Raw genomic sequence first — 225,213 nt, 5'->3', positions numbered from 1 at the left:
GGACCAAAGAAGACACAGCAAAACAAAATGTAAAACATCATTTCGGTTTTGTAAAATTAAAAAGTTTTTGCACAAACAAAATTAATGTAACTGATCCAGCCATTCTTGAGAGCTATTTGGAGCTATGCCCAAAGGGCTATAGAACTGCGCATACCCTTTGATCCAGCAATACCACCACTAGGTTTATATCCCAAAGATATCTCCCAAAAGATAAAAAGACCTATTTGTATAAAAAATATTTATAGCAGCTCTTTTTGGGATGGCTAAGAATTGGTAATCAAAGGAATGCCTATCAGTTGGAGAATGGCTAAACAAGCTGTGGTATATGATGGTGATGGAATATTATTGTCCTATAAGAAATGACAAGCAGGATGATTTCAGAAAGGCCTGGAAAGACCTGTATAAACTGATGTATAGTGAAGTGAGAAGAACCAAGAGAACATTGTGCACAGAGACAGCAATATTGTTTGATGTAGAACTGTGAATGACTGGACTGTTCTCAGCACTACAATGATCCAAGACAATCCCAAAGGACTAGTGATGAAACATACTATCCACCTCCAAATAAAGAACCGATATCAATGAAACAGACTGAAGCATGCTATTTTTCGCTTTTTCATTTTTTTCTCCAAGTTTTCTTATACAAAATGACTAATATGGTAATGTTTTATATAATTGCACATGTGTAACCCATATCTGATTGCTTACCACTCAGGGATGGAAGGAGGGATAAAGTTTGGAACTCAAAACTATAAATAAAAATGTTTATTATTTAAAAAAAACAAATTTCAGGAAAGAACAGGTTCTATTACTTGACTGATAAATACTTTTGGGGGATTGTTTTGTTTGGAGGCAGTTGGGGTTAAGTGACTTACCCAGGGTCACACAGCTAGTAAGTGTCTGAAGCCAGATTTTAACTCAAGAACTTTTGATTCCCAAAGTCCTGTGTTCTTACCCACTGTGCCACCTAATAGGCCCTGCATACTTTTTTGATAAGGTACCAAGATCAGTGAAATGCTATGGATGAAGTTTATCTTTTAGCAAAGCATTTGACAAAGTCATGTTGGGTATTTTGGTTTGTTTTTTGGTGGACAAAATGAAGAGATGTAACCTAGACTATGTGTATTCAATCTATATGGGTGATATGCCCCCAAAAGTAATCATTTGTGCTTCATATCGATTTAGAAAATGAAGATCCCCACCAAGTCTTTCCTTTGTCCTATGCTATTAAACACTTTTATCAATTACATGAATGAAAGCACAGATTAACATGTTTATGAATATGTAACATATTTATAAATATGTGGTAAAATTAGGTAGCACAGTAGAGTATTGGGCCAGGAGTCAGGAATACCTGAGTTCAGATACTTGCTAGCTGTGTGACTCTAGGCAAATAACTTAACCTTTGTTTCCGTTCCCTCATCTGCAAAATGGGAATAATACTATCACCTACCTCCCAGGGTTGTTGTGAGAATCAAATGAGATACCACTTATAAAGCTCTTAGTATAGTGCCTGGCACAAAGTAGGCATGATATAAATATTATCTCTTATTATTATCATGAAATTTTAAAATGATCCAAAAATCTCCTTCCTAGTGTGAGATGGACTCCATAGATTACAATAACACCACATACCAAGAGTCTAGCCCTGGATGGACAAATTTGAACTATCACCTATTACTCTCAATGGATGTCCCTCTATTCACTGATAACTCTGCTTGAGCTTATTGACCAGTGGTTAGCATACTCTCTTCCCTTCATAATTTCTCCATATAAATGATTCTGAATGCCCCCACCAACTATTACTGATAAACCCCTTTACCCAACCCTAGCTGTCAGCTTCCTTATTCCCATCTACCTCAATCCTGCCCACCTCTTCCACTGCGTCCCTTTGAACTTTGGTTCTATGAGTAATAACAATTTCAATCCTAAATCTATTCATTTCCCAATCTTTACATCTTCTGGAAGTTAATGAATCTAGGTTTCCTTCAGATGTCACTGTCCCCAGCACCTTTCAAACACTGGCTAGACTTTTTTCTCATGCCCTTTACACACTGTGCATAGTGGAGGAGTTATAATATTCCTTACTCCCCATTTCTACTTCCAGACACACCCTCTTTCACCATCATTCAGAAAACTTGAGGTTCAATGAAATCCAAATTTATCATCCAATACCAAATATGGTGACTTAACCACTGACTTCCAAGTCATTCATTCTCCTTCAATGAGTTTAGTACCTGCCTTACAGTGTTTCTTTCCACTCCAACTACTATTCCTATACTAGAAGACTTCAATGTACACATTGATGTTCACTCAAATAACAATTTCCTAATTATTCAATCTATTCAGATCCTGTGATTCAACTTCTCCACTCCACCTTGCCTACATAGAGAGATAGTCATGCCCTTGATCTTGTCAATGCCTTCTAGTGCTCTACTTTCCTGTTCATGAACTCAAATTATTTTATGTAAACATAATATCTTATCATTTCCTCTTTCTCTATATCTTAGGATCTCTAATACTGTTCTTTGTTCTCATCATCACTTCCACTGTGACTTTTTTTTTTTTTTTTTAGTGAGGCAATTGGGGTTAAGTGACTTGCCCAGGGTCACACAGCTAGTAAGTGTTAAGTGTCTGAGGCCGGATTTGAACTCAGGTACTCCTGACTCCAGGGCCGGTGCTCTATCCACTGCGCCACCTAGTTGCCCCTCCACTGTGACTTTAACCCTACAATACTTTCCCAGGCAATCACTCCTATGTTAGCAATATTTTCCTTCCATCCAATCTCAACTCCTCAGTAAACCAGGTCAACTCTGTATGTACTATCCTTTTCTCTTAAATCCCCCTTCCTATAACCGATCATGCCTTGTTAAATCCAGCCTTGGATTATGTCCTCCACCTCATTCACTCCTATATACATGCTACTGAATGGAGCTAAAGGAAGTCACAAAACTGCTGATTGGGCCCAATGTGTTTTTTTTTATTTAAAATTTTTTTTTTTAATGTCAGGTAGGCCTTCACTGCAGCAAGGCAGTTCTACTTCTTTCTAATTGATTCTTTTTTTTTTTTTTTTTTTTTTTTTTTTTAGTGAGGCAATTGGGGTTAAATGACTTGCCCAGGGTCACACAGCTAGTAAGTGTTAAGTGTCTGAGGCTGGACCTGAACTCAGGTACTCCTGACTCCAGGGCCAGTGCTCTATCCACTGTGCCACCTAGCTGCCCCTAATTGATTCTTTATACTTTTTACTTCAGTGGCTGTTCCAAATCCTCTGTCTAAACATAAAGCTATCAACTAAATTATATTAAAATAATCACTCAAGTTTGCTCAAATAGAAAGGTTGAAATTAAAATAGTGACAAAATGGGAAGAAATGATGGGCATCATCATGATATACCTTCTGCCAAGACCCTAGTTGAGAGCCATCTGGTGGAACATTGGGAAAGTGTCAAATAGCATAAGTAAATGCTTAAAATCTTACCTGCTCTAAAAACAAATGGGGAGAGAAATGTTCTCCTGGGAATCTTTTCATTTCTTTTCATTTCATTCCCATCAGGATGATGCCCATCATGATGATGCCATCTCAACTCCTTGGTGAACCATGTCACCTGTAAACTATCCATTTCTCTTAAATCCCCTTTCCTATACCTGGTAATTCCCTGCTAATTCCAGCCTTGGATTATGTCCTCCATTCACCTCATTCAATCCTATATACATGCTACTAATAGAGCTGAAGGAAGTCACAAAACTGCTGATTGGGCCCAATGCATTTTTTAAAAATTTTCATTTAAAAAAAAATGCCAAGTATTCCTTTACTGCATCAAGGCAGTTCTACTTCTTTCTAATTTTTCTTTAACTTTTTAACCTCAGAGGCTGTTCCAAACTCTCTGCCTAAACATAAGGCTAGCAACCAAATAATAGTAAAATAATCGTTTGGTCAGATAGAGGGGTCGAAATTAAAATAGTGACAAAATGGAAAGAAATGATGGGCATCATCATGATATACCCTCTGCCAAGACCCTAGTTGAGAACCATCTGGTGGAACATTGGGAAAGTGTCAAATAGCATAAGTAAATGCTTAAAATCTTACATCCTCTAAAAACAAATGGGGGGAGAAATGTTCTCCTAGGCACAACATCATGATTGGGATCATCATGAGGATCGTCATGATGTGGATCATGATCTCCAGCCAAACTGTTTCTCAAACTCCACATGCCATCTCTAGTTTCTACACCTTTGCAATCATCTCTTCTGCTTAGAATGGATTGTCTACTCACCTCTGCCTCTTATATTCCCCCAAATTCATCAGGAATTACTAGGTCAGGCATCATCTCCTGTGAGAATTTTTTCCAGATTCTCCTAGCTGTTACTACTCTCTTCTTCATCAGAGAATGTTAAAGCCAGAAGGGCCCATAGAGATTATCCATTCTCCAGTTGGGTGGAATCAAACTCAAATTGAAAGGAGAGGGGAATGGGTCACTTAACCATACACAAGGATCCCTCTGGCTTCAAATTGGCTTAGAAAACTACCTATTAACATTTTATTGTATTTTTGTTTATTTTATTAAGTATTTCCCAATTACATTTTCATCTGGGTCTGGCTGCACTGCTTCAGTGTTGGGGGCGGGGCTGAATTCATCCCACAGGTGATGTGGCCCCACTCATCTAGTCCTAACCACCTTATTTCACTAGTAAGGAAACAGGCCTTCAGAGGCAGGGTGACTTCCCAGTCATTCCAGCATCTTTTTCAAGAAAACCCTCAAATAGGTTCAGGAAGAGTAAATGAACCAAAATGAATAAAGAATGAACAAGTAAGTTGTCAATCAAAAACATTTATTAAGTGCTTACTATGTGCCACACATGGTGTTAAGTGCTAGGATACAAAGAAAGATACTTTCTAATTGGAGACACAGCATACCAGTAACTACATACATACAAGACATAAAAAGTGTGCCTGGAAGGCAATTTCAGAGGGAAGAGGCTAGGGGAGAACCTGGGAAGGACTACTGCAGAAAGTTGAATTTGAACTGAGTCTTAAAGGAAACAGAGGAAGTGAGGAGGCAAGGGGAAGAGAGAGAGAGCAATCTGGGCATGGGGATCTGCTAGAAAAAAAGGCATGGGGTGAAGGAAGGACAGATCATCAGCATTGTTTATTGTTTTAGTAATGCCCAATTCTTTGTGATACCATTTAGGGTCTTCTTGGCAAAGATACTGGAATGGTTTGCCCTGTCATTCTCCAACCCATTTTACAGATGAGAAAACTGAGGCAAACACGGTTAAGTGACTTGCCTAGAGTTACACAGCTGGTAAATGTCCGAGGCCAGATTTGAACTCAGGAAGATGAGTCTTCCTGATTCCAGGCCCAGTGTCCTATCCACTGTAGCATCTAGATGTTCATTATAATCATCTGTAAGAAACAGCAAGTAAGCTGTTGTGGAGGAGGACATTGAGGTAGAGTCAAGTGTGGGCAATGTCGGAGTAAGGTTCTAGTCTAGAGGCGTGGACAGATCAGACATGGCAGGTTATGAAGTATAGTAAGAGGATTTCATATTTGCTCCTGAATATGGCAAAGAGCCATTAGAATTTCCTGAGCAATGGGGATGACATGGCCAGACCTGAGCTTCAGTAAAATCAACCTGGTAGCTGGATGGACAATGGATTGAAGAGTCACAGTTCAAAAAAAGGGACGGAAATAGTATTTATTACCCACCTACTATGTGCCAGGCACTGTGGCAAAATGCCAAGCACTTTTCAAATCTTATCTCATTTGATGCTCACGACAACCTGGTGAGGTAGGTAATATTCTCATGCTCATTTTGTAGATGAGGCAACTGAGGCAGTTATCTGTGAAGTGACTTGACCAGGGGCACAAAGATGTTATTGTTGTTTGTCCTTCATTTTCTTTTTTTCTTTTTAGGTTATATATGTACAATCATGTTAAACATATTTCCACATTAGTCTTGTTGTGAAAGAAGAATCAGAACAAAAGGGGAAAACCTCAAAACAGAAAAAAAAAAGTGAAAAATAGTATGGTTCGATCTGCATTCAGATTCCACGGCTCTTTTCCTGGATGTGGAGAGCATTTTCCATCATGAGTCATTTGGAATTATCTTGGATCATTGTTATTTCTGAGAATAGATAAGTCTATCACAGCTGATCATCACACAATGTTGCTATTACTGTGAAACTGAGGATTCATAAAGGAAATTACTATTAAAAATAAATATTCACAAAATAATTCCAGATATTAACATCTTGGATAAACTGCAAGTTATTTGTGAATTCACAAGACATCTAAATTAATTAGTTCTTATCTTAAGGCTCAGTTTCACCTCTCCTTAAAATAAAATGATTGGACTAGATTCCTCAGGCTCCTTCCAGCCCCAAATCTTCTGTTCTTATATAGAACTGGGCAGATTAACTTCTAACTAAGAATTCATCTGCATAATGAATCTATGCAAAAATAAAAAGCTTGGGATTTCCATCTGTCAGGGCCCCATCAAAAGCTCATCTTTCAAAATTCGGGCTTGGGGATAATCTCAGGAAGATTCCTATGAATAGAAGTGTCACATCCAAGATAGGGGGTGGGGGGGGGGAAAGGAGAAGAGCTGGGCATTTTAAGGCCCTAAAGGACTGCCTCAGAGGTGCATCAAACCCAAGAAAACACAGAGAAGATCTGAAACTGGAGTTTGGTAATAAAGACTTTATCAACTCCAGATCTCAGCATAGTCCCTGGTACAAAATGGCACTTAATAAAAGTTGATTGATTACCACAGGGCATTCACAATTAAGATATTATCATTATATATGGAAAAAAACCCCATCAAACCACTAGAAGGCATTCCTATCTATCTCAGTAGCAGTAATAATACCAAGATTATTTTTTTCATAGAAGTATTTTATTATTTTCCAGTTACATGTAAAGATAGTTTTCAACATTTGTTTTTTATAAGATTTCTAGTTTCAAATTTTTCTCCCTCCCTCCCCTCTCCCCAAGACAGCAAGCAATCCAATATAGGTTATATATGTACAATCACATTAAACACCTTTCTGTATCAGTCATTGTGTGAAAAAAGAATCAGAAAAAAAGGAAAAAACCCCCAAAAGAAAAAAACAATAGAAATAACATGGTTCAATCTGCATCCAGATTCCACAGTTCCTTTTTTTTCTGGATTTGGAGAGCATTTTCTATCATGATTCCTTTGGAACTATCTTGGACCATTGTATTGCCGAGAAGAGTCAAGTATGTCACAGTTGATCAACACACAATGTTGTTGATACTGTGTACAATGTTGTCCTGGTTCTGCTCATTTCACTCAACATCAGTTCATGTAAGTCCTTCCAGGTTTCTCTGAAATCTGTCTGCTCATCGTTTCTTATAGCACAATAGTATTCCATTACATTCATTCATATACCACAGCTTGTTCAGCCATTCCCCAATTGATGGGCATCCCCTCAATTTCCAATTCCTTGCCACCTTTTTATGATCTCTTTGAGAAAAAGACCTAATGGTGGTATTGCTGGGTCAAAGGGTATGCACAGCTATATAGCCCTTTGGGCATAGTTCCAAATTGTTCTCCAGAATAATACCAAGATTATTGATGAAAAGGAGAGAAATCCAGGGTAGCATAATTGCATCGGACATTTTAAAGGGATAAAATGTTGCCTATCAGAGATGGCTGGTAGTACTAGTAAAGCACAACTAATCTCATTTTTTTTTCTCATTATAATTATTTGTATCTCAGTTGTATGCTCCTCCTGGAGTGGGTCAGTATTATTTAATAGAAACCCCACTGGGCTGGGGTAACTTAGTTCTGGTCTCCTAAGATAGAGATTTAGTTCTTTTCTTTTATGGGCAACTAGGTAGCACGGTGGATAAGAGTGTTGGGTCTGGAGTTGGGAAGACCTGAGTTCAAATCCAGCTCCAGATAGCTGTGTGACCCTGGACAAGTCACTTAATCTCTGCTTCCCTCAGTTCCCTTGTCTGTAAACTGGGGATAATAATAATACCTATATCCTAGGGTTGTTATTGGATCAAATGAGATAATATTTGTTAAGAAGTTGGCACATAGTAGGCTCTATATAAATATTAATTTTTATAATTTCCTCACCTTTAAAATGAAAGGGTTAAACAGGACATTTTAAAAGTTTGCTTTCAACACAACATTCTGGAAGTCTATTTATTATTCTAACATAGAAATCCTGCAGGGGTAAGGACTGTTGTTGTTTCTCTTCTGGTGCCTAGAATAGGGCTCTGTGCAGAGTAAACATTTATTGTCACCAGACCCAAGTGACCTATTTATTCAGGTAATGAAAGAATTGACAGATGTGACTTCTTGACTCATTGTCAGTGAGGAAAGGTTATGGAGAATAGGAGAAGTGCCACAGCTCTAGAGAGGAAGATAGAGGAAAAGAAGACCTAAAAATTTAAGTTAATTAGCTTGACTTTTCTTCCTTATATTCTTATGCATTATTAATGGGATGGTTTGTGAACATTTTAGTAAAAGAGGCACTGTTCATAGTCAGCATTATACTCAATTTAATTTACTAAGCATTTATTAAGTAGAAAAAAAGAAAGGACAGTCTAATGGAAAAGGCAGAATACAGAATGATCTTGATATGTAGAACATTTGGTTAAATCTAGTAAGATTAAATTTAATAGACATAAATCTAAAATCTTATACTTGGATTCACAAAATCAACTTCACATATGCAAGATGTGGGAATTATGGCTAGACAGCAGTTTGTCTGAATAAGAGCTGAAGGTTTTAATGGACCACAAGCTCAATGTGCATCAATGGTGTGATTATGGCGCCCAAGAAACTAAATATGTCCCAGGGCTACACAAATAATAATAATAACAATAATAACTACAAATAGCATTTATACAGTATTTTAAAGTTTACAAAGAATTTTACATTGCCATTTACATTTACAAAGAATTTTACATTTTATCCTCACAACAACTCTACAAAGTACATGCAGTTATTATCCCCATTTTACAGATGAGCAAACTGAGGCTGAGTGAGATTAAGTGATTTGGCTAGGGTTACATAGCTAGTGTTCTTGAGGCAGGATTAGAACTCAGGACTTCCCGATTTTAAGCCTTGAATTTTGATCCACTGTACCACATAGCTACTTAAATATGCCTACTAGGGGAGTGGTATCCAGAATAAAGGAGGTATGATAGTCCATATATATTTTGCCCTGATCAGACCACATGTGAAATATTATGAGGCACTTCTGGGTGCCACATTTTAGGGATATTGATAGGTTGATGAGCATCTAGAGGAAGACAAATAGGATGGTGAAAGATCTTAAGACCATGTCACCTCACGAACAGTTGAAAGAACTGATGACATTTAGCCTGAAGAAGTATGAGAAAATAATGATTAATAATGAATTTTTAGGGAGAAATCCAGACATGTTAGTGTTAGCTGCTCTCTCCCCTTCCCAGGAAACCAACCTGGCATGAGCCTTCAGCTTAACAAAAGGAATGCAGATTGATCATTCTGATTAGCAAGGGGAAGAAATGCACCTACATGGCTGAAATTTGATCTCTAGACCACCCCCCCAAGTCATGTCAATCAATGGAGCTGAATGATGCTAACCAATTAACTTAGATCAACGTGTAGTGACCTACCTCTACCAGAAAGAGGATCAAGTCCCTGGGGACAGGAGAGTTGCTCTCTTACTCTCTTACCCTGGGCTCTCTCTCTCTGGCCCCCCTTCCTGGGAAACACACACACACACACACACACACACACACACACACACACACACACACACACACACACTCTCTCTCTCTCTCTCTCTCTCTCTCTCTCTCTCTCTCTCTCTCTCTCCCCCTCCTCATTAAGTAATGTAGGGCTTGAGGCCATGTGCTGTCTCTCTGGCCTCCTTCCTGGGACTCTAAGCTGGGTATGAAATGACATAGGCCTGTAAACCTCTGACCAGTGAGGAAGTCAGGGATACACGTGATCAATACTTTATTAATATGTGATCTTAACTTAATGTTTATTGCCCAAACTGGTACAATAGCCATTAATTTATAAGTAGCAATATTTTAGAAATCCCAGCCTAGTCCCACAATATTTTAAATAACACCAGAAGCAAAGACAAAGAGCAGATATGATAACTGTCTTTAATTATCCCAGAGGCTATTATGGAGAAGAGGGATTAAACCTCTTCTGATTGACCCTGGTAGAGAAGGAAATGGCAAACCATTCAAATATCTTTGCCTAAAAATACCCAAATGGGGTCACAAAAAGCCAGATATGACTGAAACGAGTAGAAAGAATTCTCAGTCAGGTAATGACAAAATGAGTCCATCTCTGAATTCTCTCATTCCATGAAGTGCTATATGTTGTTTAGCCTTCTCAGTCATGTTTGACTCTTGGTGACCCTATCTGGGGTTTTCTTGGCAAAGACACTGAAGTGGTTCGCCATTTTCTTCCCTAGCTCATTTTATCAATGAGAAAACTGAGGCAAACCAGGTTAAGTGACTTGCCCAGGGTAGCATAGCTAGCAGATATCTGAAGTCAGATTTGAACTCAGATCCTTCTGACTCTAGGGCCGGCACTCTGTCAACTACACCATCTAACTGACCTTTTATCCTTAACATTTGTAGTTAATAGTGCTTAGAAGTTTCAGGAACTTTAAATGTCAGCTTTTCTCACACTTATTAATGGCTTATTTAGTAGATAAAACACATTTTATGGAAGTCTTATTTTCTGATTATCCCTTGAACTATTTTTTTTTTTGTGGGGTAATGAGGGTTAAGTGACTTGCCCAGGGTCACATAGCTAGTGTCAAGTATCTAAGGCTGGATTTGAACTCAAGTCCTCCTGAATCCAGGGCCGGTGCTTTATGCACTGCACCACCTAGCTGCCCCACCTTGAACTATTTTTTGAGATATTCCACCCCTTCCCTTCATATCAATCACTATCAAATGATTTCTAGAGAGAGGTGTCAATATTTAAGATCATAGGTCCCTAGAAGGGACCACTGAGGACAGTTAGTCAAACCATATGATTTTCCTTATGTAATTGCTCTAAGGACAAAGAGGTAATAAGTAGAAGCACTTGGATTTTAACTAGGGTCTTCTGTCTCCAAAGCTAGCACTTTTTCTGGTATTATCTATCATACTACTATTATTGCTGCACTAAATTAATCAACATATCTTAAGCACCTCCTATGTTCCAGGCACTCATCAAGTGAGACAGTCTTTGCCTAAAGAATACCTGTTTCTATCATCTACAAAGTCCTAGCACCATTACCACCTGAGAAGGGAGATGAAAACAGAAGGATCAGATCTCTACCTTCAGTTGTTCTTCATCATTCAGTTTTCCTAGATGAGAAATTTGAAGCCCAGAGGAGGGAAAAGACTTGTCTACTGTCACATATCTGATGTGGTAGAGTAGAAAGAATAATCGATTTTGAATCTGAGGATTAAAATTCAAATTCCTGCTGGGGTTTACTCCCTGATGAACCATTTTATCTAAGCTTGTTTCTAATTCTGTAAAATGAAGGTGTAAAGAATTAATTGTTATTTGAGGTTTTTATGCCTCGTCGTACACTGGCCTGGAGCTACACAAACCGCATGGTGCTCCACGCACTGGTTGTAGCCATTGCCAGGGCTCTGGCACCTCACGTCATCACCGCTCGCACATGCCTACATGGGCCTGACAAAATTATAATGATTGGAAGCCTAGTGAGGGCAGTCATGTGACTGTCAGAGTAGCCATCCCATTGGCTGGGGCTGTGTGGGGTGTTTCTAGGTTTGGGGGAGGAGAATTGGGCATTTTAGGTGGAAGCTGGAAAGTGACAGGCGTTCTGCTGTGTATTTTCAGCTGATTCCTGGGCGGTGGTATTTTTTCAGGTATTATAATTTCCCTTTCCCCATTTTATTTCCTTTCCCTTGATCCTACTGATCCTGTTTGTGTTGTTTTTTTTTTAAGTTCGTTCTTGTTAAAATAAATCTTGTTCTGTTTTGAGGGAGGCTGCCAGTCTCCTTCCTTGCCCCAAAATTGGTCCCCACAAAGGAGACAATATGATCTTGTAGGTCACTCTCAGTTCTAAATGTATGATCACATGAAGAAACAGAACCAACACTGAGCCCAGGAACTTTGACTTTAAATTCAGACTCTCCCTTCCTTCACCCCCCCCCCTTTTTTTAACTATACCAAACAGCCATCTCTGAGGTCACAGGTACAGTATGTGGAGACTGGAAGATAAATTGTGTTCTAGTTTCTGAAATCTAATAATTGGAGTTAGAATAAAAATCATTCTGGGAATTAAACTGAGGTGGTGGTTCTGTTTTTATGTTATTGGTTTTTTTTCACCTCCAGATTAATAGTACTGACCCCAAAATTATTTGTATTCCATTTTGCAAATGGTTTTTCACGTGAGTTGAGAAATGATTAATGTCATGGAGTAATGGTTTAGTTAGTCTTACTAATAAATGCACATGAGTAGCAGATTTTAAAATAATAATGGTGATTTGGAAATTTTTTTAAATAATAAAAGAGGGGCAGCTAGGTGGCACAGTGGATAAAGCACCAGCCCTGGATTCAGGAGGACCTGAGTTCAAATCCAGCCTCAGACACTTGACACTTACTAGCTGTGTGACCCTGGGCAAGTCACTTAACCCTCATTGCCCCCACAAAAAATAATAATTAAAAAACAGAGAATTAGCTTGCCATCATGGAAGACAGTGTGGTATACTGGAAAGAGTAATGAATTTGGCTTAGAATTCTGTCTCTGCCACTTATTACCTGTGTGACCTTTGAGCATCACTATCATTATCTGTAAAATGATAGGATTGGAATAGATGATCTCCATGTTATGACTAGCTCTTAATCTATGTGTAGTGAAGGCTGTCTCCTACATGTACCATAGGGGTGTCATTGAGTGGTTCAAAAGGAGGCAGAAAAGACCTCTCTAGCCTCTTCTCCTCCTATCCTCCAAGGGAGACTTTAATTCCTACCAGGAAGGGAAGAAGGTTGGGTCTAGAAGCTTGGCCATTATGCTCTCTCAGAAAGAGGGAGTACAGGTCTAGAATTATATCTAACAGCTTCCTTAAATATTACTAGTTTGGAGGATGTAGTTTTGGGGTTCAATTTTAACTTATTGTTCATTAATAGGGAAAGGGAGCCCCAAGCTTTATATCTAAGGTCTGACTCCCTCCCCACCAAAATAGGGCAGCTATTCCAATTGTCTTAGTGAGTGGTGATGAGAGACTAGGAATTAGAGTATTAGTCCCATGAGTAGAGAGAAGGGGAAGGATACAAGAGATGTTGTGGAAGTAGAATGGATGGGACTTAGCAACTGAATAGATAAAGGGCAAAAAGGAGAAACCTGGAACCTTTTAAATTCAAATACTAGTTCCACAATGAATATGCATAGCACATAACAAAGAAACTCATTTATCCAAATCGACAGCAAAACAGAAATCAGAGAAAGGATACCTGGGAGAATATATACAGACAATACAGAGTATAGGAGCTCTCCCACTGAGAATGAGGTATCTCAGTTCAACCAAGAGACAGTTCTACATCTCACCCAAGGGGAAATTCCCTTAAATCTCTAGTGTGGCAAGCTGGGGATAGTGACATTATGGAGAGTGGGAGCTCCTCTCATGTTGGCTTCTTCTCAGAGTCCTATTCTCTCTTTAGCAACCTGAAAAGGGGTTGGCATCATCCATTTTTTCTCCTTAAACTGGGACCAGAAGTACCCAAAGACAGTCTGAAGAGACTAAAGAGATTTAAAGAGACTGAAGAAACTTGAAAGAGACGAGCAATTCTCTTCTCTCCCTCTCTTGCCAATCCCACCCTGCTCTTTACTCAGGTGTGGGTCGCTGGTCTCTACCAGTGAGGAGAGAGTCCCATCCTAATAGGCTTTGGGACAGGTTACATATGACAAGTTAATATTTTATTTCATAATAAGATGATGATTGAGTTGATTGCAAGGTTGGACTAGATGACCTGAAGGTGCCTGCCACTGTTAAACATCCATATAAGAGAGGAAAAGTACTAAGTTTTCTGGAGCTCCCATTTAATCATGAGCATTGGTAGTGTGGTGTAGAGCATTAAACTCAAGACAGATCTGGGCTCTAGTAACAAGTTGTGTGACTCTGGGAAAATTACTTCTCTCTTTGTCACAGTTTTGTCATCTATAAAAAGAGGGAGTTGACATATATCATCTTTAGGTTCCCAGCTTTGACAGTTTATAATTACAATGTAAAGCTTGTTATTATATGGATAGATTATAGGTCAGGTCTTGTTTCCCCAAACATAATTCAATTCAACAAATGGTTAGCCAGGGCTTACTTACTATGTAACCAGTCCTCAGCCAGGTGTTTTAGGCATTATAAAAGAAATGTAGTTCCTGATTCATAATCTTCTCTACAAGTTAAGCAGAAATCACAGGTTTTGTTTCCTAAAACATATTATAAGTGAGTTTTTCTGGCTTCTAAGTGCTTTTCATTTTATTATTTTTATTTTTAAATGGCAGGGTCCTTATTGTGTTGTTTCAGTTGTATTCGACTCTTTGTGACCCCATTTAGGGTTTATACTGAAGTGGTTTGCCTTTTCCTTCTCCAGCTCATTTTACCGATGATGAACTGGGATAGACAGGGTTAAGTGACTTGCCCAGGGTCACATGATAGTGTCTGAGATCAGATTTGAATTTAGGAAAATGAGTCAGATTCCAAGCCCAGTGCTCTATACACTGTGCTACCTAGCTGCCCCAGACTGGGTCCTTAAACAGTTCAATTAAAAGGAATAGGGGTAGGATTAGAATAAAGCCTTTTTTAAAAAAAATCATATATTGTGGAACTGTATTACAATCGGGAAAAGAAACAGTGGTTCAAGGAAAAGAGTATTGGATTTAGAGTCCAGGACCTACATTTGGATAAGGATCTGTCACCTATATAACCTTAAGTAAATAATCCCTCTGAACTTGTTTCTCCATCTAATAACATGAGATTGAACTAGATGAATTTTTTTTTTTTAGTGAGGCAATTGGGGTTAAGTGACTTGCCCAGGGTCACCCAGCTAATAAGTGTTAAGTGTCTGAGGCCGGATTTGAACTTAGGTACTCCTGACTCCAGGGCCAGTGCTCTATCCACTGCGCCACCTAGCTGCCCCAACTAGATGAATTTTAATAAGGTTCATTCCAACTCTATATCTTTGATCCCATGATCTATTTTAGAGGACAAGGTAAACTCTTCAAACCTAAATGTCCTCATTCCAGGAATCGTGCCCTAAATAACTTTACTAAAGGGTGTGTGTGGCAGGTATGGCCTAGGATATAGTGATGCCTGACCTTGTGACTCAGAGTTATTTTGCCCTTTGGTATTTTCTGGATCTACAGCCTCAGGCAGCTCAAAACCCTGCTCAGTTTTCAGGCCTTCCCATCAGACCTAGGAAAAAAATATTCAAGAAACACAAGACCCCTAATCCCTAACTGTACTGCTCTTCCACAAAGAGGTCTCTACTGTTGTTCTTATTCTCCCTCTGTCAACAACTCACCTCTGCAGCCACAGTATAAGGCCAATTTAGAGGCATCCACCTACAGATTCTGGGCCTCCCAGCTTTTATCTCCTGCCAGCAGGAATTCTTAAAGTGGGAGAGAAGCTGATTGGCAGCAGTTGCCTTCCTGTTCCCACAGCTTAACTGAGTATCCTCTCCTCCCCACTCCCACCCCACCCCTCTACTGCGGTAGCAATAGGAACAATCAAGTGCTGAACTTGGGGTAGAAAGATTTGAGTTTGAATAAAGCCTTAGACATTTACTAGCTATGTAATCCTGGGCAAGTCACTTAATCTCTCTCATCTAAAGTTTCCTCATCTTTAAAACTGTCATAGCACTTACCTCATAGGGTTGTTGTGAGACTCAAATAAGAATACATATTGTTAAGGGCTAAAATTCTAGCTAAACTGTCTAAAATATCTAATGAGTGGTCGCCAATAAATTATAAGCTTTAGCAAGAGTTAGACTTTTAAGCATTTATTAAGGAGAATAAAAATTCGGTAGAGAGAGAGAAAGGCCTAGATTCCTATCTATTAAAGGGAGAGCACATTTCTAGCTCCGCTCTCCACCAGAGTCCAAAGGAAAGAGAGTCAGAGCGAGTGCCAGTCTCTTCCTTCCTCTTCCCACTAGCCCACGTCACTTCCTGACGCCAAAGAAAAGACTCCTGGTCTTGCCCTCAAAGACCTTCGCTTCATGGGCGGAACTCTTCTACAGTAAGTCTCCAGCAGGTGGCGTCATTCCAATCGTTACATATACACATACATGTATATATATACATATGTACACACACACATATATATGTATCTTTGCTGACCTTAAATACTATATAAATGTTAACATTATTATTATTTACAAAGTACTTAACTGGGCATTAGAAACAGACAGATGAAGTAAACCTTGAAACAATAAGATTCTAATAGGCTGAGATAATGAAGTAATGGGCTTCAGGTAAAGAACATAGCCTGTGCAAATACACAGTTAGAGAAATAGCTAGTGGTCTATCTGGGCTATAAGGTCGAATCTATGAAGGAAACTAAAGTGAATAAAGCTGGAAAGGTAAATTGGAGGAACGCTGTTGAAGGCTTAAAATGTTAGACTGATGAATTTGTATTTTATTCCAGAGACAACTGAGAATCAGTCAAGGCTTTTAGCAGGAGTGTGAGAGGCCAACCTTGTGATTTAGGAATATTACTTTATCAGCTGTTTGGGGGAGGAAGGGAGAGGGGACAGGATAGAAACAGAGGGCAGCTATTCCAGTTGTCTTGGTGAGTAGTGATGAGAGCCTAGGAATTAGAGTAGTAGCCACATGAGTAGAGAGAAGGGGAAGGATACAAGAGATATTGTGGAAGTAGAATGGATGGGACTTAGAAACTGAATAGATAAAGGGCAAAAAGGAGAAACCTAGGATGATGGGCCTTTTGAATCCAGATTAGTGGAGGACTGTGGTAATTGAAACAGAAACTGGGAAGTTTGAATTTTGGGAAGTTTGGGAAGTTGAAACCTACGTTTGGGTAGATATAGGGGACAGGATAAAGAGCTCTGCTTGGGAACCAGGAGAATGTTATACACAGTAACAGCAACATTGTGTGATGATCAACTGCGATAGACTTAGCTCTAACTCAGCAATGCAATGATCTAAGACAATTCCAAAGGACTCACGGTGGAAATTGTTCTCCACATCCAGAAAAAGAACCATGGGATCTGAATGAAGATTGAGCCATACTATTTTTACTTTTTGTGTTGTTGTTTTTTTTCTTTTTCTTTTTTTTAGCTTTTCCCTTTTGTTCTGATTATTCTTTCACAACATGACTAATGTGGAAATATGTTTAATGTGATTGTACATATACAACCTATGTCAGATTATTTGCCATCTTGGGGTGAGGAGGGAAGGGAGGGAGGGAGAAAAATTTGGAATTCAAAATCTTATAAAAATGTATGCTGGGGGCAGCTAAGTGGTGCAGTGGATAAAGCACCGGCCCTGGATTCAGGAGGACCTGAGTTCAAATTTGGCCTCTGACATTTAACACTTACTAGCTGTGTGACCCTGGGGAAGTCACTTAACCCCCATTGCCCTGCAAAAAAAAAAATGTATGCTGAAAACTGTTTTTTACATGTAAGTGGAAAAATAAAATACTATTAAGATTTTTAAAAAAAGAGTTCTGCTTGGAATATGTTGAATTTGAAATGCTGGTGGAAAACAGAGTTGGAAATTTGGGGTTGGAGGTCGAGAGAGATTGGAGCTATATAGTCATCCTTTTGACAGAAGTAATAATTGAACCCATGGGATCTAATGAAATCATGTATGGAGAGAATACAGAAAAAAAAGAAAGATTGTGCTTCAGAGATAGGTTATATATATGGAGCCAGCAAATGAGAAGAGGAGAGCTCATGTAGGTCAGAGTACTAGGAGAAAGTAGTGTCAGAGGAGGGAATGGGCAACAATATCAAAAGCTACAGAAAAGTTGAAGAGGGATTAAATTATTTGGGGGAGGTGTGTTGGAGGGAGGATAATAAGAATATTAGAATAAAGAATCTTATGGAAATAAGAATAAGAGAAGAGGGGCAGCTAGGTGGTGCAGTGGATAGAGCACCGGCCCTGGAGTCAGGAGTACCTGAGTTCAAATCCGGCCTCAGACACTTAACACTTACTAGTTGTGGGACCCTGGGCAAGTCACTTAACCCCAATTGCCTCACTAAAAAAAAAAAAAAAGAATAAGAGAAGAATCAATAACCATCAATGTGTAGAAATTGAAGAGTCAAATTTAGGTTTGTTTGAGGAAAACTCTAATCATTAGTACTGTCCTAAAGTATCATGGGCTTCCTCGGGGGGATTAGTGGATTTTCCCTTCAATGAAAATCTTCAAGGAGAGTTTGGATAACCGATCATCACGGGCATTACACGGATTCTTTTTCAGATGTAGGTTAGACTAGATAGCTTTGGAAGTGCCTTCCAACTCTAAAATTCTGTGATTCTATGAAAATAAGGACCGATAAAAATTCATTAGATTCATAAATTTAAAGATAATTATCAACCTTGGAGAGACCTGTTTCAGAAGATTGGTATAAAAATCACATCCAAGGAGATGGTAAGTGAGTAGTTAGGAAGGAGAAAGGATATGGGCAACTTTCTAGTAAAAAGATAGCAAATGCAAGTTACTAGGATGGTGAGATTAAAGGATGCAGTGAAGCTTTTTATAAGGATGCAGTGGAACTGAACAAATGGAACATACAGAAAATACTGAGTCGATAAGAGAGTACGAGAGAAAGGAAGAGGGTACGATAAGGGAAAAATGAGAATAATTCTTAAGGAAATAAGATGAAGATTTTCTATACAACTGTAAGATTTACAAAGTAATTTCCTCACAGAAATCCTGGGAGGAGTTTGTATAGATTTTCTAATTCCTATTTTATGGATGAGAAAAGTGAGGTTCAGGGAGGAAATGACTTGTTTAATATAACAGCTCACAAGCAGAATTCCCCTGCGTTTCACTATATCACATTGCCTCTGCTGACAAAGCTCAGATTTAAGATTCTTACCCCGCCCACTTTCCCAGAACAAAACAACAATGTTGGTTACTGGTTGTAATTTTTGGTCATTTTTTTTTTTAAACAGCAACACCTGAATTTGGATGAAATCTGAAAAGTTCTTAAATATTGTTTTTGCCACTAACTTGTTTCAAGACTTCAGATCGTTTCCCTTGGGCCTCAGTTTCTCCTCTTGTAAAACGAGGGGCCTCTATTGGAGCATCTCTCAGGCCTCTTCCTGCTCTAACAGTCTATGACATCAAATCTGGTCTGTTGCATCATCTTCCAGACTGCAGCAGTAGAGAGTAGGTGGGGATTGCAGCAAGGTTTCTTTTGAAGCTGCACTGGGGCCTATGACCCACTAGAGGGGGCTCTGTGTGCACCCGGGGTCCTTCCCTTTGTCAGTATAGGCAACAGTAAAGCACTCTCATTCCTCTGAAGCCTCATGCCGGAGATGGATTTAATTTTGATCGCAGGGCTATAAGGGAGGGGACTGGATAGAAAACCTTTGTCATACGGCAGCAAGCCTCTGTTGTCTTTAATTACCATTAAAGTGTAGGAGCTGTGGCCTGGGGAGGGCACTGCCAACCAGGTGTGGGCAGACATCCTTAGTGCTCTCTGACAAGTGTGGGGCTGAGGATGGATGGAAAAGGATCCTCTGCAGATTAGCTGGGTGGACTTCAGATCTAAAAATTGGCCCCAGCAGAAGATCAGTTATGGATAAGATGCTCTAAGGAGGTAAGGCAGTCGTGGGTGTGGAAATGCCTAGCCTATCCATTTATTTATTTATTATTTTGAATGTTATTTTAAAATCTGTAGTAAGATTAGGTAGATGATGTGCTTCCATAGGTGGACATCTGGCATTTTAAAATATTCATGTGTGATGTATGTTTCACCGTCTCAGTGTTTTGTGCCTGTTTATATCACAGAAATGCCAAAAGATTGATGATTAGTCTAATTTCTTGGCCCTATGAAATAGACATCTCTGGAGTACAATCCCCTAGACTATTCTGCATAAAGCAGTAATAAATAATTTTACTATTACAGAAGAACATTCATTTTCATCTAGTTTTATCTCAATTACAGGTGAGGTGTTTTTTGTTTTGTTTTGTTTTTAAAGAAAAGAATATATTTGGTTTTTTTTCCTTCTGCCCTCCCCCACCTTTTAGAGGGTAAAAATTTGTGTTCAGTCTGGCTTGTGGCTTCATGGTTTATGCATAATTTACTCTTGGGGGATATCTCCCGTGCGTTTGGTAGCAACACACAGAAACATACTTTGCAGCTATTTCACAGACTAAGGAGGTGGGTGATCTAAAGCCTGGGAATATTTAGCTGAGAGGGACTGGTATATAATTGTGTTCTAAGTATGTTTTCATTTTTCAGGACTCTCAATCACTCAGGGGCCAGTGCCTGTGAAAGTCATGACATTTTTGTTTATTCTTGAGATCTTACCCTTCTTTCTCCCCCTTTTTCTTCTTCTCCCTCCTCTCCTACCCCTTCCTCCTCCGCCTGCCCCTTCCCCTCTCATTTGTTCCCCTTGGTGCATCTGTGAGGCAAGGACGAGTATAGGCTTGTTTTGATGTACCTGGCGTTGGCCTCCTTCAGAATGCTCACCATATAGTCTTTAGTCTACCCTATTGTCTTGTTTTCTTTCTTCCTCCCTTGTCCAAGTCCCTGCCCACTCAATCAACACCCCACCCCTCCAAGGAGAAAAAAAAAACATCATGTAAAATAAAAAAGAAACTATCCTTCATTTCTGACACATGATCAGTAGCCATCTGCTTCATCTCTTTTCTCTGTCTCCACTTGTGGTCTGCACTGTAAAGGTTTCACTGACTCAAAATTGTTCTGTAGATAATATAAATTGAATCTCAATGCACTAAATTGGCATTTTAATGTTTTCTGAGTAACCCTAAAGGAGGGATCTTGATATTCCTTGGACAAGAGGCCTTTGCAAAAAGATCACCGATTTATAGATTTCAAGTTCAGCTATCTTTATGTTCTATGTCAATGCTTAAGAGTCTTCTGCAGACAAAACTGTAGTTCAAGTTTGTGTTTTCCAAGGCATGTTATGGATTTAAATTGTGCGGTTATGAGTATTGTTTTTGTTTGATTATAATTGAGAACTGATAGTGTTTTGGGGCATGAATCAGTTGTTCAAAAGACCCGAATGAAAGCACTTCAGATGAAAATCAAAGGTCACCGAAATTCCAGACTTGTAAGAAGGTTTTTCCTGTTATCTAAAAAATGTCAATTGAGTAATTAAATATGTTTTTCTGACTGTGCTTAAATAAGCTGCCTTTCTACAAATCCGCCTGTTTTCATTCTTAACCAGAAGAATCAAAGTTTTGCAGTACTCATCACTAAATATCTATCTTTTCCTTATGCAGATTAAAAAGAAATTCAATTTAGATCAAAGCAAAGCAAACATGTATATGCAAGCATATATGTAAAGCCACCAGAAAATGTGATTTTTTTTTATTCTATGGCTACAGTTTCTTTATAGAAAACAGCTACAAATACCTCCACGAAAAACCCCACAATTCCCTCTCCCCCCAAAAATCCCAAACATTTATTTTGCCTAGCTGAGTTAGAAACAACCAAAGTCTGTGATAGTCTGTCTCTATCCCTATATTAATTATAAAAAATGCCTACATTAAGCAAAATAAAAGTTATATATATATATATATATATATATATATATATATGGCTTCTAGTCTATAAAGTTAGAATTTACTTTAGATGTTGGTTCAATTACTATTTTAGTTGGGAGAAATAACCAATGCTTAGGTTCTTCCACATCATATTCCTAGCTCTTCAGTCATTTCTTAGAAGACTAATAAAATTTTAAATACAAAAGATGGCTTATAAGGTTTAGGTTGAACTGTCTAATCAGAATATCACTTCTGGGAACATATGATCTAGTCCTTCTGAATGGCTACTTCTTTGAAAATTAGGGACTCATCTTTTTTCCCCAAATATATTTCTATGTGGCAGATCATCCATTTTATATCATAATGATAAAATTATACATGTTAGAACTGGAGGGGGACTTTGACATCATGGTCATTTAGTCCAACTCACTCATTTTACAAAATAGCAAACTGAGGCCCAGGAATATCAAATGACTCATCCAAGGCCACACAGATGGATAGGACTAGAAGTCAGATCTTCCGATGCTTAGTTGTTTTTTCAATCTCTCCATGTTGGCTCTCTAATGACTAAAATTAGGTTCTTCTACAATTAGGTAGCATATAACAAGAGTCTTGAAAATTTGTAGATAAAGTTTAGAAGAGACCTTATTTTAACTAGTTCAATCCCCTCATTTTAATTAAGCTTAATTTTGATTTTTTTACTAATGCAAAACATTTGTTGTTGTTCAGTCATTTGATTTTACTCCTGTCTGAATCTTTGTGACCCCATTATTGGGGTTTTCTTGGTAATGATACTAAAATGGTTTGCCATTTCCTTCTCCAGCTTATTTTACAGATGAGGAAACTCAGGCAAACAGTGTTGAATGACTTGCCCAGGGTCACACAGCCAATAAGTGTCTGAGGCTGGATTTGAATTCCAGGCCTGGTGTTCTATCCTTGGCACCACCTAGTTGTCCAATGCAAGGACATAGATGGAGTTTAAAAGTTGCCCAAGTTAGTACACAGTAGGAACAAGTAAATAAGCATAATTAAAAGGCACCCTCAAGAAATTGAGGTTTGGTAAAGGAAATTATTATTATTATTATTATTATTATTATTTTGGTGAGGCAGTTGGGGTTAAATGACTTGCCCAAGGTCACACAGCTAGTAAGTGTCAAGTGTCTGAGGCCAGATTTGAACTCAGGTCCTCCTGAATCCAGGGCTAGTGCTCTATCCACTGTGCCACCTAGCTGCCCCAAAGGAAATTATTATTAAAAATAAGTATCCACAAAATAATTCCAAATATTAACATCTTAGATAAATTGCAAGTTATTTGTGAATCCACAAGTCAGACATGTAAATTAATTAGTTCTTATCTCAAGGCTCAGTTTCACCTCTCCTTAAAATAAAATTATTGGACTATATTGCTCAGGCTCCTTCCACCATCAAATCTTCTGTTCTTACATAGAAGTGGGCAGATTAACTTCTAACTAAGAATTCATCTGCATAATAAATCTATGCAAAATAAAAAGCTTGGAATTTCCATCTGTCAGGTCCCCATCAAAAGCTCAACTTTCAACACTCAGGCAGGGGGATAATCTCAGGAAGATTCCTATGAATAGAAATGTCAGATGCAAGATGGGGTGTTGAGGAAGAGGAGATCTGGGCATTTTAAGGACTGCCTCAGGGGTGCATCAAACCCAGGAAAACTCAAACAGAGAAGATCTGGGACTGGAGATTAGTAATCAGGGCTTTACCAACTCCAGATCATAGCACAGTCCCTGGCAAAAAGTGGCACTTAAAAGTTGATCAATCGATTGATTACCACAGGGCATTCACAATTAAGATATTATCATCATATGTAGAAAACCCCACCATACCACCAAAAGACATTCCTACTTATCTCAGTAGCAGTAATAATAATGATAATATTCATATTAACACTTTAAAGTTTGTAAAGCACTTTACAAATATTAAATCATTTTGTTCTCAGAACAACCCTAGGAGGTAGATGCTGTTATTATTCCCATTTTACTAATGAGTCAGAGAGTTTAAGTGACTTACCCAAGGTCTCAAAGCCCATAAGTGTGTGAAGCAGGATTTGAACTCCGTTCTTGACTCCAGGTCCAGCACTCTATCTGCTTTACCACTTGGCTGTCAGTCATTTTGTTTTTGTTTTTGTTTTTGTTTTTTTAGTGAGGCAATTGGGGTTAAGTGACTTACCCAGGGTCACACAGCTAGTAAGTGTTAAGTGTCTGAGGCTGGATTTGAACTCAGGTACTCCTGACTCCAGGGTTGCTGCTCTATCCACTGCGCCACCTAGCTTCCCCATTTTTGTTATTTTTTAATTGTGTCTGACTCCATGTGATCCCATTTGGGGTTTTCTTGGCAGATACTGGAGGGGTTTGCTATTTCTTTCTCCAGCTCATTTTACAGATGAGGAAACTTAGGCAAGCAGGGTAAAGTGACTTGCCCAGGCTCACACAGCTAATAAGTGTCTAAGACTAGATTTCAGCTCAGGAAGAGGAGTATTCCTGACTGCAGGCCTGGCATTCTGTCCACTGCCCCACCTGGCTGCCAGTCATAACTGTCTTTAAATTTCCAGCCCTAATGGTATATCCATTGGTACCAAAGGTAGATAAGCCTTTATCCACTAGGAGGAAATGGTATCTGTCTTGTTTTGATTTTTTTTTTTTAGGTATTTTGTACTTAGATATTTAGATTCATGTCTTATTTTCCCTACTGGACTGTATGGTCCTTGAAGGTGGGGACTATGTTTTTCTTATGAATCTCTTGCATCTCCTAGCACAGTATCTTCCATATGATGGATGCATTAATAAGTCTTACAAATCAAAATGGAGCAAGTGACTTTATGATGAAGGGGGTTGTGAATAACAGAGCCAACCTTTTGGAATCAGTGTCAGAAGGATTCAGTTCCTGCCTTTGGCACATAGTAGCTGTGTGACCATGGGCAAATCCCACTCTACTTCTAAGTGCCCCAAGCAGTTCTTGAAGATTATATTATAGATGACTTGCCAACTTGAATTGGTGGAGTGAGTCACCATGCTAGAAATTTCAAAACCCACCAACCCTCCAGTATTTCATTTGGATTTTAGTTCCATTTACTTTTTGTGGGGGAGGGCAATAGGAGTTAAATGACTTGCCCAGGATCACACAGCTAGTAAGTGTCAAGTGTCTGAGGCCCTATTTGAACTCAGGTCCTCCCGAATCCAGGGCTAGTGCTTTATCCACTGCGTCACTTAGCTGCCCCCACTCCTTTTACTTCTACTAACAAGGCTTTCACTATTTTTCTTTTTTCCTTTTTTTTTTTTTGTATGGGGCAATAAGGGTTAAGTGCCTCGCCCACGGTCACACATCTAGTAAGTGTTGAGTATCCAAGGCCGGATTTGAACTCAGGTCTGCCGGAACCCAGTGCCAGTGCACTCTTTTTCTTAGTTTCAAATAAAAGAGTTCTTTAAGGAGAATAATTAATGGCCAAATATAAATAAAAACATGTCTACAGTTCTACATGACTGTAGAACTCACAAATCTTTTGTGGATGTGTGTTCAGATACATACCGTGTACTGGTCCTTAAGAGGCAACAGGAAGGACATTGGAATAAGAGCTGGCCTTGGAGTTGGAAAGACCTGGAAGACTCATCCTACCTTATGCATTAGCTGCATGACCTTGGGCAAGTCACAACCTCTAAGAGCCTCTTATCAGTATCTGCTTGAATACTTTGAGCTATTTGGATAGCAGCACTAATCTACATATGATCGTAAATTCCTTAGAAAGCATCTTCTCTTGTTCATAGTGCCATGTTTTCGGATACTTGATAAATACTCAAGGTCAATGATGAGGGGCCTACATTTCAGAATGCATGGTGTCTCTATATAATATGATGTAATATTTCCTAATGAGAAATTGGGGGCGGGGTTACTTCCTTGCTTTATCTGTTTGATGTCTCCTTGTCATCATACAATGCCATTAGCCTAATCATGAACGTTGTGGAAATCTGCTGCAACTAAGAACCACAAAGCAGTGACATTAAAATTTTTCCTAGCATCTTTGAGATACTCTGGGGGCACAATGGGGACTTTTTTGTTTTTGTTTTTGTTTTATTTTTTGCCTTTTGAGTACTACTAAATTGTAAGCTCCTTGAGGGCAGAGGCTACATCTTGTTCATCTCTATTCTCAATTTATCACAGTGTCCTGAACATAGGCATTTGGAGTGGAGTAAAAGCATGATTAAGATCACTAGCAGTTTTCACCTCCTGGACCATTCACTCTTTTTATACTTCTTGCCTTGTTAATCTATTGGGGGCCTTAGAAATGGAAGATATCCACTTACAGTCTCAGTGTGCTTGCCTCCCTTTAAATCACTTTAGGATTTAGAAATTTAGTGCCTTTTTCTGAATACCTCAGTTACTTCCCAATAACCCACATTCTTATTTCATAATTGTGCCTTTTCTTATAAAAACAACCACATAGTTAAACAAAATCATCCTATATAGTTACTTCTACCGACAGAATAGTTCTTTACCTCTTTGCCAAGAAAAAAGAAAAAGTTTCATTAGTCATCTGGAACCAATAATATTCATTGCATTTGGTCTAAATTATGTCATCTTATAATGTCTTCTGATTCTTCTTTCTTCACTCTGCATCAATTCACACAACCCTTATCTTGCTTCTCTGAACTCCTCACCTAAGCTGTACCTTAAAATGCAATAATATTCATTCGTTACAATTTGCTCAATCATTCCTAAATTGATAGACACTTACTTTTTTTAAATAGCATTTTGCTGCTACAAAGAGTGGTACTATAAATATTTCAATCAGTTAGTCAAAAATCATTTGTCAAGTTCTTACTATGTGAGAGACTTTGTGCTGAGCACTAGGGATACAAAGAAAGGTAAAAAAACCCAAACAAACCCTGTTCCTGCTCTTGGGGAGCTTACATTCTAAAAAGGGAGAAAACACATACATAATTGGTAAATACAAGATATTGGGGAGGGGTTAATTTCAGAGGCACTAATAGTTGGGGATTGAGGAGACTGGGAAAGATCTCCTATAGAAAGTGGGATTTGAGCAAAGACTTGAAACCAAGGGACAGCGATGAGAGGGTAGAGCATTTTAGGGATGAGGGATAGCCAATGCAAAGGTATGAAGACTGGAGATAAAGTGTCATGTTTGAGGAACTGCCAGTATGAATTATTATGGTTAATAATATAATCTGTGGATTATAGTTAGTGTGGGGGGTAGTCAAATATAAGAAGACCTGAAAGGTAGACGTTTTCATCTAAAGTGAGGAAGGAGCCAAGTTATGAAAAGTTTTAAATGTCAAACAGAAGGCTTTTGGTTCAACTTTAATAACAATGTTCCACTAAGACTTCTGGGAGTCACTGTATTTGATTTAGAGGAAGGGATTTCATGATCGCTCAAAACAAAAAGTAATCAGATACTGATGAAGATAAAATAACCTTCTCATCAGTCTCAAAAAAAGATCATAGAGTCATAGATAAAACAGTATCAAGATAGCAGTGATCAATTAATTTGGCAACATAAATACTTTGCCCAGCTCAGAAAACCAAGATGGATAAGAGGAGGTGGTTAGGTAGGTGGAAAACCAGGAGAAAACAGTTTTATGAAAATCTAGAGAAGGAAGAATATCCTAACAAAGAGGTCAAAAACAAAATAGATGGAGAAAAAGTGATTCATTAGTTTGATGACTAAGAGATAATTGGTCATTTTGGACAGAAAAGTTTCACTTGAACGAGGAGCTCAAAAATGAGATTGCAGAGGGTTTAGAATTGAGCAAGATGAAAGGATGTGGAAATGTAAAAGACTTTCTTAAGGCATTTACCCAAGAAGAGAAGGAGATAGTGGATAGGATGGTACAAGTAGGGTAGGGGTAAGAGATAAAGGAGACTTGCTATGTCTGTAGACAGCAGAGAAGGAGCCAGTAATTAGAGAGAGATGGAAGAGTAGAAAGAAAATGGTATTGACATTGAGAGCAATCTTCTTGAAAAATCAAGAGAGGATGGGATCAAGGGTACCTGTAGAGGAATTTCCTTAAACAAGGAGAAGGGCTACTTTTTTTTACAAAAGACTTCAGTGAAGGAGAGAGTTAGGAAATATGTCTGAGTGCTGTGAGATGGGAAAGAGGGGAGAACATGGAGTTTTCAAGGAATGGCTTCAATTTGTGTGTGTGTGTGTGTGAAGTATGAGGTGAGGTCATCAACAGAGATGGTACCATGGAAGGTTTGCAGAGAGACAAGATATTTGGAATGCAGTTGTGGAGAGGGGGATTTTGAATCAATTTATGAACAGTAGAATGATTGCCTTTGCTGCAGTGAGGAGGGTGCCATTTAAATCAGATACTAAAAGGACTGGGTTGACACTACTTTAACTAGGTCAGAATATATCTCAATCAATAAGTAACACACAGACCTTGGACGAAGTTCAAAAAGCATTTGAAACCCCAAGAAGGAACTGTCTGGAGAGGGAGGGGAGCCTGGTAATCAAAGGAGGACCTTTTAGTTTTGAAAGTTCTGGATGATATTATACTTTCCATCTTTCTATTGATGACCTAGCATCACACCCCAGGGGACATCAGCTGTTCACGTAGTGTCTTAAATGGCAACCTCAGATTTGCTGCTACATCACTGCGAGATAAGGATGATCTGGATTCATGATTTTACAGTGATCTTGAACAAGAAGCAACACCATGCCTAAGGGGAACTTTTTAAAGCACCCCCAAGAATGAGAGAAAAGGACTTTGGTCAATCAGGAGGGGTAACCCTTTGCCTCATGTACTCTTTAATCTTGATTTTACCTTCCCCATGACTCTATATGTACTTCTGGGAGAGTGTGTTACAGGTTGGGGAGGGGGACTGCTTTTACTTTATCACTTTAGTACATACCACTTTCTAAAAGTTAAGTAAGGCTAGATGACTAAATGATTCTCAGCTGATAGTCTTGGGTGAAAGCACATTAATGGAAGTTGGAACCAAAGTCATTAGAGAATCACCCTGCCCATGCCTCAAGTATACCTTATCACCTTCCAAGTTGGCAAAGACAAAGGATAAAATTAGTCATTGTTGGAAAGATTGTGAGAAGTCAGATACACAAATACAATGTTTGTAGAATTGTGAATTGGTCTAGATGTTCTGGAAATTAATTTGGGATTATGCCCCGCCCCACCATTACAAAGTAGTTTATAGATTTTAAGTTACTCCCACTACTTAACATATATTTCTTTTTTTTAATTTTTAAAAAACTTTTTTTACTTAACATATATTTCAGAGGGGATTAGAAGGAAAAGAATGGTCTTATCCCTAAGGGAGAGATATAGCTAACCAAGCTCTGGGGACTCAACTTATCTAGTGGGAGCAAGAGCTAGGACAAGGATGCCCCAGAGTTTATTCGGGCTACAATGCAATTGTGGACACAATCAAGACAGTTTTGCAGTTCCCTCAAGCTTCTTTTGGCAACAGGTGAATAAGAAAGAAGGAGGTGATTGGTAAGAGTAATTCGGAATTGGGGTTTGGTGAAATGTGTCCAGTGATAGGACACAGAGGCAAAGATTTTAGAGAGGAGGATAGTAGTATAGGAGGTTGTCTCACTAAGAGATCAAGGAGAGAGAGTACAGCCAGTCCAAAAGTGATGGCCTAGAAAAGAACTGAGGGTTGGAGGGCATGGAAGTGATAGTGAAGAGAAAAAATAGAGTTAGGGGTCATAAAACATAGGGAAAGAGGGACCATTCTTTTCCTTATAATCCCTTTCTCTTACACACACATACACACACATATACATACATACTTACACACACACACACACACACACACACACACACACATATATATATATATTTAGTGGTGGGAATCATTCAGTCAAAGGCTATGAATATGAACTATTTTGTAATTTTGGGAGCATAGTTCCAAATAGATTTCCACACCTAGACCATTTCAAAATTCTACAAATTGAGCACCCACAAAAACAAATTGTATTCATGTGTCTGACTTCTCACAGTTTTTTCAACATTGACTAGTTTTAGCCTTTTTCACTGTTAACTTGGTATGATATAATATCCTTGAGTTGTTTTAATTGACATTTAAATTATTATTAGTGATTTTTAGTATTTTTCACATAGTGTTTTTTTTTGTTTGGTTTTTTTTTTTTTTTTTTTTTTTTATTGAGGCAATTGGGGTTAAGTGACTTGCTCAGGGTCACACAGCTAGTAAGTGTTAAGTGTCTGAGGCCAGATTTGAACTCAGGTCTTCCTGACTCCAGGGCCGGTGCTCTATCCACTGCACCACCTAGCTGCCCCCACATAGTGTTTTTGATATATTTCTTTTCAAAACTGTTTACATCTATCACTACTTATCTATCGGGGAATATATTTTAATTTTATAAATGTATGTCAGTTCCTCATATATCTTAGATGTCATATTTTTATAAGATATTCAATGTGATTTGTTTTATTTCACCAATTGCTAGTTTCTTTCTTAGTCTTAGCTGCATTGATTTTATTCACGAAAAAAGATGTCATTCTCATTTTACCCCAGATTTTATTGGGAAAATGTCCCATACTTCTCCAAAGCATATACTATGAGTTCTTGGTTATAAAGAGATACTTTTGAGAAGTACCCCTATATGTCTGTATTTTAAGGGTATTTTTAAAAAATCATATATTATTGCCATGGTTTATCAAAATTTTTTCTGTATTTGTTCAATCAATCATCATTTATTAAGGAACTACCATGTGTTTAGCACTGTGCTCAGTGGTAAGCAGAAAATAGATATTTACACAAAAGCAAAATAATCCCTTTCAAAACTTCGACATTCCACTGGGAAGAGGGGGGAGAGAGAGACAATATTTTTATTGATCAATCATATAAAGTTGTTTATAGGATTAACTTCTATTTCCTCAATGTTGAACCATCTATGCAAATCTGGAATAAATCCAACATGAGTTTAGTGAACATTTTTTGAATATATCATTATGATCTTTTTGCTGGAAATGGATTAAAACATTTTGTGTCAATATCCATTAGTGATGAAAAGCAACATAGCAAAATGTATAGAAAGTCTGCCACAGAGTTCTGAAGACCTGAGCTCAAGTCCTATCTCTGGCACATACTGATTAGAGGACATTGAACATTTTACTGCTTAGGTGACCCTCTAAAATGTTAAGTTTCAGAAAAATTGGTAATCTGCATTGGTAGAGGGAGTTTTCTTGCTAAGAGTTCCCTACATAGATGAAATCACAAGTCAGGAAAAAATTATTGGTAATACTGTATACTTTTTTTTTCTCTGCTTTATCACTCCCTGGTTTGGAAATCTATACCATATTTTTTTTCCATCACATACCTTATTTTTATTGTTGAGAATAATTTTTGTAATATAGTTTCTCTTTAAATATCTGGTAGAATTCATTTCTAAATTCTTCTGGATGAGGTAATTACTCTTTTTTTTAAGGCAATAAAAATTTTAATTAAAAGGTGTTCTTTCACAGTGTTATTTGCTTTAACAAAATTCTCACTTGTGAGAGTTAAGTAAAAGAGAAAAGGTGATCTTGATCCAGGAACACAGATGTTTCCCAAGTACTGCTTATGCTTTCCTTATTTTTTCCCTTCTGTTTCTATTGAATTGATAAAAAGAGTTTTGAAAGAGGAAAGATAAGGGTGTTGAAATCTGTTCTTAAATGAATTAATTTATTCTTCAACAACTATTTGTTAAACTCCCGCTGTTTGCCATATGATGAACAGTTGAAGGAATCTGGATGTGTTTAATCTGCAGAAGAGAAGACTTAGGGAGGGACTGGATAGCTGCCTTCAATTGTCTGAAGAGATTTCATATGGAATTGGGATTAGATTTCCTCTGCTTGGATCAAGAAAATGAGGGGCAGTCTCTGATAGTTTCAGAGAAGTAAATTTAGCCTCCATCTAAGGAAAAACTTCCTAATAACTAGAGCTACTTAAAAGTGGTATTAGATGCCTTGGAAGATTTCTACTCAATATAGATCTTCAGATAAAATATCCATGACCATTTGTTGGGAACGTAGTAGGGCATGTTGTTGTTCAGGCATGGGTTGGGTAAGTTGCTGTCTGAGATTCTGTGATTCTAAAAAATCTCTCTGCCAAGTGCTAGGATAGATATAAACATTTTTGTTCTTATGTAGGGTTATACATTTAGATCTATAGTTGCATCTGTATAGGGAACTCCCATATGAGGAAACTCTTCTGAAGCAAATCAGCACCCCCTCTGCCACTTACTGTCTTAGAAAGTGACATTAGAGCATTAGGAGGTTAAGTGACTTGCCCAGGGTCATACAGCCAGTATGTGTCAGAGGCAGGACTTGACCAGAGTTCTTGGCTTTGAGGTCAGTGCTAACTCTAATGCGGATGGCTGAGGACAGGCATCAAGCGGCCCATAGCATTCCTAAGAAACTGGGACATAGGATCATAGTATTTAGAATTGAAACAGACCTCAGAGACTACTTAGTCCACTTGCCTCATATTTTGGTAGCCACCAAGGTCCCACAAAATTGTAAGGTTTCTTTTTGGTGTCCATTGAATATCTCTTTCTAGTCCCTCCTGAGTTCAATGCTCTTACAATTGTTCTCTGGCTGCCCAAAGTCCCTTATTTTATCACTTTAGTCAAACCTGCCCTCCCTTGAAATGTCCGATCCTCTCAATTATCTCCTTCCTAGCTACAGTACTCATATTTAAAGTGTGCTAAATTTTGCAAAGTATTGTTCTCACAATAACCCTATGAGGCAGGCAGTGTCTGTATCACTATATCCATTTTACAAATGAAAGGGCTGAGTCTAGGAAAGATTAAACAACACCCTGCCCGATGGTCACACAGCTCTAGTAACTGTCAGAAACACTGACTATATGGACCAAGGACTCTAAGTCCAGTATTTTTCCCATGTTAAAACCCCTAGTTTTTAAAAACTAAGAAATAGCCAATCAAATAAACCTTTTACTTCTTCAATGTTATGGTCTCAGTTGCAGGGAGTGGGAAGGAAACAATCTTATTAAACCAACCCACACTATCTGTGCAAAGGTGCCAACATGCCGGCCATACTGGAAGTCAGAGGCAGCCAGGGGTAGCACAGCCTGGTATAAAGAGTTCAAGATTTGGAGTCAGGGGGGCAGCTAGGTGGCATAGTGGTTAAAAGCACCAGCCCTGGATTCCGGAGGACCTGAGTTCAAATCCGACCTCAGACACTTGACACTTACTAGCTGTGTGACCTTGGGGAAGTCACTTAACCCTGATTGTCCCCCCCCCCCCAAAAAAAAAAGACTTGGAGTCAGATTGCCTGAGTTCCAACTCTCATTCTAGTCTTTGCTCTGTGACATTGGACAAGTCACTTGTATTCTCTAGGCCTCAGTTTAATACTCTGTAAAGGGTAGAGGAGAGAGGGAGAAGGGTGTAACTAGACAATGTCTCAGGTTCCTTAGACACACACACACACACACACCCCTATATTTCATTAAGGCAAAACATTTGGGACTGAACTTCTTGGCTTCCACACCCCCTCAGGGTTATTCTTTTGTAATTTTTTTTTTCTTCAAGGCTGTCTGTGGTACGTTGCACAAATTAGGACTTCAGGTGGATGTTGGCTAAAAAGCAGGATTTATTGCCAAAATGAAATAAGGGCAAGATTGGTTGTAATGGTTTCTATTCATTTGTATTGGGGCAGGTACCCACATGCTTCAGTCTATCAATGGGAACAGAAAGAAGGGCCAGTGTCCCAGATTCTGACAAAGAGGTGACTTTGGTGCTCCAGGCAAGAGCAGTGGATTTGGAGACTGAGGGCCTGGATCCCAAAGCTAACTTTGCTGCTTATTATTTTTGTGACACTGGTCCAGTCCCTTCCCCTCCCCTCCAGGGTCTTAGTTTTTTTCTTTTTTAATCTATAAAATGAAGTGGTTGGAATACACGATCTCTAATATTACTTCAAGTTCTAAATTCGGAAAAGAGAGCACTGATGATTCAGCAAGATGTTCTGCCAAGTAAACAGCAAATTTCCCCTCATATTGAAAGCCATTGCTGTTTTCTGTCCACTGCATGCCAGTATGCATACCAGCAGCCAATAAATGGTGCTGATAAAAATGCCAAAAGCCATGCATCTATCACTAGAATACTATATTTCGATCATGGGGCTAAAACCTAGCAAAAGAACACATGTCACCAAGATCAGATATTCATTCATCCTCCCTTAACTTTGTGAAAGAAAAAAAGTCTCTTCTACAGCTTTCCTCATCCTCCTACCAATTCCTTTGAGTAGATACAAATCTCAGTAGTTAGTTTAATTTGTATGATTGGAATCAGAAGACCTGACTTAAATCATGGAGAGACAGGTCCTTTCTAACTCTGTCTTTGATCACAGGATCCTATAACACCCCTGAGCCTCACTCTTTCATCTGGTAAATGAACTGACACCCTTTAGAGGTCACCTTTGTTAGGTTTCACAAATTAGCAATTTATGTGGAGACTTTTATAAACCAATCTTGTTTGAAGTTTAGCTCAATTTGGGGGGTCTTACTCATTGTTTGTCTAATGAAACATTATTAGTCATACATTAATATAATTTCTCCATCTCCCTAGACTCTTAAAGTTATTTAAAATTTTCAAAACTGGCTGCTAATATTTTTCCTCTTTTAAATTAGATACTGGCAGACTTTTTTTTTTTTTTTACAGAAAATGGGGGGAAAAGAAGGCTGGTTATACTCCATTTTCTACAATGTCATGTCTCCTTAGCAACTTTCTGGGGATATCTCTCATATGCCTTGGTGCAATAGTTTCTCAATCTGCACATTCTCATCTCCATACTTATAACAAAGGTCTCTGTTCCACCTCAGTATCCACATTCACCTATCCATCTTCTTTTGGGACTTTTTGACTTATCTTGTGATTTGGATACATGTAGGAGGTGGAGCTCTGTTTTTGGAACTCAGGTCTCAGCATATCTGTCTGTGCTTTGGTCTTCAAGGTTTTCCCACAGTTGTCTTTAGTCTTTTTATGCCAATATTCAGACAGACTAATCCAAGAAGTAGTTATTAAGTGTGTAGTATATACACGGCATTGTACTTAGTGCTGGGGATACAAAGACAAACCAAACAAAAAATAGATTCTGCTGTCAAGGAGCTGATTTTCCATTAGAAGAACGAAACATATAAAAAAGGCTAAGTTTATTCATGATTTTTGGAGGAAGGGGAAAGAAGTAACAACAAGGCAGATCAGGAAAGGCTTCTTATAGAAGGGAGAACAGGAGCTGAGCCTTAAAGGCAATTAGTGGTTCTAAGAAATGGAGGGGAAGCAGGTGGGGCATTCAAAACACAAGAGACCACCTCTGCAACTGTACAGAAGCAAGGACTGGAATATTGAGTTTGAGGAACAGCCTATTTGAAGTAAACCTATTTGAAGTGAGAGTGTGTGATAATGAATAATGTAAAGTAAACCTAGAAAGGTAGGCAGGATCCAAACCTAAAGGACTTTAAATGTCTGAGGAGTTAGATTAAGCAATGGATTAAGTTCTGTACCTGGAGTTAAGGAGACCTGAGTTCAAGATCGGCTTCAGACACTTAGTAGCTGTGTAACCCTGGACAAGTCATTTAACCTCTGTCCCTCTCAATTTCCTCATCTGCAAAATGGGGGTAATAAAAGGACCTAGCTCACGGAATTGTTGTGAGCAGAAGATGAGATATTTGTAAAGGGCTTTGTAAACTTTAAAATATTCTATAAATGCTAACTATCATTATTACTATTATTATCCCAGAGTCTATAGGGAGCCACTGAAGATTCTCAATCATACTTGTGCTTTAGGAAGGTTTTTTTTGGCAGCTTTGTGGATGAAGGATTGGATTGGGAGTAAGGGAGAGCCTGGAAGCCAGGTGTTCAATTACAAGTCTGTTGTAAATAATCTAAGCAAGAAGTGATGAGAGCCTGAGCCAGGATTTTGGCCATTTGAATGGAATGAAAGGGAAAGATGTCATGTCTCTTAAGACATGACATATGTTTCTTAATTCTTCATTAGTCCAGTATATGTGTGATTTCATCTGTTTGGCTTCCGTGTCTACCAATGAAGAGCATGACCCTTCCATGCTTTTGTATTCTGCTCAGAGAAGCTAGGATCAAGAGAAATAATTGCCTGGTTGTCAACTCTTCTAGTAACAATCCTTTCTACACTTATTGAGGATGTTTCTTGGACAATAGATGGGCAATCCATTGTTGGGCCCTGTGGGGACCAATTTTTAATTGGGAAGTGTTAGCTAAGCGGCTCGCCACAATACTGGGGCAAGGAAGGAGACAGGCAGCCTCCCTCAAAACAGAACAGGATTTATTTTAACAAGAACAAACTTAAAAAAAAAAACAACACAAACAGGATCAGTAGGATCAAGGGAAAGGAAATAAAATGGGGAAAGGGAAATTATACAGCCTGAAAAATACCACCGCCCAGGAATTAGCTGAAAATACACAGCAGAGCACCCTGTCACCTTCCAGCTTCCAGCCAGAAAATGCCGGGGTAGGGGGGGGGGAGGAGAACAAAACTTCCTTCCTCCCCACACACTCTATACAGCCCCCAGCTAATTGGATGGCTGCTCTGATAGCCACATGACTGCCCTCACTAGGCTTCCAGTCATTATAATTTTGCCAGGCCCGTGTAGGCGTCAGCAAGTGGTGATGACGTGAGGTGCCAGCACCATGGCACCGTGCAGTTTGCAGGGCCCCAGGCCAGTGCGCACCAAGGCATAAAAACCTCAAATAACAATTAATTCTTCTTCTTTTTTTTTTTTTTAGTGAGGCAATTGGGGTTAAGCGACTTGCCCAGGGTCACACAGCTAGTAAGTGTTAAGTGTCTGAGGCCAGATTTGAACTCAGATACTCCTGACTCCAGGGCTGGTGCTCTATCCACTGCGCCACCTAGCTGCCCAACAATTAATTCTTTATAGCCCTTTGTAGGAAAAGTGAGAGCTTAGATTCCATTGGACTGACCTTTGAGAATGTAGGATCACCTCCATGCTCCCCAGTGAATGTAGGTAGGGCGAGTCAGAAATCAGGATTTTTAAAAATTCAAATAAAAGACTTATAATTTGTTGATAGTAAATTTCATCTTTTTAGATTTGGTCCAATATTATAGCTTATTGAGATATTTTTGGATCCTAACTCATCCAATATATTAGTTATGTTCCATTTTTGTGTCATTTGCAAACTTTATAAATATGCCATCTATACCTTTAATAAAGTCTCTGATAAAATGTTGAACAATGTAAGCTAAATACTGTGATAAAAAGATTTGGAGACAAAGAATGTGGGTTCAAATTCTGGCTTTGTAGTTCATTACCTTCAAATCACTTAACTTCACTGGGTGTTAGCAAAATGAAGGAGTTGCACTATATGACCTCAAAGGTCTCATATCTCGGAATCTATCATGCCATATAGATTTGCTTCAGTTGTCTGTGGCTAAATTATCATTTTGCTCCATTTTAAGTTTTTGAAACTCAATTCTTTGGATTTTTCAACTTGTTTTCTCTTGTATTTAATAACATGTAAAAAGAGTGGTTTTCCCCCCTCCCCTTCTAAAGATTATACAGAAAGTTTTTAAACTGCCTTACTTTAAAAGGTCAGTCTCAGGTGGTGATATTAAGTTTAAAAGCCATACCTACAGATATGATTAACCTTCCCAGCAATCAGGTTGCAGTCACTGACCCTTGATTTGAATATGAAATTGCCTCTCCCTCCCCAGCCCCCCAAAGTAGTCACCTGAAAACTTCCCCATATAATTTAATATATTGTGAAACATTATTATAATTCTGTTCTAAAGATATCTATCAGACATCCCTAGGGACCCCAGTTTTTTTTTTTTTTGAGTGAATACAATGCTGAAGCCTCAAGGACAGATGTGAACTTCCTCTTAAAGAAGATACTTTCTAAGTCACAACAGTAATAGCCCCCAAGGAACATATAATCTAGGACAATATAACATATGCACATGCAATCAAAATGGAGCATAAATACATGAGAAGTACAAATAAAGTAAAATATAAAGTCTGTGGGGGAAAGGAGAAGGTTATCCCCAGTTGGAAGAGGGCATCTGGGGAGGCTTCCTAGATGAGGCGACCCTTGAGCTAGGATTGATTGATTGATTTTTTTTGGGCAGCCACTGGGGGTTAAGTGACTTGCCCAGGGTCACACAGCTAGTAAGTGTCAAGTGTCTGAGACTGGGTTTGAACTCAGGTCCTCCTGAATCCAGGGCCAGTGCTCTATCCACCGTGCCACCTAGCTGCCCCTTGAGCTAGGATTTAAAGGAAGGACAGATGGTGAGAATAAGGCAGAAGGGTGGTTGACAGCATTCCAGGCATAAAGAACACTGGGTGCAAAGACATGGTAGTGAGAAAGTCTGGAGCATATACAGAGAATAGGGAGCAGTACAGTTTGGTGGAATGAAGGGAACTGTATGAAGCAAGTGAAGTATGAAAGATAGAGACATCATATTCCTAGGGCCTTGCATACAACTGAGAAAGTTAGATTATTTTCAGTAGATAATGAGGAGCTATCAGAGGGTTTTGAGCAGAGGAGCTCTGTGACCAGATCTGTTAATAAGAAAGATTAACCTGGTGAAGACATGAAGGATGAACTAGAGAGGGCAGAGGAAGGAGGATCTTTTAGGCAATTATTGCAATAGTGTGGGCGGTCTCTTAAGGACCTAAATGGTGCTGGCAGTGAGGACAGAGATGAGCTGATTTGAGATTTCAAAGGGAAGTAGAAAATAGATGAAATTTGTTTTCTAAATTATTACAAACACTGTTACTTAAAAACAGAATCCTATAATTTTGGAATTGGAATGGACTTCAGAGGCCATGTAATTCAATCCATATTGGAATGGAAATCCCAGCTACAATATCCCCCACAAGTGTTCTAAAAATAAGATTCTTTGCATGAAGATCTACAGTGGGAAGGGAATATAATGCCTGCTAGGTACCAGTCACTGTGCTAAGCATTTTTTAACAAATATTATATCATTTGATCCTTACAGTATCCCTGCAAGGTAGATGCTATTATCATCCTCCTATTTTACAGTTGAGGAAACTGAAGCAAACAGAGGATATATGTATGACTTGCCCAGGGACAGGAAGCCAGGGTCTGAGGCTGGATTTGAACCCAGGTCTTTTTGACTTCAGATCCACTGTACCACCAGCTGACAGCTACAGATATGGTCTGACTAGCAGATTACAATGGATCTCACACCTTCCTAGTGCTAGACACTATGCTATTCAATTAAGTTGAAGAATTCATTAGCTTTCTTGGATGCCATATCACACTGCTATTCATATTGAGCTTATAAAAAAAAAGCCCCATATCCTTTTCTTTTTTAAAAAATTTATTTATTTAAGTTTTCAACCTTTGTTTAGATAAGATTTCCAATTTCCAATTTTTCTCCCTCCCTTTCCTCCCTCCTCCCCTCCCCTAGACAGCTGGTAATCTGATATATAACATTAAACATATTTCTGCATTAGTTGTGTTATACAAGAAGAATCAGAGCAAGAAGGAAAAACCTCCAAAAAGAAAAACAACAGCACCAAAAACAAAAGTAACAGTACGGTCCAATCAGCGTCCATATTCCACAGTTCCTTTTTATTTTTCTAGATTTGGAGAGCCTTTTCGATCATGAGTCCTTTGGAACTTTCTTGTACCGTTGGATTGGTGAGAAGAATCTAGTCTATCACAGTTGATCAACACACAATGTTGATGATACTGTGCACAATATTCTCCTGGTTCTGCTCATCTCACTCATCATCATGCAAGACCCTCTAGGTTTCTTTGAACTCCCCACATCCTTTTCATATGTACTGCAGTTCATTTTTGGACCAAATATAAGCAAGGTCTTTTATTTTCATTCTTCTTCAGGGTTAAAGGCATTGAGAGAGCAAGCAGCTGCCCCTCATTCTTCCTTTTTTGTTATCATTCTCAAAGCAGTCCCCATTTATAGATGCCATTACAGTTACCTAACTTTACTGTTATTCCACAGTTGGTTAAAATTCTATATTCAATATATTTTTTATTTTAAAACAAATGAAGAATCAAATGCTTTTAACTGTTCCTTGGATGTTTCATCTTTTCATGTTTGTAGTTCTTTTAAAAATAGCTTAACTGTATTCACACTTGCCTGTAGAATATCAGAGCATTCCTAGGGATGTGTGAGAGCCTGAATATTCAATTCAGCAACCGGCAAAGAGTGTGCATTTCTATTTGATTTTTTATATCTTCCTTCATCTATGCTTGAAACACCCAATCTAGAAGTATTATAAGCGTAAAAGGGTACATCATGAATAACCTTTTGAAATTAAAAAAAGTTTAACTTTTAATAACAGGTTGTGTGATAGAAATAAAACTGAATCCTCTTTCTACAGATAATATGCGCTGTAATTCCCTCCATCCTCCCTAGGACACAAAGGATCTTCTCACCCACAGGAGTCATTTTTCATTTGCCACCCAATCTAAAATGAGGATGCACTGAAATGAGAATAATCTGATCTAGTTGTCCTGAACTTCAGTACGTTTGTTTGTGGTTTACTATATATGTAACTCTGTACAAATCAATTCCTATTCTCTGGACTTTGATTTCTCCCAAATGAAAAAAAAATGAGATTGATCGCTAAGCGTATATTACAGCTAGATCTCTATGAAAAGTATTGTAAAAGTCACACTTTTTCAATTTATTCTATATCAGCTTAGGTTATTCAGTGATAAAATTTCTCCCTCTCAGTTTTCTATTTTTGGCATGAGACTTACGCGATATTTCCTTGATTTTTACTGTTTCTGATCTTCAGGGTGTACACCATGGTGAGCCGAACCTATAATGTGGCAGCTTAGAAAAATAATAGGACCTTAGTCTGCATTTTAATCAAAGCGTATGTTCAGAAAGGAGGCCATGATAGTCTCACTATATTCTTTCCTGATCAGAGCATATCTGAACTATTTTGTTCAGTTTGGGGTGCCACATTTTAGCAGGGACATTAACAAGCTGGGCATTACCCAGTGTAAAGGAGGGGAATCAAATTCATATAATATGAGAATCAGTTGAAGGAACTGGGGGATAGTTTAGCCTGGAGAAATAGAGCCTTGTTGTAGGAGTGGAGGCAGGGATTTCTGTCTTCAAATATTTGATGGCCTAGCATGTGGAAAAGGGTTATGAAAGAGGGCTTCTTAACCATTTTTACTTGTCATAACATGTACCTCTTCTCAGAATGCTTTTAAATGCGTAAAATCAAATACATGAATTACAAATGAAACCAATCATATTGAAATACAGTTTCCAAAATATTTTTTTAAAAGTTAATGGGGGAGGGCAGCTAGGTGGTACAGTGGATAAAGCACTGGCCCTGGATTCAGAAGGACCTAAGTTCAAATGCAACCTCAGACATTTAACACTTACTAGCTGTGTGACCCTGTCACTTAACCCTCATTGCCCCACAAAAAAAAAATGAATGGGCATCAAGGTTATGAACCCCTGTTTTAAGTTTTTCTGTTTGACCTCAGAAGGCAGAATGAGAACTTATAGTGGAAATTACTGTAAGGCAGACTGTGGCTCAAACTAAGGATAAACTTCCTAAGAACTGAAACTGTCCAAGAGTGAAATGGACTTCTCTGAGACAGTGACTGGTTATGAGTTTTCTGTCAGGGAGCTGTTCAAGCAGAGACCAAATGACCCTTTTCAAGGGTATTTTGACAAGGGGTCAAGGCAGGGAATTCTTCCTCAGGTACAGGTTGGACTGGGTAACCCCTGAGATGTCTTTCAGTTTTGTGATTCTATTCTATTCTATTCTAAATTCTCTGATCCTACAACACTATGATTATGTGAACCAAGAATGGTAAGGGTGGGAGAAGTTACTCTTATCCTTTTTTGGTATCAGATGCTTGAGTATTCATACTAATTATCTCAGCATCCCTTTATTTAGAATTTATCCTCCTTCACTCTTCACACCACACTTCTGATATTTTCAACATGCTCATTTGCCTCCTAAATTAGCTACATCTGTTACCATAGTTATGTAGCATCTAGTTTAACTCCTTCCACGCTTGTCCAAATGCACTCACATCCATTTTTTAAAAAATTTCTGCCATAATCATCAAAGGTAGCCAAGATTTCCAGAGTACTGTAAATTTTCTATATGTTAAGCTGAAAGATACCTCTGATTTCTATTCATTGACCCCAGTCCCACCCTCTAGGGTTAAGTAGAACAAATCTATTTCTCCTTCTATATTTCAGTGCTGCTCACTTCTTCTTTTCTTTTTTTTTTCTTTCTTTTTTTGCAGGGCAATGAGGATTAAGTGACTTGCCCAGGGTCACACTGCTAGTAAATGTGTCAAGTGTCTGAGGCCAGATTTGAACTCAGGTACTCCTGAATCCAGGGCCGGTGCTTTAACCACTGCGCCATCTAGCTGTCCCCATGTAGCTATCCTTCTTAACACTTGCAAATTTGGTTAACCCACCATCTCTACCTTCCTCAAGTCAGTCATTATAATTCTAAACAAAAAAAGTCCAAGAATATGGCTCATTAAAAACATTTCCCCAGGTCAATATCAGTCCTTTAATCACCACTCTTTGTTGTTGTTCAGTTGTTTCGGTTGTTTCTGGCTCTTCATGACCCCATTTGGGGTTTTCTTGGCAAAGATATTGGAGGGGTTTGCCATTTCCTTCTCTAGCTCATTTGTTTTTGGGGGGTGAGGCAATTGGGGTTAAGTGACTTGCCCAGGGTCACACAGACAGTGTTAAGTGTCTGAGGCTGGATTTAAACTCAGGTCCTCCTGACTCCAGGGCTGGTGCTCTATCTACTGCGCCACCTAGCTGCCCCCTCTGGCTCATTTTACAGATGAGAAAACTGAGGTAAAAAGGGTTAAGTGACTTCCCCAGGTCACACAGACAGTAAGTGTCTGAAGCTGAATTTGAACTCAGGTCTTCCTGACTACAGCCCTGGCACTTTATCCACTGTACTACCTAACTGCTTTGTCACCACTCTTAGGGTCAACCTACACTTAGGGTCAGTCCTCCACTAATTTAACTGTACTATTATGAAGCTCATATCTCCATCTTGTACAAAAGGATATGGCAAAGGACATAGTTTATCTGACCTTCATCAAGACATCTGACAATGATCACAACATTTCCCTGAGTCTATTAGGTCCAACAAGAGAAAAAAAATAAAGTAAAACTGGCATGCTTTATTTTTTTTAATGAACTTATGCTGTTTCTTATTAATCACTACATCCCTTTCTAAGAACTCACAGCTTTTTCATTTACTGCTGAGTCCTATAACTTTACCAGTAATTGAAGTCAAGCTCATTGGTCCATCAGTTCATACTTTTTTCCCCATTTTGAAAATCAGGATCATATTTCCTGTCTCTAGCCCTCTGGCACTGCTTTAATCCATTATAGTTTTTCAAAGATAACAGATAGTCACTAGTCACAATTGAAAATTCTTTAAACTGTGTGTGGTGGCACGTGCCTGTCATCCCAAGCATGGGAATGCTGAAGTTGGTGGATCTCTTGAATTTCAGCATTCTGAACTATGCAAATTGGGTGTCTACATTAGGTTTGGCATCAATATAATGAGCCTCTGGGAGCAGGGTGTCAGTCCCCCAGTTGCCTAAGGAGGGGCCAACCAGACCAAGTCAGAAGTAGAGTAGTAATGAAATTGGGCTTGTTCATGGCCCCATGTACTTCCAGACTGGACAAGATGGAAAAACCCAATATATTCTTTTCTTTTCTTTTCTTCTCTCTTTTTTTTTTTTAAAGCTCTTTCAGTACCATAATATGTAGTTCATTTGAACTTGTCAGTGTGAATGCGTTAAGGGCATCTGCACACTTCCTTATTAATCTCTATACTTACCTTGATTTTCAGTTCCTTGTTAACTATTTGTGTTTTTATGCTTCCCATTCTGAGTTATCCTTGTTAGCAAACTAAGAATTAAGTAAATCCACTTTCTTTTTATCATTCATTATCAACCCATTGACCCCAAGCCTTTCCCTTCCTTGAGTTTCTCATGTCTCTAGCATAGCCTTTGCTTTCAACTTTTGCACCTATCTTTTAGAAATGTGAGTTGAGCAATGAGTTCACTGTATGGTCATTTATCTTTTCATAGAGCTCTTCCTTTTCTTTCACATTAGGATAATTTATATTTAAGTGGCCACTATTGTTTTTGAGATCCTTTTTATTCCTCTTGATTGAACTTCCCTCAGAATTTTAGGTCATGGGATCCTATCTACTATTTCTATGACTCTGAAATCATCTCTCCAAATTCTTGCCCCTAGGTCAATTGTTGATTCCTTATCTATCTTGAACTCTTAAGACTATAGAGCAACTTTCTCTTAAGGCTCCTGAAATTCTTTATTAGCTGGAGGGATGAAATGATGAACAAAGCAAGTCAAGAATTCTTCAGCTGTTCATATGATAGGCATAATTGTTATTGTGATACGTAGTAATTGGCCATAAATGTTAAAGATTTCACGTAAATAACTATAATTAGTAATACTTTTATACAGCCAACTCAACTTTTGAGGTTTGTTTTCTTATTTTTAGTTCTCTACTCTCTGTAATCAGCCTCTATTTCAACACTTTCCCCTCGGAGCATTTATTATTTAATCATCATTGTCATCATCATGCTGGGTAAAAAACAAAGGTCCTGGAACTTATCCACCAACAGACCTTCCCCACTTTTATGTGCACTAGGGATGACATTCCCTGTTCTTTAATAAGGAAATTAAGCCCCCGAGAGAATTGAGCCCCTAAAGTCACATAGGTAATAAATAGCTGATTTGAGATTCATATCAAGGTATTCTGACTGCAAATCCACCTGAGGACTGGCCATCAGATAGTTATGTTGGCCCCTGCCATTCAAAAGACCATTAAGGCTTGGAGAAGTTCCTATTGATATATGCTAGAGTACCCACAGCAATGGAATCAAAAATCTTTTGAAATTAAAGAAAAGTTAACATGCCCAAATAAATGAAGTTCAGCAAAATTTATAAAAGGATATAAATTTCTTTCTGTTTTAATAGAGTAAGAAGGTTTAAGCCAGAACTGTGCAGCTAGGTATCATCACAAGAGGTAGGGAAGGGCCGCCTTGGAAAAAGAAGAAAGGGAGACCTAAGACATTCAGAGTTTGTTCTTAGATTCTGATTTTGAAGTTTAGCAGGGAGTCTTCTCTGCTTATCTCCATCTGTACTGGAGAAAGAGACTGAACACAAGTGTACTCTATGCCCTTTGGGACCATGCAGAGATAGCTAGAACTGTTTCCAAGTCCTCTCTCTTACATACTTGGGTATTTTGGTCTAGGTTCCTAGAGCAGGGCTTCTTGAACTTTTTTCACTCTAAACCCCAGCTAGCAAGGTATATAAAATTGGCATGCAAACCCAACATTTACAGCCAAATTTTTTTCAACCCCTACATTATAATGTGACCCCATCTGGGGTTACAACCCACAGTTTAAGAAACTGTCCTAGAGGAAAAGGTAAAAAGTACACAAAAACATGAAGATCATACTAAATGATACAGCACCATTGTTGTCTGGAACTCTAAATTTCCAACTACAGTTCAGAATTAGCTCTCCAGGATCTTTCACAGAGTGTTTAACCTTCCTTAATTTCCATGTATGGTTGTGAGAATTAATACAGTGATCTCCAATCTAACTTGGATTCTTTTTTTAATCTATCAGTCATTCTTTAAGGCAGCCCATCACAGTAGAGAGAGAGCACTGGACTGAGATTGATAAAGCTTGGGTTCCGGTCCTATCTCTGCCAGTAGTTTACTGTGTGACTTTGGTAAATCATTCCCTTCTCTGGACCTATCCTTATTGATGATTGCCATGAACAACATCAGATTTGGGAATACTCTGCTTACACAAAGGTGACATTGGCAATTCCTCCTCTGTCAAATGAGGATGTTAAACTCAAGAGATGGTCTCTAAAGTTCCTTTCAACTCAAATTCTTAATGTCAGTGAAGCAATTAGGCACAAACATAATGTTATCTTCTGTTCATTCTGCTTGTCATCACTGCTTCCATAAAATGGTATTATAAAGAGCACACGCCCAGCCATGGGCAACCATGGTTTGTGGGGTGTGTGTACTATATATCTGAAAGAACTATGTATAAATTTTTCCAAATGGCTTGGAAAGACAGTAGGATTAAAGGGGGGAATGAACTTGAAGCCTTCAGTCCCTGATGGTATGGGAGGTGGTAATTTCAAGAAAAAGGTGGTAAGAGAGTTTGCTGCTTGATTTAATTCTTTGTTATTTATCTCATATTCTTTTAAGTAAATGACCCTTGCTTTACTGCACTGTTACATGAATTTATTCTGGCTAGGTTGGGGGAAATTCAATGGAAATGGAAATTTATGAGCTGTAGACCTGGGAGTGGCCCAAAGTTGGTGATATTATGGGTTCCTTAGGTACTACAAGAAGTTCAGTAGAGTTTTTAGCTTTTGTGATGCAAGACCATTTTGCCCTCCTATCTTTTTTCTTTGTTTCTCTTTTCTTTTCTTTTTTGCAGGGCAATGAGGGTTAAGTGACTTGCCCAGGGTCACACAGCTAGTAAGTGTCAAGTGTCTGACGCTGGAATTTACCTCAGGTCCTCCTGAATCCAGGGCCAGTGCTTTATCCACTACACCACCTAGCTGCCCCCTTTCTTTCTTCATATAAGGATTGCCACAACACGTGAATTTTCATAGGGACTTTACCTTACCCAACCTCCCCAGTACCTATTAATTATAGAGGATATTTGAAAGACAGTCAGTTAAAGAGCATTTATTAAGTGCTTACTATTTACCAAGAAAAGCAAAAACATGGCTTATGCCTTCAAAAACCTCACATTATAATGGGGGACACAGCATGTAACTAACTGTACATATAGAATATATGTAAATGAAAGGTAACTTCAGAGAAGGCACTAGCAGTTACTAGGACAAGGAAGAAGCCTCCTATTGACAATGGGATTTGATCTGAGTCTTGAAGAGAGCCAGGAAACCACAAGGTAAAAGTGAGAAGGAGCTTTCCAGGCATGGGAGAAAACCATGGAAAAGGCACAGAATCAAGAAATTGAGTGTCCTCTTCAAAGAATAGGACAAAGGCCACTGTCACTGGATCAGAGAGTACATAAAGGGGAGAATGGTGTAAGAAGCCTGGAAAGGTGGGGAAAGTGCAGTTCATGAAGGGTTTAAATGCCAAAGACAGGATTTTAAAATTTGTCCTTGGAGGCAACCAGGAGCTACTAAACTCTATTAATTAGGGGGTTGACATGGTCAGAACTGTGCATTGGTAAAAACCATTTTGATAACTGAGGGAAGGAGACATCAAAGCCAGGAGTAACTTGAGGCAGGAAGAACAACCAGAATGTTATTCCACTAGTACAGACAAGAGGTGACAAGGGCCTGCACCAGGTTGGTGGCTGTGAGTGGAGAAAAGAGAGATCACAAAGGTAGAACCTATAGTACAAGACACAACAGATTTGGTATAGGGGGTGAGTACAATGGGATAATTGAGGATGACACTGTGGTTTTGAACCTGAGTGACTGGGGGGATGGCAGTGCTCTTAACAGGAATAGGGAAGTTAAGAAGGGAGGATTTGGGGGAAAGATGGGAGTTTGGGGTGGGGTATGTTGGGCTTGAGTTATCTATGGGGACATCCAGTTTGAGAGGACCTAAAGCTAGAACCAGAGCTCAGGAGAGATGATAAAGCTTTATCTATAGACCTAAGAATCATCTTCATAGAGATAATTGAATTCATGTAAGTTGATGATAACAGTTATTGTTTATATAGCTATTTAAGGTTTTGAGAAACACTTGGCATATGTTATGTCATTTGATCCTCAAAACAACTCGGTGAGGTAGGTTCTACTCTTCTCCCCATTTTGCAGATGAGGATATTGAAGATGAGGGGTTAAGTGACTTGCCCAAGGTCTGACAGCTAGCATCTGAAGAGGTATTTGAACTCATTTCATCCTGATGCCAACTTCCAAATTCCGTTCACTCTATTCCATCTAACCACATGGATCACTAAGATAAGATGACTGAGTGGGATGGTATAAATGGAGAAAAGAAGAGGGACCAGGATGGAGCTTTGGGAGACATGCACAATTAGTGGGTATGTCTGGGATGAAAATCCAACCCTGCCAAAAATTTTTTTAAAACTAGCAATCAGACAGGTAGGAGGAGAACCAGGATATAGCAATGTCACAAAAACCTAGAGAGGACAGAGGAGAGTAATGGAACACAGCAAAGACTGCAGAGAGGTCAAGAAGGGTGAGGATTGAGAAAAAATGATTAGATTTGGCAATGGAACAGCTCACTGGTAACATTGAAAATTGCAGTTTCAGGTGAATGATTAGGTTAAAGGGTTTAGAATAGAATTAGAGAAGTGGAGCTTGTGCAAAGAACTGAGCTGACAAGAAGAGGAGAGATATGGGACGATAACAGCTAGGAGGTATCATAGATCCAAGTAAGGATTTTCAAAGATGGTGGAGACACAGGTGTCAGTGTAGTTAGTAAAGAAATTAAGGAGAGATTGATGATTAGGAAGATAGTGGGATCAATCTGCTGAAGAAGATAGGATGGAGATCAAGGGTACACATAGAAAGGTATACCTTGGCAAGCAGAAGGGTTATCTCTTCATAACAGATACGGGTAGAGATGTGCTGGAGCCAAATCAAACTGTTAAAATTTAAACCTTGAAAATTGCAAACAATATAAATCAGGGCTTGATTTATTATTCTCTTGGTTGTCTAGACTTAAGAAATTGATGGAGAAAATATTAATAGTGAAGATTAAATTTAAAAGTGTACCCTGCATTTTCAGAGAGTGGGTTGTTAAACACTGACCATCACGTCCCTGAATAGGGGTGAAGGAGGAGGTTGTGAGGGAATATATCTGAGTGATCTGAAATGAAAAGGGGAAGAAGAAGCTCTCAATGAATGGCCTTAACTTTTCAGTCAAAGTCTTCAGCTGAGAGAGTGAAGATGCCATGAGAGACATGAGGAAGAATGAAAAGGTTGGTAGTACTTGCTGTGGTGGGTGGGATAGTGAATCTGCTAGGATTGCCTTGCTTCAGTGAGGGCCAGTTGAGATTATGTGACAAATTTGTAGTGAATTCAGTTAGCATGGCTCTGCAATTTTCTCGGTAGCAGGTGGAGGATCCTGGGAATAATCCAAGCTCAGAGCTTGGCAAGGTATAATTGGCAGTTAGACAATGGATCAAGGGATTCTATTGTGGAAGATAGTAGAGTTGAACTGATTCACCATGGGGTAAAGATAGGGAAAAGTGGAGAGAGAGTACAAGCAATTCAGGAATGATCACTTGGGAAAGAACTAAAAAGTGGAAGGATTAGAGGACACACTAAAGAGGAGAAGGTTAGTTAGGGGTCATGAAGAAGAGAGAAATATGGAATGATAAAAGATAATGAACAAGTAAAGACATTTTTTAGATTTTATGAAGAAGAGACAAGATGGAAGAAGAGAGAAGCCACAAGGGGAAAAGGGAGGAGGACGCAAGGATAGCCATTTCAAATGGAGTGATTAAAGACCAGAGTAGGAAAGTGGGACACCTAGATATAGTCATTGTCAGAATGAGGACAGATTTCTTAACTCCAGGGATTCCCAATCAGGTGGGCTGTCTCCATGATCATAATGCTTCTGCTTGGAGGTTTATATAATTTCCCTGGAAGTCATTTTTACACCGATTATCTGTCCTTTAGCACTTAATTATATTCTACTTTCTATGGTTGTTGTGATTATCATGTATAAGTCTCATTTTCTCAAAGAAAGTACTAATTCATTGAGGGCAGAGCAGTATATCAGAGAAGGAACGCTCAGGTATATGGTATATCATTGGGAGACTTTTTTGAATCCTGGCTCTGCCACTTAGCTCTGTGACTTTGAGCAATACACTTGCTTTCCTAGCCTTTAATGTCTTCATCTGTGAAATGGATACAATAATATTTACAATCATTACTTAATAGTTTTGTGAGGAAGACCCTTCATAAGCCTTATATAGTGGTAGAAATAGGAGTTGTTAATGGGTTACACAAACTACTTTTTAAATCCATGGCCCTCAAAAAATTATTTGTAGAGTGTAGGTCCAAACTAAGCAAGTTGATTTGTCTTTTCAATCTTTCCTCTTCCTTGTCTATTTAGATGCCTGTTTAGAACAGAGCATACATAGCACTGGAAGGAACCTTACAGATCATTAAGAAATGAGTAAACTGAAGCTTAGAGATCATATGATGAGCCCAAAGTCACAGAGCTGGTAACATAGGGGAAGAGATTGAATTAGACCCCAGGTCCAGTTTAATGGTCTTTAGAGCAGGGCTTCTTCAACTTTTTCCACTGGCGATCCATTTTTGCCCGAGAGTGACCCTGGGTATATAGGTATATAAAATAGGTATACATTACCTTTTTCTGTTGCCAGATTTTTTATGACCTCCACATCCGGTTTCATGACAGGTTGAGATCCACAGTTTAAGAAGCTAGGATTTAGAACAACAAATATTTTCCTTAAAGACAGAAGTTTGAAGAAAAAAGTGGCTGTATTAGTTTGAATTAAGGTTCCTTCCAGCTCTGAAAATTCTCTAAGTGTATTCATTGTAGATTTTCCTGAACTCGATCCAACTCCAAAATGACTTAATGAGTTTAGCATTGGAAGGGACAAAGATAATCTGTTTGTCGAACCCCCTCATTTTACAGGTAAAGAAACAGAATCAGTCAGTGAAGTAAGTTGCTTAAGGCTGCACAGGTAGCAAGTAGTAGTGCTGGAATTTGGACACCGGTCTGGTGCTTTTCCCATCATGCTGTGGTGTTCTTTTGATACTCTGAAGAATTAGGATTATTGCTTATTTATGGATGGCTGAAGCTGCTTGACTCTAAAGAAAATAGGCTAATTACCTGATTCCCAGGGCCAAGTTCCAGGTGTATACTTTTCTTCTGTAATTTCATTGGGAGTGTTAGATGAGTCTTTACTTTTCAACCAGAAGGAAATGGACTTTCAATAGTATTTCTTTTTTCTTCTAGTTTGTGAGGATACCAAAGGAGACCTAGAGTTTGCCAACACGTTATTTTAAAATAAGAAAAATTATAAAGATATATCCCACAATAATATAACCAAGTCAGTGGCCACTTCATCATAAGGTCATTATGATATTTCAGTTAACATATCTATAATATTGATGTGTTGGTCTGGATGGTGATAATCTTAGCTGCTTGTATTCCAGAGAACCCCTCCACACTCTGACTAGTAGACCTTTGCAAGGCTGGCTAATTAAAATAATTTGCTGGAGTTGGGAAGCCGTGAGGAAGGTACCTGCTGCTTTCCTTCCCAGCCTCTCCTCTTCCCCATTCCTGAAGTGCCTACACCTGAAATGAGGACACGGGAGGTTTACAGGTTATGTCAAGAATATTAAAACTGGTTTCTTGAACAGTGGATAAAGCACCGGTCCTGGATTCAAGAGGACCTGAGTTCAAATTCGGCCTCAGACACTTGACACTTACTAGCTGTGTGACCCTGGGCAAGTCGCTTAACCCTCATTGCCCCACAAAAAAACCCATAAAACAAAAAAAACCAAAAACTGGTTTCTTAAAGATAAACACACACACACACACACACACACACACACACACACACACACACACATTGTGCTTTTGTCCTTGTTTATTCTGTACACTTGGCTTTGGAGCCTGGTCTTTCTCCATATTTCTGAGTTTTCTTTAGAATCCAACTGAGGGCGCAGATGAGTTCCATTTTGAGCAGGGATGTCATGTGTCCTAACTCCCCTAAAAGGATACATCTTCCAGTGAAAAATGAAATGATCAACAGGATGGGGGAGTCAAAGCCAAGTATAGCAAACTGATTTGTTAGTAATGGCACCAGAGACCCTGTTCTACAATATATTTCCTCAGAAAATGAAACTTAATTACAGCCACTGTGATGATTCAGTAAAACTGAGACTGCTAGTTCTGATGCCTGGGAAAGGCATCTTCCTTTTGTTGCCGCTGAATTGGCTTCATAGTAATTTTACACATGGCTGGATGCAGCCACAGAGAGAGCAGCTCAACGTCAGCAAGCAAACTGGGGAGTAAGGTCAGGACACACTTTATACTCTCTCCCTGCCAAACAAACCCTTATAATCTTTCTGGACAAACTCCCTTCACATTTACTTGCTGAGATACTCTTTCTGAAGTTGGTCAGACTCTGGTGAATAGTTATAAAAGAAGAAAATTGATTATACTTTCCTGGTGCCTTCTAATTCCTTTCCAGGTCATTTAGATTATATTTCAGCACTGCTGTTAATGGCCTTTTATGTAACTAAAATCAATGTTCATAGAAGCTCATGTCTAGATTAGATTGACATCTAGTGTAGTTTGGTGAATCATTTTGTCATGAGAAGTGGGTCCCTTTATAAAATGTTTCAACTAAATATACCTGGTTTGTGATGGCTCGAATCTTGATTTTTTATAGCTTAATATTTGAGGAACTATGATTTCTTATATGTATGTCTTTCCTCCTAAGAATGATCACAAGCTCTCCAAGCCTCAGTAGGGAGGTTTATATTGGCTGTGTCCAGGGCTGTTTGTGATGAGTCTCTCTAAATTAGTTAAGTTGGTCTTTGGGCAACAGATACAGGGTTCATCTTGTTGCCCCTACTCAGAGCCTTCTTTCTAGCTTAGTAAGATCTGAGAGGGTTTGGAATCCATTGGTCCTATGGTCAACCTCTATCCTACAAAGAAGCATCAAAGAAGGGCTTTAGAGAAGGATGCTTCAATTAGATGCAGTATTGTGCTTCAGAGGGTCCATCCATCTATGTCACAGGATTGATCGTGTTCTAATTAATATTTGGTAGTTGTTAGTTGTGATTCATTTCCTATCAGATAAGGGAAGTATCTAATGAGGCATGACTATCACTGTGTTCTCTTCAGAATCCAGCTAATTGTACTTGACCATCTCCCATCTTGTTTACAAAACTATGATTTCCTTACCTCTCTCTTACTGACTCTTACAGAAATGTAGGAAGCAGAAAAGGCTTCTATCTTGATAAACTTTATGTTTTATGCCAGAAATTTCTGTAATATTCACCTTACCAGAGGCAGTGGCAGCTAGATAGTGCAGTGGATAGAGTGGGGGGCATGGTATCAGGAAGACCTGAGTTAAAATCCTGCTTTAGACACTTGGTAGCTGTGTGGCCCCCGGCAAGTCACTTAACCTCTGTCCACCTCAGTTTTCTCAGCTGTAAAAAGAGGGTTATAATACTCCCAGAGTTGTTGTAAGGACCAAGTGAAATAATGTTTATAAAGAATTTAGCACAGTCCCTAGCACATAGTAGGCACTTAATAAATTCTTAATCCCTCCCTCCCTAATTACAAAATACCAGAGTGGGATATAGTAAAACTTCTGTAGCTCCAGTTGGTAATATGAGTGAGATGCATATGAACTAATTTCAGTTTCCTGTTCCCTTTCTACAGCTTCTTCCATGAAAGTGTTTACCATTACTTTCTATGAATGATTCTTGCCACTTTCCTTTTTATTTTTTTCAATGATCAAACATTTGGTTTTCTCTACCTATCAATTCCTTTACCCCTACTGAAAAAGAAAAGAAAAATCAGACCCTTCTACCAAATAAACATAGTCAAGGGAAACAGATTCCTCTTTTGACTGTCTCCAAAAACATGTAACTCGTTCTGCCCGTTAATCCATCACCTCTGTCAGGGGATGGGTAGCATTCCTTATCATCTTGCTCATTTCCCTTTACACCTCAGATTTTTCTCTCTGGGTTTCTTGTACTTCAAATCGATATGTGATCTCACCAGTAAGGGGTGGAGTATCTCCATCCATCAGAGCAGATCACAACCCTTCCGTGCCTTACCATTCAATGGGATTCCATGCCTTCTTATGAAAGGAATCCATAGAGGATCTACCAGGTTCACTGACAGATTCTCTCTGCTTTTAAAATATTTCATGGACACCAGTTCAGCACTTTCATTCTCACTACCTAACTGTTCCATATCCTTTTGTAGTCATATATACCTTTATCAACTGGTGGATCAAGAAGTGTTTATAATAAGGTGCTACTGTGTGCTAGGCACTGTTAGGTGTGAAATGAAATAGTCCCTGCTCTCGTAGAGCTTATATTCAATCAGGAAAGCAGTGTGTGTGTATATGTATATGTATATGTATATATATATATATACATACATACACACACATATATACATACACACACATACATACATACACACATACATGTATATATGTATATATACACACACATACATCTATATATGTATGTTTATTATATATATATATATAAGAAAATAAGCACTTAAGTGCCTACCATATGCCACAGTGCCAAGTGCTTTATAAATATTAACTGATTTGATACTGTATAGAATTAATTGTTTTTTGAGGTTTTTATGACCCCATCTTTTGGCTAGAATTTTTAAAACCCAGGCCGGAGCACTGGCCTGGGGCTCAGGCCAGCGCCTCCGCAAATGGCACAGTGTTCCACCCACTGGTTGTAGCCGTAGCCATGGCGCTGGCACCTCACGTCATCACCACTTGCCTATGCCTACATGGGCCTGGCAAAATTATAATGACTGGAAGCCCAGTGAGGGCAATCGTGTGACTGTCATTCAGAGTTGCCAGCCAATTGGCTTGAGGCTGGCTTCAAGCAAGAATGGCGAAAAACCTCCCTTCTTCCCAGCAGACCCCAGGCTGACCACACACAGCCCCAAGCCAATTGGCTGGCAGTCCTGACTGACAGTCACATGACTGCCCTCACTGGGCTTCCAGTCATTATAATTTTGCCAGGCCCATGTAGGCATCAGCAAGTGGTGATGACGTGAGGTGCCAGCGCCATGGCGATGGCTACAACCAGTGGGTGGAGCACCGTGTGGTTTGCAGAGCCCCAGGCCAGTGCTCATGCTGGGGTTTTTTAAATTCTAGCCAAAAGATAGGGTCATATAAACCTCAAATAACAATTAATTCTATACAATACTTACAACAACCCTAGCAGGTAGGTATTATTATTATTATTATTCCTATTATACAGTTGTATATATAATATACATTATATATAACTGAGGCAAATACAGGTTAAGTGACTTGTCCAGGGTCACACAGCTAAGTGTCTGAGTCTATATTTGAACCTAGGTTTTTCTGACTCTAGGCCCAACATTCTATATACTGCATTTTCCAGTTCCCTCAATCTGTAAAATATATCCAAGGTAGTTTTTCAGGAGAGGCACTGGAAGCTGGGGAGCTGGGGAGGGTAGGGATTGGGAAAAGCCTCATGACTTCTTATGGAGATGGAAATTGAGTTGAACTTGGAAGGAGACTAGGGATTCCAAGGAAGGAGAACATTTCAGGCATGGGGGGTGGGGATGGATTGCCTGGTACTAAGGTATAATTGTAGGAAATGAAATGCATGTGAAGAGCAGTGAAGAAGGCCCCCTTGGAGAGCCTGGAGAATGTATGTGTGTGTGTGTGTGTGTGTGTGTGTGTGTGTGTGTGTGTGTGTGTGTGTGTGTGTGTGAGGTGATAGTTAATAGAACTGGAAGGTCATGTTGTAAAGGACTCTAAATGCTAAACAGAAGAGTTAATAGTGGATCCTAGACACAAACAGGAGCCCCAAAATGACTTGGTCAGATCTGTGCTCTAGGAATATCACTGTGTATGGAAGTATGTGAAGGACAGATTAGAGAAATGGGAGGCTGGAGCCAGGGAGAGCAGCTGGGAGGCTGTTTGCTATAGTCCTAGGGTCCAGACAAGAGGAGACGGGGTAATTGGAATGCTCAGGGTGTGCCAGCATCCCCTGGTGGTGGTGGGGAGCATTTCAATTGACCTTTCCCCTTTTCCTCAGGGCAAGGACCAATGGGAACGCTTCTAAGCATGTGTTTACACCCCCAAACCCTTCTGTAGGCACACCTGTGGTGATGATGGTTTGAACTGGGATGGAATGTCCTTGAAGATGTTTCTTATGCCACTTCTCACAGGTTATCATTGATTTTTATGAGATCATAAAACTAGAATGCATCTCAGAAGCTATCAGCTCCAACTTACACCAGAGCAGGATTCTCCTCTATAAGAGTTAGGTGGTGCAGGATAAATTTGTTGTATTTGTACTTGGGAAGACCTGAATTCAAATCTTTCCTTAGACACTTGCTAGTTGTATGAACCTGGGCAAGTCATTTAACCTCCCTTAGCTTTAGTTTCTTCATCTTTAAAATGGTGATAATAAAAGCAGCATTAGAGTTGTGAGGATCAAATGATATAAAATATGTGAAGTGCTTTAAAAACTTTAAAGTACCATATAACTACTGGCCATCCCTGACCACAGATGACAAAACATCTATTTGAATATCTCCAGTGACAGGGAAATCACCACCTCCTGAGGTAGCCCATTCCATTTCTGAAGAACTATAATTATTTGGAATTTCTTCATATGAACCCTAACTCTTATCTCTTTGTATTTTCTCCAATTGCTCCTGCGCCCCCCTGCTCCCCCCCCACCCCGGGTTACATAAAATGAGTAAATTTCTTCTACATGATAGTTCTTCCTGTCTCTTATTTGATTAGGAGGACAGAGATAAGAGATAGGAACTGGATCTGTGACTTCCCTTGTCTAAGGTACTCCTGAGTGAGGAAACTCCCTTTACCAATGCAAGTCAGTATTATCTCTGAAATTTATAGTTTTACACAGTTGTCTCAGAGCACTGAGAAGTTAGGTGATTTCCCCACAGTCACACAGTCAGTTTGTGTTAAAGCAGAGGTTCTCAAATGACCCCTTTTATACAACCTTTATTTTTATTTCGTTACAATTAAACAGAAGGGTTTCCATGCTCTCTTCTTCCCTAAAAGCATATGTTGGGAGTATGTAACAGGCATCTAAGCGATAAAAGAACAGCATCACTAGCAATAGGTAGCAATCAGTCCCTTTACACTCTTTTTTTGGGGGGGCGGGGCAATGGGGGTTAAGTGACTTGCCCAGGGTCACACAGCTAGTAAGTGTCAAGTGTCTGAGGCCAGATTTGAACTCAGGTACTCCAGAATCAAGGGCCGGTGCTTTACCCATTGTGCCACCTAGCTTCCCCCCTTTACACTCTTAAAAATTATTGAGGCACCCAAAGGGCATTTGTTTATGTGGATTATATCTATCGATATTTACCATATTAGAAATGAAAACTGATTAATTTTAATACTTATTATTAATTTTAAAATAACAATAAACCTATTGTATGCACATTTTAGTAACACAGTTCTATGAAAAATAATATTTCTAAAACAAAAGAATAGTGAAAAGCATGGCATCGTTTTACATTTTTAAAAATCTCTTTAATGTCTAGTTTAATGGACTTGTTTCTACTTTCAAATTTATTGTGATATATTGTTTTGGTTGATGTACATGAAGAAAGTGGCAATAGATAGAGGTCCAAGCCTGAAGTCAGGAAGATTCATCTTCCTGAGTTCAAATCTGGCCTCAGACATTTACTAGCTCTGTGACCCTGGGCAAGTCACTTAGCCCTGTTTGCTTGAGTTTCCTCATCTGTAAAATGAGCTGGAGAAGGAAATGGAAAACCACTTCAGTATGTTTGCTAAGAAAATCCCAAATGGGGTCACAAAGAATTGGGCGTGATAGAAAACATCTGAACAACATCAAAATATGAAGAAAATTCATCTTCATGTAGTTATTTAGTCAAAAAAGGGGGAATATTTTAATAGTTTTTAAAGAAAATTGTGGATATAATTCTTTGATAGTACACCCAAACTTGATAGTTGTTAGAAGGTTGGTTGCAATGTAGAATCTGAAACCAAATCAACGAACTTTTTGTTCTATCTTGCTCTTTGAATGATCTTTTACCTATGTATGATTTTATAATATTGTGCTTTGGTCATTTGGAAAATATTGGTTCACTGAATTAAGCAGATCTTTCAAATGTTGACACCTTTCAACATATAATATTAAAAAAATCACTTTCATTTATATCACTATCAATCTCATCAGAAAAGCCTTTAAGTATTGTGAAGCTGTTACAATGGTAGATGTTTTCCAAAATTCTATTTTTCCCTGAAAGTTTGAATTTTATCTTTGGCAACAAATATTGTCAGTTGTTTTCCTTGAAGTGACAGGCTTGCTTTGTTAAATTCTGAGAAAATGTCTGCCAAATACCCAAGTTTGAATAACCATAGTTTGTCTATCAGTCATTCTTTCAAGTAAAAATAGTGATCCCTAAAAAAAGCAGTTAGCTCTGTTCACATCTCAAATAATTGCACAGGTATGTGCCAGAAGCATTTTCTGTGGATATCTCATTTTGTCACACAGAAGAGTAAAAAGACTTTTAAAATAAAATTAATAATTTAATAAAATTTAATAATTCGTGTTGCTTAATATGGGAAATTCTTAATAAAAATGGCATTTTTGTAAGTAAAGAAGCCATATACAGTGCAGTTTGATGCCATTGCCATGAGTCACACCAAGGTACCAGAAGCTTGACCCATCCTTGCTTTTGCACCATCAGTGTAAATGTCAGCAGCTATTCAGCATCACTTGTGTTTGCTGCCAAACATTTTCATAAAAGAAGATTTTCCTCAGTGAATAGTTGGTATTGATTCTGGATGAATACAAGCAAAACAGCAAGTCCAGCCACATCTGTAGATTCATCCATTTGCAAGGCATAAGTACAATTCTGCAAATGAAATATTAACTTGATCTTCGTATGTCCAGCTAAATCATTAATTCATAGGTCATGTTGCCTTTGAAAAACCCCACTGTACACTCTAAGAGAATGAGAGCAGAAAAGGCAAATAACATCTTAGTATTATTATGGAAATGATTTTGCCCTCACAGTCACCCTTGGGCACTCCCGAGCATTGGTGGACCACCCTTTGAGAGCAGCTGTGTTAGATTCAGGGCTTGAACCCAGGATCTCCTGGCTTCTAGGCAGCCTTTCTACTTTATTGGTAGTGACCTTTAATATACATAACAGGCTTCTATTAATTATATATCAGACTTTATGAAAAAATGCTGTGCCTGGTAACTGATCTTGACTAACTTCATCACAATGAAGAAAATGTCCCTTGAAGCTGTGCTGCTTCTTTCCCATTAAATTAAAAACTGAGCAGCCTGAAGTTCAGTGTTCTGCAGCTCCCTGTCCCCTACTTCTGTGGCCTCAGTCCACTTGCACTAGTTAGGGCTTCTTTCCCAATGCTCCTTTGCAATGCTTTATACACAAAGGAAAAGAAAATCCATAAATAATATACTGGGCATAGGCAATATTAGAGTACTGAAAGTAAATTCTACTTAATGTGTACTAGCTGACTCTACAATTGTAAAGATCTTCTCTATAAGAACATGCTTAGTGCTAGACTAGCTGTGTATTAATCCTTCATTGCAATACAGGTCTGATCACTTGGCATCTGTCTTTTTCCCTGACCCTGGCCTGGAGCTCCAGCCAGAAGTTGTTTGGTTTTTTCCCACCAAAGTGCCCCAGACCCAGGAATTCAATTCAATAAACAGATACTAAGAGTCTGCTATATGTGCCAAGTACTTTATTAAGCACTGGGGATAGCAAAAGAGGCAAAAAGACAGTCCCTGTCCTCAAGGAGCTTACAATCTAATAGGAAAGACAACATGCAAACAAATATATACTACGCAAGCTATATACAGAATAAATAGGAAATAATGAACAAAGGGAAGGCACTAGAATTAAAAAGGGTTGGGGGCAGGAATGGCAATTATTCCAAACGCTTTCCAAATGGGATAACTCCAAAGAGTTCTGTTCCCCTGGGCTTTATTCTATTTTTAAAAACCCTATGCTATGTCTTTGGCCAATTAATGGCTACCATCACCTAGTTGGTCTTTCCCAGGACTGTGAAATTGATTTCTGAAAATGGCTGTGTGATTTTTAATTTTGTCTTTTACTTGTTTTATGTAAATTACATTTTAATTGCCTAAAAGGGTAAAGATTCAATCTCACTACCCCGAATGACCTTCCTTGGCCCTTCATAATGAATTCAAAATCTCTTTTCCCAGATTGACATGTTTAGTTAGTTTAATGCTGCAGTCTCTCCTTTCCAATCAATATGACATACATGTCTGAAAAATGACAAGCTTCCACTAATCGATAACATAATGACATTTTGAGTTACACATGGAACTCTGTAAGCACGATAAATCATCGCTCAGAAGAGACCTTAGAGAACATCTATTTTTGTGTCTCTCTCCTTACCTCTGCCCCAGCTACTTCCACCTAAACATTACTTCTACTTTCCTGATCTCCCCCACTGCTAGCATCTAAGAGTATTTCACATGTGCATTATATATCTCCTATGTACATAGCTGTTTGCATACTGTCATTCCTGGTAGACTGTGATCTCCTAAAGGGCAGGGACAGTGTATTTGCGTTTCTTTGGATACTCAATATGCACAGTGCCTGGCAGTAAGCACTTAATAAGAGCTTGTTGACTGACTCTCTGTAGAGTAGAACATCCAAGGACCAAAATTCACTTCAGGAAGCATTTATTATGTGCCAGGTGCTAAGGTTATAAGGAAAGAAACAAAATAATGTCTGCTCTTGAGGACCTACTGTTCCACTGGGGGAAAAAGTAGATGTGTTGTCCCCTTATAGAGTACATGTTCTCTCCTAAGTATATACAAAATTAAATACTGAACAAGATGGGGTAGTGAGGAGGGCTCAGGAAAGGAAGTGGCATTTGAGTGGAGTCTTGGAGGGATTTCAAGAAGGCAGGGCAGGGGCAGCTAGATGGCGCAGTGGTTAAAGCGCTGGCCTTGGATTCAGGAGGACCTGAGTTCAAATGCAGCCTCAGACACTTAACACTTACTAGATGTGTGACCCTGGGCAAGTCACTTAACCCCCATTGCCCCACCAAAAAAAAAAAAAAAAGAAGGCAGAAGATGAAATGTGTAAGAGGTATAGCAAATGGGCTCACTTGGCTGGACATGGGGTATGTTTGAGGGGGTAATATGAAATCAGTTTAGAAAGAAAGAATGTGACCAGATTGGAGAGGGCTTTAAATTCCAGGCTAAGAAGTTTATAAGTTATCTTAGAAGCCATAGGGAGCCACCAAAGCTCCTTGAGGAGGGCTAGACCTGTGCATTCAGAATAACAGTTTGACAGCTTTGTGGAGGATGACTGATCAGAAGGGGTTGCAACAGTTCAGGCAAGAGGGGATGAGGTCTTGAACTAAGACTTGGGCTGTGTGAGTGGAGAGGGGAAAGGCTAGGCATGTTGTGGAGATGAGATTAACAAATGGGGTATATCATGGCTGCCAAAATGGAAAGAACAGCAGATTTTAAGTCAGAACACCTGGCTCTAGCACCAACTGGCTATAAAATCAAGGGCTTAATCTCTCTGGGCCCTAGTTGTATCCTCTGTAAATGATGTATAATTTTACTTACTTTATGTCATGTCTTTTTTTTCCCTTTGGGGCAATGAGGGTTAAGTGACTTGCCCAGGGTCACACAGCTAGTAAGTGTCAAGTGTCTGAGGCCGGATTTGAACTCAGGTTCTCCTATATCCAGGGCCAGTGCTTTATCCATTGCACCACCTAGCTGCCTCCTGCTTGTAAAGCATTTTGTAAAAGGTAGATAGACCCATGATTTTTTTTTAAGTGAGGCAATTGGGATTAAGTGACTTGCCCAGGGTCACACAGCTAGTAAGTGTTAAGTGTCTGTGGCTGGATTTGAACTCAGGTACTCCTGACTCCAGGGCTGGTGCTCTATCCACTGCGCCACCTAGCTGCCCCCAACCCATGAATTATTATTCTTAAAATACTGTTTAATTTTTGAAATCATTGTTCAGGTCCCAGCTCTGTTTGGTTGGGACCACCTTTGAAAATAATCCAGAAGCACTTCTAGGGAAATCACTGTTTTCAAAAAAGCATATCCCAGGGGAGGGAGATTTGGCCCAAATCCTGCTTCTGACACAGTGGCTGTGTGAGCCTGTGCAAATCCCTTGATCCCTCAGTGATCTCAGGTAACTCTCTCTAAGGCTATAAGTTATGGATGAGCATTATTGATCTATATCAGTTAAGGGAGTTCCTCAGGCTAATAAAAGAACAGGCACAGACCAAAAAATTGTTCTCTTGCGTGTAATTTAAATGTGACATCTGCAAATGTCTCATTTCCCAGAACTATCTTAACAGGGCTTTATTTCCTGGCATTATACCTATTTATGTATAGGGAAACCAAGAGACAGCCATTCAAAAAATTCATTTCCTATTCCTTGAGGAAAAAATGCAGTGCCCCCATTGTATGCAAATTACTCTTGAGGATTTGGTGGTACTACAATCTGAAATCCAAATTTTTGCACCTTGCTAACCTATCAAACGTTAACATTAATAGGCGGTTTTATGCAATTACCTTTGTGAACACTGTATATATGACTACCACTGGCTGGCAGGTGTGTGGTAGTAAGGAACATTTCTGTTTCTTCTTGTTTTCCCAATTATAAAAAGAAATTGATCTGACATCCAAGGGTACTTTGCCATTGATGCAGCGCTCAAGGAGGGGGAGATGATTTTGTCTGTGTACGGGAGCATCCAATAGTCTGAAATGGGTTTTCTAGGCTTTAATGGCCCATCTACTTCCTCCTGGAAAAAAACAACAACACAAAACCACTCCTCCCTCTGTCAGGAGCTGTTGAAATGACTGCCCGTTTTCTATATTCTCTAGAGGCAGACAAGCCCAGAGAAGGCACGTACCCAGGCATAAATGAAAAGGGACCATCTCGGTCCCTTGCTCCACTCCTGGCTAAGTGCCTTTGTTTCTCCAGCTATCTTTCGGAGACTGTTGTGAATTTGAAGGAAGTCAGACATGTAACATTCTTTAAATTGCTCAGAGAAAGGTGCTTATTTTCAGCATTTTAGTGGTGAAGAGAGGGAGATTAGTGGATGATTAATGGATATAAGTACATGGAGGGTGTGGTCCTTGGAGTGAAAGGATGTTAGAGCTGAAAGAAGTCAGAGATCATCTACTCTGACTTCTTCATTTAAAGACAAGGTTAAAAGACTTTGCTAAGGTATTAGAGATATATTATATGCATATACACATATATACAGTGTAGATATGCATATACACATAAACACTGTATGCATATAGTATATATATACACATGTGCATACACACGTACACATTATACACTACACACATAATATACACGTATTATAGGTTATATATACCCACACAATATACACATTTTAGGTGTATATATGTGTATATGCACAATACACATATAAATGATGTGCGTGCATATATACAGATATGTATACAAGGCATGTAATAATGTGTATACTCGTGTGTGATATTGTACATACATGCAGATCTATAACACCATGCATGCATGTGTATTACATACATTGCATATATGTGTATATGCAATACACACATATTTATATAATGCATATGCATATATACAAACATGCATATGTATGTGTGCATATGCAATGTGCCACATGTATTATATAATATATAAACATATATCCTCACAAACATAACTATTACAGGGTTTATACAATGTATGTACACATGTGTATATATATATACACACATGTATATATCCATATTATCAGTATATGTATAATGTGTATATATACATTTTATATGTATTATATATATAGTTATGTATATACCAAGAACAAGAAGGCCCCACAATCAATATTTTAATACAAACCAAAGTCCAAATATACTTTGCTGTGTGTACTGTGGATATGTTATCTCATCTTCCACATAGACTGAAATTTGTCCTTTAGCTGCTTTCAGTTTAACTTTCCTCTTTAAAACAATATCTTACATTTATATAGCGCATTATGTCTATTTACACATATATGCACACATGCGTATAAGTACATAGTCTTGTTTGATGTGAGGTAGGCGCTGTAAGTATCATTATCTCCACTAGACAGATGAAGAAGCTGAATCAAAGAGAGTCAGAGAGGGGCAGCTAGGTGGAGCAGTGGATAAAGCACCGGCCCTGGATTCAGGAGGACCTGAGTTCAAATCCAGCCTCAGACACTTGACACTTACTAGCTGTGTGACCCTGGGCAAGTCACTTAACCCCAATTGCCTCACTAAAAAAAAAACCCAAAAAAACAAAAACGAAGAGAGTCAGAGAAAGGATTTGAATCCAAGTTTCATCATTGACATCATTTAATAATGTACCTCCAGAGCCCAGCACAGTAATTGACACACAGTAGGCACTTAATAAATGTGCACTGAAGTGAATTTAATGTAATGGTCCCTGCTGTTTACAGAGCCCATAAAGACTTGGTGTCATTGACTTAAACTGACATGATTGTTTTTACTATGTGTAGTTTAGAATAGGCCCATCTATTAAATGAAAGCTAAAAATATGGAGTTTAGAGCTCGTAACCCTCTCTGCATCACACCATGGCCACATACTCCTTTTCCTTCTGGAGTTGGGTATTTTTCATTCTCAAAATGGAGTCTGCATAAAGATTCACCAAAAGGAAACAGAGCTGGGGCAGCTAGGTGGTGCAGTGGATAGAGCACCGGCCCTGGAGTCAGGAGTACCTGGGTTCAAATCTGACATCAGACACTTAACACTTACTAGCTGTGTGACCCTGGGCAAGTCACTTGACCCCAATTGCCTCACTAAAAAACAAAACAAAACAAAACAAAAAAAAAAAAGGAAACAGAGCTGATCCCTGGATGCCTTCTTGGTGCATTATTGAAATGATGGCAACGACATCCTTAATGAAAGGGTTTGGTTTGTACTGAGTGAAAATAGGGATTCCATTAGAGTACATTATTCAAATGAAATCAACTTGTGAGTGCAAGTCCGTGTAGAGCTGTAAATCATTGAAGAAGCAAGCACTGGAGTACGGAGCCACATAAAGATGGGCTCTCAAAATGATGACTTGTGTTGGGCCAAAACTTGGGCAGTCCAAGATCAGAAGGCTGAAGCTAAAACTTGGAATTCCTTTCCATTTTGTGAAATGCAAAGCCAACACAGCTGTGCTCTACTAGAGAATTGTTTCTGTCCCTTAATAGTCCACAGAAAGAGAAATAATGTGGGAATGTGGGATGTACACTGGATTTAAAAAACTAGGAATAGACCCTGCTCCACCACTAACTGCCTGTATGACCTTGGGCTAGTCATTTTGCTTCCTCTTAGTCTTAGTTTCCCTATCTGTAAAAAGGAGTTAATGTTTGTGATATCTATTTGGGCAGCTAGGTGGCACATTGGTTAAAGCACTAGATTTGGAGTCAGGAAGATCTGAGTTCAAATTTTACTTCAGATACTAGCTGTGTGACCCTGGGCAAGTCATTTAACATCTGTCTCCTCTTCAGTAAGGTGAGGATATCAGCACCTACCTCCAAAGGTTGTTGTGAGGATCCACTGAGAAAATATTTGTAAAATATTTCACAAACCTTAGAGCTCTATATGTTATTATTGTTTCATAAGATCATTGTGAAGATCAAACAATTAAATTAGGTAATGTGGGTAAATTATATTGTAAATCTTAAAAGGGCTGAATAAATGTCATTTATCGTTGTTGTTGTTGTTGTTAATCTTATGCCAAGAACTTCTGTTTATAGCATCCGGAAAAACATTTTGACACAGCTTAGATTTATTTATCACGTAAAGGTCTGCAAAGTGCTCCTTTATTCTCACCATCATCCTCTCCATTTTTACAGATGAGAAAACTGAGATTCAGTGAGGCCATGGTTAATGGCTGATGTTTCTGTAGCCCTTTAAGATTTACAAAATGCCTTCCTTGCAACATTCCTGTGAATAGAGACAGTGCAAGTATTATTATCATCTCTGTTTTACAGATGAGGAAATGGGCAATCAAGAGAGGTCAAGTGATTTTCATATGGTTTCACAGCTAAAGTCATAGCTAGGATTTGAATACAGATCTTTTGATTCTAAATTGAATGTGCATTCCAATGTACTGTCCAGGGATATAAAAAATAATTTGCAAAAAAAATCATGTGGGCAATGACCTTTCTCCTAACTCACAGATCTAGTGCTAAACAAGACCAGCATCTGTATTTTACAGATGAGGAAACTTGGGCCTGGGAAAGCTAAGTGATTTGCCTAAAGTCCCAAGGTAGTAGGCCAGGATTCAAACCCAGGTCTTCTGATTTTAGAGTTAGTACTCTTGTTTTTTGTTTTTGGGTTTTTAGTTTGTGGTTTGAGGTTGGTTTTTTTTTTTTTTTTTTGGTGAGGCAATTGGGGTTAAGTGACTTGTCCAGGGTCTCATAGCTAGTAAGTATCAAGTGTCTGAGGCCAACTTTGAACTCAGGTCCTCCTGAAACCAGGGCTGGTGCTCTATCCACTGCACCACTTAGCTGCCCCAGAGTTAGTACTCTTGAAATAAAAACTGGGCATGAGGGAGAAGATGTAAAAGGGGAAAGACTGGGACTTTGTTGTTTAAAGGTCCTGAACCTACAATAAACCAAACTGAGTTTGCTTGAGTGAATAGCTCTGATAACTGAGGGAGGATTTCTGCTTTGGGGGCCTGCAATTTAGGTGGAATGGGCGCATAGCTTTACAAGATATATACTTTGAAAGAAGGGAGGACACTTAACTAGATGCTTAAGTTCTATTATGTTCATTTACTTTAAAATCAGTTTCATCCCTTTAATGCTACCCCAAGGAGATTTAGGAGTTTTGATCTCTCTAGAAGGTCAAAACTCACATAGAAGTGTGAGCAGATTCAAACTTTCTGAAGGAAGTGCTTATAATGGAAATTAGGGTTGAGTGGATCTGAAGTCTAAAGACACAGGTTCAATTTCATATCAACTATTTTTGTCCTCTGTGATGCTGATCAAGTCACTTAACATCTGTGGCCATTGGTTTCCTTAACTGTGAAACCACCATCTCTGATTTACCAAACTCTGTGATCTCCAAGGTCCCTTCCAGCTCTGAAATCTGTGATTCTAAAAGGAAATATTTCTTTCATGGTACGTTTGTGGGTAATACCCAGAAGTCCACAGATTCTAGCAATAGTTTTAGATCCCAGACCCTGCTAACAATAATAAAACTATAATGGATAAAGATCCAGCATTTCTTTATTTGGCAGAATATTCTCTTGTGAAGATCATTATGAATGTGGATCGTGAAGATTACAGGTTCTCCATATTGTAGTTCAATGGGTCTCAAAGTGTAATCTGGGGATCCTTGGGGATCTCTAGGACCTTTTCAGGGAGTCCGTGAGGTCAAAACTTTTCATGCTAATACTGAGACATCTTAATTTCTATTATGGTAAATATAAATAGCTATAACACACATGAACAAAAGTTCTTTGACTTCTTCAATAATTTTTAAGTCTGTAAAGGGGTCCTGTTCTTTAAAAACAAACCCAGGAGCAGCTAGGTGGCATAGTGGATAAAGCACTAGCTCTGGATTCAGGAGGACCTGAGTTTAAATCTAGCCTCAGACACTTGGCTGTGTGGCCTTGGGCAAGTCACTTAACCCTCATTGCCCCACAAAAAAAAAAAAAATTTAAGTAGTTCTGGTTTAAAAACACCTGGTGTTGGGGGCAGCTAGGTGGCGCAGTGGATAGAGAACCGGCCCTGGAGTCAGTAGTACTTGAGTTCAAATCCGGTCTCAGACACTTAACACTTACTAGCTGTGTGACCCTGGGCAAGTCACTTAACCCCAATTGCCTCACTAAAAAAAAAAAAAAAAAAAAAAAAAACACCTGGTGTTATGCTTCTCCACATATAGTTGTTGGGTTTTTTTTTTTTTTGTATTTTTTTTTTGTGAGGCAATTGGGGTTAAGTGACTTGCTTAGGGTCACACAGCTAGTCATTGTTAATTATCTGAGGCCGGATTTGAACTCAGGTCCTCCTGAATCCAGTGCCAGTGCTCCATCCACTGTGCCACCTAACTGCTCCTGGGTTTGTTTTTAAAGAACAGACCCATCCCCATAGCTGGACTTGAAGCATTCTCCCTTTAATAAGACCACAGGAACTTCTACTCTGCTGTCTTTTGTTGAGAAAACAGTATCATTTCTCTCTCTTGAGGTATTAGAAGAGGGTTAGCTGTCATCCTATGTTAAAAAATGAAGAACTTTCCAAACTAAGTCTGCCATGAAACTTTTTTGGGGGGTCTAACAGATATTTACTGAATACGTAAAAGCCTATCAGGGGCATGGGACACCCTCAGACATAAATAGGGTCAGGGATGTTGTGGCACAAAATTGAGGAATTTAATCCTTGGTTGAAAATTAGAGATGACATAACCTTAAAAACAATGAGAGATTAGCTTATTTTTTTTAAAAAATCATAGAGAGTGAAATAAACCACAAGAATGAAAGAAAAAAAACCTATGGATGGTACTACTTCCCCAAACAGGCAATCTAGAGGACATTAGTAATTCCTGACCCATGTACCTACTTTGCTTTTTAGAGCAAAAAATAGCCTTAAATGTTCTCCTGCAAGACGTCTCACATGCATATATTACTTTCATACAAGATGCCTTGATAGACATAACCACAGAGATATTCATTCAGTGACCTTCTGTATATTAATGTCGAATGAGGAACAAAACCACAATGATAATTTTGACTTCTTATAGTGCTTTAGAGTAACAAAATATTATATATAATACACATTATTTCATTTGATCCTCACAACAATCCTGTGAGGTACTACTATAGGTATTAATTATTATGCCCATTTTACAGATGAGAAAATTAAGGCTCAGGAGAGAAATTAACTTGCTTGTGGTGACATGGCTGATAAATGTTGGGCAATGTTTAAACTCAGGTCTTGCTGACTCTTTATTCAGTATGCCATGCTGCATTCCAAAGAGACAGGATGTTTTGGACAAAGTCCAAATGGAAGATTGAAGCCCTACAGACTGTGAATTCTTGTGTTGCTCCTGCTTTCATACAACATTGTGATGATTACATTAAGCGCTAGAACATTACAGTGCCTCCTCAATGAGATCTATGGTAACCCAAAAGAGATTAGTATAACAGTCCATGGAAGAAATACACATGTATGAGAAATGCCTTAAGTCTAGCTTATAACATGCCATTGGATGGTCAGTCCATTGAATTAATTGATCAGCTCATATATGGGGAATAGGCATCATAGATTGACAAGGAGTGAGTCTCAGAATTGAATAGGAGGAAGAAAGGAGATGATCACTTTTAGAAACTGGTGCAAAAAACTGGCTATTTTTACAAAATATTCTGGTGATGCTATATAGTTTTGTGAATCTTGGAAGACCACCATCTCTGAAGAATGAAAGATGTGAGTGATCCAAAGGGCTGTGAAGAGACACAGACCTGCTAGATGAAAAATAAACTGACATTGGTGAGCCTGCCCAAAGCAGAGAATAATCTACTTGTAAGTGAGAAGTTTATATTTCACTTTAAAGTGTAAATTTTCTGTTATTATGAACTTAAACAGATACAAATGACATAAAAGATTGTATATGAAACTGTGAACCTCTGTTACCTACAGCTTTTTAATTTTGTTTTTAAATTTTTGGTGAATTTAACAAACTTTGATAAAAGAACATTTTCCTGAAGAAAGTAGAACAGAAAAATATTATATGTGAAATAACAAATCTCTATTTTGTATAGTTTGCTTTTTTAAAAGTATGAATTATACTAGCTGTGTGACCCTGGGCAAGTCACTTAACCCCAATTGCCTCGCCAAAAAATTGTTTTTAAAGTATGTATTAAATTCTACATGTTAATTTCAGAACTCTCTTGCTGGCAGGTTTCCTTTTGAACTTCTTTCTGTTTTCTTCTGTTCATACATTCAGGTTTTTTAAAGCATATATCACATTTTAAATGGTAGTAACAAAAGTGTCCTGCTTGTCTGGTCTCCCCTTCTAAATTTCTTTTTGCTCTCTTTGGTTTATTTTTTTAATGCTTTATTCATTCAAAAATAATTTTATTTTTTCTTCTTTTTTTCATCACTCATCATTCACCAACTTCTTCTCAAAGCTTATGTTACAGTGATTACTCTGTCCCCCATTGCCTGAAGGCCAGCTGTGTTGCATTTCACCACTTCTATTGACTTCTCTCATACCTTTAAGGAATTGTTGGGAGAACTTATTTCTATCATTTGCTATAGCCCCCAATTTTTATTCCTCCAGTTTTGGGAGTACAAGTACTCAAGCTCCATTTAACTACTTAATAGTCAGTTTCACTGTCATAAAGGAATGCATATTTCAATGATACAGCAAAGCAAACATATTTTCCCTAACACATGGAGGGACATAATTTTCCCCTATGTAATTTTTATATTTAGGGAGGAAATGGGGATTAGTTTTATAACTCAGCTCAGTTCCTACTTAGTATTAGTCTCACCAAGTTCCAAGTCAAAATTCTCCCTTGGGGATGAATCCCAGGATCCTGCTTTCTCAGGATTTTTTTCTGACTGTCTGCAACGTCTATATTCGAATTCTGGGCTCTGAAGTCCCTAATACATAAGTTTCCAGATTGGGGACTATTGTCCCTGAACCTAGAACTGAAAAGGGCAAGAAAAACAAGACCAAAAACTCCAAGTTCACTTTTTGGAGCTACAGGACTTAAGGGGAAGGGCTAGGTGATCCTTTAAAGCTTCCAGATTGCTACATGGTGCCCTTGCTGTATGTGAATGAATCCTTCATCTCTGGATGCCATTGGAAAAAAAGAGCATCAGGTAGATTTAAAGATACAGGCAGCTCTGGCTATGAAACCAATGGAAAGAGGCTGCTCCCAACCAAATCGTAAGCCAACATAGAATGTCTTCTCCCACAAGCAGGTTCCTAGCATCTCTCACATGTGTGCCTCCATCACAGGTGGTGTGGGCAAGTACAAAACACCTGTTAATTAATCTCTATTATATACAGTTTGCTTATTTTTCTGAGGTAACTGAACATACCTTAAATTGATGTCTATTCTGTACTTGAAATTGTTTAAACCATGATACTTTTTTGAGGTTGCCAGAGTAATAAATTATTTCTGTGTTTAGTCTTTGCTTCTTTGGGTTAATTATGATGATTTTGAATATCGCGAAGGGAATAAATATGGTAAACTCCAGAAGGCTGAGAACAAATTGTCATGCTCTTAGTCCATGGCGGGCATCCTGTGATGGAAAGTAGTCACAGATAAGACTAACATGTGCAGCTTCTGTTGAACCCAAAGGCAGACTCATAATAAGTTGCATGTGAAGGGTGTTAGCTGTGACTAGCCGTGTCACCATAGCCACAGGCAGACATGACCACTTCAGAGGATTACACTCTCCTGGTTTCTTTTCCACAAGGGTCATTATACTAGCAGAGCACATAAAATTCATGTAACCAGATGAAAATAGAATTCCAATTCCTTCTCTCTCTTTTTCCATTACACCAAAGTGCTCTGTATTCTTAGAAGCCTGGGATTTGGTCTCATACACCTGCAAAGTCACATTGCTTTTTCTGTTTAAATATCACAGTTGAATGCATACTTTATTCCAATAGAAATGTATTTTGACCTCACCTGGAAAAGTATTCCAGCTTCCTCCCTTTTTTCTCCCATGGGCTAATGCACATATAAGGCAAGCATAATTTAGTAACTATATTGATTGTTAGATGGACTTCAACACTGATATGTTTATTCCAGAAATTATTTAGCATCTCGCACACTCTATCAGTAATCCAGAAGACTGTTCTCTCTGTGTCTGGAATTGTAGCTTTTTTCCCTTTATAGAAAACATTTGAGAAGCTAATTTTAAAGCAAAAATAGATTTCAGAAATGACAAGTGCTACATGATGTTTGACAAGATCCCATCTGTTGTCATTATGGACACTAAAACAGGATCAGTAAGTAAAGCTTTTATAATCCCAGGAGGGCCTTATGTAGTGCAGTGCAGCAAAAGAGCTTTGAATTTGGAGCCTAAAATCTATGTAATAGGGTGTGTGGTAGCAATATGACTTGGTGATCTGTTAGGACCATGGACAGGGGCAGAGGTCAGTCAATCTAATACCTTGTCCTATGCTGTCAAGTCACCCTTTGTTACTTCCTAAGAGTATGATTCATTTTGTTAACAGTTTACGACCCCATCTTTCAGTTAATGACTCATAACTAGACCCTCCCCTTATGTTACTCCTCAGGGCTCTAGGTCAATCAAAACCTAGCAAGTAGTTGAACTGGCTTTGATAAAAAGGTAATAAAACACACACATGCTTCACCAAAATTACAAAAACCTTAAGTCCACCATCTTTCATATGCAATGCTATTCTCACCAGATCCTACGGGTGGGAATACAAAAAGGCAAAACATAATGTTTGTATGCTTAATGCTTAACCTCCCAACTCAAAGGGAGAGGTAATGTCAGTCCTTCATGAGAGTCATCTGGGAGATAGGTGTCCCCCTCTGACTTGAGTACCTGTAGAAACCTTAGTCAAAGTACCTACTGGCTTTCATGCTTTGCCTATAGGCTCTTACTGGACAAAACTGGGGAGATCAGGAAAGGCCCCACATAAGAAGTGATAAAAGAGTTGAACTTCAAATGAAACTAGAGATTTCTGGGGGCAGCTAGGTGGCACAGTGGATAAAGCACTGGCCCTGGATTCAGGAGAAACTGAGTTCAAATGTAGCCTTAGACACTTGACACTTACTAGCTGTATGACCTTGGGCAAGTCACTTAACCCCCATTGCCCCGCCAAAAAAAGAAACTAGAGATTTCTAAAAGCACAGGTTAGAGACAATGCACTCTAGGCATAAAGGACAGCCTTCGTGAAGTTCCAAAGGTGGGAGATTGAGAATCATGTGTGAGGAAGAATAAGAACTCCAGTTTAGTTTCACAGAAGAGTGTGTGATGGAGAATAAAGCTGGAAAGGTAGGTGAGATCCAGATTTTTTAAGGGCTTTAAATGCCAGACAGAGATTATTTTTGTAGGGGGGATAAGGAATCACTTGTGTTTTTTGAAAAAGGAGACAAGGGACTTGAGGCAAGGAAGCTCATTAGAAATCCATTGCAATAAGGGGTTGTTGTGGGGGGAGCACTTTGCAATCTTTAATATGTTTAGAGAAATATGAGTCGTCGTAGTGGTCATCATCATCATCATTATCAGTATCTGCCCTAAGGCACAGTTTTCCAAATTGTGGAGTGGATGAGATGTATGAAGCAAGAACCAAAATTACTAGACTTTTTATTTTTTTTATTTTTTATTTTTGGGTTTTTTAAATTTTTTTTTTAGTGAGGCAATTGGGGTTAAGTGACTTGCCCAGGGTCACACAGCTAGTAAGTGTTAAGTGTCTGAGGCCGGATTTGAACCCAGGTACTCCTGACTCCAGGGCCGGTGCTCTATCCACTGTACCACCTAGCTGCCCCTTACTAGACTTTTTGAAGTAAAACTCCTGCATAAATACAGATACTTTTTTCAATGAAAACAAAGTTCAAGTCAAAGTCAACAAAAGCCGGGATAGCTCAGCAAACTCCAACTAACAGCGAATGCAAAATCATGATTATTTAATTCAGTATGTGTAAATGAGATTACATTTGAATCAGAGCACTCAGTCTCAAAGCAAGCAAAATCTTCCACTGTTGCTGTCAGTTGGCATAGGCTTATGACACAGATGAATTGTAATAAATTCTGAATTCTATTTGAATAAATTATCCAAGAAAATTATTATGGAGTTTGTTTTATGAAAGGTAGATGTGACAAATTTGTATGTAAAAATGTGGGGATGTGAGACAATGTTACCACCTAAAGTTTGGGAAACCACAAGCCTAAGGAGCATTAGACCTTTTCATCAACACTGCAGTCAAACTCTCCCATATGTGTTGTCTCTACCAATTAGTATGTGAGCTATTCAAGAGCAAAGACCATCTATTATTCTCAGTCTTTAGCATGGTGTTTGGCACCGTGGTTAATAAATGATTTTTTCATTCCATCCCTCTCCCTTAAACTGTATACCAAAGGATGGAAATATGAAGTAGGTGTTATTTATCTTTGGTGTCCAATAGCCTCAAGTTTTCTGGGATCAATTAGTAATAACAACTTAAACTATGACTTTCCCCGTCTTATACATTTTTCAAGGGATTTGTATTTTAACATGAATAAAAGTTTCAAGCTAAAGCATTGAAGTTCTTGACAAAAAATTTATTTCATCTCCTATAGATCAAATTTAAAGTAAGGAAAGCTCATCTTCCCTATGCCTCTGAGTCTTATTGGGCAGACAAGCCTGCTTAAGACCCTCCCTACAGAGGCCCTGGTATGATAGAAAGTGTGTTGGATTTTGAATCATGTGGGATCTGGATTTGACTCATTTACTTTGGGCAAGTCATTTAATGTCTCTGGGTCTCTGTTTCCGATCCCTTAAAGACCTAAGTCTATGATCATATTCTTGGGCTAGGCTGAGGCAAGTGACTAGATCAGATCACCAGCATCAGTGGGTCCTCTGCTACTGGTTTTTATTGGTAAAGCCTAACTACCTCCAATTGAGAGAAGGGTGTATAGTGTAAGTGGTTCTTCTGCGCATATCTTTGTCCTTGACTCTCTTAGCCTCTCTATATTTCATAACCATCTCTGCTAACTGTTAACTCTGTTAATGGTGAGAATAGTAGTGCTAGAGGCATGTGGATTTATTTTCTTTCTGTCAGGCATGTGTATTTCATGTGCTGTCAAGCTACCAATAGTTTTATTAGATTTTTAAAATAAAAATAAGGAGCTTTCTTGAGTTATGTTCAGTTGGTAGCAAAAAATAAGGCAGATCAGAACAAGTGTCCATACCACTTCCTCTGTCTTTCTCAGAAAAATATTATGGAGATTGATAGAATGAGGTAATCAGCCTTAGAGTCAATGAGTCTAGTACTGAATAGATGAGTGACCTTGGTCAAGTCATTTATAGGATCATAGGATTGAGAATAGTATGGGGCCTTAGAACAGAGGTCCTTAATCTGGGATGTATTAACTATGTATATAATTATGTATGTATGCACACATTTATACATGTATGTGTATATGTACAAATACATATATTTGTAACTATTTCAATATAATTGGTTTCCTTTGTAATTCTATGAATTTTATTTTGTAGTTTATATTATTCTGAAAAGGGGTATATAAAATTTTGCCAGATTATAAAGGGGTTCATAAAAAAAAGAAGAAAAAAGGAAGGAAGAGAAAGAAGGAAAGAACAAATAAAGGAAAGAAAGAAAGAGGTTAACCCGCCCCCCACCAATGCATGCAAATTCAAATCCTGTCTCTCATGCATATTACCACAGTGGCCTTGGGAAATGCATTTAACCTCCATGGGCCTCAGTTTCCTCGTTTATAAAATAAGGTGTTTAGACTAGATGGCCTCCAAAGGTCCTTCTAGCTTTAAATCTGTGACCATATGTGTAGATTTAGTCCAACATTCTCATTTTACAGCTGAGGAAACTGAGGCCTCAAAGTCACATGAGTAGCACGATTGTGACAACACAGTTTCCATGATTCTGAATCAGGGGCTTTCCCTACCTTGTCATACTGCCTCTTTCCTTTATCCAGTCATTGGTTTTCTCCCCTATACAATTAGGAGATTGCACTAGACTGTCCTCAAGGCCCTTTCAAATCTAAGATCAATTTGCTCACCACTTGCCTTTGTAGAGATGCTATGGGGCTTGACCATCCAAGTTCCCAGTCCTTGGTGCAAGCAGGGAAGCTCATTCTAATTCGTGTTCCATCTGGTTTGTTCCCCTGGCCCTGATTTTTCAGGCCTCACGTCTCAGGATGAGAGCAGTTGCTGTTTTATTCATGTGTGACCCTCCCCTGCCCAACATGTATGCATTATTAAAGGCTCTTTGCCAGACAGCCGACACAGTCCTTGGGGGAAAGAGGCTGCAGAAATGATTTTCCTTCCTCCTAAGAAGAATTGCCTGGTCCTGGAAAAATTCAACAGAGAAAGATGCTACAGAAATGGTCCATATGGAGGAAGCGTCAGGGATCCAAAACACTGGCTCTATAGCTTTGGGCTTCCTGCAGGCCCTCTCCCATATTATGCAGTCCGTTGTCTCCTTTTAGAGACTTATTAATGTGATTACATAGGCTTCTGAACAAAGGAACAGAGATTTAGATAGTGGTAGTATGTATGACTAAATGCTAGAAATGTCAAACAAACATTGCTTGTATTTTCTGCTAGAATCTTTAGGCTGGGTTTGTTATAAACCACCAGGGAATTTTTCAGTGAGATGATTCAAATGAAATTGCGGCTTCTGAACCTAAATTGCCAAAATTCAAAGTTCTTGAACATTGAGCCATGTGGGTTATTGTAAGGAGAGTGCTTTGTAAATCTTACAGCTTAGAAAACAAAAAGCAGCTTTGTTTATAGGAAAGCTTTTCTTTCCATCCTATAGGGTTAGGGTTAGGGTTAGGCAAGACACAGCTTCCTTGAGCCCTATTTACTTATTTATAAGATGAGTCTCAGGGGGAGGGGCCGCAGGGTGGACGGAGGTCTTTTCCTTCTTGATCCTACGGGAAAAAGTGCTGGTTCTAGAATCAGGAAGATTTGAGTTTAAATCCAGCCTCAGATGCTCACTACCTGTGTGACTCTGGGCAAGTCATTTAATCTTTATTTGTCATAGTTTCCACATCTGTAAAATGAAGAATGTAATAGTGCCTACCTCCCAGGGTTGTTGTGAGAATCAAATGAGTAAGATTTGTAAAGCACTTAGTGCAATGCCCAGCACATAGTATAGATATTATTAATATCATTGTTATCTAAGCAAAGCTAATATATGGAATACAGAATGAGGCCCTGTAACCTGAATTCCATTTTTCCTACTCCCCCCAGGGAGCTCAGAGCTCTTCAGCCTCAATTTGTGTCAGTAAAGGAAATCCCCGTAGATCAGAGTCAGTAAGAAAAATGGGTGAAATCAAGAATCCAACAGATAACTAACAATATTTGAGAGAGAAGCGAGTATGGTAATGGATATAGAACTGCTGGATACAAAAGCCAAGGAAGATGGACGTGTAAGGAGAATAAAGGGAACTGCAGACTCAGTAGCTTTCTTCCTCCAGCTGTGAGGCACAGATGTGTGTGTATGGACAGATGGGATAGTACAACACCCTGTCCTCTACTCCTCTTTCAGCTGGTTCAGTGACCTTATCTCCTCTTGCTGTAAGATTCCTAGGGTTTTACGGGAAGTGCAGACCCTGTAATTCCCTCCCTCCCCTCGGTAATTAAATAGGAGAGGAGAGGGGAAGAGAGAACCTAAGACACATGTCCCATTGTTTCCTGCCTCCTGGAATCTAAAAGAAGGTAATTCCAGTCAATTCAGCAAACAGCCATTAAGTATACTAATGCAAGGCACTGAGGATGCAAAGATAGAAACACAAATTCAACTCTTAAGGAGTTTATAACTTAATGGAAGTAGGGGCAGGCAACACCAATTATTATGATACAAGAGAGAATAAGTGTAGGGGAATGGTTTCCAGGAAAGTGCTCTCAGAAATGTGAGGAGGGAGAGATCATTTTCATCAGGGAAGTGGGAGGATCCAAAGAGAATTTCATGGGGGAGATTGTGCCCACCCTGAAGGAAGACAAAGAGAGGGAGGGGAAGAACTGTATTTTGGGAATAAAGGATGGAGTGAGGAAAGGCATGGAGAAAAGAAGAGACAAGAACTGAGACAAGAACAGGAACTGAGAGCAATTTAATTTGGCTAGAATGTGAAGGGAAGTAATATGAGATAAGGCTAGGAAGATGGGCCCCAGACAGATTGTGGTAGTCTCTGAATGACAGTATCAGAGGTTCATATATTTGTTAGGCAATAAATAGCCACTCAAGGTTGAAAAGATTGGACTAGTGCATTGAGGAGCTTGCTTGGACAGTGATGTGAAGGATGTGTTTGAAAGGGGATAGACTGGAGCTGGGAAAACCAACCAGGAGGTATTTCCAGGGGATGAAAGAGTGGGATCAGACCAGACAAATATTTCAATTACATCGTCCAAAATAAGTCTTTATGCCTGTTGAGATATTTCAGCTCTGAATGCTTCTAGCAGGCAGCTCATACAACTTCTCTGTCTCCCACCTCGGGGAAGTTAGTTGCCTTATCTTTAGGGCAAGTAGGAGAGGTTGAATCAAGCTCCTGTGCAGGAACAGGTCACCTGATAGCCACTTCCTTATTTTCAATTGTGCCTGTGTGACCTTAGGAAAGTCACTGACCTCCTTGTGCCTTCATTTTTCTAATTTTTAAAATAAGAGGATGGGACTAAATGATCTCTAAACTCAGATCTTCTAAATCTGACATCCTAAATTCTAAAATCTTGTAGTTGTAAAGAGCTAAGCATAGTGCCTGGCACATAGTAGGTGCTTGTTCTCTTCCCTTTTCCTTCTTTCTAAGATGGTTACTAGCTCTAACATAGAAACATAGATCTGGAAATTGAAAGGACCTCAGAAACTATTTTATTCAACTCCTTCCTTTTACAGAGTCAGAAATTGAGTTACAAAGAAGGGAAATTCCTTAGCTGAGGTCATTCAGACTATATAATCTAAGTCTCCCAACCCCTAATTCATTACATTTTTTTTTCAGACAGCACCAAAACATTCTGATATCTTAATTCCATTGCCAACTATCCACATCTATCATTTCAGTTGAACTCCTTAGGATCTAAAGAAATGTCCAAATTGTATACACTCTTGATTGATACAAGTTAACAAATCATGATTAGATTTTGTACAAATTGACAAAATTTATTGAGCACCTACTATGTGATTTAGCATACTATACAGTGTACTGTGAGATGGGGATGATAATAATAACCTTTAAACTTCATCTCATTTGATATGAAAGTATGGTGTCATATACTTTTTTTCTCTGGCTGGATGTCTCCATGGTGAATGGCTTTATGGAAAGATCCCTGGCCTGGAAAATAGAAAACATGAGATTCACTCCTGGCTCTGCTTCTTACCCACTATTTATTTTAGCCTCTTATGAGCTGAGGACATAGGGAAGTGAGTTTGCTCCTTTGAGTCTTAGGTTCCTTGTCTATAAAAGGGGGAATAGTGATATTAACAAATTTTTATGATTTTTTCCCTTGTGAGGATCAAATGAGACAGTCTATATACAATGCTTTGTATCCATAAAATACTATATAAATGTTGTCTATAAGTAAATAACAGATTGCTAGATTGAATATGATGTGCAGGATGACATCAGTAAATGAAATAACTGCAAAGTGAGGGCCTTTTGCAAAATGGAAAAATATCCAGTTTTTTTGGTTGAAATTTTAGATGTTCATATATTGAATTTCCTTAATGTAAAGAATACCTGTATCATCTCTTAAAACATTTGTCATCAGTGCACCCAGAGCTCTAAGTTTCTTTAATATCCAAGAGAAGTGAAGAGTGTGATGGAGAGAAAAAACACATTAGATGAGTCCAACAGTGTGTTGGGAAATGATTAACAACCATCTCTTTTTTTTTCTAAATTTAGAATTTTATTTTTTTCCTAAATTACATGTAAAAACAATTTCTAACTTTGATTTTTAAAACTTTGTGTTCCATATTCTTTTCCTCCCTTCTTCCCCACCCCCCCCTTAAGAACTCAAGCAATTCAATATAAGTTATACATGTGTAGACATGCAAAACATTTCCACATTAGTAAGGAACAACCATCTCTTTGAAAAACAAAATTGCATATGTGACACACCTTTACATTTAATCAGCATTATTAACATTTCTCCATCACTTTCTTAAGTCTAGACAATCATCAAAACAATAAACTAAGACTTGATTTGTCAATATCTGAGATGTAAATGTTCACTCTGAAAAATTGAACAAATGCCGCCTCTCAGGAACCTGTTTGTGCCCTGGATGGAGCTACTCAGCTAGTTCTTTTAGACAGTGTCTGCCTGTGTGGTAGCCTCAACTGGTACAAGGGATGTTGGAGTCTCCGAAGCCCTCAGTACTAACAACTCTTTCTGGTATTTCTAGTGCCCAAGATCTCTTTGGGTGAAATGAGTAGGCTCTTGACCAATGGTGAAGAATCTGGAGTATATGGGAAGCATTTGGGGTGGGGTCTGGCTTTCTTAGTACCTGGTAATTCAATCCTCATTCCACCTCTGCACAAAACAAGACACTACTTCCCAGATGTAATGGAACTGAAGTAATTTTATACTAATTAGCAGTATGGTAGAATAAAAAGAACACTGGATTTGAACTAAGGCAATGACGGTTTGAATCCAGGGTCTGACATTTCCTAACTGTGTAACTACAATGCTCATACTACCTACCTCATAGTGTTGTTGTGAGGAAAGTGCTTTGCAAATGGAAATCAGGAAGGTAGCAGCACGAGGTGTAGTGGAAGGGACCACCGGACTTGAAGTCTGAGGTCCTGGGATGTGAAGTGCTGAATTGAGTCAGAGGGTCTGGGTTTAGATCATGACCCCACTAATTACTGACCTGGGACAAATTCACCTCTCACTCTAAATTTTATGATCCTGTTGTTATTGTTGGCTCCTTCTCAGACTGGGGGAGGGTGGAAAGGGAGAAGGGAGTTGTGTATTAATGCTATATGACACTCCTCTAGTCAAATCAGCAACCATCTAAGAGCCTACTCTTTGCGGTTCATTTAGTAATACAAAGTAGAGCTGGGCATGATCACTGCCCTCATGGAGTTTATAGTCTAATAAGGAGATAGGACACATACAGAGATAATGAGAATACAAAGTAATTTGCGAGTATATAAGAGAGCTAGAAAACAAAATGTTAAGTGAAATCAGGGGGTGGGAAAGTGATTACCAACTTGAGGACAGGAACCCAGGGAAGTCACCCCTGAGAAAGTGGAATCTGAATTGTGGGCACTTTGACTTCCCTCATGCCTGGAGTGTTCTCTCTCCTTATTTCCATGTCCTGGCTTCCCACCTGATGATCCACATGCATTTCTTCATCCTCACTAATTCTAAGGCTTTGCCTCTGTTAATTATTTCCAATTTATCCCATCAGTAGTTTGTACATATATAGTTGTTTGCATGTTGTCACCCCAATTCGATTGTGAGTTCCTTGAGAGCAAACACTGTCTTTTGCCTTTCTTTGTTATCTCCGGTGGTTAGCACAGTGCTTGGCATGTAGAAGATGCTTAATTAACTGAGTTTTTTTTCAATTTAATTTAATTTAATATTTTGTTTGGCTGGGCAATGAGGGTTAAGTGACTTGCCCAGGGTCACACGGCTAGTAAGTGTCAAATGTCTGAGACCAGATTTGAACTCAGGTCCTCCTGAATCCAGGGCTGGTGCTTTATCCACTGCGCCACCTAGCTGCCCCTAACTGAGTTTTCTTTTTTTTTCTTTTTCTTTCTTTTTTTTTTTTTTTGCGGAGCAATGGGGGTTAAGTGACTTGCCCAGGGTCACACAGCTAGTTAAGTGTCAAGCGTCTGAGGCCGGATTTGAACTCAGGTACTCCTGACTCCAGGGCCGGTGCTCTTTCCACTGCGCCACCTAGCCTCCCCCACCTGAGTTTTAAAAATGAGTAGGCAGGGGCGGCTAGGTGGTGCAGTGGATAGAGCACCGGCCCTGGAGTCAGGAGTACCTGAGTTCAAATCCGGCCTCAGACGCTTGACACTTAACTAGCTGTGTGACCCTGGGCAAGTCACTTAACCCCCATTGCCTCACTAAAAAAAAAAAAAGAAAGAAAAAAAGAAAAAAAAGATGAGTAGGCATTCAAAAAACAAAGAAGCAGACATGGGAGATCATTGGATATATATAAATGGGGTCTATCAAGCAATCTAGTTTGACTGGAGTTCAGAGTAGCAGAGAAGAGTGTCCTATGTGTATTCCCCATGGGTCTGACTCTTGTTAAGCCTCTTTCTGGATCATCTATGTCAGTTACCACCACAAATTGCAATGGGTCTATTAATTCATCTCCATATCTGAGTGCCTGATGGAATGCAGAGCACACAGTGACAGCAGAATTGCTATTGTCCTTTTCACCTAACACTGGAGGAATTATACTAATCTTTTCCCACTCAGTTCACAATAGGGTGAAGTAGATGAGAGATTTCACATACACAGTCAGAGGGCTGCAATTTGGGAATGAAGCAAGATTCATTTTCTTCACATTCTCTTGTGTCAGAGGCGAAATGGAAACAACTGCTGGCGAGGCTCTTGAGAAATCGTACAGCGTTAATTAGCAGACATACCGGGTGTTTAAAATACATGGCATATTTAAACAGCTATTAAATTAAACCTACTTTGCAGATTGGACAAACCATCTGGCTTTTAAAAAAATCTAGCAAAAACGATTTTGCAATATTTTTAAGAGTTTTGTTGTTGCTTATAATTTTTCAGAAAGTGATAATTTTGCATAATTTTTATCTTTATATGTCTCATGTTCTACCAATAAAGACCTCTTCTCATGCCTCATGGCTCCCTGGAGGTGACCCTAGGTTTTCAAAGGTTCTTCCCATAGACTACAAGTTTTGGCAGGTCCAATCAAGTTGGAAATGTTTCAAGTCTAACCCTGGCAACAGACTGAACATGTCTTCAGTTGGAGGGACTCCCAACCTGGCTAAGTGGGCAGAAGCCCCTCACCAGAGGCTTGGTAATCAACTTTTTTTTGAAGCAACAGCAACTCAGGAAATCCATTAAGAAAGGCCCAGGAAGCTACAGCCTACGGATGGAAGGGGTATCCTCATGTCATTGAAATTGGGACCCTTTAAAGCTTCCTACCATTTAAGAAGTAGCTTACAGTTTACAGTGTATTTTTCATAGGATCATAGGCTCCTATGTTTAGAAATTGAAAGGGACTCCTTTTCCTTTCCCCCCACCCATTTTATGGATAAAGAAACTGAGGCCCAGAGAGTTTAGGCAACTTTTTCAAGGTTTTATAGCTCAGGTAGGTAGTTAAGTAGTAGAGGTGGAATTTTAACTCAGTTCCTCTGACTCCAGATCCATTGCTCTTCCCCCTGTACCACTCTCATCTTGTGTAACTCTCCTCTTCAACCATGTGAGGTAATTTGGGGGTGTTATAGACCCATTTTACAGATAACAAAACTAGGGTCCATAAAAGTTAAGTAACTGAAGATCCCACAACTAATAAGTCATTGTCTTTTCTATTTAATAGGTGATTAAACTGAAGGAGACAAGGAAGTGACTTGGTCAAAGCCGGGGACAAGTGGCAGGATACATGCCTGTAATTCTCAACCTTCTGGCTCCCAAATTTATGCATGTATTCCTCAGGACCCTATGTACCTTCTAGTACCAAGAAGTCAGTTGTAATAAAAATAATAATGATTTCCATTCCTTTGGTGCCTTAAGAGTAACAAAGCACTTTTCTTATAGCAATACTGTGAAGTACTCTCTTTTCTTGTACAATTATCTGCATTTTACAGATGAGAAAACTGGGAGGTCAGAGACATAAACTGACTTGCCTAGGATGGCAGAGAGAGTAAGTGCCTGAACTGGGATTCAAACCTATAGCTCTTGGCTCAAAGTCCAGTGCTTCCCCCGCCCCGCCCCCCATACTGCACAGCTTTATTTTTTTGGCCTGGAATGAAGTTCACTAAAGTCTCCGACAGCCTACAATTATTTGCTGTCCCTCCCTTGATTATGATGGATCATGGGATCATTTATCTGGGTGGTAAGGAATATATTTCCAGGTCAATTTTGAAGTGACTATAGAAAATATAGATATTTTTTCAGGTGATGTCACCAAGTGTCCCAAATTTAGATTTATGAGCAAGAAGTAGCCCAGTATAGCAAAAGCAACAGGCCATTCAATAGTGAGTCAACAAGCATTTATTGTGTTTGCTTTGTGCCTAGCAGTGTGCTAAGTTCTGAGGATATAAATAAGAAAGCCTCTGCCCTTGAGATAATGGGGGATGAGAACAGATGAAAGGGAACTGAAAAATATTCGGAGTGGGGATTGGGGCAGAGGTCCAAGGGATAGAAGGGATCTGAAGTGAAAAAGGCCTGAGAGTCAGGAGTGGAGAGGGAAAGAAGTGAGTTGTGGCTGGTCCAGGCATTTTCTCAAATGACAGTCACCAATGGGAGGAGGTTGCCCACAAAGGAGTAGAGGCATCTCTGGGGTGGGAGGTTAAAAAGGCTGGACAGTTAGGAGTAGAGCTACTGGACCTAGGAATCAGGAGTTTGGACCAGGGTTCAAATCCTCCCACTGCCTCTTAGTAGCTCTGTGACCTTAGGCAAGTTAATAAGTCTCTGCTATCCTTAGGTTTTCCATCTGCAAATTAAAATTATTTAATTTATACACAGGCCAGCTTATTTTGTGTGATTATTAAGAGGATAAAATAAACTAGTGGGTGAAATTTTTTTTTGTAAATTGAAAAATACCATACTCATGTTGGATAGAGAGCCAGTCTCTGAGCCAGCAACCCACCTCTGCCACACAACTAGCAGTATAACCTTCAGCAAGCCATTTAAACTCCGTGCCGCTGGTAACTCTGACTCCGTGTCTGTGGCTTGAGAGATACCCAGCCTTGCTTAGTATGTAGAGGCCTCTCACCAGATGATAAGGTGCAGAGAAGTTGCTGATCTAGATCAATTAAAGAGGCTCAGCTCCCAAAGTCACAGGTTCAGCCTCCCCCCATCATATAAGGGACTGTTATTATTAATAATAACTCACTTCTCTATAGCATGATAGGCTCCAATGATTTTTCCAATAGCCACATCGCTTTTCCTCTGCTACTGTTACTACTGTTCTTGAAACAGGAAAGAGAATGTCATGGAAAAGAAAGTCCATTGGATTGCAGCCTTAGAAATCATAGAGCAGTTTTCCCTGCTCATGCGACCTCAGGCTGTCCCTTTCATCTTTCAGGTCATTCGTTTCCTCACTTATAAAAGGAGCAATTTAGACTATGCTGTCTCTAATATCCCTTTCCTCTCTGAGTCGTGGAATTAGGATTCTTCCTGCTCATGCACATCCATGGTCATTGTTAGAAACGAGCAGAAGGAGGGTCTCTCTTGAGACCTTTTTATTCTAACATCAGGAAAAAAAATATTCCTTAATGAGGTCTTATCTTTTCTGAACTCAGCTGGGCAGGGTGGATGGGGGGAAGCCAAGTCTGGAGAGAAGCCATCCTTAGGGATTGAGGATTGAGGTGAGCGATTCCTTCTGTTATGCTTTTAAAAGGGAAATTGAATGCAAACCCAACACTAGATTTCTCTATCATCCTAAGCCAGACAAATGTGCACTACCTCTGTACATCGGCCAGGCATACAGGAAACCAATTTGAGAGGAAGGAGCAAGGATGTAAGCCAAAGGACTTCCTGTCTTCTCTTCTGCCTTATTAATTATCTCACAAGGGAATAAGGTAGCTTCTTCATTCTCAACTTCCTGTAGCAAATGATGGAATGACCACTCGATGACCTGAGTCACACTTGCTTTGGATCATGCCATCCAGCTACTGACACATCCCAGCCTGGTTTCTCTGTTTCTTATTGTTCAGGGTAAGGGTACTTTATGGGAGAGAGTAGGGTATGTGAAGTGAAAAGATTTGAGTTTAATCCTGGTTCTAACACTCTGTGACTGAGCAACTTGCTTGAATTCTCTCAATCTCAGTTTACTCATTTGTAAAATAGGCTCCAATCTTACAGAGGTTCTGTGAGCAAAGCACTTTGCAAACAGAACACTATAGAAACATGAGTTATAAATTAGTCTAAAGGCATTTACTGAGTGCCTATTATGTGCCAGGAACAGTGCTGACAACTGGAAATATACAGAAAAGTAAACAACAACAACAAAAACAAACAGTCCTTGCTCTCAGGAAAAGCACATTTTAAAGTGTTTTTGTTGTCTGAGTAAAGAGATTTCACAAAGTCAGTCTTCTTCTTATCCCCCATTGTGATATGGAGGTGAGCAAAAGCTTTAGCAGGTCCTTAGCTGTAAAGGTTTCCAGAGAATAGAAAGAAGCCTCTTGTATTTTAGGACCAGCCTATTTAATCTGGAAGTGTTTATCATCAGAAAGGCTGCAGGGAGAATTCTTTGGCGACAGCAACTTTTGACCATGATCTCCTTAGGTTGTAAATCAAAAGTCAAAGAAAGGTTGTGATCAGCATCAATGGAGAGAAGACCCCCACTCCTACCCCACCCCAGTGTTCTGCCTCCACCCCCCCACCCCCACCCCCACCTCTGCCCTCCTTGCAACCATAAAATCACAGATCCTGGAAGTATTGAAGTAAGAAAGGGATTAAAAGATTGGGTCTGTGCTGATTAGCTCCCTGGAGAAGGTTTAAAATCCAACAGACTGAAGATGCTTTTTAAATTTGGGAAGTCTCATATTCCCTTTTCAAACATTTGAAATAGTTCCACTGGGCCAAGTCAGAGAAAGAGTCCTTTGTCTAGCAAGAGCGAATAAGTGCTCAGATGTAACTTACTTGAAGCAATCTTAACATGAAAGGCTAGCGTCATGGGAGGCTCGAAGAGGATTTATAGCTGGAAGAGACTTTAGAGACTTCTCATTTTATAGATGAGGCTCAGGGAAGGGAAGTGACTTGCCCACAGTCACAAGTCCTGTAAATACAGCAGCTGAGATTTGAATCCTGGATTTTGAACTTTGAATCTCATGCTTTTTCTGCTCCATGACACTACTGTATACACATGCATTAGAAATGACTGTTCTCTATGCGCAATAATTCTTCAATATAAAGGATGTCTTTTAAAATGCTAGCTAACTTGGAAATTTTAAATGATTTAATTTGGACATGAGTTTTCTGGGACTTGTGAGAGGCAGTGGGGGTCTAGTGCAAGGAGTTACGGATCTGGGGTCCGAGGGCCTTGGCTTGAATCCTACCTCTGCTCCTTACTGGCTGTGTTACCTTGAGCAAGTCACTTCACCTTTGGAGCTACAGTTTCTCCATTTGTAAACTAAGTCAAGTTAATAAGCACTTATGAACATGACATTGTGCTAAGCACCAGGATACAAGTACAAGCAAAAACAAAGTTAGTGATGGGATGGACAGATCCATTAATGTTCCATGTGTCTTCTAGCTTTAAACCTATGATGCTACTGCATAAGACATAGGATAGGCTTGTAGCCAGGTGTAACCTCTTAACATTGAACCGGGGCTGCTTTGTAGAAAGGTACCTCTTGGGCTCCTGAGGTGAGGTTAAAGGCAAGCAAGCATTTTCTGAGAAAGGAAAGAGGTGCCTTATTTAAAATGTAAATTGGACCCTGAGAGACGCCCAAGGCTAATCCATTTGATGCTTTCTCTAGGGATCTTGGGACTTGGCTTTCATGAAATGTTTTGCATATGCAATTAAAAAATATGTGAGCCCAGATGGGTCCCAGGTTTACATGATTTATTATAGGGTAGGTTTTATTATTATTTAAATAAATAGTTTTATTATAAAATTAATGCCCTTTTAAAAGTCGCAGGTATCAAACGGAATAAGAATTATACGTGAATATAGAAATTACTATCTACAGCTTATGAAAAAAGGGAAAAGTATATTTATTATAACAAGATCATTGCAACGCCATCTAATTTGCCTCCGTTTCCCCTTCTACTCCCTTTCCTTTTTATTATTCTCTCAATCCCTGGGCCTGTTCTAATTATACTTTCTTCATTTTGCACACAAGAAGCTCTTTTCATTTTAAAAAATCATGTTCCTTCTCCAGAATCTTCACTCCCTGTTTCCTCTAGGAAAAAAAAGTACAAATTATTCAGCCATTGAAAATCTGTCCCTCTCTGGTTATTGTCTGCCTTTGCAAGCTTGTTTCCGTTTCTTAAACTCAGATGCTCCAAGATATAGCTAAACCGGCCTATTGCCTATTCCCCTGCTGCACAACATTGCATCTACAGCAGAGGCGATTCCCCAGGCCTGGAATGCTCTCCTCCTTTTTTAGGCTTCTTGGAATCCCTCGCTTCCACTCAAGGCTGGGCTCAGCTGCCAACCCTTAGAGTAATCCTGATCCTCTCAGATTTTAGTGCTCTCCCACCTCATACCCCGAAATGACTATATGTGTTTTTTCTATTTACTTGTCTGAGTGCAAGATGAAGCAAGTCCCATGAAGGACACTATTTTTTTTTTTAATCTTTGGATCCTGAGCACCTAGCAAAACATCTTGTATAAAGTAGGTATTCAGTCCGTGCTTGTTGAATTTCCTTGTATTCTTCATGTGTCATTTTTGTGATACATTCATAGTTCATCACATTAATATACAACAATTTACTCACCAAATTGTTGGACACATTCAATTGTGAGCTTCTTGAGGGCAGGGACTACATTTTGCTTCTTTTTGTATCCCCAGAGTTTAGCACAGTGTTTGGCACATAATAGGTCTCAATAAATTTTCATTGACTGACACATATATTGTTACCTGTTTTTTTCCCCTATTGCAAACAAAGTCACTGTAATTTTTTTTTTAAATACAAAAGGGGATCTTTTTCTTTTTGGTAATCATAAGTACCTTTGACCATGAATAAAATACAAGACCTAGGCAAATGGAAAGCCTAGAGTTGTAGGTGGTAAACATGTCCCATCTTTTTTTTTTGCAGGGCAATGAGGGTTAAGTGACTTGCCCAGGGTCACACAGCTAGTAAGTGTCAAGTGTTTGAGGCCAGATTTGATCTCAGGTCCTCCTGAAGCCAGGGCTGGTGCTTTATCCACTGTGACACCTAGCTGCTGCCTCCCATCTTCTTTAAGAGAGGTTGTCTATGAGGATGTATATAGCAGGTTGGTGGAAATGAAGACTTGGAGATCAGAAGGGAAGTGGGAGCCAGAGATAAATACCTTCCACACAGAGATCATAGTAGAACAACAACAATAAAACCAGTAGTAGATGAGATAACTGACAAATAAAGGGGACAGACAGAGAATCAGAAACAGACATACAGAGAACTCAAAGAGGTCTATGAAGAGAACCTTGGACAATTCCTGTATTAAAGCAGGTAGAATGAAGAGGAAGGGTTCATGAAGATGATAAAGAAGAAGCAAAGAGGTAGGAAGAGATGGAAGCCAAGGAAGGAGAAAGTGTCAAGAAGGAGCGGGTAGTCAGCACAATTAGGTGCTCTCCCCTTTTCTGAATATATTATTATATGATGACATAGGCCTTGTCCTTCCAAGCCATGGCTTCATATCTTGAGGGATGGCAAGAATTTCAGCATAGATTAGCAGGAGCCAAAATTGCAGCCAGTCAAAGGAATTAGTGTGAGAAAAACCATGAAGGTGACAAAAAACAAAACGAATACAGAGAGTGACAAGCGATCCAATTTGGCATCCAGGTACATAAAGAATGAAAAATGATCAAGTGGGTATTATTTTGTTGGAGAACTTGAAGGCCAGGTTAGGGAGTTTAGATTTTCCTTGCTACACTATAGGAAGCTTTTTGTGTGGCTTAGCCCCTTCATTTGTTGCTATCACCCTAGATCATTTCATTCCTTTGGATGCATTCAGTCCCCACACCTGGACCACCTCCATCCCCTTTCTTTAGTTCTGTTTCCAGGGCCACAGAACACTACTGGAAGAAGGTACTAAACAGTGCAGACCTCTATGAAAGCCATGCTGTACAAGTGTCATTTGTATTTTGTCACTACTCAGTAATACCTTTTTCTCATCACTCATAGAATCCTAAGATCACTCCCTAGAGGAACCCAGACTTTTTTTCTTCTCTCCTTAGCTTCTACCAACACTCTATGACTTACTTCTTATTAAATGGAGAAGATATAGTGGAACCAATATGAATTCTGTATAGCTAATAGAACCAATACAAATCTACTCTTGCCTTAGGCCGCCCTCAGCCTCCTGGCAATATTATTATAACCTGGTCTCAGGAAAACTAAAGAAAAGCTGTCTCTTCTCTCTACAATTAATCTCTGTTCCTATGCTTGAGATCCCAACTCTTTCTGACTCCTAACCCCTTCTGTAGATAAAATACATAATCTATCACTTGATTCCTTTCCTTTCATACAAGTCTCCCTTAACCTCAAAACAACAACAACGACAACCCAAGAAACAAAATAATTGCTTCTTTAACTGCCCAGAGTAGTGCCTTGAGATAGGGGAGAAGAGGAAATGGGGTGGGGATAGTAGGAGTGTCATATTATTATATTATGACATAGGCTTTGTCCTTCCAAGCCACAGCTTCATATTTTGAGGGATGGCAAGAATTTCAGTATAGATTAGCAGGAGCCAAAATTGCAGCCAGTTAAAGGAATTAGTGTGAGAAAAACCATGAAGGTGACAAAAAAAGAGACATCAACTTTCTTGTGAAAGGAGATCAATACAATTGATACTAAAGTTCTTTAGAGAAACTTTGAAAGTGTCCTTGTACCACTTCTTCAGACCACCACATGAGCACTTGCCTTGTGCAAGTTCTATGTAAAGTAATCTTTTAGTTAAGTGTGCATTCGGTATTTGGGATATATGGCCAGCCCATTGGAGTTACCCTCTCTGCCGTAGCACTTGAAAGCTTGGCAGTTCGGTTTGAGTGAGGACCTTAGTGTCTGGTACCTTATCTTGCTGGGTGATCTTCAGAATCTTCCCAAGCCAATCCAAGTGGAAGCAGCTCAGTTTCCTGGCATGGCCCTGGTAGACTATCTAGATTTCACAGGCATTCAACAATGAGGTCAGCACAATGGCTCAGTATACCTTCAGTTTGGTAGGCAATCTCACTCTCTCCCACACTTTCTGCTGGGCCCTCCCAAAAGCTGGGCTAGCTCTGCATGCATCAACCTCATCATCTATGTCCAATGATATACATAGAAAAGAAGAGATGCAAGTAGAACTGAGAGGCCCCTGGTACTGTAGTAATATTTGAGGAGGAAGAGAACATTTTCCCTGATGCCCTTATCACAATAAGGCCATGGGGAAAGCTTGACCTAGGGTACCTGAGTTTAACCTTGAATAAAGGTAAGGCTTTTCAAGGTAAAGATCAGGAGGGCATGTGTTTTAGGTATGGCATGCCCTAAGCAATTCCATAGAGATGGGAGATAACATAATGAGTCTGGGCACGGCTGGTGATTTTGTAAAGTATGTGAAGGGGAATGATAGGAAATAAGCCTGGAAAGGTAGAATAGGGCCCGAGTGTGGAAGCTTTATACTTTTCCTAAAAGCAATAGGGACTTCACAGTGGTCAAACCATAGAAAGACCCAAAGAGAACCATGGCAACGAAGCCAAGGGAAGAGAGGACAGCCATGCTGGGACCCTCAGTGGTGCTGAATATTGAGCAAAGGGCAAGGGAGATGAGAAGTGAGAAAAGACAATTAAATCTAGTCATTAACAGGTCACTGGTGACCTTTCAGTTGAGTGGTAGGGTCAGAAATTCAATTACAAGCCTGTCATTTGATGCCCTCCGGAATCTGGATCCATCTTCCTTTTCTCATTTTATTGTATTCCATCTCTTCCCTTTCATGAGCTTTATGTTCTAGACTAAATGCATGACCAGGCCATCCCCTATATGTGAAGTACAGTCTCTCCTCATTGCAGCCTGTTGAGGCCCAGCTCAGGGCCATATCCCCCATATTCATCATCTCTCCAGTGAAAGGAGTTTCAATTTTTTTTTAACTAACACAAAATTTCCCCAGCACTTTCTCCAGATCTCTCATTTGCTCCTATCACCCTCTACCTTGTATTACATGTAAATGTTATATCCCTAACCAGCTTCTCTCATTAGATTATAAACTCCTAGGAGGCAACGACTTTTGTTTTTGTATTTGCAATCTTGATACCGTGCTTCGCACTTAGAAAACAGGTGTTTGCTGAATTTAATTAAATGCCTCTGGCTGACTTCTTCACATACCTTCTCTCTTTGTCTCTCTGTGTCTCTCTGTCTCTGTCTCTTTCTCTGTCTCTGTCTCTGTCTGTGTGTTTGTGTGTGTCTCTGAGTGTGTGTGTGAGTGTGTGTGTGTCTCTCTCTCCCCCAAAATCTTAGTGTACACTGAGAAAGAGACCTTTCACTAGTTGCTTGATTTACTTCAAGGGCTGGGCTAATGTTCAAACATGCTTCATTTTTATTTTGGACAGGCCCTATAATTTCAATGGTATCAGATACTTCTGGTAAGAAAATTCCAATTACCAGTGAAGGTCAGCACCTAATCTACAATTTGCAGTCTTAGAGAATTGATGGAGGCACTGAGGAGTTAAGTGATTTGTCACGGAACTACTCAATGTCAGCTGTTCCCCTGCCAGGCTACCTTTCCAGAAACACCTCATTTGTCTAACAGCCTCACTTAGCAAAAACTACTGAGAATCAGGGTGAATAAAAGCATCTGAGCACCCCAAGAGAGACCTTGTATTGAAAGACCCTCATATCCTTATTCAGAGCCTCAACTTTTATTTTAGACATGAGTATAACAAATGTTTCTTGAATGAATGAAGTTTGGCTCTCTCCTTTTGTTTTTGTTTTGTTTTGTTTTTTTAGTGAGGCAATTGGGGTTAAGTGACTTGCCCAGGGTCACACAGCTAGTAAGTGTCAAGTGTCTGAGGCCGGATTTGAACTCAGGTACTCCTGACTCCAGGGCTGGTGCTCTATCCACTGTGCCACCTAGCTGCCCCGGCTCTCTCTTTTTCTAAGCTCGCAGATGACTAGAAGGAGCAAAACAGATTCGGGGAGAGGAGGTACTCAAGTCAAGGCACATTATCTGCAGTGGGCCATGATTGTGGATCATCTAGTAGTGAATGAGAAGACCAAAAAAATGAACAAAAGATGTGCCAAAGCCTACTTACTATAGGGACCTTGGCCCTCGATACCTCCATGGCCCTTAAGGTTATCACTCTGTGATAACATGTGGTGGCCACATGTAGGAGAGTCTGGTAGGCTATTTTTGTCTGAGCCTCATGGGGTGACTGTTCCATTGATAAGATCACCACAGATCCAGTCTAGACCTTAACTTTGCTGGTTCAGGAAATATTTTATCAGTTTACTCAGGAATGAACAGGAGACTCTACCCATGGTAACAAAACTCACAGGAGATAGTTATATAAACTAGCAGAGAAATGTATTAATTTGTACTGGGAAATGTGTCTGGCACTGAGTTTATGTACGAGGAATTCCTTAGTTAAGTACCCCTTTAGGAAACCAAACTAGATATTAGAAAGGTGCTTAATGAATATAGATTTGGAGCAAAAGGAATAGGGTGTTCATAAGGGTTGTTTCCATAATGGTTGATTAAATGTCCTTTTCTACATTGAGGGAGTTTTTTCTCCCTAAAAATTAGTGCCAGTTTTACAATCACAACAACCGTAATCTGTTTATATACTTCTAGATCACTTTAGGGTTTATAAAGTCCTTTTATTACAGAACCCCCTGTGTGGTAGAAATATACCATTTTCACTTTACAGATGAAGAAACTGAGGCTTAGAAAAATGAAGTGGTTTACCCAAAGTCCCATAGAATTAGATGGAATTTAATAAGGATAAATGTAAAAAGTCTTTATACCTTGGTTCAAAAATTCAGCTCTACAAGAATAAGATAGAGCTGTGGGACTAAAAAAGATCTAGGGGATTTATTAGATTTCAAATTCAACATGAATCAACAGAATGAAATGGCAACTAAGAAAGATCATCATGATCTTGGGCTACAATAAATAAAATTGTAACTTGGAATGCTGGTACCTGAAGTAAATTCAGTTAAGGTCAGAGTGTGGGTAGGAACCATCTCCCAGATGTTCTGGTCTATTGCTCCAAAAAAAAAGGCCCAAGGGGCAGCTAGATGGCGCAGTGGTTAAAACACTGGCCCTGGAGTCAGGAGAACCTGAGTTCAAATCCAGCCTCAGACACTTGACACTTACTAGCTGTGTGACCCTGGGCAAGTCACTTCACCCCCATTGCCCCGCAAAAAAAAAAAAAAGGCCCAAGTTATGAGAGAAAGAAGGCAGCCCCTCTCCTCCTTAGGAAGCTTAGTGTTGTTCCAGAGTTCTTCATCTTTTTTGTGTTTGGGCCTCTTTGGCAGTCTGGTGAAGCCTATGGACCCCTTCTCAGAATCATGATTTTTAACATGCATAAAATAAAATGGGTGTTAGGTTTGGTTAGGCCCTAGATGTCAGAAGGTATCCATGTTTGATTCCTGATTGACCTGCCTATGTACCAAGGAGTTCCTATGGACTCACTAACAGGTGTGGTCAACTACATTTAGGCAAGGGATGCAAAGTTAGCAAACTATCAGTTTAGCAAACTTCATCTAACTATATATGTAAGGTTAGTCAACTTTCCTATGCATAATGCCTTTGTGGTTGATGAGGGGGTTAGGGGGTGTTACCAGACCACCTGTTGATTGACTTCCCCAAAGGTTCTCCCCTCCCCCACTCACGCCTGACTTCACTTATGATCTCACAATGGGATTACAAAGGAAACCAATTGTAATAAAATACTGCTATCAAAATTTCTTTTTTAAAAATCATAGATCCGGGGGCAGCTAGGTGGCACAGTGGATAAAGCACCAGCCCTGGCTTCAGGAGGACCTGAGTTCAAATCTGGCCTCAGACACTTGACACTTACTAGCTGTGTGACCCTGGGCAAGTCACTTAACCCTCATTGCCTCACCAAAAAAAACCCTCAAAAAACAAACAAAAAAAATCATAGATCCTTTGCAATCTATAGATGAATCCCTTGTGGGGATTTGTGGGTCCCAATTGAAGGACCCCTAGTCTAGTGGATTGCATGCTGGCCTTAGAGTCAAGTCAATTCAAATTGTATTAGCCCCGGGCAAATCACTTAATCTTACTGATCCTCAGTTTCCTCATCTCTGTAATGAGGGAGTTAGAATTAGGTGGCTTTTTGGTTTCGTTCCAGCTCTGTTGGTGATCCTATGATCTTCCTCTTCCCCTAATCTCTTCGGAAACAGATCTTGTCTGCTTTCAGATCTACCATCTTGTCCTTTCCCAGGGTTCACCCTCCCTAATAATACCTGCAGAGACATTGGTCAGTGGTGGAACCAATTTATCCCCTCACCTCCTTTCCCAACCTCTGTCACCCTATGATCCCATTCCCTTCGTTTCTCTAAGGACCCTGAGGCATGAGGCATGGGGACCATGATCAAGGAGGAATTGTTGGCCCCCATTCCCCAACTGCCCCATCCTACTTCTATCTCTGCTATTAAGAGTATCTAAGCATAAGGAGGGGATAATCCCACTGTACTCTGCCAGATCAGACCATATCTGAAGTATTGTGTTTAGTTCATATTTTAAGAGGGATATTGATAAACTGGACAGTATCCAGAAGATAAACAGAATGAAAAAAGGGCATCAAATTCATTCCATATAAAGAGCATTTAGAGGAACTGGAATTAGCCTGGTGAAGAGGAGGCTTAATCAATAAGCATTTATTATGTACCTGCTGTGTGCCAGGCATGGTGTTAAGTGCCAGAGATACAAAGACAAAAATTCAACTATTCCTACCCTCAAGGGAACTTACATTTTATTGAGAAGGCAACAGATCCATATGGAATTGGTTGGCTTGGCACATAGTGGTATCTTTCTCATCAGAGGTCTTCCTGTCAAGGGTTTATGACTTCATGGCAGTTAGATTGTCATGGCGATTCTGGCTCAGGTATGAGTGGTATATACTTACATAGGACATATAAGTATAGGAAATACCTCTGTCAGAAAACAGTCTATTTGAGGGCAGGGATTGATTGTGTCTTTATGTCATCCGCACATGGCACAGTGCCTGACTCAGATGGTGCTTTCTATATGCTGTTTGATTGATGGTAGATGGTCTGTCACAGAGGCTCTTTCTCATTTTGAGATTCTGTGATTCTTTGAAATCTGAATTCCACGCTCATTTTACTATAAAGCATATCCTTTCCCCTGAGCCTTTCTGGAGACCCACAGGCTAGTCTCTTACAACCTCGCTCTCCTTTTTCAATATTCCTCATCCATTGCTAAAAGCTTGTGTACACATACACATACCTGCATGTTACAATTAATTAGATTTTAGTTTATTTTGTTATTTGCAATTTAGATGTTTTCCTGACAAAATTTTAGGGATGGATCTTGGGCTCCTTGATGAAGTTTGGAAAACACCATCATTTTACAGATGGTTATTTCCAGGAATATTTCCAAAGAGGCAAATCTTATCCATTTATATGAATTATTTATCCCAATCTGAGTATTGTTTCCAAAATTTTCCTTCAGACTCCATGGGCTTAAATGCCCTATGTTGGAACTGTAGCTTGCTATACACAACTATACAGTTTATATAACATAATATTATGGTTGATATTCATAATGATGATCCTGGTTCATCAAAAGAGGAAGAGCTCATTTGCTGATTATACTGAATACATCAAATGCTTTTGTACTTCAGTTAACACTAATCATGCATAGTTTTTGGTTTCCTGGTCCAGACTTGTCAACCCAGATCAGAGGCCCCAAAATATCTTTAAAACCATCCCAAGTACAGTCTCTTTGCACTTGCTTTGCTTGCTTTTTTCTGAAGTGTCAAGTAATCAAGAAAAGCAGTAAGACCAATGATATTCACAATAAAACAATGAACTAAAAATGAAACTACCATTCCTTTTGAAATCATCAAGATCAAGAAATACCATCAGTTCAGCTGAGTTAAGTGAATATTTATTCATTTATTGTTTACATCCTATGCAAATGTCCTCATTGTAATATGCAGGTGACCCTGGATTCTTGAAGGCTAAGATAGTGATGTACAAACTCAGGAGGGTCCTACCAAACTACAAAGGTTTCTTTGGGTTTTTTTAAATTATATTTTGTTTTATTTTCAGTTCTAGATTATCTTCCTCTCCTCCCTCCTCCACAACACATTAAGAAATATAGAACTGGGGGCAGCTAGGTGGCGCAGTGGATAGAGCACCGGCCCTGGAGTCAGGAGTACCTGAGTTCAAATCTGGCCTCAAACACTTAACACTTACTAGCTGTGTGACCCTGGGCAAGTCACTTATCCCCAATTGCCTTGCTAAAGAAAGAAAGAAATATAGAACATATTACAAATATAAAATCATACAAAACTAATTTCTGCATTAGACATGGTTCTGGGGAAAAACAAGAAAGAGAAAGAAAGAGAAAAAATATGCTGCGATATGTACTCTGAGTCTATCAGTTTCTATCTGGAGATGGATAGCATTTTTCATCATGAGTCTTTTAGAACTGTGGTGGGTCATTGTATTAATCATAGTAACTCAGTCTTTCACAGTTTATTATCTTTACAGTTTTTGCTGTTTTATCTTTACAAAATTTCTGTTGAAAGGTTTCAAGTGTGAACCCAATGACAAGACCATTTGTCTGTTATCCTAGAACCAACCTAGCTAAATATGGAAATGCTCATCATCAGAAATTTAGCCATTTGGTAATCATTTGGTTTTTTTTTTGTTTGTTTGGGCAGGGCATTTAGGGTTAAGTGATTTGCCCAGGGTCACAAAGCTAGTAAGTGTCAAGTGTCTGAGGCCATATTTGAATTCAGGTCCTCATGAATCCAGGGCCGGTGCTCTATCCACTGTGCCACCTAGCTGCCCCAATCATTTTTTTTAACCACAACACCCATGAAATATAGCTAAACACAGAATGGCCCTTGATAATGTATAGTTCTTGGACATTTGGCCATTTCACCTTGCAATTGTCAATGATGAACATTTACAAACAGACCACCATGGAGATAACTGCATCTTCAGTCCCAACAACTGTTTCATAGCCTAAAAGAAATAGAACACTGCTGTGAAGAACTTGACAAGATCCTCCAAATTAAGTCAATACATACCTTGGCATATGGTGACTTCGTTGTAAAAGCAGCTACAGGGTAGGACGACAAAAAGTATTCTGAAAAATAGGTTTTAAAATCAAGTAATGAATGAGGTTAAAGGTTTACCATCTACTCACAAGCTTCACCTTTGCATATCAATACTTCTTTCAAGAAGAGAGTTGTGTGGCACAGAGCATGGAGAGCACCATTGTAAGGGATTGCAAAAAAAATGAAATAGATTATCTCTTAACAAATAGGAAAATAGCAGTTATAGTCAGGGGGATAATTTTAGAACCATCTGTCTATGTGTAGTCAGATCATCAACAGATCAGTTGGAGCAAAGTTCAAAATAAATGCCAAAGTAGAAAAATAAAGATGAGAAGAAGCCATGCATAGTTAAAGTAGCTCAGTACATTCACTAAGGCTTTTTGTTTATCTTCCCAGCTGCTGAGCCTGCCCTACAAAATTTTATTATCTTTTGTATATGATTAATAATGTTTGTATGTGTATAGTTTCTCCTTAATAGAATGTAAACTCCTTGAGGCCAGGGAATATTTCATTTTTTTCTCATAGTAAATCCTCAGTATTTACTATATGGTAGGTGCTTAATAAATGTCTGAGTGAGTGATTGGTTGAACCCAACCTGTTTAAACAAGCTGTCAAGCTTGAAAAATGGTATGGAGATTAAAAAATAAAGACATTCACTGGAGTCACTATCATTTCCAAGAGAAGTTTAGCTGATTGAAGACAGCCATCACATTAAGGAGGCTGAAAGAAGTCAAAAATGTCTTCAACAACTAAATACCTCATCTTGTTAAAGGGAGAGATGCTCCTATTTTCAATCAAATCAAGTGCAAGAAACAAAATGGGGACAGAACATGATATGGGATTATTGCGCTTTTTTTTTTTTTTTTTGCGGGGCAATGGGGGTTAAGTGACTTGCCCAGGGTCACACAGGTAGTTAAGTGTCAAGTGTCTGAGGCCGGATTTGAACTCAGGTACTCCTGAATCCAGGGCCGGTGCTTTATCCACTGCGCCACCTAGCCGCCCCCGGGGATTATTGCTTTTTAAAACTATTGAGAAGCAAACTATTGGTTGACAAGAAACAGAATCAAAGGTCTCATTTATTTGACTATATTCTGATCAAACATTTAGCACCTTTATGATGCTGAATGTTATATTATGTTGCATATATAATAGCAAATGTTATTTTGTGAATAAAATTATTAAAAACTAGAGCGATATGGTTGCCTAGGGCAACCTCAATTTAGAAGTACAAATTCAATTGCAAAACATTACAGAAGAGAATGACAGAAGATGATGAGCATCATGGCATCACAAAATACTGAAGAGAACTTGATGTGAGAACCCAGTAAGTTAAGTCAGCCCCAAAGCATTTGTAGATGCAACTGTGAGAAGCAAAACAAATAGTGCAATAGAACAGGTCATCTAGTTGTTGGGTTTTTAAAAATAGTAATATAGTTTAATTTATTTTATTAGTGGAATCATCATATTTTGACTCAAATAACTCAGGATCTAATGTGAAGTAATAATCAGAGCACATAAAAAGATAAAATCAAAAAGAGTGACTGGACTTGACCAAATAGAGGCAAATTAAATCAGTGCTGGAAACACTGCAATATGAAAGGCAGTGGGGGATTGATTTTCATGATACCCTTCAAAAGGAAAATTCTAGCAGAATGGAAAAGATCATAGACAGTATTTTTGCTTACTCTCCGCATTCCTAGTGACCAAAAAGGTAGCATAACTATGGTTGGTAAGTCATTTTCATCTGTGTCTGACTGACCATGACCCTATTTAGGGTTTTCTTGGCTGAGATATGGAGTGGTTTGACATTTTTTCCTCCAGCTCGTTTTGCAGATGAAGAAAGTGAAGCAAAACAGGGTTAAATGACTTGCCCAGAGTCACATAACTAAATAAGTATCCGAGGCCAGATTTGAACTCAGGAAGATGAGTCTGCCTGACTCCAGGCCCGGTTCTCTATCTACTGTGCCACCTACTGTTCATAACTATTGTACCATATTCATTTTTTATCTCTATAAAATCTTCATAAAAATGGCCTAAGAAATATAACATATATTTGTGTCATTCTTTGAAGATTACAAATCACTCCATTTATATTATTTCATTTGATATTTACAAGAAACCTATGAAGTACATAGTGTATTATTATTCTTTTTTCAAACCTAATGGTATTTTTTCCAGTTGAATATAAAGATAGTTTTCAATATTTGTTTTTATAAGATTTTGAGCTCCAAATTTTTCTCCCTTCCTTCCTTCACTCCCCTTTCCCCAAGACAGCAAACAATCTGATTTAGGTTATATATGTACAATCACATTAAACATATTTCTGCATTAGTCATGTTGTGAAAGAAGAATAAGAACAAAAGGGAAAAACCTCAAAGAGTATTGTTATTCTTACATATCCTCATCTTACAGATTAGCAAACTGAGGCTCAACATGGTTGAGAAAAACAGAATGATACAATGGAAAGAGCACTGCTTCAGGATTCAGAGTTCTAAACCTACTTCTGACATCTGTGCCTCTTTCCACGAGTCACTTAACTTTCATGGATCTCAGTTTCCTCATCTTTGAAATGAGGACTTTGGACTAGATGGCCTCTATGATCCCTTATAGCTCTTCCATAACTTGTCTCTAACTAAACATAGCCCTCCAGGGGGCAGCTAGATGGCGCAGTGGTTAAGCACTGGCCCTGGATTCAGGAGTACCTGAGTTCAAATCCGGCCTCAGACACTTGACACTTACTAGCTGTGTGACCCTGTTGCCTTCAAAAAAAAAAACAAAAACAAAACATAGTCCTCCAGATGAAAAACGACAAGTGCAAAATACAATGGGACTATCACTTCTATTCCTGGAAATTAAGCATCTCTTAATACAGCAAAGATCAAAATTGACGTTTTTGGGGATGGCTGACACATTGCATTGCTTAGTCATAATGATCTCGCAGTCCAACCAGACTCCCAAAACATTTTCCAAACAATCACTGTTTAATCACGTCTCCCCTGTCTTGTACATGTGATTTATGCCCAAGTGTAAGACTATGTTTATGCCTGTTGAATTCCTTCTTATTCAATTCAACCCGGTGTTGCAGCCTGTCAAAGTCTTTATGGATTCTGACTTTGCCATCCAGTCTGTTAGCTAACCCTCAGGTCTTCTGAAAATTCGAGAGCATGCTATCTTTATCTTTATACTAGGTAGTTGATCTCTTTGGGTCCTAATTTCCTCATTTGCAAAGTGGACCAAATGGTTACTAAAACTGTATTATTTATGGAGGTTTTACCTATTTCTTTAGGATACACTTTCATACTCCTTAACTTTCATGATTTGTGATTTCCTTTAAGAATATTAGTCAACTCAGTTAACCATACACTACATGCAGCAATTCTAGAACCTTTACTTCTCTTTCAGCACATATTTTGTTTCTATCACCATTCTTGTAGACCATACATTCCTTGAGGACAGAGATTGTATTTATTATTATCTCTGGCTTCAAAGTTCCTGGCACATGAAAGACAAAAATGTAACTACTTAATAAGTCCTTATTAAATGACTGCTCCTCAGATGTTGGACTTTAAATTCTTGGGAAAGGTTTGGTAGTGGGAAAAAAATGACTAAAGGGGTTTGGGGTTATCCTTGCATTTTCTATGTCCATGGGGATAAACAGAGATAAGAAGTTATCTCATCATTTTGGGTCTAGTGTGTATTCAGTTCTTCTTGGCTCAGTGGCCATTAAAATTATTATTTCCTCTTCTTAACATCCAAAGTCCTTCTCCACTGAGACAGAGTCCTCAGGGCCCAGTAGAAGTGACCTAGGGTCCTGTAGATCAGACTCATTTGTTTACCCCCATTACACATGAATAGTTTATGGCTTTTTAAAATGTTCTTTCCCTTCCACTGCTTCTCCTGGGTTGCTTCACCTCATCTCACCTCACCTTGGGTTTATAGCAATATATGCCCAGCTGGTGGTAAACAACCAGCTGTCAGTATTTCTTTAAGACTCACAATCTGCTCTGGTTGCTTGTACTGTGTTCCATTCAGTATTCAAGTTCCTAGCTTCAAAGGTATATATGGTAGAAGGTCAAGAATGGACTATTAGGTTCAGTCTGGGTGTCATGTTTTAAGAAGCTGGAGCTCATCCAATGGAGGCTGACCTCCGTGGGCCTATAAATAATGAGGGTCCTGGAAATCATGTGGCACAAAGATCAGACCAGGAGAAGGAGGAAGAGGAGAAACACAGGACCTGGAACCACCACACCTTATTTAGTCAATTGCTGGGGGGGGGGGCAACAATTGAGAACTAGGGAGAATTAGAGAAAAGATGGCTTAAGGGGGAAGATATATGAGAACTATTTCCAGGTAATTGAAGCACTGGCAATTAGAGAAGTCTAATAGAGGAATGAATTGTCTCAGTAGATTTCCCCTCAGAAGATCTTTAAACAAAGTCTGGCTTGCCAGCTATTGGGGTAGAGGAGATTTGTCCTCAGGTATGAGGTGGGATAGAGGCTTCAGAAGGAGCAAGGTGCAGTGTAAAGACTGTAGGATTTGGAATCAGACAACACGGGTTCCTGCTCTGCCACCTACAACCGTAGGGGTACATATAAGACTATTGGCAAGACACTTTCCTCTCTGGGCCTCAGTTTCCTACTCTGTAAAATGAGGAGTTTGAACTTGAAGACATCTAGAGTCCCTTTCAGGTCTAAAATGCATCACTCTGTGAACCCTTCCAGCACCGACATTCTGTGATTGTTCCAATCATCTTTCTGCTAAGGAAATGATTCTGCACACACACACACACACACACACACACACACACACACACACACACACACCTCTCCACCTCCACCCCCTCTATATATTTCAATATATTTGTCGGCAAAAGGAGAAGGGGGAAGGAAGAAAAAAACAACCTTATTACTTCCCTCATAGATAAATGTGCCAAGGAACAATCACAATTGACAATCTGTCTAATTTCTTCCATGAGCTTGAAAAAGCTCAGCTTTTCTACTTGGACTGAGTTGATTCTCCTAAAGCTGGTTCATGGTACAGCGTCCATCTGCTATTTCTGTCAGATTTCCAAAGGGCTGCACACCACTCAGAAGAAGTGTCTGAGGAATCCACCATGCCCAGTCTGACTGTGTTGTAATGCATGGACTGACATGCCAGCTGGGGAAGACAGTTTCATTATCCTACCCGCACTGGCCAGGCTCCTTGGGTAGTCCACAGACTTTCAGCCTGCACAGTAGCTCATTGACTATGGTGCTCTGACTGAGTAGCCAAGACAATGTTTTATTGTGCCCCATGTTGCAGGAGAAAATGCATGTGTCTGCGGCAAAATGTGCTCCTGATGGTGCTTTTTTCCTCCCACTCTGAGGAAGAATTTGATGCTTATTCAGTGCTTTAGAAGACAAAATCTGAGAAATATTTAACTTGTTCTGGCTGTGACAATCACTAGCTGTGGAATCATAGCCAAACCACGGAGTCCTTATTTCCTTATTTATAAAATAGGGATAAGAATACCTCTGCTAAGTGAGATTTATGTGAGGTTTTGTGAAGAAAGAATTGTGTTAACCTTAAAAGCAATAGGAAGGTGAGTTATCATTACTATAATGAACATATGACAAGTTCTTTAGTAATTTTTTTGGCCGGATACTCCAAGTGACTACAATGGCTCAGCCCCCATCCCTGGGGAAATTACCTCATCTTAGGTCCAGTTAATAACAGTTCCTATGAATGTCTTAGCACAGTAAAGCAAAACTTGAATTATATTTTAATTTCCTAAGTAGCAGCAGATACAGGGAATATAAACTGCAACAGACACAATCTCTTCTGAGGGTCAGAATCCTCTTCTTTTTATCCATACTCTTTCACTCAGATACCCTGGGTATCATTAGTCCAGCATCCTTCAGCCTAGCTATCATAACAGAACCACTCTCAATCTAGGGAAAATGGATGAGGCAAGAGGAGGACTTGCTCATCACTATAGGAACACTGGCGCCTTCATGCTTTGCAAACCACTGATGTACTACTTGGGAACATTGCTCCTGAGAGGGAGATAAGGTCTGCTCAGGGTCTGACAGGGCATAAACTTCATCAAATCCACCTTCTGACAGCATAACTATATCAGTACCCAATGTCTTAACTCAGCAGAGGAGGAGAAATGTCATTCTCCAAATCCCATGGCAGCATGAGGCACAATATGCCATTTTCTCTCCTGCCTTCCATTTCCATCTTCGCTCTTGACCTCTTTCCAGAATTCATTTTAAAAACTCTCACCACTGTGTATTTATCCAATTCAGTGAACATGTATTGAGTGACTACTACATGCCAAGCACTGGAGATACAAAGACAAAAATAAAATATCACCTGACCTCAGAGAGCTTGTTGTGGTTGAGTTGTTTCAGTTGTGTCCAACCCTCTGTGACCCCATTTAGGGTTTTTTTTGGCAAAGACACTGTAGTGATTTGCCATTTTCTTCTCCAGCTCCTTTTACAAATGAGGTAACTGAGGCAAGCAGGGTTAAGCGACTTGCCCAGGGTCATACAGCTAGTAAGTATCTGAGGCCGCATTTGAACTCATGAACATGAGGCTTCTTGACTCCAGGCTTAGTAGTCTATCTACTTCATCACTTAGCTACCCCCTCAGGGAGTTTACATTTTACTGGAATCCAAATCCATATCCTACAGAAACTTAGCATCCTAGGGAGAAAGGAAAAAGAGATATTAAAGTTAATATTAAATATTAATTATATTAAATATAATTAAATATATTAAATATTAACACCTTTCTTTTTGGCAATAAAAATATGATTAACAATTATTAAAATTAACCAGTATCACTGATTTAAAATATTACCTTTTATCCTATTTAGCTTCTAGGATCAAAAATAAAATCCTGTGTTTGGCTTTTAAAGATTTTCATAGGGGCAGCTAGATGGCGCAGTGGATAGAGCACCGGCCCTGGAGTCAGGAAGACCTGAGTTCAAATCCAGCCTCAGACACTTAACACTTACTGGCTGTGTGACCCTGGGCAAGTCACTTAACCCCAATTGCCTCACACACAAAAAAAAAAGAAAGAAAGAAAAAAAAAGATTTTCATAACTTGGCCCCTTTTGGCTTTGTAGTCTTTTCACACCTTTCTCAAGTAGAGTGAATGGAGGCACAGACTCTGCAATCCAGTGATACCCCTTGGGGTTCGTCATCCCTGCCTCCTGGCTTTGGTCAAGTCCCAACTAAAATCCTATCCTTTCAAAGAAGCCTTTCTCAGTGCCAGTTAGTCTTAGTTCTTTCTCTCTGACATATCACCAATTTTTCCAGTCTATCTCTTGTTTGTAAATAACTTGTTTGCACGTTATCTCCACCATTAAGACTGTGACATCCTTGAGAACAGAGGCTGATTTTGCCTTTCTTTGTATGCCCAGCTGTTTGCATAGTGCCTGGAACACAATAGGCATATAAGTGCTAGCTGCCTGCCTGCCTGACTTTAAAAATTATTTACAAACATACAGCAGCCAAGGAGCAGGACATCTGATGTTTAGCCTTGGCTCTGCCATTGACTTTGGACGTCACTTTATTTATAAGAGCCTCAGTTTCCTGGTCTATAAAATTAGGAGCTAAGATCAGGTAATCTATAAAGTGTCTTCTCACTCCAAATCCTATGATCTTTGTTATAATGGATTTGTGTGGCTTGGTAAATAGAGAGAAGGCCTGAAAAAGCTCACCAAGCATCCCTTCACTTAGCACACAAGTACTGGGAGCTTTTCAGTTTAGCTAAAGGTCACCTTAGAAAGCAATCAGAGCCTGTGTCAAAGGGGATGAAGTGTGGAACAGGAAGCAATGGTGGAACAAAGAGGAGGGAGGGAATAAGCATTTATTAAGTACCGGCTATATGCCAAGCACTGTGCCAAGCACTTTACAAATATTAACTCATTTGATTCTCAGAACAATCCTATGAGGCAGGTCCATTTTACAGTTGAGGAAACCAAGGCAGACAATGGTTAAATGACTTGCCCAGGGTCACACAGCCAGTGTCTGAGGCCAGATTTTAAGTCAGGTGTTCCAGACTCCAAATCTAGCTTTTTTTTCCTACTGCACCAGCTAACTGCCTCCAAGAAGAAGGAGGAGGTAAGGGAAACAGCTGAAAGAGAGGAAGAGCTCTGTGCTTTGGACAGTAGACAGGGGAGCTGGAGAAATCTGGGCCTGAACTCTACCAATATCCAAGATCAGAGATTCATTGCAGCATTGCATTATTTTTGTGTGTCAGTGAGGTAAGTCAATACACAGGTACAAAGCCATTCATTTATTTTGGCCAAAGGGCCCCAGGTATGTACTTTAAAAACTGCAGGAGACTCTGAGAGCCACTGGTTGCCAGCCCTGGCTTTCCATGTAACCTAGCATTAATCATAGTTCAATTCAGAGCCATTGATTAGGTCCCAGGGAGTGTAAATAAAAGGTTTGTATTCATTCCTTAGCTATGAGACAGGAAGGGTTTTTTCAATGTCAGTGGCCCTAGAATAGTTTCCTACATAGGTCATGGGATTTAGACCAAGAAGGGACCTTGGAGATCCTCTCGTCCAAATCACTTATTTTACAAAGGTGAAAACTGAGTCTTAGTGGAGGACTTGTGATGCACCTTCCAGATGACGTGACCTTTGGTACAAATGATCTGCTAGAAATTGTTTCCTGCTATACAACCCTTTTCTATGCAGTGTTCACATTAGTCAGCCTTTATGCTTATGTAGCAAGTCAACATGCATTAATTAAGTGCTCGCTAAGTATAAGGCACAACGCTAAGCAATAGAGAGGCAAAGAAAAGCAAAAATAGTCCCTGCTTTCAAGGAGCTTACAAGCTAATAGCGGAGACAACATGCAAACAACTATGTATAAAAAAGATATATATATATATATATATATATGCACATACACACATATAATACATACACACATATGTGTATGTATGTTATGTATGTAGTATATTGCATGTGTGTGTATCTAGATCTATCTATATCATACATACATATGATAAATTGGAGATATTCTCTAGCAAAGGCAGTCCAATTTAAAGGGCCTGGGAAAGACTTCTTGCAGAAGGTGGGATGTTAGTTTTACTTGAAGGAAGCCAGGAGGTAGAGGCAAAGAGAGAGAGAACTCCAGGTATAAGAGACAGCCAGCGAAATGCACAGAATTGGGAGATAGAATATATTGTTCAGGAACAGCAAGGAGGCCAGTGTCCCTGATGGAGGGGAATGAGGTTAAGAAGACTGGAGGGGCAGCTAGGTGGCACAGTGGATAGAGCACCGGCCCTGGATTCAGGAGGACCTGAGTTCAAATATGACCTCAGACCCTAGACACTTACTAGTTGTGTGACCCTGGGCAAGTCACTTAACTCCAATTGCCTCACCAAAAAAAAAAGAAGACGACGACTGGAAAGGTAGGAATGGGCCAGCATATGAAGGGTTTTAAATGCCAAAGAGAGCATCTGACATTTGATGTTGGAGGTAGTAAGAAGCCACTAGAATTTATTGAATTGGAGAAGAGGATGGGGATGGGGCAGGGTTGACATAATCAGACCTGAACTGTATGTAGGAAGATCACTTTGATAGCTGAGTGGAGGAAGAACTGCAGTGGGTAGAGACATGAGGCAGGTATGTATTTAGTTTTTGTGTGTATATGTATGTATGTGTTTAATATAAGAGAAGAAACTGAGAAATACATTCTCAGCTGTTAACAGGAAAAGAGACACATTGAAGATGTATTGCTCAGATCCACTGCTGAGCTTTAGTGTTGAACTGTTTACAGGTTCCCTTGTGGGCAGAGCCATCCATAATAGAATCCAAAGCACAATTGGGCTTTTGGCTCCCACCAAGCACCACCAACCAGCCACTGTTAATTGACCCTGGATTCTGTAGCTGTGAAACAGAGGGATCAAGGGTGCAATAACCTTGCATGGTGTTGCAGCTACACCTATTCAACCCCTTAGTCACCAACCCTGCTCTGAAACAGATTAGACTTTCCATCCCTGGGTCTGCTTGGAAGAAGAAAAGATGAATTGCTTTGGCCACAGGGGTTGGGGGTTTTGCTGATAATGTATTTCTTTGATATCAGTACACTTGCTATTTTAAGTAAATTGTTCGTGGCTTTTATTACTGGGGATAAAAAAGAAGAAACAAGTTAGATCTCTCTCAACCTGAGTCAGGGCAAGGTCTTGCACTAGTAATCTAATTATTTTTCCTGTCTTTCCTACTTCACATCCCTTTTTCAGTTAACTAATATAATAATAATAATAGCTAATAGCTAATATTTATATAATGTTTACCATGTGTTGGGCACTGTGCTAAGCACTTTACAATTATTTTCAACTTCAATTCTCACAACAACCTTGGGACATAGGTGCTACCATTATTTCCATTTTATAGTTGAGGAAACTGAGGCAAACAAAGGTTAAGTGATTTGGTTGGGGTCACACAGCTAGTAAGTGTCTGAGGCTGGATTTGAACTGAGGTCTTCCTAAACCTGGGACTGACTGCCACCTAAGGGTATTTGCAGAATGGAGGATTGATGTGATTCTATAGATAGGTTGCTTTTGTGAAACCATGGGCCCCCACAGAACTCTACCATTGTTGTATCTGGGATCTTCCTCAACTGACCATTTATGTGAATTCTGCTGGGTCAAAGGCTCCAGCATTTGCAATGAGGAGACACATGAATCTCGATCTGTGAAACACAGAATTTTAGAGTTGGAAAGGGCTTCAGTGACCATCAAGTCTAACCCATGACTGAAAGGGAAGGGGGAAAGGGTGTTAATCACCTACTGTGTGCTTGAGACTGTTCTAAGTGCTTTACAAATCTTATCTTGTTTGATCCTCACAATAACCCTGTGAGGTCGGTATTACTATAATCCCCAGTTGGCAGTTGAGGAAACAGAGGCAGATAGCAATGAAGTGACTTGCCCAGGGTCCCAAAGTTAATAAGCGTGTGAGGTCACATTTGGTTTCAGGTCTTCCTAACTCCAGATGCAAAGCTCTATCCCTTGTACCATATATAACATACCTGACAGACAACTGCTTATCCAGCCTCTGTAACCTCTGGTGAGGTGAAATCCATTACCTCCTGAGGCAGCCCATTTCCCTTTTGGATAGATCTAATTATCAGGAAGATTTTTCTTGATAATAAACTCATGATCACCTCTGCAACTTCCACCTGCTGATCCTTGTCCTACACTTTGGAGCCAAACAAAATAAACCTAATCTTTTTTTTTCCATGTGAGAACCCTTTAAGAACTCGAAGAGAGATATTTTGTCTCCTGAGTCTTTTCTTCTCCAAGATAAACATCGCCCTTTGGTTCATAGCTAAGTAGTGCAGTTACTAGGTAGCTAGGTGGTACATTGTTTGGAGGGCTAGACTTGGAATCGGGAACTTTGGTTTAAATCCTGCTTTGGATAATTATTAGCTTTTTGGTTAGTCATTTCACATCTGTCTGCCTCAGTTTCCTTATCTATAAACTGGGGATAATAATAGCACCTACCTCATAGGGTTGTTAGGAGGATCAGATGAGATAACAGGTAAAGCACTTTGCAAACCTTTACTCAAGGAAATGCTATTATTACTAAATGTAGACTCAAGACCCTTAGTGTTACTCTTTTATCAGCTGCTCTCCTGTGCCCTTTGGAAGATCTCTGGAGATCTGGATACAGTTCTCCAGATATGGCCTGACAAAATGAGAGAACAGAGAAGATATCATCTCTTAGTCCTAGAAGCTTTGCCTCTCTGAATAACCAAGCATCCCACAATCCCATAAGTTATTTTGTCTGACATACATCACACTGCTTACTTCTATTGAACTTATAGTTCACTAGAACAAGGCCATGTCTGCCCCTCTGTACTTGTGACACTGAGTTTTTGAACCCACAACAGCAAACGCAAGTTTATTCCTATTTATTATCTTGGCTCCACTCAAAGGTGTCCTAGAGCCATATCTAACCCAGTAAAGCCAATTGTTAAATTTTCAGTATGAGTATTTACATCTTAGAAACTGGCAAACTCTAAATCAGGGCTTGATTTATTATTCTTTTGTGAATTGTCCAGACTTAAGGAAACAATGTAGAAAATCTAAATAATGTGGATTAAATTCATGTAAGGCACCTGGTTGTTAAATGTTTACCAGTACATCCTTGGTTCTTCTTGACCAACCCTATCCTCTTGTCCCAACAATATACCTACTTTTAAAAAAATTCTGAACTTAGGGGCAACTCGGTGGCGCAGTGGATAGAGCACCAGCCCTGGAGTCAGGAGGACCTAAGTTCAAATCCGGCCTCAGGCACTTAACACTTACCAGCTGTGTGACCCTGGGCAAGTCACTTAACCCCAATTGCCTCACTAAAAAAAAAAAATCTGAACTTAAGAAATAAACAAGTATTTCTATAACATAATAGAATAGAAAAAAAGATTGTACATGAAACTGCAAATCTATTATGTACAACTTGCTATTCCTTTTAAATATATAATAAAGTTATTGTGCAACTTTCTTTTTTCTTCCCTTCCCCCTTTACCCTAAGATGGCTACCATTAGACACAAATATGTGTGTGTATAAAATCATTCTATTTATCAGTTCTTTCTTTGAATGCAGATAATGTCTTCCTTCATAAGTCTTTTGTAGTTAAACTGGGTATTCATAATAGTCTACACCTACTGTTTAATATCTTTGCAAAATCTGCCTCTTCTGACACTTTGGGGTTTAAGTCTAAATTCTCGTCACCTGTTGATAGGACGTCTGGCTTCCTTTCCTCTGGAGGTTGGTAGCGCTGAAATCATTACTAACCCTAAGGGAATACACTTAGCTAATGTAAGTTGTATCATTAGTGACAGACTTGGTCGTTTTATCACATTACTTTCCAGAGGATACAGTGACCCTGTCTAAATCCAGTGTGCTTATGTCTCAATTATTATGGTCATTTCATTTCACCAAACATATCTCAGCCAAAGAGATATGGGTTAGTAGGTACAAGAAAAGTGGTACCCGAAATGTTGGAGATGTGGAAAAATTGTGGGGGAAATGGGAGTTTGTTTTACATCTCTCTTGGACTGAGATGGCAATTCTACTGTGTCAGGATCCATGACTCCCTCTTGCTTTGCCGAATCGGTGTTGCTAAGGCTCAAACAAGTGGAACCTATCCTCAGCTTTCCAGTGTCCCCAAGATATGGCCTGGCCAAGTGTTCTTGCTTCTTTTCCTGGGTCTTCAAGAAGAAAAGATGTTCCAGTAGTATCTAATGTAGGGGAGAGGAAAGATCATCGGGCTTGGAGTCAGATGATTTGGGTTCAAGCCTCAGTTCTACACAACTGACCCTCTGTTTGATGTTGGACAAGTTAATTCACCTCTGTGAGCCTCACTTTCTCTGTAAAATGAGAATAATAGTCCTTCTGTGATCTTTATAGCACTATGGTATTAGAGGATTTGCCCATCTTGTTTTCCAGTCATACATTGCTCTCATGACATCCTTTGTGCTGCTGCTGGTCCTGCACAATTCCCTGTTTGTAATGTGTTCTAACTTGTTCATTCTGGGAATACAAAGACAAAAATGAATAGTTCTAGCCCTCAGGGAGCTTGTGAGTTCTGGGTTCTCATCTTTACAGGAAGTCCCTTACTTATATGCCGTGTGAAACCTAGGTAAACCACTTAATTTCTAACCCACAGGCTTTGCCCACCTATTAAATCTCTTGCTCTGTGCACAGTAGTAAAATAAATACTAGCCCTGCTTCCAGAACAGATTACCCTATGGATCAATGCACCATACCTGTAACACCCTAGACCAAAGCTACCTTCAGGGGCCACCAGTCCCTTAACTGTGTTGTCTCCCTCTATTAAAATGTAAGCTCTTGGGGCATCTAGGTGCTGCAGTGGATAGAGCACTGGCCTGGATTCAGGAGAACCTGGGTTCAAATCTGGCCTCAGACACTTAACAATTACTAGCTGTGTGACCCTGGGCAAGTCACTTAACCCCAATTGCCTCACCAAAAAAAATGTAAGCTCTTGAAGGGAAGGGATTTTTGTATCCCCCAGCAATTAGTCCAGTGTCTGGCAGTGGAAAATACTTAGCCTGCTGATATTAAATCCCTTTTTTCTTTTTTTTTTTTAATAAATAAACATTTTAATTTAATTTTGAGCTTCAAATGCTATCCCTGCCTGCCTCCCTGAGGTAATAAACAGATATAGGTTATACATGTGCATTATATAAAACATTCCCATATTAATCATTTTGTATAAGAAGATTCAAATAAAAGTAAAAACTGAAAGAAAATTTAAAATAGCATGCTTCAGTCTGTGTTCAATCAGACATTGAATCCTAAGGTCCTACAGGCCTGACCTTTTGCTCTGCTAATAAGGAAGAGAAAGAAAGAGAATGGAAAGGAAAGCAAGGAAAGGAGAAAGAAATAAGGATACATAGAGTGTATATTATGGGCCAGGCACTGTGCTAAGTGCTTTTTTATAAATATTATCTCATTTATTCCTCACAACAACCCTGTAACAGAGGTACTATTATTTTCCCAATTTTATAGTTGAAGAAACTGAGGCAAATAAAGGTTAAGAGCCTCGTCAAGGGTCACACAGCTAGGAAGTGTCTGACGCTAGATTTGAACTCAGGTCTTCCTGACTCCAGGTCTAGCACACTCTCCATTGTACTACTAGCTGCCTCTTCTTTAATGTCCTTTCTGATGATAAAAATCCTATCTGTTGACCCAAAATGAAAGGTTTTGGTGTTGAGAATTTTCTTTTCTGGGTCCTCAGTAGGTGTGGTTGCTGAGGAGGAGGGGGCTACTGCGCCAGCAGAAGCAGTTTCCGGTCACATTGGGGCCTTCCCACTCCCCTTGTCTCGTTGCTTCCCTGGGTGATGGCTGTGAGCACTGAGCAAGAAGCAAGTGGCCTGGGAGCGCTGCCATTGTTAAGGCTTGGGGGGGCTTACCTGCCTATCTTGAAGCATCAGAAGGGGATTCAGAATTTAAATCCAGTCCTCTTTCCACTACACAATCTGTTTCTTCAAGTCTAAGGGGGAGCTCCTCATTCTAGAGTTCTAGGATTTAATTAACATATCCAGTTGAGTTCCTAGGAGATTGGATATGTTCACTAAACATAATCCCTTTGTGATTTTGAGGTCCTTTAGCAAAGAGGCATCAAACACAAATAGAAACGGGGCCACTAAACTATACTAAGGCTCCCTGTTGCCACTATAGACTTAGGAAACCACATACAGTCAATCCTCAACTTTGGGGGTGGGAGGGGATAAGGATCCTAGAAAATGGTACAAAAGTAAAAAACATGAATGTTGATACATCAAATCTATAGAAAATAAGAGTTTAGTATTGTCCCATGACCACCAAAAACTGTAGTCTTTTGTTAGAAATTGCTGAAAATACATTTTTCTGAATATGATTTTTATAATAAAACAATAATTCTTATAAAATGCACTTTTCCTGACACAGTAACCATGAAATAAAATTGGTAATATACAAAACATTTTTTCTTGCTCATAATTCCCTAGAATTCTGTGACCTTTTGTGCTAATATCTCAATTTTTTTTTTAAAGTGAGGCAATTGGGGTTACGTGACTTGCCCAGGGTCACACAGCTAGTTAAGTATTAAGTGTTTGAGGCCGGATTTGAACTCAGGTACTCCTGACTCCAGGGCTGGTGCACTATCCACTGTGCCACCTAGCTGCCCCCTAATATCTCAATTTTTAAAAATTTTATTTCAGACTGATAAAATGGACAAAATTTATTATTATGGCCTTTAATCACATCTTCTCTCTATATTCATCCTTGAAGATAGAAGATAATTCATATTTTCTTCTGGGTTTAAACTCTCCTGCAGCAGAGAACCTAAAATATTCTTTGAGAGAGAAGCATTTTAGTCAGTAAATCAATGGTTTTCATGCCTGTCTACTCATTAGCTGCATGACATAAAAAGTTAGAGAGATCAAGAAATCAGCAGGAAACATGTATAATGATGCTCTATAGCTACAATCATACACAGTATCATAGAGAATTAGAGCTGGAAAAAAATCTTAGATCTTAAACCTCTCATTTTACCAAGGAGGAAACGAAGCCCATAGATGGAAAGGACCTGACCAAGGTCATCCAGCCAGTCTGCAGCAGACATAGGCCTAGAATTTAAGTGTCTTTCCCTTCAAGAAGGGCTCGTTATCCCACATGAAGAGAATGTTGAGCCATATGGTGAGATGCAAAGAGAGTCAAAGTTGAAATCAGAAGACGTTGCATTCAACTTTTAGATTCAACACAAAATGACCTGAGTTCAAATTCTGCATCTGTTACTTAATGCTTGACCTAGGGTCAGCCTCTTTGGCTTCTCTGAGTCTCTGTTGCCTCCTCTGAAAATGAGGATTTGGATTGCTCTGAATCTATGATCCTACAGTCTGCAAATACTACTAGAAAAGCGTTCTGCAAATACTACTAGAAAAGCGTTCTGCAAATACTACTAGAAAAGCATCCTGCAAAAGTTTGTTGTTATAGAAGAACTTCCTAGCCCAAAGTTCTGTTTAAAATTAGAATTGTTATTAGGTGAGGTTAAGACATCATTCAGTTAAAGGAAAGACAAATGATAATAGCTAGTATTTATACAATATTTTAAGGTTTTCAAAGTGCTTTATATTTCTTATCTCATTTGATACTCACAACAATGTTGGGAGGTAGATGCTGCTGTCATTCCAATTTTATGGATGAAGAAACTGAGGCTGACAGAGGATAAGTGCCTTTCTGAGGGTCACATGACCCTGTAAATGTTTAAGGCCAAATTCAAAGTTCTTTCTGACTCCAAGCTCAGTACCTTCTCCATAGTGTCACCTAACTACCTCTATTCCTGGAGGAGTGAGACAGATAATTTCCAAATTCTTCATATTTGTCCATAAAATGTTATGGAAAGGGACAGCTAGGTGGCGCAGTGGATAAAGTACCAGCTCTGGATTCAGGAGGACCTGAGTTCAAATCAGACCTCAGATACTTGACACATTTTAGCTGTGTGACCCTGGGCAGGTCACTTAACCCTCATTGCCTTGTAAAACAAACAAACAAACAAAATGTTAGGGAAATACGGCAGCCAACTTCTCCTAATTGTGTCTTGATTAATCTAACTAGACAGTAGTACAAAGGGAGATGGTGATTTAATTTTTTTAAATTACGACAGAGAATCCAGAAAGTCAGTGATACACATGTGAGAAAAGTCAACATTGACCAGACTTGAAAAGACACAGTTGTCTGACTGGTGGCGCCAAGGTCATGCACAGGCATTTTTTTAAGGAGGGTTTTTTTTTTCATCTTTTTCAAATATGTGCAGGACCAGATAAGGTTTTATCCCAATGTCTGCACTAAGGCTCAAAGGTCACTATCTCAGCTCCACGCCCTGCCAGTGGTATAGGCAAAGTCGGTGAAGGAGAACTTTGCCTCCGTGCTCTGCCCTTCCAAAAAACTTTCCCCCCACAATTCATTTGTTGCATGGAATTCCTTACCCCACCTTGTTCCCAACCCCCAAGGAAATAAGAAACATCTGGCAAAACATCTATGCATAGTTTATTAAGCAGTATTCATACATTCATTCATTCAATAAACATTTACTAGGCATCAGTGTGTGCAAGACATAAATTATGGCACACGAATTTATAGACAAGATGTATATGAAAAATAAAGGGGGGAGGCATGGACCCTGGAGGCCAAGCTCACATTTCATCTTTTTATTCAATAGATATAGAGGATAAAACTTCTACTAACATATACTAATGTCTCCCTTTGTTTCTTTCTTCACCTACCATCTGTAGGTAAAGCATCCACGTGCATAAGTTGCCAGAGGAATCCAGGTTTTTTAAGGTGTCAGTGCTCTAATCTGGTAACTGCTAACTGTAAAGCAGTCATTGGATAAAGAGCAACACATGTAAATGGATTTGGATAGACAAGAGTAAAATGTCCTGAAATTTATACAGCCGAGAAATCATAGGCACCATCACTGATTTGTCAAGCATTTGTTAAGCACTGGCTGTGTGCAAAGCACTATGCTAGACACTTCAGGAAATACAAGTTTAGAGAAGACATGGTCCCTGACTTCATGAAGCTTATAGACTAATAGGGTAATTAACAGGCCTCAAACAGGGAGTTAGGAGGATGTCTACCCCAAGCATGTGATGACTTCCCCCAGCAGAATAGGTAGATGAGAACAGTTTGTTCCAACAGCCATGAAGGTGGCTGAAGCAGGCATTGTGGAGAGCTTAGAGCTTGACATCAAAGATGCCCAAAGTCATCCACTGCATCCCAAACTATTGCTAGTCACGCTGACTTTGTCTTGCCACTGGACTTCATTGACTCTGGAAGAGAGAGTGAGGCTGATGACTTTGTGCAACTCTGCCTGACTTAAATCCAATTCACAGGAGTCAATACATCACTCATGATGCCATCAGTCCTCTTCCAAAACAAAGGAGGAACAACAACAACAGTCTAGTAAGAAGAGAAGACAAGGGGCAGCTAGGTGGCGCAGTGGATAGAGCACCGGCCCTGGAGTCAGGAGGACCTGAGTTCAAATCCGGCCTCAGACACTTAACACTTACTAGCTGTGTGACCCTGGGCAAGTCACTTAACCCCAGTTGCCTCACTAAAAAAAAAAAATTTTTTTTAATTAAAAAAAAGAAGATAAGACAAATACAGATAATGTTAATATACAATATTTCATGGTAGAATCATTAAAAAGGTAAAAAACAAAGTATGTGGAAGGGAATAAGATGTAAGAAGACAGAAAAACTAGGAAGGAGCCAGGCTGTAAAGGGCTTTAAATGCCAAAGAGAGCATTTTATATTTGCTCCAGAAGATAATAGGGAGCCACTGGAATGTATTGAAGTGGGGAGGGTGGTATGGTCAGACCTGTACTTTAGGAAGATCACTTTAGTAGCTGAGTGGACAATGGATTGGAGTGGAGAAAGATTTGAGACAGGGAAATCAACCCAAAGGTAATGGAAAACATCTAGGTTAGAGGTGTTGAGAGCATGCCCAAGGGCAATGGCTGTCTAGAGGAAAGGAAGGGATGTATACAATGAATGTTGTGAGGCAGAAATGAAAAGAATTGGTAATAGATTGAATATGTAGGATGATAGGGGTTGAGGATGATGCCAGGGTTTTCAGCCTTGGTGACTATAAGAATTGTGGTACCCTTGACAGTTATAGGAAAGTTGGGAGGAGAGAAGGGCTTATGGGGAAAAATAATGAATTCTGTTTTGAACATGTTGAGTTTGAGATGTCTCTAGGATATTCAGTTTGAGATTTCCAAGAGGTAGTTGGCAATGTGGGACTGGAGCTCAGGAGAGAGAGTAGTTCTGAATATTTGGATCTTGGAATTATCTACATAGAGACCACAATTGAACCTATAGGAGCCAATAAGATCATCAAGTGAGATAATAAACACGGAAAAGAGAAGAACTATGATAGACCCTTTGAAGGCATCTATGGTTAGTGGGTGTTACCTAGATAAAAATCTAGCAAAGAATACCGAGAAAGAATCTTTATACAGGTAGGAAGAGAACTAGGAAAGTGCAGCTTCAGGAAAACTTGGAGAGGAGAGATCATTTAGGAGGAGAGGGAAGGGAAAGGAATTTGTCCCTACTGTGTGCCAGGGAGTATGCTAAGAGCTTTTATAAATATTACCACATTTGATCCTCATAACAACCACCCTGCAAAGTAGGTACAATTATCCCCCATTTTACATTTGAGGAAACTGGGGCAAAGAGAGGTTAAATTACTTGCCCAAGGTCACACAGATAGTAAGGGTCTGAGGCTGGATTTGAACTCAGGTCTTCCTTAATTTTAGGCTCGATGCTTCATCCACTGTACCACCAGCTGCTAGGTGAGCAACAGTGTCAAATGCTGCAGAGAGATCAAGAAAAATGAGAAATGAAAAAGAGCAATCAGGAGATTTGTCAATCAGGAGATGACCGGTCACTTTGGAGAGATGGCAGCCAGAATGCAGAAGCTTTGATAGCTAGTGAGAGGAGACGTGGAGATGCAGAAAGCTTGGTTTAAATGCTTCTCCCATATGGGGTAATAGCTCGAAGATGTGATAGGGAAATCTTGGAGATTAGTGAGTGGTGGTCATGGCTGGTACAATCTGCTAAAAAACATGGGAAGGGATGAGATCAAGAGTGTGTCCTGAAAGGTTTGCCTTGGCTATCATTTCCTGTGAGTCGAGGTAAGGGAGGACACAGTGGAAGAAGATGTCTGAAGAACCAGAAAGGAGGAGAAGGGGAAGATATGGAGCTTTCAGTAAATGGTTTCATTTGTTTTTGGTGAAGTATGAAGAGAGTTCCTAAACTGAGAGGGTAGAGGTGCTGTCAGTGTAGGGAAGTCAAATAGAGAGAGGAGAACATTTGGAATAGTCACTGTAGTGAGTGGGATAGCAAACTCATTAGAAACAAAGAAAGCCTTGCTGCAGTGAGGGCCCAGTGGAAATGATGTGACATAAATTTGTACTGGACCCAGTTAGCATTGTTTTGTGATTTCTTCAGACTTTGGAACATTCATCAGCATGTGAATAGGAGTAAAGGAGGCAGATAGTAGGAATAATTTAAGGTTGGGGTTTGGAAAGTTATCACCTTTAGTAGGATAAGGAGGCAAGAGATTTGAGTATCGAGGATAAGCGTAGAGTTGCATTATTTTCCAAGAGTTGAGATGGGGAAGGAAATGTAGTCAGTACAGAGGTGATTGACTTCAAGAGAACAGAGGAGTGAAAATTATAGGTCACAGTGAGGACAAAGAACAAAGATGAGGTCTTAGGAAAGATGGAATAATAAGAGATAATGATGAGTTCAAGGAATTTTGAATTTTATGAATTTGGAAGTAGAACATTTGTGAGTGATGACAAGATCAAAGACATGGCCATGTCTATTGTATAACTGAGTTAGAGTGGAGAAGTAGATCCTGAGAACTGAGTAGCTGGAGGAACTAGGAGATTAGGGTATTCGAGAGAGCATCACTATGCATGTTGAGGTCCCCTAGTATAAGAACAAGAGTTATGGTGCAAAGACAGAGGGCTACCATGGAACTCATTAAAGAAGGAAGAAGAATGCCCTGGAAGCTGGTAGTTAGTAGCCACCAGGATCTAAGTAGAATGACAAATGTGAATTGCGTGGACCTCAAAGGAGGGGAGCTTATTGAGAGATGGTGGTAGAGGGAAAGTCTACCAGGGGTAATGGGGGCAAGGAATATTGACTTCCCCACTATGACTACTGAGTATGACTAAAAGTACAACCAAGTAGCTGAGTGGGTAGTCAGGGATGGAGGGCCATCAGGAGGGAGCCAATTCTCAATGAGTTCTAGAAGATAGAAAGAGTGTGAAAGAAAAGGTGATAATCAGAGACTGACAACTTTGGACTGTTGATTTCATGCCATCCCTCCCTCCTACCTGACAAACACACAAAGTAGCTGCTCTCCTAACCATCTAACATGTGGACATAATAACACATGTACAACTAGGATTAAATAAGATAGCATGTGATGATGGGCTTTGCGCACCATAAAGGCCTATAGAAATGTGAGTAGTGACCTCACTGTTTTTCCCTAGTGTTGTAAGATATCTTAGAAAAGAAAAAATGAAACATAATTTCAACTATGCTAAATTTTTGATAATTTTAAATTTTAACTTAATCTCTGAATTAATTAATGTTTGAATTTGTATAATTTTAAATTATAATTTTAAAATTTTTGTATTGGAGAAATTCCAGTGTTAAATATTTTCATGACCCCATCTAATGTTTACTAGTTGTGCAACTCTGAGAAAGCATTTGCCCTTTCAGAGCTTTATGAGGTTTATAGGAAGAAAACGCCAGATAAACCTTAAAACCCTGTAGAAATGTGACCTCCTTATCCTTCTACTGTTATGTACCTTGCTATTATTATTATTTCTAGCTAATGGTCCCCCTCTCTTCCCTCTCCCCTCATTCCACTACATATTAGAACAGTTAAGGAAATCTTTGGAATACAAATATAAGCATAGTCCTAAAGTCCAGTTTGTAAATAAGCCAAATTTATCCTCCTGCTACTGTGAACCTGACATTATATTGCTCAAACTCAGTAATCCACAACATATGGATTATTATTGTAAGTTCTTTTTTTTTCCAAATAAAGGTAATTGGAAAGTGTACTAGCTGAAGTCAAAGGATCTGGATTCAAATCTTGCCTCTGATGCTTACTACACATGCATCATCTTAGGCAAGTCACTTAACTTACCCCATGCCTCAGTTTCCTCATCCATAAAATGAGGAGATTGAACAAAATAGCCTCTGAGGTCTATTCCAGTTCTAATTTTATGATACCTTTGATTTCTATTCAGCTCTATGCCACTTTCTCCCTGTGTGATCTTGGACAAATCACTTAAACTATGATCCAGTGATCTACCGCTTCTCTGCTCTAGCCTAGCTCACATCCTCATTGTTCATGCTATCTCCTTTTCATTGCATGGGGCCTTGTTCTAAGCATACCCCTGCCCCGACCCCTCAATCCCACCTCTAACCTTCTGGTTTTCCTACTTTCTTCTATCTCTACCTTCATAGGAGCCTGGCCTTCCCTTTGGAATCACATTCTTGGGATTTAGAATGAAAAGGGACCTTAAAGATAGTATGGCCTAAATCCCTCATTTTACAAAGGTCCAAATGAGCTCTCAGAGAGGTTAGGTGACTTTCTCAAATTTCAGTTACACTAAGTTCAAGAGTATACCAGTGAATGTTTAAACTACTGGCCCTCGGAAAAAAAGAATATCATGACCCACCTTTAATTTTACTTTTCATGTTAACATTTTTCCTATCACTGTCTTAAGTCTAGATAAACAGCAAAACAATAAATTAAGCCTAATTTATAGCATTTGTGGATTTAACAATCAGCTCTAGGTTGAACTAGCTCTCCCATTAAGTTTGCAGAGCCAAGATTGAACCCAAGTTTTCTGACCCCAAAACCAGTGATCTTTCTTCTTATCCCATATTGGATTATTGTAGAGAAATAAAAACCAAGCCTCAGAATGTAAAATGACTTATCCAGGGTCTTATAGACAGAGGGGAAGAGCCCCAGGGTAAATTTTTGAAATAAATTGAATATAATTCTCATATGTAATCATTCTCCTTGTATAATTCCTGAAGAGAAGAGGAGATAGGGGGATTATTTTTTTTTACCAGAGGGTTCATAACCTGGGGTATGCAAACTTTTTAAAAAAATGCTATTTTAATGTAATTTATGTCTTTTTAATTTTATACTTCTTGTTTTATTAATTTAAAAAGTTTTTTCTTCTGAGGAGTCCAGAGGCATCATTAGGCTTTAGTTTCTTTGTATGTAAAATGAAAGGGCTAAAGTTGTCGATTTCTGAGGTCCCTTAGGGACTCTAATATTATGTTTTAAGGTCCCTTCTAGTTATATTATTCAATGAATGTGACTAGCAGAGTTCTGGTTGGAAGCTAGGCGATGCTCAACTCAGCAAAACATTAAGTACTAACTCCATGCAGAATGAGTACTCTTTGAATGCTCAGTGTATCAGAGTACAAAGATTCCTTTTGAATTTAAAGCAATCACAGGACACATTAGAGCCAGAAGAAATCCCAGAGACCATCTAACCCAACCCTTTCATTTCAGTAATGAGGAAACCAGAACCCAGTGACAGGTAAAAGGATTTACCCAAGAACACAAGTTAGCACAGTGCCTCTCACGTAGAAAGCTCTTAATGAATGTTTATTGCTGTGTTACTTTATAGAAGAACTAGGATTTGTGGCCAAGTCCTCCTGGATTCCAAATCCTGTGTATTTGCATCACCCTGAAAATATGTCTATATTCTTATCTATATCCACCTCTGTCTTTATCCATATCTAGCTAGCTAGCTTTGTCAGGACTAGGGAGGAAGAAGTACTTAATGTTCCTAGAGCAGGCAAAGGGTTAAAGAACTGTCCAACCAAAGCAATAAAGTATATTGATTCACTTAATCTTGCTCCTAGTATAATTCCTGGGTGAAGTGGAGAGAGGAAGAGTGTGTGTGTGTGTGCATGTGCGTGCGCACCAGAAGGTTCTTAATCTAGGGTCTTTGAACTTTAAAAAAATGCTATTTTCATATAATTGGTTTCCTTCATAATCCTCTGCATTTTATTTTATGAGGTTAAAAATCTCCCCCTCCCCCCCACCGCACACACTTTAGGAGTCCACAGGCATCACCAGATTTCCAGAGGGATCTGTGACACATGAAAAGGTTAAGAAGCCCTGCATTTGGGCTCATTTGGTAGGTACAGTGTGCAATGTGGTGCCTGACTTAAGACCCATTATCCAGGGCAAATTATCTAATCATTCTAGTTCTCCACATATAAGATGGGAGCGGGGTAGGCTTAGACCTGATAAATTCCAAGGTCCCTAAAAGCACTAACTCCTAGCAACCTCAGCCTTTTCTAGGCATATCTACGCCAAGACTGGGGAGGAAGATGTATTTAGCACAACTACAGCAGGCAAAGGATTAGATAACTCCATCCAACCAAAAGGCCGGGCAGAAGCACAGGATGAGAAGAGTCAAATTTACCTCCCCCTGCGTGCTTCAAGATGGGAGGAGAACAGTATGGTTTCTGTTTATCTAATCAGTACACCAGGGTGCAACTGGCTTGCTGTAAAACTTACTTATGCTACAAAGTGCGGGAAGCAAGGGCACTACAGTCCTGGTCCTTCCCACCTTCTGAAGCCCCATGGTCTGTGACAGCCCCTCTCCTGGGGTGGTGGGACCCTGGATTTCTAAGAGGTTAGTTGGGGTTTGACTTGAAGTGGGTGGGTCTGGGAACTCCCCCTGATTGGCCCTAGGGGTGGTCTGGGAGCTTAGTAGATATGTGGCCTCAGAACAGTCAGCTTCTCTGAGTTGGTGGGTTGGGAATTGGGGGTGGACACCCCCAAGGAACTTATGCAGACTTCAGGAACACATGTGTGTGATAGTCATATTGTCAAAGAGCTTCAGAAGTCACAGTGGATGATGAGGGTTCATGCCAAAGACCCTGGGGGCTTTGGGGGACTAGAAGTTCAAAATGACCTGGGAACCAGGTATGGCATGAATGCAGGATACAGAAGCAGAGGCTATGGATTGAAAGAAGAGTTTGATGGTCCTGAGCAAGTCACTTAACTTGTGCGGACCTTTGTTTCCTTATCTATAGGAAGGAGTTGGACTAGATGATTTCTGAATTTCCTTCAAGCTTTGAAAACTACAAGCTTGTAGGGCAAGTAGGTAGTGAAATGCATCAGGAAAGGGGTCAGGAAGACCCCAGTTCAAATCCTACCTCAGCCCCTTAGTAGCTGTGTGACCTTGGGCAAGTTACTTAACCTCTCTCATCCTCAGTTTCCTCATCTGTAAAAATGAGAATCAGTATAGAACCTACTTCATTGGGTTGTTATGAGGAGCAGATGAAATAAAACATATAAAGTGTTCTGCAAACCTTAAAGCCCTCTATAAACATTAGCTATCATCATCATTATTATTACTCTTTAAACATGAATAGAACTTAAATCTACATTAAGAGATGCAGAGTGTTCAGAAGTAGGGAGATGTTAATGCTTCAGCATTTTGCCCTGATCAGAATACACATGGAGTCTTGTATCCAGTTGTGAACAAGCCATTTTAGGAAGAATGTTGACAAGATGGAACTTGTCTAGAGGATGATGACCCTGGTTGGGGTACTCTGATAAGTCTCTGTGAAGTTGTACAAGAAAAGGGTTAGGGGTCCTCATGGACTTTCCCTTGAGGGAGGGAAAAATGGCTTCCAGGACATAGCGCATCAACCACACACCATCAACAGGAGCCACCAGGATTATCATGGCAAGACTGTACGATTTGGAGTCAGGGGATGTGGGTTTGAATTCTGACTTTGCTATTTATTACCTATGTGTCCTTTGGCAAATGACTTAACCTCTCTGGGCAGTTTTCTTATCTATAAATTAGTGGGCTGAACTACATGACCTTGAAAAGTCCCTTCCATGCCTAAATCAATGGTTCTATCCTATAGGGGTCTGCCCAAACTAACTGGGAAGCAGCTTAGATTTTAAAAATAGTTTAGAAAAATTGGTTTCCAATTTTTTAAAGTGTGCAGATATGAGTTATCGTAAATAAAATAAACATTTTGCTAATCATGACAGCTTGATAATATCATTAGCTGATGTCTTTCTTTTCTTTTTTTAAATAAACATTTTCATTTATAGTTTGTGGTTCCAATTTTTAACACTCTTTCCCTCCCTCCCCTTAGCCCCCTCCCTAAGGTGGTAAACAATCAGATATGGGTTATACATGTATGATTACGTAAAACATTGCCATATTTGTCATTTTGTACAAGAAAATTTCATTAAAAGAAAAAAAAGAAAGTAAAAAATAGCATGCTTCAGTCTGTTCCATCAATACCAGTTCTTTCTTTGGAGGTGGATAGTGTGCTTCATCAATAGTCCTTCAGGATTGTCTTGGATCATTGTATTGTTGAGAATAGTCAAGTCCTTCACAGTTCTTGCCGTCTCTATGCACAGTGTTCTCTTGGTTCTGCTCATTTCACTATACATCATTTCGTACATGTCTTTCCAGGCCCTTCTGAAGTCATCCTGCTTGTCGTTTCTTATAGCACAGTAACCATTACCATAACATAACACAGTTTGTTTAGCCATTCCCCAGTTGATGGGCATTCCTTTGATTTCCACCTTTTAGCCGCCACAAAAAGAGTTGCTATAAATATTTTTGTACAAATAGGTCTTTTTATCTTTTGGGGATGTCCACCTAGCAGTGGATCAAAGGGTATGTACACTTCTATAGCCCTTTGGGCATAGTTCCAAATTGCTCTCCAGAATGAGTTAATGTCTTAAAGCATAATAGATACTTGGCAATGGTTCATCACTAATGATAGTGGGTCTAAATCCCTATTTCAAATAATCTTGATAATTTTTAATTTTTGGTCTGACTTCATCAGATATGATTAAGTCATAATTGTTTCTCCCTTGTAATATGACTTGTAAGTTTCTCCTAAGAGTAGAAGTTTCTATGCCATCATTTTCTTGTTGTTCACATGCATCTACATTATTAGTATCATCTTCAATCCTTCATTTCTTTGCAGGACTCTTTAAGGCACTCATCTATTTTGTGAGGATTAGTTTAGCTAAAAGTAAATAATATAATCTATAGATTCACTTACCCCCCCACACACACATAAACTGAAATATGTTCTAATACACTGAAAGTAAACCTACCAGCAAGAATGCTACAGTCAACATTTTCACAATGTGGGATTCTCACTCTTTCCTCAGGATACATCATGTGTTGCATATGAATTGTGACCATAGAAATATGGACCAGGTGAGGGTAGTGTCAATGTCAGACTATATATTAAATATCAGTAAAGCTTCATTTCTTTGTTTTTAAGCTAACAGTTAATATAAATACAAGTTTTAGTATTTGCTTCCTATACCCCTACGGATTATCTTGCCCTGGGGCACATGTACCCCATTTTAAATACCACTAGTCCAGAACACATGAGTTCTAAAGTTGGCCATGTTTAAGAATCTTGACCTCCAATCATCGTGAACATCAGTTTGGTTGGGACCCACCACTTGCCAATGATATACAAAGCAGTCCTTGAAAAATGGTCCTTTTGCAGACTTAATGCAGTAGGACCTAATTTTCAAAAGGATCTGGACATTTCACTTCAGGATAATTTAGTGGACATCAAACTTGGTTCAGCAGAAATTTCCCTGACGTCCAAAAGATCTTCAAAAGTCCAAAGATCTTCAGGTTGTACTACTTAAATCTGCGTGACCTTGGGAAGTCCCTTAACTTCTCTGAACCAACTTTGGACATCTGTGAAATATAGGGGTTGAACAAGATTATCTCCGTGTATCTTTTAAATTTTGTTATTGTTGTTCATCCTTCATTCTCAAAGAGGACCATTGACATAAGTTAGGTGTCTTGACTTGCAAGTGAGTTGGATTTAAGTGAGACAGGACTATTCAAAGTCACCAGCCACACTCTCTCCTCCAGGGTCATTGGAATCCAGTGGCAAGACATAGATCAGGACAACTATCGATGGCCTTTATGCAGTGGGAGATGTTGGCCTTTTTAAACTAAGGTCTTTTGAAGGTCTCAGTTTGTTAAAGGCCAGGTAAGAATTGAGGCAAAAGATGTCCTTGTTTGACTTCACAAAAAAATCAGTGTGGGAGGGAAAGACCCTCAGAGTTTCTGACCAGAACAGACCGAATTGCTATTTACCCTCACTCTGAGCCATTAAAACCCAAACAATGAGCAAGTGAGGCTTGGACTGGGGTTTATTATTGGCCAGTCAGTGAGAGCCAGAGTGATTTGGGTTTAAAAGCATAGTCAAGTCCATTTGAATCCCAATGTGCTTTATCAAAGCCTGGTTTATCAGGGCTATATTTCAAGAAGTCATAAATGAAAACTACACAAAAAAAGAATTAATTGTCCCAGTTTGGGGTGGTAGCAATGATAGGATAAATAAATAGGGAAGAAAAAAATCTAACCCCAAGATATCTTGCGAAGTATAAGCAATCAAAATTTATATTCCTTTTGAAAGTGCACCTATATGTCAGGGGCATGACTCCTAATGTGGACAAAGGGAGAAAAGGAAGAGTAGCAGGGAGAAGGAAAGAGAAGGAGGATAGGAAAGGAAGAAAAAAAAAAGGAAAGAGAGAGAGAGAGAAAGAAAAAGAGAGAAAGAAAGAAAGAGAGAAAGAAAGAAAGAAACAAAGAAAGAAAGAAACAAAGAAACAAAGAAACAAAGAAACAAAGAAACAAAGAAACAAAGAAACAAAGAAACAAAGAAACAAAGAAACAAAGAAACAAAGAAACAAAGAAAGAAAGAAAGAAAGCAGCACTGCCCAACTGGAACTTGCCAGTTGGGTCCCCAGGGGGTCAGCTACCACTATTCACAGATTGTTATTTATCCTTTGTTCTAGAAGAGGACCAATGGAGGGCAGCTAGATGGCGCAGTGGATAGAGCACAGGCCCTGGATTCAGGAGGACCTGAGTTCAAATCCAGCCTCAGACACTTAACACTTACTAGCTGTGTGACTCTGGGCAAGCCACTTAACCCCGATTGCCTCACCCCCCCCAAAAAAAAAAAGAAGAAGAGGACCAATGGCATCAGTAAGGTGATGTCTTGATTTGCAAGTGAATTGGATTTGAGTGAGACAGAGCTGTGCAAAGCCAATGGCCTCACTCACTCCTCCAGAGAACTTCAAATCTATTACATGTATATGTACACACACATACAGGTGTGTATATATTTATACATACATGCATGTATATATGTATATATACACACACATATACATATATACACATATCCAGGCAGCTAGATGTTGTAGAGTGCTGAGCCTATAGTCAGGAAGACTCATCTTTATGAGTTCGTCTGGCCTCAGACACTTATTAGCTATGTGACCCTGGGCAAGTCACATAATCCTGTTTGCCTCAGTTTCCTCATCTGTAAAATTAGCTGGAAAAAGGAAATAGCAAACCACTCCAGTATCTTTGCCAAGAAAACCCCAAATGGGGTCATAAAGAGTCTGACCTGACTGAAAAATGACTGAACAACTAGATTGATCGATCAATCGATAGATATAGATATTGGCTTTTGATATCCAGATCAGAACAACAATAGGCCCACCATGGCTCACATTCTGTTTGCTTCTTTAGGTTTTAGCTTTGCCTAGAGAGGAGGTTTTTGGAAGTGGGGGCAAGGCAGCATCTCAAGACTGGGTTTCCAGGCAACAGGGAGTGGGGCTGTTGCTAGGGGAGCAGGAGCTGGAGCAGGAAGTAGTGCTGTTCTGGGAATGACATAGTAACAAACAGAGAGGAAGCCATCCGATTAGGGCTGGCTCTGGAAAAGTGGCAAAGGAGGGAACTTGGTCTCTGGTGCCCTCCCATGGATCCTTTTAGCACCCTGAGCAAATCACTTCTCTCTGGGCTGTTTTCCCCTTCTGTAAAATAGGAGGATTGGACTAGATGCTTTTAAGGTCTCCATGGTTCTAAATATCCTGTAAGATCATTGCCATCTCTTGGTCCCCCTCGTCCCCAAGGATCCACTTGCTTTAAGGCCCCATATTCTGCCTAAAATGGCTCCCTTCCCACTTGCCCCAAACTGCTTATCTCTTTACCTTTCTGCCCATGAACACTACTTTGTTCAGTTTCTTATTCCTGCCAGGTTCTCAGTGAGTTGTCTGTTATGTGAGGCTATAAAGGAATATATGCTAATGTGTTAACAACTGATAAGAGTACACCCTAGGCAGCTTAGTGAGAGGGGAAGGAAAAGTGTAACAGATTTGGAATGAGAAGACCTAGGTTGGAGTCCTGGCTTTGACACTTGTACATCTTAGAGTGGAGGGGGAGATGAGGTCATTTTATTTTTCTGAACCTCAGTTTCCTCATCTCTAAAATGGGAGCCAATATATTTATACTATCTCCCTCATAGGATTATTGGAAGGAATAATTGCTTTATTGCCTTAATTGTTCCATAAGTATGAGCTATTTTGATTACCCTTGCCAGAGATAGGCATTTTAACAGGGGAAGGAGGATGCCTTAACTCAAAGGAATAAAACTGCTAACTTCAGGTTCTCAGAAATGATAGGAAAATAGAGGTGGGGAGGTATATTTTTCTAAGGAGTACCTTTCTAGGAACCCTAAATCATTATCACATGCATGGGAGGGCCCATATGTATAAAATAAGCCCTGGTACATATGATATATGGCAATGTGGTATAGTATCGAAACTGGTCATTTTTTTTAAAAGCCTAAGGCTCTTTCAGTCCCCAGATATTCCTATCATCACTAAGACAGTGGAATGGGACTTGCCCATTCCCCATGTATGTATGTATGAATGTATGCATGTATGTGTGTGTGTATCTCAAGTGGTCCTTCTGTGATTTCATTTCATTGCCTTCATTCTACTCAAATTAACAGACTTTTTAAAGTCAGCCACCATGGTGCTGGGACTGCAGGATACAAAGATATGACAGAGTCTTCTCTCAAGGAATTTACAGCCAAAGTGTTAGGACTAGGACATGTATATCAATGAATAGGATGCAATGTCAAAAGAAGGTTCCAGCTCCAAGAAAAAAATATTTTTCTTACATGTGAAGTCATGCAAAATTTATTTCCTTATTATCCATGTTGCAAAAGAAAACACATACACATACCAAGAAAAATAAAGAAAGTGGGGGAAAGTAGGATTCAATCTGCACTCAGAGTTCAGCAGTGCTCTCTCTAGAGGTGGGTGGCAGTTTTCATTGCAGGTCCTTTGGAATTGTTTACATCAGTAAAATGTGAGGAGGGAGATAGACCTCTGAACTGGGAGAGTAAGGGAAGAGTCCATTAGGACTAGCATCTCCTTATTCCTGGCTACTATGTCTCTTATTCAGCCCAAACTTGGATGCATTATCTTGGCTTGTTACATAGTTAACTCATACTGAGCTTGCATTCCACTAAATTCCACCCCCACCTCCTTCCCCACCCCACCCCACCCCACCCATCCTTTTTTTTCCCCAGATGGACTGCCATATTGTACTTGGGAAGATGATTTTTGGAATTCAAGTATAAGATTTATCCCTATTAATTTCATCTTTGATTTCAACTCTAGTGTTCTTGCCTGCCAAAATCTTTTTGAGTACTGTCATCCAGAATGTTAGCTAAACCTCTCAGCTTCATGTAGAAAGTGATGCTTAAGCTATATTTTGAATATTTTTTTAAAAGCAAGGGATTTTAAGAGGTAGAGTGAGATGGGAATTCATTTCAGGCATGGGGGTCAGCCAGTGGAAGGGCATTGAGATGGGAGTGTCATATGTGAGGAACAGAAAGATGGCCAATTTAATGAGGAGATAGGAATGGGAGTAATGTACAATAAGACAGGAAAGTTAGGTTGGAATCGGGCTATGAAGAGCTTAAAGGAAGAGAACTGAGACAAGGAGTTGATTTAGAAGGCTACTGCAACAGTCAAGACAAGAGGTGATAAGAGCTTGAAGTAGGGAAATGTCTGTGTGACTAGGTAGAAGGGGACAGCTACAAGAGATGTTGAGGTAGAAATACCAAAACTTGGCAACTAATTGGATATATGATATAGGGAGAGTGAACAGTCAAGTATAACACCAAGGTTGCAAACCTAAATCATTGGAAGGATGGTAATAGATTCATATTATGGACTCATAAACTTGTGGACTATTAGACAGCAACTATCCAATCTCCTTATTTTATATATAAAGATACTGAGGCTTAAATGAGGGAAGAGACTTCAGTCTTGTAGTCGAATCAATGTGATAGAATAATAGAGCTGGAAACAGAGACATACCCGTCTACAGCATCTTAGGGTATTAGTCCACTAGGGGCATCTGGGCCCTAGCCAGAAGTCAGTCTCCCTGCCCAATTATCTCCATTTGGAACTGCCTCCATCCCTTATTCCATATACCCTTTTTACTTCTTTTTTCTTTTTCAAGCCTATCTTTGATGCAACCTTTTATGTAGGTATATAGCACTTTGCAACATACAAAATACAGAATCTCTTTATGTTTGTATAGGCCCCACAACAATTTCTGGGACTCTATTAATACAAACTTTTTACAGTCAGTCCCATCTGAAAAGGACCGGAGAGATCATCTTATCTAGTTTTTTCCCAAATTAATTTGTCCACAGAATACCTTAGGATTTGAATTCTATTGACAACCCATAAATACTGATCCTGGGAAGCATGGAATATATCCCAATAAAAGGGAATTGGGGAGCAAAATAGAAACTATTTGGCTTATTTTCATATTGAACATGATCACATATGATAAGTGTTTTATATATATACATAAATAAACACACACATTTTAATATTTAATATGTATATTAAGTCCACCTAGGCTCTAGCCCTTCCCTCACACAGAGTATATGGACAAATACTTTCTGTGCTGACTTGATTACTATACTTTCTCTCACACAGGTAGGCTGAGGTTCACCACCATAAGGTAACATTTAAATGTTCTCAGAGTCATAGGGGTCACCCTGTTGTGTTATAATGTGAATATAACCCCCCCTTCTCACCATGTTTGCTCTATATCCCCCAGCAGTTTAGCTTTTATTTAAAGAAAACCATTCACTCACAATAATGATACTTTTAGATCTTAAATATAACAATTTACTTAATAATAAGGCAAAAATACAATATCACAGGTACTTATATTAAAGCGATTGCTTAAATAATAAGTATATCACAACCCACACATAATCTCAGGTCACACTCTCCCATAAATATATTAGGTATCTGTGGGCGAGAGTGGGAACACAGAGAAATCTGCCAAGGATATACATGAATGAGAAAAAAGTCATGTACTCAGGGTAACTTACAACTCTGGAACTATAAACTTAAATGTCTTTTTTTCTGTCTCTGGAACTGTTCAATAACGATCCCCCATGAACATAGTTTCTGAGTTGAACAGATGCTTCCACTGCTAAGTTTGGTTGATCCACACTATGATTGACCAACATCTTAGTGGGTCTGATATCTCAGCCAAACTAGCTGATCTGCTGGGTCTCTCTTCTACTTCTTTGGCTCCAAGCTGATCTTCTGGTCAGCTAGATAGTCCTCTAGTTATAGTATCCATCACTTCCAGGTTTAAGCTTAGCTGATGCAGTTCTGAAACCTGTCCATTTATATTTCTTTTCTTTCTTCTTTCTTCTTTCTTCTGAACCCTTGGGTCCTATCAATGGCCCCACCTTAGCTTATGATTAGTAACCAAATTCTCTTCTGTCTATAATTAGATAAATTATATAATAATAGAACAATCCCAGAATTAATAAGGAAGATCATCCCTAGGCTTATTCTTTTGGTACCTTTCCTCATACAACTCACCAGGGCCCCCAGTGTTAGTGGATGACTCAAGTATACTTGATAAGATAAGAGAAGGTAACAGCTAAAACAATTAGCCTATAACTATTCCCCCATCACTGATACATATGGATGGAACAGTCTCCACACCCTATTGCATATACACTTTTTACTTTTTTTTTTCTTGTCCAATCTGCCTTTCATGATATCTCATATGTAGGTGTATAGTACTTTACGATATACAAAATACAGTTTCTCTTTTACATCTTATAGGTGAGGACAACAGATGGGTTGTCTGGGGTTTTTTGGTTTTGTTTTTGCTTTGGAACTTTAATAGTGTTTTCCCCATGTTTTTACATGTAAAAACAATTTTTGACATTTTAAAAAGTTTTGAGTTCCAAATACTCTCCCTCGCTCTTTGGCTGCAAGAGATTGGCGTGGTGGCAGCTGACTTCAGAGGTGAGAGCTTAGGAAGTTTAGGATCACCAGGTTATAGGAAATCTGTTTTCAATCTTTCTCTTTCTTTTACTATCTTTCAATAAACCCAAATACTCTCCCTCCCTCTTCTCCATTCTCTCTGAGATGGTAAGTAATCTGATATAGCTTATACATGTGTAATCACATAAAACATATTTCCATGTTAGATATTTTGTGGAAGAAAACTCAAACAAAAAAAAAGACAAAAAAGAATAAAGAAAGAATGTGAAAAATAGTGTGCTTCAGTCTGCAGTCAGACTTCATCAGTTCTTTCCCTGGAGGTCAATAGCATTTTTCATCATGAGTCCTTTGGGATGACAACTGGTATTGTTAATTCCATTTTTCAGATGAGGGATTTGAGGTTCAGAGAGATTGTGATTTACCAAAGATTGTGACTGCCTGAGTTATGAAATGGAAGAGCAAGGACTAGAACCCAAACCTTCTATCTCCAAGTCCAATGCTCTTTCCACTCTATCCCCCTGCCTTTGATGCCAGAGAGGCACCTAGAAGGATTTGTCCTGGATTACACCCCATTTGAAAGGCTTTGGCCCTATACCTTCCTAAGAATGACCTGTCTCCCACTCAAATCTCAGGAAAGGGACTGACTCCTTTGCTTTTAGGGATCATTCACCAAAATACAGACTTCACTAACCTTAATTCTTACCCTTTTCCTTGCTTTTAGGACCCTGAGAGTGAGCTACAGACTATCAGGAAAATGAGTGAAGAAAGTGCCACTGAGGCCACCGAGGCCACCGAGGCCACCGAGGCCACTGAGGCCACCTCCCCTCCTCCTCCCCAGGGGCAGCGCTACTTTGACCGATTCTCCGAAGATGACCCTGAATATATGCGCCTTCGAAACATGGCGGCTGACCTCCGGCAGGATTTCAACATGATGGAGCAGAAGAAGAGAGTCACCATGATCCTTCAGAGCCCTGTAAGTGGGATCTTCTCTGGGCCAAGGGACCAATTGAGCTGGAAATGTGGGTAAAGACTAAGGGGTAGGCCTAAGGACTAATTCCTGGGTTTTCTTTCTTATTTGGAAGTTTATTTTTTTAAGTCCTGGTTTAAATTTATAAATAGAACATCATTCTCTCACCCAGAGAAAGTGAAATTTTATGTCTAGAGATCACGAATCTAATAACAGATAATAAGCTCCCCATCACTAAAGAGCCGTAAGCAGAGGCTGATAAACTACTTCTCAAGGTAACATGTTGCAGAGGGATTCTTAATTCTCAAAGGGGTTGGACTTGAGAAATGTCTTCCAAGCCAGAGATTCAATGATTCTATAAACATGAACTTTTGTTTCTGTATCCTTATAACCGGCAAACTAGGTATTGTGGGCTAGAATGCTAGTGGAAGTGGAGAGATGTGAGTTAACCCTCTACACTTCTGCAGTACCAGCCCAGAGCCCTGAGGAATCTCTGAGAATAGGAAGTTTGGCCAGATAGTTAGAAGAGGAAATAGCCCTGAGAGTCCCAAATGTGATGTCTTGATTATGACCTCGCAGTCTAGACAACCATGTTTAGAATCAGAGAATATTAAACTTGGAAGAGATCTTGCAGCTCATCTAGTACCCCTCTTTTTATAGGTGATGAAACTGAAGCCCAGAAAGGTAAAGTCATGGGCATTGTTAATTAAGAAAGTATTTTCCTACTTTGGGAGAAAAAAAAAAGGAATTCTCTATTACAAGAGCTAATGATCTTTGAGGATACCTGGGTTCTATTCCAGTCTTGTGGCAAGACTATTGAATTTAGAGTCATGAGGCCTGGGTTCAAATCTTAACTTTGCTACCAATATAATATTGGACAAAAAGTCGCTTCCTTTCTCTAGCCTTGGTTTTCTTATCTGTAAACTGAAAAGATTGGAGTAGAAGATCTCTAAGATCCCTTTCAGTTCTCAGTTCTATTCCTCTACATGTGTAAGACCATGTATAACTCTGTATCAGTCATATAACTTCATGGGGTCAACTGCCCAACTTAGAACAAAAAATCTGAATCATAGATCAGGGCTGCTCTATGTCCTTTGTGTCTTCTCACTGTGACCGGACTAGAACAGTTCCGAGGTGGAGCTTCTCCAATAGCGACAATGGAACCTATGCAGTGGGCTGAGGGAGGCTCAGACAGACTAGGGTCTGGGGAAGGGAGAGGGAGGGTCACAAGTGGTGGAATTCTGGGGACCTTGAATAATTTGTGAAGGAACCAGACACTACAAAAGTTGTGGGATCCTTCTTCAGTCTTTCAGGGAGGAACTGGAGAGCCTTATCCAAGAGCAGATGAAGAAAGGAAACAACTCTTCCAACATCTGGGCCCTCCGGCAGATCGCGGACTTCATGGCCAGCACCTCCCATGCCGTCTTTCCAACTTCTCCCATCAGTACGTGGGCAGAGGGAAGCTGGGGGTAGGGGATGGAGGAGAGGATGGGGAGTGCAGAGGCAGCAGCTGTTGCCAGGTTACCAAGTGGGTGAGGCTGGGCTAATAGGCCTTGTGGGAATTGCCTCAAAGCTATTATTCCTTTGCTCTGTGTCTCTGTTGCTGCTGCTGCCGAAATGCCTTCTGGATAATTTTCCCTGCTCAATCTAGGGGTGGGTGGATCCAAAGAAGGGACCCAGGGGAAAGGTCTCATGCATGTCACTTATAATGCTGACATTGAGGAAACAAGGAACACACATCCATTGTGGGGGCTTTTGTAAAGGACCTAGCTCCTAGTATAACAGGATATAATATTGATAGACTAAATTTTTACTGTATCTTAAATATGATTGTGCTTCTTTGACATCATCATGGTATTCAGGTCTACTTGAAAATGCTGGGGTTTGGGAATCAAATCAATGTTTTATTTTATTCCAGGCTTATTAATAAGGAATAATATTTCTTATTTTTGATAAAGAAGGCAATGAGGCAAGTGACTAGTCCTTCTGCCCCGTTTTTTAGGGCAGTCATGTCTCCATGAGCATCAGCCTTCTTAAGTCAGCCACTTAACCCAGTAAGCTCAGGAACAATTCAACTTGATTTCTTGTCTGACCATTTGTCAAGTATCTCATGGAGTGAATACCTGATTAGGTTTGGGTTAGACTAGAAACTCTTAAGGTTCCTCCAAGCCCCAAGATTCTGTGATCTGTAAATAAGTCAGGTGTAATCCAAACGAGTTATTTGTTTCACTAAAGCTTCCCACCCCCAGGAGTCTCTACTTTTTAAAAAATCTATGAATCTTATAACAGGCATAGACATTCAGACCTGTGATTTTACTGGTATAGAGCATTCCCTGCTAAGGAAACCCCTCTACCAAATGCAGGTTGACATCTCTGCAACTTCTAGTCATAGAGTTGCCTAGAGAAGTGGGAATTTAAGTGACTTGCCCAGGGTCTTACTGCTTGTATGTATCAGAGGGAGGACTTGAACTCAGGTCTTCCTGGTTCTGAGTCTGGCTTCCAATCCACTCTACCATGCTGAGTCAAAGAACAATTTTTATCTGTATATATTTTATAGATGCTTATTTTGTATATACTTGTGTGTACATGTTCTCTTACCCTACAGTATGTAAGCTCCCTGAGGTCAAAGACTGTTTATTTTATGTCTTTGTATTCCTAGCACCTAACACTTTATATGGCACATATTAGATAATTAACAAATTCTAGTTGAAAGATAATAACCCACATTTATATACTTAATGATTGCAAAGCACTTTAGCTTTACAAAGTTAGATAATTATCACCCCCATTTTACAGAGGATGAAACAGAGGCACGGAGAGGTGAAAGTGACTGACCCAGTTGTCAGAGTCAGGGTTCAAAAACACAGGTCTTCTGGCTCCATCATATCACCCTTCCTCTCGCCCAGACTGGCTTCTTATCTTTGGCAGATCTGACAGTCCTAAACAGAGTGTGACCAGAGACTTAGTACAATAGAGTAGGAATCAAGAATTCAGGCTATTGATATGATTTGAGAGCGAGTTACTTAACTTCTTCTGAGCCTCAGTTTCCCTGACATTTCTAACAAAATGAATAATCTATAGTAAGAGCTCTAAAGTGGCAGGATTATTAAGAAATTGTCACCATTCCTGAGGAGGAGGAGCATGGAGTAGTAGATAGATGGAGAAGTGATCTCAGAGCCCAAAGGCCCTCATTTCAAGTGTTACCTCTGACCTAGGCTGGGTCTATGATTCTGGGAAAGTGATTTAACTTCACAGTGTTCAAGTCTAGGAACTTAGTTGCAGAAACTGTTTTAACCTGCATTGGTAAAGAGAGTTTTCTCATCAAGGATTTCCCTATACCAATAAAATCACAGGCCCTATCCCTAACCCATCATTTATAAGCCATGTAAAGTCTCTACTCCTGGAGTCTTAGGGAGAGTTTTGATCCTGGGAAGGTCATGAAAAAAGAGAAGAATCCATTGGGCAGGCTGCCTGATCCTGAGGTATCAGCTCTGCTCCCCTACTCCCCTGTCCCTCTGTAGATCTCTCCATGATGACCCCCATCAACGACCTCCACAGTGCTGACTTGCCAAACTTGGCCAAAGGGGAACGTCTCATGCGCTGCAAGATTGGCAGTGTCTACAGACTCTTAGACCTATATGGATGGGCCCAACTGAGCGACACCTATGTCACGGTGAGCAGAAAGGGGGATGTGGTGGGAAACTAAGGCGGGGGGGTAGTGTGGGAGGCCAAATCATAACCCTATAATTCCCACCTGGAGAGGCTTCAACTTATGGCTATGCTGCAAGGTATCAATCAAAATCTTTAGCCTTCCATGAATTCTATCCTCTATGACCATCCAGAGGAGAGACAGCCAATGGGCACACCCCTCTTGTGAGAGCTATTTTATTTTCAGCTCCACAAATTGAGTCCTTTCTTTTCTTTCTGCCTAGATTTTCCCACTTCCAGAGAAAGAGCAAACCTTTTCCTCCATCTTCTCCCTCAAGAGAAATATATAAGATGAAGTTATTTGAGATATCAAGTGTAAAGTGGTGGGGGGTGTGAGAGAAAGGTACCAGGCATATACCCAGAGAGACTTGCAAGTTCAAAAAGACTGAATACAAAATTTCAGGGGAGAGCAGAGAGTGGAGTGCTCCTGGAAATATAACAGTTAGTCCTAGACCAGAGTTTTCTCTTAAACTTCTGTGTCTTTCCTTCAGCTGAGAGTCAGCAAAGAGCAGGATCACTTCCTGATTAGTCCCAAAGGCCTCTCCTGCAGTGAAGTCACAGCTTCCAGTCTGGTGAGTACCGTTCAGACATTTTACACTCCCTCCCTTCACTGTCTTAATGCCTCATTAAGAAAGGCACATGAACCATCCGTCCATCTTTGGAGTTCACCACCATTTAAATATTAGTTATTCTCTCATTAGTAATTATTCTGCCTTTCTAAATCAACATATAAGATAGTCCATACCAATAACCTTCCTATTAGTGTAGTGTGTCTAATTCCTCAAGAAATTACCATATCAGCCAACTAATTGGTCTCCCTGACTCGTCTCTCCCTCACTCTAGTTCATCCTCTACTCAGCAGTCAATTTGATCTTCCTCAATCATAGGTCTGATCATATCACCCCTATTCATTAAACTCCAGTGGCCCCTAGGGGCAGCTAGATGGCGCAGTGGATAGAGCACCAGCCCTGGAGTCAGGAGTACCTGAGTTCAAATCCAGCCTCAGACACTTAACACTTACTAGCTGTGTGACCCTGGGCAAGTCACTTAACCCCAATTGCCTCACTAAAAAAACAAAAAAACAAAAAAACAAAACTCCAGTGGCTCCCTATTGTCTCAAGGATCAGATATAAAATCCTCTTTTTTGGCTTTCAAAGTCCTTCATAAGTTGGTCCTTTCCAGTCCTTACACCTAACTCTCCTCCACATACTCTATGATCCAATGACAGCAGCCTCTTTACTGTCTTTCTCACACCTCCATCTCATAACTGTAGACCCTTTCACTGGCTGTCTGCCGTGCCTGAAATATTTTCCACCCTGATCTCTGCCTCTTGACTTCCCTGGCTTCTTTCAAGTCTCAACAAAACATCCTACCTTCTCCAGGAAGCCTTTCTCAATCCTCTTTAATCTTAGTGACTTCCCTGAGACCACCCTAAATTGATCAAATATAATATATATATGATCATATATATGATAAAGATGTTTGTATTTCTTTCTTTCTATCATCTATCATCTATCTATCATCTATCTATCTATCTACCATCTCTCTGTCTGTCTGTCTCTCTATCTGGTCTGTATGTAGTTATTTGCATGTTGTGTCCACCATTAGAATACAAGCTCTGTGAGAACAGATATTGTTTTTTGACTTTCTTTGTATTTCTATCACTTGGCACAGTGCCTGGAGCATAGTAGGCACTTAATGAATACTACTTGACTAACTGACACCATAAATAACAGAAAGCCAAGATAAGATTCCAGGGTTCAAGACGACTTCTTAGAGCATAAAATCATCAAATTATTCAAATTAGAAGGGACCATAGAGATTGTCTTGTCCAACTGACTCATTTTTCAGATGTGGAAACTGAGGGCCAGGAATATGACTTGCCTTGGCATCCCTAGATTTCTTCAAGACTCAACTCAAGCATCATCTTATATATATAACATTTCCTTATTCTCCCACCTGGTGGTGCCATCCCCTTTCCCCCATCACCTACTGTCTATTTTATAAATATACATGTTATATATAATATATTTGTATGTATATGTATGCATGTATAAACACACACATGTATGTACACACATAGAGACACAAATAATGTCTCTCATGAGGGAATGCAAACTCTTTAAGGGAAGGGGGTGCTTTCTTTTTATCTTTATATCTCCACTGCCTAGTACTATATTTGGCACATAGTAGGAACTGAATAAATGCTTGGATATATAATCGATTCTACTATACCACCTTGCCTTTCTAATATCACTGCCTGCTTTTAGGATTGTAAAACCACAGGAGTATAGATTAAGAGCTAAAAAGACCATAGAAGACATTGGTTCAACCCTTTTTTTTTTAGAGTAATAAACATTTTTATTTATAGTTTTGAGTTCCAATTTTTATCCCTTATTCCTTCCCTTCCCTACCTCCTCTCTGAGGCAGAAAGTAGTCAGATATGGGTTATACAAGTGCAATTATGTAAAATATTACCATATTAGTCATTTTGTACAAGAAAACTTGTATAAGAAAAAAATGAAAGAAAGTAAAAACTGCATGCTTCAGTCTGTGTTCCATTAAAATCAGTTCTTTCTTTGGAGGTAGATAGTACATTTCATCAATAGTCCTTTGGGATTGTCTTGGATCATTGTATTGTTGAGAATAGTTAAGTTATTCACAGTTCTTTGTCAAACAATAGTGCTGTCTCTGTGCACAAAGTTCTCTTGGTTCTGCTCACTTCACTATACATCAATTCATACAAGTCTTCCCAGGCCTTTCTGAAATCATCTTGCTTGTCATTTCTTATAGGACAATAATATTCCATCACCATCATATACCACAGCTTGTTTAGCCATTCCCCAATTGATGGGCATTCCTTTGATTTCCAATTCTTAGCCACCACAAAAAGAGCTGCTATAAATATTTTTGTACAAATAGGTCTTTTTCTCTTTTGGGGGATGTCTTTGGGATATAAACCTAGCAGTGGTATTGCTGGATCAAAGAGTATGCATAGTTCTATAGCCCGTTGGGTGGTTCAATCCCTTTATAGATAAAAAATTGAGTACCTAAGAGGGCAAGTGACTTCCCCAAGGCTATAAAGGTAGCAATTAGGAGAACTAAAATGTGACCCTGACTGAGCAAGGTAGTGTGGTCCAGTGGAAAGAGCACTGGTTCTAGAGTTGGAAGATGTTTATGACCTATTTTGTATGTATCTTGTATCTACTTATCTATATACATGTTATATCTATAGAGTACAGTATAATTTAAGATCATCTAGCATAAGAATTGTTAGATTTAAAAACTTTATTTCCCATGCCTGGCACATAGTGAGTGCTTAATAAATGTTGAATTTAATTGAACTTCATGGAGGAAGTCCAGCTAGACTTTGAAGGTGAATAGGGATTAGATGTAAAGGATGGGGAATGATATTCAGGTGAGGGGATGTATTGGAATTATACTCCTCTTGCCTCTTTCCTCTCTCTAATCTGGGATTTCAAAGCAATAGACTCAGTTGATCTAGTTACTGTATTGTTACCACCCAAACTAATCCACTGATGTACCCTTACTGCTTCTCCTGGATCTCAATGTTGATTGGGATTCTTACACATAAAGCAATTCATGCGAGAGTCCCAGGGAACCAACCCTGCCCAGAACTTTTAGGTTAGATCTAAGTGGGAATGGGGCAGCAAGGTCTGTGGATTTTTTAAAAAGTAGTTTGAGTAGATTTTTAAAGTAGATTAAAGGAACTGGAACTTTTTACATATACATATTTTACATAGCCTAAACAGATCACGGACACCTTTGAATACACTAATCATTAAACAGGTAAGATAAGAATGAGTGAAACAAGGCTAGACAATACTATACAATGGAAAAGATCTGAGGATCTTAGTGGACTGCAAGCCCAATATAAACTAGCATCATGATGTGACAGCCAATTATTTTTTTAAAAAAAGGAAAAGGAAATTAGATGTTGAGCACAATAATGGAAATGCAGGAGCTTATAAACACAGTAGCTAGAAGATTTCCTTTGCTGTCAGGGGCCATACTTAATGAACTTATCCTTATCCAACTATATCACACTACTTTCTCAGCTTTCGAAGCAATAATTTAAAAGTTGTTGACACATTATGGAAAAAGTCACCATGTCAGCCTCAGGCACCATTACTGTTTTTTATAAATTCTGACAACGTACCCAATTTTTGTGAATGGTAGTTAACTCAGTACCTTTTGTCCTTTTTTTCACTACTCCACCTTTCCCCACAATTGAAGGCCATTTAAAATTTCCCCATCCCATAGATTTCTATTTCCGAGGAACTCAACACATAGGCCCCTTCACACTTTGGGAGGCAAGGCCTCAGACAGTAGATACATGCCTTACTTAAAGTCTTTCCAGCTTGAGATTTACCTCTTAGAAGCCACAAAAGTCCTTCTAGTGTCCAAGCTCTTTGGGGGAGAACAGATTCCTAGTTTGACCGTGAAATGAGGGAAGAAGGCTAACCAAAGAAAAAACCATTACTGCAAGAGAGAATTCTGAGAAAATTTCTTTGAAGTATCAGGGGAGAGCTACATAAAGTGATGAAGTGATCAAACAGAGAAATTCTCAGATTCCACGAAATTTAATGTGTTTAAAGTATGGGAAGATAATTTCTGAGACTGGGATCATTAGTGAGGGCTCAGAGAGGCTTAAAGCAATAGTCTGCCATAAGACTATTCCATAAGACCAGCATTTCAGTAACATCAGCTTGGAGGAAGGCCTAGAGTGAAAGCTATAGGGTCTTCTCCTGTTCTCCACTTTTATGAGTGGCATGGATCAAGGCAGAGATCAAACGCTTATCAAAGCTGCAGATGACAAGACATTGGCAGGAATAGATGTGAGATGACAGAATTAGGATGTAGCACTATCTCAGATGGCTAGAATGATGAGCCAAGTCTAGCTAGACAAAACTTAATTAAGGGTAAATGTAAAAATCCTCCATCCAAATTGAAACAGTTAAGTTCACAAGTGCAGGTTAGGTAAGGTGCCTATGAAAAGGGTCTCAATGGACTGCAGAATTAACATGAGCATCATGTGTAAGCTCCCAACGGTAATATATCTTAAGTTGTCCTGATAGAAATGAGAACAGTGATAGCCCTGCCTTCTGACCTGAGCAGACCGCTTTTCTAGTATTGTGTTCCCTTCTTAACAGTCAAGTTTAAGGAGGGACCTTAACAAGCTGGAGAATCAACGAGGATCAACTGCCCATTTAATCGAGGGAAACCAGGATGCTGAATGGTCTGGAAATTATAAGAAACCTTTAAAGGACATAGTATATTCATTCAGCCTAGAAAAGGGGGGATTTAAGGAAATTAGGCTTGTTGTCCTCAAATTGCTAAAGTTTGCCTTCAGGAAGAGGAATTAGATTCTATAAGAAGGCAGAACCATGGTTAGTGGGTGATGATAAAAGAAAAGCCAATTGTGACTCAATATAAGAAAGACCTTTCTGATACTTAAAGCTGTCCTACATTGAAATGAGCTGACTTCTAAGGTAGTGAGTTCCCCATCACTCAAAGTATCCAAGAAGAGACTGAATGACCATTTGGTAGTGTCATGAAATAATGGGATTTATTTATTTAAACATCACAGTAGAGATGTATAGAGGATGATGAATCAGATTGAACTAGATAACCTATATTCATCAGGGCAGATAGATGGTGCAAAAGATATAGCATTGGGCTTGGGATCAGAAAGACTCATCTTCCTGAGTTCAAATTCAGCCTCATAAACTTAGTAGCTGTGGGGCTCTGGGCAAGTCACTTAACCCTGTTTGCCTCAGTTTTCACATCTATAAAATGAACTAGAGAAGGAAATGGCAAACCACTCCAGTATCTTTGCCAAGAAAATCTCAGGGGGCAGCTAGGTGGCGCAGTGGATAAAGCACCAGCCCTGGATTCAGGAGGACCTGAGTTCAAATCCGGTCTCAGACACTTGACACTTACTAGCTGTGTGACCCTGGGCAAGTCACTTAACTCTCATTGCCAAGCCAAAAGAAAAAATCCCAAATGTGGTCACAAAGAGTTGGACACAACTGAAATAACCAAACAACAGCAAAAAAAAAAAAAATCATCAAATTAGACTTTTAGAGCTGAAAGAACCCTTAGGCATCACCTAATCTAACCTTATTTTACTGATGAGGAAACTGAGGCTCAGAGAGGCATTTTTGTTGTTCTTGCTTTCATTCATGGACACCCTAACAAGAACATTGTTGTTATCCAACATAGAGTTGGCAAGCTACACTTGATTACTGAAGCTAATCAGGTTAAATCAATTTAACACGGCCGACTTTATTATAAAAGAGCTTTGTTCCTAGAGGATTAGGTAATTGACTTACCATTGTATTTTTTTCTAATAACTTTACCTTGGCTTCTTCAGAGAGATACTGAGTATTTTGCAATTATCCTTTCATTTAACCTCCTGCTATGTTGACTTTTAAACTTCCAAGTTTCCTGTAAAGTTCTTTGTAAATGGAATTTTGTAAAAATGGTCATTTGCTCTATTTATGAGTTTGTCAAGGTCATCTAGTCCAGCCCCTCATTTTGCAGTTGAGGAAAATGAAGTTGAGAAAGGCTAGGAGACTTGCCCAAGGCCACATAGCTATAAAATGGCAGATCCAGGATTCAAACCCAGGCCTTCTAACAACAAATACAAAGCTCATTTGTCTGCCCATTGGAAACAGTAGGCACTATTTGGCAAGTATGTTGTTTTTAAAAGCAAAAGATCTATGTATATCTTTAAAGAAACAATTTAATCTGATTCCTCCAAACATCATTTTTAGTCATTAGCTTCTACCCAACAAAAAAAAGAAACATTTATTAAGCACTTACTATGTGCTCTTGCATTGTTCTAAACACTGGAGATAGAGATGAAAAAAGGCAAAAAAAAAAAAAAAACCCAAAACCCAAACCCAGTCCCAAATCTCAAAGAGCTAACAGTCTAAAAGTGGAAACAACATGCAAAAACTCTATACAAAGAAGATACATACAGGATAAATTGGGGATACTCACACTGGGAAGGCACGAAGATTAAGGAGCACTGGGTAAAATTTACAGAAGGTGGGATTTTAGCTGAGACTCGAAGGAAGCCATGGAAGTCAGTAGGTAGAAATAAAGAGGGCGAGTATTCCAGGCAGAGGGAACAGAGTGAAAACAGCTGTGTTAAGAGATGGAGAGTGTTGTGAACTACAAGGAGGTCTGTGTCACTCAGTCACAGAAGATGTAGAGGGGAGTAAGGTGTAAGAAGACTGAAAATATGAGAAGGGGCCAGATTATGAAAGACTTTAAAAGCCAAACAGAGAATTTTATATTTGATCCTGGAGATAATAGGGAGACATTGGAATTTATTTAATAGAAGAATAACATGGTAAGACCTGTGTTTTTAGAGAGATCAATTTGACAGTTGAATGGAAGATGGACTGGAGTAGGGAGAGATTTGAGTCAGTTATTTAAGTTATTTTTGAGTCAGGGAAAACCAACCATCAGCCTAATGCAAAAATGTAGAGGTGAGCCAATGAGGGTGGTAGCAGTGTCAGAGAAGAGAAGGGGACAAATCTACACAAGAGATGTCACAAAGGTCGAAATGACAGAATTTGACAGCTGATTTCATATGGGGAGGGAGAGAGAGTAAGGAGCCCAGGATGATTCCTAAGTTGTGAGCCTGGGTGACTGGGAGTTTGGTGGTACCCTTAATAATAATAGCAAAATTAGTAAGAAGGGAAGGTTTGGTGAGAAAGATGATGGGTTCAACTTTGGAGATACTGAGTTTAAGATATCTACAGGACATCCAAGTTGAGAGGTCCAATAGGCAGTTACAGATACAAGACTAGAGCTCAGGAAAAAAAAAGTTTAGGACTGGAAAAATACATCTGAGAATTATCTGCCTATACATGATAACTTAATTCATGGTTGGTCTCCCTGATCGCAGTTTCTACCCACTCCAGTACAAAATAGAAAATATATTCTCAACACCTGTAGTCCAAACTAAACTACCTTCCAACACCCAGAAACAAAAACCTTTGACTACAGCCTAGTCTTGGTCTAATACCATAGTTATCAGTCTTGTGCCCACTTTAGGAAAGCAGAAACTATAAGTTAACAAAGTTGCCTATCAAGTGAACACAAAGGGCACTGTGTTAACTGTCTAAATCTAGGCACTTCTTGTCACTGAACAGTAGATTAATCAAGATTCGGCAATGCTGCTTCTCTGTCTAAATTGAACAAAGTCTCTAAGGGTTGCCAGAGGAATACTGGTCTCTGTTAAGTCTAAATTTCCATGTAATAGGAACAGAGATGTCTCTTTGGGCTGCTACAGTGCTGGGGCATCCATGCTCAGAATTTCAGTCATGGCATGAAATAGGGAACCAGGTGTAGCCCAGGAACAGCACCTTACCTTTATGGACATTTTCTTCCATTCCTCCTCCCATTTCAACCTTTGTGCTTCTCACTTCCAATTTCTTGGACAATTTAAGACCATAAGATCATCAATTTAGAAGCAGAAGAGATGTTAGAGGCCATCTAGTTCTCTTATTTTACAAATGTGAAAACTGAAGTCTAGAGAATTTAATGATTTTCCCAAAGCCACTCAGGAAATTGGTGACAGAGGCAGGATTTGAACTTAGGTTCTCTCTCTAATCCCAAATCTACTCTTTTTTCACCATAGACCACTAACTCTCAGGTGACTTCTGAGGTGGTATCATCCCTTTAGGCATACTCATGTAGAATTATGGGAAATGTTTCCAAATGAACATGACCTAATAATACCAAAGAAAATGTTTGGTATACTATGGAGACTGGTACCACCTTCCATCCTTAATATTTTAAGGTCTACAAAGTATTTTCCTCACAACTCTTTGGAGTCATAGAATGAAAAGAACTTAAAGTGATATTATAACATAGCAACACAAGAGGGCACTCACATCACTGATCCTTACATTTTTAGGATCTCTTGATTTCTCTTGGATACATATCCTTCCACCAATGTAGATTTCAGCCCCTCCACACCTTAGTAGAACTGGTCTTTATCTTAGTTCTGGAGCCAACATAATTTATCACCTGATATCCAACCTTTGGATAATGCACATTTCCATACTTAGAAAGACTCTTCCTCAGATGGTAATCAATTAATGAGCATCTTAAGCATCTACTATATATCAGGAACTGTGCCATGAACTGGAGTCACAAAGACAAAAGAAATTAATCAGGCTCTGTTGACATTCAGAGAGATACTATATACCTATAGAAATATGTACAGAAGAGGGGCAGCTTGGTGGCGCAGTGGATAGAGCACTGGCCCTGGATTCAGGAGGACCTGAGTTCAAATCTGACCTCAGACACTTGACATTTACTAGCTGTGTGACCCTGGGCAAGTCACTTAACCCCAATTGCCTCACCAAAAAAGAAAAGAAAAGAAAAGAAAAGAAAAGAAATATGTACAGAAGAAATAAAAAGTAGGTAAAAGATAGGGAAGAAGGGCACTATAGTTGGAGGGGATCAGAAAAAGTTTCATGTAGAAGGTGGTTGCTTGCTCTGAGTTTTAAAGAAAATGAGAGATTCTGTGAGGAGATGATGAGGAATCATATTACTTACATAGAGGACAACCAATACAAAGGCATGGAAATGGGAGATGGTGGGTCATTGCACCCCAGTGACAAAAACCTGCTCTCTTACTAGGCCCCTATTAGAACCCTTTCCGTGTTAGTGCAACAATTAGAATGACCCCACCTGCTGGGGAGTTACTGTAGGAAAGCTCTGCCATGAGGAGAAGGTGTCTGAGGGCAAGCCATGTGGTTTTCCTTGGTGTCAAGAAGTGACGTTTGCTCGTGGGTACTGTCTATAAAAGAGGCGAGGTTTACTCTCTCTCACTCTCTTTCTGGAGGACCTCAGGGGAGAGAGGAGCAGGAGACATTGGCTCCCTGAGATAGACAGCTGAATCTAGGCCTTTCTCTCTCTCTTCACCAAATTCTTATTCTCCTTAATAAATGCTTAAAAGTCTAACTCTTGCTAAAGCTTATAATTTATTGGTGACCACTCATTAGATATTTTAGACAGTTTAGCTAGAATTTTAGCCCCTTACATTAGTAAGACCTGCCAAAGTCTTCCTCTCCAAGAAGAATTTTTAAGAAATCAGGATCATCTCCACACAATGACGAGACATTGAAATAGCACAAGAACTCATAGAGTTGGCAAATGTTGGCAAACCTGAAACTAACAGTACTGATGAGCAAAGATAAAGAATTGCCAAGAAGTGCCTAATTAAGAGTAGAGGTAAAGTGGTGTGTGTGCATACATTTTTGTTTATATACGTGTGGTTGGAGGCAGTGTGTGTGTATATGCATCTTCCTTGCTGTAAATATTCCTTTTCTACTTTGCCCTTTTCCTCAGATCAAAGTGAATATCCTTGGTGAAGTGGTAGAGAAGGGCAGCAGCAGCTTCCCAGTGGATGCCACAGGCTTCAGTCTGCATTCAGCGATTTACGCAGCCAGGCCTGATGTGAGGTGCATCATCCATCTGCATACCCCAGCCACAGCAGCGGTAAGTGGTTCACCAGTCTGCCTCTAGCCCCAAGATAGCCTATCCACCAATCACCACATTCTTGCTCAACAATTCTGGCTCTGAGGCCAGTAGTCTCATTTGTTTCATAAAGTCACAAGTTCATCCTTTAAAATAATACTAACCATTGCCATCTGGACTGGAGACCCCAGAGAGATTTCTTGATACTTGGTTTGTCAGAGAATCCAAGCCAGCCAGACTGTAGTCCATTCACTTAGCATGAGCTGAGATCATTCATGATCCTTGGCCGCTAGCCTTAATTTCACTGCCCAGGCTAAGGTCTATCAGTTCAGGAACAAACAGAATTCCCAAAGTATGTCAGTCAGTCAACAAACATTTATTAAGGCCCTGCTCTATGCCAGTCATTGGGGATATAAGGAAAGACTAAAAAACAATGTTTGCTCTCAAGGAACTCATAGTCTAATACGGATCCCCATTCTCTAAACTGATCTCCAGGGTGCAGAGAAAACAAGGGATGGCTACAGTTTCTTGTTCTCTCTTCAACCATAATCAGATCCATCAATGAATCAATAAATATCTGTCTAATGCCAACAGTATGCTTCTTTGAATTATGTGACAAAATTACTGCCCTTAAGGAGTTTATAATCATCTTGCCTGTGCCCTAGTACCCTAAACTTCCATTTATATGTAAGCAGCACCCTTGCTCCAGTCATACAAACCTGACAAACTGGCATTATCTTGTCCATCCTTCCAGTAGAGTATAAGCTGCTTGAGGGGAGGGGTTGCTTTATTCTGGTTTTCTTCATATCCCAGCACCTAGCATAGTCCCTTCTATATGGGATAAGGATAAGCATTGCACTTGTTATTTCATTGGTACAGGGAGCACCTAGTGGAGAATTTTCTCTACCAGTGAAGGTCATCACCTTCTCTACAATTTATTTATAGTCTCAGAGAATGACCTAGAGCACTAAGAGGGTCAGTGAATTCTTTAGGCTCCCATAACCAGAATGTGTGATAGGCAGAACAGAAAGCTTGAAGAGAGGAGATGTTTACTAATTTTCATAAATTCATTGGATTGGATTGGATTGGATTACTACCTAGTAAGGGAGAAAAATCTAGTTTTCAATAAAAGATAGTGAAACCCTGACTATGCCTACCTTCTCATGCACTGTTTTGGGATTAGAATGAAAAAGATGGGAGAGAAGAAAAGAAGGGATGGGAAGAGGTATAGTCTGGAGGAGTTAGCACCTTCTCTGGAGCAAGGAAGTGAAATTAAAGCCACCAAAAGGACAGAAGCTTCTCCTCCTCAAGCAGCGTGCTTTTATCCCATCCAATAAAGATATGGTATCTGTGCTTATCAGAGTTGGCTCTTTTTGGTTTGATGCTCCCTCGACAAAGCTTATAGTAAGAAAATTTAGACCTTTGGATTTGATACTGAAAACAAATGGATTTTTGTTGTGTATATACATGCACAGAACATAGGAAAATTGGAGGGAAGGAAGGAAGGAGGGAGAGAGGATAGAGAGAAGGGAATGGAAGGAAGGAGGGAAGGGAGGAAGGGAAGAGAAAAGAGGGAGGAAAACAAAGAAAGGAAGAAAGGAAGGAAGGAAGGAAGAAAGAAAGAAAAGCAGGGAAAGATAAGAGAGAGCAAAAAGGAGGGATGCTATTATAACTTATTTTCACGTTTCTTATAATGTATAGGTAACATAAGGAGGTTATAATGGGGGTATTATTCTTATGTCTTGATGCATTTATAATATGCATGTTATTCACATACACATAAATGCTATTCCACTAATAATGAGAGTTCTTAGACATCTTGGCTTCACCATGACGTTCTGTAAACCAGGCCCAACACTATAGGATTCAATAGCTCCATCCACTGTTATTTACATACCTTGAGACAACCTTGATATTCACCAGGCCCTGCTTAGTCACTCTAATTCTAACTCAGAAGCAAGGGGAAATGGCAAAATGACAGTGCACAGGATAGTGACCATTTCTTATTGTCTCACTAAAGGTGTCAGCCATGAAGTGGGGCCTCCTACCCATCTCTCATGATGCACTGCTGGTGGGGGACATGGTATACTATGACTTCAATGGAGAAATGGAGGAGGAAGCTGATCGAATCAATCTGCAGAAGTGCCTTGGACCCACCTGCAAGGTTTGGCTGGGGGCTACTGGCAGAAGGCTCTGGGGTGGGCCTTGTCACAGACTAGTGTGGTAGTTGCAATTGCACTTTTTTTTTTTTTGGTGAGGCAATTGGGGTTAAGTGACTTACCCAGGGTCACACAGCTGGTAAGTGTTAAGTGTCTGAGGCTGGATTTGAACTCAGGTCCTCCTGACTCCAGGGCCGGTGCTCTATCCACTGTGCCACCTAGCTGCCCCTGCAATTGCACTTTAACAGTGGTATTCAGTGGGGAGATGGTGAGCCTAGTGGGGAGAGAGTCCTACATTGGAAATCAAGATGAGTAGCTCTTAATTCCAGATCTACCAAATGCCTCACAATGTGACCTTGAACAATTTGCTTTCCTGTGGCTTGCCTATATGTGAACTGGTGATAAATATTACACACTCTTTGAACAGCCTGAGGGATTGTGGAGTCATGGAATCTCAGCATTCAGAGCATTAGCGGTGCAATTCCATGCCAGATGGATGAATACCCCTCTCTACAAAATCTTTGACAAGTGGCTATACAATCTCTACATGAACATATCCAGTGATAAGAAACTCATTACCTCACCAATGTGACTCTACTTACTATTTTTGTGATCTTGTTCAAGTCTCTTCTTTGGCCTAAGATCCCTTCCAACTCTAAATCTGATTGCCCATGGCAGACAGTTTCATTTCTAGATCACCCTTGGAAGTTAGGAAATTCTGTATATTATGGTTATAATCAATGATGATGATGATAACTAGCATTTTATAGTACTTTAAGGTTTGAAAAATGTTTTACAAACTTTTATCTCATTTTATCCCCACAACAACCTTGAGTTAGTTGTTGTTATGCTATTAATATCCTCATTTTGTTGTTGTTTTTTTAGCTGTGTTTGACTCTTCATGACCTCATTTTGGGGTTTTCTTGACAAAGATAGTGAAGTGGTTTACCATTTCCTTCTCCAGCTCATTTTACAGATAAGGAAATGGAGGCAAACAGGATTATTAAGTGATTTACCCAGAGTTACACAGCTAGCAAGTATTTGAGGCTAGATTTGAACTCATGAAGATGAGTTTTCCTGATTCCAAGCCCAGTGCTCTATGAACTGCACCACCTTCTTGTCCCCTTTCCTCAATTTACAGATAGGGAAACTGAAGCAAACAGAAATTAAGTGATTTATCCAAGATCACAAAGTTAGTAAATGTCTGAAGCCAAATTTGAACTCAAGTCCTCCTAAATCCAGAGTAAGTGCTCTAAGACTAATTGACTTCAAATGATTGACTCAAGATATTGAGCCAATATCTTCCTCTCTGTGCCTTTTATTCATTGCTCCTAGTTTTGCCTTTCTGTGTCAAATAGAAAAAAATCTCTCTCTTGCACATGAAAGCTCTTCAAATACTTGAAGAATATTCTAAAGATGACGGCTCCATAAGAGAGGTTTCTGTGTATTTATTTACACTTAATGAAACCTATAGCTCAGAGTCCAGGCTCTTTGAGTCAGAAGCTAGGTAAAATGGGCAATAAAATGGGCAATCTGAGAGAGGTATGCCTTGTTTTTTGGGGGGTCATAGGCAGGCGGAGGGGGAAAATGAAACAGAAAATAAGAGCAATTATCACCCACATCACTTTATTTTCACAAATCTATAAGCTTTTCGTGTTCTTTACAAATTATGGAGTTGAGAAGAAGTAGGAGAACAGAGTTAACAGTACAATAGCTAGAACACTTTCTCTGGAGTAACAGGATCTGAATTCGAATCCTGTCTCTGGTGTTTACTTCCTCTGTTACCTTGAACAAGTCACTTTAACTCCCTAGGCCTCAGTTTTCTCATTTATAAAATAAAGAGATAAGATTAAATGCCCTCCAGTGTCTTTTGAAGTTTGAGCCCTAGGATCCTGCTCCCTCAGACATTTGTTTCCTTTCCTCCTTTACCTTTCTCAAATGAGTATGCTTTGTTTGCAGATATGTCAGGAAGTTCTAAACAAAGCTGCTGCAGCTGTCTGACTAGTTAGGCAGGCCTGAATTCAAATCCTGCCTCAGATACTAACTAGCAGAGTGACCCTGGGCAAATATTTTCCCCTTCTCTGTCTGCTTCAGTTTTCCTCATCTGTAAAAAGGATATAATAGCACCTATATCTCAGGGCTGTTGTAAGGATTAAATGAGATGATGCACTATAAGGAGCTTTGGAAACCTCAGATATTAGCTATTATTGATATTAATTTAGCTGTTTCTGTTTTGTAATAAAATTTGATAAGACAAATTAAACATCGATGAGCATTGCATACAAGGTATGACACACCCAAATGATTTTATAGGTGGTGGGGTATTAGAATATGTTCCTAATGGGCACCAAGTTTATCTGGGCAGCAGCTCATATGGAGAATAGACCAGAAGATAAAAAGCAATTTGGCTCGATTTTAGTGATATATAAAGATTTCTGGGAACATCTGAGCAGAAATATTCATTCCCTTGGTGCTGCCCTCAGTGATCAATACGTTGGAATGTTGATGACAGTGGAGAAGAGGAGATTATAGGATGGAAAGAGTGATGTGCAAAAACTCTCCGCCTCATGTCATGACAAATGAAGAGCTCTCAGGAGGTCATGTGGGTCATAGGCATATTGAAGGAAGCAGATCATGGAAAGAGATGCTAAGCAGGTTATGTATCGAGGATGACAGACTTCAGATGGACCGGAGGATTGATATGCTAATTCCCACAGGTCCAACAAACCACCAGAGAAGAAGCTGAAAACTCAGTACGATGGTTGTTTGGGCAATTATGAAAAGAGCAAGCTTTACAAACTTTACAAATGTCAACCCATTATCATTAATATGATTTCCATCTCATAATTAAATTTTTTTGTTTTGGTTTGGTTTTTTTGGTTTTTTTGTTGTTGTTATTTTTTTGCAGGCAATGGGGGTTAAGTGACTTGCCCAGGGTCACACAGCTAGGAAGTGTCAAGTGTCTGAGGCTGCATTTGAATTCAGGTACTCCTGAATTCAGGGTCGGTGCTTTAACCACTGTGCCATCTAGCTGCCCCTCATAATTAATTTTTATATCTGGTGAATCTGTACCCGCTGAGCAGCAGTATATTTGAATGTAAATGTGAATATTATTCAGTGGGATCAGCCTCTAACATCAGGGAAGTGCTCTGAGAATTTGAAAGAAAGGAGCATTCATAATTATATACAACAGCCTTTGAAGGTCAGAAGGCACCAACTCCTTGACATCAGAGAGGGGAAAGACAGACAGGAGAAAAGAAGGCTTTTGCTTCAGCCCAGGAATGAATTCCTGCATAGTCAGACCATTAGAACTGGCGGAGGTTTTGGCTGATGTTAATGCTTACATGGATTTACGAAATTAGGGTCAAGATCTAGAGTTGGAAGGTCCCTTAGACATCCTATGACTTAAAACCAGAAAGGACCTCAGAGATCAGCTATACGAACCCTTCATTTTGCAGACAAAGAGACTAAGGAAACTTTGCCAAGATCATACAAGTGCTAAGTAGGAGATCTGAGATTCAAATACAGATCCTCAGATTCCAAATTCGGTGCACTTTTTTTTTTTTTTTGCAGGGCAATGTGGGGTTAAGTGACTTGCCCAGGATCACACAGCTAGTAAGTGTCAAGTGTCTGAGGCCTGATTTAAACTCAGGTACTCCAGAATCCTGGGCTGGTGCTTTATCCACTGCACCACCTAGCCATCCCCCCCCCCCCCCTGCCCCCAGTGCACTTTTTACTAACCACATCAAGAAAACCATGCAAGAGAAACTTGGCAGCCGGGAAGGGAAAGGAACATTGGTCCTAGGAGAGTCATGTTCTTGAAACAAGTTAATCTCTGGTTTTCTTTTTTTCACTCCTGTCTGTCCTAGACATTCTTCCTGGAACCTTGATCTTTTGCTGCCCCAGTGTACAACCCATATTAATCCGTGTTGAGCAAACAGAGTTTCATGATGTTGGCATCAACAATAACAATGTATATCATCATTTCATACTGCTTAACAATCATCTATTGCATCACTCTTCCCCACCCCCATTTTACAAATGAAAAAACTGAGTCCCAAAGTGCTTGAGGGAGCTGACTCTGGTTACATAGCTAGTTAATGCCAGACCAAGGACTGGAACACAAGTCCTCTCACTTATAATTTAGTATTCTTTCTATTATAAAACATGTGGTCTCCACCCCCCTCCAAATTAGCTTTGTAAAACCTAGCAGACTCACAAAATCCAAAACCTCAGGCACTGCCCAGAGAAATCTAAAATATTAACCCTCAGTTTACAGAGATATATTTTGGTTTCTTGTTCAATTTTAGGGTTTTTTTTTAGGAAAGCTTATTGTGGATAGAGGGCTGTGGGCCAAGATAGGGTGGAAGCAAATGAACAAGGGTTATTTGAAGCTTAGGAGTGGGAAAGGAGAGAAGCTGATCCCCAAAACATTTTTCCCTTTCGTTTGTTTTTTAATTTTAATTTAAATTTATTTTTTAAAATAATATTTTTATTTATAGTTTTGAGTTCCAAATGTTATCACTCCTTCCCTCCCTCCTCTCTTCCCTCCCTGAGGTGGTAAGCAATCAGATATGGGCTATACATGTGTAATTATGTAAAACATTACCCTATTAGTAATTTTTTACAAGAAAACTTTGAATAAAAGAAAAAAATGAAAGAAAGTGAAAAATAGCATGTTTCAGTCTGTGTTCAATCAATATCAGTTCTTTCTTTGGAGGTGGATAGTATGCTTCATCATCAGGCCTTTGGGATTGTCTCGTGATCAAAATTTTTTTTAAAAAGATTGTGGTTTGGGGCAGCTAGGTGGCGCAGTGGATAGAGCACCAGCCCTGGAGTCAGGAGTACCTGAGTTCAAATCCGACCTCAGACACTTAACACTTACTAGCTGTGTGACCCTGGGCAAGTCACTTAACCCCAATTGCCTCACTAAAAAATTTTTTAAAAAAATTTAAAAAAAGATTGTGTTTTTTTTCTTACAATGACTTTTGAAGAGTTTGTAGTTTTAACTGTGTTTATAATCTTCTGCAGATCCTGGTGCTAAGAAATCACGGCATGGTTGCTCTGGGGGACACCGTTGAGGAAGCATTTTATAAGATCTTCCACCTCCAGGCAGCTTGTGAGATACAGGTAAATGAATGTCCCCCAAGAAGTGGGCCCTGGGGGTGAGTTGTAATGGGATCTGTCCTGCCAAGAGGACAAACTCCTATATTTAAAGTCACTGCTGTGAGACAAATACGAATGGAGGCATCGGCTCCGGGGCAATATTAAAGTTCATGTTATTTGGGTGGATGTGTAGTATATATGAATCGATCAGCCAACAATATATATTAAGGACCAGAAACTGTGCTGGGCATTGGGAATACAGTGACACAGATGATACCATCCTTCCCCTCAAGGGGCTTACAATCTATCAGAGGAGATAATATGTTTAAATGTAGTATTTATGTATGTATATAAATGTATGTAAATATATTCACAATATATGCAAAATAGAAGACAGTTTAGGGAGGGAAGGAACTGAAAGCAGGGGAATCAAAGGAAGAGGGGGAAAAGAATAATAAGCATTTATATGGTACCAACTATGTGCCAGGCAGTTGTGCTAAGTGTGTTACAAATCTTTATCACATTTGATTCTCACACCAACTTTGCAAGGTAGGTGCTATTAGATCCTTGTTTTACAGTTGAGGAAACTGAGGCAGAGGCCAAGTGATTTATTCAGGGTCACACAGCTAGTCAATGTGGGAGGCTGGATTTGAACTCAAGCCTTTCTGACTCCAAGCCCAACATATTCTCCACTGTGCCACCTAGCTGCCCAAGAAAGGCTCCAGGTAAAGTGTAGTACTTGAGCTGAGTCTTGAAGGGAACAAGAGATTCTACAAGGGAGGTGAGGAGGGATATGAAGAAGAAACAAATCAAAGGCACAGAGATAGGAAATGGAATGAGTTATATGAGGAACAGAAAGAAGTCCAAGAGTGTAGTGGAAAGAATACTACAACTGGATTTTAAAAGTTGTTTTATTGTTCAGTCGTGTCTGACTCTACGGGACCCCATGGACTTGTGTCCATGGGGTTTTCTTGGCAAAGAGACTGGAATGGTTTGCCATTTCTTTCTCCAGTGTGTCTCCACTTTACAGATGAGGAACTGAGGCAAAGAGGGGGTAAGTGACTTGCCTGGAGTCACCCAGCTAATATATATCTGAGGCCCGATTTGAACTCAGAACTTCCTGATTCCAGGCCTGACGCTCTATCCACTGTACCACCTAGCTGCCCCATATGACTAAAAAGACTAGGTTTAAATCCTGTGATATTGGGCGTGTCATTTTGGTCTTGTCCTCAGCTTCTTCATCTATCAAATGAAGAGCTTGGATAAGATGAAGCCTAAAGTTCCTCCCAATCCTAAGATTCTATAATTCTGAGGGGCAAAGGGTCAGTGAGGCAGTCGAGGTAGTCATTTTATCTGACTTCTCCTATTACCACATTAACTAGGTTTCTTTTATCAAATTAGCCAGCTAGCAGCATATTGAGCCCTCAAAAGGATATCTACCATAATCATGATAGTTCACATTTATATAAGACTTTATGTTTTACAAAGCATATTCTTTACAACACATTCTGTTTTAAAGATAAGGAAACTGAGGCTCAACATGTGCTTTATAAGCCTGAAAGTTTTATATAATCGTGAGTTATTGTAATTATGTCTCCCACCCAGGGTCACAGACCTAAGTGGCAGATGTGGTGATTAAACCCAAGGCTTTTGACTTCATGTCTACTACTCCATCCAGGACACCAGATTGTAGACAAGAAAAATGTCCAGGAGTAGGGCAAAGGCAGCAGAGTCAGCCTTGAACACTTGTCGGGTGCTGAGGTGGGGGAGGCCTAGGCACCTGAGGGAAGTGTGAGAGCAATTAACCCAGAAGAGCAGACCAGGAGGACTGACCTCCTCTGGAGTCACAGATGTATCCTTAGAGGGGAGTTGGAAGAGAAGACAATGGAAAGGAACAACAGCTTCCAGGAGAAAGGGGGGGGGAGGGAAAGGGGAAAAGAGGGAGAGGCAGGGGTGGGGAGGGGAGAGGAAGAGAAAGAGGGAGATAAACGAGAAGAGAGAGAGGGAGGGAGGAGAGGGAGAGAACAGCCCCATGAAGGAGTGGTTGTGTATGATTAGATGGGATTGGCACAAAATGGGTTAAAATATGGACAACTGATTGGGGAAGGCGGTGGTCTCATTTCATGAGCTCTTTGTCAGAAGCCGTTCTGATGACCGGTTGCCCTCTCCTGGTAGGTTCTGATATAGCAGCTCGAGTCAGAAATCAAATCCACACTCCGGCCTCTCCAAACGCAGGCAGTGCTCTCCCTCCTGGACAATAGTTTGCATTGCTTTTCCATTTTCCTGGTTCGAATGCCTGTTGCCCTGAGCTATTGTGATGGATAATCTATTGGTGAAACTGGCATAGCAAAGATGGCGGCACTATGCATAAAAATAATGGGAAAATACTTAGAGAAATTGTTAAAATAAATCAATTCAATAGGCATCTATTAAATGCCTACTGTGAACTCATCACTGAACTAGATGCTAGGGAGACACAACATTTAGATAATAGTCACTGACCTCATGGAGTTTGCTATATAGTAGGGGATGAAGGACACCGACACAAGTAACTATAATGCCCCATGATAAATGAATTAGAGAGGTACAGAGTGTTCCATTAGGTCTAAGAGGATAAAGTTATTGGAAGGACATTCTTTATAAGCCCTAAAGTACTACATAAACCAGTCATTCCATACCGAAGCATTAAACCTTTATTATTGTCTTTGTTATTGTATTAGGGAGAAAGGAACAGAGCCAGGGAAAGGGAAAAAAAGCAAAATCTAGAGTAAAGGGATTACTCTTCATTTTGATGTTTAAAAGCCAATGTGCGGGGGCAACTAGGTGGCACAGTGGATAAAGCATCACCCTGGATTTAGGAGACCCTGAGTTCAAATCTGGCCTCAAACACTTGACACTTACTAGTTGTGTGACCCTGGGCAAGTCACTTAACCCTCATTGCCCCGCCCCTGAAAAAAAAAGCCAATGTGACAATTATTTGACAAAAACAACAACACTTTTATTATAGTACTTTATAGTTTATAAAAACAATGTCCTCCCAATAACCCTATGAGGAAAATAGAGCAATTTTTTTTATCTCCATTTCACAGATGAGAGAACTGAGTTCAGGGAGCCCAGAATTTGAGCTTAAGGTTTCTGACTCCCAGACCAGTGTTATTTCCACCACACTATAGTTTTACAATAGGCAAAGTAACAATGAGGTTACCATCCACCTGGGTATCATTTGACATCTGTGGTTCGCACTTTTGGCAAGAGAACTGAGGCAACACTGGCTCCTGCAGTGGTCCCAGCTCTCTGCCTCTGTGACCATATGAAACACGCCAACCCTGTTACAATCAGTTTTGGTGGCTTGGGGTTATCAGAACATCACTCATCATTTCTCCTGAGGGCCATGTCTTCTTGCTTTAGATCAGCCCAGGGCTAAAAAGAAAGTGGGTCATCACCCAACAGTGGCTGGCAGCTTCCTGAGCCATCTGCAGGCAGGCAAAGAGAAACACAGGCAATGTTTGCCTCCATCTGCCACCCAGACCCATGCAGCTACAGAGTTAGGAGATTGCTAGCACTGCAAAAGTATGGACCCCGTTCTGATTTTCTCCATTCATTCATTTATATATATATATATATATATATATATATAGTATAACAAAATATGTGTATGTATGTGTATGGATACATAGATGTATCTATGTGTCTGTCTGTCTATTGCCTGCTCTATGCAAGGAACTGTGATCGTTGGCAGGAATTCAAAGAAAAATATAATATAGTGTTTGCTCTCAAGAAGTTTCTAATCTAATAGTGGGGATAAAGATATGATCACAATTATCTCTGGAGAGACAGACCGAGACAGAGAGACAGGGAAGGAAGTAAAGAAGGGAGGGAGGGAGGGAGGAAGAAAGGAAGGAAGGAAAGGAGAGAGGAAAGGAAAAAAGGAGGGAGAAAAGGAAGGAAAGGAGGGAAGGAAGAAAAGGGAAGGGAGGAAGGAAAAAAGGAAAAGTTTAGCAAGATGAGAAGAGTTGGAGGAAACATGATGCCATCTGCAGAATTAGACCTGTATGCTTGGCCCTGGGAGAAAGAACAAGAAACAATGAGAAGTTGTAGAAGCAGATTTTGGTTTCATATAAGGAAAATCCTTCTTAGGACTAAACTAGAGCTGTTCCCAAAGTGCAATGGGCTGGCTCAGGAGATTGTGAGTTCCCTAACACCAGAGACCTCCAAGCAGAGTCTGGCTCATTACCTCTTCAAGTTGTATAGGGGACTCTGGCCCAGGTAGGGATTGAACTAGATTATCTTTGGATTTCCTTCTAACTCTGAGAGTCTGTGATTTGAGAGGAGAGAAGCCCCCCCCCCCTTAGCTGGGTGGGCCTTAGGGAAGGCTGTTCATAGAGAAGGGGACTTTTGTTCAGCTGTTTCATTCCCATCGATCTTTTCTTCTTCAGGCTAGCTCACCCCCATTCTTTTAACTGATGACTTCATGTCTTAGGCTTTGTATATTTATGCTCCAGTGTGCTTAGCATAGTGCCTAGCACAAAGTTTGGGCTTAATTGATTGCTTATTAATAGGGGAGGCACTACTCTGCCAAGTGACTTCTCTCTGCTCACTCTGGTTCCCTAGAGACAGGGAGGGCGAAAATGTATGTAGGACAAAATTTTATGTTTAATATCCATTATTGACATTTTCTCCATTACTTTTTAAAGTCTGGTCAATCAATAAAACAATAAACCTGATATGTACCATTGGACAATACAGGGTATGTAAATGCTCACTCTGAACATTTAACAACTCTCCCTTGAACCAGACCTATGTGTGTGCTTGCAGGGAGGGCTGCCCTCCTGCAAAGTCTCTTCCCTGTGGCTCAGGAACATTTCATTCTGGTATTTCAACTGTCCAAAAGCAAAGGAGTAGTTGGCCAAAAAAAGTAGGTGTCATGATGACCACTGACAATGCGATGATTTCCATCAACATGTTTAGGACTCTAGCGGGTAGACTCTATTCCTTAAGTCTTTGTGCCTAGTAATAATATCCATAAAAGATTTCTAATCACTGTCTTCAAAAATTCCAGAGGTTGACAAATGGATAAGAGAGAACCAGCCATATTCTGTGTAGCTCCGAAGGGTTAAACTAGGAGAGAAAAGTAACATTTATAAGGGAGTGAATTTTGTCTCACTTTGATCAGGCTATAAATGGCAGGTAATGGGCTGATTCATGAAGTAGTGAGGTCTCCATCACTAGAGTGTCCAAGGAGAGTTGGATGATTATCCATCAGGGATATCATTAAGACAATTTCTGTATTCTGTTGGAAGTTGAACTAAATGAAACATAAGGGCTCTTGTACCGCTAAGATTCTGGTACTCTTGACTATGGGAGTCCATGAACTAGCTTCTTGTTGACTCAACTAATGACTCAGCCTTTGACATTTTGTTTCAGACACTCGTGGAAGCTAATAACACCAGGCCAGCAATAGATATTCAGGAAATAAAAATTCTATTTGCAATGGCTGGGTTGAGAAAGCCCAAGTCTGGAAAGTACAGTCCAGAACCCAGCTTTAACTGTGACTTGCTAAGTAATCTGAATATTCCTATCTGGTTTCCATAAAATGAGTTAAAACTTGGGGGCAAACCCACTCCCATGTGCCCCTTTCCTCTAGAAAAATTACTCCACGGGTCCAAATTAGTGAGCAATATAGTGAAAAGAATGCTGGGCTTGGAGTCAGGACACCTGGGTTCAAATGCTGGTTTTGTCACGCATTCCCTGTATGATCTTTGGGCAAATCACCTAGTCCCTTTGGGCCCTGGTTTCCTCATTTGTAAAATAAGGAGTTGGATTATGTGACCTCTAAAGTTCCTTCCAATTCTAAATCTATAATCCATCCAAGACCATAATTTATGATTCTCTGCCAAATGTGTTGACTTTTGTTAGCCAGACTACAGGTTTAACGAAATAGCAAAATAAGAAAATTAGAAATAAAATATTTCCCTCCATAAAACTGGGGCAGATCCTGTCACCAATATAGGCACCATCAGCGGGAAGACTGGACTTCCCTAGGGAATGTGCGTGGAGTGGACACACATGAAGAATGTGGTCAAGGCGCATGTATGGAGGGGAGCATATATGGTTAGGAAGCACACTTGAAAGGACAGTTCGTGCCTATACTACAAAAGTAAAAGTCGGGGCAGCTAGGTGGCGCAGTGGATAAAGCGCCGGCCCTGGATTCAGTAGGACCTGAGTTCGAATTTGGCCTCAGATACTTGATACTTACTGTGTGACTCTGGGCAAGTCACTTAACCCTCCTTGCCCCCCCCCCCTAAAAAAAAGAGTAAATGCTTCTAGTGATATCTCATTGCTCTTGCTGGGCACGCTCATTCCTAGTTAGTGCTTTATGTTCATTCTGTTCCCCAATGGAGATTTCATCTCATAGTGACTGGGTGGTACTGATCTCTGTCTCTCTGCCTCTCTCTGTCTCTATCTTTCTGTGTCTCTTCTCTCTCTTACTCACTTCTCTCCCTTTTGTTCTTTCCCCCTTTCTTTCCTCTCTTCCTCTCTCCTCAAATTCTTCTTGCTACTCCCACATAACTGAGCCTCAACCAATGGTGTACTGGCATGTCTAACAACTGGCTCTCGAAGACAAACTTTGAGATTTAATCTGCATTGTTGTAATTATCTCCATAACTTCCTTAAATCTAGAGTAATTAAGTACTGATTATGTGGCCTCTGCCAAGATGTAAATGCTCACACCTGTTCTCTTGAGCCAGAGCTGGCTCCATCACACTTCTGCCCCTAAACACGAGTTCCCACCTGAGGTGCCGCTTCCCATAACAGGAGGAGTCATATTTATTGTCTCTTTTAACTTCAATTACTGAACCTCTTTCAGCTCTTTTAGTAAGAAAGGCATCCTCTTCAAAATTCACTCTCTGGGTTAGGACTTTCTCTCCAAAAGGAAAGGGATTTGACAGTTCCCATGGTTTTGCCTCCAGCAACTAATCTCTTTAGGAACACAGATAGCTGGTTAGGGCCCTGAGGCGTTTAAATTGTCCTTGAATCTACTTTGTCTGGCTAGCCTTAAAGTAGAAAGTTTTTGTAACTCATTTAATTTCTGATTGCCAACTCATATCCCCTTCAAACTATTTCAGGAGCAACCTTCCAACAAACTTCAAAGGACTGTGTGGGTTGAAGTCACCACAGTTTTCCTTTGCCTCCCAACATCCAGACAAGAACAACAAAAAAAAAGGCCTACGTAGCTTCTATGAGGCATCATTTCCCACTACAACTTTATTCTCCCCAAATTCTTGCCTTTACTATGGATGTGTAGCCAAACCCTTCCACACTTTGACCCTCTGTATAGTCTTGTGCCAATGAAAATTTTTATTTTTTTATTTTTTCATATATCAAGATATTTGCTTCCATGCAAATGAGGGGGTCAAGAAGTAATTTTTTAAAAGGACAAAGTGGAGCCATTATGAGGCACTGAGCCCTCTATCTTAATGCTTTATTTCAAATTCTTGCCTTAATTATGTATAGGGAGCCAGCAACAACACTCTTAGGCTTTGATCCACCCTACACATATAACTGGGTTACCTTGTTAAGGATGAAGTCCCCAGCATTGGAAATTCAGAGCAAATCAGAGACAGAATTTTGACTTCAAACAAAGTCAGAATGGCCAGCTGCAAGAGACATTAAACAGGGAAATGGCCAGTGGATGAGAGTTTAGACTAGATAAACTTCCAGCCTTAAATTCTATCGTACTGTGACTCTGTGATTCCATTTTATAGGCTATAAGAACAACTTGTTCAAGCGAAAATGGAGTTTCCCCTTGAATCAGCATTTCATCCAAGGACGGGCCCTATAACTACGAAATATCCTATATCCAGACTTGAGTGGTAGGAGGGCAAAATAGCCGTTTTTAAGTATAGGTCATATATCCCATAAAAGAGATTAGATTTGTTGTGTTTGGCCACATAAGGCAGCAGGAACAAAGGGTAGAAATAGCAGAGAGACACATTGAAGTGATCTAAGGAAAAAACTGCCAATTAGAGCTATCTAAGCACGGGAAATTATAGGGCAGCTAGGTGGCACAGTGGATAGAGCATTGGGCCTGGAGTCAGGAAGACCCGAATTCAAATTTGACCCCAGACACTTCCTAGTTGTGTAACCCTGGGCAAGTCACTAATCCTCTTTGCCTCAGTTTCTTCATCTGCAAAATGGAGAAAGGAAATGGCACTCCATCTTTTCCAAGAAAACCCCAAATTGGATCCCAAAGAGTCGGACAGGACTGAACAACAATAAAGCACAGAATGGGCTGCCTTAAGAAGCAGGAGAATGGCAGGGATGTAATAGAAGGGAAGCCTGGTTAGGTACTTTGCACTATGTGACCGACCTCTGAGGGCCAATATAACACTGAGATTCTATCATTACTTTATGTTTCATTATACTGCATTACTTTTAAATTACAAAAACCTTTTATGGTCTTATACTCTGGAAATGTGGAACAGCCACAACATCTGCCTGGTACTCTGCACACAGAATAAAAGAAAGGAAGGAAGGAAGAAAGGAAATAAGCATTTATAAAGCACCTAGTATGTGTCAGGCACTGTGCTAAGCACTTTAACAAATATGATCTAATTTTATCCTCACAATAAACCTTGGAGGTAGGTGCTATTATTACCCCTATTTTACTGTTGAGGAAACTGAGGCAAAGATTAAGTGATTTGCCCAGGATCACACAGCTAGTAAGTGTCTGAGGCTAAATGTGAACCCAACTTCAGGCTTCCTCTCCACCGCTCTACTTAGCTGCCTCTAGAATGAATGAATGAGTGAATGAATGAATGAATGAGCATTTATTAAACACTTCTTATATGCAAAGCCCTATGCTAAATGCTGGAGATATACGCAGGAAAGTCAAACAGTTGCTGTTCTTAGGGAGCTCACATTCTAATAAGGAGAGACAATACATATGGGAGGTATCAGCTGCAAGCCACATGAAGACGATCTGTAGTCCTGGGGTGCAAAGGCAAAGCAGATAGTAATACATCTTCCCTAATGTCATTTCCACTGATAAAATCATATCTGTTCTCTGATGTTGAGCCACTTGACGGTGCAAAGTACCTGGGTGGTAAGAACTTTCTTTTCCGGGTCTTCAGTAGTTTTGCAAGCTGAGGATCTGGAGGCAGCAACACCTGTAGAGGCAACTGCCTCTTAGCCAGATTGGATGCTGGCTTTAGGGGCTGGGCCAAAAGTAGGGCCACTGGTCCAGGGAACTTTATACACACACACACACACATATATGTATGTATATTTATGTATTGATATATGTGTGTTGTTTATATATTTTTTTGCATTTTGTCTTCCCAATTAGACAGTGACCTCCTTGAGGGCAGGAATTGTTTTTGCCTTTCTTTGTATCCCCAAGACAATGGCTACCCTTAGGAAGCAGTTAATAAATGCTTGTTAGCTTAACTTGAGGTGCCTTGCTGCCTCAGCTAAGCTGGTTTTCCTGCCCCATAGGTATGAAATGGTTGGGTTGGCTGGCCCCTTCTTCACAAGAGTTTCTCCTTTTTAGATAATGGTTGTGGGGGATGGGCTGAAAGCAAGACTAGTGGTCTGGGAGATGCTGCCACTCCCTTAATAAATATTTATTGATTTATACTTTAGTTCTGATAATGTGATTATCTCATTTCAATTATATTAGAAAATTTATTTATTTTTCTATATTACATATAGAAAATCTCTCTATATACACATATATGTATATGTGTGCGTACATACACACACACACACATATATATAAAGGGAAAGATTAGGTGGCTCAGGAAGATTGCTTGGTTCCCTAGAAGCTTTTTAAAAAAAAGAATGCTGGGGGGCAGCTAGGTGGCGTAGTGGATAGAGCACCAGCCCTGGATTCAGGAGTATCTGAGTTCAAATCCGGCCTCAGACACTTAACACATACTGGCTGTGTGACCTTGGGCAAGTCACTTAAGCCCAAATGCCTCACCCAAAAACTAAATAAATAAATAAATAAACGTTTAAAAAAAAAAAAAAAGAATGCTGGACCAGGAATCAGGGTGCTTGGGTTCAAATTCCACTTCTAAAACTTATTATCTAGATGACTAGAGGCAAGTTAATTGAACTCTTTGAGCCTCAGTTTTCTCATCTGCAAAGTGGGGTTAAAATGCTTGCATTATTTAAACCCACAGGCTTGCTGTAGGGAAAGGACTTTGTAAACTTTTAAGTGCTAGGATACATGTTGTTATTTATTCCCAACATGCTTACGTATGTTTTCCCCATATTCCAGGTGTCTGCTCTGTCCAGTGCTGGAGGGTCAGAGAACCTCATCTTGCTGGAGCGAGAGAAGCATCGGCCCCATGAAGTGGGGTCGGTGAGATGGGCTGGGAGCACCTTTGGACCTATGCAGAAGAGTCGGCTGGGCGAGCATGAGTTTGAGGCTCTCATGAGGATGCTAGATAATCTGGTGAGTCTGTGGCCAGAGCCTCTTTTTCCATAGGCTTTTGCATGCCAGGGGACCCATCCTTGCTTACAAAGGGATTTGTTTGAAGGACATCATTGGCATCATTAACAGTATAGAAGACTTCATTGAACTGGACCCCACTAATCTGTGTTTCAACATTTCCACAGATCCATGATATTATTGATGTGAATATTATCTCCATTGGTACAAAGTGAAACCCATCCATACCTTCTCATTCTGTGAGATTCTTGTATTTGTTCTTCCATTGATCCTCCATTTGAAACCAACCCACAGGGTTGGAAGCCTTTCTTTATGAGTAGGCACTTTTATGGGTACCAGCAAAGCACTAAGGCTGTATGTCTCTTATCTTTCACTCTCACTATGCAACTGGCTCACCTCCCTTTGTTCGTGGTCCTTTAATGATTACCCCTTTGCTCCTTCTGAGCAAAACATAAAACTAGTGTGGGATTTATATTAGGGCATTAGGCTTGAAGTTCACCTTGACCAATTGACTGGATCTTCCTGACCAAAAACTCCTTATTTCCAGTGGACCTAGCTCCCTTGATTCTAGATTTCCTTCCTTCTAGTTCCTGATGGTCTCATGGTTTCCATTGGCTTAGTCAGAATTATAAAATTCATACCTTCTGACTCCCGGTCTCTTTTTATCATTATGAAGGTAGACAAGGGAGCTCACATTAAATGTCTAACAAGGGTTAGAAGAGAGATCATTCAGAGAAAGTGAACGTGTAGATAGTGGAGAATTAAGAACAGAGGATAAAATCTTAAATATCTCCATATGGAAAAGAGACAAAGGAAGTCACAGAAGCCTAGGATTTAGGTCAAGAAAAAACCCTAGAGATCATGTAGTCAGATCCCTCATTTTACAGATGAGGGAACTGAAGGCCAGAGGAGCAAAATGACTTTCCTTGGGTCAGGGACAGTCACTCACTGTCATGTATGCCCTGCGCTTTATGCCCTTTTGTTTACCCAGAGCTTTCCCTATCATTGCAGAGACCACAGAGAGCTCAAAAAATGACCCTTCTGCTATACTGTACAATACAGAATCTGACCAGGTCTCTTCTCATGATGACCTCCAGTACTTGTTGTATAGGATGGAGTGTTAGCATCCAGACTCCCACGCATCATTCTTTAGAGCTCCCAATTTAATACAGAGCTAGATCTAGCCCTCTCTTTTTTCTCCCTCTCCCTCTTTTTCCCCACTCTCCTTTTTATAAACTAATTCCTTCTATATAAACTAATTCTATAAATAAACTCCTCCCTTTGTGTGAACCTTAATTTCTTTTGTAAATACATGCTACATCACAAGCCTCTTCAGGCACTTGAGGGCTAGTTTCTTCCCACCCTTTCACCCTACTCTAATACTAACATAGGCAGTACATCCCACTGTTTTTATGGGCCTAAAGAATAACTGGTAGCTATGAGCAGCAACATGTTCCCTTTAACCTTGGTGACACTACTTTTCCTCAGGCTGGCATCCCATTCCTAGCCCTGAATGCTAAACAGCAGATCTAATATTCAAACCCAGGCCCTCTGATTTTTACAGTGTATCAGAACAACCTCACAAGCCAAACTATAGTTGGAAGATACAGCTATAATAATCATTTGATAATATTCCACGTAATCCAACAAACATGTATTAAACATCTTTTATATACAAGACACAGAGATGAAAAATTATGTAGCTCCTGCCTTCAAAAAGCTTACATTCTAATAGGGCATATACACAAATAAACACAGTTCAAGGTAAATGGCAATGGTGAGAGAGAATAGATCCAGTCAGAAGGCTGGATTTGAGTGAATTTCAGGAAGGAGAGAACACTTTGGGCTTGGGGGATCAAGGAAGATTACAGGGAGGTGGTGGCACTTGATCTGAACCTTGAAGGAAGAGGTTTTCAAAGGTGGAAATGGAGGAGTGCATCCCAAGTACAATGAATAAACTGTGGAAATTCATGTATGTGAAAAAGGGCAAAGCAAGAACAAGAAACAGCTAGTCTAGAATGACCGAAAAGTGGATTATAGAAAAAAAAAAAAGATAAGGCCAGAAAGGGAAGTTGGAGCCAGGCTTTGGAAGATCTTGAATACCAAGATAAGGAACTTGTACTTTATCCTATAGGCCGATAGGGATGGCCTGTTTCAGAGAGGATCCTTTGGATATAGTGGGACTATAAGTAGGATCTGGTTTCCAAATTTACTCTCAAGCCACAAACAACCCTTTGGGAAGCTGGAGTAAGATATATTGACTTTATTCAATTAAAGTTTTTTGAAGCAATTTTGAGAACCATAATAATTTTGGCCAGACAATTCTATTTATAGAAATCTATACTAAAAAATGATGAGATAACTAAAAGCACCAAAACTTACTATGTTTTTAAAGCTCATAACCACAGAGTAATAAATAACATAAGCAACAAAATGACAATGCACAGTACCTGGCACATAGTATGCACTTAATGTTTATTCAATTGAATCTATATCATCCTAAAAGAAAAGCAAACACAATCCCATCTTAGTTTTTTTATTATGCCCTGATTTTACAAATAAATTTTAAAATTTGCCATATATTTATTTAATCCCTGTATTAGCTCCCCCAATAATAGGCTCAGTGTGGCTATTGATGCTCCACCTGATAAAATCATGCATATGCTGACAGTTATCATTTAGTTGTTTTCCATTATGTATTGACTCGTGACCCTATGTGGGGTTTTCTTGGCAAAGAAATTGGAGTGGTTTGTCATTTCCTTCTCCAGCTCATTTTATAGACGAAGAAGCTGAGGCAAACAAAGTTGAGTTTCTCAGGGTCTGAGGCTGGATTTGAACTCAGGTTTTCTTGGCTCCATAGAGCAGGTAGGTGGCACAGTGGATAGAGCCCTGGGCTTAGAGTCCGGAAGACCTCGTCTACAAAATAAGCTAGGAAATAAGAAGGAAATGACCAAGAAAACCTCCCAGATTGGGGCACAAGGAGTTGGACACTATTGAAATGACTGAACTATTTCCTGATTCCAGGGGCTGAACTTTATCCACTACGCCACCTAGTGGCCCTATGCTGACAATACCTCAGCTCTAGTTTTAATCTGAATTAAACAGACTTACTGCCTAGGTCCCACTTTCCAAGAGTCCCTATAATCAGTGTGTCCTTGTATACTTGGCACCCATCTTTTATCAGATGCTAGAACATTGTTTCATATATTGATCTCTTGCCAGATCTAATATTTTCAAATGCTAAGTGTCAGTTCTCAAAAGGGACAATCACCTCAATGACTAGCTGTCAGGTTCTCATGATCTAGAATTACAAGGTCCAGTTAAGTGACTCCTCTAGTCCAAGAACTATTAACTTCACCCAAACCTCAGTGGCCTCGGTGGCTCTCCAAGCTTTTAACAGTCTGGTAAAATGGCACCAGACAGTTGGGTGATCACATTGCTCAAGTGATAGATGTTAATGGCTCAGGAATGGCGAGGAAGCATCACACACCCACAGCAGTATTATGGTGTGTGTATATGCCCATGGAAAGAAGTGTAATCTCTTTAGGCATCCAAGGCCCTATGCAGTTTGGTGGTCCTCTGCTTATCCAGTCTTATCTCCTATTACTCTCTTCCATATGCTCTACTCTGCTCTAGCTCAGGTGTTCTTAACCTGGGGCCCATGGACTCTGAAGATTTCTGTGGATAGATTCCTGGAGGTCCAAATACATTGTTATTTTCACTAGCTTTTGGTTTCCCTTGCAATCCTATGTATTGTATTTTATACATTTAAAAACATTGTTCTGAGAAAGGATCCATTAGGCTTCACCATTCCAACAAAGGAGTTCATGGCACAAAAAGTGGTTGAGAGTCTGTGCTCTAGGCAAACTCTCAACATACCTTGTACTTTCTCTGTGCCTTGGTTCACATGCCTCTTGTGTTTTTCACCTCTTCAATCCCTACCCACATTTTGAAGCACAATGTAAATGTACTCTAAGCTTTCTCAAGGCCTTGTTTGTCTTCTCCTCAAAGCTTTATGTGATCTCCCTTATCAGGGATGACCAGTTCCCCTTCAGGGAATGCATACAAAACTCTGCCCCTCTTTGATGCTTATATCACATGATAAAAATGTGTGTATTGTTGTCTGCATATATATCTTAACCTTCTACTCCAGAACTCTGTGAGGACTGTTACATGGCTCATATAAAGTTTCTCTCCAGTGGTTAGCTGTATTCAATACATTAAGCACTTATTTTATTTTCTGAAGAAGGTGCAAGGTGACAGGTGTTTGCTCAACCCATAATTTCTCCAAGGTAATTTACTTCTACTTTTCTCTTCTTAGGGTTACCGAACAGGCTACACCTATAGATATCCTTTTGTCCAAGAGAAAGCAAAACACAAAAGCGAGGTTGAGATCCCAGCCACTGTCACAGCCTTTGTTTTTGAAGAGGATGGAGCACCCATCTCCACTCTGCGGCAACATGCTCAGAAACAGCAGAAGGAGAAGACCCGATGGCTGAACAGTCCCAACACATACCTTCGGGTCAATGTGGCAGATGAGGTCCAGAGGAACATGAGCAGTCCTCGGACCAAAACTACAGTAAGGGTTGAAGAGAGGGCATAGTTCTTACTTGCTTAATGACAGAGAGCACCGTTGACAGGGTGCCTGACCCTATTCATTGATGAGTCTGGAGGGTGGCATGCTCACCCTAGAAATTATTTGAGCCAATATCAGATTGTACCAAATTCTCTCCCTTGGGTAATCCCAAGCTTGCTAATATTATCAAAGAACTGGCTACATCTATCCCATAGCTCTGCCTCTTTTGTGGATAGTAGTCCCCATCTAGTTAGTCTAAGGTCATGACCTAATTGAATTTTTCTCTTTAGTCTCTTGCTCTCTTCTCTTGTTTTGAGTTTTAGTGAATTTCAATGGACGTGTGAGCATAGCATAATGGAGCTGATTACACAAGGACTTTACTCATACCCATAGAAGTAAATGAATAAAATAAATTAAAAGTAACTTCTATAAGTCTATATGTCCATGGCTCCTCGTAGACCTAGATAGCATTTAACTGTGCTATATAGGCTTGTCTTAAACGTAGGAGTTCCAAAGATACAGGCCAGGTGCTTAGATTCAGACCTATCCATCAGGAGAAACAAATAGTACTGAACACCTCTCAAGGACAAGTAGATTGTAGATTTCATGGAATGTGATCTTCTTCAGCCTCCTAATTCTTTTGCCTAACCTGGTCTGTGTTGATTTTGGTCAGTGGATGAAAGCAGATGAAGTGGAGAAGTCTAGCAGTGGAATGCCAATCCGAATCGAAAATCCAAACCAATTTGTGCCTCTCTATACGGACCCCCAGGAAGTGCTGGAAATGCGAAACAAGGTAAAATGATGCCTGGTTATCTCCTCTGTTTGTGCCTCATTTGGTACTATTTTAGGGTTTACAATTGTGTTTTCCAGGATGAGCCTGGGTCCCTGATGCTGCAGATTCTTCATGAACTGAAGATGCCTGATTGCTGCCTCTGAGAAAGTGATGCAAATTGAATTTCTATAAATCAAATTTTATTGTTCCATTGGCTTATGCTATAATTTCATAAATGGCTTATTTAATTTTTGATTCCATGGCCTCACATCTCAAAAGCTCCTTTCTCAAATAATATTTTTTAATTGTTTGAGTAAAAGGCTACTTTGCCAGGACCCAGAGATCTCATAGAGAATCTACCCACCTGTTCCCACTTGGCATCTTGCTCATCAGAGTCCCAGTTTTGTAGTATTGCAAAATACTTCTCATCATGATTAAGGGATGAATTTATCTTGAAAACAAAAAATAGATAGTATTATCTAATAAACACAATATGCTTTCATCCATTCATTCAACAAGCATTTATTAGGCATGTACCGTGTAAAGAAAACTGTACTTAGTCTTAGGCAAAAAAAAAAAATTAGACAGGACGCAGTCCCTGCCCTCATGGAACTTAGGGTTTGACAGTGGATAAGTTTTGTAAGGCATGGGAAAAGGAGAATAAAGGTCATATTGGGGGTAGCAGGAGGTTAGAGCATAGACTAGTTTCAGTAGAGTGGAGAGCATTTAAAGGAGAGTGATATGAAATAAGGCAGGAAAGATAAAATGGTGTCAGAGTGTGGAGGGCCTAGATTTCCAGGCCAAGTAGTTCTAATACTTGACTACCATAAGCAGGGCAGCTAGGTGGCTCAGTGGATAGAGCACCGCCCTGGATTCAGGAGGAACTGAGTTCAAATCTGACCTCAGACACTTAACACTTACTAGCTGTGTGACCCTGGGCAAGTCACTTAACCCCAATTGCCTCACCAAAAAAAAAAAAAAAAAAAGAAACCAGAGACCACCTAAAGGACCTTCGTGGACCACAGATCTCTAGAGCACACTGGAGGAGCACTATCTAATACCAATTAAGTTACCAGGAATGGCATCGTCTAAAGGGCCCACTCTTCCACCACTCTGAACTAACAGCTGGCTCTCTGTTCTTTCCCTTTTCAGATTCGGGAGCAAAATCGTCAGGATGTGAAGTCAGCAGGTCCTCAGTCACAGCTGTTGGCTAGTGTCATAGCAGAGAAGAGTCGGAGTCCGGTCAGCAACCAAAATTCCTTTCTGAAGAGGAAGCATTTTCCTTCCATTCTGTTGGTTGTAGCTTTTAGTGAGAAAACAGAAAATGGTGGGGTAGAGGAAGGAGCAGTGTTAGGTATCCTAACTCATAGGATTAAGGGGCATCAGAGGTTATGTACTCTGACCCATTCTTCAGCTAATCAATCAACAAGCATTTGTTAAGTACCTACTATGTGCCAAGCACTGTGCTAAGCATGAGGAATAAATTTTTCAAATGAGGAAACAAAGGCCTAGAAAAAGTTAAGTGACTTGTCCAAGGTCACACAGGTATAAAGTAAGAGTTGGGAATCAAACCCAGATGCTCCAATTCTCAGTTCAGCTCTTATTCCCCTCTATCACTCTACCTCTTCTCAAGCCAACTCTTCCAATTAGTTCCTGTATGACTGTGGGAGAGGGTCACTTCTATTCCCACTTAGCCCAAAATTTTATTCTCTTAATTTATCTCAGGGCTTTTTGGTTTTTGAGAATAAGAGAAGCCATTTAAGCCCCACCCCCTGCCATTTTTAATTCTGCAGGCTATAACAACACATTTTTTTTTCTATCCCTGTCTTTCTCTTCCTGAATCACAATTCTGGTCTAGTTTCAGCCTGAGTCAAAGCTGAGTCTTGGGGAGTCAGAGCTATCAGCATCCAGACTCTGAACCCTTTCTTCAGAGACACCATGCTGTGAGGTCTTAGCTCAGATACCATGGGAGGAAGTAGGGACATAGAGGAAGCAGAGATTTCCCACAAGACAGGGAAGGGACAGCTGACATCCTCACTTTTGCCAACTTAAACCCAAAGCTGTCTTCCCTTAGAACAAAAGTTCTTAGCCTTTATTATAGCAGGCACCCTGGTAGTGGTCTGGTGAAACATGTGGATCCCTTCTCAGAATAAACTTTTTAAATGTATAAAATGAAATACTGAAAATTACAGAGGAAACATTTTATTGAAACATAATTATTAAAAACATTTTTACAGGGACAGCTAGGTGGTGCAGTGGATAGAGCACCGGCCCTGGAGTCAGGAGGACCTGAATTCAAATCCGGCCTCAGAGACTTAACACTTACTAGCTGTGTGACCCTGGGCAAGTCACTTAACCCCAATTGCCTCACTAAAAAAACAAACAAAAAAAAAAACATTTTTACAAACAAGTGCATGGAACTGAGGTTAAGAATCCATGCCTGAGAAAGGCTCCAATCTTCAAACTAGACAATTAGACTCATGGTAAGTGAGGAGAACTTCTCCAGATATATTGTTATAGGGCCACAGTGTGACCAGTAGAAAGAATACTATATCGGGAGTGAGAGGACCTGGATCTGAATTGGGCTCTTCCACTTCCTTTCATGTGATATTGAACAAGTCACTTTTCCTCACCAGCCCTCATTTTCCTCATCTGAAAAATAGAGGTTGGACAAAATGATCTCCAAGGTTCCTTCTAGCTTCATTTTAGTGCTTGAACTAGGATAGTATTTAGCAAAAGGGAGAAATATTCTTGATTCTTTAGGAAATCATTGCTCCTGACTACCAAGTCAAGGAATTTTACCTAAAGGTGAACAGAAGTCAGCACAGGCAATTTTTCTGTCCTATTTGGTAAAGCAGGATCAATGAATAGTTGCAAAATGGCCTGAGGTTCCCCCAATGCCTTCCTTCCCAGGATATAAATGGTTTGGGATTATGAAGCTACAGGGACTTGATGTAGTTTGCTAATAAGTTTTGAATAATCGCATCCCAGTCTCAGGATTTTGTGTGGCCACAAGAGCAATCAGTTGAGGAGCACAGTGGAGAGAGTGCTGAGCTTTGAGCAAGAAAGAACCCATTTCAAATCTTATCTCAGATATTTTCTAGCTATATGACCCTGGCTGAGTCATTCTTCTGCAAAATGACAATAATAATAACCCACCTCCAGGGGTTGTTGTGAAAATCAAATTAGATAATCTATGTAAAGAATTTTGCAAACCTCAATAAATTATATTGTTAGTACAATTAGTAGTATTCTTTGTATTACTCCCAATCTTGTATAGTCTAGCAGTGATCCTTCTGGGATTTTGGCTGACCATGAAGGTTTGAGCTGCTTGGAGAAGGACTGAACAGTGTTATCTGTTTATGCAAAATGCACAAGTACAGTATTAGAGCTGGTTCTTTTTTAGTCTGGGACATACTTTGGTTTTGTTCTTTGACATTACCTTGACAACCCTGCTTGATCTTTGAGACCCTAGAGCTTTTGCATAGGAGTCAGTCAGTGTCTAATCTTGGGTGGTAGTTAAGTGTAGATGGTAGAGTCAGCCCCTGGAAAAAACAACTTGATCTACTTATTTCCCAAGAAGGTGCATATCGGTCTGGCCCTGGCAGGATAACCAGGATTGTCGCCATAGAAACCCCAAAGAAAGTTAATTGAAAAATTCACTGGTAGGTTTAGCTCTTCATGTTCATTGGATGTGACATATTCTGTGTTTAACTTTCAGTCTACAGATAGCCACCTGGCCTCCAAGGGTGACACAGATACCAAAGACGACTCAGAGGAAACAGTGCCTGTGGGACCAGAACCCCCAAATCCTTTCAGCCAGCTCACTGACCAAGAACTGGAGGAATATAAGAAAGAGGTGGAGAGGAAGAAACTTGAGCTTGATGGTAAACTGGGATCAATCATGATTATAGTAGGGATGGCAAGGGTCTCTCAGAGGTATTCTAGAGCCTAGCTTCTTAAACTGTGGGTTGTGACCCACAGTTGTTGTGGGTCACACAGGGGTTGTGTAACTGAATGTGAGGGTTGTGAAAAATTTGGCAGCACTGAAAGGTTTGGGTCGTGGAAAATGTCTTGGGCAAAAAGGGGTCACAAGTAGAAAAAGTTTAAGAAGCCCTTCTCTAGAGTAACACAGTAAAGGGGAGGGGGAGAGAACAATGGATTCCAGTTTTCCCACAGACTAGTTGTACACATCTGGGCAAGTCACTTAATCTCTAGCTTTAGCTTTTTCATGTATAAAATGAGGACACTAAACCCTACCATATCTCCCTTTATCCTTTTATGAGGCTAAAATGAGATCATAGGATTTAAAGCTTGAAGTGACCTTAGACTTCTAGTCTAATATAATTTTACAGATGGAAAAAAAACTGAGACCCATAGAGAAGAGTGACTTTCCAAATGAATGTGAAAAGATTCTCAAAATAAGTGTTATTTATAGTGTTAGTCCTATACCCACCTACCTCTTTAGATGAGAAAACATTCAAGTCATTTCAGGAAATGGAGATTCTTTCCTGTTATTGAAGCCTTCCAGAAAAGGAGATACTACAGTCTTTGTCATTCATCCATGGGACCGGCAACCCTTAATTATCAGGATAGTCTTCCTTAATTAGGTTAACCTACCCCAATACACCTGCTCCCTGTTTCTTGTTGAAATGGATATGGGGCACTATCTTGTTTGTTTCCTTGATTCCTGACTGACACCAGGTGAAGGGAAGAGAACAGGAGGAGGAAGAAAAGGAAGAGGAGGAACTGTTTCTAGTTTATAAACACCCATGAATACATGTAGGACATGCCCCAAGTTGTCCTTAAAGAATGTCAGAGCTAAATCAGAACTTAGGACAATGGGCATTAGAACAATAAGAAACTACAGCATCAAATATCTGAGCTACAAGACACCTTAAAATATAGAACTTATATATAACATTATTATAGCTGAAAAGGACCTTAGATATAGCCCCTATTAATGTCACAGCTGGAGAGGACTCTAAAGAACACAGAGTATTAGAACTGGAAGGAATTCTAGAATGTAGAATGTCAGAACTGGATGAAAGTCTATATTCTAGGACATAGAGTGTGAAGACTGGAAGGAATCTTAACAGTTTTAGCCTAGAAGTCAGAGTAAAATCGGTTAGTCATTATTTAAGCACCAACTCTATGTTAGGTTCTAGGGATACAGCCCCTGTACCCCAGGAGTTTATATTCCATCTGGGGAAGGACACTAGAATGTAAAACAAGATAGGAAGGAGCTTCAAGTTCCCATAATGTAATCCCCTCGTGTTTACAGAAGAGGAAACAGGGACACAAAGTGACTGTCAAATGCTTAACGTCAAGAATCTAATAATAGCAGAGGAAGGAAGAAAACCAGTCGGGTCTCCTACCTCTCAGTCCACTGTATTTTGCATTATGCTTATTGAACCACTACTAGTGGTATCTCACTGGTCAGCACTCCAAACACAGAATAACCCAATTGACCCTAAGAAAAACATCCTGCCTCCTTTTTCTGGCTGAACCTCTCAGGCTTTGATTGTCTTTTACTCCTTCCGAAACCCCTTAGTAGTCAGCCCTGGTCCCAATACCTTCCTGTTCTATATTCGGCTACCAGAAAGGTGATCCATCTTTCTTTCTCACTGGGGAGGCCTTGGATAGAGGTGACAGATGGTGATGGAAAACTCAGTGCACCTGGTACCCAAATACCACAAGAGAACTAATTTATCATGTCCAGAAGTCACTTACTTAGAATGATTCAACATTCAGAACAGTATTTGCTTGAGTATGCTGCACTGAAGCCCAGAGTCCCACACAATATGGGGATTCCAGTGAAATAGAGGCTCCAAGAGAAAAGTATGATGTTACCAGTATTTCCTCTTCTAAAATGTTAAGTGTGAAATGTGGTTTAAAGAAACATGTTTCATGGGGCAGCTAGGTGGCACAGTGTATAGAGCACCAGCCCTAGATTCAGGAGGACCTGAATTAAAATCCAGCCCCAGACACTTGACACTTACTAGCTGTGTGACCCTGGGCAAATCACTTAACCCCAATTGCCTCACCAAAAAAGAAAAGAAAAGAAAAGAAAGAAACATGTATCACACGAGGCAAACTTTGGATAGGAACTAGAACTATGATTTCATTGGCACAGGAAATTCAAGGATGAACACCTCTACCGGTGTAGTCTTGACACTTTCTCTGCAACTTATAGTGTCAGAGAGTTGCCTAGAGAAGTTGTGTCAAACTCAAATAGAAACAGAGGCCACTAAACTATACATAAGGATTTCTGTGGGCCACATATTGACTTAGAAAACCCCTTATATTTATATATTTCTTTTTTCATTAGTACATCAACACATTAAGATCATAATAGGAAGTACATTTCAATCTGGTTCAGGCCACACTTGGGAGTGTTTTGCCTGTAGGAGGCAGCCAACTGAGTATCTGACACCCCTGGCCTAGAGTACTCTAAGAAGTAGAGATAGATATGCCTTGGGACATACAGCTGGTAGACATCAGAGGCAGGACTCAATCCAGGAGCGAGGCCTCCCGAGCTCCAAAGTCAGTTCTCTATAAGCATCATGTTTTCTCCCTTAAATGTGTAAAGAGGCTTAATTAGTCTATTTTTGCTGTAAAATTTCCCTGCCCATCCCTCCATCTTGATCTCTATAACATTCTATATCCCTAACCTAACAGTGCCAATATTTTGGTTTCTGTCAATATATTTCAAGCCACATCCTAAATATTAGCTGGCCAAAATGGTTTGGAAAACGCTGATTTAGGATAGATTTAGAATTTGCTGTTCAGTCATTTCAGAGTCTTTGTGACCCCCTTTGGGATTTTCTTGGCAAAGGTACTGGGGTGGTTTGCCATTTTCTTCTCCAGCTCATCTTACAGATGAGGGAACTGAGGCAAACAGAGTGAAGCTGACGCCAGGACCAGCACTGTATCCACTGTGCCACCTAGCTGCCCTAGATTCAGAATGCCAAAACCTAAAAAAAAAAAAAAAAAGCCATGAAAGGAAGTAAAAAAGCATTTATTAAGTCGTCACTATGCACTCTGTTAAGTGCTAGGAATAGAAATAGAAAGATGAGAGTCACTGCTCTCAATAAACTCACCTTTGGGCGGCTAGGTGGCGCAGTGGATAGAGCAACGGTCCTGGAGGCAGGAGGACCTGAGTTCAAATCCGGCCTCAGACACTTAACACTTACTAGCTGTGTGACCCTGGGCAAGTCACTTAACCCCAATTGCCTCACTAAAAACAAACAAACAAAAAAAATAAGCTCACCTTCAAATTAGGGGAAAGAACACATTTAGGAAGATTCATATGCAAGGCAAATGGAGAAGCCCAATTGTCCTTGGGAAGCAGAAGCAGGACAGATGACAAGGCCCGGTGATAGTTCCAATGGACTGACAAGTTCTAAAATAAGAGGCGTGCCTTGCCTAGGTACACACACCCAATCTAGTAGGTAGTTTATCAACTACAAACTACCGATGCCACCCTTCACTAAAGTCGTCCTCCAATACCTCATGTCCTCATTGTAGCACACAGAGAACCCTGGGCTCTTGAAGGTTGTGCCAATGGAGCATGATCTCTAGGAGGTACTACCAGAATGGAAAGGTTTCAAGTATAACTCTGGCAATAGCTCAAAGATCTATAATCCGAAACCCTGCTTAACTCGTCCAAAGGCTCACAACCAGAGGGCTGGCTAGTAGTGAATAAGAAATTTCTTAGCCATAGCAATTGATGAAGACCATGTACTAAATTAGTGTGTGTTTGTGTGTGTGTGTGTGTGTGTGTGTGTGTGTGTTGAAAGGGTTAGAAGGGAAGAGGAAGGGGCAGCTAGGTGGCGCAGTGGATAGAGCACCGGCCCTGGAGTCAGGAGGACCTGAGTTCAAATCCAGCCTCAGACACTTAACACTTACTAGCTGTGTGACTCTGGGCAAGCCACTTAACCCCGATTGCCTCACTAAAAAAAAAAAAAAAAGGGGGAAGAGGAAATTCTGTGATTGATTTGGTAGCAGGATTGTTCTTCCTAGATGAAATTGCAAATCCTTGAAGTATTACATCATTTATACAGTGCTAGGCTAGGAGGTAAGGATGATAAATGCAAATAGGACACAGTTCCTATTCTCAAGAAGTTTATAATTCCCTTGTATAGATGAAATATGCACATAAATGAATAATGATGTGAGACCATATATGCTAAAATGAGTGGTATGAGTAAGAGGTGCTTACCACCTGTGTGACCTCAGGCAAATCATTTAACCTGTCTGAGTCTCCAGTTTCCTCATATGTAAAATTAGGGGCTGAACTATATGATTCCCTAAGGTCTCTTCCACCTCTCAATCCTAGAATTCCCTGGCAATGGTGTGAACAAAGCCATAGAGATGGATGTAGTGCTTGGGATTATCGTTGAGAACCCCCATGAAATAGGGTGAGAGACTTTGTGAAGGCAGCAGTCTAGAGAAAGAACTCTTTATAAAATGGATTTGCAAAGGCCAGAATTTGAAAGCTAATGAAACATTTGTAAAGTATAAAACACTACAGTATATAAGCATATGATTATTGTGTGGTTATTGCTATTGAGTCTCAGTCAGCTGTGCTTTTTGTAGTCTTTATAGGAAAGGGCAGTGGGGTAGGGGACTTTTAACTCTCTATGGCAGAGCAGTGACTAGTGTGGGGTAAACAGGGTTTTATTCCAAGGCACTGAGACCCACTTCCTTCTGGGCATGGGAGACATTGCTCCATTGACTTGGAAGGAACGTTTTCTTCCTGTAATAACTGCTGTTCCCATATTTCATCTCACAATCGTCCAGTGGGTTCCATGCCTTCCCTTGCAAACCCTCATAAGGGCAAGATCTGGACTGCCCCTTATCCCATCATGACCACACCCTATGATCCAGCTCTCCTCTATACCCCCAGTCCTAGCATGCATGTGCGCGCTCACACACACACACACACACACACTCTCCTTTTTCCCTAAGTGAAAAAAGTCCTCTTGTCCCATCCCAGTTTTCCCTCCCGTACACTCTCAGTTCTCGTGGATGACTTCACCTCTGATCAGGCCATCTGGCATGATTTTACTCATCTACTTCCTTGTTCAGTCCATTTTCTCTCTCTCTTCATATATCTTCTCATCTTTCCCTCCAGCTCCTTGAAGAGGGTTTCCTCTTCTGCATAGCTACTGCACTCAGATATCTGGCATTGTTTTTAAAGCGAGACTATTCCATCAAAAGGTGGCTCTTTATTTCTGTGCTGTTCACATATCACCTTCTGCTCAGTCATGCAAATGCTGCCAGGGTTTGCTGAGCTGCCAAGAGGATGCTGTGTCCTCTCTTTCTGCCTCTTTCATCACCTGATTCTGTTCTGTTCTGAGAGGAGAGGTTTGCCTGAAGGAGAGAGCATGCAAAGTCGGCAGAGTGAACTCGACCTTCTTTCCTGCAGTCCACAGTTCTGTGGAACAAGGGAAAGGCAGCATGGCATGGTGGGGGGAGAAAGGTCAGCCCAAGGGAGAGTACAGCTATGTGAGTCCTAGTCCTGGCCATTCTGTGACTCTCTTCATCTGTAACAGGAGGACTTTGGATTAGATGATCTCTATGATCCTGTACAGCTCAAGTACAGGATCCTAACATCCCTCCCAGCTGATATTCTATGAGTGCTCTCCTTGCCCTTGCCTTAAAGCCTGAAGGAACTAGTTTTTATAACCACGACTTATGGTATATATCAGTAATGAGAGTCCTTTGAATGAAGTCCAAGAGGAAACCCTCTCATATTGGATTACACTCTACGAAGGTGAAGCCTTCCTCCTGTACTCTGTATTTCATGTTTCCTCATTATTAGAAAATTTGCAGATGACAAGAAGATGGGAAGTGGAAGAGACAGCTCATATTTTGGATGACGGAAATGAGCCTCAAGAAGATCTGAACAGGGGGGCAGCTAGATGGCGCAGTGGTTAAAGCGCTGGCCCTGGATTCAGGAGTACCTGAGTTCAAATCCGGCCTCAGACACTTGACACTTACTAGCTGTGTGACCCTAGGCAAGTCACTTAACCCCCACTGCCCCACCAAAAAAAAAAAAAAAAGATCTGAACAATGAACTAAATATAAGAAGGCATAATTTAATAGTACTAAATGTAAAATCCTGCACTGAGGATCAAAAATGAATTATATAAGGCAGAAGCTAGACAATAGTTCCCATGGTGGGGGAGGGGACCCTAGGGTTTTACAATATTTTAATCTCAATGAGTTAACAGTGTGATACAGCAGGCAAAATAATAATATGAGCTTAGACTGAACTAAGAGAAACAGCATCCATGATGAGAGGTGATGATTGAATTGAATTCTGCTGTAGACAGATCCCAACTCTGGTATCATTTTTACTCCTGAGCACTTTTTAGAAGGAATATTGGAAGAGGGAAATGACCAAAGTAGTGTGGGAGTGCAAAATCATGCTATGCAAATAGCAGTTTAAAAATAAAGATGTTTAGCCCAGAAAAGACAAGACTTCAGGGAAATATTCAAATCCTTGAAGGTCCACCTTGGTGAAGACTTACTTGCTTGGCTCCAGAAAACAAAACTAGAATCAATGAGTGGAGTTATAGGGAGGTAATTTTCAGTTCATTAAAAATAAGAATTTGTCAATAATTAGGCCCAATCATTAATTCAATCCAAATGGGGATTATTCTGCGTAATTAGGGATCAAATCCCAATTGAAAGAACTGTTCAAACAGAAAGGTAATAACCACTTGATAGGCAAGCTATGGTAAGACTTCATATTTTTGATTGAGGTTGAACCAAATAAATAACCTCTGATGGTTCTTTCCAACAGTGAGACTCCATTATTCTCATTCTAGCTCCCTACAGTCTCACTGCCCCCATTTTCTCTCTCTTCCCATTCATCTCGATTATTCCAGATTAACTTTCCTAAAACACACCTTTCCTAAAACCTAAAATGGTTCACTGTTGCCACTCATTTGAAGGCCAAACTCCTTAGCCTGACATCTAGGTCATGTAGAAGATAGGGTGTTAGACCTGGAGTCAGGAAGACCTGAGTTCAAATCTGTCCTCACACGGGACAAGTCACTTAACCTCCATCTTCCTGAGTTTCCCCATTGATAAAATGTAAATAATAATAGCACTTATCTATCAAGGTTTTTGCAAGGATAAAATGAGATAATATCTGTAAAGTACTTTACAAACCTTAAAGCACTATATAAATACTCTAAAAGTCTTTGTCAGTCTTATCTCATGTCCCACTACATCTCAACAAAGCTTTTCTTTCAAGCTATTGTCCATTCTGTCTCCCAAACTTGCATGTTTACACACTTTTTTGTGACCTTGCATATACTGTTCCCCCAATGTGTCCTGGAACTTTCTCTAGATCCCAGTTCAAATTTCACATCTGAAGGGCTGTCATCCATAAAATGCATGGAGTTCATTCTGCATGCCTGCAGACGGTAAAACTAAAGGGAACAAGTAAAAGAACCAGAGAGACAAGTATAAGGAAAGACTTCAAACCATTAAAGTTGTCTAAAAGTGGAATAGGTAGTAGTGAATTCTCTTTCACTGGAGGTCTCCAAGTGGAAAATGAATAACCACTTTCCATATAATCTATAGTTAGAAAGACCTTAGAGCTCATCTAATTCAAGCTCCTCATTTTGGGAAATACTGTGGGCAGGATTCCTGCTTAGCTAAAGGCTGAACAAGATGGTCTCTGGAGCCCTGTCCCACTTCTATGATCCTTGATTTTCTAAGTCTAGCTTCCTTCCTGAAGCCTTCTATAAACTACTCCAAGCCACACCACACTGTCTTCTTGCTGCCATTTATAGTTGATTCAGTTCTTCAGGTGTTTGATTAAGTACCTCCTTGGCTCCAGGCCTTGGGGCATGGTTGTGAGAGAGCACTGATCCATGGAGAGGGACAAGAAAGCTTTCTGTAGGGAGCTGGGGGATTCCAAACTGTGCAGGTGAAAGGGGTAAGCACCCCAGGCATGAGACACCAGAGGTGAGTGAGGGAATACTGTGTGTGGAGAGCTTACTATAACGGGTTCACTTGATGTGTCTTATGTTGTTCTCTAGTTGTTTCATGGGCCTGTCTTCTATCATGATCCTCCCTAGATGTGAAACATGCTCTGCTTCTCCTTGCTTAGTGCTAGACATGTAGGAAATTCTTGGTGAAAATTGTGCTGACTTGACCCTCCTGAGGTTCTGGGCACTTGGCAGAGAGGACAGAAAATATATGGAGAGGTGGTAAGGGTGGAAAATGTAAATAGGAACTTTAAAGGGGTTTTTGTTTATTTTTAACAAATTTATGTGTAGCTGCAGCTGTCCGTCATTTATCATGATGGGGAGGGGAACTCAAGGGAAAGCAGAATGGACTTTTATACCATTATATATAGTTTATTTTTTATTTTATTATTTTTACATAGGAAAATAGCCATTTCTCCCCTCACCCTTCTCCAAGGGAGACTTTAATTCCTGGTTTGAGAGGAATCCCCTCCAATTATATCTGCCTACTCTTTTAAATATTATTAGCCTAAGAAATATAGGTTTGTGGTTCAAGCTAAACTTCTGATCAATGTACAATAAAGGGAACAGGGAGCCCCAACCTTTATATCCAAAGCTTGACTTCCCACCAAATACTGGTTTCACAGTGAACATACATAGCACATAGCAAAGAAATCCATTTATCCAAGTTGATAGCAAAACAGAAATGGGGGTGGGGAGGTAAGTATGCATAGGACAATATATGCAAACAATACAGTGAAGGAGCTCTCTCATTTAGAGTGAGGTAACTCAGCTTAAATAATCAAGAGAAAGTTTCAGATCTCACTCAGGGGAAATTTCCCAAAGTCTTTAGGATAGCAAGTTGGGGATAGCAACAGGACAGAGACTATCAGCTCCTCTCATGTGGGCTTTTTCCAAGTCTTTTTCTTCAGCAATCTGAAGTGAATTTGGCATAATCTTTTCTCTTGAGGCTGAAAGACATGAGCCTAAATTGATTCAAGGGACCAAAGAGATTTCAGAAATGAAGAAAACAACCAGTTCTCTTTGCTTCCGCTCTTGCCAATGCCACCTCTGTTCTTCACACAAGATGGGACATTGATCAACAATGCAGGGAAGGTCCCATAGCAATGGGTTTGGGGACTTGGATTATATATGAGTTCTGGATCTACCCTGTTTATTACAGGAAGTTAATGACATTTGGATTTATTTGGGTCTAAACAGATTAGACTTGCTCTATTTGGCCATACAAGGAATAAGTGCAAATAGTAGAGAGACAAATAGTGTCTTGACCTGTGGAAATTTATTTTGATTTGGGGACCCTACCTTTGGGCTGAGATTGGAAAGCCTTAGGCCCTCAGGGTCTCTTCTGTGTGGGAGGGGCTGGTGCCCCTCCTCCTCAGCTTCAGCTGAGCCAAAAAGCCCCATGGGCTGTACAAGACACCAGGTCAGACAGCTGCGGGGGGGGGGGGAAGCCCCCAGCTCCCTCTGACCTGAGCAGAGGTATCTCAGAGATGCTGGGCTCTGGCATAGCCTGGGCTGAGGCACAGGAAGCTTGAGCACACACACCACCCCCCCCAGCTGCAGCCCTGGCTAGCGGATTAGCTTGGTCTGTGGGGGCGCAGGGAGCCCCGAGATTTGAGTGGAGAGAAGAAAAGGTGTATATAGACCTGGGGGTTAGACTCGGGGGGGCGGGGGTTCGGACAAGGACGGGCGAGAGAGGCTGAGAAGAGGTTTGGACAGACCCAAGGAAGAGCTTTCTCATAATTAGGGCTACCTGATAGTAGAAGAGACTGGTCTTGAAGAAAGGAAGTGGGTTCCCTTTCATTGGAGGTCTTCAAACAAAGTTGGATGGTCACTTGTCAGTTATGTTGTAGGGGGGATTCTTTTAAGGGTATGTGTTGGAATAAAGGCCTGCGGAGGCGTCTTCCAACATTGAAATTCTATGATTCTATAACCCTTTGACATTCATATCATAAAGGGTAATTTTGTTTACCCATGAAGTAGGTCACTGTTAGAGACAGAAGACTGGGTTAGGTTATAGAATTTAGAGCTCACAAAGGACTTTGGAGGTCATCTTGTTCAACCAGTTATTTAAAAGAAAAGGAAAAGGCCCAGAAAAGGAAAATGACTTGCCCAAAGTCACACACATAGTAATATGTTGTATTAGAAAGAACAGTGGAAAGGATAGCTAGGTGGTGCAGTGGATAGAGCACTGACCCTGGAGTCAGGAGGACCTGAGTTCAAAACCGGCCTCAGACACTTAACACTTACTAGCTGTGTGACCCTGGGCAAGTCACTTAATCCCAATTGCCTCACTAAAAAAAAAAAAAAGAAAAGAAACAAAGAAAGAACAGTGGAGTTGGTATCCGGTTGACTGTGATACTCATTACCTGTGTGGTTTTGGGAAAATCACCTTACCTCTCTGGGCCTCAATTTCCTCCTCTATAAAATGAATTGGCATAGTCAACAAACTACCCCCAAGCTAAGAATGTGTTTTTACATTTTGAAATAAAATTTTATTGTACTTTAAAATGTAAAAAAAAAAAAACAAAAACATTTTTAGCTCATGTGCTATACAAAAACAAGTAAAGGGAGCTATGTAGTTTACTGAGCCCTGGAAAAGACAATCTCTAAGGGCCCTTCCAGCTCTCAGTCCTATGGTTCTAAGAAGCAGAATTCAGTTTTAAACCCAGAACCTTTGATTCCAGTTCCAGTGCTTGTTCCATTATACCATATTGCTTCTAGTCTGACCCACTACAGCAATCCTTATGTTCTTCTATTATTCAGCAGTTGTGCCCTGACTACAGTGGACATTGTACAAATGTTTACTCAATGAATGAACATCAGCAACAATAGATGTGACCAGTGCAACTCAGCTGGCTAGGTTATAGATGATGTAGGAGACTGAATCTAGCTAATTGCCTGTCTAGGGCTAACTGAAAAGCAAACTCCTAGTAGAACAAAGAGGTGGCTGGGTAGAAAGGAACTATTTTTCTTCACTTTCTGTGCATCTCTAGACTCTTGATCTTTTTTTTCCAGCCTCTGACCATTGTTCATAGGTGGTTGTCTCTGTTCACAGGTGAGAAAGAAACAGCAGCAGAAGAGCCTAGCTCTCCTTTGAAGTCTGCCCCTGCTTCTCCAGTGAAGAGTCCATCTAAAACAGAAACAAAGAGTCCTGCCCTTTCCCCATCTAAGTCTTCAGAGGGTGAGTTAAGCTCAAAGGGGGTGGGCTGAAAGGGAAGTACTTTCAATTGGCCAAAGAAAGTCCCTGCATGGAAGACAGTCCAGATGTATATATGAATGGATAAAGGACAAGTAAAATGATATTCTGCCTTCCTTTCCCCTTCCCCAGTGAACAAATACAGATTACCAAATGTACATTTGTATTATTTGCAAACCATCATGATAGACGAAGAAGGCATTTTGTAAAAAAGAAATGTTTCTTATTCTGAGTAATATATTACTACAGTTTGGAATGGATCCCTACAGGTAAGAACGTCTAACCGCCTGCTGTCCACACAGGACTAAAGCATTTCAAATAAACAGCATGATATAGTGGAAAGAGCTGGTCTGGAGTCAGAAGACCCATGCCCCAGTCCTAGCTCCAACACATATGACTTGTGGGACTATGGGCCTCTTAACCTCTGTCCGAACTCACTTTCCTTTGTGTAAAAATGAAGATAATAATATTTCTACTACCCATCTCAAAAGGCTTTTGCGAAGAAAACAGTAAGCCTTAAAGTACAACATAATTGTGATATTGTTACCAACCTGATCTCTAGGAAGAAACTACAAACTACATAGAGAATCAGTTTAAATGTCTTAACAAGGATGAGCTTCTTCCCGAAAACTAAATTCAATCCCTCTTCCATTTTAATTCCTTCCAGAATAATAAACAAATGAATGTTTAACCAATTATAGCAACTCAATTTCATATATTAACTAAATCAACATAAGGTCATTTTCATACATGCGAGAGAATATCATGGAAGAAGTCAACATGGAAATAAAATTCAGGGCACTTAGACTCTGGCCCTAGTTCTGGCATTTAATTAGCTGGATGACCTTAGGTAAATCACTTTACCTCTTTGTGCCTTAGTTGTTTCATCTGTCAAATGGGGACAATAATACCTGCCTTATTTATCATAGAAAGTCATTATGAGTGTTGTCATAGTAGATTTTAAAGAGCTATGAAAAACATATGTGTATATTATATATGTGTGTGTATCTACACATACATATATGCTCACATTCATATGTATATAACCTACATATATTGTGTTTATATATATATATATATATATATATATATATATATATATATATATATATATATATATATATATATATATATATATGGCATACCAAAAGTCTTAGTGCAGCCTGCTGCACTAAGACTTTGGGGATATGGATTTATTAATATAATAAGTAGTATAATAGTATTATATTCTTGTCAATTGCATAACATCATGATACATACATTTAGGTGGCACAGAAGGATAGAGTGTTGGGCCTGGAATCAGGAAGACCTAAGTTCAAATTTGGCCTAACATACTTCCTAGCCATGGGATCCCAGGCAAGCCACTTAACCTTTGCCTACCTCAGTTTCCTCATTTGTAAAATGGAGATAAACAATTGCACCTCCCTCCCAGAGTCACCGTGAGGATCAAATAAGATCAAATTTTTAAAACACTTTGTTAACCCTAGAGTACTACATAAATACTAGCTGTCATTGTAAAAATTACTGTACACAATCATTGATTTTATACAATGTGGTGCAGTGGAGATATGCCAGACTTGCAGTCACACTCAGGACCTGTATGGTCAGGATGAGCTTGCATAAACTTCTTTGAGCATCTAAGACAATGGATTCTGGGGAGGGAGTTTCTACAACAATCAAATCATGAGGTCAAAGGGCAGAAAGGGACCTCGAAAGAAGTCTAATCCAATCTCCTCATTTTACAGATGAGGAAATGAATGCCTAAGAAGGTCAAATCGCTTCTCCCCAAATGACAGACTTAAACATCAAGGGAAGGATTTGAACCCAGGCCTTTAGACTCCAGAGCCAGTACTCTTTCCATTACAAAGGTCTTTGAAAAATAATAGAATTATTTTTAAATACTATCTTATACTTCTTATATTTATATTATATGCAATAATATGTATACTGGTGTCTATTTCTATGCCAAGAACTCATCACTGGTGTGGTTTAATCATCTTTACTGTGCTCCTTTCAAAACATGAGCACTTCATATTCCCCCAGGGAAAGTATCTTCAGCAGTGCAAGAAGGTTGCTACCTCGCAAGAACAAGGCTCACAGAATCACATACTATTAAAGCTAAGAAAGGCCTCAGAAATGACCGTTTTACATATAAGGAAACTGAGGAACAGCATGGAAGAATCACTTCCTAGGATGTACATAGATAGCCAATAGCAGAGCTGGTTCTCTGACTCCAAGTCCTTTGCTCTTTTCACATTTTAATAACATTTTCTAATGGTCCGCCATGAACTGGGCATGTTTTAATTCATTTAATTCAATTCACTTTCTGCCCAGGACCCCCTAACTCCTTAAATCAGCAGCTTGCCTGGGTATGAGTAACTAAGAATGCCAGAAAAAAGCAGGCAGAGAGAGGCATCTTTCCGAGGCAGAGACAAGAAGCAGATGTTTAGTCATTGTTGCTGTTGTTCTCCTTGTGTCTCATTGTGGTGTTGTCCAATCTGTCTCCACAACCTCTTCCTTTCTCTTCCCATCTGTGCTTTCATCAAAGGAGTTACCTCTGATTCTGAATACTTGTCTATGTAGTAAGTATAGAGAGGCCATTTACTAACTGCACCTACCCTTGTGCTGGGGAGGGAGGACTTTGGCGACTAACAGGAACCCCAGCTTACTGAAATTAGTGAAAGCAAAAGGACTCCCCTCCCCATCACCCTAACTCCCTCCACATGTCTGTATGAAGGAGAACCACCCTGGATGGGAGATCAGTTATCAAATTAAGCTCTACCATGTGAATCTGGCCTCCATCAGGGATACCTAAATGCTGGGCTCCCCTTCCCAGGGTGGGGGTCCCAGTGGCAGGGGTGGCAGCTGCTATATTCTCCCTGCTTTGAAACAGCCAAAACTTTGGAGAATGTTGCCCTCTGGCTACCCTATAACCCATACCCTGAATCCCTGGGCCAATTCTAAGAAGCCTAACACTTACCCTAAGATGCTGAGTCGAAGCCAAGGAATCCTTGGAGCTGTTACAGGTACTACATCAAGGTTTGGTGCTGACCTGGCCTGGCCTGGCCTGGTTCTCAATTAAACTTGAGAAAGTACTTGTAAACCATTCTGAGGAGAACAAAGGGTGAGGGGAAGGTGTTCAGAAAGGAAGTGGAGATGTCCATTTAGTGTGTGCCCTTTGGATCAGGACACTCAGCAGGGGTAGGAGAAGAAGGGATGGCATTAGTCCTCATAGATATACACTGGTCTTTGGAGTACTAACTCCTTGTAGCCACTGGCCTAGAGCTGGTTTCCTAAGCCTTCTACTTTGCAAACCTCCTCAGGAGGAAGCTTATGCAGCAGGGCCTGCAATCATATTGTGCCTACTGCATCTTCATCAAAGCACTGCAAAGGACAAAGAGAGATGGAAAGCACAGGATTCTGTGCTCATCTGTGGCAAAGCGATTCCCTATCATGGAAGCGGTGTCTGTGGTAACTGGTGTGTGGACAGAGGGCCTGAAGTCATCAGAAATGGGACCGTGTCCTGCCAGTCTTCTTAATAGCTCCCAAGGGGGCAGGATTGATGATTGAATAAAAAAAAAAGAAAAAAGTTTAAGTGCTTATTATGGGCAGCCCTAAAGGCAGCATGCAAGGCATGCTGGATAGACAAGTGGCCTCAGAGCCAGGAAGGCCTGAGTTCAAGTCTCATCTTTGACAGATACTGACTGTGTGACACTAGGCAATTCACTTAATCTCTCAGTGACCTAGGTACCCTCCATGACAATACATTGCACATAAGGTGCCCATCTGCATTGGTAGAGGGTGTTGCCTTCCCTGGGAGTTCTATTTAATCAATGAAATCACAGGTTCAGTCCCTATCCCTCACAATATGCCAAGCATTGTGATAAGTGCTGTGGGGATATGAACAGAAAAGTGAGACAGTCCCTACCCCCAAGGAATTTACATTCCAACAAGGGGAGACCACATATATATAATAAAAGGGTACAGCTACAGGGCATATTGCAGGTCCTGGTGGTCAGAGGGGGGAGAAAGGAAAGATGGCAATCTCTTTAAGCCTTGATGCAGCCAAAGTTCATTGCCAGGTTAGGCTTCTGCTGATATTGGATCTCCCCTTCTGGCCCCCTCTCCATCAGATCAGGTTCAGTGCTCTCAGGGATTTCTAAATGTTTTAGGCTTTGTCCTGGTGTGAGCCCTTGTTCTTTGTTTGTCTTCCTCATGTCTTATGTCTATCCCCTTTCTTCCCTATCATCTCCTCCAAGGATTCTCCTGCCTTGAGTTTTCTCCATGTCTGTATACTCCTCTCCTCCAACTAACTTGAGCACTGGCAGGGAGGAGAACATGCACTGCCTTTCTGCTGTCCTCCCCCAACTCCTGGAACCAGGGGTAAGAGAAGACCATTCCCCAGGGGCTAGGCTGGCTCAGTGCACAATTATAGAAAATACACACTGACAAATGAAAATAAATATAAAAAGGAAAGAAGATCTATTGAGCCCAAAGTTCAAACTACAAAAACATTGAATAAAAAGTTATCCAGTCCCTAACTAGTGTTTGCTCTAACAACAGTGGAGCCTAACCTGGCAATGAACCTTAGCTGCATCAAGCCCTAAAGATATTGCCACTTGCCCTGTCACCGCACCCTCTGACCACCAGGACTTACCATATGTTCTGTCACTGGACCTTCTTAACTTTGGTTTACTGGGATGCTGTGCCTGGAGTAAACACAATGGAGGGGCCTGGAATTCAGTGCTTCTGAAGACATAGACATGCAGGCTATCTGTTATCCCAAAGGGATGTTTCTAGTCGCCCGTGGGCTGGATCTCATTTCCTATAAAGAACACAGTGAAAAGCAGTGGGAGAAGTTCTACTTAGCCCCTGCTTCTCCTTTCCTAGCCTGTGATCTGAGCCTCCTACAATCTCTCCTGTCTATACTATACTGCTGCTTTTGTCTAGGCCAACAGAGTTATCACACTGTGGTTTATCAGGACTTCTGTGCATTTTCCTATAGCCTCTTTTAGAAGCATGATGCCCAGAGGGAAGAAGGAAAGTAGTGGACACCAGTCTACCAGCAATTGAAGTTTTGAAACGTGAATCCTAGGCATACTTAGGCAAACTCAAGGCTAAGAGAAGCTGGTTCTTAGATCAACTAATATATGGAGTCCTGTGATGAATTGTTAGGAAGGAAATGGTACCTGATATGTGGACTTTGAAAGCTAGGGAAGGAAGTCTAACTACTTCACTTCTGAGTTTTCCAACTCTCTCCATTCTTTACTCTCATTGCTGATATAGAAGTAGTGATTACCAGTTAGAAAAAAAAAAGGGAGTCCTCTGTTCATTCCTTCTCCATTGCCCTTCCAGTCTCCACTGTGGAGAATGGCAGACTTAGAATAAGCTCTCCCTATGCTTCATCCTCATCTTCATCATTAGTTCTCATCAAGCAAATATTTATTGAACTCCTATACATTTTATGGCACCATACTGGCTGATAGGGATGCAGGGAAGTCTAAAATGAAATCCCTTCCTTCCAAGGTGTTCGTTCATTCTCTCTCTCTCTCTCTCCCCCACACACACACTTTTTCCTTCTATATATGCACACAATGTATTATATGTTACATTGTATAATACATGTATATACATAATCTATATTGTGTATATGTGTGCATCTGTAACATTTATGTGTGCATGTATATAAAATACAATGTAGGACATACTCGGTACCAAATGGATTATAGACAGGAAAAAGCTACAGATAACAGAAGAACCTAAATGTATTTTAGAGATTAGTCCAACACTATCCTTTTACAGATGAAGAAAGAGAAAAAGTCACATAAGTAGTCAGTAGATAAGTAAGTTAGGATTCAACTCTGTACCTTCTGACTCCAAATGCCATGCCAAATGCTGGCATGATCACTGCAGAGTAGGGAGATCAGCTAAGACCTCAAGGAAGAGAAAAGACTTGAGCTAGGTCTTGAAGAAAAGGTATAATTTAGACAAATGGAGATGATACGAGAAGCATGGAGGATATCATTTCCCCAGTTGGAACAAACAATTTATGCCAGCCCCTTGGGCATAGGGCAAGATTTATGGAGAAGATGGGCCAGCTAGGAATACAGAAGTGGAGTATTTAGACACTAAAATTATTCAAGGTCACAGTGAACAAAGAGAAAGGTTGGGAACTAAGACTCAGCAAGCCTGTTTTGTGATTAATTAGGATGAAGGGAAGTGTTTCTATTTCTCCAGCTTCTAGAAATCTCCATTCACTCATCCATTCTTGTACAGAATACTGTCATAAGTTCTAGAGAAAATTTTTTAAAACTTAGAAAATACGAGATTCTTCACTTTAGGCCTATATACTATTCTATATGTTAATAGTCTAATAGGGGAAAGTAAGACAAATACATTACTTTTATTTATATTGCTCTTTTAACTTTTCAAAAGCATGTCTAGAGAAGAACAGAGATTTAGAGTTGGAAGGGACCTCAGAATTTATCTACTCTAACCCCCTCACCTCAATAGAGAAACCTAAGTTCAAAGGTATTAAGTGACTTGCCCAAGGTCACTCATGGGGATGCCATAAAAAGGATTCCAACATTGTGTTCGGCAACTGGACTAGTTTCTTTTCAATTAAGTTCAACAACATCATGCAAAGGGACCTTGAAGGTCTCTTCCAGATCTAAAATGCTCTAATTGTAAGTCAGTGGTCAAGCAAGACTAGGACCCAAGCTTCTGATACCTAGTCCAGTGACCTACCCACCATGCCTCACTCATACCTTGTAGTAGCCACAAGCATTAGAGTGGCTCGGAGTCAACCTCCCCATCCCAAAAGATGAGGGGATATATTGAAATTGGGGGAAGAACTAAAGCTTCTCCCAAGTATGACAAAGTTACATTCACAAAACCCATTAGTTGATGGATAGGAAGTCCATTCATGACAGCCACACGTGCATTCCTCAATCTCTTCTGCTGAAGGTCAGAGGCCAGCCAATCTAATTATTTTCTGTTGGGGTCAATTGCTGAGGCTAAAGGAGGTTCCATATAAAAATCACACAGGTCAGTCAGTGCTAAAAACAATAGACCATTTTATTTGGAGTATTTAAGGGGAGCCCATGTGGTTTAACTGAAGACACCAAAAGGAACAGAGGGGAAATCCGGGGATGGTAATGGATAGAAACTAGGGTAGCATTTACTCCCCAAAATCTGGAGAGTAGCCAACACCTTCAAACAAGAACAGCAGCTATCTAGTTCCCCTCCCTTGAATTGGCACCTCCAAACCAGAAAAGGGAAGAATAGGGGAAAGATAGAACCAGGAATGTCTTTGGGAAGCTTCACATACAGTGATCTTCAAACCATAACAAAGTATTCCCGTTCTTAAACTCAACATGTCCAAAACTGAACTAATTATCTTTTGCCCCAAGCCCTTCCCATTTCAAAAATTTCCTATTCCTGTTGAGGGCACTACCATCTTAACAGTCACTGAGGCTCACAACCTAGGTGTCATCCTTGTCTTCTCACTCCCTCTCACCCCCTCTCACCCCCATATCTAATCTGTTCCCAAGACCTGTTGATTTTACCTTTGTAACATTTTTCATATTTACCCCCATCTCTCCTCTAACACTGCCACCACTCTGGTGCAGGTCCATATCATCTTATACCTAAATGCAAGTCTCCCTGCCTCAAGTCTCTCCCCACTCAACTACTAAACTAATCTTCCTAAAGTGCAGATCTAACCATGTCATTCCTCTACTCTGTAAACTCCAGTGGCTCCCTATCACCTCTAAGAAACAAATGTAAAATCCTATTTGACATTCAAAGCTGCCCTTCACAACTTGTTCCTCTCCCATATTTCTAGTCTTCTTATACCTTATTCCTCCTGCCCCACATGTACTCAATGATACAATGACACTGAGCTTCTTGCCATTCCTCAAATAAAACTCTCCATCTCTGGACTCTGGGCATTCTCACTGACTGTCCCCATGAAATGCTCTTCCTTCTCACTTCCCTGAATTCCTTCCAGTCCCAGCTAGAGACCCACATTCTACAAGAAAGTCTTTCCTGATCCCTCTTAACTCTGTTGAATATCTCCAATCTATCCTGTAGAGTATAGATCCATTTTTTACATAGCTATTTTCATGTTATTTCCATCTTTAGATCTTGACATCCTTGAAGGAAGGAATTTATCTTTTGCCCTACTTTGCATCTCCACAGTTAGCTCAGCGCCTGGCATATAGTAGGTGCTTAATAAGTGTTTATTGACTAACAATGATCTTTCAAGAGGCTGTTCCCAGTTCTTGGTGCACATGATACCACTCATGGACTGGAATTCCTGAATCTGTCTCACTCCATCCTTCAGGGCAGCTCAGGCATCTTGGAGGGTCAGGACAGCTCTTAGTTTCACAGAGAGGGGTGGGGGCCTGCTCAGATAAGTCTGATCAATTTACAAGGTCAAAGGTGGGGAGACTCCAATCAGCTAGGAAACTGAATTTTTCTTCCTTTAGATGGTTCCAAGTATAATTTTTCAGGTAGAGTAAGTGCTTAATAAATGCTTGCTCATTTAATTGATTGATCAGATATGGGGGACTGGGACAGAAGGGAGGGTGTGTGACTTAGATATAGAAAGTTTGCTGAATAGGAAAACAGTAAGCTTGGTGGGGGGGGGGGGAGAAGCAGGCTTCTTTTCTAGACTATAACATTATGGTATACAGGGTATGGACCTGTACTCATGTTTTCATTCTTTAAGTCATTTTCAGGATGCTTTACAACTTGTCCCACAACTTGTCCTTTCATTTCTGTGGGACTAAATATTCATCCTAATTGAGGCTATTAAGAATCAAGGATAATTGTTTTACCGATTTCACAGTGGTAAGAAAGGGGTCCAGAGGTTAGCCATCAGAGGATCAGTGGGCAAAACTTACAGGAAGGAAGACCAAGGTTGCATCTGGGGGAGTGGAAATAGAAAGTTCCAAAGAAGGGGATGTTAGGGGAAAGATGATGAGTTTTATTTTGGACATGTTAAGTTTGAGCTGCCTATGAAACAACTAGTTTGAAATGTCACATGGGCAGTTAGTGATGAGGGACTGGGGCTTAAGAAGAGAAACTAGAAAGGGATAAATAGATCTGGAAATCATCTAAATAGAGACAGCACCAAGTGATGAAATATAGAAAAGAGGGCCCAAGATGGAGCCTTGGGAGAGACCTGACATAAAGATCCAGCAAAAGAAGCTAGGATAGAGAACCAAGAGAGCCCTGAATCATGAAAACCCAAAAGTGAGATAGTATCTAGGAAGAGAAATTGGCCACAATGACAAATGCTACAGCAAAGTCAAGAATAATGAGAGAGGAGGCCATTATATTTGGCAATTATAATATCCCTGGCAGCTTTAGAGAGAGCAGTTTACTTGAATGATGAGGTAGGAAACCAGACTGTAGAACAGGGATTCTTTTTGTTTTTGTTTTTAAATTACTAAGTATTTTATTTTTTTTCCGTTACATGTAAAGATAGTTCTCAACCTTTGTTTATACAAGCTTTACAATTTCAGATTTTTCTCCCTCCTTCCCCTCCCTCCCCCCCTCCCCTAGACAGCAGGTAATCTGATATAGGTCATATATATATATATATATATATATATATATATATATATATATATATATACACACACACATAATAACATTAATCCTATTTCTGCATTAGTCATGTTATAAGAGAAAAAAATCAAAGCAATGATGGATAACCTCTAAATACAAAAAAAAAAAAACAACAGCATCAAAAACAAAAGAAATAGTATGGTTCATTTAGCATCTATACTCCACAGTTCTTTTTTTTTTTTTCCTGGATTTGGAGATCCTCTTCCATCACGAGCTCCCTGGAACTCTTCTGTGCCATTGCATTGGTGAGAAGAATATAGTCCATCACAGTAGATCAACACTTAATGTTGATGTTATTCTGTACAATGTTCTTCTAGTTCTGCTCATCTCACTCATCATCAGCCCACGCAAGACCCTCCAGGTTTCTCTGAACTCCTCCTGCTCATCGTTTCTTATAGCACAATAGTATTCCATTGTATTCATATACCACAACTTGTCCAGCCACTCCCCAATTGATGGGCACCCCCTCAACTTCCAATTCCTTGCCACCACATAAAGAGCAGCTATAAATATTTTTGTACATGTGGGTCCCTTTCCCCCTTCCATGATCTCTTTGGGAAAAAGACCCAAAAGTGGTATTGCTGGGTCAAAGGGTATGCACAGCTTTATCGCCCTTTGGACATAATTCCGAATTGCTCTCCAGAATGGTTGGATCAGTTCACAGCTCCACCAACAATGGATTAGTTAGAACAGGGATTCTTAACCTGGGGCCCATGAATTTGTTGTTGTTTTTTAAATATTTTGATAATTATATTTAAATATGATTGGTTTCCTTTGTAATCCTAAGTATTTTATGTTATTCATTTAAAAATATTTTTCTGAGCATTCCATAGGCTTCACCAGACTGCCAAATGTGTCTGTGACACACAAAAAATTTAAGAACTCTTGTTGAGGGTTTAGAAGAGAGTAAATAGAAAGAGAGGATGTATAAGCAGTGACTGGATTCAGCTTTTTCAAGGCATTTAGTCATAAAAAAGGAGAAATATAAAACAATAAAGCTGTTGGCATGGTAGGATCTAGAAGTTTTTTTTTTTAATACTTGGACATGTTTTTAACAACAGGGAATGAGCAGTAGATAAGGAGAGATTGAAGATCAGAGAAAAGCCGGGATGAGAGAGGGGACAGTCTACTGTTGAAGAGGGGGGGGGGGTTCAAGGGCACGTGTGAAAGTACTCTTCCAGGGGGCAGCTAGATGGCTCAGTGGATAAAGCACGGGCTCTGGATTCAGGAGGATCTGAGTTCAAATCTGACCTCAGACACTTGAAACTTACTAGCTGTGTGACCCTGGGCAAGTCACTTAACTCTCATTGCCATGCCAGAGAGAGAGAGAGAGAGAGAACTCTTCTAAAGCAGAAGAGTAACTTCATCATGGGAGGAATGAAGGAGGTGGGGGTGGGGGTGGGAGAAGACCTCTTTGAGTCTTATTTCCTTCATTGGTCAAATGAGGGCATTCACTAGATGAGATGACCTCTGAGGTCCCTTTTGACTCTAATACCTTGAGCAGATGCCCACCTTGCCTGCCTCTAATCCCTGCTATTTCACTCTGCATTCTCCTTGCCTCCTGGACTCGGCATTAGTGAAATTGAACACCTCTGTCCTCCAGACATGTCATGTTTCCTCCCCACACTATGCATTTGCTCACCTTGTTTCTGATGACTGGCATACCCTCCTTTCCCTCTCAACCTGATGACAATCCTAGGGGATCGATCCCAACCAATAAAACTCAAATGGCATGTCCTTCAGGAAGCTTTTCTTAAATCTTTTCCCTAAGGAATACATCCCTCTGCCTTCTCCTGTCTGATATATTTATCATGGTTTATTGTCTGTCACAGTTATCTATTTGTGGTCTATACCCCAACTAGAATGCCCATTCTATGAGGGAAGAGATCATGTTTTACCTAGACTTTATACCCTTCCCTAGCACCTAGCACAGCGTCCTGAACACAGTGGGTGCTTCATCAATGTTCATGCATTGTTTTAAAGACAGCTTTACTCGTGTGCTCGAATATTTTTCACCAGAATAAGAACTGGGAAACCTCTGTCTACTCTCTAGCTGTTTTTCTGTTCCCCTAGAGGATTGTTTCAGCCCCTGGAGAGGCATATTTTAAAATTCGTAAACCAGAACCCTTGCCATTGAATTCTCCCTTCTGATCCTTTCACCTCTTCCCTGGGCTGCTTTTTTCCAAGTGTGCATGGCAGTGCCCTCCCTCTTATGTCCATTCCCCCTTTTCTTGGTGGGAAAGGCCCTGAACTAGGCACAGAAGGGCACAAATTGAGCTGGTCCTGCTTTGAATCAAAACTATCGTCTGCATGGTCCCCTGCCACCTAGAGATGTCAACCCCTTACTGGCTGTTCTAGGCTGGTATGTTGTAGACAAGAATTAAAAGTAATTTCTCTCTCGGGAACTCTCTCACCTGGATAGGCTACATGACAAGGGGCCTGTGGTATGGATGAGATGTAGCTCCTCTGATCCCAAGCACCCTGCAAGCCACTTTACCCTTTTTCCTGCTCCAGAAGAGTAATGGCCAGGTCTATCATCACTACCCCATCCCCTCTTTACCAAAATGTGAGAAACCATGGCCTGGAGTGTGCCCTTCCCTGTTTGAGACCAGGTAATCACCCTGGGCTGTGAGGCTGACCACGTGGCTGTAGGGTGCTTTGGAAATGAGGAGGGGGATGCCAACTTGCACTTATATCTAGTCACCCAACAGCTGTCCTGGTCACTGTGGTGGAGTGAATGGAGTGAAATCTCATGGGTTGTGTATTTTTTTATTTTTATTTTTTGAAGGTGCTAAGAAGACTGAAACAAGTAAAGCTGCTGATGAATCTGAAAAGACCATGCCAGAAGGGGTAGTGGTCAATGGAAAAGAGGAAGACCAGACAGTAGAAGAAATGCTCAGCAAAGGAATTAGTCAGATGACTACCAATGCTGACACAGATGTGGATACCTCCAAGGAAAAAACTGAGTCAGTCACCAGCGGCCCGATGTCCCCAGAAGGCTCACCCTCTAAGTCCCCATCCAAGAAGAAAAAGAAATTCCGAACCCCGTCCTTCCTGAAAAAAAGCAAAAAGAAGGAGAAAGTGGAATCCTGATTTTCCCACCCTCAGGTTCCCCCTTGCTTCTCCTTTCCTGTCCCTTCCCTCCCCCGTCTCTGTCTCTGAAACTACAGAGCCACAGAAGGAGAGAGTAAGATGTAGACGTGTACAGCTGGAAGAGACCTTAGAATCCATCTAGTACCATCCTTTCAGTTGACAGAGAAGACACTGAGGCTCATCAGGGGGAAGTGACTTGTCCAGGGTCACATACTAGTTAGTGGCAGAGCCAGGACTAGAACCCAGGTCTTTGGACTCCTAGTCCAGTGTTCTTTCCACTATGGCAATGCTGCCTAGCTGCAAGCTGCCTTTGTTAGAATGGTGCCCGCCAATACTGAGCCAAAGGCTGGAAACCAGGAATGACTCTCAACCTCTTACACTCTCAAGCTAAATGTGAGAGGGTGGGGGCTTTCCCAGCTCATAATCTACTCTTTCTCTCAGGAACCTAGTTTCCTGCTGATATAGCTGTAGCTAACAGAAATCATTTTGTCCTTCTTCATTTGGGGTTCCCATCCCCTCTGCTTGAGGACCTAAACACACTTTCTTGCACCCTAAGCAAATACTGATTTTCACTTTTGTGTTCATAAGGACTCATTGTTCAGTCTGTACCTCCCTGGCTACTAGACCTTGAGTTCTAAGGAAAACACCTCTTTTCATAACGCGTGAGAGAGAGAGAGAAAGAGAGAGAGAGAGAGAGAGAGAGAGAGAGAGAGAGAGAGAGAGAGAGAGAGAGAGAGAGAGAGAGAATGAATGAATGAATGCACACCCTGGCAAGAGTTGGCAGAAATGAGTGGAAGAGTAAAGGATTCTGAATTCAGGGAAGACAAGTGGGACTGGGAGCTAAGCATCTACTTGGTCAGCAACCAAAGAATATAATTTTGGTTTTATTAATATGAAAAGGTCAGAATGTCATATCCCCTTAAAACTCTGGATTTTGACCTCTAAGGTTGAGACCACATGAACAAAGTTAGAGGGTAGGGGAAGATTCCCCACCATTCTGTTTCTTAGCTAGAGGAGAGATGGGGGAAGCCTAGAACCTCTGCTTGATTTTGGATTTCACAAAATGAGAGAGGATGTAGTGCCCCTTCCTTGTCCCAAACTTAAGGTACATCTACTACCTTCCCTAAACAATGTTTGGTTGTCATGCTCCCCTTGGGGATTAAACCCTCCTTGTTAAAGATCATTTTCCTTAAAACAGGATCCTTTGTTTATGAGACCAGAATCAATGCCCTTCCATTTGGCAAGATACCTATGAACCCTCCTGGATTATCACTAGATCTGGAGCCAGCAGAGATGGAAGGGTCCAAAAGCCACCTGAAGCCAGGCAGCCTGGGAAAATGGTTGAATCCCCCCCCCACTTCTAAAAACACAGCCTGCATCATCAATCCATTCCAGGACCCAATAAAAGCTGCAAAGTTGTTTGTTTATTGTTAATACCAGCACTGCCTTTCAAAAAAACATTTTGTCATGGGGCATTTAATAAAGGAAGCTCTAGGAAACAGGTGTGCTATTTTCCCTGCTAGGCAGTGATATTGAAGAAATCTGCTTTTCTACTCTGACCCAGTTAGGATTAAAAAATAAATAAATAAATAAATTTATAAGAAGACTTTTTAGTACCAAGTGCTATTGTTAGTTTAGAATCACTATTGATCTTTACTCTCCCCTGTTTAATAAGAACAGAAAATTGGAGTGAGTATAAAAACTCCACTTGACCTCCCTGGTGAACTGTTAACTCACCCTGCTGTCAGTGAGAGTGGTGCTAATGATGATACCAACATGCACTTGTGTCCAAGTGAGCAACAAGGACTTCTTGGTTCCACTGCCAGGAGTGGTGAGGCTGAATGAGGAAAGGTGATCTTGTTTCTTTCTGTGGTCATATAAAAATCAAAGCCCTTCATGTCGTCATTCCCAGATGTTTCTTCAAGGCCAAGTCCTTTCAAATTCAGTAAGAGGTGAACTCCTCTAAGTTGACCAAGTGAGCAGAGGGAGTCCAAAAATATCTGTTGAGTAGATCATACTTTTGAAAACATCTTCATTGATAACCACCTTTAGAAAGATTTCACACTAACTTTAGAAATTAATATTTATTCTGATTAGCACAGGGAAAGAAAGCAATGTTTACCATATGGGGTAAAGAAACAAATTCATGCCCTTTGAGAGAGTGTGTGTGTGTGTGTGTGTGTGTGTGTCTGGAGTTCAGAGATAAGAAAAGATATTCCTGTCTTTGGAATCATAGAATCTTAGCACTGGAAGGACCTCAAAGGTCATTCAGTCTAAACTGAACCCTCACGGAAACACTGCCACCCCATTTCTAACAAGTGGTCATTAAGGTTTCCCTTGATGATCTGTGGCATTGGGGCACTTACAACATGCCCAAAGTCTCCCATTCTTCTTTTGAACAGCTCAAATTGTTTGGAAGTTCTTTTATCAAGCCAATATGTTTTCCTTCCAAGGACATTAGGCCCCTGTAATTCCCCTCTCGTTCCTAGTTCTGCAGCCTGAGGTCAAGCAAAAAAAATCTTTGTCCAAGTGACAGTTTAAAAAAATATTTGTAGATAGCAATCAGAAATGTCCTAGGCCTCCCCATCTTCAGACTAAACAGAGCCAATTCATTTTCTTTTTAAAATAGTAGCCTGGGCACATGTAAGCAAATATACTGGTTTCAATCCCCAAGGTCCATACAGTGTGACTGCCTTAGAGTGAAACTGCCTTATACTAAAGGCTGTTTTAGAACATCAGTTTAATGGATGGTATAGCATTCTGGTGGATAGTGTTTAACTTGGAGTCAAGAAGGACCTGGGCTTAAATCCCATCTCTGACAATTATGTGACCACAGGAAAATCATTTCAAATCTCTGAGCCCCACTTTCCTCATTTTAAAAATAGGTTTTATGATCCCCACAATACCTCACAGTATTGTGAGGTTCATATCAGTCAAATTTTAAATACTATGTAGATGTCAATTATCATTATCAAGCCCCTCCATGTGGTCTAAGAGAGCTGTCTAATGCTAAATTGTGCTCTATATCAGAGAGCAAAGTTTTCTTGTGGAATCCATAATGTTCTTTGAGGAAAATACTTAGAATAAAGGACTGTCCAAATTGGAAGGGACCTTAGAGCTCATCTAATACAACCAGCTCATTGTACAATTGAGGAAACTGAAGCCCAGAAACACTCTGACCTGCCCAATTTCACAGAGCTATTAAGTGACAGAACCCAAGTTGTCTACATCTAGTCCAGGTGTTCTTATCACTGCCCCAGTGCTCCTTAGTAGCCAGTTTTAGTGGATAGAGGAAGATGTCAGCAGAATTGAAGGTTAGTACAACTATTTCCTGTTCTATTCACTTAGAGCAGAAATCATTGAGGTATCTTTTCAAACACCTTAATTTGCCCAATGGAAAAGGTACACTCCAGTCCATGAAAACCAATATGCTTTTAGAGTGGCAGGCGGGGTGGTTGATTTTTTTTGGGGGGGGGGTTCCCTTTACTTCTAGATGAAATAAAGATGGGAGTAGCATTAACTCTGAAAAGAATTCATAGGAGGAAGATCCATGATTAGTTTTAAAATGTCATTAATTCACATATATGGCATTGGGAGAAGAGATGAAAAAATCATTTTGATTTTAAGCTGTCTCCCTTTCAGCTTGAAATCCATGATCCTTGACCTGTCCCTAAACTTTTGAAAGAAAGCCTCGTTGAGGGTGGCATTTAGTGATAGCTATGCCTAGGCAAGCTCTGGTGTTAGGTTTGCCTAGTTTCCTAGAAGACAGGCAGACACTGATTTTCCACTCCACTTCCAGCTCTTATCTCCTAACCTAATTTTAAGGCTTTCTGGAGGCTTTTGGTCTATCATAATTTTTTAAAAATTGTGGCTTTCTGCCTCTCAGTCAGGTAATCCATATACCCTTCCATCCCTCAAATTCAATTAAGCAACAAAAAATCGACTATAGGGATCATCCTCTGCTATAGGCATCAGATAGATGTATTTTACCAAGCCCCACCTTTATAAACAATTTGTTATACCATAGATTGCTTTATATTTGAGGTCAAAGCATGTACCCCATAAACACAGGGATCTAATAGGATTGTAAAGTTGGAGCTGAAAGGGACCTTAGAAGTCTTCTATCCAATTCCCTCGGATCAAAGATGAGGAATTTAAGACCTAGGGTAGAAAAAAGACCTGCCCAAGGTCACAGAGGAAGAGGCGGAACAAAGATTCAAACCCAGATCCTCTGACCCAAAGGTTCACCCATCTTTTCATCGCACAAAGCTGCTTCAAAGCATTAGAACACGCCATCAGGTTTGTCTGCTCAGAGGCAATGGGTGTGCGTGTGTGTATGTATGTGCATGTGTGTGAGGGGGAGAAAGAGAAACATTTTGTTTCTTTGAGAGCAATTATTTATTAACATAGGACATCTAGAGTGTGTTTTGATTTAGAATTACATAACTTAATTTGACTCTCACCACAACTTAATGAGTTAAGTAGGGCAGGATTATTACTATTCCTGAAATCGGGGTTCAGAGAAGTGCTTTGACTTGCCTGAGCTCTGACAGATGGCAAATAGCACTTGTAGTTTCAGAAAACCTGAAATTCCAGAGCAAGATTCTGCTAATTACAAACTTGCCCAGGGACATATGCACCGTACAGTTTGCATGTTTGGCTTGCCCTTTCCCAATATGCTTATTTTTTGCTATAGCTCCAAGCCAAATATAACCCATGACACTAAAATGTGACCATTTAAAGGCCTCTAACTGGCAGCACTGCAATCATATTCCATTATATTCATATGCCACCATTTGTTTAGCTACTCCCCCCAAACCTCTCATTTTATAGAGGAGGAAACTGAGTCCCAGAGAAGGGAAATGACTCACCCTAGGTCACACAATTAAGAGTAGAACTAGAAGTCTGTAAAGTAATATATCTAAATTCTCCACCACCACAATTTGAAAATTGATGGGGCAATTCTCTTCTCTCCTGTTTTGAGTATTTTGAAAGGAAACACTTGACTTAATAGAAAACTAATAAGCAAGGACTTGCTCTGTAATTACATGATATCTGCTCACCAGTTATTCATTTATAAGTTTACATCTGTGCACAGTAATGCTTGTGCTGTGCAATATGTGAAGCATAAATAATGATGTAATTATTCCCAAATAACCCAGCAATTATCTGAGCGATTATATATTGGATTGCAGTTATTTGTGCCAGGATAAAGAAATGGTTACAAAAGCAGAGTTGTGGCATAAATGAATTGCCTTCAGCTCTGTTGTCATCTCACAAGGAGGACACGTGTACCCAGCAATCAATGGGTAAATTTTTAGGCAACCCACCCTCCTCCTATTCAGTGTAGAAAGGAACTGTCAGTGTGTTCTTCTAAGTGATCTTGGAGATTTGGGATTCTCCTTTCAGGGTAGCCAACTCGAACAACAGTGAGGAAATGCATCTATTCATTGGGGTGGGGGGGGGAGGGAAAAGGATTTTTTTTAAAGTTTTCATTAAAAGCCACACGCCCTGAAAGCTTTGCTTCGAAGTTCTTACTTCTCATCAAGAAAGCTGAAGGGCAAGGGGGTGGAGAAGCACCTCATAATTCTTGTCATTCATAAAGAAGGCTAGTGTATATGTATTTCAGTGGGGCATCTGATTGGCTTATAACAAAGAGCAAGAAAGAACTGTATGCTTTGAAAATAGGGATAGTCTGTGAAGGTTATTTTGGAGACAGGAATAGCATTTACCTCAGTAGAAGAAGGACTAGACCTGAGCTTTCATTAATATAGGGAATTCACAGATGAGGAAACTCCCTTTACCAATGTTAAGTCAGCACCTTCTCCCCAACTTATATCCTTAGAGCACTTAAAGGTTAAGTCCATTGCCTCAATAACACAGCCAGTATGTGCCAGAAGGTGGACTTGAACCATGTCTTCCTGGTTCCCCTAATCATTACACCAGACTGCCTCTCATCACATAGTAGTCCCTCAATAAATACTTGTTTGGTTAAACTGAATGGAGCAGAAATGACTAAGCTTTTCCAGTATGGAGTTGCTGTTTTCAGGTATAGGATTTAACTCTTTCAAATCCATGTAATCAGAAATGTTCATGTTATGGGATCCCATCATTTCTATGAATTCTATAAACAGAAAATTTTACACACACACACACACACACACACACACACACACACACACACACACACACAGAGGAAAAGTTTAGAAATGCAAATTTTGGAACTTGGAACACTTTTACGATTCTGTTTGAATAACTGGCATTCCCAGGCTTGAAATGTATTTACCAAAAGGAAGGCGAAGTGAAAATATACAGACCTTGGGCAAGTCACGGAACTCCTTGGACCTCGGTTTCTCCAGCTATAAAATGAAAAGGTTGAACTAGATGGCCTCTGAGAACCCTTCCAGCTCTACAGCTATGATTCAGACTCAGTAATTTCAGGAAAATTTAAAAACAGAAAAAGGAAAAAGAAAACGAAACCTACCATAGCATAATGGAGGAAAACTAGCCAGACAATCCCTGGGACATGAAAGCAGGTTTAGGCCCTTCTGTTCCTGGCCTGGAGGATCCCCAAGTGGATTAATTATTACTATCAGGGGCTTTAGGGACCATGAATCTTACATTTTCCATTTGGTGCTGTCTTGACAAATATTAGAAATTGTGAGGATTGGCCATTAGAACTGCAGAGAACCTCGGAGATCACCTGAAGGTTCAAACACCTTCATTTTACAGATGAGGAAAATGCAAGGGAAGTGACTCGTCCCAGGTCACAGGAATAAGCAGTGGAATTGGGATTTCTACCAAGCTCCTTGAACTCCAGAAGCAGGGATCTTTCCACCCTATTACACTGCCACTTCAGTAACAATGATGGAATCAGGCTGAGCACTGAGATCATTAGAATGAGCATTTCAGCTAGGTAGGGGGAAGGAGGAGCACAAGCATTTCCTGATTGCTCCAGTATCTGCCAGTTCTTCTCCCTTCTGTCCACCAGCAGCAGCAAAGGCTCGTGGTCATTTGGCAATGCCCCTTAAATTTCCCTCCAGGTCTGAAAACAGGTGGAGCTGCTGGAAAGGGAAAGACAAGTTATACCTATATCAAAACCCCAAACTCTCAGCCTATCAGGGGGAGCTACCTTGCAGAGATAACTGTTAGATGGGGGTTCTCTGTTAAAGTGAAACTGATGGTTTGTAGCAACTGGACTAGGGCTCCAGAGGGCTACGGAGACGAGTGGCAACATCTTTACAACTTTGGAAGGCCTCTCAGCTGACGAAACAGATTCCCAGGGTCCTCCCAACTCCACATCTCATGCCCAACCCAGGTCTCCAATCCCACCTGAAGAATGACTTAGTTTTCTCCTTGTGGGTTGCTCTATCCCTGTCTCCTGTAATACACACCTGGTAACTGTTCAGACTTGGTGTTTTAGCCTCTCATCGGAAAGGAAAGGAAAAATGAAATGGACAGAAGCCAGGGATTGCCTGTGCAGTGGTTAAGTAAAGCAGAGTAAGTCTAAGGTACAATGTTCTGTATAGTTATTGGGCTGTTCCAGTGAAATGTCTGTGTCTGACAATCGTGGCTTCAAAGTGCTATTTAATGTCTCCACTTGTACATATATTCTCTAAGCTTGGCCTTTTGCTACTATTGTGAAGTTTAAAGTAGGGGTTCCATGTACATAGTACGACTTCAGCTACTGAGACGCTTGCACCCTGTATCTTGGCATTACTGCTGGCAAACCGTCCTGCCTTTCTTCGGCATGTCAACACTTTTGGAACAACGGTGACATGAAGATGAATGGTTGGTCTCTTGGGCTTTTACTTTGCAATTTTCTATATACATAATATGACTATATATTTATGGGTTGGTTTTGTACAGTTTGGGGGTTTGCATCTCCAAGCACCAATGCTGTCCTGCTATTTCCAAGAGAATGTTTTGGAATCACTGTCTGGGTCTTCTCACTTTGCTTGTGTTTGAGTGTCTCATCCAAGGGGATGTATCCCTGCCTATGGATTACTACTAATATGTGTGCTATTCTCTCATGAATGGATATTAACATATTAAACATAATGTTCTCAGCCTCCTCCTCTGTAGGTGTCTTCTTTCACTGGGCATTGCGGTAAAGCCAGTGAGGCCAGTGCTCAAAACAGAGCTCCCACCAAGTGCTACTTGTACTCATAAAGCTGTTTACCCCCTCCCAGAGAAAATACAACAGAATCTATCCAAGTGGACAAAGACAACAGGGGATATAAAAAGAACTGTAGACTGGGAGAGTCAGGGAGGCTTCCTGAAAAACTTGGCTGGATCTTTTAGATGGGTTCTGGACAGGTTAAAAAGAGAAATAGAGGTATCCATGCAAGGGAACAGCATGAACACAGAAATAGAGGCAGGAAAGAACAAGGCGAAGTAGAAGAGACATCATGGGAAGAAGAAAAAATCAAAAAGGGGGAAAAGGAAATACAAATCTCGGCTCCCTCTCAGCCCTGGATCCTCACAACATCCAATACTCAGACAATAATTCCAGCTAAGTAGCTCATATACCTCACTTCCATTCCCCCGATGCCAAAAATCATAGGATTTAGTGCTAGGAGAAACCTCAGAGATTACTTAGTCCAAACCTCTTTATTTTACATAAAAGGAAACTAAAGCCTAAAAATGATAAATGACTTACCCAAGGTTACCTGTATTCACGGAAATGTATAGAATTAGAGAGGACCTCAATGGACATCTAGTCCAACCCAGACCCAAAGAAGAATCCCCACAATAACTGACCCAGAAAGTGGTCATTGAGCCTCCATTTAAAGACCTCCTAGTGAAAGCCAACCCATGTAATGGGGCAGGTGATTCCTCTTTTGGTCAGCTTTAATTGTTAGGAAGTTTTCTTACACCAAGGCTTAGTTCTTTATCACTTCTTCTCCCGGCTCTGCCTTCTGGGACTAAAGGAACAAGTTTCTTCCTTCCACATGACAGCTCTATGGATACCTGAAGAGAGCTCTAGCCTTAAACATCCTCCATCCATTTATTGAGTCGATTCTTATATGAGATGAACGGAAGACTTTTCACCTTCCGAGATGGCCTTCTACTAAAGTTTTGCTCCCAGAACTGACCAGAACACTCTAGATGTGTTCTTACCAGGGCAGAGTATGGTTGCAGCGGTTCTTTTTTTTTTTTTTTCAGGGCAATGAGGGTTAAGTGACTTGCCCAGGGTCACACAGCTAGTAAGTGTCAAGTATCTGAGGTTGGATTTGAACTTAGGCCCTCCTGAATCCAGGGCTGGTGCTTTATCTACTACGACACCTAGTTGCCCTGGGTCATCTCCTTATTGCTGGAAACCATGCCTCTCTTAATGCAGCCCAATATCACATTGGTGTTCTTGGCTGCCACAAAGAGAGTAAAAGAGAGAGTGAGAAAGTGAGAGTGAGAGAGAGAGAGGGAAAGAGAGAGAAAGTGTTACTGTGGAGATTACCATACTCCTGAGATCAGGAGAGTGAGTGAGAGAGTGAGAGAGTAAGAGAGTGAGAGAGAGAGAGAGTGAGAGAGTGCATGTGTATTCTGGGATTCAAACAGAAGCCCTCCAACTCCAAATCCAGTGTTCTCACTAATCACAGCAAAAAAGTCATCTACCCTCCACCTCAGGCTATAACTAGGTCAGAGTCTCTTCCTATCCTAGATTTAGTACCTGGTGGGTCTCAATCCCTTATAGCCTCATCTAGTCCACTGATTCTTTGGATGTTCTGACCCCATTCTCTACCCTTGGTTATCCCCAGCTACCTTACTGACCAAAAGATCTTTCAGGAGCTTATTATATCTGAAATGCATCTGACATCCATTATACAAACGTCAAAACTTGTTAGCTTGACATTAATTTATATTTGTTGATACTAATAATGTAGGCCTCTCACTAACATCCTCCTCTGATACCTCATCATGATATGCAGTAGAACCTGGGACCTTGAAAAATGTGGCAGTGGATTACAAACTCTGACAGATCCTATGGGGCTGGAAAGGCTTTGAGGACAGGATTAACAACAGATGGTGTTCTCTATAGTCTTGGCAACATGAGGTTGGCTGTCTCAGTGGAAAGCAAGTCAGAGGACACGTATTCAAATCCTATTCCTTCTGATTACTATCTGTGTGTTCTTGGGTAAGTCTCACTTTCTTTGGCCCTAGTGGGGGTGGATGGGTGGGAGGAGTTGTACATAGTTGCCTCTGAAGTGCTGTATGGCTTTAAATCTATGATTTTGTAATTCAGGTGATGAGTTTTTCCAGCCACAGCAACTCAAGAAGATAAAGGGAATAACCATAATGATGGAATCATGAAACTTGAAATACCAAAGAGCCACAGAGTGCAGGAGGAGACTGGGGGTGGCTGATAATTAATTTTAGGAAATCTGTTAGCCTAGATAAAAGCACTTTCTGCCTTTGGCTAGAGGTTTCTACACTATGCTTTCCCAATGAGATGTCTTTGGTGAGGGAGCTGGAAAAACTTTCCTAAGTGATGCCCAATAGCCACTCTATTCAATTCAACAAATGTTTATTAAGTGATGATTCCATGCCAGGTGCTGGACACAGCAGCAGAAATAAAATAGTCCCTGGGTTCAAGGAGCTTACATTCTCCTGGGAGAAAACAACATGGAAACAAATGAGAAAAATGCAAAAGAAATACAAAGCTATCAAGAGGGGAAGCTCACAATGGGGGTGATCAGGAAAGGCCTCTGGAAGAGGATGGTGGATGAACAAAGCCTTGAAGAGAGTTAGTTCTAGCAGCGGATGGGGAAGGAAGTACATTTCAAAACATGGGATAGACACACACAGCCTGTGCAAGCGCATGGAAACAGATGATCATTGGCATGTATAGCAAGGAGATATGAAGTGTTGGGGAGCTTGGGGTGGGGAGGTCATGTATAATAAGCCTGGAAAAGTAGGCTGGAGCCAAATGGTGAAAGGATTTTAATCCCAAACAGGGGAGTTGTATTTTATCCTAGAAGTAATAAAGAACCAACCAAGCTTCTTGAGCAGGGAAGTGACATGTTCAAACATGTGCTTTAGGAATATCAATTTAGCCACTGGGTAGAGGATGGATTGGAGAGGAGAGGGGTTTGAGCCAAAGGAACCAATGAGGTGGCTACTGAAGCAGTCCATTCAAGAAGTGGAGGGCTTGGTCTAGGCTGGTAGCCATGTGAGTGGAGAGAAGGGGATGGATGAAAGAAGTGTGGAGGGGGCAGCTGGGTGGCACAGTGGATAAAGCACTGGCCCTGGATTCAGGAGGACCTGAGCTGTGTGACCCTGGGCAAGTCACTTAACCCTTACTGACCCATAAAAAAAGAATAATAACAAAATAAAGATTTTTTTAAGAAAGAAAGAAGCGTGGAGACAGAAAAGATAAGACTTGGTGGGTGATCCGATATGGAGGAGGAGGGCAGGTTGAGTGAGAGTGGAGTTGAGGGGGAATCCTAGGTTTCAAAACTGGGAAGAATGGTGGTATAGAAATTGAGAAGTAAAGAGAAGGGGTTTAGGGAGAAAGCTAATGAGTTATATTCTGGACATATTTTGAGATTCCTATGGAATATCTGGGTGGAGATGTCCAACAAGAAGCTGAAAATCCTGTCTACTTGGAGTTCAGGAGAGAAATAAGGGCCAGATATGTAGATCCGGAATGTAGCTTAAGAGAAATAAGAGTTGAATCTATAGAAACTCAGGCTATGATCAGGAGAGAGCATGTACATAGACGAGAGAAAGAAGCACAGACCTAAGTCCTAGAGGGGGACAAGAATGATAATGATCCTGCAAAGGAGACTGAGAAGGCACTCTCAGAGAAGTTCTACATATACACACAGAGTGGATGAAGGTAATATGAAGGAAGAAGCCATTACCAAAGAGGCCTTTCCTGATTTCCACCCTCCTCTCCATTTCAGATTATCTTTATCTACTCTGTATTTTCCATATACCTAGTTATTCACATGTTGTCTCCCCAACTAAAATGTGAATTCCTTCAGAACAGGGACTGCATTTCTGCCTTTCTTTGTAGCTTCAGGGCTTATCACAGTACCTGGCACATAAAAATCAATTAATATATCAATAAATGACTATTGACTGACTAACTGACCCTACCTGGAAATGAATCCCTTCTGTCACATATCCAATAAGGGACTATGAAGACTTTCATTAAAGACCTCTAGTGCTGGGGACTCTAACATACAAAGACAGTTTCTTCTACTTTGGGGGCATTGTAATTGTTAGGAAGCTTTTCCTTATGTTGAACTAAAATCTAATTCCCTGAATTTCTTGCTCTGCCAAGCCTTGGCCTACAATTCTTCCCACCATCTGCTACTTTTAGTCGTCCTCATGTGCTGCTGAATGAGGTTGGAGAAAATCACAAAACCATACTTGCAAACCTAACATACCACCGCAAATTTATGTTACATAGTCTCAACTGGGCCTTCACTACATCAAGGCAATTCTTTTTTCCTCCCTAATTAAATCACTATCCTACTCATTACAGTGGCTCTTACAAACTTTTTCATCCTTCCTAAATTTCCTATGTCTCCCCCTCCTCCTACTCTTTCAACTTTTAAATTCTTGTCTTAATTCATTGAAAAAAAAAATCAGGCCATTCACTATGCCCAAAGGGCTTTGGGACTGTGCATACCTGTTGATCCAGTAATACCACTACTACATATGTATCCCAAAGAGATCATAAAAAAGGGAAAAGGACCTACATGTACAAAAATATTTATAGCAGCTCTCTTTGTGGTGGCAAAGAATTGGAAATTGAGGGAATACCCATCAATTAGGGAATGGATGAACAAGTTGTGGTATATGAATGTAACAGAATGCTATTATGCTATAAGAAATGATGAGCAGGCAGATTTCAGAAAAACCTGGAAAGACTTAAGTGGACTGATGCTGAGTGAAGTGAGCAGAACGAGAAGAACATTGTACACAGTAACAGCAACATTGTACAATGATCAACTGTGATAGACTTAGCTCTTCTCAGCAATATAAGGATCCAAGGCAATTCCAAAGAACTCATGATGGAAAATGATCTCCACACCCAGAAAATTGAGCTGTGGATTCTGAATGCAGATTGAACTATACTGTATCTACTTTTGTTTTTGTTTGTTCATTTTGGAGGTTGTTTTCCCTTTTGTTCTGATTCTTTTTTCACAACATGACTAACGCAGAAATTTTAAAAAAAATCAGGTCATTCACTGAGCTCCCTCTTCTTCCTTCTTCCTCATCTCATATAGCTCGAGTGCCTTCTATTCTCTCCTCTTTCACTCCTGTCTCATGTGAAGTGGTAGCCCTTCTACTCTACATGTAAAAAGTGATCCCATTAAACCATCTTCTTCAGCACATAGCCTTCTCTATCATCTCCACTCTAGTTAATTATCATTCTCTCCCTATATATACTGGCAGCATCTCTCCTGCCTACAAATATGCCCATGTTCCCCCCTTCTGCTACCTCAAAAAACCTTTACCTAATCTGTCCATCCCTGTTAGTTGTCACCCAATAAATTCCTTGAAAAAGACATCTGGAGTTGGTGCTTCCACTTCCTTTCCTCTCCTTAACTCTCTGCAGTCTGGCTTTTGAGCTCATCATTCAACTTCAAATATTCCCTCCCCAGTGACCAGTGACCTCTTAACTACCAAATCTAATGACCATTCTCAGTCTTCATTCTTCTTGACCTCTTGACAATATTGGTTACCCTTAATATTCTCTTCTCTCTAGGTTTTCCATGACACTGCTCTCTTCTGTTTCTTCTGTCTTCATCCAGGTACTGCCCACTAACAAAGAGACTAACCAAGTCTCTGTCCTTGACTCTCTTCTCCTTCTACACTATTTCATTTATTAATCTCATTAGCTCGCATCGCTTCAATGACCAGCTCTATTCTGCGGATTCTCAGATCTATTTATTTAGCCCTAACCACTCTCTCCAGACATCCATCTAATCATATCTCCAGATGTCTAATTAGGATCTTGAACTGGATATCCTAAAAATCAACATGTCCAAAACTGAATTCATTATCATTACCTCCAAACTCTCCCCTCTTTTTAACCTTCCTGTTACTGTGGAGATTACCATACTCCTAGGCTCACAATCTTCTTTTTTTTTTTACATGACTCAGGATGTGTTTATTAGGGAGTGGGTGTCAGGGCTCTGTTGGGGGTGGGAGAGTAGTTTTGAGGGGAAAGTTGAGAAGGCTGAGACCCTTTCAGCTGGCATACTTTTTGGCTACAATGAGGACAGCGGAAGTCCCAGCTCCTGCGGTGGTCTCTCCACATCAGCTTCAGAAAAGGCCCACTGGTGAAAGCCACTGAGCCGCTGTATGGGTCCTGCCCACTCCCTACTTCCTCCCCTCGATGTAGCTCCACATATAGTCTCACTGCAGCCAGGGACTCTCTGGGCTTCAATGTCTGTGTCAGGGATGTCCCATCAGGCAGCCGAATTCGATACTGACCGTACTCTCGCTTGGTGGGAGGCTCCTGGCTGGGAGAAGGAACAGGGGCTGGCTCCGTTGCTGGAGAGGTCATCTGTGATCTGGTGCCACCAAACTTCTTGGCTCTCTCTACTTTATCCCTCTCAATCTTCTCCCGGACTCACTGTCTGGCTGCCGTCTCCTCAGCCTTCTCCCTTCTCCCCTCCTCAGCTGCCCCGTGCATCCTGTCCTCCTATAGCCGTTGCCCTGCGGCCGAGAGCTCCTGGCCCTGCCATCTCCGTGTCGCCTTTCTCCCTCCACTGCCCCCTTTGCTCCCTTTCTCCTCGCTCCTTCTGCTTCTGGGCCACCAGCTCCAGTATCCTCTTGGTCTGTTCTCGCTTCTCCTCTTCACTCAGAGGTGGCTTCTCTTCCAGCCTCGCTGACCCAGGCCCTTCAGGGCTGCCTCCCCCACAGGACAGGGGTTCGTGCCCCAAAGACCGTCCGGGGCGGGGGGGGGGGGAAGCTGGGGGCTCATCCACATCCGGGTCTTCACGTTCCTTCGCAGACTCGATGTCCTGGTTCCCTGTGAGATCCAGAGCCTTCTCCACTCGCCCTCGAGGGAAGCCTATCTCCATGAGACTCTCCAGAGCCCTCTGCTTCACTATGGCGCTGCCTCCACCAGGACCTGGGGGGAAGGGAAGGAAGGGGGCGGGGTCGGGGTCAGGGCGCACCTTCTCACAATCTTTTTATCTTTAATTCCTCACTATCCTCTCCTTCCCCCCAATAAACTCTAGTGGCTATCACCCCCAGGTTCAAATATAAAATTCTGTTTGGTATTAAAAGCCAGGCCGGGAGTCAAGAAGACCTGAGTTCAAATTCAGCCTCATACACTTATTAGCTGTGTGACCCTGGGCAAGTCACTTAATCCAGTATGGCAAACCACTACAGTATTTCTGCCAAGAAAATCCCAAATAGAGTCATGGGCACCTGCCAGCAGTTTCTGAGCACAGGGGGTTGGGAAAGCCTGTCAAGTCTTTTCTTCGAAACCCCACCCTTCAGAGGCCCTGAGGCTCTTTTGAAAGAGTTGGCTGAGCCGGAAGCGGAACTCTACTTCGGAGGTTAAATGTTGCCTAGAGGGACTTCCGGGCACAGGACACAGCCCCAGCGGAAGTGCTCGAATTCCCCGCTTCTGGTTCGAGTTTTCTCGTTCTCTCTTCGTCGTCCGGCGGCGGCCGGGGTGGGCGATGGGTCGGAGCAGGAGCCGTTCCCCTCGGCGGGGTGAGTGAGTTAGGGGGCGGGCCGAGCGTCCGTCCCTTCGCTGTGCGTCTGTCCCTCTCTTACTCCTTCCTTCCCTCCGAGCGTCGTTCTTGAGCCGTCTCGCGGGGGACGCCGGGCCCAGTTCCCGTAGAGCGGGTGGGCCTGCGCCCCAGGGCCTGGCAGCAGGTGGCGGGTGTTTGTTTACTTACTTAAGAGCAGGAGCTGGGGGACGTCCCCAGCGCCGGCATCTGTGTTGGTGAGGGGACTTCGGTTATGCTCGGCCTCCGGTGCCTGGCGCTGGGAATCCAAGAAGAGGCAGAAGATGGCCCGGCCTCCGGGAGCGCACAGTCCGCGGGGGAGACAACGGGCAAACAGAGACACACTAGTGATGGTCAGCGGGAGAAGGCGCTCGCATTAAGGGCGTTTGGGAAAGACTTTCCGAAGAAGACGAGCCGTTAGGTGGGACTTGAGGGAAGCCAGGGAAGCCAGGGGTGGAGGTGAGGGGGGAGAGTGTGCCAGACGTGGGGTCCACCGGAGAATATGCCCAGAGCTGAGAGATGGAGGTGCCTGTTCAAGGAACGGCGATGCTGTGCCACCACAGCCGGGGTTGAACGGCTTCCAGTCACTCCTTTTGTTCTTTCCCGTCACTCATATTCGTATTCTCTCTCTCTCTCTCTCTCTCTCTCTCTCTCTCTCTCTCTCTCTCTCTCTCTCTCTCTCTCTCTCTCACACACACACACACACACACACACACACACACACACACCATACATTTACACACACATAAACACATAGATATAGTTACACCCTCTTTTCCCTCAGGCCTCTTATACACTCTCTCCCATCTATCTCTCAGCTGAGGACTTTGCCTTTTTACTGAGACTATTCCATGGGAGCTCCTTCTCTCACTTCTTAAACCCGTCCAAGTATGACCTCTGACCTCATCATTTAACTGAAATTGTTCTCTTAATTGAGCTCTTAATTACCAAAGCCGATAGTATTTTCTGTTATAATTTTTCTTAACTTTTCTTCTGTATTTGACCATCTTCTGGATACTCTCTAGGTTTCACTGATACTACTCTCTCCTTCACTTCTCTTCTAACTTGTTGTAACAGTTTCCTAATTGGTCTCCCTGCCTCAAATCTCTCACTTTATTCCATTCTCCACTCAGCTGCCAAAGTGAGTTTCAAACATAGATCTCTTGACTCCCACACCAGAACTTTTCCTATTCTAACATAATCAACTACAAACCCTTTTTTTCCCGAATCAGCATTTGATGATGATAACAACAGTTCATACTTAAAGAGTATTTTAACGTTCACAAAGTCTGTTATTCAATTTCCAGTGTCTGAATTAAAATTTGAGTTTCACACTGTTTGATCTTAGTGGACTTAGTTTTGTTTTCTTTACAGTTATTTGAGTGTACCTTGAAGAGTGCTTCCAGGTCTGAGTCGTGGTCCTAATATAGGTAGTGCAAGTCTTGGAGTTTGTTTGTTTTTTTCTCTCTTTACAGAAGAACAAAACAGGCCATAGGGGAACTGTCTTGCCCATTGTCAATATCTCTTACTGTACAGACTAGAAACTGGGACCCAGTAAGGCCAGTACTCTTTCTTCTTCCCCATTAGAAGGCCCCATACTGTAAGAGATACAAAAGGAGGACCGTATATTTAGTGATCGGTCCACTTCCACAACTGAATTCAGTAAAAATTTATTAAGCACCTACTGTGTGCAGTATACTGTGCTTGATTGACTATACAAAGGCAAAAATAGATAAGTGCTGACCCTCAGAGAACTTTTGTTCTACTGAGGGCATACTTTCTTTCTTTTGGGGGTTGGGGGAGAGCGGGGCAATGAGGGTTAAGTGACTTGCCCAGGGTCACACAGCTAATAAGTGTCAAGTGTCTGAGGTTAAATTTGAACTCAGGTCCTCCAGAATCCAAGGCCAGTGCTTTATCCACTGTGACATCTAGCTGCCCCAAGGACCTACTTTCAAGAGGGAAAGCATACAATAACAGGGAGGATCAGGAAAGGCCTCTTGTAGGAGATGACACCTGAGCTGTATTTTGAAGGAGACTAGAGATTCTTTGCGGCATATATGAGAAGTGCATTCCAGATATGAGGGACCATTTAAGTAAAGGCAAAGAAGTAGGAGATGAAATGTTTTGTATGGAGAACAGCTAATGGACCAGTTTGACTACAATAGAGATTGTGGAAAGGTAGTTGGGAATCAGATTTAGATGATTTCAAGTGCCAAGGTGAAAGCTGTTATTTTATCCTGGGGAGCCATTGAAGATTTTTGAGTAGCTGAGTGACATCATTCCATCTGTGTTTTTGGAATATCAGATTGGCAGCCATGTGATAAATGGTGTGGAGAAGACAGTGACTAGAGGCAGAGAGAAGTAAAAGTTATACACATTGGTCCAGGTGAGAAGTGATGAGGACCTGAACTACAGGATAAAAATTCATCTGGAAAAAAAGGAACAGAGGAACATCCAAATGATCCCAGAATAATCTTGATAATACACCAGTTTGGACATACCCTTGTGCTCAGAACTTTTCAGTGGCTCCTCCCTTATTGCCTTCCAAGTGAAATTCAAATGCCTTATTCTGGCATTGAAGACCCTTGATGGTCTGACATGACATTTTCAGTTATATTTCATACTACTAACCTATACCCAATCTGTGCCCCAGACAAACTTGACTTCATTCCCTGCCCCCAATACATTCTTCATTTTTCTACCTCTTTATCATACATATCCTATTTGCTCTTAATACAGGGTAGGCCAAAAGTCATGAAGGGGTCTGATGTTTTAATAACTATGAAAATTATTTCATCTTTATTTTTTGCTATTTGTGAGATTTGATTTTTCATATGTAGTGTAAATTTATTTCCTATATATACTGTATATGAAAAATAAAGGAGTTATTAAATATTTGTGACTTCTGGCCCACCTTGTACTTATAATAGCAAACATTTACATAATACTTTAAGTTTAAAAGTGCTTTACATATATTATCTCATTTGATTCCCACAGCAAAGCAGGTGTTATTTTCATTTTCATAAAGAAACTGAGATGAAAAGAAGTTAAGTGAATTGCCTAAGGCCAGACAGCTAGAAATTATCTGAGGCAGGATTCGAATTGGTTTTGGTCTTCCTGACCCAAGTCCAGGATCATAGCCATTATTTCACAGGGCAGACTTCTTTTTAAACCTGATTAAAATGCTTTTTATTCCAAAAAAGCCTTTCTAATTTCTTTGGACCTCAGATAGAGATATAAATGTCAATGCATTTATCTCAAAATATGGTGTATTATAATATTTTTTTTCTGTCTTCTCCCTACTAGATTATAAACTCTATATAAGCAATTATGTTTAGCCTAAACTTTGTTTCACCTCTGATGCCTAGCACAGTGTTATGTACACAATAAGTGCTTAATCATTTTTTCTTATGGTGAATAAGGCTTTATCTTTGGCCCTTCCAGGTTCTTGGAGTTTAGTAAGAGAGATTACAAACCCCATAAATAAAAAGCTAATTAATAATGATACTGTGCTTAATTCCAAATGAGTGATAGATTAAGTGCTATAGAATCAGGGCTTCTTAAACTTTTTCCACTTGTGACCTCTTTTTGCCTAAGAAATTATTACATGACTCGGGTATATAGGTATATAAAATAGTTATACATAACTTTTTACTGTTGCCAGATTTTTTTGTGACCCCTACATTCAGTTATGTGATCCATGATTTAAGAAGTTAGGCTATAGATGTTAAAAGGAGAAAGATCATGGAAGGCTCCATGGGAGATGGAATTTTGAGGGGGAAGGAAAAAGCATTCAGTGCTGGCCCTTGATACTTTGTTATATTTTGAAGATAATCAAGTCCTCATTTGGAGAAGTGGCCAAAGCTCCCTATCCTCTGCTTTTGGAATTGATTGTTCCAGGAATTAAATAAAAAGGAAGAATTCAACATAATTCTACAAGCATTTAGTACATGCCTATTATGAGGCACTGTACTAAGACTGAGGATACAAAGACCTGCTATCAAGGTACTTATATTCTACTGAGGGCAGGAATTATTATGTACACAGATAAGCAAATGCAAAGTAATTGGGGGAAGGGGAGATGGAAACCACTAAGAACTAGATCAGAAAAGGTCTTGTATTGGAAATGGAACTTGAACAGATCTCTGAAGGGAGCTTGGAATTCCAAGAGGTGGAAATGAGGAAGGAAGGGATTATTATACATGAGGGCAGCCTATGCAAAAGCACTGAGGAAGGAAGTAGAATGTCATGTATGGATGGGAACAAGTAGGCTAATTGGGCTGGAACACGGAATATATGAGAGGGAGTATCATGAAATCAGTCTTCAAAGTTAGGTTGGAGGCAGATTGTGAAGGAATTTAAATGCCAAACAGAGCAGTTTGTATTATATTGTAGGGGCAGTGGGGAATCAAAGAAGTTTCTTGAGTTAGCAGGATGACGTGGTCAAACCAGTACTTAAGGGATGCCAATTTAGCATCTGGGTAAATTGGAGAATAGAAAGACTGAAAGTAGGGAGACCAATTAGGAAATTATTGTAATAGTCCAGGCAAGGAAGAGGTGTTGAGCATCTGAATTAGAGTTATGACATATGACTTAGAAGGGAGTGGATGCAAAAGATGTTGTAGAGATAGCATTAATAAGATTTGACAACTGATTGGATATGGGTGGTGAAGGATAGGAAAAATCATAGAGCTAGAGCTGTGACTTTAGAGGTCATTGAGTCTAGTTCCCTCATTTTACAGATGAAGAAACTGAGGCTCAGAGAGATTGACACCCAAGAGTTACATAGCTAGTAAGTATCTAAGGCAGGGTTCAAGCCCAGGGCTTCCTGACTCCAAGTCTAGCACTCTAGCCATTGTGCTGCACTGCCCCACAAGAAGGACTCTTGGTTGTGATCTTGGTTAGAAGGGTGATGGTACCCTGGACATAGGAAGTTGAGGAGGGGTGGGTTTTGGGGGGGACCATAATGAGTTCTGTGTTGGATGAGGCATCTCGGTAGAGATGGCCAGCAGAGGCAATTGGAGATGGTCAAGAGAAAGATGAAGATAGGCTATGTAAATTGAAAGCCATCTGCATAGAGATAATAATTGAACCCATGGAACCTTATTAAGTTACTAAAATAGAGAATATAGAAAGCAGGGGAAGGTGCATCAGAACAGAGTCCTGGGCTATGCTCATGCGTGGGGGCTGGACATGGATGGTGATCCTAGAAGAAACTGAGGATTGACTAGACAAGAGGGAAACCAAGAAACCATTGTAAAGAAAGCTGCGCAGTTTGTACCCTTTAACCCAGTTATACTGATAACTAGGCCTGGATTCCCAAGAGATCAAGGAAAGAGGAAAAGGTTCTATATATAATATGTTCTATATAAGTACTGTATATTATACATGTATGATATAGGCTATATCTAATATATATGATATGTGTATGTTCTATGCATCCTGTGTGTGTGTGTGTATAAATATATATATATGTATATATATATATGTATATATATATATTTCTTTTTGTGATGGCAAAAGACTTGAAACTAAGGATGTCCAACAATTGGTATATTAGAACAAGTTAGTGTATATTAATATAACAGAGAATTATTGTTCTATTAGAAAAGATGAAGACCGTTTCAGAGAAACCTGAGAAGACTTATGTGAACTGATGTAGGGTGAAGTGAGCAAAACAAGAACTATTGATACTATAACAACAATATTGTCAAAATGACTAATTTTGAAAGGCCTAAGAACTCTGATCTTCAAAACAGTGATCAACCATGATTCCAGACAACCAGTGATAAAGAAAGCTACACAATTCCAGATTGTACAGAATGAGATACATTTTTGGACATAGCCAAATGGGAATGAATACATTTTGCTTAACTATGCACATTTGTTATAAGTGTTTTGGTTTTTTCCTTATTTGGGCAGAGGGGAGATTGAGAAAAAGAAGTGCTTGTTAATTGACCAAAAAAAAAAAAAAAGAATACCCAGGCAGAAAAGGGTATCCAAGGGCAGAAAGTGTTCAACAATGTCAAACACCTTCAGAGAGGTCAGTTAATTCATAAGCATTTATAAACTGTTCCTGTTCTCAAGGGGCTTATTACATGGTACCAGCAAGAAGGATTAGGACTGAGAAAAGGTGTTGGATTTAGTAGTTAAGAGCATTGATAACTTTAGAGAAAGCAGTTTCAGCCAAGCAGTACAGTGAAAAAAGAATCAGAGTAGAGGTGAAGAAATGAAAGCAGTGAATTTAGATGTCTTTTTTTAAAAATGAGTTTTGCTGTGAAAAGGAAGAGTGAGTGATACAGGATGATAGCTTGAAGGGATGGCAGAATGAAGTGAAGATTTTTTTTTCCTAAATACATTTTTATGTATATCTTTTGTTCTTAGAGCATCACATTTCCCAATGTACCCTTCCCTTTAGGTCCTCCATCACCTTGCCAGAGAGCTTTCCCTTATAACAAAAAATAAAAGCAGGAGGTGGGTGGGGGAGGGAATATGGCAAAACTAATACATTGGAAAAGTCTGACATTATATGCTGTGTTCTGCACCCATAGTCCTCCACCTCTGCAAAGAAGCAGAGGGAGGTGCCTTCTTATATTTTTTGTTGTTATAGTTTTGCCCAGTTTAGTTTCAGTTCTTTTGTTGTTGTTTCTGTTTACATTGTTGTGGTCATTTTGTGTATTTTATTGGTTCAGCAGGGTGATTTTTTTTTTAAGAACATAGGAGATCTGGGTATGTGTATAAGTGGCAGGGAAAGCCACTACATAAAGTGAAATTTGATTAGGTTGAGAAAGAATGTGAATGAAATGGAAAATTCCTGAAGGGAGATGGTGTTTTGAGGGACAAAGGAAGATGGGATGGGGTGAAGGGCACAACTGAAGGCATGAGGTATTCTTCTGGGGAAGAGAGAGTAGTGTATGTGACTGAAAAGAAAAGGTTTGGGAATAGATGCAAAGGAGGGTGATAAAAAGTCAATCCAAGATGAGTAAAAGAGTTGTGTCCTAGTTGCAAAGACCCAGCCAAGGTTACATAATAGACATTTGTAGTGAACCTGAATAGCAACGTTCCTCAACATGAGTAGGAGTGGAGAAGGTAGATGGTAGGGACAAAATAGGTTCATATTTGAAAAAGAATGAGTGGTGATGGGACAGGGTGTGGCAAGGGATTTGAAGAAAGAAGACCAAAGTTGAACAAATGAAAGTCAAGCTTTTGAAGGTAGGAAGATGGTTTCAGAGCAGGAATGAGATTTAAAAAACTGGAATAGATAGAGTGATGAGATCAGGAAGAGAATAAATAGGTTTAGGAGGAATACAAATGAGAAATGGGGAGAGAGGGAAGGACAGGAAGGTTTGGCCTGTGAAAATTAATTGTTGCTGGGTCAAGAAGGTCACAGTTACTGGTGAGAGTGAAATCAAGGGCATGGCCACTTCTCTTTGTGGCTAAGGTGGTATAAAGATGCACAACATGGTAATGAGTGGGATGACTTGGGAGATCCAGTTGTTAGGAAGGCAACAATTGTTATGAATACTTCAACTTTGAAGGTAGAGGTTAGAGACTGATTATATGAGCTACTAATAGATAACACTAACCAGAATTCGGATGGAATCAAAGAGATATATTAGAGGTTGCTGAGTGATGATAGCAAAGGGAGGGTGTTCTGTAAGTGGCAATAAAAAGCGGGGAATATGCTTACTTCTCTTCTTGTCACAGTGTGTAGGGAAAAGTGAGAGACAATCCAGTACTGACAGGATGACTGGTAAGAGATAGTGTCTTTTGGTTGGCAGTTATTCAGGAATGTCACGTCCAAAAGATATAGTCTTGGTTGTTACCTGAAGGAGATAGCATTATCTAATACAAAGAATCTGGAATTGGTAATCAGAGGACCCAGGCTGTGTGGACTGTTTTGCTACTAAATAGTTATGACTGCAGAAATCACTTTCAGGACATCATTTTCTTTCTTTCTTTTTTTTTTTTTTTTGCCGGGCAATGGGGGTTAAGTGACTTGCCCAGGGTCACACAGCTAGTGTCTGAGGCCGGATTTGAACTCAGGTCCTCCTGAATCCAGGGCTGGTGCTTTATCCACTGCGCCACCTAGCCGCCCCCAGGACATCATTTTCTTAATGAAATGAGGAGTTAGGATTAGATAGTCTCGAGTCCTTTTTATTTCTTATTTTTTTAATTCCGTTCTGTTAGAACGTAGGCGATCTCGTTCTACATCCAGAGAAAGAGAGAGAAGGCGTCGAGAACGGTCCCGATCCCGAGAGAGAGATAGGAGGAGGAGTCGTTCTCGCTCTCCACATAGGAGGAGGTCCAGGTAAGGAGCCAAAAGGGCATTGAAGCAGTGAAACTAAATTGACTGCTGTCTGTAGTCTTGTCTTTCATGATGAGTTTTGGAATTTCTTGAAATCTAGCCATGGCAGTAAGATTTATTCTCATCTTACTGAGGTATCCATTCCAGAATGTGAGCTCCTAAAAGAATAAGATGCACTCTACTTTTAGTGATATTAATTACTACGATGAATAAACAGGTTTTTTTTTTCTTTTTACCAATCCTATTCATACTGGTGTCATACTCTTATTTACTAACCACGTTTTTCCTCCTCAGATCTTTTATAGCACTTTGGGCTTTCTTTATGCATTTCTGTATAGCTACGTCCCAATTAGTGTGAGTAATGAATCCTGTGAAGTGCTTGTATATATTTGAATTCACACTTAGTGAAATTATAACTATATAAAATGTTCATTGGTTCTAGCCCAATAGAAATATGCAATGTGAATTCGAATAATGTGACCACTTCATTATATGCACTGATCAGAACCTAGCTGTAACATTTTATATTCTAGTTAGCTGCATTTTGTTGTTGTTGTTGTTATATTCTCTTACTAGACCATGAGTTCCATTAGATAGTGACTCTCTTTTTAATACTTAAATGGATCTGTGATCTTATCAATTCAGGAATTCCCTCTACTGATAGATAAAAAACCAATCATGCCTGTCCATTTTGTGGGATTCTTGTCCTCCCATGAAAACACCCATTTTTAGAAAAACATTTTAAAATTTAAATTTCATTTTATTTTTGTGAAGATCCCTCTTATTTCTCTCTGACATCCCCTCATCCTTCTAGGTCCCATTGAGAATACAAGAAAAACAAATCCCATGTTACAAATGTGATTAGTCAAGCAAAACAAATTCCTTCATTGACCATGTCTTAAAAAATATATCTTACTTTGTACTCTGAGTCCATCACCTCTCTATCAGTATGTGGGAACATGTTTCATCGTGAGTCTTCTGGAATTATGGTTGGTCATTTTGTTGATCAGAGTTCTAGGTTTTTCAGAGTTATTTGTCTTTATGATATTGTTATCATAGAAATTGTTCTATTCACTTCACTGCATCAGTTTAGGGTCCACCTGTTCTACAGGGGGTAGTGGTATAACATTTCTTGTCTCATGTGATTGGCCCATTTTCTCTTCCTTTCATACAATTCTATCATGACACCTTTTATTCTTTTTTGGAGTTGCTGTTTTGTTATATGTTGAAATCTGCACATACTTACTTCTTTTTTGCCCTCTTCATGATACTTTTTAAAATTCTTTGGAAACAGTTGTATTCCATATCTTGTTGCTGTAAAGAAACATCAGCAATTAGTATTAAAAAGATGGGCCTTTGCTTTCATGTGAAACTCAGGATCTGTAAAAGAGCTTTGCAGTTTCCTGAAGGCAGTTTGGTCCGCTCTCTTCCCATTCAACTCTAGGCATTTGTTCCAGATGGAAATACTGATGAACCTATAGACTCTCTTCTTACCTAAACTTTTTATCATCCTAGCATCTATCCTTTAATATATGTTGAGAGTGAAGTGAAACTAATAGCTATAAGAAGAATAAACTATTTAATTTGTGTAAATATTCACAGGACCATGCAAAGCCCACATCCTTTGATTAGGTAGTGGGATGATCATTTTTGTTTTCCTACAGCTTTCTTATTTGGGTATGTAGTCCTTATCTCATGTTGATTTTATTACTGCAATATATTTTTGTTTCTAAAGTTTATATTTCTCTGACACTAGATCCCCAAGAAGGCATCGATCTTCCTCTCCTTCCCCTTCCCGGCTAAAAGAAAGGAGAGATGATGAGAAGAAAGAAACTAAAGAAACAAAAAGCAAAGAACGTCAAATTACTGGTAATATTACAGAAACCTAACATACACAGTCTTATTTAGATAAATCCAGTTAGATAGTAAAAGTGTTTTTTGAGAACAGTCTTTGAAAATTTCTATCTTAATTTGTTGCTTTTTAAAAGTTGCTCTAATTACATATCAGTTCTTGTAAAGGTACATTACAATTTCAGATGACCCTTATTGGAGGCTTCTCAGGGATGTTTTAGATGTTTTAGAAGGGTTTCGTGTTTGATTTTGTGAACTTTAGGTACCATCACTTCATGACCTAAAAATATTAGAATTTTAGAAAGAGAGAAGTAAAGGAATTTCCTTTCAGGGAAGTGTCATTAAAAGAAGACAGATTCCTTTTGGGTTGGGTTATTTTAAAGTCCTGCATAATAGTATGGGGCAAGGCCTTTCCAGCCCTCTGATCCAAGAAAAGGAACATGATTCATAAATGTTTCCTGATTTATAGTCACAGACTTATAGGATGTTAGAGTTAGAACCTCAGAGATTATCCATCTAGCCTTTAATCCCATTCAGGAATCCCCTATGTAGTATTCCAGACATCCTCTGCTTAAATGCTTTTGGAGATGGAGAGCTCAGTACATAACAAGGGAGTCCAAATAGTTGTTGGACAGTTCTTATTATTGGGTTTTCTTTTCTTTATTTGGAGCCCCAAATCTACTTCTCAGTAACTTCCTGCCATTGATTCTAGCTTTGCCTTCAAGCTACAGAAAATGAGTTTTAATTTCTCTTTATGTCAAATATGCCAAGATTTGTGGGGATCCTCTTTTATTTGTATGCCTTTCTTAAATGGAGAGATGTTTGTTGTTGTTTCAATTTTGGTGCTGGGCTTTTTAATGAAGTGGTGGAATAACTAGCAATCTGATGATGCTTTATATTCTTTTTATCTGCCCTAAAGAAAGAAGTTTAAAAATTATTTGTTTATTTTTATAGAAGAAGACTTGGAAGGCAAAACAGAAGAAGAAATTGAAATGATGAAATTAATGGGATTTGCTTCCTTTGACACCACAAAAGTAAGGAAAACTTCTTAGCATCCGATTTGAATTCAACCAGAGAACCATTTTTGCATGTTTTTTAAAATGCCATATAAAGTTTGAGAAGCTCATCTATTCTTTTTGTAACTAAATTTAGGAAAGGAGAAAGAATGAAAAAGAATTGTTTCACTAAGTACTTTTCCCTCCATTCTTTATATTGTGTGTGTGTGTGTGTGTGTGTGTGTGTGTGTGTGTGTCTATACACACACTCAAACATATATAAAATATATATATAAATGGAATAATACCTAACATTTATATAGGTGCTGATGAAAGCCTTGTGGAGTAGTCACTACAAGTATTGCTGCCTCTGACCTACAAATAAGAAAACTAAGGTGCAAATTCAGTGACTGCCAGATTCACACAGCTAGTGAGTATAAAAGGCAGGATTTAAACCCAGGTCTTCCCAGAG

General features: G+C 40.1%; 2 protein-coding genes and 1 pseudogene across 3 annotated transcripts in view; 2 read left to right on the top strand and 1 right to left on the bottom strand.

Annotated features, from left to right (window-relative positions):
• The first annotated feature begins 19,384 nt into the window (after positions 1-19,384).
• Positions 19,385-205,954, top strand: ADD2 (adducin 2). Of its 2 annotated transcripts, none has more exons than XM_043981669.1 (15): positions 19,385-19,792; positions 132,380-132,631; positions 133,931-134,069; positions 136,147-136,298; positions 136,825-136,905; positions 146,735-146,884; positions 148,884-149,027; positions 154,054-154,152; positions 164,414-164,590; positions 168,909-169,166; positions 169,837-169,956; positions 171,088-171,177; positions 173,657-173,822; positions 185,008-185,133; positions 197,576-205,954. In XM_043981669.1, exons 2-15 carry the CDS (start codon positions 132,413-132,415, stop codon positions 197,878-197,880), a joined length of 2,226 nt encoding a protein of 741 aa, XP_043837604.1. In that variant the 5' UTR covers positions 19,385-19,792; positions 132,380-132,412; the 3' UTR covers positions 197,881-205,954. The 2 variants fall into 2 exon arrangements, with proteins under 2 accessions (XP_043837604.1, XP_043837605.1); XM_043981670.1 differs by lacking the exon at positions 19,385-19,792 and adding an exon at positions 122,003-122,131.
• A 6,134-nt stretch (positions 205,955-212,088) lies between these two features.
• On the bottom strand, positions 212,089-212,975 carry LOC122739239 (annotated as a pseudogene).
• Positions 212,976-213,427: 452 nt separating this feature from the next.
• The window catches only part of SNRNP27 (small nuclear ribonucleoprotein U4/U6.U5 subunit 27), a 22,579-nt gene continuing 10,793 nt past the window's right edge, over positions 213,428-225,213 (top strand). Inside the window, exons 1-4 of the mRNA XM_043988896.1 lie at positions 213,428-213,570; positions 221,778-221,898; positions 223,652-223,764; positions 224,701-224,780. Coding sequence (XP_043844831.1) covers positions 213,537-213,570; positions 221,778-221,898; positions 223,652-223,764; positions 224,701-224,780 — 348 coding nt within the window. The 5' untranslated portion in view covers positions 213,428-213,536. The remainder of the gene's footprint in view (positions 213,571-221,777; positions 221,899-223,651; positions 223,765-224,700; positions 224,781-225,213) is intronic.

This window comes from Dromiciops gliroides, chromosome 2 (genome assembly GCF_019393635.1).
Source record: "Dromiciops gliroides isolate mDroGli1 chromosome 2, mDroGli1.pri, whole genome shotgun sequence".
Taxonomy (NCBI): domain Eukaryota; kingdom Metazoa; phylum Chordata; class Mammalia; order Microbiotheria; family Microbiotheriidae; genus Dromiciops; species Dromiciops gliroides.
The sequence above is the reverse complement of the archived record's forward strand: the minus strand, read 5'-3'. Positions and strand labels throughout refer to the sequence as shown.

Coding starts and splice junctions, on each gene's coding strand:
- ADD2 (XM_043981669.1), top strand. CDS start 132,413: ATGAGTGAAGAAAGTGCCACTGAGGCCACCGAGGCCACCGAGGCCACC. Junction 149,028..154,053: donor GCCTTGGACCCACCTGCAAG/GTTTGGCTGGGG, acceptor AATCTTCTGCAG/ATCCTGGTGCTAAGAAATCA. Junction 169,957..171,087: donor TGCTGGAAATGCGAAACAAG/GTAAAATGATGC, acceptor TTCCCTTTTCAG/ATTCGGGAGCAAAATCGTCA.